This window comes from Anguilla rostrata, chromosome 6, assembly GCF_018555375.3.
Source record: "Anguilla rostrata isolate EN2019 chromosome 6, ASM1855537v3, whole genome shotgun sequence".
NCBI lineage: Eukaryota > Metazoa > Chordata > Actinopteri > Anguilliformes > Anguillidae > Anguilla > Anguilla rostrata.
Window position 1 is genome coordinate 27,560,460 of NC_057938.1, and position 243,011 is coordinate 27,803,470.

Sequence of the window (243,011 nt, forward strand, 5' to 3'; positions counted from 1 at the left end):
CATGGATAACTCGAGACCCATAGTTTGTGCAGCTGGTTTACAGGCAAGACAATGCAAATATTTCACTAACGTTAGGTTCACTTAAATTAGAGTGCCTTTTAAGGACTATTAGATTATTTCTGGTTATAGTCATTTAGCTAGCTAGCTAGCTAACGTTAGCTAACTAGGTAGTTTGCTTTCATAAGGCAATGTTATCGATAACGTTAGCTAGCTAGTTTGCTTTTATGAGGACGTTATAGTTGTGCCTTTATCTTAACTTGGCTAGCTAGATAGCAAAAATTATAATTGGATATAAGTCAACGTCCTTATCTTAGCTATCTATCGATACTTGATATACTACTAAGCTAGCTAGCTTGTGAAAAGTCTCCCAAAAATAGCGCTTATCATGGGGGTAGCTATGGTAACGGGGCACGGTCTGTCAATCATAGCTAACTGACAGTTCTCATTACCACGCCCAGACGGTTCGGGTGAACTTTTATAGTGGGAAATTTAGGCTTAGAAAAATACGTTTTAAACTACATTGAAATGACTGAATAATAAAAAAATTATGCACATTTGTTTTGTTGTTGCCTAAAGACAACTGGGAAGTGTCACGTTCAACCACCATGTTACTCCTTTAACCTGCTTCGACCCTCACTAATAATTGTCTACTACTTATCAATTATTGCTTTTGCACCATATCTACCCGCCGATCACCGTTCAGTTATTAACCGGCTACAATATTGCTAAGCATATGGATTCAACGGGAGCTCTTCTGTGCTTACTGGCCTGTGTTCTTCTTTAAAAGCATGTTACATTCACATTTACGAACAGACATTTATACCAAGAAACATACAATCATTCACGCAACAGAAAGGCTGGGCACCAAAATACATACATACCAATACAAATTGGACATATACACGCCTATTCAATCAATCTTGACTGTGAGAAAGCCATCCACACATATGTTTGGCCTGCCCATGTAGTGCATGCTTATAGACACAGGGCCAATTGACTTGAAAGAATTGAGGAAATATTGGGTAGCATTGCTTTGGAATACATCTTATGTAATTTCGATGAGGCAAGATAGCCTATATTGTTTGTAGTAGGCCTACTGTAACTTGGCGTCATTTTGATATCAATACTTTTAATGGCAGGCCTGGATTTTGGCAGTCTGAATGAATGAGTTATTGACGGTGTATGTCGTGTATGTGTGAGTAACTTGGCATTTTTGTACGTTGAAAACGTGTTTTTTATGAGATAGTCTATACAAGAACTGGAGACAGCTTCCATTTACCGGTTCCATGGTAGGGAGGTCAAACCTGTTTTGGCGATCTTTCAGAAAACATATTTTGACAGTTTATTCATCATGCATAATGTCATACATGCTACGTATTGTCAATATAGTCACTATCGTTGGAGGGAAACGCATCATCACCTGTGCGACTTTAGGGTGGTGTTTTCCTTTAACAACATGAACCAATATTTTGTGGTATTCGTACAGTAAAACGAATACTGAATTTCACAGTCTCAGTTTCAAACAGCAGCCCCGTGGCTTCAATATTCCATTGCAGTTGGGGACTGGAATTGACCAGGCTCATATCCCAATTTTCACCCTAATTTAAATTTAAATTTTTTTTTAAAAAACACCCATTCGTAAAATTTAAATCCTTTATACCATACTGTAGACACGATCTTGGAGAAAAAAAATATATGTGAAAATATTGTTGTTCAAGCGAGTTTTCCCGGTGACCTAGCCACCAGAAAACATGTACACTGGCAGCAGGTTATAGAGACAGCGCAATTAAGTCCCGCCCACTCCGGAGGGGAAAACAATTCATCGCTCTCTATTGATTTTGTATTGCGTAAAGGTGCCTCCTTGTCACTTTCGTCTGCTAGCAAACAACAGAAAAAAGCTGGTGTGTGGTGGGATGCACCACCAACTGGATAAAGAACCCAGAACCAAGTTTTTATGAGCTGCCGAACCGAAAAACCTGTCCTAACTTTGGAGTCTAGTGTGGCGTGTCGGCTAGCAAGCTAGCTACAGACAGTACGTTACTGTCATTTTACAGGTAGGCTATGTAAGAAGCGACATGGCACATCAAAAAAAAAGAAAAAAAAAGAGGGCCCTGCCGACTGGGCTGGGCAGGGGACAGGAGCACAGACCACAGCCGTAGGGAACCAGGCTGGGCAGCTGGACGGGACCGGCGGGACCCCCGCGGGCCGGGCCCTGGAAAGATCGCCAGTCGAGTCCCTTCGAATGACGCAGGGCCGGGAACCGCTGGCTGGGCAGCTGGAGGTCTGGCCGACCGGGAGGCAGCCCGACCACGGCGCCTCCGTGACCGCCCACCCCGGGCACTGGGAAGCTCAAGGGCGAGGGACTCCAGTCGCTGGGTGGCGAGTCCTCCGGGTCACTCCACCACCCGGTGGCATGATAAACAAACAACAAAAAAAAAAAAAAAAAAAAAAAAAACACCTCTGCTGGGTCCCACACTGGCTGGTTCCTTCTGTGACGGTCCGGGTAGGGGGGACCCAAACGCAGAGGGAAAAAAACACAAACTCAAAAGGGAAAATTAACAAAGACTTTACTAACACAAGGTGAACAAACAAGGAACAGACAAGGCCACAATGGGCTAAAACACAAACTCAAAAAATAATCTAATGAAACAGAAAACAGGAACTCAAAAACACAGACAGGGCAGAACACGGGAAGGCAGAGCACAAGGGAAGGACAAAAACACAAGTCAGGAACAAAATACAGGCAGGTGAAACACAAACTCAAAAAATAATCTAACGAAACAGAAAACAACAAGAATTCAAAAACACAGGCGGGGCAGAACACGGGAAGGCAGAGCACAAGGGAACAAGCAGGTACATACAGTCGGGAAACAAACACAAGCAGGCAGGTACATGTATGTCAGGTAACAAACACAAGGCAGAACACACGCAAGGAACCAGCACCCGAGTCAAGGGAACAGAGAACTTAAATAGACAAGGGGTAACAAGACACAGGTGAACTCAAAAAACAATCAAACCAGAAGGAGGGGATAACAAGACACAGGTGGGAACAATGATGGGATAACGGGACAGACAATAATACAATTAACAGGGGGGGAGCAGGACACAAAACAGAAGTGCCGCCATCTGGCGGCCCAACAGGGGAAACACAGACAGGAGAACCGGACCATGACAATTCCGATTTGTCCAAGTTAGCCTATGCCATGGAAGAGGCCCTATGAAATGTTCTCTGGCATGTCTAGACAGCTAAATCTCGACTGAACAATGATGTGTTTACTTGTATTTCTTCGTCAAGACCTTGTCTACATCGTGGTATAAAGCATTTGAGTTTTACGAATGGGTGCATTTTGTAATTATGGTGAAAAAGAGACATGCGCAACTCTGGAATCCGAACCTGAGCAGATACAATTGAGCTTGTAAGTCAAATTGCCTCCAGTGGGCGTCTGGTTCGTGACGTCACAGCCCAATGTTAAAATCCTATTGACTTTTAAAAAATCATTGATTGTAAAATATCTATAGCGATTAGAAATAAAAGATTTCTCACGTTTTTTTTTGGGACCGTCATTCTCTACCGTAGCATGTGCTTGATTATATTTATTTCAATCTCTGGAGGGAAAAAAACGTATTTCTCTCGATTTACGATGTGCTGGTGGTCCTGAACTACACTAAATCAATCAGTCGCACGGATACACGTCACAACCACGTGTGATTGTAAGTCTACCCGCCAAGTGCGGTGCCTTGGCTGCCCCTAACTGCTGGTCTGGGATCAGATTTCCCTTCCCAGGTCCCAACTTTAACCATTAGTAGGAGAAGAAAATAACTGACTCTGGACCAGCAGATAGGGCCAACTGCACCCAACACCGGTGGCTAGCTAGCCATACCCACGACAAATGCGGTGCCACTGGTTAGCTTAATGCATTTTTTCAATGGTCAGGACAATAATGTTAAGAAGGGAGAAAATCATTCCAAATCCAAACATGTAGAGCAGGTCATATACAGCCAGAGTAGATTAGCAGGTCTGTTAGCGCCAGCATGAAAGATATCGTTTATAAAGTTTTGGTTAGCTAACGTTAACGTTAGGAATGGCTGGATCAGCAGGTAGCTAGCTAGCTGTCAAAGTCAGGTTTATTTGTCATTACAAACCATATGCTGTACAGTACACGATGTAATGAAACTTCGTTTCGCAAGGCTTCGGTGTAACGTAGACTTTGTCTGCTCACAGCACTTACAAAGGAATACACACATTGTGAAAATCAGAATCTCAGTGCACTTAGACAAGACAGGTGCAGTAGACAAGAGATAGACAATTTCTAATAAATAGTTTTATTAAAACATAGTAAGTAGTAAATATATTGTCGGCAATTTATCGAAAACCATGCTGGCTAGCTATATTGTTGTTGTGTTGTGATAAAAATATATATGATGTTGTATTCCATTTGAAATTACGTCTTAAGTTAGTTAGGCCTATGTTAGGTTGTAGGCTACTCTTTTATACGGTCTATGGTTGTATGTTATAGATCCCTGAAGGGAAAACCTGTTGTCATCACGACCGTACAATTATGATGTGAAATAAACAATATAACTTAATCGTAACAAATCTGTTATTTCCAGTCATTTTAAATTGAAATACGATATCAAAGTGACACTAGAAGTAGAAGGGCGCAAGTGTGTTCCAGCTGAGCCGTGACGATATAAGCGTGCGTCGTGAATACAGTACCGGTGTAGTTCCTAAGCGTACTAAACGTACACAACATTGTACCTTGTACTTCTCATGGGTCAATCATGCTGCTGATATTATATTTCATGAGTCATATATGTCATGAGTACCGCATACCAATAGCTAACTGGTTCCCAACTTGTAACTAAAAATATTGCTTATTGAAAATTGCCCCATTCATTTTCCCATTGACAAATTTGCGGGAAAACAAGGGGAGTGGCTTGGTGACGTTTACACTTACAAGCTCTATGTCTGCGCTATCCTCCGCCATAAAGACAGAGCGCAACGCGTCATACTCTGAAAACCACGCCCACCGGAGGGGAAAACAAATCGGCGCCACAATATGCAACCAAAGGCTGAAACGCTAACAAAATGCCTGTAGCTAGCTAAAAAACATTAGATTTAAGCATGTCAAAGGAATATTTTAGCACCCTATGTCTACCTGCGTTAGTCTAGCTCTAGCTTGCTACTTCAGTGTAGCGACAACGTTATAACGGTCTCTGAAAAACGGTATTTGCCTTTGGCTCGGGAGGCTTCTGGTGAGACTGATGCAGAAATGAACCGTAGTTTAAACATGGCAGCTAGAACTTAGGTAACGTTAGCTACTTGTTACTTGCAATTTTATTAACACTAGCTAAGTAGCTATCATTTTAGCTTCCCCTTCTTAGCCATCTACAAGCTTGTTGAAACAACGTCGCTAGCCAACTCCAACTTAACCAACTCCAACTGGCTGGAGCAAGCGCGCCGACTGCGTATGCTCCAGATAACAAAATTTAATGGATGCTTGTTTTGAAGAGAGTTGTGCCAGGAGATCCGCCATTACCCACATTTATATTGTCAAGCTGGGCATTCATAAAAATATTCTTTCACCGCTCAAAAATCGTGTTCCGTCTTAGCAACAAGATAAACCCGACAATAGCCCTAGGATATGCCAATACAGCAGTGAAAACGCTGCTGGCTGAATAACGAAATAACAAGACAAAGTTTTAAAAAATGATACCATGTCATTCTACAGTCAATATCTGGGACTAAATATTGAATAAATATACAACCTTCCCATTGGTTTTACGTGTAGAGATGTCCCTTTTTAGACTGAGTGGTCTTGGAAAATTTGTTTGTTAAATACACGCGCATTTGTGATGCCTGGGTACTTCCAAAAATAGCTGTGCGTAATACCACACCTGTTTGTTTACGGCGTTGTCGCCCTTTTTAGTACTGTCTGGCTTGATTGACAATTCATTTATTCAGTAGGTGAGAGTATAAGCTTTCTAACGATGTATACCATGTCTAATTTTGCTTTTGGAATAGCGTTTTATAAATCAGCGTAACCGAAAATTTTCGTATCATCGCATTCACTCTGGTAATGGAACTGGAATGGAGTGTAGATCGGGAAATGCGCATGCATGGAACACCAGACCGACGCGGACCCTCGCGGTAATATGAATGGAACCGGGTGCGCGTCCGCGCAACCGGTACAAGTCCGCAGCTGTCCGCGGAACACGGAAAGTATGGGGCAGCCTCTAAAAGTCCCTCAGGACGCTGGCAGCTGTAACGTTTTTAGGACACCTAAATATACAAACGTATCAATAACTAATAACCAATTAACATTTGAAACATTTCACAGTGAGTTTTTCTTGTGGTGAAATGAGTAATAATGCCTTCAATGTGGTTAGATTTTTTATAATGCCCCCACTCATTTTGGTGAAGCCTTAAGTGCAAGCACAAATGCTCGTAAACAGTTAAGTTTGCATAATGGTTCCTGATTTTTGAAGTAAACGAGTAACCGCTGAACTATCAGGGCACTTTTGAAACTATTTAATTGCTCTATCTACTCCGATTTTCTATATTTCCTTAAATGACCTGTTAAAGTGAGCCCAGATGCCATTTTGTTTTATGTTTGTGCGTGGAACTCCCATTGTGATTACATTGCAGGCAGAACGTTCGACCTCCCTATCCATGGATTCCTATGGGAGCTGCTCAAAGGCGCATGAAGCCAATTCATGGACGCAGCCATGTTTGACTATGGGCCTTTGGCACCAGAGCGTGCGCACTGGGTACCTAAATGTGAAGGATCGCGGTAAACGCAGAGAAATGACATTAACCAGCAGGGGTGTGTTCCGAAAAAGCTTTCAAATCGTCTGACAAACTCTTTTCATATTAGGTACGATTGCTTCGTACCGTGCCTGAGTACGACTGCCCCCCCTCTCCACTCCCCCGCCACTCAGCTTTCACATTAGTAATGTTGTTCTGTACCCGAGTCAAGTCAAGTCAAAGTTTTTTATATTGGGATGGCAGGTATGCCAAGTTACGCCTTGGCAGGGGCATGCCCCATACCTATACAGCACCGAGAGTTTGGCACTTTTCAGGGTTCCCCACAGAAATAACCACAACAGCCACAGACACTCAGCCCTTAAAAACATTAAATTCTGTACATGTCTCCCCATTGGACATTTTACCGACACCAGCCAAATCTTCACCTACACGACCCAATCAAAAACTCGCATAAACACGCAAAATACCCATACCTTTTTATTCTGAAACATTTCCTGTTTAAACAGCTAGTCTGCTGTGGCCTAGTGGGTAAGGTTACAGTCTTGGGAACACGGGGTCTTAGGTTCAAGCCCAGCTAGAAACACGTTTCTTTAACCTGCTTCGACCATCACTAATAATTGTCTACTACTTCTCAATTATTGCTTTTGCACCATATCTACCCGCCGTTCACCGAACGTATACACTGCATTATGACGTACCGTCTGCACGTTCAGTTATTAACCGGCTACAATATTGCTAAGCCATATGGATTCAACGGGAGCTCTTCTGTGCTTACTGGCCTGTGTTCTTCTTTCAAACCACGGGCAGGTTTGCTAATGATATTTCACGCATTGCATAGCTATGGCATGGTGCTGCACTAACGAAGTCACAGACTGGTAAACCTCCGGTTGAAGGCTTGAATCCCGCCTCGCACTCAGGCTGATAATTTCCTCTTTTACACTAACGTTTTCTTACGCTTATATTTGCTTTACCAAAACTCACTCACGGCCACCCATATGCATTTCATGACGGCAAATGTATTCCTTTTATTCAAAACGTACACCAGTTCACCACTGTGCCATTTCTACTAACTATATTTCTTCACTTGGCTACCGTACAAAACCTTCTTATCAGCAAATGCCACGGTTCTACATTCATGTTACCTTGCCCTGTTCTCTATCTAGCCACATACAAACAATTACTACGTATGTACGTTCTGCAACTCCGCATTAAAACATTACATTTAAAATCATGACTCACTCGTAATTATAACTATTAGTACTGAACATGAGAAAAACACATCAGTGCAATAGATTTCACCCATTATTTAACCCTCCACTTCAACAACTAATGTTTAATACAGACTGTTATATATACCGTTCGCTAAGGAAACTAAGCTTGCTCATGGTCACTTCATTTACTTCGCACTATAGTCTGTGATCATGTCAACCTTCACCTACATGCCCATTCTGCTAAAAACATATTGTTTCAACTACGCAATTTCATCATTTCATCTAATTTATCTCACACTGTTGTTATTTTCTCATATGCAAAGCCTGCTGGCACATATGCATCTGCTCCTATTCTCCACTATCAACTTTTCCGGTTCTAGCTTAACAAAACAGCAAAGAGGATTCCTACCTGCAGATAAGCCTATAAAAATGCCTTATAAACCTTACAAACACTAAAAGTGCATCTTCACGAAATAACAGACAACGGAGCAGGACAGAAGGGTACACAAGTTGCGACCTAGGCAGCTCTAATTCTACGAGCTTGCTGATTCTTTTGTCAGTCAAGGCTCGTTGGATGGCCGTCTAATCCGTGAGTACATACACTGGCCATATTTCACCTGCGTTTATGCTGGGTTTACACTCACGCCACTGCACCCTTTCTCACAGCCACTGTTTTACATATATAGCAAACCAAAACTGCTAAACGGTACACGCTCATCAGACTGTACAAATTCACACAAGGATAGCCATAATCCACAACCGTTTCTTACAGGGTCGCATTTCTCACTCTCATAATAAAACGCTTTGCAAAAAGAAATGATATCTCATAAAAAACACGTTTTCAACGTACAAAAATGCCAAGTTACTCACACATACAAGACATACCCCGTCTATAACTCATTCATTCAGACTGCCAAAATCCAGGCCTGCGATTAAAAGTATTGATATCAAAATGACGCCAAGTTACGGTAGGCCTACTACAAACAATATAGGCTATCTTGCCTCATCGAAATTACATAATTACATAAGGGCGGAGTGTGGCACAGTGGGTAACGAACTGGGCTTGTAACCGAAAGGTCGCAGGTTCGATTCCCGGGTAGGACACTGCCGTTGTACCCTTGAGCAAGGTACTTAACTGAAATTGCTTCAGTATATATCCAGCTGTATAAATGGATACAATGTAAAAATGCTATGTAAAAGTTGTGTAAGTCGCTCTGGATAAGAGCGTCTGCTAAATGCCTATAATGTATAATAATGTATAATGTACATAAGATGTATTCCAAAGCAATGCTACCAAATATTTCCTCAATTCTTTCAAGTCACTTGGCCCTGTGTTTTTTAATCTTACCATTTTACAATGTCATGCAAACTTTGTGTCAGATCAAAGTGTCAAATATTTCGAATTGCCTGATGGAACACATTGAAATTAATGTAGAAAACTGCTGGTGAGTAACTACAGGAAGCATATTTCTCCAGAAAACATGTTTATAATCGCTTCTGAACTGAATTTCAGTAAATGTACAAGTTATTGTATATTTGCTACGTACAAGAAGTACTGCATGTAAAATGCATATTGTACATATATACGTAGACAACTTTATCCTCATGGGGACATTTCCCTGGCAGCATGTTACATTCACATTTACGAACACACACTTATACCAAGAAACATACTATCATTCACGCAACAGAAAGGCTGGGCAGCGAAATACATACATACCAATACAAATTGGACATATACACGCCTATTCAATCAATCTTGACTGTGAGAAAGCCATCCACACATATGTTTGGCCTGCCCATGTAGTGCATGCTTATACACACAGGGCCAATTGACTTGAAAGAATTGAGGAAATATTGGGTAGCATTGCTTTGGAATACATCTTATGTAATTTCGATGAGGCAAGATAGCCTATATTGTTTGTAGTAGGCCTACTGTAACTTGGCGTCATTTTGATATCAATACTTTTAATCGCAGGTCTGGATTTTGGCAGTCTGAATGAATGAGTTATAGACGGGGTATGTCTTGTATGTGTGAGTAACTTGCCATTTTTGTACGTTGAAAACATTTTTTTTGTTTTTTATGAGATAGCACATTTACAACAGCCACAGTTGACCAAAGTGCTTGAACAAACTTAAAATACCAAAAATGAATATAAAAGTAATACAAATAAGAATAAAAGGAAACAATAAACATAGTAATAAAATAATTATATAGAAGATAAAAACAAGGTGACAAGCTCAACTTGAATTGAATGCCAACGAGAAGAGGTGGGTCTTCAGCAGCGACTTAAAAGATTCTAGGGTCTGAGCAGCTCTTATATGAAAAAGTAGGCTGACCCAGAGATTCGGTGCAGCGACCGCAAAGGCTCGGTCACCTCTATTTTTTTTGCCTGGATCTCATAACAACCAAGAGCATCTGGTTGGCCGACCTTAGTGCTCTAACTGGAGTATGATGCTGCAAAAGTTCTGCTAGATAAAATGGCGCCAGCCCATTTAAAACCTTAAAAACAAGCAATAAAGTCTTAAAATCAATCCTGAAGTGGACAGGCAGCCAGTGGAAGTAAGCCAATACAGGTTTAATATGATCACGCTTTCTTTTCCCAGTTAGAAGACGAGCGGCTGCATTTTGCACTAACTGCAGACGACGGAGAGACGACTGATCTACATCCACATACAAAGAGTTGCAATAATCTAACCGAGAGGTAATAAAAGCATGAACAACTCTCTCAAAATCTTTGGGAAAGAGATAGGGCTTTACCTTGGCCAAAAGTCTTAACTGAAAAAAGCTTGCTTTGACAACTGAACTAATCTGTTTATCAAACTTGAGGGAGCTGTCAAGAATCACGCCAAGATTCTTAACAAAAGATCAATTATCAGAAGCTAAAGGGCCAAGAGTACCATCAGGGTCTTATTTTCATTAAGATTGAGGAAATTTAAATTTAAATCCAAGTTTTGATATCTTTTAAGCAGTTCAATAAAATCTGCATTGAATCTTTACTTTTTGTTTTTATAGGCAGATAAATTTGTATATCATCGGCAAAAAATGAAAGGGAATATTATGTTTCTTAAAAATGGACCCCAAGGGCAGCATATACAAAGAAAAGAGGATGGGGCCCAAAATCGAGCCTTGGGGGACCCCATAAGTAAGTGGGGCCGCAATTGAAGAATATTCACCTAGGTGAACCAAAAAACTCCTGTCTGTCAGGTGTGACTGAAACCATTTAAGAGCAGTACCTTTGATGCCTACGCACTGTTCCAGACGTGATAAAAGAATCTTATGATCCACAGTGTCGAAGGCAACAGTCAGGTCTAGAAGCACCAGAATAACAGAGCTCCCTGAATCAACAGTTAAAAGAAGATTGTTAAAAACTCTTAAAAGAGCTGTTTTAGTACTATGGCGTGATTTAAAACCAGACTGAAACTTTTCACAGATGCCATGATTATCTAAAAACGTTTGAAGCTGAATAAAAACTACTCTCTCCAGAGCTTTAGACAGAAAAGGTAGCTTGGAAATTGGCCTGAAGTTAGATAAAACAGAAGGGTCCAGATTATTCTTTTTGATGAGAGGCTGCACTACAGCATGTTTAAAGGCAGCTGGAACACACCCTGAGGTAAGGGAGTTATTTATCAAAACAAGAATACTTGTCCGAACAATATTAAAAACTTATTTTAGTAAGCGAGAGGGAATACTGTCTAGGGGGCAATTTGTAGGCCGCAGATGATGAACTACCTCTGATAATAAGGAGAATGATACGGGCTCAAACTGATCGAAGACAGCTGGGCACGTAGGAGGAACAGAAGAGTCTGGGTCTAGGGCAAAGGAGGTGGATGGAGATCTAAGAGCAGAAATCTTCTCAATAAAAAATGTAAGAAAGTTTTCACAGAGTGTAGGCGATGGCACAATACAAGCTGTATCACAAGGATTTATAAGAGAGTTAAAAGCAGTAAAAAGAACCTGAGGCCTATGACTGTTTTGAGAGACGAGGTTTGATATAAATTCTGTTTTAGCAGTTTTAACGGCTATCTGATATTTTGATAAGCAGTCTCATAGAATTCCTAGAGAGACATGGAGCTTATCCTTCTTCCACTTTCTCTCAGCACGTCTGCATGCGTGTTTGAGAGCGCGGGTAGTATCATTCAGCCACGGCTCTGAAAGTGGCTTAGAGCGTCTAGTCCTAAATGGAGCGACAGTGGAGTCAAAAAGGGTGATAAGCTCCTCTGCACTGAGATCACAACAGCTATCCAGGGTATAGAGCATAGAGTTTTTAAAAGCAATAGAAAACTGTGACGCGTTTAAAGGGTTAATTGCACGCAGGTGGCGTGCAGGAGCACAAGTTGTAACCCTAGAACAAGGGACTGTAGCAGTAAATGAAACAGGGAGATGATCCGATATACAAGTATCACAAATTTCACTGATGCATACACATAGGCTGTAAGACAGCACAAGGTCCAGTGTGTGACCCTTTTCATGTGTTGGGCCAGTAACCGACTGAGTGAGGTTAAACGAGTCGATAACATTCAAAAAGTCTTTGACGAGTGGTCTGGTTTGACAGCATACATGTATATTAAAATCACCAACAATTAAAAAACGATTGTATTTTAACATGATCCCGGCCAAGAAGTCTGCAAAATCCTGTATAAAATCCTTATTTAACTTTGGTGGACGATACACCACCGCGCACAACATGGGAGAAAGAACATTTAATTCACATAGCTGCAGCTCAAAGCTGGATTAAGTGTCAGACTGAGTCTGCCGACAGTGGAAGGTGGATTTGAATACAGACGCTACCCCTCCCCCCTTGCCGGTGGTCCGAGGGGAGCTGAAAAACGAACAGTCCGAAGGAAGAAGTTCGGAAAAGGGAGTAAACTCACCAGCATGAAGCCAGGTTTCAGTCAGAAACATAAAATCCAAATGGCGAGAGGTGAAGAAGTCGTTTAGTAAGAAAGTCTTATTTGCTAGCGATCTAACATTAATCAGAGCCAAACGAAGATTAAGCTCCCTGCTGGCCGCCATTGCAGCACGAGCCAACGGGCGAAGGTTCCCGTGGTCCACGTCGCTTCTGCGGACTCACATCCGCCAGGGTCGGGGACGATCAGGACCCTGTGACTGACTATTACTAATCCTGACAGGGATGTTAAAAATGTCATTTTATGGTCCAAGTCCCGTAGAAAATGTAACAGTGTACGAGGTGGAACCATTGTGATAGGGACTAGGACCAGGGGAACATCAATCCCTGATGGACCGATCAGCACGACTGGAACGAGTGATGGGCACGTTATGGTATGGTATCCGCGCACCAGCTTTATTCATATGGAGACCATCTGCCCAGAAAAAATGATCACGTTGCCAGAAAAGATTAAAGTTGTCAATAAAGTGCACGCTGTGGGTGTTGCATGCAGACGAAAGCCAAGTGTTGAGGCTGAGCAGTCGACTGAAGCGCCCCATTCCGCGACCGAGAGTGGGGGTTGGACCAGAGATGTAAACACTGCTATGGGACTGTTTTAGGGTATTAAAGAGGTGGACAAAGTCAAGTTTTAACAGTTCGGACTGCTGTTTTGGAGTGTCATTAGTACCAACGTGCAATATGATCCTATCAACCTCAGGGTAGGATTTTAAAATATCAGGGACTTTTTCAGCGATGTCTCGTACAGCAGCACCTGGGAAAAAGAGAATATAGGCTCCAATGACTCTCACATTTCTGACTATCGAGTCACCAATAATGAGTGTCGAAGGAGGAGGGGTTGGCTTCGGCTGATGGAGGTGGCGGGAGCAGACAGCAGCTCCACGAGGCACCGGCGGTCCAGTAGGGTAGCGGTGGGATGGAGCCTGACGCTGAGTCCCCTGACTCTGGACATCAGCCGCTCCTGGAAGGGTAGATAATCGAGAGGGACCAAGCTGCGGATCTTGGTGAAAAGGGGAGGAAGGTTTAACCGGCTCATCCAGAACTTGAAAGCGATTACCAAGCTGGAGAGGCTCCGGTGGAGAGGCGCTGGGAGAATCCCTCCCTCGCTGTTTTTCCCCGTAACAAGCATCCAGGGATTTGGAGCACAGGGTGTCGAGCAGGTGATGGATTTGGGTTTAGCTCCCAACCTCGGCCAGGGATCCTCCACCGGGGCTGACACTTGCGTCAACTACGCAACATTTGTTTATGTTGTCGCTCCAGTATAGAAAAGCACGCCAATCGCAAGATCCCAAGCCCATACAATGGAGTCGACCTTCGCACTATGCCTACTGTTATTGATATTTTGGAGACAAATGTCAAGAACGACCCTCTCGCCTGCCTTCCTACATTATCAACTATGACCTTGCAGTTCAGAGGAAGAGATTGGCGCGTGCTGTGCGCATACGCAGATTTCGGAGGAGTCAGGCGGCGTTGAAAAATGTAACTCTACTCGCTGACTGCTACTCGCATTCGTCAATAAGGTGAGAAACAGAACAGTTGTTGACCAGAATAGTTATGATGTCACATTCTAAATAACAGTCCACTTCCGTGTTTTGGTACAGTAATTTACATACCTGATGCAAATCGTACCCGAGTACACATGAACCGTACTCGAGACCACCTTTTCAAGTGGACCTGGGCACGGTTCGTTGATCCGTGCCCAGGTACGGTACACAAGTGTTCACAGTAATCAAACGAACTGGACTTTGGGGTCAAGTGTACTCGGATCCGGGTCCCTAATGTGAAAGCCTCCTTAGAGTATAGTGGCCGCTGAACTGTGACTATCGTTGCTGGCTAGCTACAGGACGCATTGCGGCCATTTCTGATATGGTTTCTAAAATTAGGCAGTAATAAATAAGGCAGTCAATATTTTTATAGAAGCATTCAGCAAGACTGTACATTACATTAGCTAACAAGCTAGATATGTAGTTTACTTCTGAAAAAGCTACATCGAGCTAGCAAGACTGAAATACAGTGAGAAGTTGTGGTTAGCTAGCTAACTAAATTAGGTTTCACAAGCTAGCTATCAAGCTGTCTTACTGACTAGCCCCACCCAGGTAGCTAGACAGTAGGACAGTTGTAGATGGCTAACTTTTCCGAGCGATACAAACATTCAGTGGCAGTTGACTGTAACACGTAATTATATCTAGCTAGCAGGCTAGCCACTGTTATGTCTGCTCATTATTGTAAAAACAAATGCCAGGACACCCGAACTTCAGATTACAGTCAACTTTACTCGTCCCTCCCATGTGCCACCTACAGACTACGTACCACATTTTCTATATCCGGGTTCCTCCAGCTATGGATAGAAATATGGTACAATACATTGCATTTTTTTTTTTTTCAGATTTAGTATGATAAGGTTGTGTGACAGTAGACAAGTCATATGTGTCACTGTGTTGAGTCGGTGCTGAGCGTTCTGAGTCTGAATTGTCCTTGTCAGTAGACTGTGTGTTTTCAAAGCTTGCATTCACATCCATGTCTTGCTCAGCAGCAGAAGATGGAAACTTCCTCTCAGCCATCTTCCTCAAATGTCTCCTGTTTCTTCTGAACATCCTTCTCTCAGGTGTACGAACCACAAAGGATCGTTGTTGTTCGTGCCCTCTCAGAATCACCGCTGGCTTCCACACGTCTCCACACTGCATTCGGACATTTTCTCAAGCGTGCAGCTCAGGTAGGTGTTTTGTTTGGCGATCATAGTAGGTTTTTTGTTTTGCTTGCTTTTCTTTCAGCTTTCTGTGCACACTGAGTGCCCCTTCAGAGGTGAGTAGTGAAGTGGAGGCCGGCAGTTTTGTCTTCAACCGACGCCCCATTAGTATCTGTGCAGGTGACAATCCTACACCCTCCATTGGTGTGTTCCGATACTCCAGAACTGCTATGTAAGAGTTACCAGTGTTATCCTGAGACTTCTTAAGCAACTTCTGCACAGTCCTTTCTGCTTGTCCATTTGATTGAGCATAACCAGGACTGGGTATGATATGGCTGAACTCCCAGTCCTCTGCAAAACCTCAGAATTCTGCACTGGAATACTGTGGACCATTGTCCGAAATTACCACATCAGGAATTCCATGCCTCGCAAATATGGATTTCATGGCAGTTATTACACCCTTATTGGTTGTGTCGCTCAGCCTCATGATCTCTGGGTATTTTGAGAAATAGTCAACACAGCAGAAAATCTGAGCCATTGCTGTGAAACAGATCTGTGCCGACCTTTTCCCACGGCCTATTTGGTAGGGGGTGCGAGATCAGTGGCTCCTTTTGATTGCTATTCCTGTTCTCATTGCAGACAGCACATTGCGCTACCACTTGTTCAATCTGTGTAGACATGCCTGGCCAATAAAGAACATCCCTGGCTCTGTCTTTAAATTTGACTACACCTAAGTGTGACTCATGTATTTGGCTAAGCATCTGCGGTCTCAGTTGCTGTGGTACAATTAGTTTCTCTGCTTTGAATTGCAGCCCTGACGCGAAACAGACCTGATCACGATCACGATATTTATTTTGCCTTTTTGTATAGCCATTTTCGTGGATAAAATAGCATTTATTATTTTTTTCTGTTAAAACATTTAATTCATATCCAGGGAGATAGTTAACTACTCACAAGTTAGATGAGATGTGTAGCCATTTACCAATACAATCGCACTTCAGGCTGGAAAATAACCCATTAAACCAGAGAAATTGCTGAGTTGTCTTAGAATCTTTATCACCAAAGAATGTAGCAAGGCTGGCTGCGTCGGCATAGCAACGGACGCTGCAACAAAACTTTAAGTACTTCACAATGGGTATAACAATTGTTTTAGAATGTCATTGCGTCACCTGAATCATTTTTGCAGCCTGGATCAAAATTTGCGTGACAGAACATAATGAGAGCCCATGAATGAGAGTGTAGCGGCACCTCTTTCATCGGCTTCAAATCCAAAATATTGCCATATTGGCGCAGTTTTCGTTTTGGCACTAACTCTGCTATGTCTCGTCTCGTCACCCCAAAAAACACATGAACTTTCTAGTAAAAAACACACCGTGCACTCGTCTTCCCCCTACCCACCTTTGATTGGCCTACTGAAATTTGATCTCCTTGTTGCTGGCCTTGGCACGAAATTGCGCACGGCCTGTCAATCTTTCTTTTTTTTGTTTTTTGCACTCAGACACTAGTGGCTCCGTTTTTAAGCAAACATAATATTATGTTAATCACGTTGTCTTATTGCTTATTACTAATGCAATACGAGTTGGATTTAGCGCCTTCGGCACAGGTTGCTGATGTAGGCTACTTTTTAATTTGCCAGAATGTCTCATAATGACAAATGCCGGTTCAGTCGGTTTGCATAAAGTCAAACCGGTTCAAGCTCGTACACCGGACCGGACCGGCAAAACTGGAAATCAACCCAAACCTAATGTTGATGGAACTTTTCGCAGCCGTATACTATGGCTAGCAGCTCTTTCTCGATTTGAGCGTACCTGCGTTGACAATCCATGAGTGCTCTTGGGCCATATGCCACAGGGCATCCATCCTGCAGTATTACTGCTCCGATGCCTGGCATCCACGGACAGGGTCACATCCTGGTTGACATCATAGTATTTCAGAATGGGAGCTTCGGTGAATAGCTGCTTCAAGCTTTCAAAGCTTTGTTGTTGAGCCTCCTCCCAGTGCCATTCTGTCTCTCCCTGTAACAGCTTCCTTAAAGGAGCAGACACCTCCGAGAGATTTGGAATAAATTTGGCTAGATATTGGACCATCCCCATGAACCTTAGAAGTGCTTGCTTGTCAGCAGGTGGGGGTACTTGCACAATGGCTAGAATCTTCGTTTCATCTGGCCTCAGCCCATTTGCACTGAGTTTATGGCCTATGTACTTGACCTCTGTCATCCTGAATTTGCATTTGCTTTTCTTCAGCTTCAGGCCATATTCATCTGCTCTCTGTAGCAGCTTCACCTACCTCTGATCATATTGTTCCAGTGAGTCTCCCCATACCAGCAGGTCATCAATTATGTTAACCACCTCCATCCAGTCCTTCGATCATTTGGGCCACAGCTCTCTGAAATACCTTGCTTGCTGATGAGATGCCAAAGGGAATTCGCTTAAAACGGTATCTTCCAATGGGTGTGTTAAACGTACACAGCTTTGAGCTGTCTTCATCCAGGTTTATTTGATAAAACCCTTGGTTTGCATCTAACACAGAGAAGTATTTTGCATTGGGCATGCGTGACACCACTTCCTCCACCGTGAGTAGTGGATAGTGCTCTTGTCTAATCGCTGTGTTCAGGTCCTTAGGATCCTCCTAGGCGCATGTATCACCGGCCTTACTTCGGGATCTAGCTTTATGCTGTGCTCACCTGGTAAGCAGCCAAGTCCAGAAAAGAGATGCTCGAAATCTTTCAGGATGTTATTTTTTCTCTCCATGTTGTACAGCCTTTTCACCAGACCTAATTTCTGGCACGCTGCTTTCCCTAGTATTGCTGGAGCATCTTTTTCTATTATTTCAAAGTCAATGTTGTGTTTTTGATCTTTGTATTGACACGTCAGTGACCTTTTGCCCAATGGCGCCATCTTGTGGCCTGAATATGTGACGAGCTTGCAACTGGATGTGCGGAGCTTGCCTCTGAGGTCTAATGTTTGAAAAGTTTTAGCTGACAAAACATTACATTCAGCCCCAGTGTCAAGTCGGAATGTGACCTTCCTTTTTAGCTGCGAATGCAGCTCTATAGCTCTGTCTGTTGGTCAGTTGGTCGATTGGTCCACAAAAAGTGTCCCACCCCATAGTGGCCTGTTTTCGCCACAGGAGTCTGAAATTTGGCATGGACGTTAGTCATGACCGAAGGTAGAGCTGAGTAACTTTCAAGGCCGATTGACCAAGAGGGGGCATGGCAATGGGCATGGCCTATCACCAAAAGGCGCATAACTCCCGAATAGTTTCACAGATTTGCACACGACTTTGTGGAAAGGTTAGTCATGAGCCAAAGAAGAGGTCACGTGTTTGTGTGAGGGTGTGTGCGTGCATGCATGCACGTGGGCGGTCGCAGCTATTGCGGATTCAGGCTTGTATTCATTATAAGATCTTCAGTCCATCTGTCTTGGTCACTTTGTGCAGTTTCAGTTGATTTGATGCTTTTCATCTCTATCGTTCCAATGAACATGTCATCACTGTCTTGACTGCTCCACTACATGCATTTTTCTGCGTCTAGGTTGGCTGTTTGCTCTGCACATTTTCGCAAAATGATTTTTCTTTTCGCATATTCTGCACGTTTGACCAAAGGCTGGGCATTTTCTTTGCTCATGCTTATAGCCACATCTGTTACAGTCAACCGCTTTTCTTTCCCTGGGCATTGGGTTTTCTTTTGTGTAACCGCCCTTTTTGCTTGCCCTGGCTGTGCCAATTTTGTGCTTATCAACTTCGTCACGAAACGCTTTCACCTGGCTAGACGTTAGTTCACTGATACGACACACATTGACTGCTTTTACAAGCGTGAGCTCAGCTTCTCTCAGCAGTCTGGCTCTAACCTGATCGTCTCGTATTCCACAGACAATTCTGTCACGTATCAGTGAATCGTGTAGATCACCAAATTCACAGTCTTTCCCTTTATTTTTTAGGTCCGTGACGTAGTCTGTCGTTTTGGATTGACCTTGAGCACGGGTGAAAAACATGCCGAATATAAGGTAAGTTCTTCCTGGGCTCGCAATACTCTTGGAACTTTTGTTTCTCTGTCCCTCTGGGATAACAAATGTGTTACTCACTCTTATGGCTTCTTCTCCCGCGACATGCAGGAATGTCACACACTTCAGTGCAGTGTGTTTCAGAGAAGTCTGAAACACACTGCACTGTTTCAGACTTCTCTGCCACTCCACTGGCAACACAGAAAAGTTCAAAGTGCTGTAGCCACGTTCTCCAATTCTCCAGGAGATTCCCTTGTAAACTCAAATTCGGCGGTGGTTTTAACTGTGCCATGCTTTGCCGTGTCTTTCCGTGTTTTAATTCAGACACCATGTTATGTCTGTTCATTATTGTAAGAACAAATGCCAGGACGCCCGAACTTCAGATTACAGTCAACTTTACTCGCCTCTCCCATGTGCCACCTACAGACTACATACCAGTGTTTTCTACATCTGGGTTCCTCCAGCTACGGATAGCAATATGGTATAATACACTACAGCCACAACTCCTGACTGGTTTAAATCCTACAGACAAGAAGTGTGCACTCAGCCATTCTGTGTTATGGGAGCTAGCTACTATCTAGCTACTGTTGTTTAAAGGAGATCGGTGATTTGATTGTAGTAGGCTATAAGCAGTACAAGGTGGAAATTCAGGATGTCATTGCCTAGTGCTGATAAATGTAACCCATCACTTAAAAACTGCCCCAGTTAATTGTGCTTTATGTCTGTGTGTTTTTTTAAATTATGAAATACACACTAAGAGATGACAAATCCACTGAAAAACCAACATTCGTATCCTTATAAATGCGGTGAGTAGTAGCCAACAACAAAGTACCTTGAAGTGACTTCAAAAACAACAGTCTTCTATGAAAAGTGATAGCCATTGATGTGATGGTCGGTCTATCACAGCACACATACAAATTTTCACTACTGAGTGCATTGAACTATGAGTCAGCCAAGAAATAATAAATGGTCAAAATGCAAAAATGACGTAAAATCTAGATAAAATAGGCTCATTCTATATTCATACAATCGATATTTTTATAAATGATGTTTATCATCTTCATCATCACCACTCCACGATCAGCACCATAGAATCATTTGAAACAATTTAAGAGCAAATTAAATTTTGCCCTATTTATTTTTCATAGCCTATGTAATTAGTCATCATCAGAACCATCATGATGCAAAGACAGAAATACTACAACTAATAACATTTTTAATGATATTGGGCTATTAGTAGCAATATCAGAATGAGTATGTAGGCTATTCAAAATAATATGGTGGAATCAGCACAATAAAATCTTAATTTAAGTGCCACACATTCCAGCTTTATTATTAATCATTTATTTATTTGTCACGAGTAAACACCATGAACAAGGGGCACAAGAAAATTACGGAAGGTAATATAATTATTAATAATATTCATATATCAAAATAACAATAATGAAAACAATAATGGTGATGGATTAATGTAATCCTACGTCATGGTTTAATACTCCACGTATTCTGATACATCGGTTCTGGTGAGTCAATAACAGTCTCATACTCGTTCATGCGCGGGTGTGCGCCATGCTTATCTAAGCAGTTATGCGCGCTTTGATGTAAAACCATGCAGACCAAACTGGAATGAAATAAATCTTCTTATGTGGGACTCAGAAACAAAATCGGTGCCTGGAGAGTAATTAGTTCAGTGTGAAGAAATTTTAGAAAAAGTTCTGTCCAAAATAATTTAATTTGGCCAGGGTAAATTCATAGTTTTGAATGGATTCAATGGGGAAATTTGCTTGTTGGAATACCACTGCTGCAATACCTTGAGTAACCACTGGAGTTTATAAGCTTCACCGAGAATGGCAATCCCTGGTCCCCTGTGTTGCTGCCATAAGCCGCGTTTCCACCGCAGGAACTTTCCCCAGGAACTAGGAACCTTCTGAGGAATTCAGTGCATTTCCACCTCCAGGGACTTTATTTTACCCCCCAAAAAGTCCCTGCTCGGGGGTAGTACGTTCGAAAAGTACAGGAACTTTTGGGGTGGGGCGCAAGCGCTGAACATTTCTGATTGGTTGAGTACTCGCAGCATTTTATTTCAACCGACATTTTTAAAAATCTGCAGCCGCAAACCGATTTATTATTTTCAACTAATAACTTTAATTCAAACATTATGTTATGCGGTGTAGTAGCCTACTTTTGGTTATAGCCTGCTAATGTCTACAGATGAGAAATTAAGATTGAGGATTATTTTGTGTGCTCTTCTGTTCTTTTCTTGCTTTAGCATTAAAGCTGTTTTATAAAATATTACGCATTCGTGCTGGGACAGTGTATTACGTACCAAAACATTCAAACAATTTAATTTGGTTGCTGAATATTTTCATCTGGATTTTCTTTGTTAGCTCATTATAATTGACTCAAAACGCTTGACACAGTTAGCTATGTGAGGTATGCAGTAGTTCTGCGTAATTTACATTAAGGATACAGTAAAAACAAACTGAAAAAATCACCTTTTTGTCAGGGTAAAATAACAGGTTAATTCTAGTAATCGTCCCTTTTGCTTTTTCAAACTGCCACAGTTTTACTCTGCGATTCTTCAATTCCACAAAAAGACCAGGAAGACTAGACATATGGACTCGCATGGTGCATGGTTCGCATCTGGAGGTGCACGCTTCAAGTATTTAGCTGCTCCGCTAGCAGTAACTTAAAGATGAAAGCAAACGGTGGCTGTACCACTGCAATATTAATTTAAATTTTCACGCAAGTCCGAGTTTTCATTCTATTTATTCTTATCATTTTGCGATTATATGGAAATGACAATGAGAGTCAAATGAATCAATTCAACAGCCAATTGTTTACGACGTGTGCATGTTTTCTGCTATAAATGTTGTTACCAGTTATTTGTGGAATGTGAATGCATTCTGTCGCCTCGGATGTCAAGACATGATAGTGAATGTTCGCATAAAAACATAATGAATGTGTTTGAGAGGATAAAACTGTTACAATCTGTATATTGGTCTGTTACATCCTGTTTGTTGCATAACAACGGTCCAAGTCAAACTACCAATGAGAGTTTTGCTTGACAATGGTAAAATAATATGCTCAAACGGCCGCGGAAAAATAATTTCAGGTGATTAAGTCGATAAAAATCAATAAATACTAAAGTAACCATATATATTTATTATTGGTAACCCATTGTATAAGTGGAATAAACCCCTCCGGGCTGTCCCGTTATTGGAAAATAACATTCGATGGCAGTATGGAGTTACAGAAGAAATCATAGGACAGATGGACCGACGTCGCTTTTTCATACGTCAGCGGACTAATTTGCCTAATCGTCGCAGGACTTTAGACCGCGGTGGAAACGCAGACAACAATGGGCTGAAGGAACCTTTTAGTTCCTTGAAAAGTAGTTCCTGGGACTAAAAGTTATTATAGACGTGCATATGTAACTTGATGGGGAAGCACGCCCTCAGCCAACCAAAGCAGCGAAGCCCTGGAAGTAAGCATGTACTTCCTTGTTGAAGGCAAAACATTGAGCTCCCCCATTAAAGTGAATGGGGAACATCAGACTTTTGAAGGCAAAATAAAACTTCCCCGCTGGTATTTTGAAACTCAATTGATGATTGTTACACTTTGCAGATTGAAAAATATGCATTATGTAATAAAATATGCACGTTTTAATAAATATTTTCTCAAGACGTCTGGACAAAAACAATCATTGTTTCAGAAACTTCTGTACATAATAAAATGTTTTATCACAAAAAAGGGCAGATGATGTTTTCTTTGGTTAAGTCACCTTTCTACATTGAATTGAAAGGGCAGCAAGCACTTTTGCCCTCAACAGTTGTGAACATGCGGAGTATAGGCCGTTTCCCGATACTTCCTAGTCTTCACTGACTGGCCACTCCTACCCCCTCCAGTTCCTATGTACGCTTTATGGTTTCATCAGAAATTATTAATTGCACTCTTACCATATGATTGTTGCACAGATGATGGAAAAGTAGTCGCAATGTATTATGGGGTGTCTGCTGACCGTTGAGTAAACTGGATTGCATACTCAGAAATTTTTGCTAATCCAGTATACATCCGGGTACTTTTTGCATACTCAAAAAGTGGGAGGAGTAGGTGTGTCCATCTCATTTGCAAGTATTCTATATGAAAATGAATTTGTACAGCATAGCTGTACCTGACTCATGAAACACCGATCAAACTGTCAAACTAGGTGTTGCAGATGAAATAAGAATCAAGGGTGAGCAATTACATAGCCTATTTCTCACCTCAGATGTTCACAGAAAGATATTTTAGTGGAATGTTTAAATGGAATATGAGAGTTTACCACTGTGTTTCTCCAGTTTGAAAAACATTGGGGAAAAACTAATCTAGTTAATCAGGTGCGGCAGTGTTCCCAGGTATTAAAAAGTAAACAGACAACTTTATCGCTGGATGTCTTGATTGTAGTGGTGTGTCGTTCATGAACGATTTGTTCCTTTTGAACAAATCTTTCTGGTGAACAAAAGGAACCGACTCACCTTCATGTACGGATTAGTTTCTTTCGTTAGTTAATTAGTAAGTTAAACTGAGAACTTGCCATTTTCTGAAGCTTCAGCTACTCCACCTATTTAACCATTTTCACCATTGGGCTTTGTTGTCTGTAGTAGCCATTTGCCAACGACAACATTGTCCATGTGACCGAAGCAACAACAGTTCACTTAAAATGGTGGGGACCGAAGTCGGAAGCAGTCATCGCATGACTCTCGTTCTTGTTCGCTTGATTGACCTCACATGACGTAGTAGAACAGTTCCATGTGGGCGCACTGAAGACTAGCATTGAGTGGTTAGTCAGGGGGAAATTTGAGTTAGATCTCAAATTGAGGCAGCTCTCTTGTAAGCGGTAGTTACTTCTCTGTTTTGTGTGCGTGTGCAGGTACTCACTACTCAGGGCTGGGGAGTTATTGCTGGTATGAGTTTGTAATTGGGACGTTCCAGATTTCCAATTTGATCTGTATTTGTTATATTGAAAGTTAATTATGGATGTTGTGGATGAGTTTTTGGCAACTCTGTCACATGAATTGTTGGAAAGTTGTTGAGCATCATGATATTGAGCTTGAGTTGGTGAAGTCACGAGCAAAGAAACAGGAAATTAAAGATGCGTTACGGGTTGAACTGATAGAGAAGGGCATACTGCATGGTGAAGTTTTTTTCATTAAGCCAGCAGAACAGTCAAGTGTGGCACCCTATGGATTAGCCTCTGGGTCTTGTAGTATTCCTGGTCTAACATTTGATCAACAGAAAGAAATATTAGAATTGCAGCAGAGACAGCAGAGGGAGTTATTGGAGTTTCAGGCTCAAGAGCGTGAAAAGGAAAGAGAATTGGAATTGGAAAGATAGCAATTTTCTCAGAAATGGCAGGAAGCATAGTTGGCACAGGAACATGAACGCTTGAGGTTGATTGCAGAGGGCAAACTATCTGAAGCTAGAGATGCAGACTTGGTTAGCTCCACCAGGGAGTGCACAGGGCGTACGTCTGATGTGGCTGGCATGGTTAGATTGTTGCCCAAGTTCAATGAAAGGGATCCACGGTTCAAGTGTTTTGCTGCAGATAGGGACTGGTCTGATTCCCACTGCACCTTATTGCTACAGAGTGTGCTTACTGGCCGAGCTCAAGAAGCTTATATTGCTCTTAATGGTGTTGAAAGGAAAAATTATGTGGCTGTTAAGGCAGCTGTTCTAAAGGCTTATGAGCTAGTTCCTGAAGCATACAGAAGGTGGTTTAGAAGTTGGAAAGAGTGAGAAACACTCATGTTGAGGTTGTTAGAGAATTGAATAGTCATTTCAACCGCTGGTGTATGGCTGTGGGGGTAAAAACTCTGGATGATTTGTCTAATCTGCTTGTTTTGGAGCAGTTTAAAAACATTGTCCCTGATCAAATTGCCACCTACATTAATGAACACAAAGTAAAGACAGCAGCTGAGGCTGCTGTGTTAGCAGGCGAGTTTGTATTGACCCACAAAGTTCAGTTTAGTGACTCATTCTCGTGGCGAAAGTAGTCGAAAACATGATCGAAACACAGGGAACATGGCTGTAAACCGCTCTTCTAGGTTTCCTAGTGGGCGTCATGGGTCTTCTGCTCCTTTTCTGAAGTCGGAGTATGGCAGTCATAGCAGAGTGGATTCTAACTCGACTTGCAATTACTGTCTTAGTAAGGGCCTTTGGAAAAAGGAATGCCCTGTACTGAGAGATAAAAAACCTCACAGTGGAGGGGGGGGGGGGCCCTGTCAGACCGATGGCTCTTGCAGCGCCTGCTGTAGGTTTTGTGCCAGTAGCATCGGTGGTTGCAGAGGCTTCTCACTCTAGGGCAGTGGCAATGGCAGTCTCAGTATCCAGTCTGCCTGTGGCTAAAGAGTTAGCAGTAGCACTACAGGGACCTGACTGTGCGGGCCATTGATGAGGATTCTGACTATGGCCCCTTTATTACAGCAGGTTTTGTTTCTTTGGTGGGTATTCCACAGAAAGTGCCCGTTAAGATACTTCGTGACACGGGGGCTTCAGAGTCTTTTATATTGGAGTCAAATTTGCCTTTCTCTCAGGAGTCAAGTGTTGGGAGCAGTGTTTTGATAAGAGGGATGGGGATGCAGACTCTGTCCCCTTGCGTGAAATTGAACTTCACTCTGATCTTGTCCAGGGGGTAGTAAACATAGCAGTTCGACCCTCACTGCCTGTGGAGGGTGTGGCAATAATTTTAGGAAATAACCTGGCAGGAGGATGGGTGTGGAGTGATGTGCCACCACCTCCTGTTGTTAGTTCTAGGTCGCCTCTGTCAACAGAACCAGACAGCAGTGTGAAGGAGTTTCCTGAGGTTTTTACAGCCTATGCCGTGACTCGTGCTGAGTCGCACAGCTCCTGAATCTGATTGTAGTAAAGAGCCTGATAATCTTACTCGTGTGAATTCTGTCTTCCAGTTGCCTGATCTTCCTCCTTCGGTTTCTCGTAGTGAGCTGATATTAGCAGGAGGATCCTGAACTGAAAGTGTTGTTTGAGGGGATTCAACCAGAGGAGGAGCTGGAGAGCTCTGTCGGTGGTTATTTCCTCTTGGATGAGGTATTGATTTGTAAATGGCTTCCTCATGATTATTGTTCTGTGATTGACCCTGTTTTCCAGGTTGTTGTACCTGTTAAATTTAGGGACGTGGTCTTGGAGACAGCTCATGGTGATGTGGCTGGGCATATGAGGGTTAAGAAGACTTATGATAGAGTACTACGGTATTTCTTTTGGCCTCGGCTGAAGAAGGATGTTTCCAGGTTTATTAAGACATGTCATACCTATCAGCTGACTGGCAAACCTAACCAGACTATTAAGCCGGCACCTCTTTATCCCATTCCTGCTGTGAGTAAACCATTTGAACACCTCATTATTGACTGTGTTGGCCCACTTCCTCCTAAGTCTGGTTGCATCTATTTACTAACAGTGATGTGTCAAACCACTCGATATCCAGCTGTTTACCCTCTTCAAACTATCACTACCAGATCAATTGTTAAAGCGTTGTTCCAGTTCATCTCAATCTTTGGTATTCCAAGAGTTATACAGAGTGACCAAGGGTCAAACTTTACATCTCGGATGTTTGCTGAGGTTCTGTGCCAGTTGCGTGTGAAGCACAACCAAGCTAGTGCTTACCATGCTCAGAGGGGGCCCTAGAGCATTTCCATCAGACATTGAAACCATTGCTGCGCTCTTACTGCACTGAGCTTAAAATAAGATTGGGAGGAGGGTCTACCCTGGCTTATGTTGGCAGCTCGGGAAGTTGTACAGGAAAGTACAGGGTTTAGTCTCAATGACTTAGTGTTTGGGCATAAGGTGCGGGGCCCATTGGCAGTTCTGCAAGATGATTTGAAAAATGCTGAACCTTCTACCAATCTGATTGACTACGTAAATGGTCTGGCAGGTAAACTGGCGAGTGAAAATTTGACTGAGGCTCAGAGTAAGATGAAGAGGTTGTTTGACCGCAGGACTGAACCACGAGTGTTCTGCCCTGGGGATCAAGTGTTGGCATTGTTGCCTATTCCTGGTTCGCTATTTTAAGCAAAATTCACTGGCCCTTATTCTGTTATCCGACAGGTTTCTGAACAGAATTATCTGATTGATACTCCTAACTGTAAGAAGTCTACACAACTTTGTCATGTAAACGTATTGAAATGTTATTACTCTCATTTGACTAGGCCCAGTGGAGATGCAGCCATGGAGGTAAAGCTCGTTGTGCTGGCCACAGTCAACAGGTTGCCTCTTTCCCCATCTGAGCCTGTGGTGGCAGCAGGTTCTGAGGGAGATGTGAGTGGGGCTGGTGACTGTGTCTTGCGACCTCGGCTTCAAAATTGAGAAACGCTGGATGATTTCAGAGCTCTATTCGGACTGGAGGGGGGTGTCACGCCCCTCTTTTGGTTTGCTTGGGTGTGTTACCTGTTTCTTCTCTCTCAATCACAGGTGGAATGCTGGCAGGTGTGTGTGATTGGGCTAATTGGCTTCAGGTCTAGGCTCATGAAGTAATAAAGGAGGTGGCTGGGGCAGTGGGGCTGTCTCCCTTGGTCTCCAGCAGCTGTGTTTTGTTGTTTTCAGTACATTTTACCATTACACAGTCCATATTGCACTACACTTTACTTTAGGACTCCAATTACACTGAAACCTATTATTTTTCTGTTAAATCACATTTTCTTAATAAATACTTTTGTTTAATGTTTGCCCTGTGTGGTCTCCCTTTTGTTGCATTGCCATGAGCCAGGCAAATGTAACATGTCTGAAAGTCCTTATCCAAGGCCTCTCCAAACTCCTTCCATGCCCCGGCTTTTGCTTCTGCCACTGCACTGCCGCAGCTGTGGCCTTTTATGCCTGCCGGTACCTGTCTGCTGAATCAGAGATTCCCAGTACTAACCAGGCCCGGAATGCCTCTTACTTCAGCTTGACAGCCTCCCTCACCACTGGAGTCCACCAACGGGTCCTTTGGTTTCCACCAGGACATCCACCGACCAGCTTTTGACCACCATGTCCCCAACCTCCTCTGGAATAAGGGAAAAGCTCTCTCGGAGGTGAGAGTTGAAATCATTCGGAGTCTTCATTTGGACAGACTCTTCTGCCAGGCATTCCCAGCAGACCCTCACTACACGTTTGGGCCTACCTGGTTTGTCTGGCAGCTTTCCCCACCATTTGATCCAACTCACCACCAGATGTTGATCAGTTAACAGCTCTATTCCTCTCTTTACCTGAGTGTCCAAAACAAATCAAAGTTGTTTCATCAGCAGGTCTGATGAAACATCTACAAAGTCGATCATTGACCTTTGGCCCTAGGTGTTCTGGTACCATGTACACTTATGAACATTCTTGTCAGCTGTAACAGTAAACACTGATCTTGAGCAGGCATGCAACTCTCACATGATGTCATCCTGCCTTTAAAGTGCATGACAAATGTGTTGCCTTTTGAGGTTCCTTTACCATTAGGATAATGCCTGCAGAGGGACTTGCCTTCTAAGGCTGCAGGCACCGAGGCAGCTGACTTCATATTGGGACACAGCCACAGTGTTGGCTCTAAAAGCCAAGGACGCAACAAGCGCAACATGCTACCTCCCAGCTAAAACGATAAAACAACCAGACTTGCTGAAATTGAAAAAATAGCCATTATTTTTTCCATTGTAGCTTACAAACCATGATATTTTGTCCCATTGACATACATTATGAAAGAACACAATTGTGATGATTAATAATATAACAATTTAATAATAATAACAGCAGCAACAGCAAAACATATTATATATATATATATATATATATATATATATATATATATGATATACATATATATATATATATATATATATATATATATATTAATAATGTATTTAAATAAGGTGTGGTCAACAATGTATACAGTTTATACTACATAGCTGGATGGATATATGGACAATTTGTTTTACATAACAGTGGTTTGCAACAGTCTTTAAAAATTCCCCAAGTGGCTAAATAGGTGGCTTGCCCTTTTAATAGATTGCTTCAGTGTATGGATGGACCCCATGGCCTGGTCTGGCAAGGTGATTTGCAGGGATGGGAGGGATTCAGTTGGCCAGAAAGGCAGCTGTCGGTCGTGCCCCTGTCGGTCGATCAGGCCTCCTCACTTATACGTGAAGCATCTCCCTCTAGCTCAAGTGCTCAAGTCTGTTCAAGCCCAACTTAAGTACTATAGGGCAGTGCTGACATTACTTGCCTTGGAGTGTATATGCTGGTCTGCACTCTCCAGAATCAACAACAGTAGTTGTGATAAGTCTTGCAGTCTGAGCACGACTGGGCATTCCAAATTGGGGAGTAAACAGAAAAAGGAATAAAAAATCTCCAATCATATTTCTTCTTTATGCTTTAATTGCAAACATTTCAAGAAAAGCACAACATTTACACCACAAAGGTATAGAAGAGTATGGCTAGTGCTTGTTTCCAATCTAATGAAATAATGATTTAATACTGCTTGTGTCAAAAATATAGTGTACAGAAACAACAACAGTTGCTTCATTTAAAAAATGCTGGTACATCCTGTAAATCACGGCATTAATATGCTTAAAATTACGCTCTGTCCAAATTTTTTAGTGTATGCTTGCTGACATGGTAGTGCAATAAAAAACAACCACAGATGAATTAATGGAACATCCATTAGATTTGCAAATGTAAAACTACTGCCCCCCAAAATAAAAAACAAAAAACTCCCATTACCCATTTTAAATGTATCTACATAAATATCAAAGTCACATTCCATATGGAATAAATCTAACACTCATCACTACCAAGTGAGATGGAAGAATATAGACTTTTCTCTCCATGTGAAATGTAGCTATTGGCGATTAAACAGTGGTGGACAAAGTACACAACTCCATTACTTGAGTCAAAGTATAGATACCCCTGGTCAAATATTACTCCACTACAAGTGAAAGTTGTTCAGTCAAATTTTTACTTGAGTTAAAGTACTGGACTACTTGCTTTTAAAAATACTTAAGTATTCAAATGTACATTTTCTTTTTAATGCCAACGGACTGTTGTATTGTTTCTATGATGCATTTACAGAAGCTCATTTACAGATGCATTTTTACTGTTATTAGAAAGCAACACATGATAGATAGCATTGCCTGAAATGTGAAACAGTTGGATGACCCTTCGCTCAAATTCCATAAAATTTCATCTGACCAATCCTAGCATAAAAACTGTAACCACTACAAGCTCAGACAACTTCATAATTAGCAAACGGGCTACCGTTAGCTAACGTTTACATACCTCGACATGCTTTTTCAGGTTGGACGGCGAGTTTTTGAATGCAGCGATGTAGTTCGTGCGCGGGAAGCAGAGCAAACATTTAAAACAATATGATCTTTTTGAATTTCACAAATCTCAAACATGGACTTGAGATATGGCCATGGGTGCTCTGGTGGCGAAGAATCATCCTTATCTTCTGCCGTCGCCATCATTACCGCCGCCGAGTTCAAACTGAACTGTTCAATCACTGGTGCAACAAGCAAGCACTTTGAACTTGACCGACAGCATATTAGGAGTAGGCTACTGTGATTGGTTTTTCTCCTGTGAGGAACACAGCATGTGGCCAATCGCATTTTATAAAATAAAAAAAGATTCAACTGCTGACTTCAAAGCTATGCTTCAAAGTAACGAGTAACGACAACCTTCATAGAAATGTAGTGGAGTCAAAAGTACAATATTTATCTTTCAAATGTAGTGGAGTAAAAGTCATAAGTTTCCAAAAAGATAAATACTCAAGTAAAGTACAGATACTCGAAAAAAAGTACGTAAGTACAGTACTCAAGTAAATGTACTTCATTACTGTCCACCCCTGCGATTAGGCACGTTCCCCACGGATGCGGCGAGCCAGCTGGATGTCTTTGGGCATTATGGTGACACGTTTAGCATGAATGGCGCACAGATTGGTGTCTTCAAATAGGCCTACCAAGTATGCCTCACTGGCCTCCTGCAACATAAAAATAGTAAGATTAGAATTATGGGGTACATATAGGCTGTGTCTCAATACAAACTCAGCTGCCTTAGACGGCAGCATTTTCACTATTCTTCATACTTCTCCTTTGTAGGCATGTCCCAAACCGAAGTCACCACAAAATGTGACTTATTAAGGTGCCTTATTTGGGTGAAATTTGAAGGCAACGTCTGATGCATCCCTCAGCTGGAAGGCTATCCCATAGGTCTTTGCGATTTCCTCAGACTTCTCACTTCCATTTAATTAATGGCGGCTCAAACCAGCGAAGCAGTGGAAATGTGAATATATAGAGAACACAATCATTTGTTATAGTCACATCTAAAAATACATTTTAATTATTTAATACACTGGAATAATGTATTTAATGTTTTTAAACCTCGGTCAGTTAAACAAAACTGGCCAGCTAACTTGCCTGTAATCACATTACTTCGCAATAAAACAACGTAGCTAGCATTAATTTGGCTTAGAACATACAGCAAACAACTGAAATCATGATAATCTGGATAAAACAAAAAAAAAAGTAGCCGAACTAGTGGCTAGTTAGCTGAACGTAAAACTAATTTTGTTTTCCCTTATATAGAGAATCAGAACAATTATGGCTACAATGACAGAATCCGTATTTATTTGCGTAGAGTCTGTCAGTTGACAAGTTAAAGCCGTCGGCTTTGGTTTGGTTGTTAGTTTTGAGAACTCTCAGTGGTCGTCATTCTGTCTTCAAAGTGTGTCCCGAATTCGTTGCCTTTTGAGGTTCCTTTACCGCTAGGATAATGCCTGCACAGGGAGCTGCCTTCTAAGGACGCAGACAGTGAGGCAGCTGACTTCATATTGGGACACAGCCATTGTCAAACATGTAATTTACCCTTTGGCCATTCTCAGCCTTAGGAAGTTCAGTCAGCATAGCCTGGAGATAAGACAAGGCAGGAACTGGGGGGTTGCTATCTGAGGTGTGAATGTGTGTGTGTGTGTGTGTGTGTGTGTGTGTCAGAGGGCGTATCCATGTCCCTGCCCCCTCCTATTTGTCACCAGTTGCAGCTTTCTTTTAGTTTCGTTTAGTTTGGGCAACTTGGAAGGAAGTTTTTTAACAGTTGGAAGTGGGCATCTGAGTCCTATATCTAGGTCTGGCGTCTATGTTTAATCTCTGGTTCTGTTGGAATATTCTAATAGATGTGAATATTTGTTGTAACGTAATAAATTTCTTAATTTTCACCTGGTTATTAGTTGTACATTTTGATGAATGTCGATCCAAACAGTTTGCTTTGTCAATGGATTCAGCGATTTGATTAATAATGCATATCTTTGATAATAATTACCTTATTAAATCAAACAAAAATATTTTTAAAATATGTTGGGTAAGTGAGGTGTTTTAACGGTTGATGCACTTGTGTTCGGTATTCAGAGTACCGGACGTCAAACAAGGGTGTTAATGGTTAAAACGGCTAGGTTCGGAAAATTAAACATATTTCAATTAATCCTCACTTTGCTGACAATATGCTGTATAGAAATATAACACATCAAAGAAGATTCATACTGTCATAGCTAATTTTATATAAAAATGTCAACTCTATAATTCCAAGTTCTCAAAGCGCTCATTAAACAGCTAACCACCCTAGCTCTACTGGAAATCAGAACTGCACTAAACAAATGTGGTCTGGGGGAAGCCTCCTGGAGTTCTGTCATTTAAAAAATAAAAAACAGGGAAAGTGTCAGTTTGCACACTTGTAATTTCAGAGAATTTGTAATTTATCTTAGAGCATTTGTAAATAATCCTAATAATAAAATTACTATGTACACTTGGTAGAGTATGTTGAAAATTTTTTTTTAAAGGTTAATTACATCCTAGACCACTTTTTATCTGTAAAGGTATATTGTATGTGTACTTTATAATCAAACATTTTAATCTGTGCTGTTATTTCAACATTTCTGAAATAATATAATTTGACATAAAAAAAAACAGGTAGAAAACATCTTGGTGCTGCCCACTATCAAAAATGTAATTCTGCTCTGACCACACCCCAGATGTAGCTATGCTGTACAAATTCATTTGCATATAGAATTATGCATATGAGATAGACACACCTACTCCACCCACCCCAGGATGCACTTTTCAAAATTGTCCCCATACAGTTATGCAGCGGATATAAACAACAGAAAGTTGAGTGTGAGTTGTTATCTTGCAGTACCCAGCCAGGTACTTTTGGTAGATGACCCCAGGGGATGCTCTCTTCTTTTTCCTTTTCCTCCTTTTTACCCAACTTTGGCAAACCCTTTTTAGGCAAGTGCCTGTTCCCTCAGCGTCTTCACCTAATAGATCGCCGTTCTGCTGGACCTTCAAGTTTTTGTTCTGCTCAGAAACAGTGTTGTCTGAGCCTTCAACTACTACATTGTTCTCGCTGACTTATAAGTCTGTGGAAATTCCGGTGTCGCCAATCTCGCCAATCTATACTCATTTTTGTCAGAGCTGTATTTCACAGCTTTAAATCTAGCGTGTTCTACACTAGCTGGGCCTTGGAGATCCTCCCTTCTCTCTTCCTCCTTGTTCTATCTGCACTCAACTCCTAAATAACTCCATAATTCTAATTTCAACCACCTTAGGCTATTTACCTAACAATTGCTTTCTGTCCCCAAAGCCTGCACAGAATTGGGGAAAAAGGGCTTTTATGTCTGCTGCTCAGTTTGCTAGGAATTCATTGCAGAAGGTTTTAAATGTCCAGAAGCTGACCTCACTATCTCACTAATCATAATAGCTTTTAAGTTTAGGCTGAGGGATTTGGGGTACAACAAGCTGTCAATGTTTTGAGTAATCTACTGTTTGGTCCTTTTTTTCTTATTATTAATGGCTTCCTTGACCTCTGATCCTCATGTTGATAAACACCAATAACAGATTCCAAAGGCAATCAAAAGGCTACTATTTATAAAAAATACTGTAATGTCTACACAATGAAACCAAATACAATAGCACAATAAAGTCCTAAACTTAGGGGATGTTGCGTTTTATCCTGCTTCTTCTTTTTCCTGCCCGATTACATCATCACAATGCTGCTAGCCCACAAACTAAATGTCTCCCCAATGGACATTTACCTACATCAGGCAATCCTTTACCTAAACCAGCCAATCAAAATGTCACACACATGCGGTCAGGACAGCTAGTAAGTTTGTGGCTCATTTGTAATGTCATGGACTTGGGACCACTGAGCCTCAAGATCGAATCCCACCTGAGACTCGCCCAAATTCCTCATTTCTTATGCACACTAATTTGCTCACTCATAATTGTCTATTACTTTTCAACTATTGCTTTTGCAACTGTTGAATTATTCTGGATCCTTCTTCACCGAAAGTATAGCCTACACAGTATTATTCAGTAGAGCCCGCCATTATTTGACGTTTTTGACGACATCGGGATCGGCAGTTATGCCACCGATGTGTCCCGATTTTTAAATAAGTATAACAAACAAAAAAACAATGATTATTTATCTGTACTTGTCTGTTCGAACGTTGTAATTGCTATTTACAAGAATTATCCAGTAGAGGGAGCTCTGATACAAGTGTGAACTGCAGCAGCTGACGCGCTGCTTAATAAGACGTTTGTCACTCTTGCCTCATCCAATATTCTCCACTGCAAGACTTGTCTGCACAGATTCGATTTCTGCAATAAAGGTATGTATGTTTAGTGAAAGTTTTTCATTAAATGCGTTTATACGACCACTATGTTTATCAATCCTCATTATCAAGCGAGCAAGCTAGCTAACATATTTGGTTCACTTTAGCAAGCTAGCTGGCTAACAAGCCTTTATGAAGTGGCAGTGAGCACATAAGCAGCGTAGGATCTACATTTCCAGAGGACATCGCTGTATTCTCAAATAAATAACCAGCCAAAATAAAATGGTGATTGAATGCATCACACATTTGTTTTTTCATCTGAGATAATGATATTAGCTACTATATGATGCTGTGTCAATAGCCAATATTGCAAGCGAGTGCGTCATCTAGTCACGCGTCATCGTAGCAAGCTAACCAGACAGTAAAAACGCAGATAAAACACTTCTAACATGGATCATTTTAAGCCATGTTATCTAGCTTTGTCGTGATAACATGAGAGAAGGATTGCTGTTGGAGAAGTGAATCAACCAACAGTTAGCGTGGGTAACCTGCACGAAAGCGCATTGTAGTTTTTTTCACGTATTTCATCCAGTCAATTTAATTTAATCTAACGTTACACTTGATTCACTCTACAGCTCCGCTAGATAATGTCTTACTCTTTGAGATCATGTAGTAGAAATAAAATAAAATATAATTCATTTAACTTACTGAGAATATATAAGAAGAAATAATGAGGCTGTGTCAATAGCTAATGTGTTATTGCGAGCGAGTGTGTCATCTAGTCACACGTCAGAGCGCATTGTAGTTATTTTCACCACCAAATTCTTATGGACAGGGAAGCTCGCTAGATAGTCTTACTCTTTGAGATCATGTAGTAGGAATAAAATAAGAAAATATAATGAATGTACTGAGAATAGATACTAAGAAATAATAATAACAAATTAATAATAACAACAACAACAATAATAATAATATTCATAAAAATACATGTTTGAAACTGGAAAACTGATTTTTTTAAATTTATTTTTTATAGATGGCTGGAAAAGAAAGGAGTAAAAGCAAGGTGTGGAGTTATTTTGATTTCACACACTTAAAGATGGTGTTAATATATATATTTAATTTAATATCATCTTTTACTTTTTTATCTAAAAAGTTCTTTGTGTGTTTATTTTTATTTTTATTTGTTTGCTTATAAGTTAAATGTTCTTAAATATAGAAACTTTAATAAAATATACATTTTTCAAATTGACTGGAAAATGTTGCCCTTTTTGACAAAATATCGGTCAAAACATCGGTAATCGGTGGGCTAGGACTCTCCAAAATCGGGATTGGCATCGGACCCAAAAATCTGGCATCAGTCGGGCTCTATTATTCAGTTAACTGGCTACATTTGCTTTCAATGTGAATATTTTCTAGCCGGCTACAATATAGCCAGGCCACATGGAATACAACCAGAGCTGAGTCTGCCTTACTTAAAAACACATTTCACCAAGAAAATTCACACCTTGGACAGCTACTTTCTTGGTGGCTCACTGCTAACACCTTTGCCTCAGAATTGCAAAGTCGGAGGATCGAATCCCGACTCGATCTTTAATCTCGAACCTTTAATATCTCATGCACACATATTTGATAACTAATTATTGTCTACTGCTTTTAAACTATTGTTTTTGCACTTATCAGAATCTTCACTGCATATGTTTAGCATAAGTTATGCACGGCCAGCCATATGCATTTCATGACGGCACATTTGTTGATTTTCTTAAACAGTTACAACAGCTGACCATTTCTACTAACTACTTCTTTACTTGGCTACTAAAAAAACGTTCTTAACAGCAAACACCACGTTTCTATATTCATGTTATCTTGCCCTGTTTTCTATCTACCCATTCTACCGACAAACAAACAATTAGTACGTCTGTACTGTCTGCAACACCCCATTAAAAACATTCCACTTCAAAACATGACTCATTCATAATTATAACTACTAGTAGTCTATGTGGAAAAAGTACATTTGTACAAAGTCCAGTACCATGGACTACAAAATACACTCCATAAAACTACAAAGCCCATATGTCCACTTCAAAGGGTGACACATTCAACCATGCCCGCTACCACAGTATTAGCTTACAGTAAATTTGAAACACACGACCTTGAATGAAACAGAGGTCGCCATTGTTTCACACTGTTTCATTTTACTCGCTCTTTGTTCCATTTCCTCTCTCTCTGGCCTCGCCACCCTTCTCTCGTCACATGCAGCCCACAGGCCGGGAAGAGTTTGCAAGGCCGGCTACCGAGCAAGGCTATCTTCTGTATACCCTCGGCTATCGGCCGCAAAAGGGATGAGATGCCCCAGAGCCTACGTGATTAGCGGTGGACCAAGAACTACCATGCACCAAAAGCTATGGATCTTGTGGTTCCAGTAAGCCCCACAAAGCAAGTGGCCTGAGACAAGTCTTGGAACTGAAGTCTTGGAACTGAAGAACGGGGTGAATGGCTGCCTCGTTTCCACATCAAACTCCTACAGATTTCACACTGGAAACCAGAAAGCATTCTGACAATGGAACCAATCCAAAGGACTCAAGTAAGGCTGTAACTCTGGGCATACCGAATAATTTAGCAGCAGACTGAATGTAACAACTTTATGATTGAATGTATATAACTGTGCTAATGGTTATTGTCTTTCAATGGTTATTATAAACGTTCTGTGTGTTACCATTCTCTTTTGGTTGGCTATGAAAGGGGGTTCACACCAGATCCGGCACTCAACGTATGCTATTCATTTTCTGTGGACAGGCTGAACAGTGCATGATAGAAGCGGTCCGGCGAGTGGTGTAGTGCTGTCGCCGGTCCTTTATAGAATGTACTCTGTTTTTGTTCTATGCAAATTAAGCGTCCAACATAGCTGCCTCTGGTTCAAGAAACTTGGATCAAACTTTCAAACTAGGTGTTGCAGATTAAATATTAACCAATAATCAACTACATTGCCTATTTCTCCCCTCAGAGTTTTAGGGGACAGTTTAGGAAGACAGTTTTTTCTTTTTTAAAGCTAAGATTAAAGTTTGACATCAGTATACGTGCCTGCATGGTGCCTATGGTCCAACACTACAGTAGGAAAGGGTGCTTAGACATTTGTATACTCACCTACAGGGTGCCTATGTTCCAGCTGTGCTGTACAAAAGAGTGGTTTAACATTTGTATACTTACCTGCAGGGTGACTATGGTCCAGGTGTGCTGTAGGTAAGGTTGATTAAAAATGAGTATACACACCTGCAGGGTGCCTATGGTCCAGCTCTACAGTGGGAAAGGGTGGTTAGACATTAGTATACTCACCTGCAGCGTGCCCATGGTCCAGCTGTGCTGTAGGAAAGGGTGATTAAACATTTGTATACTCACCTGCAGGGTGCCTATGGTCCAGCTCTGCAGTTGGAAAGGGTGATTAGGCATTAGCATACTTACTTTCAGGGCACCTACGGTCAAAATATACAAGAGGAAGGGGTGATTAGACATTAGTACACTTGCCTGACTGCAAGGTGCCTATGGTCCACATTTAGGAGGGTGATTACGCATTGGTATACTCACCTGCAAGGAGTCTATGGTCCAGCTCTACAATGTGTAAATAGACATTGGTATACTTGCCTGCAAGGCCCCTATGGCAGCCCCTTGGAAGCGTAGGTCGGTCTTGAAGTCCTGGGCGATCTCACGCACCAGGCGCTGGAAAGGAAGCTTGCGGATAAGCAGCTCAGTGGACTTTTGGTAACGCCTGATCTCACGCAGGGCCACTGTACCAGGCCTGGGAAGAGGGAGGTGAGGCGAATCACCTCAAAATGTCTGGTAGCTTTCAGGAACATTAAAAGAGCACCATCATCGGGAACATTTCTTTCATCATAGTATTTCAGAGAGGCTCAGCACTAGGAGAATGTGCCAAGTCTTGCTCGTCAATATCACCACAAACAGTGGTAACATCTTTCACTATTCGTAAACAAGCCTGACTTTGAAAATGGCAATTTATGGGGACATTGTTCTTTTTTTGCATAATTTTCATATAATTATAGATTTAGGTAAGAATTCTCATTCACTAGTTTGAAGACAGAAAAATATATGCATTTACAATAGTCTGGAGTGGCTAACGCAATGTCCCCATGAAGAGTGCAATAAATGGGTGACACACACCTGTAGCGATGGGGTTTCTTCACCCCACCGGTGGAGGGGGCACTCTTGCGGGCAGCTTTAGTAGCCAGCTGCTTCCTTGGTGCCTTCCCACCAGTGGACTTGCGAGCAGTCTGCTTTGTACGTGCCATGGCCTGCTACACTGGGGACACCACACAGAAATAAAAGCCCTTTATTTATATAAAATTAGAGGATTGTCTGCTCCTTATGGATTCTTTCACTTTATTCAGATAGAGGGAAACAGAGAGGGTTACAGACAGAGATGGAACCACTGTACAGAAAGTGCTATGGCAGAGAATTAAACCTTCAGCTGCAGAGGAGGATTTATATACAAGTTGAGAGTCTGCCTCCGTCTGGGCCTCCTTTAAGTGCACCACATGAATTCCCCAGAAACAAAATCTTTATTGGATTTTTCAACCATCATCCTGAAATACTGAAGGAATGTTTTGATCTGCAAAGCTCACTACATATCGTTTTTAAGTGAGTTATACATCACTTTTTTGACAAATATTTTTTTTCATGAATTTGTCATGGATTGTTTTGTCCTTGGAGGAACTCTATGAGCCAATGAAAATATTAAAAATTCTTCAACTGAGGCAATTTCATGGCCTTTTATCCCTCAAAACAATCTTCAAGCTTGAATATTTGTGCTATTAAAATTCTCTGCCATTTAATTTTTAAAATTACTTATAGCTGAATCTGCAAATATCCAGCTAAATCACTGGTGAAGCATCACCAACCTACCTGCACCAGCTGCTTAAGAGGTGTGGTCCCCTGGAAAAATGACGTTCCACCTCACCTGGTGTATGACAGAATCAAAAAAGTGGCAGGTGGGGTCACATGTTTCAGATGGTACATGCTAGTCTGTGACCTCACAAATTGATGTAGGATTAGGACAAGAGAGATGTGCAACAATGAAGTGTACTACAATTAGTTCACTATAGCATTTCCTATGAAATTCTCTGGAAGAAAAACTCCTTACTCAGAAGGCACACATGCGTAGAGTTACTATGTCCTGTATGATAAGGGCTGGGGTCCCCTCGTGTGTTCTGGCTGCTGGCCCACCAAAAATTGCACCCCAGAAATCCAATATTAATTGTTCTAAACTTTTAAGGTTTAATGACAGATGATTAACTGCCTTAATGCCACACAATTTTCTAACTGATTATGAACTGACAGGTAAAAAGGTTTCTAAGCGCCACCATTGTCGTGCTGGTTGTCCATTTACTAAGCACCCCCTCCCTGTAGTTTCATCTGTGACTACACCCCCCATGCATGTTACACTGGACAACAGTGTCTATCTGGGCATATATGAAAACATGCTTTTACCACTAAAAAATTGTATTCCGTCATAGAAACAAGATAAAGCCAACAATAGCCGAAGGTATACCAGTACAGCTGTGAAAAACTCACTGAACACTGAAATAAACAAGAGGAGTTTTTCAAAAATTATACCATGTCATTCTACTGTCAATATCTGCAACTAAATATGGAATTAATATTCACCCTTACCATTGGTTTTACGCGTAGAGATGTCCCTTTCGAGACTGAGTGATCATATATTGTCTTAGACAATCCATTAGTGAAATATACGCTCATTTGTGATGCCTAGGTACCTTCCAAAATACCACATGTTGTTTACAGTGTTGTCCTCCATTTGTAGTGCAATCTGGCCTGATCGACAATTAATCGATCTAATAGGTGACAGAGCTTTAAGCTTTATACTGATGTATAATATGTCTAATTATACTTTATGAATAGCATTTTATATGTAGGGGACATCCCGCTACTTCTCATAGTGGGGCACCAAAATGTAGAGGATATACATCAATATCCTCACAGGTGGTGCCAGCATATAATAATCAGTCTCATAAATTAAGTATACGAACTATAAATTGACAATTTAAATTAATAATTAAATGAATTATTATTAAAATTACACATTCATAGTCAATCTCAACCAAATCATAATATCATACATTCAGCTAATAGTAAATTAATGTAAATGATTCAGCTAAGAGGTGAAGATATTCTACTAAGTTCTTTTGATTAGCAGCAGCTGACTCAATAGAGTAAAAAAAGAGTAATACAAATACAGACAACCGTGTAAATATAATAAGGTTTATTAAACACAAAGTACCAAAAATGGCAAAGCACAATTCTTTACAATGATGTATAATAAACTATGTGAGTGGACGTGTGTGTAGGTGTTGTGTGTGCGTGTGTATGTGTGTGTGTGAGTATGAGATTGAGGAGTGTTGGATGTTCTCCTACGTGGGGGTTGTGAACCGCGGACATGTGTTCACGGAGAACAAAAGGGACAAGATGGAGTATGTATGGAGGGGCTTTTGAAGCTTAGACAATGTTAGTGAAAAAACAATGTCGCATGAAGCATACCAAACAGATGCAGGATATTTGCTATATGGCTATGGGTGTATGTTTTACAAGATGCCGTGCTAAGACCAGTTAGTAATTAAAATAGATCACATGTAAGATATGTTCTGTGTGTGACATATATTAAAATTAACGCAGCACAGTGGATGGCTTAGAGCCAACCAAACATACAGAGCTGCATTTCCCAGAGCCTCCTTAACGCTACGTGCATCGTAAGGTATACCTTAAGGTCTTCCTTTAGTTGTTGAGCTGTTTCCCAGCACCTCCTCAGCTAAGGTATACCTTCTGAAAGGCACAAATGACATAGATAGTTTAATATTAACTTTATGAAAATTTATTATCCAAACAACGTTTTTGTGCATAGCACATCATGAGAATGTTGTCGTTTCACCTGTCTATTCCCATCATGATGGTAATAAAGTATAGGGCCTATCCATAATACTAATCCAATTTGTGAAAAAAATAAGCGTATATTATTTTTACGTAGTGGAGCTTACTGAGGCTTTTCTGACTGCATACCCTGTAGAAATTAGTTTGTTTGTGTGTGAGTCAATGATTACACTGACTTGGAACAAACCGCCGGTTTATTAAGAATATAAAACCCGTGTGAGCAAAGCCGACATTGAGTGAGCATACTTGCATGACCGAACTAGACGGAACTAAAGCATGTTGATTGGCCCAGCCATAAACGCACATACAGGTACGGTGGCTCATAATGAACAAACAGGACAAATTATCTACATCCCTTTCCTTTAGCTCACACCTCCTATATAAAACAAAATAGCACTGGGTAAATATCAACATTACAGAACATTTCTTTCTTACCATGTTGTTTTACGATTTTCAGTAAACAACCCAATAAAGATATTCTTGGTTAAACTTAAGACTATCCAACAGCAAATCAAGGTGGATGAACATATCACTTTAACAGGTAGGCCTATTCATAAGGCATACCCGGTATAGAATTAATCATGATCAATTTCCACAGAGGCACGCGCTTTTGCGTTTCATCTTCGATCATTTTTGCACTGAAGAGAAAAGTCTGCGAGAATTAGTGGATATGCTGCTACTGCCTATATATTGTGTGACAAAAACATATTAACATTAGACCTTTGTTTCAATCAGAACAAAATAATTCACCCACATGTAGCCTATATCCCTTTTCCTGGGCTTCCAAGAAGTCCCAGACTATGGTTTATATGTCCAGATTGATGCTCTTTATTTTATCTTTTGTAGCCTACATGTATTTGTTGAAACTATCACAAGGTCTCGTTTTGACTCTTAAAGAGATTAGCAGATGATCTTTAGTAGGCATAGTTTCCTCTTCTGCAATATTAGATTGATGTAAAATAATTATGACAACACTTCTTATATTAAAACGTCATTCATAAGCCTTTACAAGTGAGACAATCGATTCGCTTGGCATCGATTGATAAACTTTTCAGCACCACAGTGAAGGCCAGCTCCAACTTACGACGTACCTTTGGAAGTGTCCCTTAAGGCAACTGTTAAGGTATAGTCATAAAAAAAGCGGTTTCCCTTTAAAAGGTATACCTTAGAAACCTTCGTAGAACGTTAAGGTACATCAAACGTTTACATTTATCATTAAAACACAATAACCGTTAGCATCGTCATGTACATTTAGTCATAAATTACTATAATCAGTCTGTTGCAAGTTGTGCTATGCCCAGAGTTACAGCCTTACTTGAGTGTCCTTTGCTTTTGGTTAGTTGTTAGAAATGTCTCCTGGTTTCCAGTGCAAAGTCTGAAAAAGGGGAAGCTGTTCGCCCTTTCCTCATGGTTCCAAAACACGCAGCCTGATCCGGGTTGCAGGTCACTTGCTTCGTGAGATTTCTCTGCAGGATGTGTCGGTCGTGCGTGGCTCTCCCGGTTCTTCGACCACCGCTAATCATAGGAGCGCTTCGGAGCGCCTCGTTCCTCCTGCAGCCAGTAGCTGATGATATACGCACCTTGCTCCGTTGCAGGCCTTACAAACTCTTCCTGGTATGTGGACTCGAGAGGGAGACGGGAGGCGAATCCAGGGAGAGGAAAATGGCAAAGAGAGTGCGAAACAACGGCAACCTCCGTTTTATTGAAGGTTGCGCGTTTCGAATTTACAGTAAGCCAATACTGTAACAGGAAAGCTGTGGTAGGAGGCGTGGTTAAATGAGGAGGTGGACATGTGAGCTTTGTAGTTTTAGTGTCTTTTGTAGTCCATGGCACCTACATATAGCTCACCGTAACCAAATGTTTTGTCTTATTATAGCTGCATTACGCATTCAGTCTGTGGTAGCAGTAAAAGACACTGCACGTGGCAAAATTTTATTGATGACTTTCATCATTTCTTGGAAAATATTATTCTTGAGAAATTACGAGCATGGCTAAGGCATATGTTTGCTGATAGACCTAGCTGATATACTGTTTTCTGGACTAAGTTAGAACTGGGGAATGACAGCATTGATTCTGTCTCTGCCTCTATCTACTGAACACAGATAAGATTTCATCATCCAAATGTAAGTGTTACTGTTGAAAATATTTCTGTTATTTACGTTATTTTTAAATTTGAGTGTCTTTAAATAGGTTACACGTATTTCCTTGATAATGGATAAAAAGCATTTTACTCATTTTTGGAGATATTTTGGATATGTTTCTGGACCCGTAGATATTTTAGGCCACTGTACTGATGGAAAGCTTGTAATTCCCACTCGAAAATTATGTAAAAGTGAGTTTCTTGAGTCAAAACAGTAGATTCGTAGTGAAATACATGATTATATTGTGATTTACAGCAATGCATAATTTAGACATTTTGGATATATTTGGGTACACTGCTTACTTTTTGCTTCACACATTTTTATATCCACACTTGTGGTCAATGAGTTTTTGGTCCAGGACATGTATAGTTTAACCTGCTGTATATATGCAATATCTCAGTAGTTCATTGCAAACTAAAAAAGAGCAATTTCATTTTTTGCCTAGACAATTGAATTTGTGGCACTTTAGTTTTTCCTAAATTGTGAATATAAACAAATCTTAGTATTGTAAATTGTGCAAAGTCTTGCTTCATTTAAGCCATTTTTCAAGTCTCTGTGATGCTCACATCTGGAGTTATAAAGCTTTAAATAGGGTACCCCCTAAATCGGCAAAGATTGGCCAGATTTGGCATTGCGCAAAGGGGTTAAATGACTGACAGGTTCCACTTTGAATCCTAACTTGAAACTCAAATCCTAGATTAAAAAACTCAGGGCCAAGTTACTTGAAATAGTTGTTAAACATTTAGTCGATGCCACCATAATAAAAATTTAACCAAGAATTTCATATATACATGTACAGATAACATTTACAACGTTATTTTGCTGCGGTCTGCTAAAATTCCTTAAAGAAAATGTCACGTTGTTTTCATGACCCTGAAAGCCCTTTCAATAATTTCTTGAGCTTTTGACAGTCAGCAGTTGAACCAAGTTTTTGTTGGATCAAGTGGCTCTCTGTTAGGAGTCATAATACAGACGGGCCTGGACAAGCATGGGTAATATACAGAAGCCCTCTGGAGCCTGTGTTGTGTGTACACATGGTTGATCATCATGAACCTCTAAACTGTGAGATATCATGTCAAATTTTGAGACTGAAGTTATTTTTAGTAATCATCCAACATGTGTTACAGCTTATTATTATTATTATTATTATTATTTTCTAAAATCCAAGAAATTGTTTACTCCATAGAGAGCACAATTACAGTTCTCAAAGTCAGCCAGAGCCTGTCGATGCCCGGACTCGACCCGACTGGATTTGGCCCAAGAATTTATAATTGATTTGGGTTTTAAATTTTTTTTAAAAGTTGGTTTGTGTGTGGATTCAACTCACATTTTTACATGTGAGCACTACCCATTGTGTTCATTGAAACCTATATGGGCATGTTTTTGTGCAATTTACTCAAGTAGCCTATTAGCTTGCAAATACGCTGAGTTAGTCAGCTTGTTATAACATTTGCAAACGACAAAAAGGGTTGATGATAGCCATATAATCTATTGGTAAAGCAATATTATTTTATTTTAAAAAGCACAATATTTAGCAGTGGGACGATTGCTTATGAATGTGTTGCTTTACTGGGGCAGCACTGCAGACAATGGCTGTGTCCCAATATGAAGTAAGCTGCCTCACTGTCTGCGTCCTTAGAATGCAGCTCCCTCTGCAGGGATTATCCTAACGTAAAGGAACCTCAAAAGGCAAATTTGGGACGCACTTTGAAGGCAGGACGACGTCACAGAAAGTTTGTGCGCCTGCTCGAGATCAGTGTTTACTGTCACAGCTGACGTCTTTAATTTTCCAACTGACAGACTGTACGCCAGGGGTGCACAACAAGGGCCAATCTGTTTCAAGATTTTGTGGCAACTTGGGCTCTTAATGTACGTCGCTTTGGATAAAAGCGTCTGCCAAATGAATGTAATGTAATGTTAATTATTTAATTATCTCAATCATATTTAGATCTGACATTTGTATAAGCACTAGCTACAGCTGCATAAAGCGAGTGCATCCTAAAGATTTTACTGAGCTCAAGTACACGAGTGAACCAGCATAGTTTGTAGAGCTGTCAGAAAAGAAAAACTAAGACAATCGACTGGAACTAAAACCAACATGCAGACCAGCCCTCCAGGACTGGAGTTGTGCACCCCTGCTCTACACAAATAAATACGGATTCTGTCCTTGTAGCCATAATTGTTCTGCTTCTCTATTTAAGGGAAAACAAATTTTGATTTATGTTCAGCTCACTACATAATTAGCCACTAGTTCGGCTATCTTTTTTGGTTTTAACCAGATTATCATGATTTCAGTTGTTTGCTGTATGTTTTAAGCCAAATTAACGCTAGCTACGTTGTTCTATTGGGAAGTAACGTGATTACAAGCAAGTTAGCTGGCTAGTTCCATTTCACTGACCGAGGTTTAAAAACATTAAATGCATTATTCCAGTGTATTAAATAATTAAAATGTACTTTTAGATGTGACTATAACAAATGACTGTGTTCACTGTATATTCACATTTCTACCTCTTCGCTGGTTTGAGCCGCCATTAATTTTTTTCTTTTGTTGTTGCTATTTTTCTCCCGTTTTCTCCCCAATTTAGTCATTATACTAATTCCCCATGTGAATCACGGTCCTGGTCGATACGCTATCCTCTGTTGGTCTGGGGAGGGTGTAGACTACCACATGCCTCCTCCGATACATGTAAAGTCGCCAGCCGCTTCTTTTCACCTCACAGCGAGGAGTATCACTGGGAGAGTGTAACGCGTGTGGAGGTTCACGCTATCTCCCCCAGATCCCCTCCCTGCTGAACAGGCGCCCCGACCAACCAGTAGGAGTCACTAATGCAACGATCAGGACTCATACCCTCACCAGCTTCCCACCCGCGAACACTGCCAATTGTGTTCGTAGGATCGTCTGACCAAGCCGGAAGTACTGCTGCTGGGGATTGAACCCGGGTCTCTGCGGTGGTAGGCGAGTGCTTATACCTCTACCCAGATGACCCCTGAGCCACCATTAATTTAGTAGCAGTGAGATGTCTGAGGAAATCGCAAAGACCTGTGGGATAGCCTAGCTGAAGGATGGATCAGACGTTGCCTTCGAATTTCACCCAAATAAGATACCTTAGAAGGACACATTTTTGATGACTTAGGTTTGGGACATTACATGTAATGTAGTTGTAATGTAATGTAATGTTTGGGACATGTCTATGTAACACTCATCAACACCAAAGTGTAGTTTGAGGGGGTTTATTAACATGTCTGTAAAACAACAATTCAAATAACGTTACAGACCATGCAGCTTGCGTCAGCTAGAAAGCTGAAAACATTAACGTTAGCTGTGTAGCTAGCTAGCTAGCTATGGTAGTCATGGTAACCAAGGACGTTACTCAACTGTCAGATCTTCGTCTTCGCTATGACAGCTAACGTTATATATACAGTTACACAAAACGATTAATATCATAGTTAATGTTCAACAAAACAAATTACAATATATCTAGTTAATCCCTATAATGTTGTGAATAGTTTTAACCATACTGCAGTAGCTTACATACCTGTAAAACAACAATTCAAATAACATTACAGACAGCGCAGCTTGCGTTAGCTAGGAAGCTAATAACATTAACTGATTCGATAAGGACCCCTGTGTATCTGAGCTGGCCCATCTGCCCTACTGTCTGCCTGTGCATAAATATTCACAACTGATTACATAGTGATAATTAACATAATACCTTACCAATATATACAACTATAGAAAAATAAAAGGGGGGGGGGGGGTTCATGTCTCCTACACTCTCCTCTCAAAAACTTGTCATCCTGGCATCACACATTTCCCAGCATGTCTTAAACATTAAATAGATATAGCTAGTCACAGGAGTCAGTTACAGCTTTTACTGGATCAGGATACTCTGCTGAACTAAGTCAGTGACCACACACAACATATATCTCCTGTGTTTTCTGTGTCCGTGGCTGGTATCATCGTGCACTATGATACACTCTCCGTCATCATATACGGGTATAGTATTCTAACTGAAGGCCCATTGTACCTATTAACTATTAACTAAAATCTATGATTTTGACATCGACCACAGGTAAGTGTCCCCAATGCATTCAGTCCCATTTGCTGATAACTAAAGACTTTTCAACTCTTCTGCATTCCCGTTGACTGCTCTTTCTTGGTCACCGTTCTGTGTCAGTGTCTCTGGTTACTGAGGGTCAATGGAAAACTCAACCTCTCTCATTAACCTAAGTCTTGGACTCTTAACTTCTCTTCCCACTAGCAGGTTACACTGGAGCTTTCCCCCTTATCTTTTCATTCCCTCATATTTACATTAACTACCTGAACGTGTGTGTCTGTGTGTGTGAAAGAGCAAGGTAAGTATATCTACGTGACTGTAGGCTGCCCTAGAGTGTAGTATGTATATGTTTGAGTTTGTTTTCTCTTTCCCAAAGGATATAGTCTGGTCATCTTCATGACTGGACAGTTCCTCCTGGTTGTTGCCATAAGCCGCGTTTCCACCGCAGGAACTTTACCCCGGAACTGGGAACCTTTTGAGGAACTCAGTGCGTTTCGACCGCAGGAACTATGGTCTAAATTAAGTTCCGGAGACTTTATTTTACCCCCAAAAACGTCCCTGCTCGGGGGGTAGTACTTTCCAAAAGTAGGCTACCGGAACTTTTGGGGTGATGCGCAATTGCTGAATATTTCTGATTGGTCGACTAGGCTACTCGCAGTGTTTAATTTCAACCACAATTTTTAAAAATCTGCAGCCGCAAACCGATTTATTTTCATAATAACTTGAAATCAAACTTGTATGTTATGCGGCGCAGTAGCCTACTTCTGGTTATAGCCTGCCAACGACTTGGAATTACAACGTGTGCTCTTCTGTTCTTTTCTTGCTTTAGTATTCGTTTTATAAAATGTTAAGCATTCGTGCTGGGACAGCATATTACGTTACCAAAACATTCAAATGGTTTAATTCGGTTGCTGAATATTTTCTTCCGGATTTTCTTTGTTAGCCCATTGTAATTGACTCAAAACGTTTGATACAGTTATGTGAGGTATGCGGTAGTTCTGTGTAATTTACATTGGTGATACAGTAAAAGCAAACTGGAAATCACCTTCCGCACTTTTTGTCTGGGTAAAATAACAGGTTAATTCTAGTAATCGTCCCTTTTGCTTATTCAGACTGCCATAATTTTACTCTGCCATTCTTCAATTCCACAAAAAGACCAGGAAGACTATGGACTAATTTATGGTGCATGGTTCGCATCTGGAGGGCACACTTCGCTGCTTGGCTAGCAGTAACTTTGAAGGAAAGCAAACGGTGGCTGTACCACTGCTAATTTAAATTTTCACGCAAGTCCGAGTTTTCGTTCTATTCTTGTCATTTTGCGATTAGCCTATATGGAATTGACGATGAGAATGTAATCAATTCAACAGCAAATTGTTTACGACGTGTGCATGTTTTCTGCTGTTGTTGCCAGTTATTTGTGGAATGTGAATGCATTCTCTCGCCTCGGATGTCAAGACATGAAAGTGAATGTTCGCATAAAAACATAATGAATGTGTTTGAGAGGATATATGAAACAGTTACAATTTGACTATTGGTCTGTTATACCCTATTTGTTGCATAACAACGGTCCAAGTCCAACTACCAACGACAGTTTTGCTTGACAACGGTAAAATATGCCCAAACGGCCACGGAAGAATATTTCAATTTCAGGTGATTAAATCGAAAAAATCGATAAATACAAAAGTAAACATATATAGTCATTGTTGGTAACCCGTTGTATATAAGTGGAATAAACCCCTCCGGGCTGTCCCGGTTATTAGAAAATAATGTAGGCTACTTCGGTGGTAGTATGGGGTTAGAGAAGAAATCATAGGACAGATGGACTGACGACAACGTCGCTTTTTCATATGTCAGTGGGCTAATTTGCCTAATCTTCGCGGGATTTTAGACCGCGGTGGAAACGCAAACAACAATGGGCTGAAGGAACCTTTTAGTTCCTTGAAAAGTAGTTCCTGGGACTAAAAGTTCCGGGTACTTTTGGTGGAAACGCGGCTATAGTCAAGCTCTTCACCAGGCTCAACTCTCTGCATTTTATCAGCCTCTCTGATGCTATTCCATCTTCACGTCCCACAGGGTTCTGTTCCATATCTGCCTCTTCATTTGGCTCTGTCGCTGCAGCGGCCTGCTGTGGGTGGAATTCCTCTGCATCCAGGCTGATCTGGGAACTGCCTTGTTCCTGAGTCTCCATCCAGGATGGTCCAGTAAAGACTCTTCATACCTCTTCATCATCGGAACTACTCTCGAGTTCTCTGATTAGTGATTTCCATTTCTAGCCCTTTCTTTTCTTCATGTACAGTTGTAAGCATGGACCACTTTAGTGAAGGAACTATTCCAGTCTGCTTTAAGCTTCATCTGTGAGGTTTCTGAGCATGGACAGACGCATTCTGTTGAAGCGTTCGACCTGGCTGTTCCCCTTGTTCGGGAGCCTCTGATCTCGCAGTATTCTTGAAGTTTGGCTGGTTTTCAAACTCCTTGCCTTGGTCATGGTGGAATTTAGCAGGAAAAGCCAAACTTGAGCACAAAGTCACCGAAGATCTTCTCTGCAGCTGTTTTTGCAGACTTGTTAGTGCATGGGTATGCCTGTGCGAAGCCTGTGAAATAGTCCATCACAACCAAGATATACTCATATCCGCCTCTGCATTTCTCCAGATGTAGAAAATCTATGGAGACCATCTCAAAGGGATAGGTGGTTACTATACTCTGGAGTGGTGCTCTCCTTTGTTTGTTGGGACGCTTACGCTTCAGACAGCTACACGCTTTTGCGATGTAATGCTCCACGTCTCTGCATATGAGGCCAGTAGAATCAGTCTCGGAGTAGATGGAAAGTCCGCTCTACTCCCAGATGCCCCATCTCTTCATGCAGCTCCTTGAAGATCAGCTGGTGAAACTGCTTGGGTAGTACCAGTTGGGAATGGGTCGCTGTTCCTCTGTACAAGATACCATCTTAGTCTGTGAACAGCCTGTTCTTCTCTCTCATGAGAGCAGTGCTTTCATCATGGCACTCCAGCGCCCTCCTCTTTGACCATTTCTGGGTGGTCATGCTCTGGAGTACTTTGCTGATCACTGGATCCTCCTCTTGTGCTTTTCTCAAGGCCTCTCTTGATAACTCTGCAACTGTCGATGGTAACTGGCTGTTCTTCTCTTCTGTCAATGCTGTTGCAATGGTGACTGGACACATCCAAGGTTCCTGCTCTTCGGACTGCAGCGATAGTGATTTGGTGAGTGAGTTATGACCTCAGGATTCACTTCTTGTGAGCACCTCTGCATATACTGCTCCATACCCAAAGGCATCGTTGACAAGCCATCCGCATCTGCATTTGCCTTCCCTAGTCTATAAATTAAAGTCCACTAACTCAGCTACCCTGCGGTGAGTGGTTGCATTAAGCTTGCCTGTGGTGAGCACATAAGTTAACGGATTGTTGTCCGTGTACACACTGAATGAAGGGGCGTAGTACAAGTAATCTCTGAATCGATCGCAAATCGCCCACTTCATGGCGAGGAACTCTCATTTTCCAGAGTGAATGTGGTAGTTCTTCTCCAGGGCTGTTAGCGTTCTCAATCCATAAGCGATGACTCTAAGCTTGCCTTCATGTCTCTGGTATAAGACTGCTCCAAGGCCTTCTTGGGAAGCAAGCATCTCTCTCCTCAGCACTCGACTCCCTCTGTCCTCTTGACCTTAGGCCAGCACGCTCATCCCCTCCCAGTCCATGGATGTCTGACATCCTACGCACCTCCAGGGCCAGCCTCCGCGCTGCTGTGAGGAAGTGGGGAAAATCCAGGGATCCATCCAACCTTTCAGCCTATCAGTCTCTCCTGACAGTTTTCTTCTGCTGTCACTGCCGCTAAGGCAAATTTCTATCAAACTAAAATTTATAACTCAATTTCTAACCCTCATCAACTGTTCTCTATTTTCTCCTCTCTCCTCAGCGTGCCACCTCCCCCACCCCAGTCTTCCTTCACTGCAGATGACTTTGCAGCATTCTTTGAGAAGATCACAGACATCCGCAGCTCCTTTGCCCTCTCTGCGCCCTCCGCCACCTCTGCGGCCCTCCACCCCCTCCGCCCCGTTTCTCCACATTTTCTCTCCTCACAGACTCTGAAGTTTCCCAGCTCCTGCTCTCCCACCGCCCTACCACCTGCGCCCTCGACCCTATCCCCTCATCTCTCCTTCAGGCAATCACACCAGACATCCTCCCATTTGTCACCTCCCTCGTGAACTCCTCCCTATCTTCTGGATGTTTCCCCTCATCCTTCAAGAGGGCCCACATCACCCCGCTGCTGAAGAAGCCCACACTAGATCCCTCAGTCATTCAGAACTACCACCCGGGAATCTCTCCTTCCTTTTCTATCCAAAACACTTGAACGAGCTGCATCTAACCAACTCTCTGCTTTCTTCTCTCAGAATAACCTGCTTGACCCCCACCAGTCCGGCTTCAGGCCTGGCCACTCGACAGAGACTGCACTCCTCTCGGTCAGTGAGTCACTCCATGCCGCACGAGCAGCCTCCCTCTCCTCTGTCCTGATTCTTCTAGACCTCTCCGCTGCATTCGACACTGTGGAGCACTCCATCCTCCTGTCCTCCCTGGCAGCAACAGGGATCTGCGGCACAGTCCTTGACTGGATCGAGTCTTACCTCTCCGATCGTTCCTATCAGGTTGCCTGGGCTGGTAAAGTATCGCCGCCCCGTCCCCTCGCCACCGAAGTTCCCCAGGGCTCAGTCTTCGGTCCCCTTCTCTTCTCCTTATACACCAGATCCCTTGGCCCTGTAATCTCTGCCCATAGCTTGTCCTATCACTGTTATGCCGACGACACACAACTCTTTATCTCATTGACCTCCCCATGGAGGTCAGAACAGCTGAGACACTGACCCACTTCAAGCGACAAGTGAAGACTCACCTCTTCAGGCTGCACCTCTCCCTATCCCTCCCTACCTCCCTGTAATCTCTAAATTGACTGTAAGCTTAGGGCTGTAGCTAGGTAGCGGTTTCGTACGTGACTTAGTTAATGCACTCGTCTTAACTACTGCTTGTATTTTTGCATAGACTGCGTTGTTGCTGTTCTCATTTGTGTTAGTGTTAATCAGTTTAACCTACAGGGTCCAAGTTGAACTATGCTGTTGTTCCCTGCACTTGGAACAGTACTTCTCTCTAGGGTTTTCGACACACTTGTTCCTGGTTATGGTTATACACTTTGTTGTACGTCGCTCTGGATGAGAGCATCTGCCAAATGCCTGTAATGTAATGTAATGCATCACAGTGCATGATGAATGGTGCTTCAAAGTCTGAATATCTTATAACAGGAGGCTGGGACAAAAACTTGATGAGCTCACAGAGTACTTCCTGATGTTTTATCATTCATGTAACAGGGTGATAAGATGGAAGTTGGCCTTAGTTGTTGGCTCTTTTTTCCAGCTTTGTTCTTTCCTTTTAGCTTTGGCGCCCACTCGCTGTAGTCTTATCCATGCTCAATAAGTCAGATAGCGGCTTAGAGATTCGTGAGAAATTCGGGATGTAAGGACAATAGTAGGAGATGAATCCTAACAACTTCCGCAGGTCGCCCACTGTCGCTGGTTTTCTCTCTCGAAAGGCTTGCACCGGTGCTATGTCGATAGGGTCAGTTGTGTACCCGTCTTTGGACACAAGCTTTCCCAGGAACCGTACTTGGCTTTTGAAGACTTCACACTTCTTTGCTGTCAGTTTTATTACATGCTGTTGGTAGCACCGGGGTGGTATCTTTCAGTCGGATCTTGAGTTCCAGTGATGGAACGCATCCTACATCGCTGTCATCACGGGAGAATGTACCCCTTCCCTCTCTCAACACCTGTCTCACACTTGTCTGTTGCTCTGGCGTCAGATGGCTGATGGACACTGGAGGCTCCCATAATTCTTCATCCTGGTGTGTTGTGGGTCCAACATCCTCCTCTGTCCGTGTTGTACTACGGCTCATGTCCTCTGACACCTCTGCTGAGCTGTGGTTTACAGCTACATCCACTCCAATAGGCTTTGCCTCTGCTGGGTAGACCACTTTGACACTCTCAATCTGGCCTAGGACAGTGTGTGGACTCAGGGTGGTGTCATGCCATGTGTCAATCGTGACAGGGATGCTGAATCTGGACCACGTACCTTTTGGGAGGCAGATGGTTTCGTTGACCCGCAGTCCATCTGGCCATCTTAGATTGTCAGCTGAGGCAGATGGTTTTGTTGACCCGCAGTCCATCTGGCCATCTTGGATTGTCAGCTGGAACGAACAGCACTTCCTGATTCGTTGATATGAAGCCTGTTCTTACTGTACACTTCAATGCCTTTGTCTGACCAGCTGGAATGCTTGTCCTTTGCCAGCCCACTTGCACTGCTCCTTCACTCACCTCAGTGTCCTCACGCTGTGTGAGCTTCACAGACACCTCTGCCTTCCTACAGTCAACAGAGAATGCGGTGCCCATGGCCCTTGTTATAGCATCTGGTTGCATCTCTTTCCCGCTCCTCAGTAGGTGTTCTATTACATTGTAGCCGATGATAGGCTCCTCTGCAACGTCAGGGTCATGAGCGACAAGCACTGAAACCAACAGCTCTGGTTGTGGGGCATCGTCTGACCTAAGCTGGAATCTTACCTAGATCCATCCGGAGAATGGGATGGCTGTCTGGTTCACAGCTTTTCCAATCAGCGTTCCGAATCCCAAAATCTCCTCGGTGCTCCGTACGTCTGTGTGGAAGATGCTTTTTCCTCCAGTCTTCATTAATTAGACAGACCTGAGAACCTGTATCCCACAAAGCCTGTGTAGCTATACCATCAAAGAGACAGTTCACCATGCATTTTCTGCCAATGAGGTTTAGTAGCTGGGCATGACGTTTAGGAGAAGGTGACTAACGTAAGTGGATTCCTCTAGCTCTTCCACAGATGCCCAATGCTGCTGTGTGGCTGCCTCACGCTGTTCTAAGTGTTTAATGCTGTCACATATCAGCTTGTGAACACTGCTACATTTTTCTTCCTGGCTCTGAGGTGTTATGGATGGGAGAATTATAGTGTGCCCCCTAATGGCTACCTGGTCAGCATTACTTGTTCTCTTTTGTGCTCTGCAGCCTTTAGAGAAGTGCCCCTCTTGCCCACACCTAAAACAGTGGTCACACTGGTCACCGATGCTGTTTTCCTGATAGGCCTTGCACCCTCACTTTGCCATTGGTTGGGAGTGACGATATGGCTGTGGTGACTCACGTATGGCTTTTCTCATTTCTGCTACCTTTCTTAAGCTGCTTCACCACTTCATGAAGCTCAGACTCTTTCTTCGTGCTTACCGTTGGTGCCTTCCATCCTTTCTCTTTGTTATCCGTGTCAGCAGCGTGGTCACGCAACTCTATCTGCTCTACTGACCTCTCATAGCTTTGCTGGTGTACCTGCACTTCAGTCTGTAATTCACACATTTTGGTAATTTTGCTGCATGTGTTCTTTCTCAGCTTTTGTTGCCTTTCACTCTCAAAGCTAGCTGCCTCATTCATTTTCTCAATGAGCACCTCATCTGTGATGGTCTGATCCTCTAGATCAGTGGTGTCAAACTCGTTGCCATGGAGGGCCGTGTGTATGCAGGTTTTCATTCCAGCCTCAGATCTTGATTATATAATTAGTTAAATTATTTGCTAAATTAGGGATGCAGGTTTGTGCACAATGGTGACCCGACGTCTATGGTGACCCGCATTGCCTAAATAAAAATTTTCTTATATTCTGTGCTTCAATGCAGTTAAACGCATATGGCTGAATGAGTAATTGGACAATTAAGGCAGCATTAATTGGTTGGAATGAAAACCTGCATACACACGGCCCTCCATGGCAACGAGTTTGACACCACTGCTCTAGATAGTACTTCAGCTGGAACTTAAATGTGGTCACTCAACAGCCCAGTACTAACTGACCTCAAAAACTTTTTCTATATGAGCTCAGGGCTATACTGTTCATCTGACCTGCCGTCTCTAGCAGCAACAAACAGCCACTATTTGAGCTCAATAGCCCTGAATAGGAAGTTTTGGAGGGACTCACGGTTGTCTTGGGTGACATTAATAAGCTTGCGATACAGATCAGTGGAACTGTCTTCTTTAAAGTGCCCCTTAAGAATAGTTCTCAGCTGGGGAGAGTGAGGTCGTTCTTTATTTCCAGCATATCCCGAATGTTCAGACCTGGGCGGATAGCTCTTACAATGGCATCAGTAATTTCCTCTTCACAGTAGCCTTTATGCACTCCACTCTCAATTTGATGCATCAAATTTGTATAAGACAGTTTGTCTTTCTGACCTCTCTCCACAATCTGACCACAGATTTTGAACTCACGCCTCATTGTTACTTCTCGTACTCTGGTTATGTGCCTAAGCGGTGGTGCTAAGCTTGGGCTGGCTGTAGCTTCATTGCTTTTTAGTTTGTCTCTCAGCCTTAATATTTTATCCTCTAGCGCTTTAGTAGAAGCTTGATTTGGTGGTCTGAGGACTGCCTCTGTAACCTAGCCAATTCCTCCACTTAAGCATCACCGCTCCCTTTGGTTAATTCTGCACCTTCCTGTTTAAGCTGGTTGGAGAGTGTGAGCAGTTATTTAATGTAGTGACATGCTACACTATCCTCTTCATCCTGAATAACTCCATCTACTAGACCATCTCAAAAGTTCCAAAACCCATTCAGCTTGCAAACTACTGTCTTCACATGTTTTAAAGCTTGTTCATATTCAATTAAAATGTTACTCACTCCCTCAGTTTAATGTCATTTGCATTATTCATCACTATTTGTTGTGAGAGAGGTGGTGAGACATATATTTTTGTTTTATTTTACTGAAATAAAATGCAAACAAGAAATATTACAATTACAAGAAAATATTAACATTAATTAAAGTGAATAGCAAAAGGAACAAATTGTACAAAACAAAAACAAAATCAAAAGAACAGGCATAAATCATCCATCCATTAGCTATACCTGCTTATCCTGAGCAGGGTCGTAGGGGGTGCTGGAGCCTATCCCAGCGTGCATTGGGCGAGAGGCAGAAATACACCCTGGACAGGCCACCAATCTATCGCAGGGCACACACACCATTCACTCACACACTCATACCTATGGGCAATTTAGGGTCTCCAATCAGCCTACCTGCATGTCTTTGGACTGTGGGAGGAAACCGGAGTACCCGGAGGAAACCCATGCGGACACTGGGAGAACACGCAAACTCCACACAAAAAGGCCCCAAGCCGAGATTCGAACCCATGAACTTCTTGCTGTGAGGCGACAGTGCTACCCACTGCATCACCGTGCCGCCCAGAACAGGCATAAATAATAAACATAATTTAGTACATAAAATAAAATAGTGCAACAGAATGACAAAAGCTGCAGGTAATCAGTTAAGCCTGCAGGTGTGCATTCAGCAATACAATCTGGCGCACCTTTGAAGGGTTTATGCGGCTTCTTCGTTCAGAGATTATCTGCACGGTTTTCCTAAAAACCCTTTCTGATGGGACAGATGTGGCTGCAAGACCTGGGAAGCAGAGGGTTCTCTAGGAATGCGTGGGCCTCCATTATGGCTTCTGTATTTGGGTTGCACCTGGTGGTCATAAGCCCAGAGACCTGCTCATCAAAATCACTCCACACAGCACTCTCCCGTGTGGTGCCCGCTGCTTCTGCTGCTGCTCCCTGTTCCTCCTCCTCAGCCTGCTGGTTGGTGATTGTCACCTTCGCTGCAGCATTTGAAATTCGCTGATAGGCCTCATCTGCTGCTCATCATGGAAAGCCCTTTTTTTGAATGTGGGGTCTACAGCTGCGGCTTCTGAGAGCAGTAAATGGTACTCCATTTTGTGGAATCTGTTTACCATGTTTTTGCCCAGGGCTTCCACCATATCTCTCACAGGCCTTCTGAGGTTTCCACCAACTCTTTGATTGTCTGCTGTGATATTTTGAATACCCCTTGCCAGTTGTATTACCTTTGAGACAGTCACATAACTAAGAGAATGAAAGAGGAATTAGGCCTCACAGAAAATGTGTTATTATTCTTGTTGTTGTTATTATTATTATTACTCCTGATACTACCACTACTACTATGTCACATCTTGTTCCCATAGTAACAACCTAGGTCAAGAGAATTAATTGCGCCCTTGACTGACAGGTTTTACGACTTTGTTTTGATATGCTTGTGAAAGTGAAAACCAGGCCTTCAGAATCAGAGCATTTAACTAATAATATAAACTATGATAATATGTTTTAAAACTCTCACAATCATGAGGTTTCACATACCTTTCACCACTATTTTCAACAGTGACCTCTTCAAAGGGCTTTAGCACATTGCAGGCCCCTCCCACTTCTTCCTACTCATCTGGGGATAGGGTAAACAGATGGCGATTGACTAAGGCCAGGGTGGTGATGATGAGGTCTTTATTTTCTAAGATCCTTTTGAGCATGTCATATGAGGAATTATAATGGGTTGGACAGTCTTGTTTGAGACACAGCTCTGGCCACCCCATCTGAAGCGGAGTGCTCCTCAGTTTCTCAGAGGCAACTGTGCTCCGGTGTAGGTATTCAACTATACCTTTTACTTGTCCAAGGACCTCTTTACAGTCAGATTTAGTGTGTGAGCAAAGCAAGGAAGGTGTTTCCAGCCTGTTTTCTTGATGGCCAGCGTTAGATTGGCAGCATTGTCAATGACACAGGCAGCAACTTTAGCCGCGTTTCCACCAAAATTACCCAGAACTTTCAGTCCCAGGAACTACTTTACCAGGAACTAAAAGGTTCCTTCAGCCAATGGTTGTCTGCGTTTCCACCGGGGTCTAAAGTCCCGCGAAGATTAGGCAAATTAGCCCACTGACGTATGAAAAAGCGACGTTGTCGTTGGTCCATCTGTCATATGATTTCTTCTGTAACCCCCATACTACCGAAGTAGCCTACATTATTTTCTAATAACCGGGACAGCCCGGAGGGGTTTATTCCACTTATATACAACGGGTTACCAACAATGACTATATATGGTTACTTTAGTATTTATTGATTTTTATCGATTTAATCACATGGAATTGAAATATTCTTCTGCAGCCGTTTGGGCATATTTTACCGCTGTCAAGCAAAACTGTCGTTGGTAGTTGAACTTGGACCGTTATGCAACAAATAGGATATAACAGACCAATAGTCAGATTGTAACTGTTTTATATATCCTCTCAAACACATTCATTATGTTTTTATGCGAACATTCGCTTTCATGTCTTGACATCCGAAGCGACAGAATGCATTCACATTTCCAATATAGCCTAACTGGCTGCCTAACAGCAGAAAACATGCACACGTTGTAAACAATTTGCTGTTTGATTACTTTATCATCGTCAATTCCATATAGGTTAATCGCAAAATGACAAGAATAGAATGAAAACTCGGACTTGCGTGAAAATTTAAATTAGTAGTGGTACAGCCACCGTTTGTTTTCCTTCGAAGTTACTGCTAGTCGAGCAGCGAAGTGTGCCCTCCAGATGCGAACCATGCACCATAAATTAGTCCATAGTCTTCCTGGTCTTTTTGTGGAATTGAAGAATGGCAGAGTAAAATTACGGCAGTCTGAAAAAGCTAAAGGTACGATTACTAGAATTATCCTGTTATTTTACCCTGACAGCTTTTACTGTATCACCAATGTGAATTACGCAGAACTACCGCATACCTCACATAACTGTATCAAACGTTTTGAGTCAATTACAACGGGCTAAGAAAATCCGGAAGAAAATATTCAGCAACCGAATTAATCTGTTTGAATGTTTTAGTACGTAATATGCTGTCCCAGCACGAATGCTTGATAATGCTGAAAGTTTGATTTGAAGTTATTATGAAAATAAATTGGTTTGCGCCTGCGTATTTTCAAACATGGCGCCTGAAAATAGACACAAAAAAATCCTGTGAGTACTTGACCAATCAGAAATGTTCAGCGCTGCAAGCTCCACCCAAAAGGTTCCTGTACTTTCGGAAAGTACTACCCCCCGAGCAGGAACCTTTTGGGGGGTAAAACAAAGCCCCCAGAACTAAATTTAGACCCTAGTTCCTGCGGTGGAAACGCACTGAGTTCCTCAAAAGGTTCCTAGTTCCGGGGTATAGTTCCTGCGGTGGATGATATCAGTGATATTCCACTCCTAGGCAATCCTCAGAAGTTGGTCTTCCAGATTGTCTGCTGCATGCTTTTCCCCTGACCTCAACACAGTCAAGCAGGCAAGAAGTCATTTTAAAATCCTCCATAAAATGGCATGTTACAGAAATGAAGCTGGTTGTGGCCCTGGATGTCCAGCAGTCTGTAATAAGATACACTTCAGAAGCACTTTTATCACACCTTTATCTTTTTCTTACATTTTCTCACAGTTCTTCCGGAACATTTCAGGAATGACTGTTTTGGAAAGCGTTTTCCAGCTTGGAAGTACATAGGAGGGGTTTAATGCCTTTTTGTAGCCTCTAAACCCCTTGTCTTCAACAAAAGTAAAAGGCTGAAAATCAAGGACAATCATTATTGCCAGCTCCTCATCCACAGCACTTAGTCTTTATGGACAAATGGGCCTTGAGACAAAATGAGTCAAAGTGCTCTGTGTGGCCCTACCTGTTCCCAGTGTGGCAACACTAACTGAAGTAGTGCTGGTGCTGCTATCTTCTTCAGTAGGTACAGGTTCTTCTCTGACCTGTGCCAGCTGCATAGGATGTTTTCTTTTTACGTCTGAAGATTTTCAGTGGGCGCCCCTTTTATTGAGATCTGACTCTTGCAAATTGAGGCAATTGTTGCTGACACCTGATTAAAATGAGTCCAAATATTGTTCCTCTTTCAAGAGTCACTCATCTTGATGCTGTCCTCATCAAAGTAACTTAGATCTATCAATCTCATATTTACTTAGACATACCAAAAAGTTGGGAGAGAATCGTAGAGAAAATAACCCAAAGGGTTGAAATAGGGGTGATCTAAAATTTACAGTCAAGTTATGCAATTTTTTAATTCAATAGCCTATTTATGTGGATCTTGAAAATTTATGCCACCCCTCCATCTAAAATGATTGAGCCTATACGCGTTGCTTGTAAAGTGAATTTACATAAGAAAAAAAGTTATTTATAAATATTATTATTATATTCCATTTAAATTACGATTAATTTTAAGGGACCTTTATTACAATATGCTCAATAAAACCTAGAAAAACATAATGTCAGCAATAACATTTCATTGGTAACATGGATCAAATGGGCCTAACCTTCACAGCTAGGCTAATTTCTCAAATCACAAGAAACATGATCATTCACGTGGACTGACACGTCCATTAATAAAATTAGCATACGTGCCATCTAGACTATATTTGTATTTATTGTTGTGTCTGTTTCCAGCAACATTGTCCAGCACCAGTGTTGCCCTCCAGAATTATCAACAATGTGGTGATAGCCTAGCATACTATGTTTGAATAAAGGAATGTGACTGCAGTTTAATCGCTCGAGTTGAGACCAGACCTAGCGACTCTGCCTAAAAAATACGATGTCTCCATTGGGAAATAACATACTGATGGCCTTTCATTCAAGCTTTATTTACATCACGTAACCAGAGAGTATGCTACCCATAAGCTATAGTGTTTCTTAGCTGTAGCTCGGCTAACCAACTAGTGTAAGCCAATTGTGTTTAATTCTTTACTCATTACAGGCAAGTTCATCATTGAAACCTAAAGGCATGGATCTGATCAACTGGTCTCTCAACGCAATTGATAGTATTTTCTCGACGAGAAGAACGGGACAGGGAGAGCCCTCTTGCCCTGACGGAACGTTTGCAGCCGGATACACGATGGACTCCTGGAACGAGTGGAGGGTCGTGTGCCTGTCGATCCTTTCCGTTGAGGATGTTGAAGACGTTTACTTGATTGGAATTATGATAACAGGCTTTCTGCTGTTTGGAGCTGGCAGCATCCTGATTTATCGCAAAATGCCGAAGGCGTTGGCAGCACTAATTGGGAAGCTGCCCGCCATTGAGGGAACGGGCAGGGCTGTCAACACTCAGACTCAAGCGATTTGTGAGCTCAATCGCAAACTGGATGCGATTGGATCGCAAATTCGCATGACGGATACCAACTTGGAGAAGTTGTCGGTTCGGCTCACTGAAATGGGCCGCTAATTCGGATGATTGGAACAACGCTGAGAGAACCACAGGACTAAAGGTAGACGAAAAATGCAGAAGTCTGCCTGAACCCAAAACAATCCTTATCCTCATTGGCTCCCCCACATCGGCCTTGGAAGGCTGATATCTCTCCACTCTCCTGGATTGTTATGCAGCCAGATGCTCGGCCCTACCCCCACCTCCCTGCTCCTATGGAACTTTGTCTCTGGATCAGGACTCTTCGAGGTTATCTCCACGGCAACAGCCGTGTCCTCGTCATCAGTACCAGACGGCAGAGACAATGTTGAGACTGTGGTGGAGATGAAGTCCATGGACTTACACACACACGCACATGAAGATAACAAACACACCACCTCCTACTCAACGCCTTCTTGGCTCCCACCCCCCCTCCCCCCCCCGTTACAGTGCAGTCTGCTGAGGGTTGATGCGCTGCGCCTGAGCGGCTGCGCGCTCCCCCCAGTGTCTGTGCTGCGACACTTCCCCTCCCCGACACCCTACCCCCTACCACATGTGCAAGTCTTCGAGTTTTTTTTGTAATGTTTGTAATGTTTGTAATGTTTTTATGATGTTGCTATGTGCTGAGGTTTTTCTTCGTTTCAATGAAACGAGTGCTCTCTCGTTTCATTGAAAGGACTGTTTTTCTTCCTCCTCCTTCCTCCTGTTCTCTCATTTCTCATCTAATAAGTTGGCGCCGCAGATGGCTGCCTCGGTGTGTTGACCAAAGCAAATTCCTCGTATGTGTAAATGTACTTGGCAATAAATTCGATTCTGATTCTGATTCTGATTCTGATTGCAATACGAAGGCATTATGAGAAGAGAGACACGTAGGGCTGCAGCAGCTACAGTTGAGGCCAAAAGTTTACGTACACATAGGCTACAGATATTCAAACTCAGTTTTTCACAACTCTGCACATTTCAGCCTAGGTGTATGTAAACATTTGGCCTCAACTGTACGTAGTCTAACTCTTTCTGGATCTGGACCTGGACCCAAGACAGACTGTCCAGTTCCTTCATGAATCGACACACCACTAGCACTTACTTACTAAGTTGATCATTTGGATTATGATATATAGGAACAGAACAGGGGTGGGAGGATATCCTATCAACTATAAGTTTACAACATTTTTTATTTATTTACATTTTTACATTTATTTTTTAATAAAATGATCGATTGTATTTAAAGTATTGTATGCTATGTGATGAATACCCTAATGATATGCTAATAATAACCATATGAATACAACGATTCGACAAGAATAAGCAAACTACACAACAGTAAACAATTTTAAGACCGTTCTAATGAAAAACACATCCTAAAAATGTTATTACCTACATCATGACAAACTTTAAAAACAGAAGTAAATTCCAATTGCTTGCTGTGGGCAACATCGGTTTACTTCACTGAGACCGCTGAAAGCAAAACCGATCAGTTTTAAATGCACACAAAACAGACAAAGGACGAAATAATTAAAGATAGGTAATGTGAATGTTTTAATATAAAGCATTCTGTTTCATTAAGGGCATCCTCGAGAGTTTCTGATTCGAGTGCGTGTTTTGCTCAATCGTGTGGCGTTCCTGCTCACCTAGCTGCACCCCTGTGTGTGCCGCGCAGTCTGAGCCTATGCAAGTTGCGCAGTTTTCGGACAATCGGGTTTTCTTCGGGTCGGGTCGGGCTTTAATTTTCAGACCCGTTGAGAAACTCTAAGCGCAACAATTACATTTAAAATGCAGTCTGCGATATCCTTTATCAAAAAGTGATTTGAGTTATATTACTTTTGGCCCAAAAATGATCGTGTAAAAATTAGTTTATTCAGCTGTTTTATCCACGATTAGCCAATATCAGCATTTTTACATAAATTTCAACTATAAATGCCGGCTACTTTTGTCCCCATAGTAATCGCGAAAATAGCAAGTGACGGCACAGTCATGTGGACAAGAACAAAGTATAAAGCGTGAAATTGATATTATCCCACTCTCAAATTCAAAATAAGAATTCAAGCAAAGACCACAATTGCAGTGGCATCACATAGCCTACGGTCTGCAATATCACACATCCAGAATTCCACAGCCAGGTCCAGCTAGTTAGCAGGGATTCCTAAACACTGTAGCGTATTAGACACGATAACACAAAATGGTGAATGTCTTGCAGTACGTAGGGCAGCATAAAATAGATAAGAATATAAATACCCCAACGTAACATCAAAATATACATTTTGCATCACCAAATTCTTAAATCGATGCGATAACGCTAAATGAACTACTTGCAATACCAAGACATGTTTTTAATTCCTGCCGACTGTCATAGGGACGGCAAATCATTCACATAATGGGAACCAATGCTTGCTGGATTCAGTCATCCCTTTTAGCTTGCTACATTTTGCTTGCCATTCCAAAATCTCTCCTGCCCGAAACTTTGAACTGCATAGTTTACAATCAGAAATTACATTTTCCATAAACTCCAAAGCATGCTCGATGTCTTCATGATATTTCTACGTTTCACTAACGCTATTTTGTTTCAAGTAAAACTTACCTTTCTGAAGCTTCTCAGCAAAGCACTATTTGAAGATCTTCGGTTAAAGACACAATTGAAAGATGGCTGCCAGGTAATTCCACTAGTCTCCGCTAACACTAACACAGCCAATGACACTAAATAGGGAAGAATCTCCTTACAACTCAGTATACAAACAATTCGGGCATGCAGAGCTTCGCCAAGAGGAAAAACGCGACTTTCAAAGACTTATTTCATAATTGCTCATTAAGCTACACTGTCAGTAGTATTTGTCGGTAGGTGAGAGCTAGTACGATCATGCGTGCACCAAACTCCATAATTCGTGTAGTAAAACAAAAATATTATAATGTAACTTGATGTTGGCTATTTAACAAACCTTGACGAGCGGTGTAATTTCTTTAGGAATTATTTGGCTTTGGCAAAATAAGAACAGGGAATTTTACATTTTTTGTTTCAGTAAACTGAATTTACAAATCTGGAAAACATTGCTAAATGGTTCTGCTGTTACAAATTCAGTGTTTACAGTATAACAATCCAGGTCTCTCATTCACCTACACACACACCATTCACCCACACACACACCAATGGTGAAAGGCTGCCATGCAAGGTACCAATCAACTCATTGGGAGAAATTAGGGGTTCGGTGTCTTGCTCAGGGACACTTCGACACGCCCAGGGCGGGGGATTGAACCGGAAACCCTCCGACTGCCAGTCAACCGCTCTTACTTCCTGAGCTATGTTGCCCCTAGAATAAACAAATAGAAATCGAATAAACAAATGTACATCCGAAGCAGGGTCTAAGCCTGAATACCTGGCATGGCTAGCTGTAATTGTCTATTGTCAAGAAGCTTGAATGTAGCCTAAAGAAAATATCAGACTGCAAAATGCACACGGAACAATGTAAGCAAAAAGTCCATTCAAAATATGGGACCTCAAGAGAGACCATTGAGAAAAGTAGATGGTAATGTATTCTAGAGATTTTTTTAAATCAATGGATTGTTTTCTAGCTTAGTAGCCAAAAGACACTAAACAGTAGTCACCTGATACTCAATACATTACATTATATTGTTTTAGCAGACAGTTATCTAGTGACTTATAATGGCTATATTTACATGTACACTGATTATTTGATTACCCCAATTATGACAATACTTGGATTATGAAAGCATGTAATCACTTTATAATCTGATAATCTTAATCGATGTAAGGTCAAAATCAAAGTAAATTTGACTTAATTAGGACACCCAGATTTCTGCTCAATCTTTTATTGGTCCATGCAAACCTTTCAGTTGAATTTCGTTTAGCTTTTTAAAAATGTGCATGCAAAAGGTCCCCAGAGTCTGATGTTGTTTGTACAATTCCCATTTAAACCAGCATGGTGAACAGTAACACACAAAGCAGCGTGAGGAGTGGTGGTGCAATTATAAGTAATCATTTTTGGAAAGATGAAGAAACTCTCTTCATGCTTAATCAAATTGCAAGAGTGGCTTATTACATCAATTCCATAGACCTTAGCACAACTATGAAAAGTAAACACAGTTATTAGTGAAATCATGTTATTCCAAATCACTTAATCTAAAAATAGTCCTATACTGATTACTCCCAATAATCAGGATATTGATGTGTGTGTAAACATAACCAATGTGAGCTACAATGTGTGCATGCTCTCAGACTTAAAGGATTCACACATTACAACAAACAACTTAATCTCTGAACCATTGAGGTCAAATTAACTTTTCACTTTCATTTTGCCTGATTATGTTCTTGCATAACCATATTACTTAGCTGGGGAGATTTCAATGACAGTTTTTCACTCTGAGAACAAAAGTAACAATGATAATAATAAACTAAAATGTTAACTCACTGTGTTCTTTGAAAAGTTCTTGCGTTTATGAAGAAAAGATAGTTGCTTCTCATCCCTAAATGTTCAGCCTGGTAGAAAATCCTCAAATAATTTAAAAAATAAAAATAAATAATTAGATAGTTAAAATCCTTATCCTGTGACAGTAACGTATGTGGTCACTATTCTGACATAGAATGAATCTTCGGCTCGGATCAGAAGACTAAAATTTAAAAAAAATTAGGTCAAGAATTGTCAAGTTCTTCCAGATGTTCCTTTTATCCTCATAAATTACCAGTGCCATCAGAGGATCAAATTTATCAGGGGAGTAAATTCCATCTGTGTTATGACAGATATGTGAAGTACAGGTAGAACTGTCTCTCCAGAGGCATTTTTCCCCCTTCCCAAAACCAGTCCTAGAGACAAAGCTATAGCAGTAAACTTGGGAAAGTCTGATAAGCCAATTAATAATCTTTACCTCTCTAAAGCAGAATGTGTGATGATCTTATTACCTGACAAGGTGCAGTGAGGTGAGCTGTCCTTCTCTCCCCAGTAAAATGTCTCTTGACATCTTTCTTTGAAAAACACATTGGTTGTTTTGTTAGCTAAACAAACATTAACTGAAGTCTTTATTTTTTAAACAATTTATTTTAGGCACAGATGTTATATTTGGTCTCGTTTACCGGCTGTTGGCATATCTTACATCCCACTCCACTTTAAACACAAAGCTTTCTCTTTTAAAATGATATGCTGGAGGTCTGACTTTTTAAAGAATTTTGTTACAATGTACCTTTTCTCCTCATCTCATTGTTGAAAATACAGAAATAATATAAAACTCATGACCCCTGGCCAAATACAGCAAAAAAATGTACTTGCAAATGGAAACTTCAGGGTTTTAAATAGCTTACCTTGGAAAAAAATAACGAGATCATTTTTGCGACATGAATGCTAATTCAGAAACTGTAGATTCTAGTTAATACTTTGACCTTTTTTTTAGTTTTTTTTTTTACAATTCAATCCATTCCATTATTCAGGATAACTGAATTCATTACAATGCATTTATGTTAATTACAGTTGAGGCCAAAACTTTACATACATCTAGGTAAAGATATTTAAACTCAATTTTTCTCCACACATTTCATGTTATCATGCATTTTCTGTGATAAGTCAGTTAGGGTATCTACTTTATTTCCATAAGAGGTCATTTCAAAATAACATAAGCGACAGATTTATGTCAGCTTTTATGTACTATACCAGATTTTCAATGGGTCAAAAGTTTACATACACTTTGTTAGTATTTGGTGGCATTGTCTTTTAATTGTTTAACTTGAATCAAACACTTGGGGTAGCCTTCCAATAATTTCACTTTGTTGTCTTTAAGCCATTTTGTTACAACTTTGGAGTTATGCTTAGGATCCTGCTGCTTTATCCTGCTGGAAGACCCAGTTGTGACCAAGTTTTAACTTTCTAGCTGATGTCTTGAGGTGTTGCTTCAGTATTTCTAGATAATCCTCCTTCCTCATGATGCCATCTATTTTCTGAAGTGCACCAGTCCCTTTTCCAGCAAAATGGAGTTGGGATGGTATTTTTCAGACTAAAAGCCTCACCCTTTTTCCTCCATACATAGCGCTGATCTTTATGGCCAAACAGTTCAAATTTTATTTCATCTGACCAGAGAACACTCCTGCAAAAGGCTTGGTCTTTGTCCTGGTGATCACCTGCAAACTTCATTGTATTTTTTATGCCGGTCTTAGAGTAGAGGCTTCTTCAGGTTCAGTTGAACCTTTCGAAGCAAAGTTTGTTCAGCCCTGGGAGTTAATTTGTTCCTCCTTCCTGAACGATGCAGTGTCTGTGTGGTCCCAAGATTTATATATTTGCATAGAATTGTTTGTACAGATGCTTGTGGTACCTTCACTTGCTAGGAAATTGTTCCTAAGGAGGAACCGAACTTGTGGAGGTCCACAATTTTCTTGGCTGAGTTGCTAGGATTTTCCCATGGTATCAAGGGCAAAAAGGCAGTGGCTCTAAAGGTACGCTCTTAAATACAGCCACAGGTGCTGATTAACTCCTAATTATGACAATTGGCCAGTCAGAAGCTTCTAAAAAGTCATTACATCAATTTCTGGAATCTTCCAGACTATTTAAAGAAACTGTCAACTTGGGGTATGTAAACTTTTGACCCACTGGAATTCTGATATAAGTGAATTAAAGCTGAAAGACTGTAAATCTGTCTCTAATCGATTGTTTTAAAATGACCTTTGATGTGAACAAAGTAGATGCCTTAATTGACTTGCCAAAAGAAATGTATGGTAACATGAAATGTGCAGAGTTGTGAAAAATTGAGTGTGAATATCTTAAGCCTAGGTGTATGTAGACTTTTAGCCTCAACTGTAAATGTGATAAGTCATGTTTATTGGGCAGATCAGAAACAGGAGTAAGCCCAGACTCAAACATTTCAACACTTGATTCATACAGTGTGTTCAACACTGTATAAATCAAGGATTACAGCAGTCCGACAGAAAAATCTTCACATTCTGCCATGGACACCTATGGGTGGATGAGCTATTATGGAAGTGTATGTGACAACAGCATTTAAGCCACCGCAATTGTACTGTTCATTTTTGACAACAAACCTTTTATAGAGATGCCATCCTTAAACCAACCCTTCTAAGAGAAGGGAATTTTATGTATTTTCAAGACAACCACTGGCTGAAATATGTCCAGGTGAAATGGAGGAATGATTCATCAACACTAAGCATTTTTTTCTGAAAAGAATGGCTCAGCTATGCCTTGTCCTCACAAAAAATTAAATTAAACCTAATTCAGGTTTGATTGTGTGTTTAACAAATGTACTTACGCAGCCAAAGAAATTAAAAAAGCTGGTTAAGGCACAACACTGTGCATGTTTCCAAAAAATTACAAAATATGTTACCCTCTTTGAGGTTTTTTAATATCTTATTTAAATGCTGACACAACTCAGGCAATGTAATAATCCCCTTCTTAATAAAATGTTCATACAATGAAACAATAGGATTCCATCCCTGAGGTGCCAGACAAAGCTTTGCCGTTGTACAAAAATATTTCATAACAAAAATTACAATAAAACTATTAAATATGAAGAAAAAATAAAATTGATTTCATAAGGGCTGAGATGAATTTAAAAGATTTTTGGTTCAAAGTTTGGCAAGTTTTAAATGGTCCTTTAAAATCTATTTCTCCAGTCAATTTTCCAACAACAGTTTATAAATGGGTCTCCAGTCTCTGTAAACAGTCTCTTGAATACTGGATCAAAGCAGTGGTGGGCAAGAGCCTGCACTCTAATAATGGATAGGCCCATACTCACCCATCTCTACTAAGGTCAGTGAATCTGACCTTGAACTTTAAGTCCTCCTTCAGAATTTGACCTATAGCTATAGTGAAAAAACCCCCAACAGACCCTCACTTCATTAGGAAAAATAAAGAGGGGGGGGGATGAAAGGGTGGCACACATCTCTGCCTCAAAGCCACAGTTTTCAGGCCAAGCTTCACATGCTGAACAGCTTATTCTCACTGCAAAAAATCTGAGGGTGCCACCGCTATTGTAGGTCTGGCAAACAATGGCCTTTGGAGCACAAAGCCGGCACCCCCCCCCCCCCCCCCAGGCCAACTGCAGGATCGCCGCACATCCATTAGCCTCCCTGAGGAAGGGGGTTTTGGGGACGGGCTTAGTAGTAGCGGTTGAGACTGCGGGTCCCTGGTACGTCAGGCTGTCCATTCATCCAGATCTCACGAATGATGCGCTCGCGCTCCTCCAGCCTCTGGGCCCGCTCCAGCTCCTCAGCTGAGGTGAAGACATTGGTGTGAAGCGTCCGCTCGAAGCGGCGATGGCGGCGGGCTGACAGGTCAGAGGTTGTGTCCCAGTCTGAGGAGTCACTGTCATCGCTGCTATCACTGGCACTTTCTGCCCCTCGCCCCCGTGCCCCTCGCTTCCTGTGAGGCTTGGCCTGGCAGTCTGTGCGGCAAGAGATCTGGACCACCAGGGCAAACAGCGTAAGGAGAAGGCCAAGGCACACGCCACAAACAAAATACAGGGCCGCTCTCTCCGGGTGCTCTGAAACAGACCAAAATATACAGCACATGCCAATATGTGTCACAGCATGTTACATATATTTCAATACATGCAAATACATGTGACTTATGCATCTTATTGTCTTATCTTACTTGAAATATGTATCTTATTCATTATAACTTTGACACATTCAATCCTATGCAAATTAGTGTTGTAGATTGGACATTGGTCATTTTTAAAAACATTTTTACCCTCAATATCTCTTGGAGATCCATCCATCCATTATCTATACCCACCTATCCTGGGCAGGGTCACGAAGGGTGCTGGAGCCTATCCCAGCATGCATTGAACAAGAAGCAAGAATATACCTTGGACATGCTGCCAATCTATCGCAGGGCACACACACCATTCACTCACGAGTCATACACTCATACCTATGGGCAATTTAAGCCGCGTTTCCACCAAAATTACCCGGAACTTTCAGTCCCAGGAACTACTTTACCAGGAACTAAAAGGTTCCTTCAGCCAATGGTTGTCTGCGTTTCCACCGGGGTCTAAAGTACCGCGAAGATTAGGCAAATTAGCCCACTGACGTTGTCGTCGGTCCATCTGTCATATGATTTATTCTGTAACCCCATACTACCACCGAAGTAGCCTACATTATTTTCTAATAACCGGGACAGCCCGGAGGGGTTTATTCCACATATATACAACGGGTTACCAACAATGACTATATATGGTTACTTTTGTATTTATTGATTTTCATATATCCTCTCAAACACATTCATTAACAGCAGAAAACATGCACACGTTGTAAACAATTTGCTGTTTTATTACTTTCTCGTCGTCAATTCCATATAGGCTAATCAATCGCAAAATGACAAGAATAGAACGAAAACTCGGACTTGCGTGAAAATGTAAATTAGTAGTGGTACAGCCACCGTTTGCTTTCCTTCGAAGTTACTGCTAGCCGAGCAGAGTGCCCTCCAGATGCGAACCATGCACCATAAATGAGTCCATAGTCTTCCTGGTCTTTTCGTGGAAGTGAAAAATGGCAGTAAAATTGAGTAAAATTACGGCAGTCTGAAAAAGCTAAAGGGAAGATTACTAGAACTAACCTGTTATTTTACCCGGATAAAAAGTGCGGAAGGTGATTTCCAGTTTGCTTGTACTGTATCACCAATATTAATTATGCAGAACTACCGCATACCTCACATAACTGTATCAAACGTTTTGAGTCAATTACAACGGGCTAACAAAGAAAATCCGGAAGAAAATATTCAGCAACCGAATTAATCCGTTTGAATGTTTTGGTAGCCTACGTAATATGCTGTCCCAGCACGAATGCTTAGCATTTTATAAAACGAATACTAAAGCAAGAAAAGAACAGACGAGCACACGTTATAATTCCAAGACGTTGACAGGCTATAACCAAAAGTAGGCTACTGCGCCGCATAACATACAAGTTTGATTTGAAGTTATTATGAAAATAAATTGGTTTGCCGCTGCATATTTTCAAACATGGCGGGTAATGGCGGAAAATAAATACAACACAAATGCTACGAGTACTCGACCAATCAGAAATGTTCAGCGCTGCAAGCTCCACCCAAAAGGTTCCTGTACTTTCGGAAAGTACTACCCCCCGAGCAGGAACGTTTTGGGGGGTAAAACAAAGCCCCCAGAACTAAATTTAGACCCTAGTTCCTGCGGTGGAAACGCACTGAGTTCCTCAAAAGGTTCCTAGTTCCGGGGTATAGTTCCTGCGGTGGAAACGCGGCTTTAGAATCTCCAATTAGCCTATCTACTGTCTTTGGACTGTGGGAGGAAACCGGAGTACCTGAAGGAAACCCATGCGGAACCCTCTCTCATAAGCCGCGTTTCCACCGCAGGAACTATACCCCGGAACTAGAAACCTTTTGAGGAACTCAGTGCGTTTCCACCGCAGGAACTAGGGTCTAAATTTAGTTCTGGGGGCTTTGTTTTACCCCCCAAAACGTTCCTGCTCGGGGGGTAGTACTTTCCGAAAGTACAGGAACCTTTTGGGTGGAGCTTGCAGCGCTGAACATTTCTGATTGGTCGAGTACTCGTAGCATTTGTGTTGTATTTATTTTCCACCATTACCCGCCATGTTTGAAAATATGCAGCGGCAAACCAGTTTATTTTCATAATAACTTCAAATCAAACTTGTATGTTATGCGGCGCAGTAGCCTACTTTTGGTTATAGCCTGTCAACGTCTTGGAATTATAACGTGTGCTCCTCTGTTCTTTTCTTGCTTTAGTATTCGTTTTATAAAATGCTAAGCATTCGTGCTGGGACAGCATATTACGTAGGCTACCAAAACATTCAAACGGATTAATTCGGTTGCTGAATATTTTCTTCCGGATTTTCTTTGTTAGCCCGTTGTAATTGACTCAAAACGTTTGATACAGTTATGTGAGGTATGCGGTAGTTCTGCATAATTAACATTGGTGATACAGTACAAGCAAACTGGAAATCACCTTCCGCACTTTTTATCCGGGTAAAATAACAGGTTAATTCTAGTAATCTTCCCTTTAGTTTTTTCAGACTGCCGTAATTTTACTCAATTTTACTGCCATTTTTCAATTCCACGAAAAGACCAGGAAGACTATGGACTCATTTATGGTGCATGGTTCGCATCTGGAGGGCACACTTCGCTGCTCGGCTAGCAGTAACTTCGAAGGAAAGCAAACGGTGGCTGTACCACTACTAATTTACATTTTCACGCAAGTTCGAGTTTTCGTTCTATTCTTGTCATTTTGCGATTAGCCTATATGGAATTGACGACGAGAAAGTAATAAAACAGCAAATTGTTTACAACGTGTGCATGTTTTCTGCTGTTAATGTGTTTGAGAGGATATAGAAATTCAATCATCAAAGTACCATAATAATGTTTGTACCCGTTGATATAAGTGATAACCCCTCGGGCTGTCCCGTTATTAGAAAATAATGTAGGCTACTTCGTGTAGTAGTGTTACAGAAGAAATCATAGACGATGGACCGACGACACGTCAGTGCTAATTTGCCTAATCTTCGCGGTACTTTAGACCTCGGTGGAAACGCAGACAACCATTGGCTGAAGGAACCTTTTAGTTCCTGGTAAAGTAGTTCCTGGGACTGAAAGTTCCGGGTAATTTTGGTGGAAACGCGGCTATAGAGAGCATTATGTAGACATTACATATTAAGGATTTTCATTTTGGGAGGTACAGCTTTTGGTTATTATGGGAATGTTGGTGAGCTACTATATGGAGACACTAGATCAGGCAGCTTTACTTTATTCAGTTTATTTTTACAGGGACAGTGCACATTAATAAACATTTCTGTAAATGTGCCAGTTTAGCCAGCATGGCTAATTTGCAACAATTAAAGCAAGTTACAAAGTCAGTAGTGACACTCTGATTCCCGCTCTATTCTGGTATGACCTGACCAGAAACACAGTGCCAGTAGGTATATTAACCAATTTAAGATACAGAATCGTATGAATATGAGGAATACCAGGCCACCCTTTTTGACACACTCACACACAAATGCACGCAGGCCCACCCTCACACAAAAGCCGCGTTTCCACCGCAGGAACTTTACCCCGGGACTAGGAACCTTTTGAGGACCGCAGAAACTAGGGTCTAAATTAAGTTCCGGGGACTTCATTTTACCCCCAAAAAAGTCCCTGCTCAGGGGGTAGTACTTTCCAAAAGTACCAGAACCTTTGGGATGGGGCGCAAGTGCTGAACATTTCTGTTTGGTCGACTACTTGCAGTGTTTTATTTCAACCGCCATTTCAAAAAATCTGCAGCCGCAAACCGATTTATTTTCAGAATAACTTGAAATCAAACTTGTATGTTATGCGGCGCAGTAGCCTACTTTTGGTTATAGCCTGCCAACGTCTTGGAATTATAACGTGTGCTCTTCTGTTCTTTTCTTGCTTTAGTATTTGTTTTATAAAATGTTAAGCATTCGTTCTGGGACAGCATATTACGTACCAAAACATTCAAACGGTTTAATTCGGTTGCTGAATATTTTCTTCTGGATTTTCTTTGTTAGCCCGTTGTAATTGACTCAAAACGTTTGATACAGTTATGTGAGGTATGCGGTAGTTCTGCGTAATTTACATTGGTGATACAGTAAAAGCAAACTGGAAATCACCTTCCGCACTTTTTGTCAGGGTAAAATAACAGGTTAATTCTAGTAATCGTCCCTTTTGCTTTTTCAGACTGCCATAATTTTACTCCATTTACGCCATTCTTCAACTCCACAAAAAGACCAGGAAGACTATGGACTAATTTATGGTGCATGGTTCACATCTGGAGGGCACACTTCGCTGCTCGGCTAGCAGTAACTTTGAAGGAAGGCAAACAGTGGCTGTACCACTGCTAATTTAAATTTTAACGCAAGTCCGAGTTTTCGTTCTATTTTGTCATTTTGCGATTAGCCTATATGGAATTGACGATGAGAATGTAATCAATTCAACAGCTAATTGTTTACGACGTGTGCATGTTTTCTGCTGTTGTTGCCAGTTATTTGTGGAATGTGAATGCATTCTGTCGCCTCAAATGTCAAGACATGAAAGTGAATGTTTGCATAAAAACATAATGAATGTGTTTGAGAGGATATATAAAACAGTTACAATCTGACTATTGGCCTGTTATATCCTATTTGTTGCATAACAACGGTCCAAGTCCAACTACCAACGACAGTTTTGCTTGACAACGGTAAAATGTGCCCAAACGGCCGCGGAAGAATATTTCAATTTCAGGTGATTAAATCGATAAAAATCGATAAATACAAAAGTAAACATATATAGTCATTGTTGGTAACTCGTTGTATATAAGTGGAATAAACCCCTCCGGGCTGCCCCGGTTATTAGAAAATAATGTAGGCTACTTTGGTGGTAGTATGGGGTTACAGAAGAAATCATAGGACAGATGGACCGACGACAACGTCGCTTTTTCATACGTCAGTGGGCTAATTTGCCTAATCTTCGCAGGATTTTAGACCGCGGTGGAAACGCAAACAACAATGGGCTGAAGGAACCTTTTAGTTCCTTGAAAAGTAGTTCCTGGGACTAAAAGTTAGGTACTTTTGGTGGAAACGCAGCTAAAGACACACATATTTACAACTCAAATGGCATGGGAAACACTAGGGACATGGAGAGAGTGGCCTCTAGTGGCGAGAAATGGGAACCGTGAAAATTAGAAATGTCTTCCCACTTATGGTATGTTTAGATATTTAACTATATTCATCATTAGTCCACTTGGGTAAGTTAAGATAATGTGCGAACCTTAAATAAATGTCATATAAATGGGTTCAGTGTGGAAAAGAGAGTGACATTACCCAAACTTTTGAGAGAGAGAGAGAGAGAGGGAGGGAGGAGGGGGGATTACCTGCTTCCAACTTCAGTGCACCACTAAATTTAATTAACCTAAAATAAATTCCAATTCAGTCCATTGAAATAGCTCATCATTGCCTTATAGCTCATCAGTGCGTAGTTTGCTATATTGTGTGCAGAAACTCAGTGATCGCCACTTTGTCATTATCTTGATAAAGATAAGCAAAAAAGTGTATAAAATAAACAACACAGATAATTAGCTGTATTATATACTCAAAAGGGTAGGATATGGAGATTTTTCACACCAATACAATTGCTCAGAGAATTACTTTTTAACAAGTAATAATTCTATTTCCCAAAAATATTATTGCCCCCTGCCCTGTTTTCAGTATTTTGTGCACTCTCCACAAGGATAACACAACTGTATTGTATTTTCTTGTGTTTTATGATATTAGTGAACATCTTTGACCACTTGTCCATACAGAATTTTCAAAATCCTTCATATCCTTCAGTCTCACTTGTGGACTGTCCTTTTAAATTCATGCATTACATTTTAAGGTTCAATTCTGGAAGATGAGATAGCCATTGCAAAACAGTAATATTGTGGTTAATTTAATTGATATTGAGATACGCTTGGTATCATTGTCTTGTGGAAAGATCCATTTGAGGGCAAGTTTTAGTTAATTTTAAACTTAAGAGCCCCAGGATTCATAGATGCAAAACCATTCCATAATATCAAAAACCCATATATACACCAGGTATGACATCCTTATCAACATAAGCATCCTTTTACTGACACCAAACCCACTGCTGGTATGCGTGACCAAAAAGCTCAATTTTGATCTCATGTGACCATAGTACCTGATTCCAACTGAAGCTCCAATGTAGAACTTTGATTGGAACTGGATGCTTTTCTTCAAACAAGGCATCATTGTTCTGACACCAAATCCACCACTGGTGTGTGTGGCGAAAAAGGGCTAAGTTTTGGTCTTGTGACCATAACACCTGGTTCCAGCTGAAATTCTCATGTTGAGCTTTGATTGAAACTGGGTGCTTTTAGTGTGCTTTTGCCTATTGCTGGTCAATGCATACCTGCTATGAAGTTGTAGGCTGCTAGAGCATTGCTGATCAGAGCCATCTCCACATTCACTGCCTGGGCATCTACGGGGGGTCTCAGGGTCCAGAGAGGGCCGTCATACGTGCCTTCTGGAAAGGCCTTGTCTTCTAAGGAGTACAAGCCAGACTCCCTCCCTCTCTTTTTCTTCCCTGTAAATCCCAAACACACACACACACACACACACACACGTAAAGTAAGCACATCTGTCTACTGGCACTGCATATGGCTACAGTATATCTGCAACTAGAGTATACACATATTTGGTGTTAAGTTTATTATGTCTATAGTCAGTGATGAAAAACAGCATTATTTAATGACTTTTTATTTATCAATTAATTACTTTAATTACTTTATTACATTTTGCAATGTGTTGTTATGTGTGCATGTATATAAAATTGTATATACTCATATATTTTATATAATTAGATGTTAATATAAAAAAATTTCAAAATTGTTGTATTGACCTATCTGTTTTGTATAAATTACTTACAAACCACACATAACACTGGCTGCTTCATATTGGATATATCATGAAAAAAACTTTTCAATATTTAAAACTTTGTTATATCTACAGGGAAAAAAGAAAATGTTTTTTGTAAACAGCACCTAACACCAGCAAAGAATAAGGTGACAGAAAGAATTCCTGTCATCTATGCAATTTTAAAAGAAAAGACTTGTGAATTTTGTAAATGGCTCATGAATTGGTGGGAAACACTTTTGCTTTAACAAAACGTTTGGCTACCAGCAAAATCTCATATGATGGTAAAAGCATATTCACCCTACACATCCAGCATAATTATGTTTTCTGAATATATAATCAGGGGCACTAATTACCCTCTGTCACACGACCCCAGAGCCTTAACCTTATTTCAATTTGTATATCCTGACACAGTAAAATTACTGATTTCACAGATGATTGGCTAAAAGTGAGTTTATATATAAAAAACAATTAGTTGACCTAATACAGTGAGAGTGAAAGGTAGGAAAGTGAACATAGATGGAACGTCAAATAAATACACATGCAATAGTCTGGTCTGGTACACTTGTTGAAATACAATAAAAAATAAAAATCAGGGGGGTGTTGGGTGGCTCATTCAGTTATGGCATCCAGCTGTGGTGCATGATCAAATCCAGACTATGCCACTGTCGGCAGTGGCCGGTAGCTCCAAAGGGCAAGATATAATTGGTGACTGCTTCACCCAGAGTATGGGAGGGTTCAGTAAGGGATCTGCATTCATCAAATTTCTTAAGGTGATCCAAAGCAAATATGGAGTCTTGATGCTTAAGTCCTCCCACTGGACTTAATACCACGTTTCAATGAAAAATGTAGCTTCAAGCAGAGTAATTACACTGTCATTGGGTGAGTTCTGAGAAGAAATATTTCCAAATCTTGAAAGGCCAAATGATGGGTGTCCTTTGTAAACAACTCAAAGACAAGTGATCATGATCAAATTTAATTGGAGAGTTTACAATTAAGAGTTTAAATTAAATTAAATTTTAATTTAAGCAGTTCATGACATGCACCACTTTTTAAAATATTTTTAATATACCTCTCCATATTATTAATGAAATGTATTTGACTACTTCTGTACCAGTTACATTTTACATACAATTTTATCTTAAATGAGTTAAGCACATTAAATGAAACCAACAAATGTACTGAGCACTACAATTACTATCACAGCAACAATAAAATGTTGTCATCATTTTATTTGCTCAAAGGAAAAAAAGTCAAAGTATAAAAGTACAAAGTATAAAATCCAAAATATAGAACCTATCAAAATACATTTCAAAGTATATTCCAAATACATTAATTGCAACAACTTTCATGCAATTAATCTTCAAAAACATACAGTTTTGTGATGCATATGTTTATTTGGACATATTACAAAAATAATTTCTCTGTACTGTATTTTGGATTCCAGATTTTACAGTATAGTGACACACGTCATTTTTTCCACACGGTTTTGGTTAACCTGCAGAGATGCACTGGGGCTATTACCTGGCAGAGAGTCCGAGGTCACAAGTGCGGATCCCTCAGGAAGTGCACTGTCTCCTACAACATTTGGGTCATGGAGACTTGGTGGCAGAGGGTACACAGCTTGCTTGGTGGAGGCCTCCTTCAGAAGCTTCTTTGGAACTGAAGAGGAGAGTGAAGGTGGAAAGTTAGAGTGGCAATACAATCTTGCCGATGAATCATGTGGAGCTGAATCACAGGTCTGTGACCCTGAATAATCATTGATAGGGCCCTTTTCCCGAAAATGCTGCTACTCTTCCTGTGTTTCACCTCCACATGTACTGTGACTCAGGACTCATGCTCAGACATTGCGGGGGTGGGACGCTGCATTCTCCTCCTTCATGTGTATTGCATTAACAGAGCCCCCCCACCCCCCCCCCCCCCATGTCCAGCCTGCATGTGACTTATCACATTTGTTTCACTGTCCAGCAGTTTAATGTTTTTATCTGAAAAACAACTAACAGCTTGGAGAGAGTTGGGAATACTGTGCAGAATGGTGAAATGCAATCAGATTTTGAAAAGCAAGCAGTTCTTTTCCGTCCCTTAGTGAACAAGCATACAAACCAAATTTCCCAAGACAAAGTCAGGCTCTGCTCCAAATCCAAGTGCAGACCTAAAATAACCTCACAGTGCCATTTTGCCAGGGGCTGTGTTTTACTATTTTTATCACCCTGGGAACAATACAATATGAATAACTGAAATCCAAACACTGTATTTGATCTCAGTTCTTTGATCCCTATTTTCTTTTCTATGAATAATACACAACATACAGTATGAGTGAGGTCACAAGCCTGCCAATTTCCTTGTTCAGAGGGATGTGGTCAGGTGGTACACTGGGTTAGACACAGACAGATGACGGAAAACACAGGACATAAAGGTTAGAGGAACTGGGCTTGCAACCCAGAAGTTCAGTTCCCAGGTAGAGCACTGCAGTTGCTCCCTTATCTTTGACTTGCATCAATAAATATCCAGCTGAAAGGATTGTTTGCAGAAATGTAATCTATGTAAGTTGCTTTGGATAAGAATATCTAATAAACGCCTAAATGAAAATATTTATTCCAAAGCCTCAAAAAGTAAAATAGAGAAGAAACATAAGACAGTGTTTTTTATGATACCATCACATTAAAAAATAATAAATTATACATCATAAATTATTTCAATTTCACCTCAATGGCCACGCTTATCCACTTTAATTGCAACACAATTAAATCAATTAACTTATAAGAATACATGCACTGAACAGAACAACATGAATTTCCAGTTAAATTGCAGGTTCCAGCTAACTGTCTTGTTGCTTTCCCAACAACCCATCTGCTATCAATAAACCATTTAATGCGAAAAAGAAACCAGTGCATGTTGCAAATAGTAGCAGTTGGAAAGTTTGTTATAATTTCAGTTTGCATATGATGAATTAATGACCATTATTTATTGCCCAGTTAAATATGAAGGAAGAAAACACAACTGCGAAAAATGTATTACATTAGCACAATAAATATTTAGCTCCCTGGACTTTGCTAAGAAGGTTGACTATACCGTTGCAGAATCTTATTTGGACTGCATTTGTTTTGAAATTAGAAAGCAGTTGGTTTGATCAGAAGTTGGATTACTGGACATTTTTGAATGATCCACTTTTATTGAATGGGAGAGGTACATGAGAGGGAAATGGAATGGTAGTGTCTACATGCACTGGGAAACTGTAATAAGTGGCTGTTACAATAGTCATATTCTGGGAATATTGTGACTCTCCTACATACCACAAAGCCCACATACTTAATTTAAATCAGCTGCCTCAGTTTGATGGTAAAATTTTCTATATCGGCTTATGCCTAGCTATGTGCCTGTGCCATATGAAAAGGTCTTCAAATGAGTTGTGAATTTCATTGCACTGAACTCAATGAAGAGACAAAAAGACAAAAAAGTATTAAAAGCTTTGTCTTAAATAGTAAATGCTCCAGCTACTCCCAGCTTCTCTCACAAAATACCCTCAGCCCCCTCCACCACGTAATATGTGACTCAGGTTAAAGTACAAACTGCACAAACTTAGCTACCATTTTTTCCGGCCAGGGTGAATTGTTTGGATGTATACAAAATGATCATTAATATTTACTCTGAAGCTGTATGAGATTTTAGATATAAATTATCAATGCATAGTGCCTAAGGCAGCACAGCAAACACTGCAGATGGCTTATGCAGTGTCCTGCAATCCTATTGTATAGAACTGGTAAGAGAAAAAACACCTTACCTTTCACCTTCTTCCAAATATTTGTAATCATTTTAGACTGCTGTCCCCACAGAACCCCAGGGCAGACCCCAGAACAGCATGAGGACAAAATCACTTGTAACCAGATGGGACAGCCTCAACTCCAGTGCAGCAACATGACATGGAAACTTGCACCCAAAATGCTTGGATATATTGCGTAAAACAACAGAATTGTTTCAGATTAAGAGCTGTTAAACTGAAATGACGCATGTCTTGTGCTGGCGCATAAATAATACATTTCCAGTTCTCTGACAGAAAAAGGATATTGGTGCATGGAGGGGAGATCAAAGCCACAAGACCAGACTAATTTATGGCCTACAGGCAGAACAGGTGTACCACTCATCTGGACAGCCTGTTCCGCTTTTCTGGAAGACACAATGCTGTTCCCAGACTGAGGCAGATTTATTAACTAGAGCAAACATGAACTATAAAGAAAGAACAGAAGAAAAAGCCTACAATTTGAAGCTCCCTGTTAATGGTGCTCTGCCCTGATGTAGGAGGGGCAAGGCCTTCCTTCAACAAAAAAACAAACAAAAAAAACAGACTGGGGCAAATAAAGGATGTACTGGCAGCCGTGGAGTCTACTTTCATCGGAATGACACACTAATCACCGGTCGTAACGTGCCGACCGCCCACTCCACAGCGATTACAGGCCACTGATTGGGGCTAATTGTCTGCACATGTTCCAGGGTATCGTGTCTGACGACTGCCATGTTAGCTGCCCAGTAATAAAAGACATGCATCTGTAGAGTGCACAGACATTTCATCATAGAAAACACGTAACTTTTTCACAATCCACAAAGACTTAAAGATGGAAAATTTAAACAGTGGGTGAAAAATAACCAAGATGGAAGCGACAGGAACAAGCATTCTTGCCTTAGAACATACGTTTATCTGCCAATTGTGTCAAAACTATTCATGAATGAATGAGAAAAAACCTAGTGACGGTGACTTCATTTGTCATAGCAATTCTGGGAAGGAATCTTAGTTAAATTAAAGAAAAACTGAGAAGGTTACTCCTTAGGACTATATTCCTTTAGTCTTTGGGTCAGAGAATTTTGGGGATTACTCTTATTACTGAAAGCACACAATACAGGCTTTTAGTATGATCCTACTTTGTAAAGACCAGAGAGAAATAAATCTGAAGAAGCAGACGGCACTTTTTTGATAAGTCAGAAATAATTTAGATAATTATTTCTCAATATTAACGAAAGAATCCAGAGCTCCATTCTGATCTTCACAGAAATCAGCATGGGGAGCAGATGTATTTAGTTCTGTGGGAGAAGAGGCTGCCATGAGGAGTCTGCAGCACAAAGCAGGAAGTGCATTCAAGTCCACCGGAGGCCGATGTGATTGTGCTTGTTTTCACTGGCTGAGTGGCATGCGGTAAGAGTAATAAACTAGCCGACTCGCGAGCAAAACAACATATTCTCCAGTGGGCATTGACAAGTAAAATATTAGGTTTTTGGCTTAATAAAAAAATGGATTAGCCTTATATAACATAACATGAGTGACACAGGGGGAACTGAATTTGGCAGAAGCATATTAAAACAATGTGCCATGCACCACTAGTATTTCAATGGCTTGACCAAGCAGGCCTGGCTTCAATCATTTCCCAGCCAGACTCAATTTAAACTGGGACAGCAAAGTCCAACAAACAGCACTTATTATGAGTCCAGGCAAGCTTATGAAAGAAAGATGTGATGAACCGGTCAATAGTTTTGGTGTTGGAATGAATTCCGCTCTCTGACATTTTCTCCCCATCTTGTTATAATTCAGTGCATCACAGACTGTGTTTGATGAAAAAAACAATGTCTATCAGTAAGCAGTAAGCAAATATGACAACACTGCCCATTAGAGATAATTTGATTCAACAGAAATGATCTTAAGTGACGTAAGATGCAAGATGAATACACTGTGCTTTCTATAACAGAATGATATAAAACCTTGCAGATATCAATAAAAGTATATTAGAACTGACCAAGTGTTACAATGAACCTAGGGAGCTCTTAATCTCACTGACATTAACTGTTATAAAATGGCCCATAGTTATCATTATGTCTTTTTTTAATTTTATTTTTATTTAACCTTTATTTACCCAGGGTAGGTTTGCTGGGTACGGATGCTCTTTTGCAGGAATGCCCTGCTTCAAACTCATACACATTCACATCTGGGAGCTGCCCAGTAAAACCACAATTCTCTAGTGTTGGCCACTGAGCAGCTCCACTGGAGGGAGAGGACGTTTTTTTAGCCAATTGAATCAGGGGATGATTAGATGGCAAGTTTTTTTGTGAGAGCCAGATCTGGGATTTTAGCCAGGACACCGGGGAACCCCCTACTCTTTGTGATAAGTGTCATGGGATCTTTAATGACCACAGTGAGTCAGGACCTCGGTTTAACGTCTCATCCAAAAGACAGGAAATGCACTATAAGTACAGTTTTATAGTGCATTTAGATATACAGTACAGTCCTGAAGGTTGTAAGTGTATGTACAGAGGCGCTGGGAATTTTATGAGGACCCTGCTGACTTTGCCCTGAGGTTTTGTTTTTGGGCTAGAGAATAAAATTTGAAATCAAATCAAAACATACTTGTTGGGTTTTATTGAAAACAACTTTTGCAAACATTTGATTTTATGGACCCCGGTGGAACTTGGTAAACCCTTGACTTAACCAGCCAACTGGTGGTAAATCAAATACCTGGACTGAATACACTAACCCCTGAGCCAAGCACTGAGAAACTGGCAACTGGGAAGTGATTATCCATCTACTACCCCCATTGCCATTTATTGTATTCATGCTCTCCCTCCCCTATCCATTATCACTTACACAGTAGCCCATTCATACTCTCCCTTCACCACCATTTACAGTATTCCTACTCACTCTCCCACCTATTGGGAGGGCATGTATGCCATCCCGCCAAGTTACAGCTTGGTGGGGCGGCATGCCCCATACCTATACAGCACTGAGAGTTTGGTACTTTTCAGGATTCCCTACAAAAAGAATTTCTCTTTCAATGCACAAAAATACCAAGTTGCTCACACCTACAAAGCACTGTCTATAAGTCATTAAAATTTCCAAAATCTAGGCCTGCCGTTAATTGATATTATTTATTTATTTATTTATTTTTATTTTTCCATAGATTGCGTTGTTGCCGTTCTCGTTGTTAGTGTTAATCAGTTTAACCATCAGGGTCCAAGTTGAACTATGCGGTTGTTCCCTGTACTTGGACCGGTACTTCTCTCTAGGGGTTTCGTCATACTTGTTCCTGGTTATGGTTATACACTTTGTTGTACGTCGCTCTGGATAAGAGCGTCTGCCAAATGCCTGTAATGTAATGTAATGTAAAAATGAGGCCAAGTTACAACAAACAGTACTGGCTAAGAAATTAAAGCTCTATTCTAAAGCAATACTACCCAATGTTTCCTAAATTATTTAATGTGATCTGGCCCTGTTTTTTTCAACTTATCATCTGTAAATAATGTTGCCATCCAAAGTTTAAGTGTCACATGAAAGTGTGAAATGCAAATCATACAAAATAATCTGCAATTGAGCCGTGTTACACTTAAAAATTGTAAAAAAAATAATAATAATTTTTAGAAAACTAGTCTATGTTCGAACATTTCTGTCCATCCAGTGCTTTGGGTGTTGAAAAGCACAGAATGAATAAAATGCGTTATTATTATTATTATTATTATAGTTGTTGTTGTTGTTATTATTATTACTATTATGTTGTTTAGACAATTGTTCACTAGTAAAAAATGTTTTATTATTTTACATCGTAAAATAAATTATGCTATAGTACTCCTTTGCTTAAACTTTATCTGACCCAAAACTATACAGAACAGTATAGTACAGTACAGTATGGGGCAAACATATGTCTGGATAGGTTTGTAATGACTAGACAGTGCTTTGTACAGTTGAGGCCAAACGTTTACATACACCTAGGCTGAAGACATTCAAACTCTATTTTTCACAACACACATTTCATGTTACCATACATTGCCAATTAGGGTCAATTAGGGTATCTACTTTATTTCCATAAGAGGTAATTTCGACATAGCTCAGGAGGTAAGAGCGTTTGTCTGGCAGTCAGAGGGTTGCCGGTTCGATCTCCCGCCCTGCGCGTGTCGAAGTGTCCCTCAGCAAGACACCTAACCCCTAATTGCTCCCAATGAGCTGATTGGTACCTTGCATGGCAGCCTTTCACTGTTGGTGTGTGAGTGTATGTGTGAATGGGTGAATGAGAGGCATCAATTGTAAAGCGCTTTGGATAAAAGTGCTATATAAATGCAGTCCATTTACCATTTCAACATAATAGCTAAAAGACAGATTTATTTAAGCTTTTATGTATTATATCAGATTTTCAGTGGGTCAAACGTTTACATACATTTAGTATTTCGTGGCATTGCCTTTTAATTGCTTAACTGGAATTAAATGCTTGGGGTAGCCTTCCACAAGCTTCTCACAATACTTTGCTGGAATTTTTGCCCATTCCTCCTGACAGAACTGGTGTAACTCCGTCTTTAAGCCATTTTGTTACAACTTTGGAGGTATGCTTAGGATCATTGTCCTGCTGGAAGACCACGTTTTAACTTTCTAGCTGATGTCTTGAGGTATTGCTTCAGTATTTCTAGATGACCCTCCTTTCTCATGATGCCATCTATTTTCTGCGGTGCACCAATCCCTTTTCCAGCAAAACACCCCCACAACATGATGCTGCCACCCCCATGGTTCATAGTTGGGATGGTGTTCTTCGGACTAAAAGCCTCACCCTTTTTCCTCCATAAATAGCGCTGATCATTATGGGCAAACAGTTCAATTTTTGTTTCATCTGACCAGAGAACACTCCTCCCAAAGGCAAGGTCTTCTTCCTGGTGATCACCTGCAAACTTAATTCTGGCTTTTTTATGTCCATCTTGGAGTAGGGGCTTCTTCCTTGCACGACAGCCTTTCAGGCCATGGCGATGTAGGGTTCTCTTAATGGTGGATGTAGATACTTTGGTACCTGATGCCTCCAACTCCTTCACCAGTTCCTTTGTTGTTGTCTTGGGGCTCAGTTTGTATAGATGATTGTGGTATCTGCAGTTGTTTGGAAATAGCTCCTAAGGAGGAACCGGACTTGTGGAGGTCCACAATTTTTTTTGAGGTCTTGGCTGAGTTGTTTGGATTTCCCCACGGTATCAAGGACAAAAAGGCAGTGGTTCTAAAGGTAGGCCCTTAAATACAGCCACAGGTGCCAATTAATTTCCAATTAAGTGAATTAAAGCAGAAATAAATCTGTCTCTAATCGATTGTTTAAAATTACCTCTGATGTAAACAAAGTAGATGCCCTAATTGACTTGACAAAAGAAATGTATGGTAATATGAAATGTGCAGAGTTGTGAAAAATTGAGTTTGAATATCTTTAGCCTAGGTGTATGTAAACTTTTGGCCTTAATTGTATGTGTGAGTAACATGGCATTTTTGTAAGTCGAAAACATGCTGTTGTTGAGATTACCATTTACAGTATTCCTACTTTCTTTCTCCGTCCTGTTACCATTTACAGTATTCATACTCTTCCTTCAACACCCATTACCATTTACAGTATTCCTTCTCTCTCTCTCTTTCTCTCTCTCTTTCTCTTTCATCTATTACCAATTATAATATTCCTACTCCCACTTACCCACCAATTACAATTTACAGTATTTCTACTCTCTCCTCCACTGTTACCATTTACAGTATTCCTACTCCCCCACCCCACCCATTACCACTAGTATTTATTCTCTCTCTTCACCAAACACCCGTTAGTATTCAGTTTTCCTTCGCTCCCTCACCCACCCATTACCATTTACAGTATTTCAGTCAGGACAACTCACATATTTAGAATATTTTAATGAATATGTAAATAAATTATTTTGGTTTGGGGCTGAATGGATCTGCTTCAGGTACTAAAATGCACGCACCAGCACCTAGAAGCAGATCCAAACAACAGGTAGTAGCTCAGGCAGTAGAGGGTGAGCGCAATTCTGTGCAACATTCAAAAGCAGCACAGGTAATCAGCAGCACTGGAGTGCTCCACTGGTGAGGTTTGTATGTGATTGGATGGATATGAGAAAATGTGTGGCATGTAGGTGATTGGTTGAGTATGGAAATTGATGAATATGTGATTGCTGAGGCCCACCATTGGTTGGCTGCAGTAAGAGTTTCCTGAATGTAGTGATACATTCCCCAACTCATGTGGTTTGTCAGCTCGAAGAAGAAAAAGAATATGCTTGTTCAGACTCAAACTCTACTCAAATAGAATGGCAAGTGCACTCATAGTAGTCTTGGCTACATGTACCAAAAACTATACTGTACTTTCTAGATTTAATAGTGCATTGCTTGCTTTGTGCACACTGCATACAGTGAGAGGGCAAACCAAAACAAGCCCCCTGCTTATGTACACAACATCAGTTTTCCTAACAATTCGAAAACCCATAATTTAAGTCCAGTCCCCTAACCACTAAGATACACCCCTGCCTGCTCAACTGTTTGTTTTCTAAACTTAATTGCATTTTGTGGGAGAGGATCACTGGAAGAATGCACTGAGTCAGTACTAACACTCACTACTTCAAAGGGATGTTTCACTTTGGTATAACACAAGTAATTTTAAGGAGCTTACCCCATTTAATTTGCATAGTGTGAACACTAGCATCAGCATCACAACATCAGCTGTCCCTGTTGACCATTAACGGCATCACCGTTCCCCTCGGTTGTCTGGCTCCCAATTCATTCCCATTCATTTTTGCAACCGCACCAAAATTAGTCGTAACAATGTATACATTTCAGAATATACTTCACAAATATGCAACTTGACAAGATATTCAACAGCAAATGTTCAGTGAAAGCTATAACCAGTGTTGATGGCTTTTTAAGAACTCACACTATATTTTCAGATAAGTAAAAATGTCCCAAGGGCTCTGTATTTTTATTTTGAAATATATTACTTTTAATACAAAACTTAATCTTTTAAACTGTTCTTTTTAATCTAGAAAATCAAAAGTTCAAGAAATACCCTCACAAGCCTAGATGGGATGAATGGGTTGTTATTATATATTCTTAAATCCTTATCCAGTTGCTTAACCTATCTGAAAATTGAGACTGATCTTGAGAGTATGCGTTCAGGTAAAGTCTGATCCAGAGCAGTTTCACTAGTACAGCAGTTCTTTCATAAGGCCATATTTTTTTCTGCTTTTGTCTTCACGTGAGCAGTTTTCTTATATAAATGAAGTTGTGACTGAAGGCAGCAGATCACAGGGACTAATCAGGTGTTTATTTGAAGTGGGCCAGGAAAACATGTCTGTCTGTTGAGTCTGAATACCAGCAGATGCACATGCCACCCTGGTGTTTAGACCATAATAAAACCCAAGCTTAGGGAAGTGGGCATCTTTTGTAATGCCGTGGCATACTCCCTTGGTCTGGGATGAAGACTGCAATGCAAGCAGAGGCCTGCAAAATGTTCATCTGTGCCTAACAATGCCGCAAAGCACTGATCAACTTCATACAATCCAAATTGCGAGAGAGAATAAAATCTGGCTGGGCACAGGATTCATTTGTTTTAATGGGTGAGAAGAGCTTGCAGGGTCCAGGCCATCCCTGGAGCGAGTCTGAAATATTTCAGGATCTCTTGGGGCAAGTGGCCTACGAGCCAGTTGCATGCAAACCTCTCTTCTGACTGGTGTGATATTCGCAATGTACGTGTGCATACCTGTGTGTGTTTGCATATGTATTTATGTGTCTGAGAGGGTGTGTGCCCTACCATTTGTTTGCATTTCTGTCCATTTGTGTCTCCCTGATTGTCTTTGCAAGAGCTAATCTTTACATATGTGAGTCTGCATGCATGCACGTGTATCTGTATGTGTGTGTGTCAGACAGGGTAGTGATCAGGGGAGGGACATCGGAGAAGCAGTGTGTGTTCTCTTCACTGTGAGGGAGGAGGTGATGTAAGCGGATCTGACTCCACCACTCCAGAACTGAGCAAGAGTTTCTTTATCAAAAACAGCTGCTGGAATACAGCATGCTCAGAGCATGCTCAGAGAAAGCTATTTTTAAGTGCTTACTCTAATAATAGATTTCTTCAGCTTTCAAGTGAACCCATACAAAAAGAGGCTCTAATGTTCTCCACTGTTGAAACAAATAAGTGTACAATAATGAGCAAGCCATGGTACAAGACTGAAATGTATCTACTGATAGACCTGGGTCTACCTGTTAAAAAAAACAGTTAACCCTTTATAAACCAAACCTCTATCAGAAGAAATTACTCACTAGTAATCAAATATGGTTGATTTTAATGTGTCACTGTATAAATGTATAGAAACTGATTTGAAGACACTTGCAGTCACGAAAATAGTAGTTGAGACGCACTGCAAGGTTTTTTGAGAATGAACAACTCATCCATTCATTATCTATACCCGCTTATCTAGGTCAGGGTATTTCTAAAAATAAGATGAGAAAGAAAACATAATCCAGTTTTCAATTACTGTCTTGACAATGTTTTTTTTTATAATAACAACTTTAACAAGCTCTCTAAGAATTCCCATTACATTAATTCAGCCTTTGTTTATGTTCAGCACTGGAGTGGGACTCTAACAGTCACGATTCTGTAAAATTTCCTCTCTACATGTCACACTAAACAGGGGCTAAACAACCAGGGAGTCACCTAATGACCAGAAAACAGAAAATAGCTCCCCAATAGTTGAGTATGTTGGTAAAAAAACATTAGGTAAAAAAAAATGTGTCGCAAAAAAAAAATGTAATGGTGCAAAAATGAATAGCATTTCTATTTGCCATGTTGAGACTACTGCCCACAGTAGGTTAGCTAGAGAGTATAGCCAGAAAATGTTAATCCAGTCACCACTGGTATTGTTCCGTTGCATATTATCATTGTGCCTGGTAGAGCTCCGCACGTAATAAATGTCATAATACTGTCATGTTCCTGTTAACCCTGAATGCTACCAGGATATCTGCAAAGAAGAGGATGGGGTGAGGAGCTTGTCTGACCAGCTCTGATTCAGGTGCATAGACACCCCACAGTGTCAGACAAGCATGAAGTTGAGCCTGGGTTGGTCCGAAGGTAGGCACAGTTCAGTAACGAAGCTGTTTTTGAAGAAATATGATGAACACTCAAATAATGTGTGGCCACCACACGCACATACGTGTGCACACTCTCCTATACACACCTACACTCACACAGACAGACAGACACACACACACACACACACACACACAAACACAGCTAGAAGTTAAAAGGTGTTTGATCCCAGAGTACTTCAAGAACTTCTCTAATGGTCTCACCAGATCATAAGGATTGACTAACATATAAGATGAGGCTGTGTGTAGCAAGAAAATGGTCCACAGCCATATCCTGCATCTCTGTCACAAGTGGCAAATGATAAAAACCAATAGATTACTGCCCTTTTCCTTGGCAGAAATGCACTCTGTAGTAAGCAGCAGTATGATTAAAACCATACTCAGCACTCTCCAAACTCACAAATGTGAAAGCTTTCGAAAAATGTGCCATCCTCCAGAACAAGGGCATCATTTTGTACTAGACTAAACACACTAGACAGTTATATTTTATAAATACAGTTTCCTGCTTTCCTCTTTACCTGAAATCTACTCCATTTTGTTGTTGTTGTTATTTTTCTGCTTCTCTGTACCCAACCTCATTTTGCTCATTTTAATCACAAAACATGGTAATGGGCAGATGCTCACTGGAGTGAGCCCTGAATTTCCCCTTTTCTTTTTCGCCTCAGTATTCAAGAAACTTCTAGACCTGGGGCCAGCTTCACCTTCTGGAAAGTTCTCCCTTGATTAAATTCCTAAGTACTGTGCTGCAGGACCTATACTCACAGCCCAGATATAAAAACAAGCTGTAAAGCAGGAAACATGTGGACATTGTCAAAAATAAACTAAAGTTGCTTATCTAATTGTATGGAATGCGCCACTGATTTTTCCATATGACAAAAGGATGAGATTTAAATGAACAAATGTCAGTCTCATTTTATTTTAGTGGCTGCTTGAATATAAAAGGCACAAGGTGATATATGAAAATGTCCCTGCCTTGAACACAGTGGAGGAGACCATGGCCGCAGGTGGCTATTTCTGTCACATCACATACATACACTGTGCATATATTCTGTCATCTGAAGCTTTCAGTTGGCAAGCTGTGGATTTAGATTTTGTCCAAAAACAAACAGAGAAAAAACTGTGTTACTTACATTCAGAAAAATACATTAAAGGGGAATCAAATTAAGAATTAAGAGTAAATAATTAAATAGCCTGCTGTAAAGTGTTGACCTATGTACATTTTTCTAAATTTGATTTATTATTATTGTTCTTATTGTTGTTGTTGTTAATAATAATAATAATAATAATAATAATAATAACAATAATAATAATAACAAATAACTATTTAGTTAGAGAACAATAACTCTGAGCCATTGCAAGTGAAAGTGTGGTACATCAGAGTTCCAGACTAAAAGGCCCTGAGCCAATAATGATGTAATAGAATGATGTTTCATGACTACCCTTGGTGGCTACAACTGAGTTCCTTTGTCTGGTTTCAAATTTAGCCTATGCCAGCACCATGAGTTTTCCTTAAGTATTAAATGTCAACAAAATATTCAAAGAACGATTATCTTGATGAGCAGAAATGAACTGTGTGAAATTTCAGGTCTTAACGGCACCGATTACAAAGGCACAGTGATGACAAAACAAAAAAGAGTGTCTCTGACAAAATAAAGGAGGAAACGATTAGATATGGTATTCTGCACTAATTAAAGAAATTCCTGCAAAGTTCTGCAAAATTCTATCAGTGAAAGCTAAGCAGCAGATAGTGGTTTAGCATGTGGGCACACCTCCAGCGCTGATTTTGATCAAACAATGTATTTGTAAACACACGCTATGACAATAGCAGCAAGTCATTTAGAGGATCCTGTTTAATTGCAGTGTTCACATGCACACTGAGCAAAACACAAGCTATTGCTTTCATAAAGTGTGCGAAATAATTAAAACAGTTGTTACAACAGTGAGGAAAGCAAATGAATCACCTGTAAATATAGCACAGTGACAGGACCACCCAGATCCTGTAAGGATGCCTTCTTTATCCCCATTAAGGGAGAATGCCATTCACTACTTGAAATGGTTCACAGTTCTGGCTTCTTGGCTTCACTGCTAAAGTGACTCATAGTTCTGGCTTCTCGAAGAGGAGAGCAGATAGTCAGCATTCAATAGGAAATGGTTAGCTAGGTCAATGTGGTGGACCTAGCATCCAGAAAAGAAGTCAGTCAGGCGATACTGCAAAATTAACATAACAATAACAAATCAATGGCTGGGGCATGGAAACAAGCTGCCAAGGACATAACTGAAATGCTTCTCTTTATGCTTGGGGCCATTTAATACTTTTTTTTTTTTAATATATGGAAACATCAATGACCTGGAAACAAAGCCAATTTTGTTTTAGATGTAAAGAACTATACTGGATAGAACAGAGAATAATGAGCTTAAGTGGTGCGCAGTTATGATACATTCTTTATTTTTCTTGTTTTATAGGGCAATATGAAAACATAATATACATTGACTTACCAGCTTTTGATTGTTGCGCCCTTGAATAGCATAAATCTGAATAAAACAAACGCGAAGGCCCGAGAAACTGAAACATGATAATTGTCCGTACGTTAGAAATGCAAAAGCTTTTCCCTCAAGTGTGGGAAACATAATAATTTGGAAACATCAAGGTAAAGTGTAAATACCAAATTGTCTGGAATCCAGCATAACATATCAGTGTGAGATGGAACCAGGGACAGGCAGTTTTTCAGTGTTTGTACTATATGTAGGTCAATGCTGCATAAGGATTTCAAAGGGGCAAAATATAGAATTATATATATTATAATATTAAATGTTCCCTTGATAGGTTCCCTATGCATTCATGTTTGATTCAGGATAGTAATAATAATATGTACACAACACTCCCCAAAAATGTCATTCAGTGATCATAATTGTTTTTGAAATTATGTATTTTCTGTGTATTTCCCATGACTGAAACTGATTCAACATCAATATTTAGACTGGCTGAAATGTTATATAGTACCATGAATAATGTAATTATGTAATGCCTGTCTTTTTGTTTTTGATGTTGTTCAACAACTTTCTGTAGGCAAATGAAAACAAGAAAAAGTCTGAATAAAAACAAAATTAAAAAACGAAATGACATTTATTCCTGCCTCTTTCCCAACGCACACTGGGATTGGCTCCAGCACCCCCTGTGCCCAGGATAAGCAAGTATAGATAATGGATGGATGGATGGATGGATTGATAGATGGAAATTACATTTACTCCAACAACCCAACTAGCACTTAAAAACAGTAAAATCCCAAAACATATCATAAGCCACCATTAACACTTATGTGGTTCAAAACATGAGAGAGTACAGTTACAGAACACAATCTGCATCGAGAGAGCCAAGAATTTATGTCTTTATCAAAGCGAAAGCCCCAAATCTATCATGAACCACCATTAACATTTTTGTGGTTCAATAAAGGAGAACGTGTACAGTTACAGAAAACAAAATGTGTACATATTCATTGTTATACCAGGAATAAATTGCATCTGGACACATTACATCTTTGACCCATATACAGTGAGCTCTCAGCTTTTATTTAAAGGTATTTTTATACATTTTGGTTTCATCATGTAGAAGCTACTGTACTTTTTATACATAGTCCTCCCATTTCAGAGCACCATAATGTGGGACAAATGGCTTCGCAGGTGTTCTGATCAGTCAGGTGAGTTCAATTGCATCTTTAGTGCAAGTATAGGGTAGCTTTCAGTATCTAGCATTGATTCTAGGCTTAGGAGCCTGTTATTGGTGTTTGTCAACAAGAGGACCAGAGTTGTTTCAATGAAAGTTAAGGAATTATGAGGCTGAGAAATAAGAAAAAAGATTCGGCAACATAGGCCAAACCTTAGGCTAACCAAAATCAAATGTTTGGAGTATCATTCAGAAGAAAGAAAGCATTGGTAAGCTCAGCAATCGCAAAGGGCCTGGTAGGCTACAGAAGACCTCCACAGTTGATGGACAGAAGAATTAAGAAAAAAACCTCCAAACACCTGTCTGACAGACCTGAAACACTCTTCAGGAGGCAGGCATGGTTGTGTCAGTGACTTCATGAGCAGAACTGCGGTGACTACACAGCAAGATGCAAACCACTAGTTAGCCATAAAAACAGGATGGCCAGGTCACAGTTTGCTAAGACGTACCTAAAAGAACCAGCAGAGTTCTGGAAATGGGTCATGTAGACAGATGAGACCAAGATTAACTTGTATCAGAGAGATGGCAAAAGGAAGTGTGCACGTCAAATAAACTGCCCAAGATCCAAAGCACACCCCCGCCCCCCATCTGTGAAACAGGGTGGAGGCGTTATGGTTTGGGCATGTATGGCTGCCACAGGTACTGGCTCACTTGTCTTCATTGATAATGTAACTGCTGATAGGAGCAGCAAAATTAATTTTCAAGTCTAAAGAATCATCTTATCTGCTCAAGTTCAACCAAATGCCTCCAAACTCATTGGATATTTAATAAAGGTATTTTTATACATTTTGGTTTCATCAGGTAGAAACTACTGTACTTTTTATACATAGTCCTCTCATTTCAGAGCACCATAATGTGGGACAAATGGCTTTGCAGGTGTTCTGATCAGTCAGGTGAGTTCAATTGCATCTTTAGTGCAAGTATAGGGTAGCTTTCCGTATTTAGCATTGATTCTAGGCTTTGGAGCCTGTTATTGGTGTTTGTCACCAATCACAGGCTCCAAAGCAAGACGACAGCAAGACAATGATTCAAAATGTACTGCTGAAGCAGCAAGGCAGTTTTTAACAGCCAAAAACTCAAAAATTCTTGACTGGCTAAATCAGTCGCATGATATAAATCCCATTGAACATGCACTAAATATACAAAAGAGGAAACTTAAGGCAACTATCCCCTGAAACAAGCAGGAGCTGCAAGATGGCTGCAGTACACACCTAGCAGAGCTAAAAAAGTGTGATAATGTATACATGGTGAAACCCAAGCATATAAAAATACCCTTAAATAAAAGCTGAGAGTATGCACTCTAAACATATGTGCACTGTATGATTACAAATGTAAAATTGTGGCCAAATTAAAAAGTTTTTGTCTCAAAAATTCTGCAGCTCACTGTAAGTATTTTGTATTGCACAGGCTGCTCACCTCTTTTTCTCTTTTTTTTGCATGGCTTATACCTCTGCAAAGTAGCCATTTTGATTGCCGTTACATTTTAGGATACATTCTATCCAACTCTGGATGGCACTGAAGCCACTCCAGCCTAATTTTCAGAATGTAGCCCATGGCTATACCACCTCAAGGATGTGGAAACAAAATTTTAATTAACACTTGGGTACTGTGTCAAATGGCTCTTGAACAGCCAACAAACTTCAAAACAACCCCTCTCTATGCTATGAACAAAATCATAGTACATAAAACGTTATAGTACAAGTTTCTGCCTCAGTAGGTTCTGGCCTGATATTAAATATTACTGAGCTGTTTGAGATCTTTAAAGAAAACAAACCATCCTGATTGCAGCAAAAGCCAGGCCATCCAACAGAGCACACATGGGCATGCGGTGAAACTCCACAGCAGGAGGATGTACAGCTCATGCAAGGAAAAAGCTTTCTGCTCCACCATCAAACAATCAAATGCCATGAGATATTTCAATTGGTTACCTTCACCTTTGAGAAAGTCCTTTTTATTAGAACCGAGATCAGTTTTCATTAGAGTGAACTTAAGTTGCATTACCAAGGTCCCTTTGAAAACAGTTACAGAACTGGACTCCGAAGAGATCTTTGCTTCCAGCAAACAAGGCCCTAAGAAGCACAAAAGTTTGTTATGGTGAGAAACGTGTAGTGGAAGTTTAAATTGCTAATTTCACATTTTGCATTCTGAAATTAATCAGTGGACTGTGCTTTTGCCATGCTGAAAGTCAGCTGAAGATATAAAGAAAAAATAACTTTTTAGGAGCCAGCAAAAGCAGAATTGTAAATACCTATCTAGGAACTATGTTCTAGAAAACTTAAAACATCAATTTCCAATTATATTACACATGTTAAAAAAATGTTAGAAACTGAAAATCTAGTCGGTTGAAAGTCCAATCCACACAATAGCCTCAAAGACAATGACACACACTCGTTTTGAACTCGTCCATAACTCTCATCCATAACTTAACATAGCGGGCACTTGTACCACTAAATCAGAACTCATCAGCCTGACCTGTGACTTAAAAAGAAGCAGGCCAGTGTACAGTAAAGTAACAAATGCCTGGACCTCACGGGCTGTTGAAAACCAAATGTCAACTGAGGAGAAGGAGAGCAATTTCTTCTACCGTATTTATAAATTATACATTAGCATTATTAAAATGTTTTTGCAAAAACACATACAAATGTTTTCCCATTAAGTGTAGCATATTCAATAATCATATTAATTGGGGTAGAGAGGCAAAATTTTAAATACAGTTTATATATATTATTTTACATTCAAAACAGCACAAATTACAGCTGGTATTAATATACGTTTTGTACCGTTGTAAAAATTTGATTATACTTTTTTTATTATTATGGCTATATGGTATGGCTCATGCATGCTGATCCAAAAAAACACTTTGACAAAATATTATAGGCATCATTACAGAGTTTCTGCCTTCATTTTTTGATAATTACGTCTTGTTGAACACAAAATGGTCTGTGGATTTCAGAAGAAATTGAGTCTCATGAGGGTAGGGTGATGAGAAGAATCAAACTCCACTTAATTGCTGGTTTTTCTAACAAATTGTGACTTCAGAATCATTCATTTGAACACTGACCTCTTTCCCCCCCTGTAGTATTATATTTTCATCATATTAGCCTGTTTATCTTTCTCAGCCAGTGTACTTAAAGGACAGCATTACTGTGAGGCAGAGAGAGGCGGGAGAGGTGATAACTGAAGGACAGTACTGAAGAGAAAGTATTAATATTTTAGATTTTAATGGGCAAATAAAATGCAAAAGAAGAGCATAAAAGAGCACGTTTTAAAATTGCAGGAAATGACTCACAATGCTTATCCTGAGTGCCTCACTGGTGAAAATTTCTATCAAGAACATTCAACCTATAGCATACATCTCTTACCTCCAAACAGTGCAACCGTGGAAAACCAGGTCCTAATCTACCTAAAGCCCAAAACGAGAGGCTTACAATACCCTATAAACTTATTTTTGCAGTGGGAATATGGCAGTTTAAGATGAACGAGACATCTGCTGCATACAGTTGCCTGGTCCTCTGTAAAATTTTTCATATTACACACAGAACATGTGAGCAACTTTTTTTTTCTTTTTAAACAACTCAACAACAACCAAAAAGAAATGCAGACCTTACCCCTTCAGCTCTGAAACGCGAGATACATAACGTCCATACAGTCAGGTCACTGCAGCTCACTCCTGACTCCTCTTACAACAGTTTCAGCCTCAGTCCTGAGGCATGTAATCCTAAAACAATGATCACCCAGTGTGCGTTCCCCTAGCCACCAGCCCTGTGGCTAATGACAGCCTGGCCCAGGGTGGGAGAGTGGGACCTGCCACAAAGCAGCTGCTTATTACCCACAGAGCGGCAGGAAGTAGCTCCACATCTGCTCTTTCTATTAAGAACTCCCCCAAAAAACTTTATAGCAGGCTGTGGCGAGAGCAGCAAAGAGACAACCCAGCGAGCGATCAGGAGCGCGAGAGAATGAGGGAGCCTTGGGGGGAGAAGGAAAAAAGAGAAGAAATGCTTGCCTGGACTCAAGAAAAAGATCAAAAGGTGGGAGGGAGCTCAGTCGTGGGAGAGAGAGAGAGAGAGAGAGAGAGAGAAGGAGAGAGAAAAAGTAAAAAGAAAGGAGGGCTCATTTTACATTACATTTATTTGGCAGACGCTTTTATCCAAAGCAATGTACAAAAATGCACACCAAAGGTCATTGGAACAACTACAAAACACAGGTCCGATAAGGTACATTTCCTCTCCCTCACAGACATTGTTGGGTGCTGACGGGGAGGAAAATGAACTAGCCAACTAGCGACTTCTGTTATCAGAGACACGACAGAGATTCCTGGTCATAGCCTACCCGTTCTCTCTCACTCTCTCTCTCTCTCTCTCTCTCTCCTCCCCCCCCTCCCTCCCTTCCTCTGGGTCAACTTTGTGCCAACTGTAACAGTTTTACACATTGCTTTTCCAAGTTACTTTTTCCACTGTAGAAACAGCTGATGCCCTGTCTTTTTTCCACTCTTCTTCTAAAACATGAACCAGGACACCAAACGAGTAAACACCTTTCTTTTTCACCACCAAACAGCTTGACTAGGCTGCAAGCTAAGACATATTCTGCATTATCAGATAAATGTTATTTGTGAATGAAATGTGCTCTTGTAGGTGTACCTCGTATAATAAGACAAAATGTAAAGGTGATTCTCAGACATGTTGCATATCATAGATGCACTATGAACAAATTAGTAATACTTCTCGGTGTTTAACTGCACAAAACCTATGTTAGAGCAAAAATCAATGTGCACAAACACTCCAGATTACTGCTGTACTATAACACGTATCCATCCTCTTTCCTTTTAACCGTAAATTAAATAACCGCTACCTTGTGTTTTCAGAGTGATTTTTACTAAATCTAAAAAAAAAATGTGTAGCAGACAGACAGAAGAAACACTGTTGGAAGAAACAATGATGGATGCCTGGTGAATACACTGAAGGCAAGCCCATGAACTAGGCAAGGACTAATGCACACTTTTACTTGACACTCAGAAGCAAGAGTACTCTTTTTAACTGTTGCCTTGTTTGGTGAGAGACCAATGACACATTAAAATCAAATGAGCCAAGTACAACAATCTCTGCAGGTTTACCGGAGTATAAAAGCAGGAATACAAAATGAAATACAAAAAGGGGCCAACCCCACAAATCAAAATAAACCACAGCCATGCATCTTTCCATCTAAAGTTTGTACTTAAGGAACATTTAAAAAAAACTGCAGGGTGTTGGGTTTCTGATCTTAAGTTTACAATCCTTTGCTCTAAACAATCAAGCCCTTTAAACATTACTGCTGCTTGCTTTTTTTGGCCTGCCTGTCATACCTTCAGACTAAGGCCTGGATTCAATCAAAATTTGTCCCTGACGTTTTTCCCTTTACAAATGGAGTTTTGCAAGTTTTGTCTTTTTTTGGTCATCATGAGAGTTGACTATGTTTGAGGAAAAAAAACAATTAATGTTCATATTTAATTTTGAGTCAGACTTAAAGATAAATGTTGATTGAATCCATGCATAAGATGTTTGTGTTGTTCAATGTGTGTATTTGTGCAGGAAGTGGGGGGAGGGGTCACCTTAAATAAACACACACAGGGGAAATTCAAGCATGAGTCCTGGCATACTGCAGATCGGCTAGTAATGGCCACAGTATGCCGGATCCAAGGCTCACTGCTGGCCTCTTGATGAGCGAACCAAGCAGAGATGTTTACTTCTCACTTACAAACTCCACAGAGTGCCAAAGGAAAGCAAAACCCGCTTGGATTAACACTCTACTCCCCAAAATAACCACCTCTCTACCCACTGAGTCCCTGGAGCCTGCCTGCCCTGACTACCCCCATCTGGGGAATACAAATGCAGGAACTGCGCCGTTTTCTCCTTTCATAATGAAAATCTGTCCTTTGAGCCAACAGGAGCCTTACTCCAATATGCACGTGTGTAAATCTCACTCTGCTACAACACTTGTCCTTGCTTGTTCTATCTATGTATCTATTGCATCTATAAACATATATGGAATTCATATAGGCTTCATGTCATTAGACATACAGACTCTTTCTTTTTACCAAACAATGAATTGAAATGGAACAAATAATCAGGAACATACAAAACTCTCACCATTCACAGACCATTATCTTTTTTCTAACAGCCCTCTCAAAGACAAATTCTTCATACAGCTTGATCAAAGAAATTTTCAATCAAATGATTTGTAACAATGTCCCATTGCTGCCCTCTTTTGCACCGCTTTTGAGGAAAGGCAGGGAGTGGAGAATATGACTAAAGTGCAACACTTACGGGCTCATGTCTACTGTTGTGAATCCCCCGGGGTCTTTTTCTCAAACTTTCTTTGATACTCTGAAGAATGAACATTGCGCCTGGGCTGAAACACCGCAAACAAACCCATGTTCGAGCAATCCGCTGTGTGTTATAAAGTGTTCACAGACAGAAGTATGTGTATGGTGGGAAGGGGTGGAGGGAGAGACAGAGAGAGAGAGAACGAGGATGGGAGGATCCAGTGCAAAAAAGAGGGGGAGGAGAAAAAGGATCATCCCTTTAAGGAGGTATGCTCTGTGACTACACCTCTGTGTAAACAAAGCACAGCCATGCCTTTTCACAGTCTGTGGGAGGAGTGGAGAGGGTGGCAGGTCATGCAGAGCCCTACTCATGCTGAGCCTAAAGTTAAGGCTGGCCTCAGACGACTCCAGAGTGCTGCCACTGACTTACTCTCTCCCCCTTGTTAGTCATGCCAAGCTTAAAGAGTTAGCCCCAAGTTACTACAGAGCTGGAATGCAAGAGAAACAGTCAGGGAGCATGGACTGATCACCCCAGTACTCCAAAAATATGAGGCTGAAATCAGCAGGGGGGTGTCAGAGAGCAACAGTGTTTAGAGAGAACTACAGTAAGACAGAGAGAAGGAGATGGAGAAGAAGGAGGGTGGAATGTTAGAAGGCAGCTACAGGAAATTACATGAGAATTTTATTCAGCTGCAAGTGGGAATCTAGCCCCTATCTTTCTTAAAAAAAGAAAACAGAAAAAATGACAAAATGGACATCCTTACAAGGTTTTTTCCCCATCTGAAAAAAATGCACTTACAAATAAAAATGTGGTGGCTATATTTTATTTTCCTTTTGAAAGTGGAATTCCTCAAGGAGCACCTGATGATTAATTCATAAACATGGTTTAGCTCAACTAACGTAAGTTTAATGACACAATTTTATATATTAAAGCAAACTAGAGCCCAGTTTGTTGTCTTGATAAGTGCATGTTGCATGTCACACCTTAAAAGGCATTGTAGATTGATAAAGCCGACTGGATACAAGCAAGTTAAAAAGTAAAATGTGGAAAAGGAAGGCAATGCTTAGGCTGGTGTGAGAATTAAATCAAACAGAGATATAAGTATATTTAGGATATTTAAATGAATGTATGGTAATGTATGGCAAATAAGCTATTAAGTTTTCCGAAGAAAAACATATGAGAAGTTCAACAATTATAGGGCTTCGTGTGTCTACTTAAAAATTCAACAACGTGTATATTAATGGCAAAGCCACATACTCTCATTTTAATTGTAAAACAGCAACCTGAATTCAGCATTTGTCTTTAATTCTGACTCATGATATATTTTCTACACTCAGTTTTTGCTGGTGATCACGGAACTTGTCAAACTGAAGAAGAACATTCGCATTTAATTGTGAATTAGTTAAGAATAAATGTTGATTGAATCCAGGCTCATCTGCCTCTTCATTATAATTTAAGAATATACGCAGTAATATATGAACATTGGGCCTCATTCACTAATATCTTCCTAAGTTTTGTCTTGAATTTGTTCTTGAGAAAATTCCAAAAAAAAGTCTACGTCAGATTCACGACGTGTTCTTAAACCGCAGAATTGTTCGCACACGTGTTCTTAAAATGATGAATCCCATCGTCCTCGTAAGTGTAAAGTGCGTGCCAGTTATTCCTAATTAGCACAGGTAAACGCCCCGCCAATCCCCATAAAAGGGCATGAGATTGGAGGGCCGTATGCACACACAGAAATCGAAAAGAAAAGTTGAGAGCGAACAAAGTCAATAATTCCCAAACGAAAATCTAAAGACGGTGGAGCACCGGACTCCAAACGTAAGAAAAACTTCAGTAGTTCTGAAGTGGAGGTTTTGCTGCGGGAAGTGAACAGCAAACGACCTGTCATATTTAGTAGCATCAGTAGTAGATATAAAATAACACAAAAAAAGATGTATGGGATGATATTACTCGTTCAGTGAACGCTGTATCCGGAGAAGGGCGCACAACTGCTGAAGTAAAAAAAAATGGTTTTATGTCAAATCTGAGGCAAAAAAAAAAAAAAAAAAATACTGGTGGGAGTGGGCGCAAGGGCGCGTATTATGCATTCAAACAACAAAGCGCTTCTCGTCACATTAATACCGCTAATTGAATCAACCGGCAGTAAACTGCATCGGAGTAAACCCATCGCTTCACAAAACACTGCACAAAAAAATTATTGCCAGTCATTTTGGTGTCACCCCCCTAGTGACGTTCTTTTCTTCAACATGTCCATGTCCAAATCTGAGGCAAAAAAAAAAAAAAAAAATACTGGTGGGAGTGGGCGCAAGGGCGCGTATTATGCATTCAAACAACAAAGCGCTTCTCATCACATTAATACCGCTAATTGAATCAACCGGCAGTAAACTGCATCGGAGTAAACCCATCGCTTCACAAAACACTGCACAAAAAAATTATTGCCAGTCATTTTGGTGTCACCCCCCTAGTGACGTTCTTTTCTTCAACATGTCCATGTGTTTAAAAAGTGTTACTTAAGTGCTTAGTTTGTATTCAAAATTTAAACATTTGCTTTTGCAGTATAGACCAAACATTGCATAATTGAAACCTCCAAAAATAAAAGGTCACTACAATGGTTTGATTCTTATCATTTATTTACAGATGAACTCCCGCTGAGGCAACCACCGTCTGAGGTGGAACCTGCCACCTTAATGCTTTGTAAAATAATGAAAATAATTATTAAAAAATATTATAAATGATAAAAATACTATTGTAATTAAAATCCTATAATATTATACAACTGTAGAATTGAAGAAAACGCAATAACCAATTATTTTGCACAAACATGTCAGGACTCAAATGTGCGTAAGTGTGCTCTTGAGTGTGCATAGATTCTGTTCTTAACTAAGAACAAATCCCAAATAAGAAAACATTGATGAATGTCAGAATCTTCATGAAAACTGCGTAAGTGGGTTTTAAGAAGAGAATTCTTCTTAAGAACGATTGGTGAATGAGACCCAATCATCTTGTAACAGTGTTAAAAAATGTCTTACAATAGTAACATTTCAAAATATTTTACTACATTACCTATGTCAGTGGAAACTTTGATAATGTTCACAAGGCACAAACTACATTTAAAATATAAATCACAGTGTTTATGTACAGTACATTCATTAATGGCTTAATTCAATCAGCAAGTGTGAAATTCTCCAAACAACACCCACCACATGACAGTTTGTAATTTGTGCACAAACTACCCTTAAGTCCCAATGCCAATGGGCAATTTAATATTTTTTAACAAAAAAAAACAAACATTTGATTGGTTGGGACAATGTGACATATTTAAAGTTAACCTGCTATGCAGCAGAGTTTCAGTACTGGATGTATGCTAAGGAGCCTAGCAAGATAGAAACTTTATCTTCATAAAACCAGAAAGCCCAAACAGTTTATTTAAACAAAAATAAGCTGGCTTCTTCTACATGCTTTTGGAAATACCCCTGAAATGGTTCACAAAATCCGAAATTGAAATTATTCACTGAAATGTGGTACAAATTCGCAGTATTTAGAGTATTGTGTAATTGGTACATCCATCAAAACACCTCCCAGGGTTCAACATTCAAATACTTGTTATATTACAGGACATTTGAAATTTTCATTACACTATAACTAGACAGAAATGTACAGTGATAAAATAAAAAATAATAAAATAAAAATGTACTGTTTTTTCTTTGAACCGTCCCAGATGCTGTCGGAATAAGACAGATGACACAAATAATATCAATCTAGAATATTCATTCATATACCACACATATGCTTTACTGTATGTAGCCTACCACTGACCAGAACATGCTTACGGACAGTAAGAAAGAACTTTGTGACTCTGTGAGCTCTCCTTTTGTACCATTTCAAAAGGTTAAAAGCAGAAAACAATAACAAACTAAACAAAGTGAGCTTTGCAAAGCAGACAAAACAAACACCTAGAACACATTTGACAGACATGTGCCTGTTCACATGAATTATTGCCAAAGAGAAAGAATGTGAACGCAGGGGCCTTTGAGCAAAACGATCAAAGCGGGTAACCCAAAAACAACAAAGGGGAGGCCCCACTCTGTCTCTTGTGGAAATGGGGGCTTCCCTGCAACCTCTGTGACCACTAAATTGCTACCATTCCCACTGGTTTAACAATATGAAGAATCAGATCATTACTGATCCACACGACAGTCAAGTGCTTAGCTATGGCTCAGGTAAATGAACGAATATTTTATTAATATGTTTTATGCTGCATTACATCCAGCTCTTACAGTATACGCTAAAAAGACACACTCCTCATTTGCAAATTTACAAGTAATGGAATATGTGTATACCTTTACATCCTTAGCCTTATACATACCAGAAATTTTACAAACAGTTTTCCCATCAGACAAACCACAATTCATATATGTTCATCTACTATTATGACATAGTTTTTCAGAAAGAGGACAAAAACATACCACTGTGGAGAATCTTTCCTTCCTATCTGATCCACAAGCCAAGATGCCCAATATGCGAAAACATCTCCAGTTCTTGGAGATGGTAACTTCATCATGAAGGAAATTTAAAGCTATGACAAAAGACAACTGAAGACAGTTGGCTAGTCATAATTACAAAAGCAGCCAATAGGATAGGTAGGACACATTGAAAAGATGCTATTATGTGCCTGCGAAGCAAGCCACCAAGATTATTCATAACAACCATATACTTATAATAGTGGCAATGTAACAACAATATGACAACACACAGGTACAAAACTGGATTTTCATTTGCAAATTGGCATGCAGTTGCATTAAAACAGCATTTAGCGACTGGTATCAAGGGGCGGGGGGGCAATTGGCTGTGTCACTGTAATTTAGCCTATGTAGACCCAACTATGCTACATTAATATCTTCTAACTTAATAAAAAACACACCCCTAACCACAGAAATGCTATATGCAATGTGTTGCAACTAAGATATTCGCCGGCATTTGGTTTTTATCTGCATATTCAACTAATTTTTAGCTACACTACATGGCCAAATATATGTGGACACCTGGGCATTAATATGGATTAGGACCATCCTTTAATGCTATAATCACCTCCACTCTTCTGGGAAGACTTTATACTAGGTGTTGCAAGTAGGGATTCAGCCAGAAGAGCATTAGTGAGGATGGGCACTGATTGGGAAAGCCAATTAATCCCAAAGGTGTTGGATGGGGTTGAGATCAGGGCTCTGTGCAGGCCAGTCAAGCCGAAAATTCCTGGGGTGCCGGCATTTCAGATACACCCATAAACCAGAAATGGTGGCATATTTGGGCTATTCACGCAGGACACAAAATAAACCTGGGAGATTCCTTGTGGGAATAAATGATCTTCTGCTGCCTGTTGTGCGCCTTTAAACCTGTCCCCCTAAACTGTCTCCTAGACACATGGCAATATTAAACTTATCATTTTGTTCATTCGAAGGTCCTCTAAAAAAGTTATGCAAAGAAAGTTGATAATCCAAAAAACATGGTCAGAGTAGGTGGATAAAAATCAATGTGGGTGTGGCTTATTACACAAATGCTGGTTGACAAATTGATTAAATTTGGTAGCTATATTGGCACTCCAATTGAAACATATGGTACCACTATATATGTTTTTTAAATTCAGAAATTCACATAAAATCACTGTTCTCTTTTAGGGATAACTTTACAGAAGTGATCAATTTCCTCATCTGCAACATACGTCTGCACCTTATTTGTCACCACCATCTTGGTATAGGTATGGTCTATGGCCACATTTTCTGTTGTAGTAGAATGAAGTTAGCTAGCAAAATGTTAGCGCCTGATTTTTGTTTTAGGAAGAACCAATGAAACATTTTGAGCCATCAGAAGGAAAAGAAACATCATCAAATCCATTTTTATGTCATAAATGAATAGGCACAATGAAATAACCTTGCAAAACAAAAACCACAGTGGATTACCCTTCTTGCCTTGGAGAGGGATTAGGACATAACCATAATTAGGAACCCTGTTTTTACTGTAGCTTTCAGCAAAGGTCAGTAACACAGACTAGGTCATGAAGTTCAAACAACTTTCTACTCATTCAACTGTCCTATTGCCTCTATCCTTATCTGGTAAATACTGGAAGGAAAGTACATTTTTATATTCCACTGTAGCAGTTTGTCACCAGGCAGAATAAAATAAGGAAACACTAATAACCTGTTGATTACCAGTACGTTTAGCTGTACACTCTCATCAGAATCCAGTCTTTTTCATGTAGCAAAGATCCACATCCACTTTTGTTTCTGTCAGGGGGTAGCTTACTGTATGTTTGTCAAGTACAAAGGCACAGGGTGTAATTCTGTGGGAGCCGTAAGTCCGAGTCCATAGCCCTCTGTGCCCATAGCCCACCAGTCCCTGTTGCCAGCTTGCATTGGTATGACAACAGAACCCGCGGATCTGCTGAAGAGGCACAATCCCGAGACCAGCATCAGCACTTCACCAGCGGAGCAGTTCTCCTGGGGGCCAAACCCCCATGCACGGGCCTTTACCACAGCGACGCCCCTCTGTTTTACAGACAAAAATAGAAAATGGGGCTCTGGTGCTCCAAGGAAACAGGCCAACACCAAGCCATCCCTATAAAGTTGACAGCAGGAGGGCTTATTGCCATTCAACACTTTGGGTCTTGCTCAGCTTGGGTATGAGTGACTTGCATTGACGGGTCATGCTGTGTGATTATAATAACCAAGGGAGCTTCACTAGGCTATTATAGGTCTCTGTTTATTTGTAATTATGCTAAAATAAAGTACCTCCATTGTCCCCAATTTAGAAAGCCTTGAGACCTAGCTCAATATAACTCAGAAGGCAAATGAGGTGGGTAGGGTTTTCACTCTCAAAAACTGCTGCCTTTTAGGGCAAAAGCACGCTGAACATAGTAGGATATTTGGTCAGAATGCCATGTGATTTCTTTCCTTTTTTTTGAGACCATCACAGTGAAAGGATGTTATTTGAGGACTTTTGCATGGTTTAGTATATGTTATGACTGAATTGTGATTGCAGGCCTGGATTATGTTTCTCCCCAAGACGCCCAGAAGCGGCCGAAGCAAGGAACACTACTAGTACCCTTTTCCTGGCAGCTGGTTCAAACTGCAGCCTTTAGCAAGGCAGAAAATAACATCTGAGCAATTCCTCTTCTATATCTAGTCAAAAATACCAGTACATGGCCGTCTGGGTTTTGTAGAGGTATAAGCACTCGCCTACCACTGCAGAGACCTGGGTTCAATCCCTGGCAGCGGTACTTCCGGCTTGGTCAGACGTTCCTACGAACACAATTGGCAGTGTTCGCGGGTGGGAAGCCGGTGAGGGTATGAGTCCTGATCGTTGCATTAGCGACTCCTACTGGTTGGTTGGGGCACCTGTTCAGTGGGGAGGGGATCTGGGAGAGATAGCGTGAACCTCCGCGCGCGTTACACTCTCCCAGTGAACCTCCTCGCTGTCATGTGAAAAGGAGCCGCTGGCACCTCCACATGTATCAGAGGAGGCATTCGGTAGTCTACAGCCTCCCCAGACCAACAGAGGATAGCGCATCGACCAGGACTGTGTGATACACACGGGAAATTGTTATAACGACTAAACAGGGGAGAATATGGAAAAAATAAATAAATAAATTAAATACCAGTACAATGGTACATACCTCTCTACTTTGTCATTTATTTTTCACAGTATACCCAGCTAGCACAAAACATTATCCTACTACAGATACAAGTTCTCAATAGTCTCGTTGCCGATATTATTCAAGCAGCGATATTATAATTTGTCTAAGTAAGTGTAATTTGTGGTTTTCATTTCAGTTAGAGAGAACAGTGAAACATGATTAAACTTTTCTTTACATAAAAACAACAGGGATTTGCTACCCCCCCCCCCCCACAAACAGTACTTTGTCCTCCAGCATTAAAACTGTGTACAATACAAAAACATAAAATAATCACATGGTAATATAAAATACAGAAAACACACATACCTATAAAAGTGCTTAGTGTTCAACAGGATTTCTTCATTACAATTTGTTTAGTAAACTGATGACTGAGGGAACAAAATAATATTTACATCTGCTAGTTTTAATCTTTGGCATCATTAAGCACAAACCTTGTTCTAGGGATCAGAACAAACGTAGGCTAAATCTAAGAGCCCCACCAATAAAAGGCATTAAGGAAATTAAGTGGTAGATGGAAACAGTTTGGCACACACACACACACACACACACACACACACAAAAGTTAGGGGAATCAGAGCAGTAATTATGCATGGTGGTGAACCAACAAAGCAGACACCGGGAGAGCCTAACAGTGGAAAGCAGCCACAAAGCACACGTGCCAGTTCCAGAATAAACGGCAGCATTTGCTGAAGCAGAGACCAATTTTAAATTTGTGTTTGTGTGCATGCGTGTGTATGAGAAACAGAGAGATTTTGGGCTGAGCAACTGCAGCAGGAGAGGGGCCCCCAGTGGGCCCCAGAACAGAACATCAGCCAACTCACCAGGAACGTTTAGGGTGTAAATTCAGAGACATGAAAAGCCACTCAGTAGGGGCAACCCTGTTTAGATGCCCCACAGCAGAGTGTGATTAATCACCATGGAGAGCTGTCTTGGGGAAGCAGGGGCGGCATTCCATTTTTTCGGCTCGCTTCCATCTTATCAAACCAAAACATCACACAAACCTTAGTCAGGCCCAATTACTCTTAGACCCCCTGAGAATTCCCATTCTGCTGTCTGCATGGTTTCATTTAAGTGCCTTTTACATTTACATTTATTCCAGCAATTTTTTCTGAAGACAATCTCGGCTTGGGTGTCTTCACAGGTAATCTGTCTGAAACATTTGGTTTTTAAAGCTTAAAGCTGGAACTGAATAAATAATCTTGGTAATAAATAGATGGCACAGACTGCTTTGAGTGTATGAGCGGTACATCCAAAAATCAGACAGGAAACCAAGCAGTACACTTCTTTTTGCCTGCATTTCAGCCACAAGGAAGGCAGTCGGGATAGGCTAGGCCTCCCTAGGAAGCACCAAACAGGGCTTGGTAGTGTCCCTGTCACCTGCTTGTTTACTTTTGCGCTATGTTGGTTTTATTCTGCCTTTTGGCAAGAAGAACTGCCCAGAGAAGTATTCACACATTCCTGTTAGTTTAGTCAGAGCCTTTGTTGGGAAGCCAGAGGCCCAGAGATACACAGGCTTTCAAGTCCCTTACTTCTCTGACACATTCTTCAGCAGACTAAATTTAAACAACATTTTTCCTTAACTTAAGCACAGTTTTAAAGTTAGTTTTGGCCATCTCCAGTTCAGTCATTCCCCTAGACCAATGTGCCTAAGGGAATAGACCATTGTCTGAAGCCACCAACTCAGGTCCTCTACTTTCCAAAGCAATGTGTTCATCCAGAGGACAAATCTTCTCTTTTCACCAGCTAAAAAATGCAGCTCTAGCTGCCACATTCACATGGATGTGAGGTAACAGCAGAATGCCACACACTGACTCCAAACCCAAGGCTAAAGATACAAGAAAGAGTCAATTTTTAGCTGAAGGGTTTTGCTTCCAGAAACTTCAGAAAGAGCAAGGTAACCGCTGGTAGGTCCCTCGCTCACAAACCAAAACCCAGACTGAATTTGTCTCGATTAATGCATCTTCTGAAATAGTTCAAAACCGGCCTGGTATGAACACATCCTCTGCCAATCTATATTTTCTACATCTACGGTATATGTGCATATACAATCTGTAACTGTTATTCTTTTCATTACATTTTGATCCAAAGAGAACAAAAAATGCAGTTCCTTTATTCACTGTCTCTTGCCAAAAATGTCATGCATTTGTTACCCTTAATTTTCCATCATACTTTTTATGGTATTCCATAATATACCACAAAAAATGATTCTGTTCTGAACCACTCTCATGGTGCCTGATTTTGACGTCTGGTCTGACTGTTTACTTGCATTTGTGCGTGGTCTACATTGTGGCTGATGTTTGTTTGGACTGCATCAGTTAAGGTGGATTAGCAATGCTCCTATAGTTCTGATACCAAGAACAAAAAGACATGTACCTGGCTACATTTTGGATGGAATTTTGGACAGGAATAATGATAACGTTTGAAAAAAAAAATTATTCAAAAATAAAATATTGGAAAACCAAAATCTTCTCTTGTGTTAACTCCAATTGGTTGCTTTTTAAGCAAACACTAGCCAGAGGCTCACACTTCCACAATGCCACTAAAAAAAATAAACTTAAAAACTGTGCACAAGCATTACTTCCTGTACCACACCAATAATTCAGCAACTTAATATCGGTGTTTGCTTGTGTAATTTCCTCTTTCCCAGATCTCCCTTCCTCTGTTATCTGTGTGGCCCCACAGAAATGAGTGCTTGTTTCCAACTTGTGGTGGGATTTCGTGGGCAGGGCAGGGGGGTGGTGTTTGATTAACGTCACGCTGACAGGGGGCGTGACTCTTAGTGTTCGAACAGAATTCTAATGTCAACGAAACAGAGCACAAACACTTTGACTCCAAGGCACTCTCCCTGAGTTCCAGAACAGATTCAGCATTTGTAATGCGGGTATCTCTCATGGTCAGGAATGACACCGGAACCATGGAGGCTTTGCCGATGGCCGCGGGCTCAAGCATGTTCCAGGCTAAACATCCCCAAACAATTCTTTGCCAATAAGCTGCCTTTTACCTCACAAAACACCATGAGCGATTAAAACAAATAAAGGTATGCAGCACATAAAAAATAAGCAAACCTGCAAATTACTAACCACATACTAATGGCGTTTTTATTTGATTCTGAGCTTGAAGACTAATGTTATTATTTAAGAGGGGCCCATTATTATAAGTGGGTCAAAGGCGGAAGTCACTTTTGCTGAATGGCTGGAAAGAAGCCAACATTCTTTGGGCTCACATGCTGATCACTGATGAAACAATGTGCAGATTTTTATGTTTGTATTCAACAAAATGTTAAAAAATATGTAGCACACATTCATTTTAAATAAATGTTCAGTATAGGCATTTTATTAAAGTAACAGATGGTGGGACTACACCCCGATTCCCCTGATCTAATTTCTAAGGGGGAAAAAAATGCTATGCCAAAAAATAAAGCAAAATGCACACACATTTTGGGTTTATAGCCGATGGGGGATGGGAGTTGAGAGTAGAGGCATGGGGGGGAGGAGTCAGATAGTTGCAGACATGTTTCATCTGAGAGGCTGCAGACAAAAGCAGGAACAAATTAATCAGGTCTACAAAAAGTGTTGGAGGATTATTTCATAAAAATCGATAGGGAGACATCTAGAACAAAAGGTTCTGATAATATTTAATTGTTGCAGTAAACTTATTTAGGGCCGGGCATAACAATATTGCAACAGTGTTTTTATGTAATTTTGTTATAAAAGAGCTCATCAACCCACCCCTCCCTATAAATAGCTATTTTGTAAAAAGTCTTAAATCACACTTGCACTTCCAAAGGCCTGTTTGCAACCTGACAAAATTGCTCCCTGTTTGTTACCTCAGCAAGATGCTTGCCACACAGAGTGACGACGAACCAATTTTTCTCATGAGTGTTTCCATACACCTATGTCTAATGCTGCGAGACAGACAGTGTCCTGTACAATTCTGTCCTAAGCTCACTCCTACCTTGCTCTCTTATGTCTCATGTGTGAGTTCATATTGCATGATTGGCAGCATTGATGCACTTCTGGTACAATATAGACCCACAGTTTGGGCTGAAACATGCCATCCAGACTGTGGAGGCCCCATACAACTGAGCACCTGGCCTTATTCTAAATGGCCACTTATGTTTAGCATGCTTGGCTAAATTACAGGCTTTGTCAGGGCACCGAGAGAAACGCCATGTGTCCCGGCAATGCTCTCTCCACAGCTTTGGGCACCCCTTCTGTCAAGCAAAGCCGCCCCTCAGCCAGATTGCAGCTCTGTCAGCCTGTGGCCACCCTGTGCAACAATACTGAGGACTCTGTTTCACTGTTCACAATCTGGGCCCACAAGGTAGTGTGTCTATAGTGTGCCATGACTCCAGATCAGCACCCTCTGCTACCTGAGCACTGGTTACAGCAGACTCAGAGGAGAAGAGTACCCTCCTCTCCAAAACGTTGGCTGGTCTTGGTATCAGGCCAGAGAATGCAGTGCATAGCCTGAGCTGGTCCTAGCTTACCCTGAATTCTTGAAGACGCTCCTGGGCCAAGGTGGGGCAACAAATTTCTTGTCTGCCCTAGGCTAGGCTTTGGCTGTTCATGACATCCTTGGAGGCTCAAGGCACTAGCTAGTCCTCTCCAATAGACTCCATGATGGTGACAATGGCACTCCCAGATGAGGATATTTCTGGGAAGATGCCACACAGCCCTCTGGGCCCTACACCTGCATGCAACAAACTCAAGGGAAAATTCACAGCCCTTATCTTCCAGGCATACAGTAGATACTGTTGCAGAGATTCCAGGGTATACCCATTTCTTAGTTGCCTGACAGGAATCTTAAGCAGATGTCAAGCCTACCACCTCTGCCGCAATTTAACATTGCACACACTAATGCAAGGGCCATAGCCAGTGCAGTGTCCTGACATGGAGACCTCCCAGTGACCTTTCCAGGAATCATAGATTACATCTATCTGCCGCTGAGCTCTCTCTGGCCCTGTTAACAGATGACTGCTTTTAATCTCCAACAGTGTAAATGTTGAACGATTGTACTGTGTGCACGTATGGATAAACTGCAAACCATGCAGAATATCTCCATCTGTGTGCAGTGTACCAGGTGGATACTGGTGCATTCAGTCACTCAGAATTTTGTTTTCCATTTTGTCCATATATATTCTGCTTCTTATCAATATGCTAGCTGACAACTCGTCCTTAAGCTAAAACATGGCCTTAGCGAGGGAATATTGAGATTCAGAGAAGGTGAGCAGAAGGCGGTGAACAGATAATGCAGCTTCTGGTAGCATAGCTTCTAGCACTGCTAATAAATAAATGCCGTGTCAAGAAAGAATTTAACATGCATGCTATATTGTGCAAAAGAAATGGCATTGTATTCATTTCATTATGATTCCAGATGGACCCAACAAATAGTCATTGACTAAAAAGTGGTATGAAGAGTAAGAGGAGTTAGTGAAAAGTGGTCTTATTACTGTAAACGTGTGATCATTTTTGTTTAAAAAGTAGAAAGGAGAAACAGAAAAATTCCTGAAAAATCATTGATCAACTTCAGGACAAAAAAATATGTGTTTATAATGCATTATCTGTGCAATTTCAAATAGGTTATTTGGGTTTTGAGTAATCCTTTTCCACCTGTGTGTCTGCTGTTTTGATTAACTTTCCCTTTGAAAAAATTAATGGTTTTACACAAATTGGAGGAGAGAGAAAGAGAGCAAGCGATGGGAAGGTTGATCCCTCTTCCCAGATGCAAGTGTGCTTTGCTGTGTAATTGTCGCCATCTAGTGTACAAAAGTGCTCTTGCACGTCTGCTCCCTATTGATTTTCCTTATTTTAAGGGTCCCCCATGACCTCATTATAGTGTGTGGCCTGTATTTTCTTCCCACTGAACCAGTGTCAGGAGGGGTTTTGTTTTGCACTCACCACAGGTGTAGATGACCCTGAGGTATTTGCGGGTGCCAGAGTAGCAGGGGTCCCCAAACTCCTGGGTGGTGGCGTGGACAGAACAGCTCCTCTGACCCTGGCAACGGGATGTTAGCACCTGGAGGGCGCCCATTGACTGGCACTCTGCAGTAACACAGGAATACACTCTAAGACATGTTCTGTGCCAGATGATAAAGCACAATAACAGCTGATGATGGTTCTGCACTGTAAAGTGTTCATGGGTCATGACTTGAACTCCATGAGTAAAGTTCCACTATTTCATAAAACACTTGGTATGCCAAAACAATACTCTAGCAAAATAAAGATTCTTAGGGTTTACAGCCCTGGACACTTTCTGCAGGGCAAGGTGAAGGTGGAGGTACGTTTCTGAGGGTTCCCTAATACAAAGAACAAAAACACATGCTCACTGACACAGGGAACAAAGACACATGCTCACCGACACAGGGAACAAAGACATGCTCACTGACACAGGAAACAAAGACATGCTCACTGACACAGAGAACAAAGACACATGCTCAATGACACAGGGAACAAAGACATGCTCACTGACACAGGGAACAAAGACACATGCTCAATGACTCAGGGAACAAAGACACATGCTCACTGACACAGGGAACAAAGACACATGCTCACCGACACAGGGAACAAAGACACATGCTCACCGACACAGGGAACAAAGACACATGCTCACCGACACAGGGAACAAACACACATGCTCACCGACACAGGGAACAAACACACATGCTCACTGACACAGGAAACAAACACACATGCTCACTGACACAGGAAACAAACACACATGCTCACTGACACAGGGAACAAAGACATGCTCAGTGACACAGGGAACAAAGACATGCTCACTGACACAGGGAACAAAGACATGCTCACTGACACAGAGAACAAAGACACATGCTCAATGATACAGGGAACAAAGACATGCTCACTGACACAGGGAACAAAGACACATGCTCAATGACTCAGGGAACAAACACACATGCTCACTGACACAGGGAACAAACACCCATGCTCACTGACACAGGGAACAAAGACACATGTTCACTGACAAAGGGAACAAACACCCATGCTCACTGACACAGGGAACCAAGATGCATGCTCACTGCAATAGGACTCAAGACATATTCTCATTGAGAAATGGAACCAAGACACAAGTCACTGACATAGCGAACCAAGACATGGCTGACAGACATAAGAAACCAACTCACATGCTCACTGATACATGGAAAAAGACATTCTCTGTAACAAGACACATGCTCAGTGACACATTCATCTTTAGTTTTTCAGGTATTACAACCCCATAACCCAAGAGGCCAGAGCATCAAACATACAACCATAGTCCTTCCAGCAGACAGAAATTCTGCACAAGAACTCTATTCTGCCTGAACTACACCTCTCTTGCCTTTGTAAAATGTGTACTGTAATTGCCAGACACATCTGAAAAACACGCCATGAATATGTGAATATGGCTTTAATTCAGCAAAACTGCAAATGATTTTTGGTGTGGTATGTGGTCTGGAATTTTCTGTAAATAATCGAGTCCATGGGGTTAGTAAGTCAAAACGCAGTAGCAACGTGAGACAAATTATGCCAAATAAGTATAACTTTCCAAAAGAATGCTGTTCTGATTATCTCCAGACCAATATTTACATTACATTACAGGCATGTGGCAGGGCTCAGTTTGCGGGAGGAATTCAAGGCAACTAGAGGACCACGCCTACTGGTTAAGTAGGCACACACCTGGATGATGTTACGAATCAGTCCAGGATTTAAAATTGTGCTTCTTTCCATAGGTGTCTGAGACTGGGGATCCCCTATGACGGTGAGAGAGAGCCCGTACCACATATGAAGCTGAAAAGCGACACATATAATTCCATTTATTTTATCTTCGTTGTTTTAGTTTATTGTTTTTGCCCAGATCCCGTGAGCGTGACAGGTAAATAGGTAGATAGGTTTTTCGTTTGTGTTTGTGCTGATTGCTCTCTCTCACTCGCAATAAAACGCCGGAGATATCCGGAATTTCCGCATCTCCCTGTGTCCAGCTCTTCTGTCCCTTCCAGGTTAAGTAGGCAGTATACTTCGTAAGAAGTAGAACTTTTTGAGCAAAACGAAGCAATGAGAACAACTGAAGAACAAAAAGACGCGGTGTTGTGGGTTCGTACGGTGCAGTGTGCGATGGCCTCCAGGGAGAACTTTTGGAAAACTTCTTTCTTGTTCTCCGACCTCCCCCTCTCAGCTATTGGTCCAAATATCACTTGGTTGGTTACGTCACGGTTTAGAGTTCAGACGGCACGCTTCACATGCTAATGTACAAAGAATCAACGCCAATCTCTCTTCTGTAGAGATGGGAATTCTGTGAGTTCCTGCATGTTTGATAAATAGTGCTGCTCGTTTCAGCAAGTCATCAAAACCCCTAGCACACATTCGGAAATAAGAGAAAGTGGACCCCCTCGCCTAAACTCCGCATTTGCCGAATGTACAGACAAAACTCTTCATTCTCCGTCCTACTCTAATTTAGAGGGCGAACATACCATCTCCTTCACCTTTTTTTCTTGTTTTGCATAGCTAGATAAACTAAAGCCTCTTTAAACCTTTTGTTTTGTGTTGTGATCTTGCATAGTCCTTCTCTTTTTACATCCATGGCTTAGCCGCGAGACGGAGGTCTGGGCGAGATTCCAGCCCCGGTTAATAGCTGCCTCGTAATTTATTCGTAATTATTCACGCCCCAGCGGCGTGGAGTGACTTTAAACGGTGCGGTGTTCTCGCTGAGTATACCGACAACAGTGTTCGTGGACATGTTCGCCGGTGGTTCTCAATCCTGAAGTTCTTTCTTCTTACTTAGTATACTGCCAGCTGTAGTCACGGCGTGTGACAAGGCATTTTAGCAGACGCTCTTATCCAGAGCGACTTATACAACTTCTTTTTTTTTTTTTTTTTTTTTTACATAGCATTTACATTGCATCCATTTATACAGCTGGATATATACGGAAGCAATGCAGGTTAAGTACCTTGCTCAAGGGTACAACGGCAGTGTCCTACCCGGGAATTGAACCTGTGAACCTGTTACAAGACCAGGTCATTACCCATTACACTACAGTGCTGCCCCACAATATGTTGAGTCCCAAGGCAGACGATGTTGTCTATTAGAAATGAAGACTGAAAAGGACTACAGATCAAAGGGAAACTAAGTAATGGTGGAGTTTTTTTTGTAACACTACATTTTTGGAATTGTTGTCCAAGTCTCCTTGCATCAATCAGCAAATTGCACACTCTGAATTTATTTTCTTCGGTTATCCAAATCACTAACACGCAGCCTGCTAATCTTTTTTTTTTTTTTTAAGTCCAAACACTGTCAGAGAGCTCTTGCTGCAAGAGATGGTTTTTCAATAGGAACATACTACATGCTTCTGTTTTGTGGTTTGGCTTTGGTATTGTTGTCTACTTTAAAACCCCCATTCACATGTTACTGCATTTCTTGGTTATTTCAATATAAACATAAAATATCAAAGACCCTGAAAAGCCACAAGCACTGTATGTTACTGCCATTTATATGTGTGTGAATGTGTGTGGTTGAATGCATAAATAAAGAAAATAAAACAAATCTCAAATCTTTTAAAAAATGGAATTATAAAGTCAATGAATCCATCCTGGAAAGGTATTCAAATTATTATATTCATGGTGTCTGATACTGAGCTGATAATTGCAGCATATGGATATAACATCGATAGCATATGGATGACAGATAAAAAAATCTTTCATGATAAATATTGAGGCTGCAGCTGCATCAGTCATTTAATGCCACTGCAAATGGCAAACAACACGTAAAGTTCAAGAAAGAATGCCCCATATGACCAAAAAGGCATTTTACTGCAGATCTTTCATTATTTTTCAGCTCCAGAACCTCATTTTTGGGGTTTTAATTAAGCGATATGCATTTTAATGACATTTATTTTGGCTTTTGTGAATGTGATTTGTTCATTTAGGTTTTTTTAATTAATTTGAACATAAAAATTTTTTTAAAGGATTTTTCACACGGCACACCTGACCTCGCCTGACGGCACACCAGAGTGCCACAAATGTCCACAAATGTTTTCTAAAATGAGGTGACTAATGATAACAGTCCTGTTGTGCAGTTGTGCCAACCAGTCCCAATCTCCCCTACTCCTTTCTAATATGCAACTACATGGCAATATACCATCTGCTTGTCACCACATGTGAACAGCAGCTCTGGAGGTTCAAAAATGTACTGACAAAAACACAGTACTCATCACGAGGCACACTATGTTGGCCCTTCTAAACAGAGGACCTGACCCGTGGTGCTGTTTCTCTACCCTGTTCCAAAAGGATCCTTTCTCTTTTAGACAACTTTAAACCCCTCACATGAATGAGACCTGCATCAGGAAGTTATGGCCTCATCTTCTGCGACAGTACCCATTAACCTGCTCTTTGATTTCCCGCCTCAGCAATTAGTCAGGTGGAAACTGGTCAGGGAGAAAGTGGCCAGCTGTAAGCTAGGCTGTCACCTGTAATAGATACACCATGAGAGGATTTCTGCAGATTAAAGCCACATTCCTGGAGTAGGCCTGGGAATCTGACCTCTCTCCGGAGTCCGTTAATGGCATTCCCACAGTCAAAAGCATGCCGGACTGCCAACAGAGGCTCAAATGTCTTGTTGGATTCCCGTTCTGCCTATCACCCTTCTCCCCCTATGATTCCTGAATCTGACCCAGGAGGAGGGGTGGATCAGCGCATTAGGACAGAGACTGACCAGTGAATGATGTCAGTATCAACGATGTAAGAAATAGACTTCCAGCATAGTGTGGAGGCTGTCCATCCTGCACTAAGTTAAAGGATAGTATTTGTGGCAATATATTATGTCCAATTGTAACAAATATTTGACTGTGATTGGTCAAAGATAAATTCAAAAATCACAAATTATAAATTCTGTATAATGACAATTATTTTATGATGGCTGTTGATTATTGTGGCAGGGCTCAGTTAGAGGGAGGAATTCAGGGCAATTAGAGGACTACGCCTACTGTGGAAAGAAGCACACTTTTAAATCCTCAATCGATTCTTAATATCATCCAGGTGTGTGCCTACTTAACCAGTAGGCGTGGTCTCTAATTGCCCTGAATTCCTTCCGCAAACCGAGCCCTGCCACAATTATACTCGTCCATTCTCTCTGTAGCCAAATAGTCTGGTCAGAATGCACTCTCATATCAGTGGGTAATTATTAATATTGATTAGGCAATATGGCAAAAAAGCTTGAAAAGAAGTAAAGAAATGTATTACAAGCTGTCATGCTACAGGAACAGCTGACACTCCAAACCCTGGATAACAACATCCCAAAAATACCTCATTGAACATGAAAAACTTCCAATTAAATTTTTGTAATTAGTGTGAACTATTCAAAATTAAAAACATTGCGGGCCAATTTGTTAGTCCTTGTTTGTACAGTTGTTTGTTAGAATTATATTTGTGCCAGAAGTTAACAATGTTAGCAACAAATATGCAAAATAAATTAATTGATTTTGTGTCTGATAATTCATTTTTTGCCAAGTAGCAATGGTACGGGCATGATAATATGCAAGCATGTCAGTCTTCTCAAAACAAGCCCCTTCAGGGTGACTAAGACTCATCTGTGAGATTGTCAGGATTTATTTAGAAACAAATCACTCGGAGGCTGTATATTACCCCTTACATAATCTTCATAGCTCACTTGTTATGCATGAGAGTATTTACTTTGAAAAAAAATTCCATTCTTCTTCTCCGTCTTCTTCATCCGTCTTCTCCCATTCAGCACTTTGTGCAAGACAGGGTACAAAAATGTCCTCTAATGTGAGTTAATTTACTCTACTACTGGGTCTGCTAAATTTACTTCAGAGTTATTATAGAGGAAATTTAGCTCTCCTCTGGGACTTTTGTTTAAGGGAACAGAGCTAAAACCTGCCATACAATGTGAGTCATGTCTCCCCTATGACTTTCAGGATAAATACATAAACAGATGTTGTTAATGTGATCCTGTTACAGAGTGTGGCTTGGTGCATCATGATCTTATTCTTTCAGGGCTTGGACGATGTTAGTGTAGTTGCATGGCAGTCCTGGTAGAGTGTGCATCTTCTGAAGAAGGCACCTTTCGGCATCCATTCAAATCAGAGGCTGGAATTATTCATGTAGCTATGAAAGACCTATTACGGAGCTTGAGCAACTCCATCCCTGCATCCTCAACAAACTCTACTTTTTTACCATGGTAATTTTTTTTAAAGCCTGACAGCCGACCAAGCACAATTAAAAGTACAACTTTCCATCGCCTAATTAGTACCTATTTAAATGATAACTGAATTCAATTTTTTAAATTATTCTGTGAGTGTCCTAGATATAAATTTATTTCAGTTACCATTAGTGATTTTTACATCAGCAATCAAATGTTCAATTAAGAACATTCCAATCACATATTTGTGACCTTACACCTTAAAGGCTGATTCAGTAATTTTGGCTGCAAAATCACAACCAAGTTCCTTGTGGATCATGGTAGTTTTTAACATATTTCAATAGCGTCATGGTAACCTCAGCAACAATCTTTAGTATAGTTGCACTTTGCATAACGCTATGGTGGCAATGTCAAGTATGTCTGAGGTAGTTAGGCAAAACTTATAGTTGAGGCCAAAAGTTTACATACAACTAGGCTAAAGATATTAAAACTCAGTTATTCACAACTCCGCACATTTCGTTAGCATACATTTCTTTTGGCAAGTCAATTAGGGCTTCTACTTTGTTCACATCAGGGGTAATTTTAAAACAATCAATTAGAGACAGATTTATTTCAGCTTTAATTCACTATATCAGAATTCCAGTGGGTCAAAAGTTAACATACACCAAGTTGACTGTCTCTTTAAACAGTCTGGAAGATTCCAATTGATGTAATGATTTTTTAGAAGCTTCTGATTGACCAATTGTCATAATTAGGAGTTAATTAGGAGTTAATTGGAACCTGTGGCTGTATTTAAGGGCCTACCTTTAGAGCCACTACCTTTTTGCCCTCGATATCATGGGAAAATCCAAACAACTCAGCCAAGACCTCTAAGACAAACAGTGTGCATACATTTGTACAAACAAATGTATGCAAATATAAAAATCTTAGGACCACAAAGGCACTGCATCATTCAGGAAGGAGGCACAAATTAACTCCCAGGTTTAAACGAACTTTGGTCCGAAAGGTTCAACTGAACCCCAAGACAACAACAAAGGAACTGGTGAAGGAATTGGAGGCATCAGGTACCAAAGTATCTACATCAACCATTAAGAGAATCCTATATCACCATGGCCTGAAAGGCTGTCACGCAAGGAATAAGCCCCTACTCCAATACCTGCATAAAAAGCCAGAATGAAGTTTGCAGGTGATCACCAGGACAAAGACCTAGCCTTTTGGAGTAGTGTTCTCTGGTCAGATGAAATAAAAATTGAACTGTTTGGCCATAATGATAAGTACTATTTATGGAGGAAAAAGTGTGAGGTTTTTAATCCAAAGAACACCATCCCAACTGTGAAGCATGGGGTGGCAGCATCATGTTGTGGAGGTGTTTTGCTGGAAAAGGGCTTGGTGCACTTCAGAAAATAGATGGCATCATGAAGAAAGAGGGTTATCTAGAAATACTGAAGCAACTTAGTCGCAACTTAGGCTTCCAGCAGGACAATGATCCTAAGCATACCTCCAAAGTTGTAACAAAATGGCTTAAAGACAGCAAAGTGAGTCTCTCCGTTCACCTGAGTCTTATCTTATCTCTGTGCCTGTTTAAGTTCTCTGCTTCCCTGACTCGGGTGCTGGTTCCTTGTGTTTCCACATGTTTCTGCCACTGTGTTTCTGACTCTGTGTTTCCGCCTGTGTGTTTCTGCCCGCGCTCTTTCCTGTGTTCTGCCCTGCCCAAGTTCTGTTCTGCATTTTTTGGGGATTTTTGGATTCTCTTCTGTTTTCTGTTTTTGAAGAATTGCTTTGTGTTTTTTGAGAGTTGCCCTATGAGGCCTTTTTTGTTCCCTGCTTTTGTTTCCTGAATTAAGAAGTAAAGTCTTTGTTTCAATTTACCGTTTGGAGTTTTTTCCCTCACTTTGCGTTTGGGTCATAACACCCAGTAACCTGACAGAAGGAACCAGCCAGTACTGGACCCAGCAGAGAATTTTTTTTTCTTTCCTTTTCGTTCTCCCTGGGGTTTTTTGGTTTTTTTGTGTCAACATGCCACCGGTCTAGAGCAAGCCGGTGGGCGCTGGGAGGGCTTCCGGGTCCAGTCCTGCCGTCGGACAGGCTCCCCTGTCCAGCAGGCATATGGCAGACAAATTTTTTGACACATGCCAAGGGTCGCGTAAATTGTTGGATTACGCGACCGAGTTTAGCGCTGTGGCTGCACAGACGGACCTGCCCCAGTCCGTTGTGTGCCAGCTATTTCAGGACGGCATGAAGGACTCCCTCCATGGTAGGCTGATTTGCTCTGGGCTTGCCGAGTTATTACGGCGTTTCACTGGGAGAAGTACTCTGGCCGAGAAGTACTCCAGGCCCAGTGCGCCAGAGCCCGCTGCCCCGCAGGAGCTGCCTGCTCAGTCCGCTACCCCGCAGGAGCTGCCTGCCTAGCCCGCTGTCCCGCCGGAGCTGCCTGTCCAGCCTGCCCAGCCTGCTGCCCCGTAGGAGCTGCCTGCCCAGCCGAGAATGCAGCAGCAGCCTCCTGCTCCTCCCAGCGCCCAGGAGAAGCCTCCTGCTCCACCCAGAGCCCCGGAGAAGCCTCCTGCTCTGCCCAGAGCCTCAGAGAAGCGTCCTGCTCGCCCAGAGCTCCGGAGAAGCCACCTGCTGTGCCTGTTGTCCCACAGGGGCCGCCTGCTCCACCTGTTATTCCGCAGGGTCCGCCTGCTCCGCCTGTTGTCCTGCAGGGGCCGCCTGCTCCGCCTGTTGTCCCGCAGAGGCAGTCCGCCCTGCCCAGGCTCCAGCAGGGGCCGCCTGTCCTGCCCAGACTCCAGCAGGGGTCGCCTGTCCTGCCCAGTGTTCTTGCACCCCCTAGTGTGCCCGTGCCCCCTAGTGTTTCCGAGCCGTCGTTGCCCCATCCCAGGGCCTGCCTGTCTGCCCGCGTGTTTGTCAGCCAGTGTGTTGGCCTGTGTGTCTGCCCCCCAGGTTGTCGACCCGTTGTCCAGGCTGCTTACCCGCCTGCCCACCTGTCTGTCTGTATGTCAGTCCGCCTGTCTGTTATCTTGTTTGCCTATCTGTCAGTCCTTGTGCCAGTCATTGCGTTCCCCTCTCTTCTTCCCTGTCTGTCTGCCCCTTGGTGCATCTGTTAGTCTTGTTGTGTGTCTCCCCGACTGCTTGTCTCTCCGTCTGCCCTTCTGTTAGTTCTCCCTGCCTGTGTTAGCTCGTTCCCTGTCTGTGTCTCAGCCCGTTCCCTGTCTGTGTCAATCCGTTCCGTGTCTGTGTGTTAGTCCATTCCAGTGTCCGTCTGAGTCCGTTCCAATGTGGTGTCTTGAGTCTGCTTTGTGTCTGTGTGTTAGTCCGTTCCGTGTGGTGAGTCCAGTCCAGTGTGAGGTCTTAGTCCAGGCCAGTGTTCTGTCTTGTCTTAGTCCAGTCCAGTGTTCTGTCTTGTCTAGCCCAGTCTGTTCCTGTCCTGTCTTGTCCAGTCCGCTCCTGTCCTGTCTTGTCCAGTCCGCTCCTATCTAGTCCAGTCCGTTTCCGCTCTTGTCCAGTCCGTTCCTGTCTGAGTCCTGTCTCAGTCCCGTTGCTGTCGAGTCCAGTCCCACTTCAGTTCCTGTCCTGTCCAATTCCAGTCTAGTCTAGTCCCTGTCTCATTCTGTTCCTGTGCCCGGCTCCCGTCCGGGTTCTGTTCCTGCGCCCGGCTTCCCGTCCGGGTTCTGTTCCTGTGCCTAGCTCCCGTCCGGGTTCTGTTCCTGTGCCCGGCTCCCTGTCCGGGTTCTATTCCTGCATCCGGCTCCCTGTCCGGGTTCTGTTCCTGCGTCCGGCTCCCAGTCCAGGTTCTGTTCCTGCTCCCGGCTCCCATCTGAGTTCTGTTCCTGTGCCCGGCTTCCCGTCCGGGTTCTCATCCAGTGCCCGGTCCCATCTGCGTTCCAGTCCAGTGCCTGTGCCCTGTCCCGTCTGTGTGGGGGGTACAGTCAGGATTCGTCTCTGTTTTCCCTCACTCTGCGTTTGGGTCCTAACCCCCCGTAACCTGACAGTATGTCTCTTAGCTATTATTTTGAAATGACCTCTTACGTGTGGGCCCACCATCCGCAAGGTTCAGGGTAGGGGTCGGGTGCAATGCCCGATGGGCAGGGGGCAAGAACAGGGTAGATCCGTGCACCATCTGCCCAGTGAACAGAAACTGATTCTTAGCATGTGGAACATTAACTCTCTGGTGGGGGAGGAGCCGGAGCTGGTGTGTGAGGGTGAGAAGTAGTAACTAAATATAGTTGGGCTCACCACTACACACAGTGTTGGCTCTGGAACCAAACTCCTGGATAGGTGGTGGTCTCTCTCCTACTCGGGAGTTGTTCAGGGTGAGAGGCGTCAGGCGGGAGTGGGGATACTCACAAGTCCCCAGCTGGTGGCCACTCAGTTGGAGTATATTGCAGTGGATGAGAGGGTCGCCTTGATGCGACTGCGTGTGGCAGAGAGGAGAACGTTGACTGTTATTTGCGCTTATGCGCCTAATAGCAGTTCAGAGTATTTGGCTCTCTTGGAGAAGGTGGGAAGGGTGCTGGCAAAGGCCCTACCTACTGACTCCATTGTCCTACTGGGAGACTTCAATGCTCACATTGGCAATGACTGGGAAACTTGGAGGGGCATGATTGGGAGGAACGACCTCTCTGATCTGAACCCGAGCTGTGTTATGTTATTGGCCTTCTGTGCTAGTCATGGTTTGTCCATAACGAACACAAAGATGTTCATAAGTGTACATGGTACCAGAACACCTTAGGCTAAAGGTTGATGATCGACTTTGTAGTTGTTTCATCAGACCTGCGACCATTTGTTGTGAATACTCGGGTGAAGACTGGAACAGAGTTGCCAACTGATCACCATTTGGTGGTGAGTTGGATCAGATGGCAGGGAAAGTTAGCGGACAGACCAGGTAGGCCTAAACATGTATTGAAGGTCTGCTGGGAGGGTCCGGCAGAAGACTCCGTCCGGAACGATTTCAACTCTCACCTCCGAAAGAGCTTTTCCCGTATCCCGGGGGGGGTTGGGGACATGGAGTCTGAATGGACCCTGTTCAAAACCTGTATTGTGGAAGCTGCTGCTAGAGGTTGTGGTCAAAACCTGACCGGTGCAAGTCCTGGTGGCAACCCAAGGACCCATCGGTGGACTCCAGCGGTCAGGGAGGTTTTCAAGCTGAAGTAAGAGGCTATTCCAGGCCTGGTGGGCTCTGGGAACCTCTGATTCAGCAGACAGGTACCAGCAGGCGAAAAAGGCCACAGCTGTGGCAGTGGCAGAAGCAAAAGCCAGGGCATGGGAGGAGTTTAGAGAGGCCTTGGAGAAGGAATTTCGGTCAGCCCAAAAGTGGTTCTGGAAAACTATTTGGCACCTCAGGAGGGGAAAGCAGGACACCATTCAGGTTGTTGTCAGCAGGAATGGTGAAACTCTGACCTCAACTGGGAATATTGTCAAAAGGTGGAAGGAACACTTTGAGGACCTCCTGAATCCAACAGGCACGCCCTTCTTTTTGGAGGTGGAGCTGGAGCAATCCGGGGGATCAGAGTACATCTTTGTGGCAGAAGTCACTGGGGTAGTTGGAGAGCTCCTCAGCTGCAGAGCACCAGGGATGGATGAGACTCGTCCGGAAATGTACAAAGTACAAAGGGGAAAGCCCATGTAAGGCTTTAAAGGTAAGAAGTAGTATCTTATAGTCTATTCGGAATTTAACTGGCAACCAGTGAAGTGATTCGAGCACATCAGCCCAGTGTTAGCATCTCCTTGTTCTAGTGAGAATACGAGCGGCTGCATTTTGAATTAGCTGGAGCCCTTTCAGAGAGGAATTTGCACATCCAGAACTAGCTTTTCTGCATCATGTAAGGACAGTATTTTCCGAATTTTTGCGATATTTCTCAAGTGATAAAAAGCAACCCTAGAGATGTTTTTAATATGTATATCAAATGCAAGATCTGGATCAAAGGTAACAACAAGATCTTTGATTACAGCACTTAAGCATATAGTCAGATAGTTTGCATCTCAGGGCCCCACTACCATTATCTCGGTCTTATTGGAGTTTAGCAAGAGAAAATTTTGGGCCATCCATTTCTTTATGTCTATAAGACAGGCTTTGATCTTTGACAGCTGGACAACTTCATCAGGTTTAACTGATAGATACAACTGGGTGTCATCTGCATAGCAGTGGAAATTAATGCCATGTTTGTGAATAACTTGTCCCAGGGGGAGCATATAAAGAGAGAAGAGCAAAGGACCAAGCACAGATCCTTGTGGTACTCCATATCTAACCCTGGATTGATAAGAGGAATCATTATTAAAATGCACAAATTGATATCGGTCTGATAGGTATGATCTGAACAAAGAGAGTGCCTGTCCACGAAGGCCCACAAGATTTTCAAGTCTATCCAGAAGGATGAGGTGATCAACTGTGTCAAATGCTGCACTTAAGTCTAAAAGCACAAGTACAGAGATGCAGCCATTGTCTGAAGCGAGGAGTAGGTCATTGAGTACTTTGACCAGGGCTGTTTCAGTGCTGTGAGAGGGTCTAAAACCAGATTGAAAAACTTCCAATATATGATTAGAGTGCAAAAATGAACCAAGTTGTTTTGAAATTGCCTTTTCTAGTATCTTAGAAAGGAACGGGAGATTCGAGATTCACATCCAAGTTTTGCTTCTTAAGAACGGGTTTGATGACTGCAAGTTTAAGAGTCTGTGGTATGTGTCCAGATGCTAAAGACGCATTGACAATATGTAACATTGGTGTTCCAATCACTGGAAGTAGCTCCTTGAAATGCTTCGTAGGGATAGGGTCTAGAAGACAAGTAGAAGATTTTGAGGAATTAACTATGGCATTAAACTCCATGAGATCTATTGGAGCAAAAGAGTTCAGATAGACCACCCGTCTTTCTGAAGATTCTTCTGATGATTCTGCATCCATGTGTTGAGCGGATGGAAGGGCAGACCCTATATGAGGGGTGGTAGGTGAACTTTGAATCTTGTCCCTGATTTTTATCATTTTGTCATCAAAGAAATTCATAAAGTCATTGCTACTAAATGATATTGAGACACATGGATCAACTTGAGTCTTGGTCCGTCTGGCAACAGTTAAACAGGTGCCTAGGATTGTTTCTATGTTCATCTATTAAAGTAGAGAAGTATGTGGAGTGGGCATGTTTATAAGTTAATAGACTGTCTTTCCAGTCCTGGAGGAATACCTGCAATTTAGTAGAAAGCCATTTGCGCTCAAGTTGGCGAGAGCACGAGTATGGTCATTGTACCAGGGTGCTAATTTCTCATAGTGGAATTTCCTCTTCTTAGGAGGTGCAATAGTATCCAGGGTTCTGGAAAGTACGTAATTTATGTTGTCTGCCAGCTAATCAATTGAGCTAATGCTTGCATCTTTGTATGTGTTTGGGCGGGAGCCAAGAAAATCCCCACAGTGCTCAAATGAGCCTGGGAGCTCATTAATAAAAGCTTTTGCAGTCCTGGAGGAAGACTTACGGCTAAGGTAGAATGAAGGATCTGGTGACACATGACAGACTTGTGAAAGTTGGAAAGTAATTAAATAATGGTCAGATAGCACAGGGTTATTAGGCATAACTGCTATATTTGCTATTTCTGTATCATAAGTTAAGACCAGATCAAGAGTATGGTTATGAGAATGTGTGGACTGATGTATATGTTGATCGAAGCCAATAGGTTCAATGATAGACAAGAATGCTGATCTGAGAGGATCGCCTTCACTATCCATGTGAAGTCCCCTACAATTACTACTTTATCTGAATTAACAACCAGGCTGGAAAGAAAATCAGCAAACTCAAGTAAAAAGCCACTGTATGGCCCTGGTGGCCTGTATACAATTGCAAGGATAAAACTGACTGCTTTTTTGTCCGGATGTGCAAAACTTAGGACAAGCACTTTAAAAAAGTTACATTTGAAGCCAGATTTCAAAGTAGCAAAAATATTTGAATTATATACAGCTGGAACACCACTGCCACGACACGTCAGACAGGGAACGTGAGTATAGCTGTAGCCAGGAGGGGTGGATTCATTTAAGGCAATATATTAATCAGTTTTAAGCCAAGATTCAGTTACACATAAGATTTGGTGATCAGTAATTAATTCATTTACAAGAGTTGAGGGCTAGTGATCTGATATTAATTAATCCAATTTTTAGCAAAGTTTTTAGCTGAGTTTGGTCAGCCGCATTATTAGTAGAATAAACAGGTCTGATTTTTTGCAGATTAGCCATACAAACACCCCTAATGGGCTTCTTAGCAAGGCTTAATTTTGGTCGAGGGACAGACACTATCTCAATAGCATATAATCTGGGCAGCAGTTTTTGGGAACAAGCAGAAATCTGTGTAAGACAGTAAGTCTGCTGCCTGGCCATGGTGCTGGTGTGTCAGGAAATGGAATTTCTAAGAATATACAATAAATTACTAGAGATAAGAGCGGCACCCTCCCACGAGGGGTGAATACCATCCATTTTCAAAAGGCCAGGCCTCCCCCAGAAAGTATTCCAGTGGTCTATAAAGCCAACACTATTTTCAGGGCACCAAACAGACAACCAGCGATTTAGTGATGTCGATCTGCTGTAGATTTCGTCACCACGCCAAGAGGGAATGGGGCCAGAGCAAATAACCGACCCAGACATCTGTCTCGCCAATTCACACACCGATTTAAAATTATCTTTGGTTATTTCCGATTGCTTCAACCGGATTTCGTTAGCACCAACATGAATAACAATTTTAGAAAACTTACGTTTAGCCTTAGCCAGCACTTCTAAATTTGCCTCGATGTTGGTCGCTCTAGCTCCAGGAATGCATTGTACTATGGTCGCTGGAGTCGCTAAGATCACATTTCTTAAAATAGAGTCGCCAATTACCAGAGTTTTTTCAACAGGTTTTACGCTGGTGTGTTGCTGAGGGGGGAGAACCTGTTTGAAACGTGAATAGGACGTTGGAGCACTGGTGGCTTAAATTTTCGACTATGTTCTCGAACTGTAATCCACCCGCCTTGCTGCAAAGGCTTAGCCGGGGTGCTAACTGTAGACAGACTAGCTGGTGCATCCGGAACCAAGAAGGATTCTATAAACTTCTCACTATCTCGAATTTCATGTAAGGTACGGATGCAAGTTTCCAATTCAGCAATATTCTCTGTTAGCCTAGCATTTAACCTACACTTATCACAGGTAAAGCTGTCGTTAACGGCGGAGAAAGAGTAACTAAACATATCGCACACAGAGCAGGAGACAGCCTAAGAGGGAGAGAGAGGTTGAGAAAGAGGGGATACTGGAGGGCAGAAAACAGCCATTAGACCTCGTAAGTGACTTACGTTTTATCTGACTGATTAGGTAGAATTAGCCGAATAAACACGGTGCTCAGGGATATCAGTCCTCTTCACCTTTCAACTTAATATGGGGGTTTTGTTTTAACAAAAAGCCCAAAATAATATCAAATATACACTTGAAAGCAATACAATCCTGTAACAAACTTTTTCAAACACTCGTCACTCTTTCCACCACAAACAGGAAGTCATTTCATGGTAACATGAAATGTGTGGAGTTGTGAAAAATTGAGTTTGAGTGTGTCCAGTGGACAACGGAGTGGTATCTCTGCTGTTTGCAGATGACGTCGTTCTCTTGGCCTCATCATACTGTGACCTTTGATGCGCAGTAGAGCGGTTTGCAGCTGAGTGTGATGTGGTCAGGATGAGGATCAGCATCTCCAAATCTGTGGCCATGGTCCTCTCCTGGAAAAGATGGTTTGCCCCCTTCAAGTAAGGGAGGAGCAACTGCCCCAGGTGGAGGAGTTCAAGTAGGGAAAAAGGGATTCGGAGATCAACAGCCGTCTAGGTGCAGTGGCCACAGTAATGTGGGCATTGTATTGGACGGTGGTGGTGAGGAAGGAACTGAGCCGCAAGGCAAAGCTCTCGATTTACCAGTCGATCTTCGTCCCTACTCTCACCTATGATCATGAGCTATGGGTAGTGACCGAAAGACTGAGATCGCGAATACAAGCGGCCAAAATTGGGTTTCGCCGTAGGGTGGCAGGGCTTACTCTCCTTGATAGAATGAGGAGCTGAGCTATCCGGGAGGACCTCAGAGTAGAACCGCTGCTCCTCCGCATTGAAAGGAGTCAGCTGAGGTGGTTTGTGCATCTGACAAGGATGCCTCCTGGGCGCCTCCCTCTGGAGGTGTTCCGGGCTCGGCTACTGGGAAGGAGACCCAGGGGTAGACCTAGGACACGCTAGAGGGATTATATCCAAAGGCTGGCCTGGGATTTCCTGGGGATCTACCGGGATGAGTTAGCGGAAGTTGCTGGGGGGAGGGACGTCTGGGCTGCTCTGCTTGCCCCTTTGCCACCGTGACTCTGACCTGGATTAAGTGGTTTAGAGAATGGATGGATGGATGGATGGATGGATGGATGGACCTCTTACGGAAATAAGGTAGATACCCTAATTGACTTAACACAGGCAATGTATGGTAACATGAAATGTGCGGAGTTGTGAAAAATTGAGTTTGAATGTCTTTAGCCTTGGTGTATGTAAACTTTTGGCCTCAACTATATGTTGCAAAACGATAGCTAACTATTCCTTTTCGATATCTTACTGATAAGTGAATTATCAGTAAGATATCGAAGTCTATCCAGTGTAAGATAAGAGTTTGTTCCCATGGTGATGAGCTGCGCAAGGGCTATAAAACACTCAGATACCAAAAACAAAGAATAAGAATGAAATGTAGAAGACGGAAAATGAACAAGTAGTGTCAGACCTGCACTTATTTTTTTATATCTATTTTTCCCCTTGAAGTGCTTTTCATAAGGATCTTTATCATTCTTTTAATTAGGAGACTAATTTTATAACATAGTGCCATATCCTTGTCTTTTTTCTCATTGTAAGCCATTAGTACTTTATTAGCAACCCAAATTACTGAGTGAGCCTTTCATATTATTAATTACTTCTTAAATAAACATATAATTTATTGTGAATGGCTTCATTGTAATTATATATAATATATTATATAAATATAGTAAAAGAGAATGTTCTTGTAAATATCTTTATCAGCTTTAATATTTCAAAATACTGAATGTTCCTTCCAGTTTAAGCTTTATTACACAAAAACACAAGTTTTTAATGGCTTTCACAGAAAATACTAATTCAGCTTAGTTACTTTGACTGATAAATTTTAACTGGCTGTAAAAAAAAAAATAGCAGTCTGTGCCATCATGTTTTGCACACTGTGAACTTTCATATCCCCTTCCGAAGCACCCCTTTCCCAGTACTTGCACACGGCCCCATTCTGTGTTCTCCAGAATCAGTCTATTTTGTTCACATGATCTGTCAGTCAAGTATCTCTGTCATAAAGCTCTAATGGTGATCACATTAAGGTACAAGTCAAGAGGGAGAGAAAGAAAGTAACCATCTAGAACCAAAACAGGTTTTTTTTTCTATTCTGCCAAACATTTCTCACCATGTTCAGTTCAACAGCATCTTCACAAAAGAAAGTATAAACTAGTCAAGTACAGCAGACATTTTGGCCAAGGATTGCCTAATTCTTTTGGCTGGACCGCAACAGCGGGGCCAGCCCTACAAACGTGAATGTCTGTGACTGGCTGACTGAGTGAGTGAGTGATGAAGTTACACCATCGGTCGGCCGGATCACATGTGTTAGGTTCAGCCATATACTAGGTTTTGACCTGGTTTAGTTGCGGCGCAGAAGCGCTGCAGCTCAACATACGCGCCGGGCAGTGTTGCTAGATCAGACTGACAGTTTCCAGCCTAATCACAACTTAAAACACGCCCAATTCAATAAAAACCAGCCCAAATCATAACCTTGCCAGAAACCGGGTGGTGTAAAACCGGGGCGATCCAAGTTTTTAGCTCAGGATTGGTCTCCCATTCCTTCCTGTACAATTTCTTGTGTTTCCCCTACTTCGGCATGATGCTAGCTAACTAGCTAACATCCCAGCTTCAATGTACAGTGAGAGCACCTATTATCGACCACCTTTGTTCGACAGACCGGAAAAGGTAAACTGATTTGCAACTATATATGAAACAGGCGAAATATCGGTAATAACCTGCATACTTATGTAGGAAAAAAATGTCCTTGTTATCCTCCAGTGGTTATTTTTCAGTACTTTCGCAATTTTTTTCTGTGCCGGCAAATAAGTCAGAGGTGGTCCAGCGCTACCTTTTGCTTGCTAAGGGGACGTGTATCGACCACCCCATATAGCCTAAATGAATGGAACTTCACATAAATTTGCTAGCATACTGGCATACCAAGCATATAAGTGTCCTACTAGCATATAAGTGTCCTGTCTTGCGTATTTGAGGTTCATATTAGAAAGGGTGGTCGCTATCAGCAGGTCTAGGAATCCGTGCATATTCACTGTTGTAACCCAAGTTGCAGGACGCAAAATAGCAGTTATAGCAGTTTGAAATTGTGAAGCAACGTCTGCGCCATTGCATTTAATGGGTCGCGATGAGATAATTCCGAGCGTGTTGCTGGTCTTAAAGTTGATATTGTAAATAAGGCTGTATTGATATAACTAAATATATATGTATGAAGTCGGTTTTTGGCTGGACCGCAACAGTGGGGCCAGCCCTACAAACGCAAATGTCTGTGACTGAGTGATGAAGTTACACCATTGGTCGGCCGGTCCAGCCATATACTAGGTTTTGACCTGGTCTTGTTTCTTTCATACCAGCTTTTGGCCTTACAGATTATTATATCATGTTCCACTAGCCGGCATACAACGACCTCCTAATTTAGCACAACTCCAAAACGATGTAACCAAATTCTAATATGACCAAAGGAATACAGACAGCATGTAAAACAAACAAGCAGTAGATGGATTACATCCACATCCATTACTAACTTAACTAAAGCAGTATCTATATTTCTAATTATTGATGGTCACAGAATGTCATTACCATTTGTGGTCAAGAAGATATTTCAAATAGGGGATACATTTTCATATTTTACTGAATTACTTGTCTGAGTAACTTGTCTGCTACTAATAAGTCACATGAAGTTTGAGGTGATCACAAAGGGTTCCATTTAAACAAACATTAACATAATCCGATGTTACAACTGTGAAGTATGTGTGGGGCAGTTGTAACAGAGATGCAGTACAATTTTCCAACAAAAAATAACTGCATAAATCATTAATATCTTCAATATTTACAGCACAAAATTCAGGTTGGTACAACCAATTAGGAAGGGTATGTTTTCTTTTTTGTTTTATTGCCAAAATGGTATATATTCGGGATTGGATGAGTCATGGTTTTGTCATGTATTAAACACACTTTTTTGTCTATGTAGTCATGTCAATGGGGAAGAGAAAAGAAACCTATTTCAACTCATTCTGATTTTCTGTAGGCTTTACATCATTTGTTGGCCAGTTGCTAATCAAGTGTGAGGTGAAAACCTGGTTCTACTTCGTCTACATCTATTTACATTCTATATGTACATGTTAAACCATGCTGCATGGGGATATACTTACTCTGTCATTGCTTAGCAATGTCTATGAGTAATCAATGTCCAATCAATGTTGAACAGGAGACAACAAGTAGACAATGGATTGAAATAAATGTATTTAAAACATGATGAAATGACAACGCCACATCCAAATCCAATTCCACTCAGTTCATTTAAGCCATGCCATTGTTGTGAATTAATGATGGACTCATGCGTTATCATTTTTCTTTCTTTCATTTGAGCAACACTGAGTCATTTTACTGTTGTGAACAGATCGCTGGCATTTTATGATCTTCCCTGGTTTTATTTTGTTTAATAAGACATACAGTAGTTATAGCATAGCGTGATAAACTATTTAGCTACAGGTTTAACAGACAATTTAAACTGGCCCATAATAAATGTTTAGTTTTATTTTAATTCTGATGGAAGAAAATTTGAACAAGTTTGAACAAATTACTCTTATTTATCAGATTTGTTCAAACTCAATCTTTGAAAAAAGTGACAGCCTAAGTCTGCACCTCCCGCAACACAACTTGAATGAGAAACATCGGATTAGTATAGCCTTATCCTCATACTTCGTTGCAGATGTAGATGTATGGAAATTGGCAGTACATCCTATGCAATGCGCACAGCTCTTATAGGGAATGAAAAAAGGCAATTTTATTGGTTAGTAATAAATCCAGTTGCACCTCACCGACTGATAAAATATTCAGTATAATCCAGCCCATTTTCCAGGTCCACTGTGTGCTTTGAGCAGTACGCTCCTCACCTCTGGTAACAAAAATACAAATGTTCACTAGCCACGCCCAGGGTGCCCATGCACTGCATGCACAGTCCATTGACTGCACCCATATGCCATGTGACATTGAATCTGGAAAATAGAGCCCAAGGGGCTAATTTAATTTTAAGATGACAATTCCAGTGATGGCGATACTGAAAAATATGCTGTCAATTGCAATATAAGACCACTGTAATGATAGAAAGCAGTAGTCAACATTAATGATTTATCAAGATTCAGCCTGTAATTATGGTGTATTACTAGACTATTTTCTCTACTTTCTTAGCATGTTGTGATAGGGCATTATAGCATCATAGCTGACAGGAAATCAGCAAATTTATTTTGCAATAGGGGCTACTGCAAATGTCATGTGTCAATTTTAGTTTGTTTATTGCAGACAGCGATAAGATGTGATCTCACTTGAACGAGTGCAATCTGACATTTTTTCAGTAAATCTTCCATCTATATCTCTAGGCTTCCATTCACAAGAAAAATTGATAACGGACCTCAGATCACTCAAGGGCATCTTTCAGCTACATGGAGCTCTCCATATAATTGCCAGGGTAACAAATTGTTCCCAAAGTGTATACCACTCTGTATACCCTTAAATGCATGTTAGAGCACATAAACTCAGGGGCATAGGAAGTGGGGGGACAGGGGGGACATGCTCCCCCAATATTGGAAGCAGATAAACTTGCCCAGTTAAACCCCCAATAATTGTAAAACCCTTTCTGTGTACTTCTATTTTGAAAGGCATGTTGCAGGAATGCAGTCAACAAGTTTGCCCAATACAGCAAATATCATTCTTTTGAATGGAGCCCAATCTTTAAAAAATCACCCCATTCAAATTGTGCATCATGAGATTTTGCAAGGAAGTTTGCAGGCGTATGGGAGGAAGGTAAGGTGAATACTATGCCATTACTAATAATATATTCAAATAAGTTGCTTGCATTGTTCAAATTGTAATATGTAGTTATTATAATTTTATATGTATTGTTCAACGTCATTAATTGAAAATGCATTAATCAACTCCGTTTTGGGTATCTTATGTATGTCAAAAAAATAGAACCTTTTGGTTCATTCATGAATCTACGGTAAAATCTAGAAAGATGGACGACCCAGTAGCTGAGATGGTGGTCTTCATTTAATTTATTTCCAGCATCCTTTCATCCAAAAATAAGCCAACAAAAGCAGCCAAAAAACAGATCCAGTCCATCGTTTAATCTGGCGCAATGCATCGTATTACCATGTTTGACACACGTTTCGTATTAACATAATGTTGCACTGAACAGAATTTCCATGATGAAGTTCCAAATATTTTTCTTTATTCTTGAGAGTGACATTTTGGTAGGGAGAAATGGGAATTCAAAGACTTTTTTATATACTGTATGTGTTTGTTTTTGGAATGTTCTCATATGCCTGCACCTAACTGAAAAGAATTTCCTGTTGAGAACAAACTATCCATTTTATCTTTCCATCTTTCTTTATGTCATACTGTCAGAAAATAAATAGGTTTTGATATATTTGATAGATTCTATAAGTATCAGTAGAGGCTTTGGATGGGTAGAGAGAGGCGATGTTGAGGTGTAGAGTAGCTCTTATTCAGCCTTGTTCAGTTGGCACATTTATTGCACATTTACTACACATGCATTTAGTGTGTCTAAAAACAAACTGTTTGTGATTAATTTAATTCATGCATTTCCATATCAGAGGGTTAAATAAGGTTTAAGTTGATTAAACATGATACTTTCATTATTGTGCCGACTTGAGGGTGTCTACTGTTGGGCGATTACTGACTAGGAGATATCTCACATACATACAGAACAATAAATAAAAAACAAAGCCAGCTCTTGCAGATGAGAATGCATGAGACTAGTATGTGTCTACATTTTAATACCCATAGCTGGCTTTGGTATCCTCCCCAATGTCAAACTCACTCCTATGTCCCTGCATAAACTTTATGTGTAATACAGAAGATTGATAATGCAGCCATATTTAATAACATTATGACTAGTTTTACACGATGCATGCACATAATTGTAAATTTTGCCCTAATGCCAGAGGGATAATAATAAAATTTCTATAATTATGCTTTCGTTTGAAAAACTACCAGTCTTTTCCCATTACTACAATATCTGATGTATTTGGGTGGTATAAATACATGGTTATGAAAAAACCCTATTCTATTTTATATACGATACACACTTTCACACTTTTTTAGCTCTCTTCCCATTGTTCTTAACGTGGCTATTACGTTTCATCGTTCATAACATCAGTGAGAGAGAGCAAGGGTTTGTAATTTATTTTTATGTCACCATTTCAAACTGATTATCCTGCAGCTCATGCAAATGCGAAATTGTGGGTGTCTTTTCTGCCAGAATCAATTGGTTTATTTTTAGGAGTTCTTAGCTTTGTTTGTTTTGAATACAGCTTGCAGTATTAGGTTGAGATAAAGCCGGGTGGCAGCATCCATTCATTCAGGAGTTTGGCTGCATGTACAGTAACTTGTGCTTGTCTGTTGGGTACGAAAAGCCTCTGTCATCACAGATCAGACTGCATAGAAGGCGTGGATGCTGGTAAAGCCCCGACTTAACTGCATGCTGACAGCTCCTAGCGCATTCTGGGAACCCCAAGAGAAACACAGTAATCATCATTAGGGCACCTCAGGCTGAGTCGTTATCAGCTTACAATTATTGTTTAAGATGAGCATTACATTAGAGACACTGTAATGTTTCTGAAAAAAAAACCATGGGATGTGTGTTCATACCAACATCCAGGCACCACATGCGTGAACCTTTCTTAGCTCATTGATGAACCCTTAACATCACCAAACAAAAGACTTTCCCTTTGATGTACTTTCATGCAAAACAAATGAAACCCTTCCGAATAAGAATAACTTAACTGACAGATCTTATACATTTAACAAGAATATCATGTGAACCGGTAATAAAAAAAATAGACTGAAATGTGCAGTTTTTTTTGTATCTTTTTGAAATGGTCTCTTTTTAAAACAGGGTGAAGGACAGCAACCCCCTTTTCAAAGTCAAGACCTGAATGCTCACCGGCATCATAAAGGGAAATGCAACACTGCTTTCCCCTCCATTGCTCAAATAATGAAACCTGATGTAGCTATGAAACATATTCAAGGTGCAATGTCACTGATCCACTCTAGGGCATGTCCCCTCGCATTGTCTGGCGTCAGGGTTGAGTGACACCCAGCCACATTCAGCCATTCTCCCCTGTTGTTCCAGCATCACCCCAGATGCTAGGGCTGATGGAAACCCGATATACTTGTAGGCCTCCATCCAAGAGACATCTCCCCAGGACCTGATTGTAGAACAATGTTCTTCAAATATTCTTCAGGAATGTAACAATCAACCTCACTTTGATTAAAACCCAGGTCTGACAGCCATCTGAATGGGGGGGACTCTATACTCTGGTATAAGCCAACACGCTTTACAGGATCTATTAAAGCAAAACCTATTCTTGCTTCAACAATTTCATGCACCCTCTGTGACAAACTAATTGTGCCACCTTGTCCTCATGAATCTCCTCATTAGTGGTGCCAACTGACCAATAGTAATTCCCCTTCTCCAAAATTAACCCATTTCCTTTGTGAGACTCTTTACAAACACATTGAACATCCAGTCTGAGTCCTATCACCCCTTAATGACATTGAAATATGTACTGTACTTATTTACCTGTTATACAGTATAATGTGCTGCACACTGAATTACCATTAGTGTGTTACATATAGGGTATGTAGTAAATTCATATATACAGTGAATGAATAACAATGAATTCAAGCAGTGGAGCTGTAGTTTGGAAAAACAGGAGAGAAGATTGCATTTAGGTGCTGCAGGTAGGCAAGGCAAAGAGGAGGATACCCAAGATCTCACCTACAGCTGGTGCCTTCTGGTCATAGGGTGGACATTCCAGGGCACCCGGCTGGGACCTGCCAAAAATGGCGGAGTAGATGGCAATCCGCATGCTCTGCTTGCAATTCAGCCTCAGCCAGTCCCCCTCACAGACCACCTTGCTCTTATACTTATCTGTGAAAGAAATGATCCATCACAAGCTATCCCTTTTCCCTTACAGCAAAATGTTGGATACATACCGTACAATTACATTTAAAAAAAGGACACAAACTAACTTTACCTCATAATCTCCTATCGGGGGTTAAAGCACATGATTTTTCCAGTGTGCACTTTCTAAGTCTTTTCGGTGAAAGGAAATTCTGAAAATACTGAATAAAATGCATTCATGTCAATTATTATTCCAAAAGACAGCACCATTTGTGGCTTGTCCTTACACTGGCGGTTCCCCAGCTAAAACCCTGGAGAGCCACAGGGTGTCCTGGCTTCCATTGTTACTGAGAATTTCATTGATAAATGAAAGCAGGCGATGACACAATTAACTTACAACACATCACTTGATTTCTTGAATCTGAATTGGCTGTTGATTTATTAATAAATTAATCATGCTTTATGGGTAAACAAATAAATTAATAATTAAAGCCGCAAGCGGCGTTGGGAGGGGTCCAAGCATTGGCACCATCGCGACCCCTATGGAGTGATTTTAAAATGGCTTTGTCCTCATGATCATAAGCCTTCACCCAACATATCTACTGAATATCATGATGATCGTATAAAATATTGATGACTTATGGCCAGATTTGTGCTAAGAGACGCTGGCGGATGACTTAGTTACGTCGCCATGGATACGTCCTGGCCGCTTCCCGTAAAGGCCTTTACTTTGTCGTAACACTTAGATAGCATGTCGTAACACTTAGATGGTCCGGCGTGTATGCACAGCTGCAGTGTTGCTGCGCCGCAACTAAAAAAGGCGTCACACTAGTGTTGTCACGATACCAAAATTTTGACTTTGATACTGATACCAGGTTTAATATTACGATACTCAATACTGAAATGATACTTGAAACTTAAACGATGCTAATTCAATACTCGGTACCTAACGATACTGAAATTACCTTAATAGATCAGGAACGTAATGTCCACACATTTTCGAATTCATGGTTTATTAACTCTCTGGGGTCTAAGGGTAAAATGAGGCACACTGGTGATTGTGCGATGCTCTGACATTTGTGTAAATTTCATCAACTTTATATACAGTGATTCCAAAGTGTTTCATATCTTTGTTTTCAGCACACACTTAGCTACAATAATATGGCAACAGTAAGTAGGTCATAGTAATGTGTGGATTGTAAACTGCTCTAAAAACACACAAACTGTAAACAGTAGTTTTGAACATGCACAGGAATGTTGAAATAAAACACACTAAACAATTGTGAATAAGACTTTTGGTCACTGAAATGTGTTCTTCAAGGTCTTGGGTATCAAAAGATGACAAAATATTTTAGCAAATCCAATGAGAAATATAAAATAAATTGCTAAAAGTTAGTGTTGCGACTACTATTTTTCAACAACAGGTGAGAATGGGAGGGAAAATGGCCTTTCTGTAATGAATATGCATTGGGTAGGAATACCTGCCAGCTAAGTAGGCTATTCACACCTGGCCGCATGCCTCCCCACCACTAAGACAAAGACTCAGTGAGCCATTTAGAAGACAGAAACAAAGACAACTTTTGATTTTAGAACATTTATTGAAGTAAACTGCATGGAAGATGAGATGAGACTGGTGTACTCTTGCAACGTCTGCCTGGCCTCTTAGCTAGTGGTGAACTAGGCCGTGTTTCCTGATCAACATCTCTGCAAATATAATAAAAACAAAATTGTTAGGAAATGTGAAATCAAATCAAACTTTATTTATATAGCACATTTCCTTCAACAGGTGAAAATTAAATGTGCTTTACAAAAAAGGGACAAACCACTAACTAGTGAAAACAAAATTTATGAAATGTGACATCATATACAAAGAACCAAACAAACACAACCAGACGCAGAGAGGTAGCCTATAATTTTGAGAAGCAATGGTTAGAATCATTCGTAGTGTGGGAATTTACAAACGCGCACATTGCTGGATATTCCTACAAACACACAGATACGTTGCAATACAGTACACATATTTACCAATATGATCATAAGAAATATACTTACGCATGAAGTTGATCCTCAGCTGGATCAGTTCGCTGTTCGAAATGACACCGCTCTTCATCAGTGTCGGCTTCCGGACGGACCATTTTCCAAAATTAAACGAAATGTTCACCTCAAAAGAAGTGAATTAGGCGACACTCTGTGACATTCTATCCCGCTTTCGCAGATTTGGCATTTCTCACATGGATCTCGCATCGCCCCTCCTTTAGTCTCCTATGGAGAGTAATTATAATTTGTTAACATGTGAATGCGATTTGGGTGGAGTAAAGTTTAGCGAAGCATACATGATCTAATTAATCAAATTTGGAACATTTAAAACAATTTATATTATTTGCCAATGGGCGCATTGGAAAGTCGCGATTCTAAGGTTTCTGTCAATGTTTTTTTTGCGTCTGTATGATAACAGCACGTGAAGTTAATCATCCAAATAGAAACGAAAGTTAATTTCATCTTGTCGAGCTCCGCCGGCGGAGCTCTCGACCCCAGAGGGTTAACAACCTGGTTCATTAACAACCTTTAAGTTGAAGCCTCTTCAACATATTAATATGCATAGGCCTATAGTGTTACAACACTGAACAATAGAAAGATATGTTAAATATATTTCAAAAATTAAACAGTTGTAAACTAAATAATCTTTAAAACAGGTTTTTCACCTTTAAATAAATTTAAAAACAGCAAATTTTATAACAATACAGCATCTATCTATAATAAAATATTTCCAAATTGGAACACCTATTGCTACTGAAGTGAACTGAGTCAAAGCTTGCGCTGTATCAAGGAGCTGAGTGCGCAAGCGCAAGTCACCTCACTTGGCAACCTTAGTTGCTACTGCCTTCTAGCGAAGATGCTGACAAATTACACTTTTCATCCTCTCAATCAGTAATGCGGGAGACAATTTTCCCTGGCTTTTACATTTGACTCAAAACTACTGAACGTCGGAATATTCTAATACCGAACCATTTCTTTTTTTTTTTTTTTTTTTTTTTTTTTTAGTACCGAGAAAGTGCTGAAGTTTTGGTATACTGTGCAACACTACGTCAGACACATATTCCAATCCACTGCTCAGCTTAGCAGATAATGCACATTTCAGAGCGCCACAGAGACAGATAGAATAATAACACATGAATGCACATTTCAAATAATAAATATGACATTGAGAAAAAACGGGAAAAAGACGTTACATCAACTCGCGAATTGCGTGGTGCCCGCGAAGTAGACTGCCGTTTTATTTATTTAGACATTGGCAGATAAGAAAAGTTTTAGTTAGGTTGACCTATAAAACGCTATTCCAAAAGCAAAATCAGACATGTCATACATCGTTAGAAAGCTTATAATCTCACCTACTGAATAAATGAATTGTCAATAAAGCCAAATTGCACTAAGAAGGGCGACAACGCCATAAGCAACAGGTGTGGTATTAGGCACAGCCATTTTTGAAAATATCCGACATTTCACAAACGGATTATCCAAGACAATATATGACCACTCAGTCGCAAAAGGGACATCTCTACGCGTAAAACCAATGGTAAGATTGTATATATATTCAATGTTTAGTCCCAGATATTGACTGTAGAATGACGTGGTATTTTTTTAAAAACTTTGTCTCGTTTATTTCGTTATTCAGTGAGCATTCAGTGAGCGTTTTCACTGCTGTATTGGCATATTTTAGGGCTAATGTCGGGTTTATCTTGTTGCTACGGAATATTACATTACATTACAGGCATTTAGCAGACGCTCATATCCAGAGCGACGTACAACAAAGTGTATAAACATAACCAGGAATAAGTGTGCCGAAAACCCTAGAGAGAAATACCGTTCCAAGTGCGGGGAACAAACGCATAGTTCAACTTGGACCCAGTAGGTTAACCTGATTAACGCTAACACAAACAAGAACAGCAACAACGCAGTCTATGAAAACATTCAAGCAATAGTTAAGACGAGTTAAAACGAAGTCACCTACGGAACAACTACCTAGTTACAACCCTAAGCTTACAGTCAATTTAGAAATTAAATTGAGAATACGATTTCGCTCAGCATAATGACGGATTTAAAGACTAAACGAACTCACCCGATATTGTCTTCAAATGGACCGTATTATTTATTTAGACATTGGAAGACTACAGCATAAATTGCGACTTTTGTTTATATTCAATATTAGTAATTGCAGCGAGAAACTGCAGCTGTAGGTCGTTATGTTATGGTAGCAACGGAACGAAGCGGACTATATATGTATTAGGCTACCGTCATTGTTTCATTATACCAGCGTGTTTTCGCGCGTTTGCACAGAAACTCAGAACCTATCAATGAAATGGTTTAGCTATTTCTCAGCATAATGACAGATTTAAAGACTTAATGAACTCACCCGATACTGTCTTCAAATGGATCCATGCCAAAGAAAAGTAATTATTCATCCTCTCAGAAAGCTTTTACCAAGAAACTTTGGGTAGCCTATCCTAGCATGCACGCTAGGTGGCACTGTCAGACCGTCTCCTCACTGCTAAAAACTAGACCTACGGTGTCGGATTACTTGCTTTGCCATGGTTGTCGCTTGCCGTAAAGAAGTTTACTCGATGTCGTAATCGTTTAGATTTGGAGCTCCAGCTTTTCCGCACCCCACCTAATGAAAAAGTCCAAATGCTGTGCAAACCATATGGCGGACATAGGTGCTCCCAATAGGAAAGTTGTAGAGCACATTCAGATGCATCGGTCGATGAAGTTTTGTGTTGATCGGACTTACGTTGTGGCAGTTATGGCCTTTAAAAGTATGACCCTTTGTTATAGCGCCACCATCTGGCCGACATGGGTGATTTTTAGTGCTTGAGTAGTGGGGGGCCATAGGAACCCACCTGCCAAATTTGGTTGCTTTAGGACTTATGGTTGCTGAGCCTCTGACATTTTAGTGGAGAAAGCTGCCACGCCCCAACGATAAAGTTAAAATGGCGGGAAAACAATATGGCGGACATAGGTAGTGCCAATGGCAAAGTTGTAGAGCATGTTCAGATGCATAGGTCGATGAAGTTTTGTGTTCATCTAACTTATGGTGTGGGAGTTATGGCCTTTTACGCAAAACCCTTTGTTATAGCGCCACCATCTGGCCGACGTACGTGATTTTTAGTGCCTGAGTAGTGGGGGCTCATAGGAACCCACCTGCCAAATTTGGTTGCTCCAGGACCTATGGTTGCTGAGCCTCAGACACTTTTAGCGGAAAAAAATAAGAATAATTAAAGCCGCAAGCGGCGTTGGGAGGGGTCCAAGCATTGGCAGCATCGCGCCCCCTATGGAACGATTTTAAAATGGCTCTGTCCTCATGATCATATGCCTTCACCCAACATATCTACTGAATATCATGATGATCGTATTAAATATTGATGACTTATGGCCAATTTTGTGCTAAGAGACGCTGTTGGATGACTTAGTTACGTCGCCACGGATGTGCCTGGCCGCTTCCCGTAAGGCCCTTACTATGTCGTAACACTTAGATGGTCCGCGTGGTATGCACAGCTGCAGTGTTTCTGCGCCGCAACTAAAAAAGGCGTCACACTAGTGTTGTCACGATACCTAAATTTTGACTTTGATACCGATACCAGGTGTAGTATCACGATAATTGATACTGAAACGATGCTGATTCAATACTCGGTACCTAACGACACTGAAATTACCTTAATAGATCAGAAACATAATGTCCACAAGGGATGACCTCATTTTCGAATTCACGGTTTATTAAAAACCTGGTTTATTAACAACCTTTAAGTTGAAGCCTGTTCAACATATAATAGCATAGGACTATAGTGTTACAGCACTAACCATAGAAAATATTAAAATATATTTCAAAAATTAAACATTGTAAAGTAAATTATTTTAAACAGGTCTTTCACTTTAAATAATTAAAAACAGCATATTTAATAACAATACAGACATCTATAATAAAATATTTCCAAATTGAACACCTATTGCTACTGAAGTGAACTGAGTCAAAGCTTGCGCTGTATCAGGAAGTGAATGCACAAGCGCAGGTCACCTCACTTGGCAACCTTAGTTGCTACTGCCATCTAGCGAAGATTCTGACAAACTACACTTTTCATCCTCTAAATCAGTAATGCGGGAGACACATTTCCCTGGCTTTTACATTTGACACAGAACTACCGACACGGGAAATTCAAACACGAAACCGTTTTTTTCTTTTTTTTTTTTTTTTTTAAGTACCCAGAAAGTGCTGAAGTTTTGGCATACGTGCAACACTACGTCAGACACATATTCCAATCCATTGCTCAGTTTAGCAGAGAATGCACATTTCAGAGCGCCACAGAGACAGATAGAATAATGTGCGCTAGATGGGGTTGGGGTACTGTACTTAATGTAAATCTTTTTGAAGTTTGAGAACTGGTTGAGGACCTCAATCTCATATCCTCCTGACGTTAAATAATCCATTACTTCTTTTTCTGCTGACTAGCTAACCTTGGGCTCTGGGTGAAATGCAAAAAAGTCAATTTGATGGTAGAGTAGACAAGTCAGTTTTAATCACTAGCCTACACTTAAGAAAAACACAACTGACAATAAATGTTATCTTTAACCAAACATGCACTTCAAGATTGTTTGACTTACAAAATCTCTGTATTGCAGATCATTACCACTAATATATTCTCCACGTGTCAGTGTCAGAGAACGAAGAGTACATAATCACAATTTTAAATAATGGCGATAAAATGTGTGCAATTTTGCGATGCAAATAAAAATTATTTTATTACTCATCTATAGCCTAATTGAGGAGAACTGGCTATTTCTGATGGTATTGAGCATTGTGTGAATATAATGTGCTGATATTAATTTAATAATATCAACGTTGAAGCTCTGCAAATGCACTGTTTATTTTTTTTTACATTTAACTTAGTCTTAAATTGCAATTGCAAATTACCATTGGGTGTTAGAAAAGAACTAAACTACGCCTGCATAGGGTCATGTACCTTATGAGTTAAACCCAAACACTGCGACAAGCTTACTTTCTTATTTTCTTTTTTTCGCAGCACTAAATAAACTAAAGTGCCTCTGAAATCATGGACATCCATCTGTCAAGTTTATTCTCCTTTATTGAGCCCTTGTTGTTTTCTGCGTTCGGTACGGCAATCGTCAATGGGCCCCATTCACCAGTATCTTCCTGGTTTTTTCTTAAATTTGTTCTTGAGAAAGGTCCTAAGAAAAGTCTACGTCAGATTCATGACGTGTTCTTAAACCGCAGAATTGTTTGTACCTGTGTTCTTATGATGAATCCCACTGTCCTTGTAAATTGAAAGCGCATGCCAGTTGTTTCTAATTAGCATAGGTAAACGGCCCGCCAATCCCCATAAAAGGGCATGAGACCGCAGGGCCGTGTGTGCACACAGATCGTGCATTCGGACGGTATTCGTCAACTTGTAAAGTCGGAAATTTATCACGTGACCAAGTCGTATTTACGAGGTGCTTGCGTTCGGGCGGTCATGGCAGCTGGTAAATTTATCACATGAACAGTACGTATGTCCGCTGGGGATGTAAAGGAGGTGGACCAATGAGATCACCCACTGTTGGTCACAAGATAAATTTCTGACATTACAAGTTGACGAGGACCTGCCGAACGCACGACAATGGAAGCGAGGCATAAACTCTGTTGTTTGTAGTTACAGTATTAGCGGCATGCCTTTAACAGAAGGTACTTGTTACATGTAGGCTAACTGTTAACAATCATTTACACACATTATGATCGAGAAATGAAAATTATACAGATATATTTAACCTGGTACATTGTTTCTGTGTTTGCCAGTTGTCCACCATGAAGTGCTAGTGTAGTGTTTGTTTATTTTAAAAGACCATTGTGGTGTGGGGATGGCTGGTTTAAGCAGCCACACCTGCCCTGGGTCAAGCTAATTAGACCTGGCCAATTGGATAATTGGTTAAGAATCAGATAAATGGCCAGGCTATTTGGACCCAGGAACAGGAGTGGCTGCACCTGTGTGTAGTGAGGTAATTAGTGTGCACAGGTTAAATCTGCCATCCCCACTCACACAAAGGGAGCCTCTGTCATGACTGTTTTACATCTGCTCAGTTGGCTGTAACATCTTGCTGACCCTTGTAAATAAATGTGGACTGTTGGAACATCGTTTCCCTGTGTCTCTGTGCTGGAGGGCCCCTTCGAAAGCCACTTCGGTGGCCAGTGGCAGGCTTGTTTGCCACAACCATAATGCTTTGTAAAATAATGGAAATAATTATTTAAAAATATTATAAATGATAAAAATATTATTATAATTTAAATCCTATAATATTATACAACTGTAGAATTGAAGAAAACGCAATAACCAATTATTTTGCACAAACATGTCAGCGCTCTAATGTGGTTAAGTGTGCTCTTGAGTGTGCGTAGATTCTGTTCTTACCTAAGAACAAATCCCAAATAAGACAACATTGGTGAATGTCAGAATCTTCGTGAAAACTGCGTAAGTGGGTTTTAAGAAGAAAATTCTTCTTAAGAATGGTTGGTGAATGAGGCCCAATGTTTTCCCATCACAGCCACAGAATCTTAATCTGTGCTCTCCACTACCGTGGAGTGTCACTAAACAAAAAGTTAAAACCACAATGAGTATACAGTTTGTTTGTGGGGCCATGTTTACCAGTGTTTCAATTTCGGCCAAGTTCTTCTTTTTATCAATTATAGGGGAGTGCGGGGCAAAACCTAACATGGACTAAAATGTAACACAGACTTTTTAGGTAGATGCATCGAGCTTGAATGACGTAGTTCAGGTAAAACACGCAGAACTACCATTTCTTTAGTGCCAACAAATGGTGGGAGAATTCAATAACCATTTTGGGAGATATTGCAAACAGTCTGTTTTGGCTATATGTAAGTGCATTTTTTTACTGGAAGTGTTTTTCAGCTACAGTATTGTGTGTGTATGTCAAGGAATCCAAATGTATGTAATCGTAAACAGTTTAGTGACTAACAGATCGCATAGTTTTGATGCAGTATGCAATTGCTGAATGCTTGCTGAGATTGCTAGCCAGGCAAAAGTGCAGACACCCCCTTGGAGTTGTTAGCCTGTTGTCAGTAGACTATTACTTAAACAATTGATTGGATTTGTTCAACTCAGACCAGATCTTCATACATATATTTAACTCAGGCTTAACTTTAGGCTACATGGTGGCATGTGACATCGACTGATACAGCTGTTTGGATTGAACAGACAATAGACTGGAACCGGAGAATAGAGGGTATGCACATGACGTCACAGTAAGTGGAAGTCACTGCGGTTACACCCACTGAGTGGCAGAAAGACTATTGAGTGGCAGCGTTAGCATTCAGCTTGAATGCCGCGAAAACACAAAAAAACACATCTAAAATGGGAAAGAGCTGTTGTGCGATTGACTGTACAAATAGATTCAACAAAAAATCGGAGCTATCTTTTTACAGACTGCCGAAAGCTAAAGAAAAGAGAAGCAAATGGATCGCTGCAATTCGCAGAAACAACTGGAATCCAGGCACCGAATTTGCGGTTGTCATTTTGTGTCAGGTCATAGTTATGTACTGTATTGACTACTCATCAATTAAATATTTAGCATCTATATAGCATTTATTTAGCATTTATATTCTGTGTAACTGTAAAGTTTTTGTCAGCATTTATTAAAAAACATCCATGATGATGAGCCTTGTGTTCTACAAACAAAGGGGGGATGGTAGTGTTAGCTAGCCAAGCACATAAATTAAGGTATGATTTTATCCAAAAATCCAACATACCTGACACAAAATAACAATTGCAAATCCACGTTGAACATGTCTTGTGATAGATGTTCACTGATATAGATAGGCCACAAAAAACATATAAATGTAATCAACAAATAAATTAAAGACGGTTTGTATCATACAACATGGAACGGTACTGAATTTCCGTACTTTGTGTTAACTTTTAAAACTATTAAGACTGTTAGATAAACCCCGTACCTCAGGGTTAAATGTAACATTTCACTCTCCATACTTACGGTCAGATTGCTAGTGAATGGTATGATTATTATTTCCCTGCTTTCCCCTACTCCCAGCTCCACTGAGGAGGCCAGACACGAGAGAGTAACCTGGTTTGGGTAATAGGATGAGCACACAGTATGCACCCAGTGCTCATCACGTCAAATTGATTTAATTGTTTCAGATGCTGGTGAGTTACACAACACTGCCGAATTCTACCCGCATTTGGCGGGTGGCAGATGTTAATGTCAAGCCCTGGAGTTGTCATTTCAATCGGGCCAGTTTTGTGTCCACTCAATACAAGTTGTAAAATTGTTTATATAGATAGAATCATGAGTCTTAACACTTTCAAACGATACATTGATTGAGAATTTCATTGCACAGACACAATGAATGCATATAATTCCATTCTGGCTCAAGTTCAGGCCAGTGCTAGTTAGCAGGTTAAAAATATACGCACCTTTAAAAAAAACATCTGGAAGGTTTCCTGTCATCCTTGAGAGGGTGACTTTCATTTGACATCAGGACTGAAAGGGTCAGTAGTAAGGTTCCATTAAAACAGATATCCCCATATCCACAGTGCCTTTCGGATAGCATTCAGACTCCTTCACTTTTTCCACATTTTGTTACGTAACAGCCTTACTATAAAATAGATTAAATTAATTTTTATTCTCATCAATCTACACACAATACCCCATAATGACAAAGTGAAATCAGGTTTAGAATCTTTTGCAAATTTATTAAAAATTTATTGCAAATTTTAATAAAAATTTATTAATAACTGACTCTTTACTTTACTCAGTACTTTGATGAGGCACCTTTGGCAGCAATTATAGGCTTGAGTCATCTTGGGTATGACGCTACAAGCTTGGCATACCTGTATTTGGGGTATTTCTCCCTTTCTTCTCTGCAGATCCTCTCAAGCTGTCAGGTTGAATGGGGAGCGTTGCTGCACAGCTAATATCAGGTCTCTCCAGAGATGTTCGATTGAGTTCAAGTCCGGGCTCTGGCTAAGCCCACTCAAGGACATTCACAGACTTGTCCCAAAGCCACACTTGCATTGTCCTGGCTGTGTGCTTAGGGTCGTTGTCCTGTTGGAAGGTGAACCTTCACCACAGTCTGAGGTCCTGAGCACTCAGACACAGGTTTTCACAAGGATCTCTCTGTACTTTCCTCCATTCATCTTTCCCTCAATCTTGACTAGTCTCCCAGTCCCTGCCTCTGAAAAACATCCCCACAGCATGATGCTGCCACCATGGTCCTTTAGGTGCCTTTTGGCAAACTCCAAGCGAGCTGTCATGTGCCTTTTACTGAGGAGTGGCTTCCATCTGGCCACTGTACCATAAAGGCCTGATTGGTAGATTGCTGCAGAGACGGTTGTCCTTCTGGAAGGTTCTCCCATCTCCACAGAGGAAATCTGGAGCTCTGTCAGAGTGGCCCACAGGTCACCTTCGTCACCTCCCTGACCAAGGCCCTTCTACCTCAATTGCACAGTTTGGCCGGGAAACCAGCTCTAGGAAGTGTCCTGGTGGTTTCAGACTTCTTCCATTTAAGAATGATGTGTTCATTGTGCCACTGTGTTCTTCAGAACCTTTAATGCAGCAGAATTTTTGTGTACCCTTCCCAAGATCTGTACCTCGCCACAATCATGTCTTGGAGGTCTACGGGCAATTGCCCTTCGACTTCATGGGTTAGCTTTTGCTCTGACATGCACTGTCAACTGTGGGACCTTATATAAACAGGTGTGTGCCTTTCCAAATCATGTCCAATTTCTAAAAACCTGTTTTTACTTCTTGTCATTATGGGGTATTGTGTGTAGACTGATTAGAATAAAAATGAATTTAATCAATTCTAGAATATAAGGCTGTAACGTAACAAAATGTGGAAAAAATGAAGGGGTCTGAATACTTTCTGAAGGCACTGTAAGTTGTCTAGTGCTGTTGTAAGGGGCTTTGTGGTGATACAATACTCTTGCAGGAACAGGTGCTCCCCCTTGTCAGATAAACACTTTGTTCCCAGTTTGAGGCACCGGCTATTGAGCTCGCAGATGGGAATTTTGGTTAGGGATGTGAACAATTTGTTGATTCAATGATTGTTGCATGCACACGTTGAACGTAAAATTAGATAATCAAATATGTATACCATTCAAAATAAAGATCACCAATGTTACCTAGGCTACTGCTATGAATGGGTAATAGAGGGGGCAGGCGGGGCTTGTTGTCATTCACTTTAATGTTACTTACTGTCAATTGAAAATATGGCCAGCTTGCAAGAGTGCCACGTGGAATGATTTTGAAAAGCTTAATGAAAGATATGTGCTAAATATTCAGCGCAACATATGTGCTGCCAAATTTGCATACCACACCTCAACATCTATGATTTTAATCTGCCTCACAGCTCAAAAAACCATCACAGCTCAACTTGAATGAAGTGAAACAGCCACCTTTCTCTGTCAATGTTGTGATAACCATATGTGTGTGCAGCCCTAACTATACTGGGTCTATGAGTTTCCACCTCATTAAAGATTGGGTCATGTGTTATCCTGTGCAGTGAACAAAGCAGGATACAATCATTCTGGAAAAAATGTAGCAATGCTTATATTTTACTTTTTAAAATTTTAATCTAGTGATCCACCCAGATTCAAGGTAACCTGCAACAAGACATTCGCTTTACCGCATCTTTACAGTCATTCACTAGTGAACTGGCCAAGCTACAGCTGCTACACACACCTGTAATTTGTGGGAAGAGCAAACTGGACTGCAGAGTCAGTGGAGACGTCTGTAAGGTCTGAAAAAATGTGACATCCTGAATCTTTGTCTTCTTCATCCGGTTCAGAATCAGATACAGTGTTGGCAGGCTGATATATTGGGATGGCAGGTATGCCATCCCGCCAAGTTATACCTTGGCGGGGCAGCATGCCACATACGTATAGAGCACTGAGAGTTTTCTACTTTTCAGGGTTTCCTACAGAAATAACCAAAATGACCACAGACTATCAGCCCTTAAAAACATTAATTTCTGTACCTTCTGACCCAATTTCAACAGATAGAATTCACAAAAACGTCACATGTCTGCACAATAAAGCCCCAAACTAAGGGTATTTCGCGTTTTCTCCTTCGCCTTCTTATTTTTCCTGCCCGGTTACATCTTCACAATGCAACAAGCCCACAAACAATATGTCTCCCCCTTGGATATTTACCTGCACCTGCCAATCATTTACCAATATCAGCCGATCAAAATGTCACATACACACGCAAAATGGACTTCTACCTTTTTCCCCAAGAAAATTCCCACTCAGTACAGCTAGTAAGTTTGTGGCTCACTGTTAACGTTGCGGCCTTCAGACCACTAAGTCACAGGATTGAATCCCACCTTGGGCAAATATCTTATTTCTTAAGCATGCTGATTTACTAACTAATAATTAGGGGTCCAAGCAGCGAAGCTGGTGGAACCCTATTGTATCTGTTAGGATTATTATTATTAGGGGTCCAAGCAGCGAAGCTGGTGGAACCCTATTGTATCTGTTAGGATTATTATTATTAGGGGTCCAAGCAGCGAAGCTGGTGGAACCCTATTGTATTTGTTAGGATTATTATTAGGGGTCCAAGCAGTGAAGCTGGTGGAACCCTATTGTATCTGTTCGTATTATTATTATTATTATTAGGGGTCCAAGCAGCGAAGCTGGTGGAACCCTATTGTATCTGTTAGGATTATTAGGGGTCCAAGCAGCGAAGCTGGTGGAACCCTATTGTATCTGTTAGGATTATTAGGGGTCCAAGCAGCGAAGCTGGTGGAACCCTATTGTATTTGTTAGGATTATTAGGGGTCCAAGCAGCAAAGCTGGTGGAACCCTATTGTATCTGTTAGGATTATTATTAGGGGTCCAAGCAGCGAAGCTGGTGGAACCCTATTGTATTTGTTAGGATTATTATTATTATTATTATTATTCTTATTATTTTTCTCCGCTAAAAGTGTCTGAGGCTCAGCAACCATAAGTCCTAGAGCAACCAAATTTGGCAGGTGGGTTCCTATGGCCCCCCACTACTCAGGCACTAAAAATAATCTATGTCGGCCAGATGGTGGCGCTATAACAAAGGGTCATGTTTAAAAGGTCATAACTCCCACATTGGGAGCACCTATGTCCGCCATATTGTTTGCCCACCATTTGGACTTTTTTATTAGTTGCGGTGCGGAAAAGCTGGAGCTCCAAATCTAGGTTTTACGACATCTAGTAAACATCTTTACGGCAAGCGACATCCATGGCGACGCAAGTAATCCGATACCGTAGGGTCTAGTTTTTATCAGTGAGGGGAGGATCTGAACGTCGGGGAAGCAATGGAAGACAGTGCCAACTAGAGTGCATGCTAGGCTATTAAAGGTTTGTTAGTAAAAGCTTTTTGAGAGGATGAATAATTACTTTTCTTTGGCATGGATCCATTTGAAGACAGTATCGGGTGAGTTTGTTTAGTCTTTGAATCTGTCATTATGCTGAGAAATAGCTAAACCATTTTATTGATAGTATTTGAGTTTCTGTGCAAATGCGCGAAAACACGCTGGTATAATAAAACAATGATGGCAATACATGTATAGTCCGCTTCGTTCCGTTGCTACCATAACATAACAAACTATCTTGTGTCTACAGCTGCAGTTTCTCGCTGCAATTACTAACATTGAATATAAACAAAAGATGCAATTTATGCTGTACTCTGCCAATGTCTAAATAAATAATACGGTACTCTGAGCGTAGGAAGCAGGTAGCATGGATGGCGAGTTGATATTTTTTGCTACTAAAAGTTTGTTAGTAAAAGCCTTGAGAGGATGAATCATTACTTTTCTTTGGCATGGATCCATTTGAAGACAATATCGGGTGAGTTTGTTTAGTCTTTAAATCCGTCATTATGCTGAGAGAAATCGTATTCTCAATTTAATCTCGAAATTAACTGTAAGCTTAGGGTTGTAACTAGGTAGCTGTTTCGTAGGTGACTTAGTTAATGCACTCGTCTTAACCATTGCTTGTATGATTCTGCGGGCTGCGGAGGGGAGATGCGTCTGTGACCGCGAGATCTGACGAGACCGGTGCGAGATTCATGATGGCAGCCCGCAGCTGCTAGATTGCAAACAACAAAAACTAATTTCTCCCATGAAATATACCCTTTTTTTATTAGCCTAATAATTGGAATAATTCAACTGTTCGATCTGGAAGACCTTGAGGACTACATCGATCAATATTACAACCGACTCTGCACTATGAGCGACACCAAAAAAGCCAGAGAGAAGGACAATTCCGCCTCCACACCAACGTCCAAGAGATGCCGGCCATCCGACTCCATTCATAGCTCTCCAGGCAATTCATGCTGTACCGAGGTCAGTGACATTTTGCTTTCAATCGACAATAAACTCTCTGGACTAGATGCAAGGATTGCGCTTATTGAAGTGCTTCATAAGGAATTCCAGCAGCTACGCGAGAGCCTGGAATTCAGCCAAGAACAAATTACACTGGCTAAAGAAAATAAATCCCTCCAACACTCCGTTACCTCCCTCACAACCCAGTTCGCCTCTGTTACTAAAGAAAACAAGGACATGAAAGAAACCATACTCGATCTACAATCACGCAGCATGAGAGACAACCTCGTTTCTTCCGGTATCCCAGAGCAAACGCATAACGACAATCCAGAACAATTAATACAGGAATTTATGATTACTCACCTCAAAATATCCCCGGACACAACCGAGTACACTGCATAGGAGCAAAAAACCCCGCAAACAAACGCCCACGACCCATAGTAGCAAAATTCGAACATTTCAAACAAAAACAACTGGTACAACGTCACGGCAGACAACTGAAAGGCACGGACTATGGACTTAACGACCAATTCCCCCGAGAAATCATGGACAGACGCAAAATACTACTCCCAATCAGAAAACAGAATATGCAAGAAGGAAAAAAAGCAGTCATTTCAGTCGACAAGTTGTACATTGATGGCAAACTATTCCGTGACAAAAAAACAACCCCCTGGCTATTCTAATCCACTACACCCAGCATAATCACTCTCTCTTTCCACCCCTTGACTCCTTAATTCCTCTCTGTTCACTCAACAACGCTGATATGTATTTATAAAAATGCACTTTGGTTTCACCAGGCACCTTTGCACTTAAACTGTTTTTTTCTTCCCTTTTTTTCATGAGTAATTTTTATAGTTTATGTCATTGTATTTTATGTTTTCATTTTTTTTGTTTTTTGTCTACTCTCTGTTTTCTTTGTCTCTCTTCTCTTCTCCATAAAATCATCCAAAACACACCCATGTACTAGGCTATATCTCTGGGAGGGCCCATATCTACCCTCTCTCTCACGCGCATGTACACGCACGCACGACGCACGCACACACACACACATTCCACTCATGCTCCACACTAATGGAGGAACACTTGCCCACCCATCCACCCACAAACATACACAGACACACGTGCATATGCCCATACACACACATAAACATGCACAAAACACAAAAACCATTCAAACAACAGATTCCCACATCCTGCCACCATGAATTCACTTAAATTTGTAACTTGGAACATCCGTGGAATTGGTTCACAGGCAAAAAGACTTAAGGTACTCAACCACATAAACAAACTACAAGCAGATATATGCCTTTTACAAGAAACTCACACATCTGAATCTGACTGTCATAAATTAAGAACACCACAATTCAATCAAATCTTAACCACCCATTTCAACTCCAGGCAAAGAGGGGTAGCCATTTTAATACACAAAAACATTTCATTTATTCACAACAACACCATCACAGATCCTGAAGGACGATTTATCATAATAAATATCACAATACACAACACCCCTACTACTATTGCATGTATCTATGGCCCAAAAAAAGATGACTTTCTTTTTTCATACTTTTTTTACATCTCTCTCCAATCTGTCTGACTCCCCCAATAATAATCGGAGGAGATTTCAACACAGTCTTGAACCCATCTTTAGACAGATCTAACAATTCTAACAGTACACGTAACTGCCAATCCATAGAAACAATTAAACAGTTCATGAGTGATTTTGGTCTTGGCGATTGTTGGCGATTAAAACACCCAAATGATAGAGAATATTCATTCTTTTCACCGGTCCATCACTCCTACTCTCGCATTGACTTCTTTTTAACCAGTAACTCAATTATTTCCAAAATATCAGATGTGCTAATACACCCCATTGCCATTAGCGATCATGCACCCGTCTCACTCACCTGGAATACCAATCGTTCTCGCAAACCATCCAACAGATGGCGACTTAATACATCCTTACTTGATGACCCCGACTTTGATAATTATATTAAAAGAGAGTGGGCTTTCTTCCTTGAAATAAATGATTCACCGGAAATAGTACCATCACTACTTTGGGAAACAGGGAAAGCGGTATTAAGAGGAAAAATCATATCATATTCCACTCACAAGAAAAAAAAAGACAACGAACAGGAAACGTACTTAGAACAAAAAATTAAAGAACTAGAGAACATCAACGCAAATAACCCCACAGCACAAACCCAGAATGACCTACGGAAATACAATTTACAGCTTAATGAACACACAAATAGAACAACTCAATTCCTGCTACAAAGACTCAGACATGAACATTTTGAATACAGTAATAAATCTGGAAAATACCTGGCCAATCAAATCAAGTGAAACAAAGAAAAAACAACTATCTCAACGATTGTGAACTCAACAGGGAATATCGTGCAGACGCCTGAAGAAATAAATAAGATTTTTCAAGATTTTTACACCAACTTATACTCATCAACACATAAACCAACCCAAGAAGACATTGACACTTTCCTAACCAATATTGATTTACCACAACTTACTGAAGACCAAGCAAATGCACTTGAGAAACCGTTTACAATAACAGAATTCCACAACGCACTCAAACTCATGCCTAACAATAGATCACCAGGACCTGACGGTTTCCCTGCCGAGTTCTATAAACACTTTTGGAACATTCTAGCTCCCGTTTTCAACAGACTAACTACAGAAATTAAACAGAAATCCAAAATGCCCATAGACATGAACACTGCTACAATTTCTCTTTTAATAAAACCCAATAAAGACCCCACCTCCCCATCAAGCTATCGCCCCCTTTCTCTCATTAACACAGACACAAAAATCATTAGCAAAGCTCTGGCATCACAAATCGACACAGTTACTTCATTTATCATCCACTCAGACCAAACTGGCTTTATTAGAGGAAGATACTCATCTAACAACCTACGTAGACTATTTAACCTAATCCATTACACATCTCACACAAACTCACCAACAGCCATAGTCTCACTGGACGCAGAAAAAGCATTTGATAAAGTAAATTGGGAATTTTTATTTTCTGCACTAAAAAAAATTCGGTTTTGGTGAATCATTTATCCACTGGGTGAGGATTTTGCACACATCACCAATGGCCACGATCACCACCAACGGACTAATATCACAACGCTTTAGGCCTACTTTGCACAGGGGCACTAGGCAAGGATGCCCAATCTCCCCATCTTTATTTGTCATATTCATTGAACCACTCGCAGTAGCTATCCGTCAAAAAGTAAACATCACAGGAATCCAAACAAAAAGTATACGCCATAAGATCAGTCTCTACGCAAATGACATTCTACTGTACCTACAAAATCCTTCCTCTTCATTACCTGATACCATCCGCCTCATAAACACTTTCTCTAAAATCTCAGACTACACTATCAACTGGTCTAAATCCACCATTCTCCCACTCAGCCCTAATAGCTGGGATGTGGCAGTCCAAACACCACCTCTTCCTCTGCGCACTGGGAATATCACATATTTAGGAGTCAACATTTCCCCTAGGCTGTCAGAGTTAGTTAATCTCAATTTCACCCCACTTTTCAAAACAGTAGAGGACAACCTTCAGCGCTGGATGAATCTACCAATATCCCTCATAGGCAGAATTGCCACAATCAAAATGACCATACTACCCATGATAAACTACCTATTCTCAATGATCCCCATCAAGCCCCCACCCTCCTGGTTCAAATCCCTAGACTCCATCATGAAAAATTCTACTGGAAAAACAAAACACCTAGAATCAAACTAGCCACAAAAATCCAAAACCAAGGGAGGTCTGGAAGCACCAAATTTTCTCCATCACTTCATTGCCCACCAACTCCAATACATTCATAAATGGACCAATCCAAATCAATCTGACAACTCCTTGACAGACATAGAACAAACATTATGTAATGAAATCCATATATCAGACTTACCATTCATAAGTCGCTCCATTGCACACCATCCTTGTTTCAAAAACCCTACCATAGCTACAACTCTGACAGCCTGGTGGAAATTTCATCAAATAACTAACACCACATTCTCACCCACAAAACACACTCCCATCTGGAACAATCCTGATTTCTTAGTTAACAGAAAACCACTAAACTTCCCTTTCTGGATTAGTAAAGGTATCACGCACCTCAAACATATATTCCATAATAACACTCTGGTCTCATTCTCTCATTTGGTCCAGAAGTACGGCATTGGGCAGAATAACTTTTTAGAATTTCTCCAGATTAAATCTTCTATTCAGACCAAAATCAACATCAAATCATCTAACTTAGATCTTCCCCCATTAACATCAAATCTGATCAACATCACTACTAATAAAAAACTACTATCCAAATTCTACAAGACAATTTCCACATCCGATTTAACAATATCCATCCCTTCAAATAAATGGGAACAAGACCTACAGATCACCCCAGGTGCCGACTTCTGGACTCAAATCTGTAAAAGCATCTTCTCTATATCCACCAACACAAACATACAACTCATACAATACAAGATTATTCATAGAGTACATTACACAGAGGAAAGGATGTTTAAAATGGGCTTTATAGATTCTGAAATTTGTCCGCACTGCACACAGAACACCACAGACGGCTATATGCATGCCACATGGGACTGCACACCAATCAAACAATTGTGGCGGGACATCACTGACAACTTCTCTCTTCTTTTAGGCTGCCACATCCCACTAACCCCTCCACTCTGCTTACTAGGAGACACGTCCAACATCAACCTAAACAACACATCCAGTAGAATACTCCCCATAGCCCTAATCATCGCCAAGAAAACTATCCCCATGAACTGGAAATCAAGGAAAAAAATCAATATTGCACTTTGGAAAAACCTACTAATCGAATACATATCAATGGAAAAATTATCTGCCTCCATTAAAAAACAAACCACTGACTGTGACATAATCTGGAATTCATTCATTAATACCCTACATTCTTAATTCTTGCACTGACTTCACTCATCACCCCTTTTTGACTGTCCACCATCCACAATAAACATGCTCACCGTCACTCACATAAACATATCCGCCATTATACCTACACCACAATCCCTACCAAATTTAGAATCTGACATACACTTGCACACACACAGACATCACACACCTACACCCAACAAACATACACTCATTCAGACCCCTCCCAGCATTCTCTAATCTATCACTTCCCTCTTTCTTTTTTTTTTTTTTTGTTTCTTTAGTTTTTTTTTGTTGTCCTCATGCACTCTCCCTACTGTTTTGTTCTGGTTTGATTAGGTCATTTTATTGTATGACTTTGTTACCTCCTTTGCCCTTTTGTTTTGTTTGTTTTTGCTTACTTAATAAAAAATAAATAAAAAAATAAAAAAACTATTGCTTGTATTTTTGCATAGACTGCGTTGTTGCTGTTCTTGTTTGTGTTAATCAGTTTAACCTACAGGGTCCAAGTTGAACTATGCGGTTGTTCCCTGCACTTGGAACGGTAATTCTCTCTAGGTTTTTCGACACACTTGTTCCTGATTATGATTATACACTTTGTTGTACGTCGGATAAGAGCGTCTGCCAAATGCCTGTAATGTAATGTAATATTCCGTAGCAACAAGATAAATCCGACATTAGCCCTAAAATATGCCAATACAGCAGTGAAAACGCTGCTCACTGAATAACGAAATAAACGAGACAAAGTTTTTTAAAATTATACCATGTCATTCTACAGTCAATATCTGGGACTAAACATTGAATAAATATACAATCTTACCATTGGTTTTACGTGTAGAGATGTCCCTTTTGCGACTGAGTGGTCATATTTTGTCTTGGACAATCCATTTGTGAAATATACGCGCATTTTTGACGCCTGGGTCGGCTACCTTCAAAAATAGCTGTGCATAATACCACACCTGTTGCTTACGGCATTGTCGCCATTTCTAGTACAATTTGGCTTGATTGACAATTCATTTATTCGGTAGGTGAGAGTATAAGCTTTCTAACAATGTATAACATGTCTCATTTTGCTTTTGGAATAGCGTTTTATCGGTCAGCGTAACCAAAAATGTTCTTATATGCCAGTGTCTAAATAAATAATATGGTAGGCTACTCTGCGAGCAGCACGCAGGTCGCGAGTTGATATTTTGTCTTTTGTTTCGTTTTTTTCTCAATGTCCTATCTATTATTTGAAATGTGTATTATTATTCTATCTGTCTCTGAGGCGCTCTGAAATGTGCATTTTCTGCTAAGTTGAGCAATGGATTGGAATAGGTATGTGTCTGACGTAATGTTGCACGGTATACCGAAACTTCAGCACTACTTCGGTATTAGAATACCTTCGGTATTAGAATTTTCCGACGTTCGGTAGTTTTGCGTCAAATGTAAAAGCCAGGGAAATGTGTCTCCTGCATTACCAATTGAGAGGATGACAAGTGTAATTCGTCAGAATCTTCGCTAGATGGCAGTAGCAACTAAGGTTGGCAAGTGAGGTGACCTGCGCTTGTGCATTCGCCGTCGTTGATACAGCGCAAGCTTAGACTTAGTTCACTTCAGTAGCAATAGCTGTTCTAATTTGTAAATATTTTATTATAGGAAGATGCTGCATTGTTATTGAAACATGCTGTTTTTAGATCTATTTTAAAGTGAAAGACCTGTTTAAAGATAATTTACTTTACAATTGTTTAATTTTTTTAATATATTTAATATAGTTTTCTATGGTTTACTGTTGTAACCCTATAGGCCTATGCTTATTGATATGTTCAACAGGCTTCAACTTAAAGGTTGTTAATAAACCAGGTTTTTAATAAACCGTGAATTTGAAAATGAGGTCAACCCTTGTGGACATTACGTTTCTGATCTATTAAGGTAATTTCAGTATCTTTAGGTACCGAGTATTGAATCGTTTCAGTATCAATTATCGTGATACTAAACCTGGTATCGGTATCAAAGTCAAAAAAAAAAAATTTCAAAAATTTTGGTATCGTGACAACACTAGTGTGACACCTTTTTTAGTTGCGGCATGGAAGTGCTGCAGCTGTACATACACGCTGGGCCATATATGTGTTACGACATCCCATCTAAGTGTTACCACATCCCATCTGTGTTACGACATAGTAAAGGCCTTTACAAGAAGCGGCCAGGACACATCCATGGCGACGCAACTAAGTCTTCCGACAGCGTCTCTTAGTACAAAATTGGCCACAAGTCATCAATATTTTATACAATCATCATGATATTCAGTAGATATGTTGGGTGAAGGCATATGATCATGAGGAAAAAGCCATTTGAACATCGCTCCATAGGGGGCGCGATGGTGCCAATGCTTGGACCCCTCCCAACGCGGCTTGCGGCTTTAATTGTCTTTTATTTTTCTACAACATAATTGTCTATTATTTTTCTACTATTGCTTTTGCAACTGTACTGTATAATACTTATGGATCTTTCTGCACCAAATCTCGCTGGTCTTTCGCCAAACATATAGACTGTATTATCACATACCATCTACACATTCATTTAACAGCTATTTCCTTGGTGGCTAATGCCATTGCCTTCAAATCACAAAGTCAGAGCATTGAATCCAATCTAATACTCAGGCATATCTTTAATTTCTTACGCACACTTATTTAATAACTAATACTTTCCAACTGCTTTTTAACTATTGGTTTTGCAGTCATCAGAATATAACAATCTTCAACGCTTAAGTTTGGCAAAACTCACGCATGGGAGGCCATATGCATTTCATGACGGCAGAATTTATTGATTTTCATTAAAACTTACAATTGCTGAAAACTGTGCCATTTCTACTCACTACTTCTTCACTTGGCTACTGTAGTGAAAGTTACTATCAGCAAACACCACGTTTCCAAATTCAGGTTACCTTGCCCTGTTCTCTATCTGCTGACATACAAACAATTACTATGTCTGTAGGCTACTATCTACAACCCCCCATTAAAAACATTCCATTTAAAAACATGACTCATTCATTATTATAACTAGTACTAGACTACATGAAAAAAGTACATTTGTACAACAGGTCTTTACTGCTATTTTATGCATTGTTTCAACAGCTACATATATCACTGTCAGATACCATCTGCTTTATATACCGTTCAATAAGGAAACTCATCTCAATCATGGTTACTATATTTTCTTTGTACAATAGTCTGTGATCATGTCAAACTTTATCTAAATGCCCATTCTGCAGAAAACACTGTTTCAACTATTCAATTAAATCATTTGTGTTCATTTCCTTGGCACTACTACTGTTAATTTCTCATATGCAAAGACTGCTGGGAAATGTGTCTGTGCATGCCATTGTCCAATGTCAAATCTTATATTTCTCAGAACTGTTACCAAGTTTTGCTTCTCATACTGTCACATAACATCACTGATCTAGTTGAGGAATTCAGCAAAGACGAGTCCTACCTACAGCTCAGCATATGAAGATGCCTTATAAACTTCATAAACACGAAAATTGCATTGCTGAAGAAAAAAACAGAAAAGGAGCAGGACAGAAGGGTACACAAGTTGCCAGCTCAGGAGCTCACCATTTTGTACATGACCGCTCGTTGGATGGCCATCAAATCATTGTGTAGCCTATATAAACTTTCTGTTCTCGCTCTGCCTCTCAATCACACCAGTCTACACATCACATCTGGGACTAGCTGCGATATGCGTGTTGGCATGTAGCCTATGTGTGTGTACGCATACTTCTCACAGTCTACATTTATATGCACTGCATATTAGTTCCTCATTACAAACACATTGCAAAAAGAAATGATATCTGAAGAAAAACAAGTTTTCAATATACAAAAATACCAAGTTACTCTCACATACAAACCACTATAAGTCATTACCACTTGCAATAAATACACATAAAAAATATTTAGGCCAATGAAATAGCCTACATATTGCACCTTACAGACCTATCCAGACATATGTTTGCCTCAATTATGTACTAATAGCTTGCTAGTCACATGAAGTTTTGCCAAATAAGTACAATAGTATCATTTCTTCTGAAATGCTACAGAATAACTTCAGAATTCTTTCAGAACATAATTTTCTAAACAAACCTATTTTATTCATGCATTTAATTCAAGATATGCTTCCCATACACCCAAAGCACTGCATGTAGGCAGTTGTTTCAACATATTGTGTAGTCATTACAAAAAATATACATTGGTGTAATGCAGCTGAAATTATTCAGCAACATTATTCCCACTATAAATTATTGCCATTTCACACTTCGATATGACACATATGCTTTGAATGACCATATTCTCTTCACATGGTCAGATGAAAAAACACAGGACCAAGTTACTTGAAATCATTCAGGAAGAATTGGGTAGCAGCACTGCTTTGGAACACAGCATGTTTAATTTATGTTAGGTAAGATAACCAATATTGATTATTGTACCTTGGCGTAATTTTGATATCAGTAGGTTACTCTTAATGGCCTAGATTTTGCAAGTGGTAATGACTTATAGTGGTTTGTATGTGTGAGTAATTTTTGTATGTTGAAAATGTGTTTTTCTTCATATTTTAAACACTTTGGCAAAGTTATCTGTCCCAGAGGCTGTTGCTCTGGCTAGCCGTCCATGGGATGAATGGATCCGTTCTATCTGCAGCAATAACATCATTAGTGTGCCTGACTCCAATTTTTTTGCATGTGATAACGGCCTTCTTGCGCTCCAAAGTGGAATCATTGATCCAAAGAACTGCCATACCTAGAGAGCTCTTACTGCTCATCATCCAAATGTCAGCTGAGGTAATCTACCTCTCTAAATGTGTACATCGGATTAGACTCCATCAAACCATATTCTCTGTCAAGGTAGCTAGCATATGTCTTCGCACCTTGTCATTGCTCCTCGTAGGTAATTTTTCAATAATGTGTCTAAATGAGGGAGAATCAACTGTGGAAATGGGTAACATCTCTTCCATGATATACCCAGCCACAAGCTTTCGCAGTTTTTTTTTAACTTTATGGCCATCCACCATCTTGTCCTGTTCTGAAATCTAACTTTGGCTGTTTTGGCAGCAGCGCATGAGGCCTCTTCATCAGCGAGTTGTTTTCTTGTTTTTCACTGAGGTTCACATTACTGTGTTGCCATATGAGATGTTTAGATAAATTAGGCTAGATGTTGTGTTTTTGCTCTGGAAAGCATGTTTCTGTCTAACAAAATGTTTACAAAGGACAACGATTTTGAATCCTTGACTGTGATTAAGTCACAATCTGCTGAAAGTATACATCTCAATCTCCATTTTTTGTTTTGTTTTAACTGATGTAATTCTGCCCACCTACTGAATTTGAAATTGTAATCCATTACACTACTCGTTACTGAAAAAAGGTACAGCATTACTATAATGCCTTACTGAGTAACACGTTATTGCCCAACACTGCTTAGAAGGCAACCAACACCAAGTTCAAATATCAAGTGTAATTACGAGCACTGGAACACAGTAGCCAGTTACAATGTAAATACTTAGTGCAAAGTTCACTGGTGCAAATTGCGTGGATTCCTGAAAAAATGCTCTTTGTACTAAACAATATTGTAAAAAAACAAAAAATGTTTAGTCAAGGAAAGAAAAAGAAATAGTCTTACAACTGTCATTGTTTTTGAAAAGTTCACTGCACTAGCTGAGCATGAAGTAAAGACCTCTGACTAGTACTGCGTATTTTCTGAATCTCATCCATCCAGTCGACATTTAACCTCTGTTGAGACAAGGAAAGTCAAGGGAGGCAGAGTCTCCAGGGTGTTGATTGCTTGCAGGGCCATTTTATGTCTCTTTCTTTCTTATTGGCCTAGTATGGGTCGAGTTTATAAACCGAGTGTGGTAAATTATTTTAGCACCTTTTGCTAGATTTACTTGTGTGCCTCAAATCACTACAAGAAATAGTCAGTGCTACTGTCTACTCTATAGTGTTCTGGTGCATGCCGTTACTCTCCTCATTTCCACTTGGTGTTGCTTCCCAAAATAGCCCTGTGTGTGGCATTGGATAAAATGACCTTACACATGAATAAATGTTAAATTATGTACTTTTCAGGAAGCTGTGGTGAGATTCTTTTCTTTCTGTAGTTCCAGCCCCAAAGGCCTGCATCGCTCTTGTTTACACCAGAGCTTGGGATCACCCAGAGGTATGCCTGGAACTTGCTTGGGAATTCCATACCTGAGGTGGAAAGATGTCTGAAATGCTTTCTTTAGCATGGAGGGTATCTCCCCCAGGGCGGTTTTTCAGAGAAACTCTCTCTCTATATCGATTATGGTCCCAAGAGACTGATTTCCTTGTTCATCATTTGGGCTCCTCTCAGTGTTTTTGAGTGTTGAGACTGAATGAGAAGCTAAGGACAAAAGGAGGCCCCTGATCCAGACGGACCCAGTGATTTTAAGGGGTTTAGCGATAAAAACGCCATGAAATATCTTTTTGTGGATGGCCTGGAAGGCCGCCTCTTCAAAAGTGTGCAATTTGGCAGAAAACGGCAATACAAAGCATTGCGCAATCTGTGCCATCCAGTTTGTAACCCCAGTCAACCATGGTTGAACCCTTTTCAATCAAATTTGCCAATTAAGTTGTACAGAACATTCCCTTAACTTACTGATTTACAATTATATCAAGCACAGCAGCAAAGATCAGTTGAACAGCAATTTAGAGTTTTGCCTTTCATCTACTGCATATGGATGCATGGATGATTTTTTTTTTTTTTTCAGAATCGTTCCAAAAAGTTTTTTTTCAAACAAACGTATTTTTGGCTCTGTGTGAGATTTAGCTAATGGTACAAGTCACATCTACAGGATATACTGGATTACATCATGATGATAAAGACATTAAAATGTCTTTGTAATGCATTTTTCATGTATTTATTATTATTAAGAATGTATTGACTTTAATTACTTAATTGTTATGAAGACATTAAAAATGTTTTGTAATAATATATTTCTAAATGTCAAATGAATACGCTAAGGCAGATGTGGGTAAAAATGTCTTTGTGGGTTTGTCAAGTACATGTATACGCACATGCACTCTGTGGCCACCTTATTAGGTACACCTACTGTATCTAGTACCAGGTAGAACCTCATTTTGCTTCCAGAACAGCCTGAATTCTTTGCGGTACGGATTAAACAAAGCACTGGAAAGATTCTTTATGGATTTTGGTCCATGCTTACTCGATGGCATCACGCAGTTCCCGCTGATTTTACTGCAGTAATGCTGATTTTAATGCAGTAGCCGAAAAACACTTCCGGTAAAAAATAATTCACTTGCAAATAGCCAAAACAGACTTCTGGCAATACCTCGCAAAATATCTATTGAACTCTCCCGGCGTTCATTGGATACAAAGAGATTATAATTCTACGTGTTTACCTGAAATACGTTGTTCAAAGCAAGCTCAATGCATCTATCTGAAAAGTCTGTGTTGCATTTTACCCAGGTCTGCCTTATTTACTTTTTATTATTATTAATTCATTTAGATGGGTTCACTTGGAACATATTTTTCCTTGGTGTGATGTTGAATGTTTACATAAATAAAGTTGGTTACACAACGATGTGATTTGATTGATTCGGAATTTTATTCAATGTTTACAATATTATGATACTAAATTGTTTCTGTGACAAGCATAATTGAACACAAAATGTGAGGCAATGTAGTGATAGGTATATTTTCTCTTGAGCCTGTCAGTCCTTTTCCCCGTCTTGTTAAAAGAAATGAAACGCAACTCAATTAAAGAAACACGCTCTTGGTGTGAGCTCCGGGACTCTGCCCCAAACTGTGGAGAGCAGCACACCTTTAAGCACCTGGGCTGACTAGCTAACACAACCCAAGTGTGTGTGCTCTCCACCAGCCGGCACAGCCGAGACCAGTCTGGTTCACCGCCGGACTGAATGCCACAGATATGTAGCCAACATTAGTTGGTTTATCCAACTGAAGCCCCATAGATGTTTAGTTATTTTATTTCATTTATTCTCATTCTTTATTAAAGTTCTTATTTGTTTTTATAATATTATCCTTAATTCCTTATTATTCTATTTTCCTGGCTGTTATTTTTCATTTGTTGATCTTACCATAGGCTGCCTTTAATTCTTATATTTTTAACTTGGATTGGATGCATATTTTATATTCAAATATTTCTATTTATCTTGCTTTTTTGTTTTTGACTTAAATACTTTTTCTGTGAATTCCTACATGTTAATTGTTTATTATGAATTACAAATAAGACTAATTTCATTGCTACGACCTGTTTGTACTGTATAATTAAGGGCAATGCCGTTTCTCAGCACAAGCAATACAACAGAATGCTATACAGATACATTGGGTTTTGTATAGAGAAATGGTCCACATGCTCATTTTATTTTTTTACCAAATGTGGAGACTATGCCCTCATAACACTGTTTAAAAAGTTCTAATTATCATCAATATTACCATTAATGTCATTATAAATATCCCAGTGACCCTATTTTTCAAAAAACTGAACACTTCTTTCGCAAACATACCATTTCCTGTTTGCATTTGTGTTGCTGCTGCTCGCAGCAGCCATTAGTATGCCTACACTCCTCAAGTCGTTCTTTTTCCGTAAACTTCTTTTTGAGTTTTCGTACCAGTTAAATTCTTCAGTTAGATTACATTTGCTAGCTAGTTTTTACCAAACAGCGACTAAAAGAAAATAACTCTTGTACAAGGTAATGTTTTATTCCGTGGGCCAGCAAGGGGGCAGTCTTACCTCTGTTCGAATAAACCCCAATGCCCCAGTACAGTGACGTGTACACTGTGCTGTAGGATATGCCATCTTTCAGATGAGACGTTAAACTGAGGTCCTGACTCACTGTGGTCATTAAAGATCCAATTATGCTCATCGCAAAAAGTAGGGGGTTCCCAGGCATCCTAGATAAATTTTCAACATGGCTCTCTCAACCTGCTACCTAATCATCTCCTGATTTATTTGGCTAAAAATAGTCTCCGCCTCAGCTGATGTATGGTGAGCATTCTGGTGCAAATTGGCTGCCGTGCATCACCCAGGAGGGTGCTACATATTGGTGGTGGCTGTTCCCCCTGTAAAGCACTTTGAGTTTCTGGAAAAGTGCTATATAAATGCAATGTTTCATTAATTCATTCATTATTTATATATCAGGACAAAATAAAACCAAAATTAATCAGGATTCAGATTATAATAAACTACAGTTAATGTTAGCAGCTTAACAACATCTAACGATAGTTATGGTTGCTCCGGAGAGGGCAAAAAAAACTGAAAAAACCTCCTGTCAGCAAGAAGTCTAGTTTGTGAGCCGAGTGCTTAATAGAGAAAAAATAGAAAATTCCCTCTCTGTCACCCAATGACAACAAAGATTTTAACCTTATGAGCAAAACTGCCTTACCTTGCTTATAAAATGTGGGTTTTAAAAACCCAAACTAATTATCAAATACACACTTGAAAGCATAATACAATCCACCAACAAACTCTCCATTACCAAACTGGTAGTGCCTATCAGGCATAAGCAATTTCGCAAGAGCAAACCCTCAAGAAAGAGCAATTCTTCAAGCAAAAGCAATCCATCAAGAAAAAGCAAGATGAGGTCGTGGGTTCGAATCTCAGCTTGGGGCCTTTCTGTGCGGAGTTTGCATGTTCTCCCCGTGTTCACGTGGGTTTACTCCGGGTACTCCGGTTTCCTCCCACACTCAAAGACATACATGTTAGGTGCACTCCTGCAGTTGCCCTTGACCAAGGCACTGGCCTCAGAACTGGAGTTGGTCCCCGGGCGCTGCTCCTAAGTAACTAGGATGGGCCAAAATGCAGAGGACAAATTACCCCACAGGGTTAAATAAAGTATATCTAAAAATCATCTATCTGAAGCTAGTTGGTGTGTGCTCACCTTGCTGTAGTCTTCACCTTATATCCATTATTTGTGTCTCTGTATTCAGTCAGAAGAACATTACTGCAGTCGGGCACTAATTTTTATTTTTTTGTTGCTAGTTTTAATTAATGGTTTATAGACAGAAGTTTATATGCGTGAGTAGCTTGGCATTTTTGTAAGTTAAAAAGATGTTCTTGTGCAGACATATACTGAGCAAGGCGCCTAACCCCAATTGCTCCCAATGAGCTGGTTGGCGCATTGCATGGCTGCTTTTTGCCGTTGGTGTGTGAGTTTGTGCGTGAATGGGTGAATGGGAGGCATTCACTGTAAAGCAATTTCTGCAGTAGTTGCTAGAAAATGTGCTATATAAAGGCAGTTCATTTGCCATTCCCATTGATAAATGAAGTCCATTCTATTCCCTCCACACTTTGCTTGTAGTCATCACTCTGATGCAAGTGAATCTTGGTCTCATTTAGCCACATGACCTTCCAGAACTGTGCATGATCTTTTCGGTGCTTTTAAGCAAGCTGTAACCCAGCCATTCTGTTGTTCAGCAAAGTAGTGGTTTGCATCAGTCTTCTGTCCACAGTAGTCACTGACACATACACACCTGCCTCCTGAAGGGTGTTTCTGTTCAAACATATATATATATATATATAATACCCAAAGAGCTGTATGGACAAATAAGTAAAAGGATAACCAGCCAAATGAGAATGCAAGCTGATACACTGTTCTTTGGCATTGCCTTTGTTCAGAAAAGAAAGTAATTGCAGTTACCTGAAGTGAAGTTGAGACAAAGCAGTGTCTGTCATCTCCCAGCAGCTGTGTGCTGGGGTTACTATGATGGGGCAGGCAGTGCTGGGGTGCAGAGCCTCTTCTGCCATAGAAAGAGGATTGAATGCTGATGGTTGTGCTGGGTGGACAGTGTACTGAGAAGTATTCTCCATCGCAGGCCTGTTCTGTGTAGTTCCTCAAGACTTTGGACAGGTAGCCTGAGAGGCAAAACCATGGCAACAGTCAGTACCTGCACTAAAACTACATTATACAGTCACTCATTTAGCTTGATCAGTTCATGCTTCCCAAAGCTCTTTACTGCAGCCTCCATACTCAGCTGTATTTGGACCCTAATCATTTATTTTTTAAGTGGGGCACTCATGGAATTGTGGGAAGACATTCTTCAATGGGCATTGCAGAACATTTACATTTAACATGTAGGTGCATGTGAATGGAGAAAACCAGAAAATTTCCAAGAATAACAATAGTGTACCACTAAGCAGCATCTCACTAGAACCTTCAAGACCAATTCACAGCCACACTGACTGAAGCAGTACCACTGAAATCTGTACGACTTTTTTAAAAAAATGTATAGAATTATAACTTCTTTGTCTTCCATTTTCAACGGGGACATGTTTAGTCTCATGTCACATTGAATGGCATTGCAGACAGCATAAGATCTTGAATAGCATTGAAGATAACATGAGCTGCAACATGTCTACCTTGAAAATGAAAAAAGTAAGTAGTAAAAAAAATAAATTAATTAATTAATTGCAATCCCTCGTGTGATTAATCATTGGAGGGCGGGCCTATGTGCACTTTTTATTCAAAAATGAGTTATCATGGAAATGTCATTTATCATGTTAAAACAACGGTGCAATACAATACACTGCAATGTTACGGGACCTGAAAATGCTAACGCTTAATATCTCAAAGTTATAATCTACAGATGGTATAGTATCTTTCTGAGCCCCCATGTAGCATGCTAGCTGACTCAGAGGTGTGCAAAATGCTTGCTGCATGATACACCCAAGATGAGGTGTATGCTGTGTTCTGGCTTAGTCAGAATATTTTGGAGTGTCTTCAAGGTGATTGCCTTCACGGATGATTAGTTATGCTACACTTTGACAAGCCCAGACAAATGGCTAACTTCATTCCTGAAGCGGCTGTTTGCCTCCCTGAGGACTAAGAGTTGCTTTTCTGGGGTGTTCACTGGTTCAGGCCCTTTTAATAAAATTAATTCAGTTAGGGAATTAACTAAGCCATTTCATGGGAAAGTCTCCCAGGATGTCGGGACTACAAATATATGTTGATGAATGTCAAGAACCGCATGTAGAGATCAGCAGGAAAGCCACAAGAACCTCAAACACAAAGGTTACAGAGCATAAAAAACAAAGGGCCCCCCAAAAGGTCTCATGCATACACAAAACAGGAATTTGTCCAAATTATTCTAATACTTCAGAGCTATATGTATACTGGCAAAATTGTTTTTTCATTCCAGATTTATCAATAGAGATCAACTGAGGATCTGACATTTTTGTATATTTTATTGAGATCAATCAGTAATGTGTATATTCAAGGATAATTTTTAATATTTTCTCCTTCTTGTTCTGCTAATTCAAACCATCTTTGGTCCCTATAATCTAGGCCTGTACATTTATTTTTCCTCTTTTTTATATGTAAAACACTTCTCACAAAGGATTAAAGTACTTTACAGACATTCTGGGCCCAGGTCCCAAAGCCACTGGCAATAGTAGAAACCCTGGGTGGCCTCAGATCCTGACTCAGGCCATCCACTCCTGGCATACACTGTGAAAACTAATTAAATGGTGGCAGACAGTTCAAAAAATATTTTTAAATGAAATCTAAATCCTTCCCTTGACAGAAACGGATTATAACAACTTGCTCATTTAATTATGACTGAAGATAACTACAAGTCTACCTTCACAAATACAGTTTCATGAGTGCAGTGATAACCTCAATTAACTTCCAAAACTGTGTTTGCAATGAAAGAGGCCACAATGAAGCAAAAAATTGCTTTTACTCTTAAGTCAAAGCTAGAGCCAACTTTTCAGTGAATCCAGTCCACAGTTTCATAATTCTGCAATTAGCCTAATTACAATGCTGTGGTAAATTAAATACATTTCTCTTACCTAAGAAAGACCTGGACAGCAGAGTGAAAATGTAATCCACAGAAACCACTCAAGCATATAAAAACAAGACGAGGTTAAAACCTAGTATATGGCTGGACCTAACACATGTGATCCGGCCGACCAATGGTGCAACTTCATCACTCACTCAGTCAGTCACAGACTTTCGTGTTTGTAGGGCTGGCCCCACTACAATTCCAAAAATTTCCTCTTTCATTCACAGAAGTTTTTAGGACCTAAGGCATGTCTTCCATAAAAGTTTAAAAATGACTTCAGAAACAAACACTAGAATGATTTTATATTTTTCATGTCACAAAGAATATTATTATGCACACTCTTGATGAAGATTAGGAAAGAATGGCACTGAACTTCAGCTTGAATTTTGGAGAGTACTGTATTACTAAAACTAGACATAACTTAAGACATGATATCCATCTTTTTTTGTTTTCAACATAGAAAATATACCATTGCTTTATACATTTATTCTAAATCATATGCTGTTTAATGTCCTTTTGTCTTTTGAAGTGCACCTGTACACACAGGAAAATAATCAGAGGTGCACTTGTCTGTAGATGAATCTATTTCCATTAATTCTTTATTGTAAAATAAGTTGTTCACTTTAAACCCTAAGGCCTACTCTGAATTGTTATTTCGTTATGTTTTGTTTTCATCATGGAAAAAGGGGTCGTAACAAATATGTTTTGTTGACTAAATTAACGCCGTCTGATAAGTAGGATATCGCTGTGAAATGGCATAGAGACGTCGTAGAAATATTGGTAATTTCGGACAAGCAGTTAGCTTCTCTTCAAAACTTTCCGACTTTGGTCACGTAGTGTGCTGCTGACATCACTTGGCACTACTCAAGGTATAGGCTACTGCTCGTCACTAGAACCGTGGAGTCAACTGACCCCTTGCAGAGTAAAATGGAATGTATTTTGTTAATGTTTATTCCACGTGTCTGTCATTCCTGTTTTCTAAAAAACTTGCACTTCTACTATCTATGTAAATAGAATTCTAAAACAACACTTGGAAGACTGTTTTTATGGTTTGTTTTAGGTGTTATGGGAAAAGTCTTTTTTTTGGAGGGGGGTTATAGGGAATGTTTGCAATTATGTCTGCTTATGATATGGTAAAATGTTTGTTTCTATCTGCATATGACATGGTAAATGCAGCCTGAGCAAATAGGGCTATATTTCCATTTTATTCTCGTTATTTCCCGTTAATTTCCATAAATTCCTGTTAATTCCCATGGAAAGTTTCCATCCTTGAATATTCCTGGAATTTTGCAATCGTAAACAGTCCACATTGTCAAAAGCTTGGTAAATAATTCAGGAGCCAATGTTCAGGCCCTCACCCAACAGAAAAAAAGTGCATAAACACATGATACAAGAGCAAAACTGAAGAAGCTTAATTTTGTTTCCCCTACAATTTCTCCCATATTTAATCAGCAGTTGCACCACTATACACCAGGTTCTTTAGACTAATCAAATGGTCAGCTGCTGCAATTGTTCAGTCCTCTATGGTTCTTAACTGCAAGAGGTTCCAGGTGGTAACAGAAAATTGTGATACTATATTGTAGTTTATGATCTTTCACAAAAAAGCATGCCTCAAGGAGACAGCATCTATTATAACAGTATTGTTCTTGGTTATGCTCCTTCATGAATATTGATATGATTAAGCAAATTGGAATGTTTCAAGTTTAGCGCCTCTCAAAAACTGTACTCGAGCAAATATAGCTGCAAGTGGCAACTGTTGGGGTCTATTGGTCAAATGGTTCACAACTGCAAGATCTTTTTTAGAATTTCAAGATGTAATGAATGACACAAAACACCTGACTATGAAGAATCTTTCAATGGAACAAATTTTAATGTAGGGAAAATATTTGAGTTAGGCAAAAATATGAAAGATACACGCTTCATCTGATATTGGTGCTATTGAAATATTGAAATGAAAGTTTCCTTCAGGACGCATGTGTTATTCAGAGATTATGCAAAGCATATGCTCAGAAGATAGCAGGAATCAGATACACCAGAAGACACTAGATTACATAGGACAGCAGAAGGACCACAAAACAATAGAAGTGAAAGAGTTCACAAGGCTGCACAATATTTTAATAACTGGTATTTTTGTAAAATATGTAGGTATAAAAATAATAAACATAAATGGTAAACAGAATGTTTATCCCCCCCTAAACATAAACAAACTGGTGTTACGTTCAGGTAACAGTAAACATGTAAATATAACCCATAAGAACACTTTCTTAGGTGCCCCCTAAAATGATATTTAAAAATTAAACAATTTTATTCACTTTACACAATCACAATTAATATAAAAAATGAGGTATTCACTCAGTTCCAGGTTTCGCAATCAATTACACAGATGATGGTCTGCTTCATCTTACCCCACTGGCAGAGGAGCATATGAACCTGAAATGTGGGGAAATTGTTCTCCTAGAAGGGAAATGATTCAATATTTTACAAGCAATTTTGTCTAGAACATCACCATCCAATTGTGGAACTCAATACCAAAAAAATAAAATAAACTACCTGAATATATAAACAAGGCCAAGACTTATACTCACTCATACACAATGAACATTGGCAAAAGGTAAGTATAAAATCATATATTTTCTCTGTTGTACAACAATAATGAATCACAATCTTGTAATTTATCTAAAAAATAATAGTGCCTATCTTCCATTTACCATGAAATGCCAAGTTAACTAAGCATCACATTAAATCAAGGTTAACATACAGTGCAATTTATTCATGCTAACTAAAAAGCAACAACAACAATATAACAGTAACTACGTCATACTAGCAACAGAATAACAGTAACTGTATAACATAACATATAATGACGAAAACAGGCCGTTCAGCCCAACAATGCTCGCCATTTTCCTAACTAAATTAGCGCTCTGATTAGGCTACCTACAGACTAGATAGTATCTAACACTCTATCAAGCCTAGTCTTGAAAATCCCCAGAGTTTCTGCCTCTACTACATGACCTGGCAGGCTATTCCACACATTGACTACTCTCTGTGTGAAAAAATTCTTCCTAATGTCTGTATGGAATCTACCTTTCGTTAATTTCCATTTATGTCCCCTTGTTCTACTAACAGAACTCATCCTGAAGAATCTCTTGTATTTCACTTTGTTGATCCCCTTTATGAATTTAAAAGCCTCAATCAAATCACCCCCGAGTCTCTATTTACTAAGCTTGAAGAGGTTAAGCATCTTAAATCTTTCCTCTTAGCTTTTATCTTTCATACCAGGAAACAATTTTGTTGCTCTTCTTTGAACTTTTTTCAGAGCCTCTATATCTTTCTTGTAGTATGTTCCCCAGAACTGCACACAATACTCTAAGTGTGGTCTAACAAATGTATTGTATAAGATAAGTATAACTTCCTTGGATTTATACTCAATACTTTTGGCTATATATACCAGCATCCTGTTGGCCTTTTTTTACAGCACAGTGCCTAGAACCAGAAAGGCTCTGATCAACCATTACTCTTAAGTCTTTTTCAAACTGAGCACATTCTAATTTTGTTCCTCCCATAAAGTAATCCTGCCTAATGTTTTTATTTCTCACATGCAGAACTTTACATTTGTCTATATTTAATTTGCCAGGTTTCCACCCACTTTTGGATTTTATTTAAATCTTCGATTACTTCAGTAGCTTCCAAACTATTAGCTGGGCCTCCCTGTTTTGTATCATATGCAAATTTGAATAATGTACTTTCTATGTCCCTGTCGAGGTCATTGATATAAATGAGGAAGAGCAGTGGTCACCGATCCTTGTGGGACTCCACTTGCAACAGTTCCCTGCTCAGATAATATCCCTCCTACAACTCTTTGTGTTCTACCCTGTAGCCAGTTCTAAATCCACTCTGAAATACATCCTCTAATTCCTACTTCATTTTACTAAGTCTCTCATGTGGTACCTTATCAAATGCCTTTTGGAAATCTAAGTAGATCAGGGTGTAAAATCAACACCCGCCACCCGCCAAAAGCAGGTTATTTTGCAGAGTGGCTGGTAAATTTGTGAGGCTCACAGCCACAGTGGCGGATGCCCAAACTTTGTCTGTACTGTGTTATCGAGTTATTTACATGGCAGTAACCTGGCAACCCATCTCGCATCATGGCCCCAAGACGATATTTTAATGAGACGTGGCGACATGATCAGGTGTTCGAGCCGTCTAGCAAAAAGTATTGCTCCCAGTGCCACTGTCGTATTTAGCCTTCAGCGGAGACTGAGCTGAAAATTTGTGGGGCGCAAAACTTTCCTTTAAACTAATCATTGATTTCAAACTGTTTTCATTAATTTTCAGTGATTAACAAGCATGCAAACGATCTGACTAATCAATTGGAAAGTGACACACAGCTTCTTTCTTCGCATTGTGTTAGGGAGATTAAATGATAAATGTGATTTAGAAAAATCAGTTTTAATCACTAATCAGTGGCGGAAACTTCCCGATTTTCCTTGAATATCAATACAATGAATCCACTAAATAGGCTACTCAATAGGCTACTATCATATATAGCCTGCTCTCCTCAAATAGGCAGTTTTAGCGAGCAGCCTAGGCCTTATAGCCTACATTTATTTTCATTCGCAGTACGAAATTGTGCACATTTTTAATCAACATTATTTGCGGATACATGCACTTCTTTCTCTGCACTCATATTTATGGCAAATATCTGCAATGCGTAGATTGTAAACAAGGTTTTGTTTTTTCTGGTTATTCTGTAAGCTAACACGGTAGATAACAGACTGGTGTATCTTGTTTGTTAAGTGTAGACTACTTGGTGATTAAAACAGATTTTTAACGGGTAGATTGAATTTATGATTTAATCCCCTAACACGGTATGAAGACGCTGTGTGTTAGGCTACTTGCCATTTGATTAGTCCGATTGTTGGAACGCTTGATAATAAAGGAAAAATTAATAAAAACAGGTTTAGATCAATGATTAGTTTAAAGGAAAGTTTTGCGCCTCACCAATTTTCAGCTCAGTCGCCGCTGCTTTAATATTTATTTTTAAAAAGTGACTGGTAAAAAAGGTGAGTGGCTGGTAGAAGTTAAGAATCTACCAGACACAGTGGCTAGTGCATAAAAAAGTTAATTTTACACCCTGAAGTAGATAATATCATACGCCTTGTGATAATCAAAACATTTGTAGCTTCTTCAAAGAATACCAGAAGGTTTGTCAGACATGACCTTACCTTACGAAACCCATGATGGCTATCCCTTAGGATGTTGCTATTTTCAAGAAATACTTCCAACTTGTCTCTAATGATAGATTCCAGTATTTTACATGTGATGTAAGTAAGTAATTTAAACTTACAGGCCTGTAGTTTCCTAGATCAGTACAGTCCCCTTTCTTTTATATTGGTATTATATTACCTTGCTTCCAGTCCTCAGGAATTTCTCCAGTTTCTAAGGACTAAAATACCTGCCAGTGATGTAAAAATGATCTCAGCTAACTCTTTGAGTACTCTTAGGTATATGTCATCAAGACCTGCTGCCTTGTTTGTCTTTAGTTTAAGTAATTTATGAAGTACTTCTTTATCCTCTATTTCAATATCTGATAAGACTTTCTGAGTACTGAATAAGCCTTCCAGTCTATTAGTAACCTCTTCTCTAGTAAAACTCTCAACAAAATAACTATTTAAGGCATTAGCAATATCTTTACTCTTGGAAAGCAATGCTCCTTCTTCATTCTAGATGCAGCTGATATCCTCTTTGACCTTCCTTTTCCTACAACAGTATTGAAAGATCATTTAGGATTACTGTTTGCATCTTGGGTACTTTGCCTTTCAAAGAGCCTCTTGGCTTCCCATAGTTTTTTAACCTTATCACGCATATTACAATATTCAGCCTTATTACTCTTAGTGCTGTCATTTTTATATATCTTTTACAGTTTTTTTCTCAAACTCTCCCGTATGTCCATCCACTGGGGGGAGCGCTTTTTCAACTTACTTTTCCTTACCTTTGCATCAAGAATAACCCTTTTGAACCTACCCCACTATTCATTCACAGTCTTGCAGTTGGGAGGTTTCACCAAGTCAATATTACATAAATATTCTTGCATCTTGTTGAAATTGGCTTGTCTAAAATTTCTAATTTTGGCCATAGAGGAGGCCTTGTTAAATTGCCATGATACATCAAATCTAACTGCAAAATGATCGCTTGTCCCAAGTGGCTCAATTACCTCTATGCTACAAATTCTGTCTGTATCATTACATAGCACCAGCTGTTTTTGATGTCTTAGTTGTTTTAAGCATCTGTTGCTGTAATTGTAAATGTAATTAAAGGATCAGAGAGGATTTTGACAGTGAGTAAACATCTAACAATAAAGGGTCACTATATATTGGAAACATGATAATAAACAGAATCAAATAATATTCAATAAATAGTTAATAAATGTTATATTACTGGCATTTATGGCCTTCGTGTTACTTCTTAGTTATAGAGCATATTGCAGCGATAGTCAACGATATCCCAGTTTCTGACTCAAAACATCCGTAAGAAAGTGGAGAACGGACCTTCAGGCCAGAGGACCATCGTGCTGGATTATATCTATCTGCCCAATGAGATCCTGCTACCTGTGATACATCTGTACACATCTGCTTATAACTCCTCTAAAACTAATAGCTCTTAACTCCCTGCTTTGCTGGAAATAAACGCCTTCTTGCACTTTAACATACCACTTTATGTTTGACTGGGTCTTCTTTCGGGTTGTGGTTAATATTGAAGTTGCTTAGTGTTATGTCCGGTAGCGTACACCTGGTTATTTAACACGGGTGAGTTACGGGACATAAGAGAATGGGGGCTCGTCCAGTATAGAACCGTAGACTTGCTCTACTTTGATGCTGTTTTGCTACTTGAGGGACTACGTTGTGCCAGAGCATTGTGATTTGTAGGACGCAGGGGCATTTTTACATTAGGGGCACATGGGGCAGTGCCCCACCAAAGGTGGCACTGTGGTACAATATTATCGTAACATCTGAACATTGTGGCATAATGTATTTTCTATTTAATACAAAATAGTAATTCAGTGGTGAAATTGGCGTGTATAAATATAATACACTTGACTCACAATCCTTATAGTGCTGTTTTGGAGTAATTTCATTTGTGTGTATGTGTGTGCTCGCGCTGCAGACTGCGCTCCCTGTCCTATCTCTCTGCTGTGGGGCAGCGGAGCACTCTGCCCCATCGTTGCTAGGAGAACAACGTGAGCGTGATCTGCGTAAGCAGGGAAAACCTCCCGCAAATTATGTTGGGCGGAGGGGCAGAAATGTTTCTGCCCCTATGAATTCTGCCTAGCAACTGGTGGGCCACCTGAGGTGATGAAAAAATAATAAACGTAACCGTTAATCGGTTGATGTGCGTCTATCGCTAATGCTAGAGTGAGAGCACCTATTAGCTACCACTTTCGTTCGACAGACAAGAAAACGTAAACATATTTGTAACTATATATGAAATAGGCAAAATATCGGTAACAACCTGTACCTAGTTATGTAGGAAAAAATGTCCTTGTTATCCTCCAGTGGTTATTTCTGCAGTACTTACATGATATTTTTCTGTGCCGGCAAATAAGTAAGAGGTGGTCCTGCGCTAGCTTTTGGTTGCTAAGAGGACGTGTATCGACCACCCCATATAAATGAATGGAACTTGACATAAATGTGCTAGCATACTGTATAAGTGTCCTATCTTGCGTATTTGAGGTTAATAGGAGAAAGGGTGGTTGCTATCAGCACGTCTAGAAATCCGTACATATTCACTGTTGTAACCAAAGTCGCAGGACGCAAAATAGCCGTTAGGAAAGCAGTTTGAAAAGCAACCTCTGCGCCATTGCATTTAAAGGGCCGTGATGAGATAATTCCGAGTGTGTTGCTTATCTTAAAGTTGATATTGTAAATAAGGCTGAATTAATTAATTTTTTTTTTTTTTTTTTACATTTAGAGTTTATTATGTGTATTTTTACAGGACATTTAATGATGTCCAGTTCTCTCTAATAAATACTAAGTAAATACACTACTGGTTAGGGTGGTCGATACACGTCCCCCCCCCCCTCCGGTGGTCGATAATAGGTGCTTTCATTCTAGCTAGCTTTATTTTATTACTCGGTTTTGGAAATCTTTCTGCTTCTTGGCACTTACAGCGCAGCCCATATAATAGCAAAGGCCTACCGTAGACTAATTGGCTACCTTTATTTTTTGTTATGGTGACATCATACAAAACTGCCCCACCAGAAATGCTTGCTAAAATCGCCATTGGTAGCACGGTTACTTTGTTGCTAGGTACTACTTTGTGCAAAGTTTGTAGTACTAGCTTTGGAATTTGTAACAGTGTTATTTTGCTTGGTGCGATTTTTCATCCCGTCTGTAGTACTAGCTTGGAGTGTCACTTTGAGGTGTGCTACTTTTGTCATTTTGCAGCATTTGACTTGTCACATACTACCTACTGCTACCAGTAGGTAGTATCTTGTGATTTCATTCCTGTGGGCGTTCAGAGATACAACTTTGCTTTTCAATTCTGACAACCTGCGTTTCTGTTGCTAGCTATAGCCGCGTTTCCACCACAGGAACTTTCCCCAGGAACTAGGAACCTTTTGAGGAACTGAGTGCGTTTCCACCGCAGAAACTAAATTAAGTTCCGGGGACTTTATTTTACCCCCAAAAAAGTCCCTGCTCAGGGGGTAGTACTTTCCAAAAGTACCGGAACTTTTGGGGTGGGGCACAAGCGCTGAATATTTCTGATTGGTCGACTACTCGCAGTATTTTATTTCAACCGCCATTTTTAAAAATCTGCGGCCGCAAACCGATTTATTTTCATAATAATAACTTGAATTCAAACTTGTATGTTATGCGGCGCAGTAGCCTACTTTTGGTTAGAGCCTGCCAACGTCTTGGAACAGATGAGAAATTTGTTTTATAAAATGTTAAGCATTCGTGCTAGGACAACATATCTACCAAAACATTCAAACAGTTTAATTCGGTTGCTGAATGTTTTCTTCCAGATTTTCTTTGTTAGTCCGTTATAATTGAGTCAAAACGCTTGACATATATTTATGTGAGATATGTGGTAGTTCTGCGTAATTTACATTGGGGATACAGTAAAAGCACACTCCGCTACTCCGCTAGCAGTAACTTTCAAGGAAAGAAAACGGTGGCTGTACCACTGCAATATTAATTCAAATTTTCACGCAAGTCCGAGTTTTCATTCTATTTATTCTTGTCATTTTGCGATTAGCCTATTTTGTAAATGACGGTAAGAGTCGAATTAATCAATTCAACAGCAAATTGTTTACGACGTGTGCATGTTTTTTGCTGTTGTTACCAGTTATTTGTAGAATGTGAATGTATTCTGTCACCTCGGATGTCAAGACATGAAAGTGAATGTTCGCATAAAAACATAATGAATGTGTTTGAGAGATTATATAAAACAGTTACAATCTGTATATTAGCCTGTTATATCCTGTTTGTTGCATAACAACGGTCCAAGTCGAACTACCAACGAGAGTTTTGCTTCACAACGGTAAAATAATATACCCAAACGGCCGCAGAAGAATATTTCAATTTAAGGTGATTAAGTCGATAAAAATCAATAAATACTAAAGTAACCATATGTAGTCGTTGTATAAGTGGAATAAACCCCTCCAGCTGTCCCAGTTATTGGAAAATAATGTACTTCGGTGGTAGTATGGGGTTACAGAAGAAATCATAGGACAGATGGACCGACGACGACGTTGCTTTTACATACGTCAGTGGACTAATTTGCCTAATCTTTGCGGGTCTTTAGACCGCGGTGGAAACGCAGACAAAAATGGGCTGAAGGAACCTTTTAGTTCCTTGAAAAGTAGTTCCTGGGACTAAAAGTTCTGGGTACTTTGGGTGGAAACGCGACTAAAGTTACCATGGAGTTTGAACTAGAACGGTTTCTTGATTACCCAACATTCGAGCAGCTGGACAGCTGCCGGAAGGCAGACCTTCTGTTAATCGCGGACTACGTTAAAATCGATGTGGTCCACTCTGAGAATAAACTGTTAATTAAAGCTAAGGTAATGGAGGGGTTGCTCGAACAACAGATACTGTTTGTGAAAACGAACTCTAGGGAAATAACCCTTATTTAGTCTGAGAGACTCGAAACTACGATTCAGTTTAAACAACCATAAGAGTAACGAAACATTAAATACCAGTGTAATCCAACACATTATTATACCTAGGTCAGGATAATTTTTGGTCTTTTTTGTGATGTAATGGGTTTATCTAGTTCCTACTGTAAATAGTAAAAAAAATTTGATTGATTGATTGATTCAGTACAGTACGTGTACACACACGCACACACACATTATTTCCACACAGAGAATACAGAAGAACTAAACCAATTTAAGGCTGAACAATATGGTGTTAACTGACTCAAATTAACATCAGATCAGAGGCCCTTAGATTTGGTACAGTTCTCTGCTATTTATGTGGAAATTGTGTGTGTGTGTGCATGTGTGTGTATGTGTATTTTGTTTTTCTGTGGGCTTATTAATGATGAGTATACATTTTGTTTTGCTGTGTGCTTTTTGCCTTTCAGATCAGTCAATAGATGAGGAGACTTTTAAACTTTTGGATGAAGGATTAATCACTAGCCTTATTCCAAATGTCTCAGGCTTAAGTTCCTTAAGCACCATAGAGAGCATGTAAGTCCTGTGTAAAAGTCACACTCAGATATGTTGGCATTTTTAAAGAGGGATATATATGCTTCAGTTGCAAGGCCCAAATTCCTGGGCACGCTTTTCACACATTTTTGTGCCATTCATAATGTAAATCTTTCATCAACATATTTACAATTAGTGGTCGACCGACATGGGTTTTTCAATGGCGATTTCGATGCCGATATTTTGATGCCGATATTTAGAGAGTAGGGCGGCCGATAGCCGATATATAATGCCAATATCATGTTATTGTTGTTTTTTTGTTTTTTTTTTGCATCTGATAAAATACAAGAATTTAATAATAATAACAAATGAGACACAAAATTGCTGAAATTAAATGAACATCTATTTAACACTAATGTTATTGTCTGCATTCTCTCTGTTTGCTTAAGTAGATTATTAATTAATTCCATTATTCCATGCACATTACAATATAATACACGTTATCTTAGCCAGTAACATTCTTGTTTTAGAATTTTTATTAATTAATGAAATAGAAAAATACATTGGGTTATGCTGTAGATTTCAGAACGTGACTGGTATTTAAAGGTGCAGTGTGCAGAATTTAGTGGCATCTAGCGGAATGTACTAAGCAGAAATAGAATATAATATTCATAAGTATGTTTTAATTAGTGTATAATCCCATGAAAATAAGAATCGTTGTGTTTTCATTACCTTAGAATGAGCCCTTTATATCTACATAGGGAGCGGGTCCTCTTCCATGGGGGCCGCTATGTTGCACCGCCATGTTTCTACAGTAGCCCAGAACGGACAAACAGCTCTAGAGATGGCCTTTTGCTTTTTTTTTTTTTTTTGCGTTTTTAATTTTGGTGGGCGGCGCGAATGCACCGGTTGGAAGACGAAGAAGAAGAAAGAAGAGACTGAGTGGTCATATACTGTCTTGGACAATCCATTTGTGAAATATACACACATTTGTGATGCCTGGGTACCTTCCAAAATAGCTGTGTTGTTTACGGCGTTGTCGCCCTTTTTAGTACAGTCTGGCTTGATTGACAATCCATTTATTTAGTAGGTGAGAGTATAAGCTTTCTAACGATGTATAACATGTCTAATTTTGCTTTTGGAATAGCATTTTATTGGTCAGCGTAATCGAAAGTTTTGTTATCACATTCACTTACGCATTCACTCTGTGGTAGCAGTAAAAAAAAACGCAAAAAACGAAACCTTTTTCATAATTTCTTGGAAAATAATATTATTATTGAGGACTTCTGGGCATAGCTAAGCCATATGTTTGCTGATAGACCTAGCTGACATCGTTTTCTGGTGTAAGACATAAGTGGATAGAAATATATCATTGATTTACTGTCTCTGTCTCTATCTATTGAAAACAGATTTCATCATTGCTATGTAAGTATTACTGCTCAAAATATTCCGGTTATGTACATTATTTTTGAAATTGAGTGTCTTTAAATAGGTTAGTGGTATTTTATAATGAGGATATGTCACACTGTAATGTAAGCATTAGTTAGCAGTGTAATAGTTTTTGTGACGTATCATGTCTTTCTATGATTTACCATGCAAAGCAGCTAACGTTAGCTAACCTTAGCAATAAAACGCTAGAACAATGCGGAACAAAAAGTTTGTTGGCAAGTTGACACACACAATACATGCAGAGGGAGAGCGACATGCCCATAAGTGCAGAAACGTGATGTTAGCTAGAAGCCCATAACGTTAGTTCCCCAAAACGTTGTTGACAACGTTAACGCTAGCTTTCGGACTCCTGTTAACGTAAGCCCACTTGTTGAATCGAGGCTATCTCTAGCAAATGCAACAGACTGTAACTAACGTTGGGTATCTTATAACTATCAAATCAATTGCTTACGATAGCAGATTGTTGACTTGAGAGAGAAGAGGTTCATCAATCCTGTCTTCATCCTCTGCCTCAGCTGACAGCAGGTGCTGCTGGCTTTGCCCACTTGAGAATAGTTCTGCTAGCTGGCTATTATTGTTACTCTACTGCTGGCAAACTTTGCACTGGCATAATCATGTCTATGAGCGAAAATAATGTTTAGGTAACGTGCTTAACAACAGCAGACCACAGGCTCACCAACAATAAAAGGCTTCACAGTTACACTTGCTTACCGTCCCACAACCATCCCAAATGACAAATCTGATAAATGTTTTATGACCCCGGCTCGTCGGGAGTAGGAGTGGGGGCTGGGGACGCCATACAATAGTTTTTCGAGCCTTGTAAGCTAGTTTAGCTGGTTCCAGGCTTGCTAACGTTACCATTACATTACATTACATTCATTTGGCAGACGCTTTTATCCAAAGCGACGTTCAAAAAAGTGCATTTCATGGTCGTAGACAACTGCTGAACACGGGTTCATTACATTACATTACATTACATTAATTCAGTGTAATTCAGTAATTCAGTAAGGTACAATACTTATTTTGAACAGCTATTTCTAGCCGAGAACAATGAACACTATTCTGGCCTAACATCTGCAAAGCCAACTAGGCAGAAGAATAAGCTACAGTATTAGGACAAATACAAATTACCAAGAAGTGCAGGGATGGGGCAACATGTAACAAGTGACAGGAAAAAGGTTTTTTTTATTTTTTTTATTTATTTTTATTTATTATTATACAGCGTGGTGGTGGTTAGTCTAGGTATAGTCTGAAGAGATGAGTCTTCAGGCCACGGCGGAAGATGGATAGTGAGGGGGAGGTTCGGAGAGGGACGGGGAGTTCGTTCCACCACTGGGGAGCTAGGGTGGAGAAGCTCTGTGATCCCTTTGGGCGGGTGGGAGGGGTTACAAGGCGCCCTGCTGCCGCAGAGCGGAGTGGTCGAGCAGGCACATAGAATTGAGTCATGTCCTGCAAGTAGATGGGGGCTGTCCTGTTGGCAGCAGTGTAGGCAAGGGTCAGGGCTTTGAACCATTACAATTCCCAACTAAAGTTATTCACATTTTCTCACTAAAAAACTGGAATCAACCTAATTATACAGACAGTAAACCTTGTATATGTTATTAAGAGTAGCCAATTAAATATATTGAGATTTGAAAGCTAGGAATTTAAGTCTTACCATTTTCTCTCAGGTAGCCTACATCCAGCATTGGCATGTTTCTCACTGACGTCTGCTCGTAGAATGGCTAAACTGACACAAGGAGTGCTAACATCACAGCACAGCAGCCACACTGACAAGACTGCCTGCAGATGTGTCTGCAGACATTTTTTGTTTACCAGCCTCATGAGCGCAGACATCGGCCGATGCCGATTATCTCAAAATGACAGATATCGGCCCGATTAATCGGCCAACTGGTTAATCGGTCGACCACTATTTCCAATGTTGTCAAAATGGTTGTGGCAGAACTTTTATGCATATTAGGTCATATAGACGACACTTGCTGCAACATGACAAGAGAGTGTTGCCCTTTTTTGGCTACACTAAGGTCAAAATACTACACATTCAACTATTAACTTTGTAGTCCAGCAGACATCTTCTTTGATCCATGACATTGTAGACAGACTACATTCAAAGACAAAGTCCAGACAAACTCCAGAGGTGGAATAACTTGCTCAAGAATTTAGAGATGCTGCAGAGCCCTTCAGGGGTCTCGAGACAGACCACGAACAGCTCCAGTACTTTGCTCAGCCACTCAAATGTGGTGTTTGTTGAGGCTGTTATCAACTATGATAGGTGGCCTGATCCCTGAGGGAAACAGAGAGTGGGAGCTGGTGCTCCTCTTGCATCATTGCATCGAGTTTATCTTCTCTCCATCCCTAACTCAGGAGGCTGTGGCTTACATAAGCCTGATTATAGAGGAGCACCATTGTGCCCAGACCATCATTTACGACCCAAGCATCAATTCATGTTGCACTAGCCACATGCAATGTTACAGTTGGGTCTGCTGATACAGTTCTGGACCATGTGCTTTGAAACTAAGCACAGGTTTTTTAAAGAGAGACAATTTTTAAAAAAAGAATATCTGTAAAACAATGGCATAAAGACATCAACTAATGCAGTGCTACAGCTTTTTGCCCAGAACTTTGTTCACATAAAATTTGGAGGTTAGCCAGGCACACAGCACCTTTCTAGTCTCCTTTAATGGGTTTAAAGACACCAAAAGTGGTCTAGAGGGTGTACCTGTGTTCTCTGAGGTCTACATGCCAGAGTGGGTTACCTTTAAGGGCACAAAGTGCATGCCAATATGACATTGTTCCTGTCCTATGATCAAGAGGATGAACCCCGGTTTGGTCTTGTAAGTGCCATCCTACTCCTGGATCACACAACAGACCAACACACCAGCTGGTGGTACAAAGATGGTACATTCAAGGATCTGAGAGGCATTTTTTGCCTATAGTGTGTTGCCTTCTAAGACCTTGGTAGCAGTTGACCCAAAAGATCTTGTGGATCCCCTTCCTTTGCATGCAATACAATCTTACAGGGAGGATGATGGCCAACTGTATGTAGTCCTTTGATATCAAGTGTTTTAGGTTTTTAGATTAAATTCTTTTTAGACTTTTCTCTGGTGTTTCGTGTTATCTGTTGTGCTATGGTTCCAGAGATGTATGATGGCACAGCCTAATGTTGTTTACGGCATCCATTTGCATCTGTGTTTTTTCAAGTAATTATTTATAAGATTTTACAAAATTATTTTGTAAAAAATGCTCTTATAAGCCCCTTTGTCCAAACAGCATGTGAGGAAGTTTTCGAAGTTCTGAGTTTCATTGCCTCCATTTTCAAATTTTTATTATTAGTGATTATAAAACCTTTTCATTTAAACAGTTTATTTGTTTAAACAGTATAGAAGATAAAAGTCTGCACACTTTGTTTCCCTGTAGCTTCTCAGAGTACAAATCATTGGTCATACAGTCTGCTCAATTTCACTGGTATTCTGAATCTATACATCTATATCTATATGTTGTTGATCTGTTAACCTGCTATGTGATGTGAATAGATGGCAAAATAAACTGCCCCACCACCTATCACTGAGATGGATGTGGCACCAGTGACTGATAACGTCAGTGGCCACGTGATTGACCAAGCAGCCCGACTGATCCTGCATGTTGTTCCAGTGTTTGTGAGTCTCTCTATCAAGCTTTTGATTTATTGTAATTTGTAAATTTGGTAATTTGTATGATTGAATCTGCAGTCCACAGGGGACAGTGGATAAAAACGAACAGCTCCAAGTCCAACCAGGAGGTCCTGATCGAGTTCCCCAGGCTTACCATGCCAGGCATAGTATGTACCTTTACTAACAATATAGATCATTCATGTCTTTTCACGAACTTCCTGTATTAACATATGCTGTTAACTGTTTTCTATTCATTAGATTGCTCAGGATTTCATGGCTCTCTATGTGCAGCTGGCACCAAAACTGTCTCAAACATGGCTGCCAAATTTAACACAGAAAATTCTGACAATTGGCCAAAATGGAGGGGAAGCTGATGTACAGACAGAGGAGTTGACCCAAGGTGAGGTATTAGTTCATGAGGCCCTGGTCATATCACCATCATGCACTGCTCAGGGATCTTTTACACATACAGTATTATCTCCTCTCTTATGTTGCTTGTCTCTACACAGGAGTATCATACACACAGTTTACACATATGAGTATTAGCTGTGGTTTAATTAGATTATTCTACAATGAGTGGTGGGAACAGTTTACCTATAATTTGTGGAAACTTATCATTAAATGTCATTATACACAGATGCCAAAGGGGAACTGGCTGTCAGGCTGCTGCCCATCCAGTTGCCACCTAAGGTGGTACGAAGGTGGCTGGAAGGTTTTCTGTCCCAGCCTTGACTAGGCCAAGAAGGTATTTATTGATGTTCAGCCTGTAAGATTGCCCAAGAATCATTTTTAGATTTTTTTTTCAGAAATTAATTATATTATTATATAATTATATTATTAATTAAATTACATTTAGAATACATATATCCACTTGTTTTTGCATACAAGTTGAAAATGATGGCATTTTAAGATCATAAAAGCAAAGTCTTGACTAAAGTACATCTGTATTGATCTCCTCAAAAGCTTTCCCATGGTGTTAACTTTTAGCTTCTTGTTCACTCTAACAGTCACGCTCACACTCTCTCACAGTTACATTCTCACTCATACTTTCATACTCTCACAATTTAAATATATATTTAACCAAAGCCAAACCTCCAGACATGCACAAATACAGACAGTAATAAGAACAGAAACTACTAGCCTAATACAAATAATAGTTTGTGCCTCACTGGTTGTCTCTCATTCTGTGACAGGAGGCCACATACCTTGCCACCAATGCTGCACATACTGATTTATAGGGGAATTTTCCTAGATTTCTGTAATTTGTGAACTTTAGTAAAATGGTTCCAAGTATTGAAAAGACGTTTTCCCTTATGTCTGGGTATTCTGGGCATTCTGTCAGAAAATGCCCCCTGATTGATTGATTGACTGATTAAGGAGAGTGGGCAGACTCTTGGCTGTCCCAGAATTAGCTATCAAGCTAAACTGCATCTGTTGTCCCTAGGCAGGTAACAGTAAAAGACAGTGTGTATCTAAATGTCAAAGTTAAAAGACAGGCAGATTGCAGTGCATAGCCTGTCCTCTCTGGGCAGCCAGGTGTACCTGTGATAGCTGTTTTTTTTTTTTTTTATAGCCTGGCTGTGCTCACTGGGTCTGTACATGTGAATACTTTTCTCAATTTCTTATCTCACTCTCTCTCGCTCACTTTCTCTCACACCAACTCTCACTCTGTCACACTCTTACTCTCTCCCTCTCTCCCGGCTCAGGTTGGAAATAACATGAGTGGAGCATCTCCAGCAGGAGCAGTGGACATGACCTTACCCGTATGTCATGTGCTTGGGAGACAAACACCTGTCCTCTTAAGCATTTGTGATAATGGCTGGATAGGTGCTAGAACAGAGCACACTACTTGGGGCAGTGGATGTGTGTTTTAAGGCATTTTATGTCTTATATGTAGTGTGCTCCAGTATTGGAATTTTTGCAGAAGGTAGCCTATGGGTTCGGAGGAGGGGGGGAAGAGGGGGGTTCTACCTCTGTTAAGTGCCTCCACTCTAATATTCTGTTACTGAGACAGGACTTCTTATCAAATCAGGAATAGTCCTCTACCTGTATGGTATGTTAATATAAAAAATTGTAAAGATTGTGTGTTTTATTTATGAATTTAATTAGGCTAATTGAGTTGTTTGAACACCCCTAATACTGGCCCACCTATTACCAAAGAAGAAATAACTAAAGCAATGAAAAACATGAAACATGGTAAAGCCACTGGATCTGATGAAATTTAAGTGGAAATGATACAAGCCCTAGAAGATCTTGGCATTGATATTCTTTCTGAGCTGTTTAATGGCATATATGAGTCTGGTTTATTGCCTATTGATTTATTGAAATCAATATTTATAGCTCTGCCAAATATTCCTGGAACTATCAAGTGTGAAAATCATAGAACAATCAGTCTTATGAGTTACATAATAAAGATTTTGTTGAGAATCGCTCTGAGCCGAATTAAGAACAAGTCAAGGCCAGAAACCTCTAAACTGCAATATGAGTTTATTGAGGACAGAGGAACTAGAAATGCAATTTTCATATTACGAATGCTTTTAGAGAGAGCAATTGAACATTAAAATGAATTTTTGCGTCATTAATTTCACTAAAGCATATGACAATGTTGCATGTTGCATGTAAAGTTATTTCAAATCCTCTCTAAACTAAACATTGACGGGAGGGACTAACAACTACTTCAAAATTTATACTGGAATCAAATGGCGGCAGTAAAGATTGATGATAATATGAGCAGCTGGACTAAAATTCAAAGAGGAGTTAGACAGGGATGTGTTGCCTCACTGGAATTATTCAATATATATAGTGAAATGATTCTCAGAGAAATAGAAGACCTAGATGGGATAAAAATTGGAGGTGTTAACATCAACAATATAAGATATGCAGACGATACCACCCTAATTTCTGCAGAAGTTCTGCAGAAGACCCACAAAGTAGGTAGTCAAAGTAGTACAAACAAGTTCAGAATTCGGTCTAACCATTAACTGTAAGAAAACCAAATGTATGGTAATATCAAAACAGCAAGATACTCCCAACTGCCAATTGTACACAGGTAACCAAGTGATTGAGCAAAAGAGCAGCTTCAGTTACCTTGGTAGCTTCATATAACATGATGCTAGAAGCAAAATAGAAATAAAAATAAGAATTGCCATTGCTAAAACAAACTTCCAAAAAATGAAACCCTTTCTTACCAATAGACACATTTCTATGACAACAAGGCTCAGGTTACTAAAATGCTACATCTAGTCAATCTTGCTGTGTGCTTCAGAAACATGGACTATAACACCAGAACTCCATAGACACTTAGAAGCTGTAGAAATATGGTTCCTTAGACGAATGCTGAAAATATCACATAGAGATAGGGTAACTAATGAGGCGGTACTCCCACGCGCCCACACAAAAATCATTAATGAGAACATTAAATGACAGAAAACTTACATTCCTCGGCCATGTCATCAGAAAGGGAGAAATAGAATGCCTTACACTACAAGGCTGTATGCCTGGGAAATGTGGACGAGGAAGGCAAAGAAGAAAATATATGGACGATGTGAAAGAACTAACAGACTTAAGTGTACGAGACATCATTGATGCTGCGAGGGATCGTTTGATGTGGGAAGCCATGATCGCCCAAGCGTGCAACGCGCAAGGCACCTGAAGAAGTATTGAATAGAATTGAATTGAATTGTTAGTACTCAACTGAATTGAATTTACTTGAATTGTTTGTACTGCATTGATTGATTGAATTGAATCAAATTGAATTTACTTCTTTTTTTTTACTTGAATTTTTATGGAAATTATTGTTTTCAATTAGTTTATTCACATTTCATTATCACAGCCAATAAATATATATCCTTTATTTCCAAACCACTGTCGTGTCAATGTTATTTTAGTAAGTTGGGCTCTACAGACGTATAGAATTCTGATTGGTTGTTGAACTCAGGTGATCTGAATAAACCTGTCCAAACCTCACTACATGACACCTGAATAGCATTCTATTACATAAAACCATTCAGATGAGCTACTCATTTACTTACTCATTTACTTAATTCACAAATTAAATGTTTATTCATTGCATTGTTTTTATTTCCCAATGAAACAACCACACAGTGAGAGCTAACATTAACCTATTTAGCTAGATAACTTAAAATATGAATGAACAATCTTATGTTCTTTGGCTGGGTGTAACATACATCATGTTAGCTAGCAAATTGGCACAAGCTAGCTTCTATCTTATCCACGATCTCAGATGGAATCTTAAAGTAACAATCTCGAAGATCTCCATTTTGTTGTCATTGGCGGCATCTATGGCTATAAGCGGTAATTCTATGTGTGTTTTTGGACCTCACTTCCCAGAGATCCAAACAGTGTCGCCTGTGTGACGTCAGTCAGTTGGCACCTGGGCCACGCCTCCATAGCTATTCGAGGTCAACAGTACACATGAAAGCGAAAAGGGAATGATGTCTGAGACGGTAACTATAATACTATTTACTAGGGTTGAGCCGAATACTCGGATGAAACGAGTATCCGGTACGGATAATGTACTTTTTACGAGCAAGAGTACCATCCAGAGCCTATACAAAGTTCACTGCTGCTGCGTCACATGACACAATCTTGCCATCGTCATAGCCACTCTGTCCACAGCGATCTATAGAGGGTATGCATTGAGGTCACTTTCCCACCGGAATACGCCCCCTCAGTCGGGACTGAGTGGCGAAACATGCTGCCACATGGCTGCCTTTAGTATAGGAAACTGCAAAACCGGGAGTAAAACAAACGATTATCTGCTTAAATTAAAGGCAGTTGGACTCGACAGTAATCCTTACAACTTACCAAAGAACCAGTGGTCCATGGACATTCAACAAGAAATCGGAGCTATCTTTTTACAGACTGCCAAAAGCTAAAGAAAAGAGAAGCGATGCATCGCTGCAATTCGCAGAAACAACTCAAATCCAGTCACCGAAACGTGGATTTGCGGTTGTTATTTTGGGTCAGGTATGTTGGATTTTTGGGTAAAATCATACCTTAATAATTTATATGCTTGGTTAGCTAATACTATCTAACCATCCCCCCTTTGTTTGTAGAACACAAGGCTCATCATCATGGATGTTTTTTTAATAAATGCTGACAAAAACTTTACAGTTACACAGAATATAAATGAAAGATGCTAAATATTTAATTGATGAGAAGTCAATACAGTAGCCTACATAACTTAAGGCAAATCCACGTTTCGGTGCCTGGATTCCAGTTGTTTCTGCGAATTGCAGCGATCCATTTGCTTCTCTTTTCTTTAGCTTTCGGCAGTCTGCAAAAAAGATAGCTCCGCTTTCTTGTTGAATCTATTTGTACAGTCAATCGCACAACAGCTCTTTCCCATTTTAGATGTGTTTTTTGTGTTTTCACGGCATTCAAGCTGAACGTTAACGCTATCACTCAGTAGTCTTTCTGCCACTCAGTGGGTGTAACCGCAGTGACTTCCACCTACTGTGACGTCATGTGCATACCCTCTATAAACCAATCTGAATGTTTACAAACATGGTGGCAGAAAGCCGGGAAAGAGTTGTTGAAGTCTACGGAGGGATGTGCTCGATGTGACAGAGATTAATCAAAAAGAAAAATGAATCAAAAAGAAAATTGGTCACAATATTTCCACGGTTTGTCTCCCCAAGACAAACGTTACTACTTAGGCAAATTGACCCTTTCGGATGGAACAAAATTGCCCGTTCCCCTTTCCCTTCCATCCTGTCAGTGGGTGTGTGACCCAACCAAACGACCGAGACTTGACTGGAAAAATATATACGCTTATAATAACATTAGGTTGGTCGTAGAAATAGTGTTTTATTACTACTAGCTAGCAAAACCGAAAGTGTCTGAGGACAAAGGAGATTTTGTTTTTGATCATGGGATTGTTGTGCCCTATTGATTCGAGCCGAAATACACAGTTGCCGTTTGTCCTGGAAATAGCCTCTGGTTCCTCGATCTCGGCCCACTCCTGACTTGCTCTCGCACGACCAGCCTGCAAATTAACCAGCTCTTCTTCTGTGTATTCCTGCTCTCCTCAGACATTTTCGGTTTCGCTAGCTAGCAGTAATACAACATTATTTCTACGACTAACCTAATGCAATGATATGCATCCTTGAGTTCGACACTAAACTGCCTGGGTCTACTTACTGCATTTGTAAAGGAAAGCAACAAAACAGCGTAAAATATTAAAGTAATAATCTCGAAGATTTTCATTAAAATAAATCTCTGTTAAGTCACTATCTATCGCTGAATTAGGTAACACAATTGTGATTGAGCCTACTATTAGCCTATATTAATTTATATAATTCTTATTATTATAATTTATGATTAAAGAACTGGGTGTCTGTGCGACATTCCCGAGAAAAAAATCACAAGCGGCGCATAGTTAGTGACGCATTTTCCTACTGTTCATACTGGGCAAAAGGTGGATAAAGAACATCTGTGGAAATTGATCATCACTAATTCTACCCAAGGTCTGCTACAGCATTTTAAACCGGCTCGGCAGTGTAAGGACGGCTTAAGTTAGCCTATTGTTAGACAGTGAATAATGTTAGCCTAATGTTAGACTACTTCAGTAAATAGTAAGTGTTATAGTTACCGTCTCAGAAGACATCATTCCCTTTTCGCTTTCATGTGTACTGGTGACCTCAAATTGTTATGGAGGCGTGGCCCAGGTGCCAACTGACTGACGTCACTCAGGCGACACTGGTTGTATCCGGTTGGATCTCTGGGAAGTGAGGTCCAAAAACACACCTGCAATTACCGCTTCTCGCCATCGGTACCGCCAAAGAGAATGAAACGGAGATCTTCGAGATTGTAACTTTAAGCCTTGAGCCTTTTCTATTGTGTAAAACAGTCCTGGAAAATCTGATATAATTTGGTTTCACCACTGATAAATTATACTTTCGTTGTACCGCAAATGATATGGAACATTTGGTAGGTGAAATCTCAGGAGAATTTGTGTATAGAGTACACTCATTAATGATTAACTGCTTGGGGTGTAATAAGGTCATCTAAGGTGAAGAAAACTCCTGTACTTTTCTCTCATTGGCTTGCCATTCCTTGCAGATAAATCACTTCAGATTTACTCACATAGCAGCATGGGAATGATGTTTGGTTTAAAGTAATAATCTCGAAGATTTTCATTAAAATAAATGTCTGTTAAGTCACTATCTATCGCTGAATTAGGTAACACAATGGTGATTGAGCCTAATATTATATTAATTTATATTATTATTATTATTATTATAATAATTTATGATTAAAGAACGGGGTGTTTGTGGCGACATTCCCAGGAAAAAATTACAAGTGGCGCATAGATGGTGACGCGTTTTCCATCACCCATCAGTGGTTGGACCGCCAGAGAGGGTAGGCGGAGCTAACGCAACAGGCTTGCTCTTCAACTCACTTGTGTGTGAGCGGCGTACTGGTTTTTCCAGTGTCTGCTAGCGTTAAGGTGGGGGAGGTTATGGAACCCTAATATGTTTTTGTGTAACATGAGAGGTCATTATTTGTTGCTGTAGATTTCATATTACATTTGATAACAATGTAACGTTACTAAATTACATAGCTATTTGCACAGCTAACGCTAGCTACCGGGCCATGTCAATAAAGGCAACATTAGTTTAGACAACGTTGCGCACAGTATCCATCTCTCATATCAGGTAATGTTGCGTTAGCTAGCTAGCTAATGTAATTAACACAATCTAATGTCAGCTAACAATTAGAAAAAACGCTAGCTAACGCTACCGACCGGTACCGACCTCGCAAACCAAATCGAATGCAATGCTACCTAGTTGCAACCTTGCAACGTAGCTAACTAAAGGCCAGTTCAGATCAATGATTCGCAACGAGACTGGATGCAACCTGCAAAATTCCAAGACGTCTGATTGTAAACGTTCTAAAACTGCACTTAGCGATTTGACAAGGTGGGTCTTTTGAGACCCCAAGCAACGGCTTCAGACGCTCTGCAACTAACCAGTTCACACCGCTGCAATTTTCTCTGCAACATTCTGAAACCGTTTCGTCTCGTTGCGAATCATTGATCTGAACTGGCCTTAACGTTATCGTTATTTACATTGCCATCAAGTTCATCAATATATTGATCGGAATAAAGCCGAGGTATAGGTGGAGCAGAGCGGGTCTGATTTCTGTGTAAAGATGTCAAGCCTGAGAAAACTAAATAAAAGAATATGGCAGTATGGATTAGCGTTGTTGTTATTTTATTACGCTTCCTCATATGTTCCTTCAGCCTTGATGGCCTTTTTTGATGAAATCTCCTTTGTTTTTGTTTTATTCTTCTTGTTCTGATTGCTAATTTAACACCCAGCTCAGCTTTATTCTCGAACAGTTTAGCTAGCAAAACCAGAAACAACAAGGCAGTTATTTCAAAAATATCACACAACAATCATTCACAAAAAAGACTGTTTATTGTGCAGGATACATAATTGTACGAACCACAGCGAATCCCGCGAATTCTTCTCTGCAGTGTAAAGATGTTCATACCGAGCAAAAGGTGGATAAAGAACGTTTGTGGAAATTGATCATCACTAATTCTACCCCAGGTCTGCTACAGCATTTTAACCCGGCTCCGCAGTGTAAAGACAGCTTAAGTCTAATGTTAGACAATGAATGAGTATGTACATAACGTTACTTGTATAACAACCATTTTTTATTCAGTAAATAATAAATGTAATAGTTGGCGTGGCCCAGGTGCCAACTGACTGACGTCACACAGGCGACACTGGTAGGATCCGGTTGGATCTATAGAGCTTGTAAGTGTAAACGTCACCAAGCCACTCCCCTCGTTTTCCCGCAAATTTGTCAATGGGAAAATGAATGGGGCAATATTCAATAAGCAATATTTTTAGTTACAAGTCGGGAACCAGTTAGCTACTGGTATGTGGTACTCATGACATATATGATTCATGAAATATAATATCAGCAACACGATTGACCCATGAGAAGTACAAGGTACAACGTTGTGTACGTTTAGTACACTTAGGAACTACACATACCGGTACTGTGCTCACGACGCACGCTTATATCGTCACGGCTCAGCTGGAACACGCTTGCGCCCTTCTACTTCTAGTGTCACTTTGATATCGTATTTCAATTTAAAATTACTGGAAATAACAGATTTGTTACTATTAAGTTATATTGTTTATTTCACATCATAATTGTACGGTCGTGATGACAACAGGATTTCCTTTCATGGATCTATAAAGTACAACCATAGACCGTATAAAAGAGTAGCCTACAACCTAACCTAACTAACTTAAGACGTAATTTCAAATGGAATATAACGTCATATATATTTTTATCACAACACAACAACAATATAGCTAGCCAGCATGGTTTTCGATAAATTACCGACAATATATTTACTACTTACTATGTTTTAATAAAACTATTTATTAGAAATAGTCTATCTCTTGTCTACTGCACCTGTCTTGTCTAAGTGCACTGTGATTCTGATTTTCACAATGTGTGTATTCCTTTGTAAGTGCTGTGAGCAGACTGAAAGTCTATGTTACACCAAAGCCTTGCGAAACGAAGTTTCGTTACATCGTGTACTGTACAGCATATGGTTTGTAATGACAAATAAACCTGACTTTGACAGCTAGCTAGCTACCTGCTGATCCAGCTATTCCTAACGTTAACGTTAGCTAACCGAAACTTTATAAACGATATCTTTCATGCTGGCGCTAACAGACCTGCTAATCTACTCTGGCTGTATATGACCTGCTCTACATGTTTGGATTTGGAATGATTTTCTCCCTTCTTAACATTATTGTCCTGACCATTGAAAAAATGCATTAAGCTAACCAGTGGCACCGCATTTGTCGTGGGTATAGCTAGCTAGCCACCGGTGTTGGGTGCAGTTGGCCCTATCTGCTGGTCCACAGTCAGTTATTTTCTTCTCCTACTAATGGTTAAAGTTAGGACCTGGGAAGGGAAATCTGATCCCAGACCAGCAGTTGGGGGCAGCCTTGGCACCACACTTGGCGGGTAGACTTACAAGCACACGTGGTTGTGACGTGTATCCGTGCGACTGATTGATTTAGTGTAGTTCAGGACCGTCAGCACATCGTAAATCGACATAAATCCGTTTTTTTCCTCCAGAGATTGAAATAAATATAACCAAGCACATGCTACGGTATAGAATGACGGTCCCAAAAAAACGTGAGAAATCTTTTATTTTTAATCGCTATAGATATTTTACAATCAATGATTTTTTAAAAGTCAATAAGATTTTAACATTGGGCTGTGACGTCACAAACCAGACGCCTCCTGGAGGCAATTTGACTTACAAGCTCAATGGGAAGTGAGGTCCAAAAACACACCTGCAATTACCGCTTCTCGCCATTGGTACCGCCAAAGAGAACGAAATGGAAATTTTCGAGATTGTAACTTTAACATAATGAAATAATTAATCGAAAAATTAAGGGCGACACATTCATCAGAAGGACAAGATCAGTCATGAGAAGCAGGGACGAATTTACAGCGAGTCTAACGTGGAGTTTGACGTTGAATGGGCTTCTATTGGATGGATGGGGGGGGGGGGGGGGTCGGTTGGTTACACAGGTATCAAATATCTAAATATTGAAGCAAGCAACCTAAAAACTGTCTGGGGTACACACAAAAGCCTGCGTAGGTGTGAAAATGACCCCAGAAGTGTTATAAAGTTTATAAATTCCCCTTTAACAGAGATAAATAGTTTTACAAAGGTTCAGTAAATTAAGTGTAAAGTTGTTATTTCCTTTTAATGTTGAGTGATTTCAGTATTCTATTTCAAGCCTAGGCTCATGCTGCAATCATGCAGCTGCCCTAATGTTTAAGGTTGAGCCATATGTGAGGATAGGTAGAACAGAGAAGGCAAGTACATCAGGGACATGTATGTGGCAGGACATGTCAAGGAGGGAGGTGAAACTTGGTTAGTTTTAGTATGACGTTTGATTTTTTGTTGACGGAATTCTATAAAAGTTAAGTCCCGGATTTCTGCCATTTCTATTTTGACAGCCAACAGCACAACACAACATTTTATATCCACTCACTCTCTGTACCGCAACTATTGTTTATACTTTGCGCCATCTTTCTGCCACCACTTCCGCGTGTGACGTAGGCGGTGGCGTGGACAAACTATTAGTCTATTATCTATTGTCATATATTCTCAATAAAATAAAGCAATTCTCAGATTCGGATCAACACATTAATCTCACCATATCTAAACAGATATATTACTGATTACAAACGCACATTTCTAGCTTCTAGCTTGCTACAGTGGGCTAACTAGCCAGTTAGCTAGCGACTACATGATTTACTTGTATTTCCTAACATTCAGCAATCTCATACACACACTCTACTAGCATCATTGACATCCTAGCATTCTTATACATCCACTGTACTAATGCAATGTCACTTTTGTGCAAATTCAGACGTCGTTGCTCACCTGAAATCACAAGACATACAGTACATCGTGGTTAGCCAACTGTAAACTGGCGCGCTCTGTCTAATTCTGTCTTCACACCGTCAGTTCATTTAAAAAACTAATAAAACCAGAGTAACGATAACAGCGTCTTTTACCTCTACCACAGAGTGAATGCGATGATAAGAAAATGTTTGGTTACGCTAACCTATAAAACGCTATTCCAAAAGCAAAATTAGACATGTTATACATTGTTAGAAAGCTTATACTCTCACCTATTGAATAAATGAATTGTCAATCAAGCCAGTCTGTACTAAAAAGGGCAACAACGCCGTAAACAACAGGTGTGATATTACGCACAGCTATTTTGGAAGGTACCCAAGCATCACAAATGCACGTATATTTCACAAACAGATTGTCCAAGACAATATATGACCACTCAGTCTCAAAAGGGACATCTCTATGCGTAAAACCAACGGTAAGGTTGTGTATTTTTTCAATATTTAGTCCCAGATATTGAATGTAGAATGACATGGTATCATTTTTAAAAACTTTTTCTCGTTTATTTCGTTATTCAGTGAGCAGCGTTTTCACTGCTGTATTGGCATATCTTAGGGCTGTTGTCGGGTTTATCTTGTTGCTATGACGGAATACGATTTTTGAGTGGTGAAATATTTTTATGAATGCCCAGATAGACAATATTATCCATTATGTCATGGGTGGGGGGTGTAGTTACAGATGAGACTGCAGGGAGGGAGTGCGTGATAAATGAACGACCAGAGCGACAATGGTGGCGTGGCGCAATTCCGTATTCAGCATAGTTGTCATGTATCATCTACTAATGAAACTAAAACAAAGCGTTTCTGTTTTTAACTCATACTTTGGTTGCAGTAGCATGGAATGTCTGAGTTCAGTAATCTCGGCACGCCGGTGTGCCGACCACTAGGGGCTTTGCTAAGACGTTAAAATACGAACTTCCGGTTATGCCACGTCCACTTCCGGTTTAAGCCCCGCCCATTCCGAGTACGGATACGAATACAGATAATTTTGTTGGTTGAACAGATACAGATACAGGTACAGATAATGGTGTACTCGCTCATCCCTACTATTTACTGAATAAAAAATGGTTGTTATAAAAATAATGTTGACTTGACAGACATTTATTTAAATGAAAATCTTTGAGATTATTACTTTAATCAGTTCAACACATATACACAAAATGTGTAAGAAATGATTGGGACAACAGAAAATGTTTACCGTTTAGCTCGATATAATATGAATATAAAATCTCACCTTCACATCTCATTGTTGCTTGTGTGGGACTAGCTGGCAGGAGCTAAACGGGCAGATGAACAGTGAAGAGCAGTTAATGAGGCTAGTTAGTAGTAGTACAGGGAGGAAATTACTAATCTTCTTTCTATCAAAATTGTGGACAGTGTTCACTGAGGAGAAAATTGTAGGTACAAAGAAGTAACATTATTAACCGGTTAATATAATTAAAAAATAACATTTGCAGTCTGGAGCACTTGAAAGTGATTTTGTTTATGTTTCTGTTTTATTCCGGCAAGGTTATTCCCTGCTGGAAATGGAAAAGAAGGTTAAGATTCCTAAGTGCAGTGTTCAGTACACGCTCAAAAGGGTCGAGCTGATGGGCAGAAGATAAATATCTTGTGGTGTCCCAAAAAATAAACTGTGGTAAAATTGCACCACATCTACAGGAAGAACTCAATGTAGCTACAGAGAAACAAGTTCCCCTCACTACAGTGAAACAGCAACTATGATCTGCTGGTCTAAAATTATGAGCATCAGCCTTTTCCCAATCTTTTTGGTCTAGTGTTGATGATGCTTGGCCCACTGGAGTCTTTTCTTCTGGATAATAGCATATAGCAATGGCTTTTTGCACATATACACATCCTTTTAGACAAGCAGATCATGATTGATAGGTAGCAAATATCAATATCCAGTTGTATGCATTTTATATATATGAAAAAGGAAGCTGTGTATGTTGCTCTGGATAAGCATCTACTAAATGTCTGAATCTAATGCATATTTATAATTCAAGACAAAAAGTATATCTTAAGGGAAAGAGTGACAATGGTATGAAACAAGCATTTAAACTAAAATAAGAGACACACACTGCTTTTAAAAATGGTATTGTATCTTTTGTGGCTTAAATTCAGACAGAATGTGCTCACCACATGGTAGGTCAGTTAAATCAGTTTCAGAAGATTCAAACTCTCCCCCACTCATCTCACATCTCTGGCTGAGGAAGGAAAGCGTGTGAGGCACTGTCCACCATATGACTCGACTGCAAAGGCTTTGGTCATAATTGGGCCTCCACCACAAACATGTGATGCAAATCTGTTGCGGTGACAATGAGGCCAGCCCCCTGCTTGACCCACAGTCAGGCACTGTCAAGAGACAACAGAATGCTAGACTGGCTTCTGTTGCGAAAATGTCCCTGCCGGAAGATTACTGAATTATCAGAACACCACATTTAAAATATACAGCCACAACCATTAATTTGCACTTTGTGTGTGTGTGTGTGTATATATATATATATATATATATATATATATATATATTAGTGTTGCACGGTATACCGAAACTTCGGTACTTTTTCGGTACTTAAAAAAAAAATAAACGGTTCGGTATTAGAATTTTCCGACGTTCTGTACTAGGTCAAATGTAAAAGCCAGGGAAATGTGTCTCCCGCATTACTGATTGAGAGGATGAAAGGTGTAATTTGTCTGAATCTTCACTAGATGGCAGTAGCAACTAAGGTAGCCAAGTCAGGTTATATACGCTTGTGCATTCAACCTCGTTGATACAACGCAAGCTTCAACTCAGTTCACTTCAGTAGTGAGTAGGTGTTCTAATTTGGAAATATTTTATTTTAGGATGATGCTATATTGTTATTAAAATATGCTGTTTTTAGATCTATTTTAAAGTGAAAGACCTGTTTAAAGATTCTTTAGTTTACAATTGTTTAATTTTTGAAATATATTTAATATATTTTTCTATTCTTTAGTGTTCTAATACTATAGGCCTATTCATATGTTGAACAGACTTCAACTTAAAGGTTGTTAATAAACCGTGAATTCGAAAATGAGGTCAACCCTTGTGGACATTACGTTTCTGATCTATTAAGGTCATTTCAATATCGTTAGGTACCGAGTATCGTATCAGTATCGTTTAAGTTTCACATATCATGATACTAAACCTGGTATCAGTATCAAAGTCAAAATTTTGGTATCGGGACAACACTAATATATATATATATATATATATATATATATATATATATATATATAGAAGAGTTCCTGACATAGCTAGTGTAAAACATAATGCTTAATAATAATGGCCAGCATTGGCATCATAGTAAAATGGAAAAAAAGCAAGAACAAATTTCTTAGCACTTGTTTGTTTGGGATGTGTACTTCATTTGTCAGTACTTCAATCATTCAATCTACAATATTTCTATGGTGTATAGATTTTTTTATTGTTTCTCAAGTAAAAGGCCAGACTGGAAAAACATGTGAATCCATTAGAGTATACAATATTTTAGACACGCTGGAAAATTTGGATACATACATAAAACTCAAAAAAACATTTTATTTTATATATATTAAGTATGACATTTTCTAGACATATTTTCTCATCAGTACCTCCTGATATTGATGCCCATTTCACATATACTGTAATTTGTAATACCATTTCAATAAACTTTGTTCACATGGTATGCAAGCAGAAGCCAGACTCCATAGATTAGCAGTAATAAAATGACCCATATAACTACTCCTAAACTTCTGGTGGAGTGTAAATATCAGGTAGGCTATGTGCACTATGGAAATGTGCTGTCAGGCTTTGACAAATCACGGTACTGTAAATGCCCATAATCTGCCTCTGTTCATCCAATATAAGGGAGTATCCAATGCCTTTAGTCAGTGGATTCTACCTGCTATACGGTAGATCAGCAAAAATGACAATGCTTGTACAATGATGATAAAGCAAACATCTTAAAAAAAAAAAAAATTGCCTTCAAATTATAGTTGAGTATAGGAATTTGTAGCTACTCTCACATACCCTAAAAATTAGTGTTCCTTGATACTGACCTTTTGGAAACCACAGCATGTAATGTAAATAATTTGTACTCAGCCATATTTATTCAAAACAGTGAATGTTCTGTTCAGATTTGGGAAATATAATGAATACAGCAAAATAATAAAACATCAACAATATCAGCTAATACTATCTATTAGCCAAAGCATATTAGCCATGGCTGATTTTGCATTTTCATATTGGGACCCCTTAGTGGTGAATCAACTGCAATTGTGTAGTCTGCAAAACATGGTCAGCCAATCAAGGACTTAAACCCATGACCCACAGGTCCAACACTGTGTTCGCCACAGCATGATGCTACAAATCAAGCAGGAAATAAGAAAAACCTTGCAAATTGTTTTATAAACTCAAACAGTATTATACTGAATGCCCAGTTGCTCTGTGGCTGCTGATGATTTTATATGGCGTTGCAGCAATTTTTAAATATGTCAAGATCTGTATCCGCATCCTCTGCTTACGCCAATTATAAAACTAGTGGTTACACTCCATAAGTAATAAGGGAAGTAAGAGATTAATCACATGGTTTTTTCTACCATTTTGAAGGCCTAGGTTGGGGGAATCAATGTGGGAGGGGGTGTGCAATAATAATACATTTTTTTTATATGACACTCATTTTAATTGGTAAGCGCTGAAGAATATTTATATTTTAAAATAAAAACAAAACAGCAGGCTCAGAAATAAACAGGGAAAATCCTGATACCAGTGTAGAACTCTCACAGGAGTCAACATCCATCCATCCTCTGGGCGATATACATATCAAGTAGATTTTATCTTGGGATTGTTGCTGCACGTTCGTTAATTTATCATTCACTTTTCAACATTTTGTTCCCTTCAATAGGACAAATTCTGCACCAGTAACTTAAACACATATGTACACAGGCACACACACAAATTGCATACTTATGCATACACTCACACCCACATTAAGTATGCTATTACCATATGTGTTATTACTTTATGTGCATATATATGCATGTTATGTACATGTGTATGTGCTAACATATAATCATTCATGTGCATGCACTGAGACACAAACACCTGCATATGTGGCCTCATGCATGCTCACATGCATACATATCAATCTCAGATTTAATTTTGTACCACATTGCTGATATTTCCACTGACTGTGAGGTATAATGACAGCCAGATGAGGTATTAATAAGGGGCTCACAAGGCGGATCAATTTGTGGAATAGTGGGCATCCCATCCACAAACTTGCACAGGATCAGCTGAGCGGGCTTATTCACATAAGGAAGGGGTTTACCCCGTGGGCTTTAGGAAAACTGTATTTAACCCACACTGAGGGTACATAGCTCAGTATGGCATATTCTTTGCATTAACTCTCTGCAAAGGCCACACATAGCCTGCTTCAAACCAACAAAGCAATAACTGCTTTGGGGATCATCACCTCTCAGTCAGTGGTTTAACCCATTGAAATTCTCTTGAAAGTTTATATTTTCTGAAATGACCAAATCTAAGTAAGCGCCACAACTATTGCTCTTCTGATGTACTTATACCACATGGTGGCCCAAAACCTTATTAAGGGACTTTCCATTGTGTTTTACATTTTTTGCCCAGTGTTGAACACATTTCTTTGCCGCACAGAGCATCTAATTGACTCTGACCTGGCTTTCATGGGGTAGGGCAAGCGTACAAATCCTTGATACTGAATCAGCAAAGAAGTCCAGCAGATTTTCCCACTATTCCTGAGCAGTACAACACTGAGCTCTTAAATCTAATTATGGACTCAATTATGTACAGAAATTAAAGCTTATGCCCTCCCATACATTACACAAGTCTGATACCCTCATACTGTTACCGACACTCATTGGTCTTTCAGCATCCTGTTTTAGCAAAAACTGTAATTATTTCCCTCAGATAGTGGAAATTTGTGTGACTGCAAAATCAGAAATCAAGTAGTGCATGGTAGAAATTAAACCAAACCTTGAAGACGCCCTACCAGGCCAGAGTCATGACAGACTAGCACATGGTAGAGTGTGGAAACAAAATGCCTGCTCATAAAAACTTCCATCAAAATGTCTTCCAGATCTCGTGAAACACCTAAAGAAGGGATTTTCAATCCTGATTGATTTTCATTTCTGATCCAGCAACCCCCACGCAGGCTCATTACATTACATTACAGGCATTTAGCAGACGCTCTTATCCAGAGCGACTTACACAACTTTTACATAGCATTTTTACATTGTATCCATTTATACAGCTGGATATATACTGAAGCAATTTTGGTTAAGTACCTTGCTCAAAGGCATAATGGGGACCCCCATCCTAAGTTAAAAAGGGTTAGGCCTATATTTAAAAACAGCATTTCAAACATGTTATGAAAGTTTCAATGTCCTGAGAGTGACTAAAGACAGCTGACACTGAGTAAATAACCTGACATTTTGTATGTTTCTTGGTGAAAACTCTAGATAGATGGTACATGGACAAGTTGACAGATAAAAAAATCATGGCCACCATCAGCCAGTCATATTTCAGACTTCATTACAGACAGGTCCGAGCATTCTGAAATTTGGTACGTATGTGTATGCTTGTCTCTGACTGCAGAATAAGTTTGTCTCAATAAACCATAATGCCCAACATAGTGAATTCCGTCAATGAAGAGATTTCTGTGGAAAAATAGACAAAAGCAATCCTCCCTGTTTTCCACGAAACACCTGAAGACATGCCATCCAAAACAAGAAACGTTTCTGTGGACACTTTTCACACTGCCATGCCGAGCCGAGTCATACTGGGGTAAGCAACAGTATGAGAGGTTTCACACCATCGTACCAGCACCACTTTGAATATGGTATTGGTCCGAGTTTATCTGAGCTGGGGGAGGTGCTATACCTTTATGATGATGTCATCACTGGATGGGGTAGGATTTTGGCACTGGCAGGGAAGTGCATAAATTAAATTCAAGTGAGTTTGACACTACCTTAAATTTTGGCCAAGCAACAATTTGAAGTTACATAAAATGTCAGACAAGAACTGTGGAAAGGTGCAGGCACTGGTGCCAATACAGGAATAATGCTGGGATTGTTCATATTGTAGTGAACTCAGGAGAAATGCTTCACTTTTACCCAGCAAACATCAGTGCCCAGCTGGCATTTTGTTTGGTCTTGTTATTAGTCACGAGTCCAGTCATTCATTCTTTCTTGTCAAAGTGACAGATCTTTTTTTTTTTACATCATGGCATTTACAATTCAGTAAATGATGGGTAATAGCTGGTAAATAGAAACCCTTCACAAAGGAAACTTTCTTGTTGTCTCTTCAAATAGGCAGTGTTTCTGAATTTCAATTAAATCTGTTCGAAAACATTTAGTATGCACAAGATAAATGACAACACACCAAGTTTACAGTCATAGCTTATTCTAAATGTCCATGGTATGGTTTTCTATTTCATTTCAGCCAATCACATTACTTACCATGCATCATGTCCAGATATGGCTCTAGCCTTTCTGTGCTGGAAATAGCGATTATGCCCTAAAATGGCCCTGATTATATCAGCTCCATATGTTCTGATGGATAGTGTAAAAAGAAAGTGAGCTATGTTGACTCAATTTACCAGCTTGATTCTGCTGAATATGTACAATAAGGGTATGAGATTCAGCTTCGCACCTCCAACTCTGCATCTCTTGTCTGCCTCCTGATTGGTTTGTCATTACATTACATTACAGGCATTTAGCAGACGTTCTTATCCAGAGCGACTTACACAACTTTTTTTACATAGCACTTTACATTGTATCCATTTATACAGCTGGATATATACTGAAGCAATTCCGGTTAAGTACCCTGCTCAAGGGTACAACGGCAGTGTCCTTACCCGGGAATCGAACCTGCGACCTTTCGGTTACAAGCCCAGTTCCTTACCCACTGTGCTACACTCCGCTACACTTGTCAATAAAGTAAATTAAATCAATGGGGCATGCTTTTTTAAAGACATGATTTGTTTCTTCATTTATATTACTCTCCAAATATAAGGACATTGCTGATCTTGTATTGCACACTCAACGTAACCAAAATTTCAGCATTACAGGCACTTTGTACTGAAGCTATACCTCACTCAGAGGTAATGGCATTCGGACAAAAGGTTAATACATGTGGTTCCACCAAAACCAAGCAACTACTAAGTATACTGACCCAAATATTTATGTGTATAAAGCAGTATGCCTGTCCTTTCATTTTGACAGCTTCCGTCAATTTACTGTCCAAATTTTCATTCAGTTCTAAGAGCTGGTATGATCAAGCAGTTGTTTGTAAATCCTATAAATCTACTCACTAGGATCTTTCTACAGGCTTACAGCTTAATGCCCTAGATGCAAACCAAGTGGACTCACACAAAGCTATATGCTATGGCTGTGGTCTCAGGGAAAGGTAATGTCTGAATGCTTTCATCTGTGTTTATGCTAACCTATATAGCTCCCAGCTCTGGAAACACAGGAATGCCACCAGGATTACAGTGAAAATGCTGACTGAGGCTTTTCATAAGTACAACTCCTTGGTAGATACCGGGTTAAAAGCCTAGGTGCTTCCCTTCAAAATCATTTTGGTAACTGACCCCATACACAGGCACAGGTTTTACTTCAATCTTAAAACTGCAGCAGGGAAAACAAAGGGCATAGGCCTTTTGTCATCCTTCTCCATACTCAGACTCCAGAGTGAGTACAGCCTGATCCACGGATTGCACAAGCACCCAGGCTCCCCACATGAGATTCTCATCATTTGGGGGCTCTCCCATTGTACCCACAATCGACCCCTGGAGGTCACACCATAATGACCCCTGATTCCCACAAAACCTGGGGTTACCAAGAGAGTGGGTCGGGACATATTGCCGTTACAGTCAGAGTCAGAGAGACTCCGGCCAGTCAGTCAGCCAGCCAATGACAGAAACCATCACTTTAATAGCCACTTTTGCACCCAGTGAAACATTACTCATGGTGGGGGCAGTCGAAATGACCACTCCAGACTAGCCAGCAGAAAACACATGTAAGCTGGGAAAGATTTGAGAAGGCCAAATTTAATCTTCGTAATTTTATTGTGACAATGTCTTTTAATGTCTTATAATTGTTGGAGTCTTTTCTTTTAAACTTTCATTTATTTAATTTTCAACACCACACTGGTGCTTCATTGTTATAAAAATAATACCAAATGTTGCACAAAAAAAAATAATTATGAAATAGTTAGATCAACAGTTATGTGAAAGGCAGGGAGAACTAGAGTTTGTAATTGATTAGTTAACTTTTTAATGTAACAGGGTAGATTAATGAGAGCTCAGTTCTTATCTGGAGTGACAACCTAGGCAATCAAAGAAGATACAGAAAGCAAGCGATTGCGTAGCTAATTACAGAAAGGGGGATGTTCAGCTGGCCAAAGACAGAGAGTCAGCCTAGCAAGAATTTCTCCAAGACATTGGAATTAAAACCCCAACTCTCCAAAGAGCTTTGTCACACCTTAGAACAAAATGTCCCATGGTCCTATAGGCCAAAAAAAGTTGTGGTATGCATTTTCCTTTGCACTTCCCTTTTCATCTTGAACTTCATGTAGTTTTAAATGTCCACCTTCATCTCTGATCTGTTGGCAGAATACCTACACGTCACATCACGCTCATGCTGTTACCTGAGAAACAGCCCGCAGATGTGGAATGTGGTCTCTAGCCTTCATTTCATTACCACAACATGGTCCTTTCTGACTCAGATCCCTGTGTCACTACAATCTTACTGTTTTATAAAAAAATGAGAAAATAACTGAAGAAACAAAATATGCAATCTTACTTAACATCAAATAATGCTTAAAATGTTTTATCAATACTTGATTTTGATACCTTTTCAATTTTATCAATCTGGCCAGCAAACCATAATCATTTCAATTTCATTTGCAAGAAGTCTGCTCTCACAGAAAAATCCATTTGCAGAATATGGTATACCTTCACCAGTAGTCCAATACAGATTCAATAAAATACATTTTTGCCATATATGTGCACATCAGAAGAAAAGAATGAAATTATTTCATTGTCAAGCATGTAAACATATAAGCCAAAAAAATAATCCGCAGCCCATTAACTCATTATGCTTCAACAAATTCACCCTGCGGACTGGAAGCTGCAAGCTGCAAGTTTTGCAAGCTCCTGTACATGAGCTCACCTCATTTTGTTATGAGGTGAGTACAAGATTACCATCACTCTGAAACAGTTACTGTTCCATGCAGTAATGTGGAATGGCAGCCTTTGAAGAGTCTGTACAATGCTCCCTTGTTCTAGTGCACCCATGCAAAAGTCTGAGTTGCATTTACACAAGCTTCTCATACTTTATCTATAGGGGCTCCAGGTTTTCCAAAAAAAGTCGATTTATATTTTTCAGTTAAAGGCGCTGCATATGACACATTTGACCAACAGTACTGTAGATGTCACAAATGCTCATAAATAAATTGCACAAATAAATTCATGTTTGAAAGGTCAGAATCCTCATGGAGCCTTTTGAGATGTTTCTTTTTTTAAGAGCTTAAGAGGGGGAGGATCATGTTGATGGATAATTTGATAGCCTCATGTAAATAGGGTGGACCAGACCAGAGATAATTAGACTTCCCTCCATGTCATCTCACATAATCCAGAAAGCAACAACAGTCTGAAAAGTGAGATTTTGTCTCTCTAACCAGTCATTACATCAACCTTTCTGCATGCAAAAGCAGGCTTCAGCTCAGAAAAAGTGCCTACCTTTTAAGAACTCTGCTTTCGACACCTTTTTACTTTTCTTTCTCTACCTGAGAAAAGCAACAGATTTACGCTGACACAAACTGAACCTATCTTAATGCATGGCACAAATTCAGCACACTAGATTGACCAAGGAAAAATACCTATACCTGCACACATACTGTATAGACTGCATGAATGCCAATACTTCTAAAAAAATAGTTGTAGACTTCTTTATGCCTATGTCATTGTGTGTGATTTGTCACAATCATAGGAGCGGCTCTGTGTAGGGCTGCCGCGCTGAACATTTTAGCGTCGACATCAATATTTTAAACCGACGCATCGTTTTTTAAAATTTTTTATTAATTTACCCTTTTGATTTCTAAGACGCTTCAATTCATTATAACAAATGCTTTTCTTCAATATCACTACGTAATTGCTGTGTGCATGACGTCAGTCGTTTTTGGCTCAAGTCATTATCGGCTCCAGTCAACGCTACAGTTTTTAAAAAAATCATGGCGGCTGCAACAGAGTCCGACTCGGTTGCGAAAGAGGTTCAGTGTAAAAGTTTCCAAAGACCCTAAGATATGCTAATACAGCAGTGAAAACGCTGTGCACTGAATAACAAATTAAACAAGACAAAGTGTTAAAAAATTATATATACCGTGTCATTCTACAGTCAATATCTGGGACTAAATATTGAATAAATATACAACCTTACCATTGGTTTTACGCGTAGAGATGTCCCTTTTGAGACTGAGTGGTCATATATTGTCTTGGACAATCCGTTTGTGAAATATACGCGCATTTTGATGCCTGGGTACCTTCCAAAATAGCTGTGCGTAATACCACACGTGCTGTTTACGGCGTTGTCGCCCTTTTCAGTACAGTCTGGCTTGATTGACAATTCATTCATTCAGTAGGTGAAAGTATAAGCTTTCTAACGATGTATAACATGTTTAATCTTGCTTTTGGAATAGCATTTTATAGGTCAGCGTAACCGAAAATTTTCTTATCATCGCATTCACTTACGCATTCAATCTGGCAGCGGTAAAAGACGCTGCACCTAATGAAACATGATCAACAATTTTTCATAATTTCTTGAAAAATACTATTATTATTGAGGACTTCTGGGCATAGCTAAGCCATATGTTTGCTGATAGACCTATCTGACATCGTTTTCTTGAGCAAAACAGAAGCGGATAGAACTGTAATTGATTTACTGTCTACTGAACACAGATAAAATTATCATTGCTATGTAAGTATTACTGCTCAAAATATTTCGGTTATATACGTTATTTTTGAAATTGAGTGTCTTCAAATAGGTTAGCGGTATTATATAATTTGGATATTTCACACTGTAATGTAAGCGTTAGTTAGTAGTGAAAAGTTTCCAAGAAAAGAGCTAGCCTAAGCCCAGAACATGTGAACATGTTGACATTCTTACATTATAAAACACGTCTAACAGACGTTTGATTCTAATATTTGAGTTGGACTTTGAGCTGGACACCATTGTCTCTTACACTCTAAACATGTTGCACTTTGTTTAATATGCAGAACATTTTTTTTACTTTGATAAGGGGTTTAATAGAAACTTGGATTTATTTTGGAGTTGCACTACTGACTTAAATAATAAGCCCTCTGTATTTTTTTTTTTTTTTAATTATGTTGCCAGTTGCCAGTTTAATATGTAAACCTTTGTTTACATTTTGTTTTGTGCTGAATTATACAATGGCATATACAGTTTGTTGTTGTCAAAAAGTGAACTTGTAACGGTCAATTTGATTTTTTTGGAGGAAAATTAATCGTTTAGATTAATCGACTAATCGGTAAAATAGTCGATAGATTATTCGATAGAAAAATAGTCGTTAGTGGCAGTCCTAGCTCTGTGTGAGAAATTGTATTTAAAATTCAAATCTGGAATTATTTTTTATAATAAGATATGTTTAACTCATATGGCAGGTTCATATTCATGTTGAATATTATACACACCTGTGTTGTCGGTGGAATATGGTGCTCTGGAGTAAGGGCATGATTTTGGTACTAGCTGCAGGCGGGGATCAGGCTGGAATGGCTAAGCTGGCCTGCAGCCGCAGCCGTAGACAATTTTATAATCAGTATTAATCTCTATTGGTTCTGCCAGCATTGAGATCGGGGCTCAGGTAACAAGACATATCAGGCACATTACGCAAACTGTACGTATTGTTGGGGATTAAAACAATTTGATCCTTTGTTTACCATCTGCAAACAGAAAGACTGGTGGAACATTTTAGTAAAACTTGAAAACAGTGATTTGTAAGTCTGTGCACAAAGATTGTTGAAAATTGGAATAAATGGTTGAACACTCTATTGTGTGCATTGCCAAGGCCTCCACAGGCATTTCTCCCTTTGAGCTACTTTTTGGCTGGTAGCCGTGTCGTATATTAGACCAAATTAAAGAAAGCCGGCAAGCACCAGTAAAAATTAAGTTCAGTAGATTCTTGCCCCACAACTCCATATACTGGGGTAATTGTCACAGGAGAATTTGCTACCGGCACAGGAGTGACAGCAGCATGCATATAATAGAGGGGCTCAACTGAGACAATTTACACCAGGAGATAAGGTACTTGTATTACTTCCTTCTTCTAGCTCAAAACTGCTCACCAAGTGGCAAGGGCCATTTATGGTCACACAGCAAGTTGGAAAGGATGATTATGAGGTTGTGTGACCAGAAAGGGGTGGGGCAACACAGATATACCACCGCAGCCTTCTAAAAACATGAAGAGTTCATGTCTCGCTGGTTACCATGATGATTGAGAGAGATGAGTTGGGTTCAGAGGTAACAAAACCGATCAATTCTACTTCAGTCCTTGGTGATGACCATCTCTCACCATGCCAAAGAGCAGATGTGGCCCAGTTGCAAAAACACTTTGCGGATGTGTTCTCTTGCCTGCCAGAGCACAAAAATCTCATTCAACACTGAACTGAAATATCTCCTGTGGTGATGGCACATTCTAGGCTCTATTGATTGCCTGAGCCTAAAAATAAAATTGTGCAGGCTGAATTGCAGGCTATGCTAGAAATGGGGGCAATACAAAAATCCACAAATGCATGGAGCAGTCCCATTGCGTTGGTACGTAAGCAGGATGGGTCTGTACGTTCCTGTGTTGAATATTGCAAGGACATCCTGGACTGGCTGGGCAGTGCTTGTTGTTCATTTTCTCATGTCATCTGTACACCCAACTCAAACCTTCCTACACTACGAATGCAGCACTCTACTCTACTATACTCTACTCTGCAAAGGATATACAAAACAGACCCAGACTCACTTCAAAATCTGCAAGTCACTGTACCTTTCCAAGAAAGAATCCTCTGGACTGTATGGTCTTAAGCTAGTGCTAAATAAAGAAGAATGAACAAAAATAAGAACAGCAAGAACAGTCTCATTCCTGATTAATATTTCCCTTTCAGTTCACAAGTTCAAGATAAGACTTTTGGGGAGGTCAGTGTCAAAGTCTTTGAATTGATTTCGAATGCATTTCAAACAATATCTAAAATAACTAAAATTGGACAGCAAACTTGCCATTTCTCAAGAGGGTGGTAACTTGTAACTTGTCTTTCCTCTGCTGTTAGATTTAACTACAGCCAGGGCTACAGCCAAGTCACATGACAAACCTTTCCCCAGTCAGTTCCCTTCTACCTGTACGGTCTTGAAATTTTCACACCTACAGGATACAATAATATATTTTTTCCTTCAAACAAAGCCAGCAGCACCTGGCAATACTGAATAACACATATTTTAATTCATATAAACATGTTTTCCTTATTGCCACAAAAAACAACAAAAGGAGCCCAGTCATCATTTTCAAAGAGTCCTAATACTTAAACAATTGTGCTGAGCAAATTTAAACAAAGGATAATATGAGTTCTGAACAGTCTAACCACAATTAACTCTTTAACCTACTGAGGGACTTTACATTAAAACAATCATTCTTTATTGTTTCTTATACTGTCTGTGTCATAAGACACTTCAAAAAATGTGTAACAAAAACAATGCATAACTTGACATTGTTGAAAACTCTTAAGCAAAAGACAACTCACACTAACAAGACTAAACAGAAGCCTAAAATGAAACTGACCTCAGTTCAAGGTTTCTTTATGCACATTTTTGGGAGTACATCAGCAGTACAGACCCACCCCAGGACTCACTCATCAAAAAAAGCATTGCTCGTCTTCCCCACGTGAAGCAAAGCAGGATAGGAGACCAGCTCTGTCTTCACGTGAGAGAAGACCAGCTCATCTATGTGCACAATCAATTATACAGTGGCCTATACTAATACTACCCAGTGATGTTAACCATAACCTTATTCCCAACTTGTCCAAGAGCCCATATGTGTCAAGAGGTGAAAATACAACACTATATCACTGTTCTTATAGAGGCTGGAAAAGATTCCTTAAATAAATTTTTTTTTTTTTTTTTTTTACTTCATTAAATTTTTTAAAAGATTGCTAAATAGAACATAAAAAATTTAACCAAATGCTGGCTTTAAAAAAGCACTATGAGGAAGGAGACCATTATAGCTTCACATCCTAATTCAGCTCAGAAAATAAAAGTCATAATATCCGTGGTAGTTTCATCCAGCAAAAGCTCCACTCCACTGACTTGTTTGGGAAAAACAAATGCTAGAAATGTAGTTTGTAAGACAGCAGGAGGGATTTGCCTCAACATGGCTCCATGGCTCACCTGGTACACTGACACAGGAAACGTTAATCAGGAAAGCAGCGGAAGACCTGAACAGACAGGTTATGTGCATGCCCACATGTGTGTATGCGTGGGGGGGGGGGGGGTGCTGGGGGTTGCTCACTGGATAACCAGGAAGCAGAATGCAAAAACAACTTTATAACTGGAGGGCACAGTTTTTGGTTACATGCTGATCAAATCCCTGTGGAAACCCCCAGCGAGCTCCTTGGAACTTCTTGGAAGTTTTATTTGCTGAAACTCGAAACCCCTGTCCACTCAGGGGAGCAGGGGCAGGGGGATATCACTCAGAAACAAAGGGTGATGAGCTGACCCTTTGACCTATGTCAGACCTCCATGACTCCTTCCCTCCACCCTTAAACTATGCCGGTTTCATACTGGTAGAGCCACCCAGGAAAAATGGGTTATGCCAGACATATCCAACCTAATTCTGAGGAAATTCATTCTCCATATTTTCATGCCTTTCCCTGTCCTCAGCTGAAGCCCGCTTAGAGAATGTTTCCATTGTGACCTTAGCAGGTAGGCTAAATAACAATTGGTATGCTATTGCAATTAAGCCTTTGGATGAAATAAATACAATATCTATACTTTGGGGGCAGGGCTGTGGACTCTTGTCTTGATCAAATGAAAATGTCTAAACAGAGTTTTTTAGGTTAGGAATAAAAATTATGAGGAATTGTAAGATCAAAATCTTTTCTTTTTCACTAGTAATTGAGTGTGCAACCTCCTTGTAATAGCTCAGCATCTCATCTGAATGTAGTTGTATGTAATTTTGGCTGCCAAATTATCTTGGAAATAGTTACATATTTATCAGTGCTCAAGGAACTCAAATGCTTTATTCTGGATGGCCTGCTGGTATCTTACAATCACTAATACATGTAAAACTGAATGCTGTCATCTAAGTTCTATAGCTTTTTTGTAGTTGTTTCTTGTCAGTTGTTGGAAGTTTCTAGTTAGGAGTTTCCACAATTTCATGCAGCTGCAATATGCAATCGTGCCAATCAAGCAGTTAAATATGTCATTATCCAAAAGGTTGATATAACTAGCTAGCAATAAGAATACATTTTGATATAGCTTATAAGCTATATTACATCAATCTTGGTCAGAAGAAAACATAAATGGACCTATAGCTATAGTGATGCCAAGTTACACTTTGACGGGGAATGCCCCATACCTATAGATCACCGAGAGTTTGGGTTTCCTTCAGAAATAACTACAATGACCAGACTCTGAGTCCTTAAGAACATTAACCTTCTGACCTCATGTAAACTGACATAATTTATAACTTTGCATGTACACACAATAAAAAAACCCCAAACTTGGTTTGTTTTGTGTTTTTCTTCTTTCTTCTTTTTCCTGCTGATTACATAGTCACAAATGCTCCAGTACCACTATCAATACTTCTCCCTATTGCATTACATTACATTACAGGCATTTGGCAGACGCTCTTATTCAGAGTGACGTACAACAAAGTGTATAACCATAACCAGGAACAAGTGTGTTGAAAACCCTAGAGAGAAGTACCGTTCCAAGTGCAGGGAACCTGACACAAAATGACAACCGCAAATCCACGTTTCGGTGCCTGGATTCCAGTTGTTTCTGCGAATTACAGCGATCCATTTGCTTCTATTTTCTTTAGCTTTCAGCAGTCTGTGAAAAGACAGCTCCAATTTATTGTGGAATCTATTTGTACAGTCAATCGCACAACAGCTCTTTCCCATTTTAGATGTGTTTTTGTGTTTTCGCGGCATTCAAGATGAACGCTAACGCTGCCACTCTGTAGTCTTTCTGCCACTCAGTGGGTGTAACCACAGTGACTTCCACTTACTGTGACGTCATGTGCATACCCTCTATATGCATCATTATCACTTACTCACAACAAGCACAGTACAAAAAGAAAAGACATCTCAACAAAATACACATTTTCAACGTAAAAAGAACTGGCAAAATCTAGGCCTGTCATTGAAAGTATTGATGTCAAAATGAGGCCACGTTTCAACAAACAATATTGGCTATCTTAGCTCAACACATATTTTAACATAAATTAAACAAAATATATTCCGAAGAAATGCTACCCAATGTTCCATAAATTATTTCAAGTAACTTGGCCCTGTGTTTTTTCATATTACCATGTAGGCTATATGAAATGTATAATTCGAAATGTAGGTTATGTGTCACATCAGGACGGAGTGTGGCACAGTGGGTAAGGAACTGCGCTTGTAACCGAAAGGTCGCAGGTTCGATTCCCGGGTAAGGACACTGCCGTTGTACCCTTGAGCAAGGTACTTAACCTGCATTGCTTCAGTATATATCCAGCTGTATAAATGGATACAATGTAAAGTGCTATGTAAAAAAAAGTTGTGTAAGTCGCTCTGGATAAGAGCGTCTGCTAAATGCCTGTAATGTAAATGTAATGTAACATCAAAGTGCCAAATAACAAGAATGGCCTCATGGAAGAATAATTTTAAATGAATGCTATAAACAGCTGAAGAAAACTTACTCTAGAAAGTAGGCCTATATGTTTATACTTGGTTGTCAAGTTAATTTAACAAAATGCACACATTTTATTTATATTTTATTTTAAATACCAATTGTAAAATAGAATTCTTCATTATCTTCATGGGGACATTTTCAGGACACTAGCAGCATATAACATTCACATTTACAAAAACACACTTATACCAAGAAACACACGATCATTTACACTAGAGAAGGGGGATGAACAAATAAATACAGATAAAAAATGTCAAATATTTAGGCCTATTACATAAATACTGAATCCTACAAACCTATCCAGACATTTGCCTCATTAACGTACAGTATTGTTTGCGAGTCAGATAATTTAGCCAAATAAGAAGATGATTACAATGTAAAATACTTTTTAAATAATTTTTATTTGTGAACAGAATTTTATAATAATAATAATGATGCACTTTATTCATGATGTGCCTTTCATACACCAAAAGCACTGAATGCAGACAATTGTTCAAAAGCCTATACTGTAGTCATTTAAAAATGTTTTAGGTGTAGGCCTAACAGCTGAATTGGAGATTATTTCCACTATAAATAGGCCTAACTGGAATTTCAGTTTCATTGAATGACCATTCATTGAATTTCATTGAATGAGGTCAACTTTGAATGACCACACTCTCTTCAGATGGTAAGATGAAAAACAAAGGGCTAAGCTACTTGAAATAATTTAGGAAATATCAGGTAGCATTGCTTTGAAATAGAGCTTGTTTAATGTGGATAAGTTAGGATAGCCAATATTGTTTGTCGTAACTTGGCCTCATTTAGATATCACTATATTTATAACAAACATTTATTTGAAATCAGCTATGTAAATGAACTGAATTATGAACAGTAGGTAGAACTACAAAAGTGCTATTATGCCATCATAGTTGCTTCTCTTAAAATGGTATGCATTACCATAGTATTTTTCAATGATGGTGTGACAGTGTGAAACTCTGGATACTACCCAACCCTAGTTGTTACCATCAAGAGGTGACAGATGGAATGGATTAACACATCAGAAATTTTAAGTACCGTGTGTCTGTAAGTGAACAAGACTGATGCAAGGAAAGATCATTTTAAGGCGTCCTTGCAGAACTCATAGAGAGCTGTGATGCAGTGAGCCCTGCACAATGGCTAACCTTTTCTGATGCATGGTTATGCTTAGTGTTTCCATTGTGGAATCACAGTATGTTGCAAATTATATAATTTAGATGTAAACTTGGAGTGCACAATGTTCCAGTGAGCAAGTGAGCATCAGCTGACCTTTGATAGAATCCACAATCCTCCCTGATAATCACATGTTAAGTACGTGAGGTAATCTGAGGTGAAATTTCCCAGCTGAACACCAAAAGGCCAGCACTAACTTAGACCCCACTGTGTTTACAGAAACCACAGTGCCTGAGAAGAATCAATAAAAGGGATATTAGAATTGCCAGATTGTGTGAGATGATGGGAGGACTAGCAGTACAATACACGAGAAGATTAAGAATACATTATTATTATCGGGAGTCCATATGATTCCATGTATTACTTTCTCATAAAGACAATATGAGCAATGAAAGATTGCGCATGCAAAACATTTGACAATTGCATTTAAATATACTGCAATATTATAGTCTCTTAAGCTTCAAGTTCTCTGTAAACTATAAAGCATCATCCAATCGAATGACCAAGAAAAAACATTAACAGTAATATAGTCGCAAGCGGCGATTCCGGGGTTCAAGCCAACATGGACCGTTAGAAGGTGAAAGCTGCGAAGTGCAATAAGAACTAGTCAGAATCAGAGTAATTGGAATAGTCAAGTCCATTTATACATACAAGGAATTTGACATGACACAATATGTTCATTCTCTATGAATGAATGAAAAGATTTAATTGCACAACAAACTAACAGTAGCATAGGACCATCATCATCATGTCATACAAGAACTAAATAAAAAATAAATGATGGTTTGATTGTGTCTGCAATGAAAACTATTTAATGATAGGTATTGGGTTTGGGAAAAGGGAGGCTTCAACACACTTACAGTATAATTAATGGCTATATTTCTGTTTGTAATTGTTATTTATTTTACTGGTACACTTGAGGTGCCACATAATACCAGGATATACCCATATATACTCATTCAAGCTAAATCCAGTTCCAATTTACATTTTTGAATGGTCATTTTTAGATGTGAAGCACCTTTATGGCCGGCAATGTCAGTAACTCACTCAGTCAGTAACTCGGTCAGTAATTCAGTCAGTTAATTAATGGTTCTTGAGGCAAATTTGTAGAGTTAGGAGAGATGGATTTCTGCAGCAAGTTTAGTGTAAATCGGACTCACTGCATAAGAGTTATGACCTTCAACCTGTGCTCAGAGACTGGTGGCGCCCCCTATTGGGCGATTTCAAAATAATTTTATACACATGGTTCAACAGTGTGATGAAACATATCCTGCGAGTTTTGTAATGATTGGACAAACTATTTTGATTTATAGTCTGATTTGTGTTGTGCCACGCCCATTTTTTGCTTTGGTGGCACCCCCTAGTGGTCGATTTAAATGAAAGTTTCAGGGTATGTTTCAGGTACTTATGTGGACATATCCTGCAAGTTTTGTGATGATTGGCCCAACGATTGCTGACTTTGATCTATTTATGTGCTGAGCCATGCCCTTTTGAAGTTCATTGGTCAATATCTTCAAAACGCAATAAGATATCAACAAGCTTTTGAAAACTTTCAATAAGCTTGGTCCATTTAATTTTCCACAGAAAATTTGGTAGCAATCGGACCTACGGTTTAGGAGGAGATGTCAAACATATATTTTTCAAAAAATTCCAAATGGCGGAAAATCTAGTAGATGGACTTTAGTAGTTCTTGAGGCAAATTTGTAGCGTGAGAATAGATGGATGTCTGTATTACGTTTTGTGTAAATCGGACTCATGGCGTAGGAGTTATGACTTTTCAAAGTTCAAAATTTTGACCTTTAATTATAGCGTCCCCATCAGGCCGATTGGGGTCATATTTCTTGGGCAACACTTGCACATAACTTCCAATCAATGGGCAGAATTTCATGTCTCTACCATTTACCATCTCATGGGAATTTGCACAAACATTTCAGAAGAAGATCAGAATAATATAGATTTCTGAACAATAAACCAGCACAAAAGCAAAAACAATTGGGTTTCAGCACTTCGGGCTTGAACCCCTAAATAAGAAAAAGATTCAACACACATAACTAGCCTAGTATGGTACCATTTGCATCTATTAATTATGTACTCCTCACTTGTAACTTTAGGTGGCCTTGTAGCATAACAGCATTTCACACCAGGAGGATTATGCCTGATTGACACCTAAAATAACTTCGACATTCCTACATTCCTACCATAGACTGTTCCCACATTGCATTATACACATAGCCTTAAAATTACTATGGTTGCAAATTCTAAATGGATTTTTGAATAGGTTTACGGTTTGCAAAACCTTTTTTTATTACTAATCAATCAATAACTGTCTGTTGGTAAAACAGAAATGCAGATCTGTTCTGTGCAGGTGTGTCAGTTCCATAAATGATTAATAAAAGCCACAAGTATGGCACAGGCTAAAGAGAATGTAGAAAGAAGAGTAGCAATGTCACTGCTTTGGTTGTACAATACAATTACCAGCGCTACACACTGGAGCATGATGAGTTAATACAACTAGGCTACTATTTTTGCATGACTAAGCTTTTCAGCACCAATTGCTTTTGTTCATATTATTAATTAAATACATTTTTGCATTCATTACCTCTAAAAGAAAACAGTCCCTTCAACTTGACTAGAGTTCAGCTGTGTACTCATGCAGTGTTACAGTGCAAAATGCTATTTGTAAAATTTACAGAGAGCTCACAATTCTGTGGCATTCTGGTTCATGTGTAAATTCTGCCTTTTAATGCAGATTCTGTGATTCCGTCTGCGATTTTTCTGCAAGACAAGAAATATGAGACCCTTCATATAGCCTACTGTAGCCTACCTCATAAAATCAGCAATAGTCTATACCCTACTTCTGAATATTAGAGAGTATTTTCCGGTGCATGCTTTGGTACAAATGGACCCTCAAGGCAAATGTATTTTTCTGCACTGAAATAGCTGACATTCTATGTTCTACACTATCCATCGACAACTGGCTTCCTCATGTGGTTAACATTAATACATATCCTATTTTAGTAGGCTATATAGCGTTATGTAGTTTCTTTGTTACAATCTAGTCTTTATGAATACTAGTAATAATACGCTAATTCCCATATATTGTTATAAGCAAAGGTTTACAACAACAAAAAAAGAAACAAACAATGCAAGTTTGCAACACATTTTCTTTCTGTTATTTCTGTGCATGCCATTTCACCAGAAATGATCATGCCAGTAAAGGACTTGAACTTCATTTTATGAGTTTGGAACTTTATAGGAGCCGTTTGCTATCGCCTAACTCATACGAGGAGATATGCAATGAGACTAAAACATTTACTGACCATTACTGTCAGATCCTTTGTGACATCATGAAGGTCCTGGACCCAAATTTAACTCCACCCATTCAATCCACAAATAGGAAAGGATTAAAATGTTTAGATTGATACAAGTTGATATTGCGATGCAACTGATTTCTCATACCATCACTGATGCTTAATACATACTATAGTAACCCCATACAATGTAGTCTGAAGCCTTCTCAGGCTTCTTTGGCTTACCTAGTCACTTTAACAGCAGATTCAAGTTCAAACAAACTGACCCAGCATCTGCGCTTAAATCTGTTTTACGAAAGGGAAATGTTGCACACATCTCTTTTGTGCAAGATTTTAAGGTAATATAAGCTAGCTTTTTAAAAAAACTTGTGTAGCACAGCTAACAATACAGGTGATACATGAAATACCACAAGGTTTGCTATAAGAGCATGGAGGATGGCAAGCTGTGAAGGTTGTCACTTCATGCAATGTCTTAAATGGACGAACATTGACCTGAAAACAGTATTGAACCCCTGCTGCACGTGAAATATGTCCACAGTTAAACAGTCTGTCTGGGATGAATACACTTTGCGGAATACACAGAATTATTATGTTATTTGTACTGGAGGTAGCGGACGTGGTATCACTGTGTATGGTCTGTGTCTCTGCTTCCTCACCGTAGCAAAATATCATTCCCATTAAAGGCTAAATATCAGGCTAAGGCTGGGAAATCAATCTCGCCGAATTCCAACACTGATAGACACTAATATGCCTGATTTTATGTAATCCTGACATACGGGGAAACGCTAATCACCTATAGTCAGTTACAGATAAGCAGTGGACCCACAGAGATATGAACACATCAGGAATGGGGGTCATTTGAAACTGAAAGTTAAGTCAAAATAAATCACTTTGCATTTGAATCCTTTATTGGGCTGTTGGCATACAGAATGAAAATGCTATTTTTAAAGAATGGCTAAATCTAATTTTGTAGTTGTAAATCGAATAAACATAAGCAGGCTCGTCAAAACATTCAGTTTTCTGCATTATAGCTTACATCTCCTTTTCAGTGGGTGCAATGCAATTAATGTATGCACACAGCAATGGACTAACCTGTCTATGGTTGACAACTGCTGGTAAAAAATTGCCAACTATCCTTACGGCACACTCAAAAAGGAAAACAAACAAATAGCATGATGAAATGTATTAAAGAATATATGTGTCAATTACAGAGAAAATTTACTGATCAAGATAAGCACCAGGTAGAGCTAGTGTGTGAGTTCAAGACAACATTAGAGATGATTCCTGCCATGTCACATTAAAGACACTGCATCAGTGAAGGAGCTAAGTGTAAACTATATCATCATTTAGCCTAACTTCAGATGAGGACTAAAATCTAAAGAAGCACATCTATGTTAGGGCAGAGCCAGTAGAGTCGTAACTCCTTTGATCTGCAGTCATAGACATTTCATCAACCCTGAAGCCACACAATTGTCTGACCCTTTTTGACCTGTTGATCCAGTCGCTGCTACAAATTTGATTCACTGTACTAAATGGGTAGAAGCAACAGGTTTTTACAACCCCCAGAACAGTATGACCGTTAAATGAGGTGTCCTGCCGGGCTTTGTATAAATGGCCACCAGTGGTTTTTCCTCTTGGTTTTATAGTTTTTGATAGAAAAAAATCATTATATTTAACATGGGTTATTCAGGGTTGCCATCACTTAACATTTTAGGAACAAAGGAGTCATTGTGCATATAGAATATGCATACATTTCCTTTTAGAAATACTACCCCTTAAATTTTTACATCTTACTCGGATCTCATACCTCCTTTGTTTAATCAGAGAGAGGATGATGTATGCATGGATGAACCTCAATATTTTTATTTATTTATTTTTATTTTTTTTACAATATGCTGTATTCATTTTTACATCAAAACTAGTGAAATCTTTAACCTTCAGATATTCAAGAAATATTCATGTGCATGATTTGTGCAAAATTTGTGTGTTTTAAATTGCTGAAACATCCCAGCTGGGTGTAGTCAAATAAATGGCAAATCAAAACAAATTTCATTGTCATAGACCCTCTAATATTAGTAGTATTGCTTCTGGGTGATATAAGTATGATCTCCTAATAATTGTATCCTACTGATACACTCTGGTGTAAAGACCCTCCCACTTGCAATCCTCTCTGCCAGTGAAAATTCTGAGGTTCTCCAGCTGCCATTTCTCCAACTTTCCTGACCTGCCCATCAGACTTTCAAACACCTCTGCTGGGGCTTTTCCTCTTTGTCCTTGTGGAGCTCTCTTCAAGATTCTCATCACATCCCACAGGACTTTGGTCAGGAATTCAATACAGCATTAGCACTGTTGTACTAAAATATGCACTACAAGCACACTCAAGTCAGCTGAACTAGCTTTTCAAGCGTTGTATTTTCAGGCTGTGTGACTAGCTGCAAGTTCAGTGGAGACAATCACTCTCTGAAATGGGATGAGCATGCATGTCCACAAATCTTGTTACTGTTCCACGTGCAAATTATGTTCTGTGATGTTCTGGGACAATCCAACCCTTTGTTGTCTACGTTAGTGTTTGGTCTTGTTGTGACTGTCTTTCCCTTTCATCTCCCGCACCCCACTCCCTCCCTGGGTATCCCTTGCAATTCCTGCTTTTTCCATCCCCCATATCGCTCTCTTCATGCTTCAGCTTATTGCTGGAGTTTCTAGAAGTCTCCTTCTCACACTGTTCACAGGGAAGTATAGAGTCTACCATTCTCGTGTTTCACAGAGACAACCCCAGTTCCTCCTGCTTTGCATGGCTGCCTTTCTTAGCCACCTCATTATTCCCACAGCCCCACATCTCTCAAGGATCTATATTAGGTGCTGATGGAACAAGCTGGCACTGCACCCCTCTTTCAACCTGGAGAGGCAGGGTAACATAAACAGACCTCCCCAACCTGAAAAATGTTTCATCACAATGCCCTGCAATATTGTTGTCCTCAATCATGAACTTGCGAGATTTACGGTAAGGAACCTTAAACCTTTTTAGTACAAAAACACACCTGCTTGTGTATAGCACATTCTGTACACTGGTCATTAAAACCTACACAAAATGCATAACTAATTATGCAATTATAAAAATAAACAGGTTGTATAATAATTAATCATACTTTAACCTCTACTGACTGATTAGTCTATTATTACCACAGGCTTCTAAAACAAATACAATAGTGTTGGTTCAGTTTAATTACACCTTTACAATGGCAATGTGGAGGAAAATTAAGACAATCAATTATGCAAATGACAGCCTCCAAAATTATTAAGGGAAAGTACTTGTAAATCGCACATGCTAAAGGACATGCCAGAAAAGAAATTATAATGCCAGAAAAGACAATTCAACCCAGTCTCAACATTATTCCCAGGACATGGGGTTTTTATTCAACATTTTATTTAAATAGCTTTATGTTTAATGCTTTTCGGAATCACTCTTTTTTTCTGGGTGCCTAAAAACTTTCATATCTGACCATTGTTGCCTCAGCAGACACCAATATCAAGGGTGACTCATACCAGATATACAAAAATATAGGAGAACACATTAATTATACACCATATACGATCTATGGATAGCACCATGTGCAAGCACCTAACAAAATATACAAACATCTGGTAACGAATCCAAATTCCCAACAATTACACCATATTTCCAATACTCCTCCAAGCGACACACTAACTGTTTATTCAACACTACCCCTTTCATATAAGTCACAGTACTGTTCATAACCTGTTAACTGCTAAATGATAGCAATTTTACATCAGTATGGGTAAACAGCTTCATTACCCATAATTAGGAAAGGCAGGACTTGGAACACAAGAAATGCACAGTGGGTCAGCTAGAACTTCCAGAACATCAGCACCCTCATGGTGCTTCAGGTAAACCGCAAAGTCAAAGCAAGTGTGGGCAGCAAAACAAAGGCAAAAGGATGCGTTTTGTAAACCATCTCATCATTTAATAGTACCTAAATTATCCAGAAAACGTCAACAGCTTTGTTAGCACCCACATAATTAACACAACCATCACCCTATCACTTGTCTGCAAATTCAAAATTATTAGAACCTCATTAGAAGTAATTTCACAAATCGTTCGTTACTCAGCCCGACAGACTAAATTCTTCACAACCGTGCTAGGCTGTCCTGGTTTTCCCACCCTTGGATTTGGTATACGTTATAGGAATAAACACACTTAACATGGCAAGGGATTTTCTTTGACACAAGACCAGGAGTTTCCATTCATAACAGTAAAGAATGCCGTCCAGTAGTTTCGGTTTTTTTTCTTTCTCATTCTGAGAACAAACCTCGAAGTGCATCACTTAAAATAAATAAATTCGGAAAAGTGTAACATGTCCATACATATAAACATCAAGGAATGCGAAATGCATTCTGATAAAGGAGTTTTCTTCACAGCAATGCCCATTATCATCACCGTAATGATGTTATCTTAAACTAGATGTTGGCAAGATGGAATTAGTATTGCGTTTAAGCAGATTTGAATGATTCTCGGTTTATGGCACTATAGTTGCTTTTCCAACAAATTTGACTTATCGTGTTTGCATAACCATTTACAGCTTCTCGTGACCAAACACGGATAAGTAGGCAGCAAAGGAATACCTGACAGAAGAGCCTTAAAACACGGAACTTGAAGCAAGATCTAGCCTACATGCTGCGCAGTTCAGATGACTGTGATACAACATATAAAATAGATCATAAATAGACCTACATTTACGAATGAAACATCGTTCCAACATAGCATATTGTTCGGCTCAGGGAAACTCCATTATATAGGAAAAGCACACACACTGTAGATTATGACATGCCAAATTAGGAATGCATGCGTGCACACATTCAAAATCATACAATAAATATAGAAAGAACGCTTTCTGACCTGAAAACTCAGAAGAACTTTGGGTGAAATTGCTGCAGATAGTCAAGCACGTTATTCCCCACACAAGCGCGTAATTTATGGCTGAGAGAGTCACGTCTGGGAAGAACATCCTTGAAGCTATAACTGGTCCTAAACTTCTATAGAGGTGTATTTATTATCAGGATCTGCGTCGCTAAATGTAGATGCCTAGTCCCATCGCCCATGAACACAGTCAACTCATCGTACCGAAAGAAAAGAAACAACAGCTAGGCAGCTATTTCGAACGGCGGAATGAAACTTACAAACTGTTGCCTACCTGGAGAGCGGATTTCCGCGTGGTCCTAACGCACTGGAAGTTCACAATAGCGTTGCCTTTCATGGCGGATAATTCAGCCTGGATCACCTGTGATACAAATTGCAGCAACTTGTGCAGATATAGATTTTTAGTAAAAGTCTGTTTCTGAACGGCCCATTAAATAAAAATTGAATCATTATTTTAAAACATTTCACGACAAATACATAAATAAATAAACTGGTCGATCTTGTGACGCTGGCTGGTACACACACGGTCCGTAAATTATTACCACTATTACCACTGCTGTTGCTGCTGCTACTACTAATAATAATAATAATAATAATGATAATAATAATAATAAGAAGAAGAAGAGGAAGAAGAAGAAGAAGAAGAACATTCATTCAGGCATTCAGGCCTATATTCTGTATCTGCAACATCAGTATTGCACCCCTTAATGCACTCCATGATTAATTATTTGTTAGCATTATATGAATACTGCACAACTGGTTTTAAAGACTGCAGCCTAGTTATAGCACACTATATGACCAAAAGTATCTGGACACCCCTTGGCTGTTGTTCATGGTTAGGGCTAGGTCCCATAATTCCAGTGAAGGCTAATCTTAATGCAACAGCATACAATCACATCTGAAACAATTCTGTGCTTCCCCAACAGTTTGGAGAAGGCCCTTTCCTATTTCAGCATGAACATGCCCGTGGGCACACAGCAAGGTCCATATAAAAATGGTTTTGTCAAGAACGATGTGGAAGAACTTTGCCTGCACAGAACCCTGACCTCAACCCCATCCAACACCTTTGGGATCAATTAGAAAGCCAACTGCGAGCCAGGCCTAATTGCCCAATCAGTGCAAAACCTCACTAATGCACTTCTGGCTGAATGGAAGCAAATTCCTGCAGCAATGCTCCAACATCTGGTATAAAGCCTTCCCAGAAAAGCAGAAAAGGGTGGACCAAGTCCATATTAATGCCTGATCTTGTCTGATCTTGTCTGATGTATTGGAACCAATGAAATACTCTCAAAAAGTGCAAACCCTGCCTTCTGGTCATATTGGCATGCTCAATTACACCAAGCAAGATCAATAGAGCACAGAAAAGTATTTGAATCCAAAACAAATACGTATTTGACCCAGATCTGATTAATGCCCACAGTTTTGGATGAGATGTTGGATGTCAGGTGTCCACATACTTTTTGCCATATAGTGTACATCGCTGTATTCCAATAACATACATTAATAATAGCAAACTGTTATAGATGGCAACTAAGTTAGGTGGTATTCAGAAGTATAAATCATTTTACATTGGCATGAAAAGCGCATACAGAAAAAATTGATTTTTTTTCTTCTTTTTTGCACAGTGGTACAGTGGTTTTAAATTTGCACTCTGGTCTTACCAGAATAATGAAAATTTGAAAATGTTATAAAATTAATTAATTTAAAAAGCATAAAATTTAAAACATTGGTCCTAGCATACCAGACAGTCAAGGGATCAGCCCCAGCATACCTCCACAAGATCTTCAAACCCTACATGCCAGCCAGACCCCTCTGTTCTGCTACCTCAGGACGCCTGGCACCTCCCCCTCTTCGCACCTGCGCTTCCCGAAAACGTCTCCTGTCTGTTCTGGCCCCACGATGGTGGACACTGAGACACTGACCCACTTCAAGCGACGACTGAAGACTCACCTCTTCAGGCTGCACCTCTCCCCATCCCTCCCTACCTCCCTGTAATCTTTTAATTGACTGTAAACTTAGGGTTGTAACTAGGTAGCTGTTTCGTAGGTGACTTAGTTAATGCACTTGTCTCAACTACTGCTTGTATTTTTGCATAGACTGCGTTGTTACTGTTCTCGTTTGTGTTAGTGTTAATCAGTTTAACCTTCAGGGTCCTAGTTGAACTATGCGGTTGTTCCCTGCACTTGGAACGGTACTTCTCTCTAGGGTTTTCGACATACTTGTTCCTGGTTATGTTTATACACTTTGTTGTACGTCGCTCTGGATAAGAGCGTCTGCCAAATGCCTGTAATGTAATGTAATGTAAAAATCATGGCAACCCAACTGTAACAGACAGCCTGACAACAATTTTAAAGCCCCAACAGTATATAATACCACAATAAAATAAATCACTGATATAATCCATGATAACACTCACTAGCCAAAATACAATGCAGTACAGTAGGACACAACATTATGTGCAATTATGAAATGAACTGATAGTGGTATCCTGACAAATCCATATAGCACTTTTGTAACTTCAATGTTGAGAGTGCTAAAACAGTAAATAAATGGCTTATGTGGGCTTTTGTGAACTCCCCCTCACTGGTTTATCAGAAAGTGCAATTTGATTTTCTTTTTAACAGGAAAACCAGGTATATAACTGAATAAGCAATGGAAGATAAGAAACTGGTAGCAGTAAACAAATGAAAATGAAATTATTCTTCATAATTTTGTAATGTTTCCTCTTCTTTCATTGTTCCGTCAGTGATTTCCCAACACTGGGTCAGCCCCAGTACACTCACTTCAGTATTTCTGTTCTTCACCACAACATTTACTGTTCTGCTTCTTCAACCTATCATTACTTCCCTCTCATTTACAATGAGAGTAAATGTTATTCAGAAAGATGATATATAAGGTAACTACAGCAGTTGTATTTGTGATACATATAATACGTGTTGAAGACACACTACAGTATAGTTGAATAACATGACCATAGCTCGATCTGTGATTATATATGGTTAATTAAATATCCCTAACACTGCATAGTTGCACTTCAAACAATTAAAATGAGAAGTCCAGTATAATAGTGACACTTAGAGGTTTGTGCACAGAACTGCAGAGCCTTGACTCAATTTTCCTTTGATTTAAACTGACCAGATTTACCGCCATAATTGTTTCTTAAATTTTGGAAAATCAATGTAAGAGTATTCTTCTTTTAAATGTTAGCTAATTTATAGAACATTATCTTTGTCGGCATTGATAAATGTTGCATTATATTGCATAACATATGTATGATTTGTATTATGAAGTATATCATATATTCTAATGTTGGAATATTTCTATTAAATTTGGATGGCAGGTATGCCATCTGTATGCCATCCCGCTAAGTTGGCTGCATGCCCCATACTTACAGTATGCAGCACCTAGATTTTGGCACTTTCCAGGGTTTTCTACAGAAATATTCTCAATGACCACAGACTCTGAGCCCTTAAGAACATTGGGCCCCATTCACCAATATCTTCCAAAGTTTTTTCTTAAATTTGTTCTTGAGAAAATTCCTAAGAAAAATCTACGTCAGATTCACGACGTGTTCTTAAACCGCAGAATTGTTCGCACACGTGTTCTTAAAATGATGAGTCCCATTGTCCTCGTAAGTGTAAAGCGCGTGCCAGTTGTTCCTAATTAGCTTAGGTAAACGCCCTGCCAATCCCCATAAAAGGGCATGAGACTGCAGGGCCTTGTGCGCACACAGAAATCGAAAAGAAAAGTTGAGAGCGAACGAAGTCAATAATGCCCAAACGAAAATCTGAAGACGGTGGAAGAATCTAATCTAAAGTAGTTCTGAAGTGGAGGTTTTGCTGCAACGACCTGTCATATCTAGTAGCGTCAGTAGTGGATATAAAATAACACAAAAAAGATGCATGGGATGATATTATTCGTTCAGTGAACGCTGTATCCGGAGAAGGGCGCACAACTGCTGAAGTAAAAAAATGGTTTGATGTCAAATCTGAGGCAAACAAAAATATATAAATACTGGTGGGAGTGGGCGCAAGGAATTGCGTGTTATGCATTCAAACAACAAAGCGCTTCTCGTCACATACCGCTAATTAAATCAACCGGCAGTAAACTGCATCGGAGTAAACCCGTCGCTGCACAAAACACTGCACAAAAAATGTATTGCCAGTCATTTTGGTGTCACCCTCCTAGTGACGTTCTCTTCAACATGTCCATGTGTTTAAAAAGTGTTACTTAAGTGCTTAGTTTTTGTTCAAATTTAAACATTTGCTTTTGCAGTATAGACCAAACATTGCATAATTGAAACCCCCAAAAATAAAAGGTCACTACAATGGTTTGATTTTTATCATTTAATGGCAACCACCCTCTGAGGCAGAACCTGCCACCTTAATGCTTTGTAAAATAATGAAAATAATTATTAAAAATATTATAAAGCATGTAGGCCTAATTGAAATCCTATAATATACAACTGTAGAACTGAAGAAAACGCAACAACCAATTATTTTGCATAAACATGTCAGCACTCAAATGTGCATAAGTGTGCTCTTGAGTGTGCATAGATTCTGTTCTTACCTAAGAACAAATCCAAAATAAGAAAACATTGGTGAATGTCAGAATCTTCGTGAAAGCTGCGTAAGTGGGTTTTAAGAAGAAAATTCTTCTTCAGAACGGTTAGTGAATGAGGCCCATTGACTTTTGTACCTTCTGACCTTGTGTGAACAGACAGAATTCACAACTTCACATATCCACACAAAAAAAAGCCCCAAATGTAGTGGATTTTTTTTTTTTTTTTCTCCCCCTTATTCTTTCCCCCGCGGATTACATCATCACATGCTCCAGGCCCACAACTGGACATTTAGCTACATCAGCCAATAAAAACATCGGATACACGCGCAAAATATATATTCAATAAATAAATATATTCAAAAGATAAACTTTGTGCCTGCCTGACCACGTTCTCTTCAGATGGTAAGATGAAAAAATACAGGGCCAAGTTACTTGAAATAATTAAAAAAATATTAAGTAGCAGCATTGCTTTGGAATACGGCTTGATTAATTTGTGTTAATACTAAAGAGCTAAGAGGCAATATTGTTTCTTATAACTTGGCCTAATTTTGGTTTCAGTTCTTTCAACGGCAGGGGCAGGCCTAGATTTTGCTCGTTTTAATGACTTTAAAGACAGTTCTTTGTGAGTAACTTGGCATCTTCATGTACGTTGAAAACGTGTTTTTCTTCATATAAAACTTACCATTCGGGGAATAAGATGGAAATGGGCACAAAATAAATAAATACATAAATAATTTACACAGTTTTTAAAGTAAAACTTGCTAGCTTCCTGCTGATAGCAACTAACTATTGACGTCACAATATATCCGCTGTTTGTCCCATCAAGGACCCCGTAGTTGTTCTAGAAGGTCAAGCAAAAGCATGGCTTCCACTGCGCGGAGCGTATGCACGGCGATATGCTCTTTGAGAGCATTTGGAGGAAAAAACCATCGTGAGTCGTTTTTTTTTAATTTTTATTCTGGTTATAACTTTTTATCGTCCCTGTGTGTACAAGTTCGTTTTCAAGGTTATCGTTAGATGAAGAATATGCTCTGTGTCGAGCCAGCTGGGGTTTGCTTAAAAATGCGCACAGAATCTGTAGCTATTAACGTTAACTATCTTGTTCCATCAGGCTTTCTCTCTACATCTTTACTGCGACTGGCAGCAGGAGGAGAAAGTGATCAGCCACCTAAATTCATGCCACCTACGAAACCCGTCATCCTCGACAGCGCTCACAAGCTACCAGTCCGCAGGTAACGTTAGCTTCTCATTTATAGCCCAGTGTATGTTTAGTGTGTTTCGATCACTTCTTCTCACAACCCTAATTTAAAGATGAAATTATTTCAAGATAAAAATACATTTCTTAAATCCAACCTTCCTTTCTCCGTTTGCCCTGAGATTCCTGAGCCCCGAATTCATCCCGCCTCGGCAGAGAACAAATCCACTGAAATTTGCTCTTGAAAGGAAAGACATGGTAAAACGACGAACGACGCTGAACATTCCTGAATTTTATGTTGGTGAGTCCGATTTTTTTCTTCGGTAAACACGTGACAATGGATAATTTTGAACTACATTTTTGCATTAAAGCAGTGGTTCTCAAGCTCGGTCCTTTTAATACAAGCAGTTCATTTTTCGGAATTAGTTTCTATAGCCACATTTTTTCAGAAATAGCTATGCATGCCATGAAAAATAAACATCCCATGTTCACATATTACATATTGTACATTACAATCGAGTGCATAAAGAGGTAAAAGGTTTTTTAACTAATCGAATTAAAGACTGAATGAATAATTAGTTTCCTAATTGGTTAGTGTGTGGATACCTGATGACTAAAATGAATCATTTGGTAGATATTGAAGAATTCAAAGACAAAGCAAATGATAACAATCCAAATCTGCATTCTGTGAATAAGTTTAAAGGACAAAAATATGAAAGAACCTAAACGCATGTGTTTAACAGCCTTAAGTGAGCAGGTGATAGACTGCAATGAAAATTGGGATACGCAGGGGTCCCCCAGGAGTTTGAGAACCACTGTATTAAACAATATTTACCAGCATTTGAATGATCTATGTTTAATAATGCAGAAGGTTTTTTTTTTTATAGGAAGCATTTTAGCGGTGACCATGTGGGACCCACACGCCAGTGAAAAAACCAACCGCTTTGTGGGTATATGTATCCAGAGATCGGGCAAGGGCCTAGGAGCCACTTTCGTCCTCCGAAACATTATTGATGGTCAAGGTAACTTAATGCAATTTTCTTCACAGTTATTATTGCATTGCATATTATTATTATTTTTCTTGGGAATTCCCTGCATGTTTGTTCTGTATATAGCAATGTTTTCTGCGTAGCTGGTCAAAATTGTCCTGTTTTTGCTCCAGGTGTGGAGATCTGCTTTGAACTCTACAACCCCCGCATACAGCAGGTGGAGGTTTTGAAGCTGGAGAAGAGGCTGGATGACAATCTCTTGTACCTCCGAGATGCCCTGCCTGAGTATAGCACAGTGGACATAAACATGAAGCCTGTACCCTCTTCCATTAGCGGGGAGGTGGCTCTCAATCAAGTAAGTGCTTTTACATGTCCACTTCCTTAAAATAATTGCATAATCTACATATCCTTTCTTTGTGATTATTGCGGTACCTGAAGCTTTCGGTTGCCTGGAAGCACAGTAGCTGTGCATTGCTGCATATTTTTATTAAATGCATGTCTAAGTTCTACATACATAATCGGCAGGGACACCAGGATATCTTGGGCAGTATTCTAACCTGCAATTCAGTCGTACCTCTAAGAGGTCAATAGAGCCTTCTTGTTAGCCAGTTATCACATTACATCCCCCCAGTAATCTAAATCAATTGTCAGTAATTCAGCACAGACAATGATTGACAGCAGTGTTCCCACACTGTTTGGCTGCTGCTTTATAGAGATCATTGGTAATGTTTTTTTTTCCTCAGCCATGGAAAAAGTAGGTCTGCAGATAAAAACTGTAATTATATTGTCTGCACAATAATTTGTCAGACTAATTGTAACAATAAAATGTGATTTACATTTTATAGGGGTCAGTTATTTAACAGTCTCCTCTGTCATTTGGTGATGCACAGGATAAATCCATCGTCCTTGTCCATAGGAAGATGCATCTTTCTGCATCAGTGGAGTTTGCTAGAACAGACTAGTCTCATTTTGCCTTTTGCACAATATTTGGAAAGATTTTTTCACCTCAGGCCCAGAAATGATCCCAAGGTATAGCCTTTACTGAATTCTGAACACATTGTATGGGGTCATGCTATAGGATAGTGGTATTTGGAATTACAGTACTTCTTGAAATGCATTTTCATTTTGTCCCTTTGTCAAAACTTAGGGTACAATTTTAACCTTGTAACATAATGAATCCTCAAAAATGGCACCGTAATGTGTTTAAATAGTGTTTATACATTCACTTGGAATGCTTTCACCATCCTTTTTTGTCACTGGTGTTACTTGTAGGCTACCTTGTGACAACAAAAGGTTTTTCAGAATGGTATTACTCAGTTCAATTTGCACATTTATGCAAAAACAGTGTAGGATAGTGATAATACAGTTCACTTAATTGCCAAACCCCAAACCATTTCCAATTCAGTCCATTGTAAAGAGATGGCATATTTGCATAAACCATTATTGCATATTTCAGATATTTGCATGGAATAATGTCCTATTACATCGCATAATGTTCTATAAATATATGTTGAAAGTCGGCAGATGCCTCATAAATAAACTGACAATTTCCCAATAACACACACATCCGCCAACATTTTTGAATGCAAGTGGTTTCTGTTGAAAATCGTGTGTAAAGTGGGTGCTTCAGTGGCACATGCAGGGCACTCTATCTTGGTGTCTCATTCTCTTATGCAATTAAAAAGATTTTACTGAAGATAATTTAGCATGTCTAAGGTTACACACAAACTGGAAAGCAGTCAAAACTTAAACTTGAAATTAATTCTTATTCATGACCAACCGGTTAAAAGTACTTTTTCTGCATATCTTTAATGACAAAATGTATTTTCTTTGAGGGTATTTTATTTGCTCTAGTTTAAAGGCATATTATACAGATTTTTTAGTTTTTGCTGTGGACCTGTGTTTACAATCGAAGTCTCCTCTGTCCTCAACCCCACCCGGTCACCTCTGTTATACATTTTATATCTGGAGAATTTGTCTTTACCTTTTAATCCTGTGTTATCAAACCAAAGTGCAATAATTTATTTTGATTTTACGGCTATGCTGTAGCTTTGTATCTTGCATATGATGACTTGTTTTGCACACAGGCTTTAAAAAAAAATCATAAATTGGAACAATATTTAGCGCAGGCATAAGTTTGTCTGGGCACTGTTATTGTTTTGAGTCTGTGTACAAGTTGTGCATATCTGATTGCACTAAATATAGCCTGTTTACATTAAGTTTATGATTCTGATTGAACATCACTCCATGCTATTTCAGAGAATGAGATATTGAGATATGTATGGTACATCGCCAGAAAGCTTTAAAATATTGAGAATTTTTTCGCCAAATCGCCCAGCCCAATGCCCCTAATCCATAGTCTTGTGAAAACTCTCACTGCTGTGTGAGCACAGCAGTATCCAGTTTGATGTCAATATCCAGGTCACAGATTGGGAATGGAAAGTCTAGCACAATTTTCTGCCTGGACAAATGCATGAAAATTTTTTTGACTGGTGTGTCTACAGTGCCCCATGGGGATTTACATGGTAATGCACGTTGAACTTATTTTGGGTCATGTGCCCTAGATACACTGGTGTCCCTAATTATGCGGGTATTAAAACCTATTGCCAAAAGCTGTAGTTGCTCAGTGTAGTCCATTACTTGTGCAAAGGTCCTATGGATCTCTATTTTCAAAAATGTATGTATGCTGTTAAAGTGCTGTTGTATGCACACTAAAATATTTTAATATCTTTAACCTCTAGAGTTCATGCTCATTCACTCTATATATACGTACAATTAAATGCATTTAATTGTACGTATATATATATATATATATATATATATATATATATATATATATATATTTATTAACAGAAGCTCATTAGATCCTCTAGACAGTATGTGAAATGATGAGCTATGACGGGCAGAAAGTCAGGTCCTTTCAGGAAACATTTGCTTCCAGTGATTACTGTAACACACTCCAGTTTATAGAGGGAATGCTGTTTGTGAGCTCTGAATAATCCCTGGGGTTTTATGTTTAGCCATTCAGCAGATACTGTGATCCAGAGCAATGTACAAAAGTGTGCAAAGAGTTGACCAAAGAGCAGAGATGATGCTGAGTTATCAGTGTTACTACTAACATAATGTTAAGTGCTTCAGTAGGCACAAGAGGGAGATTGAGGATGTACTGCAATGTAATAAGTGGATTTCAGAGTATATTGGTAACTGTAGAATAAGTTGTGGTATTCAACCCAAAAATTTGGATGCAAAGTAAGTTACTGATGTAGTAAACCTTCTTTGTCTGTGCCCTCTTTGTCAGCTGAAAGTGAAGATGAAGCCAAAGCCTTGGTCCAAGCGCTGGGAAAGGCCCAAATACAAGGTCCAGGGCATCCGATTTGACCTGTGCCTCTCTCTAGAGAAGATGGAAGAGGCCCAGAAATGGGCTCAACCCTGGCTGGAGTTTGACATGCTCAAGGAGTATGACACCACCTCCTTGGAGGAGAGCCTCAGGCAGGAGTTGCAGGAGGAGGCAAGCAAGTGAGCTACGCCTTACGTGCAGGGTCACAGCAGGTTTTTGTCAGAAAGAGGGTCATCTAGGCTGGGCTCAGCAGTTATTGGGTTCTCCCTGATGTTTCCTTTATAATCGGGAATAATGGTTTTGAGACCCTAAATGTCTCAACCAGAAGCGAAGGACTTGGGTATGTAATAAGAGGGCACATAGAGTTTTTTCCCTCTTGACAGATGATGGCACATGACGATGTTCAGAAATAAAGCAAAATGCTTGTGGACCAAGAGGCATTTTATATTTCAATCTGTAATTTTGTTTGTATTTTTGTGATTGAATTTTGATCGCATTTGGGGTCTGAAAAATCAGTATTCCGTAATTAATTAGTGAAATTCACATCCCTACATGGGCCAGTAACTGCCATTATAAGGCTAGCCGGTTGTTAGATACTTCTGTAAAAATATAAAATGCCTTCATCGCATACAAAAACTGACAGAGCCAAAATTGAATGTCACTAGCGTTCCGATTTGGAAAGTTATGATGGAATTGTTCAATCCAAAAATGACGGCAAGCACAAGAAGGGAAATGAACTTCTTTTTTTGCTTAACTGAAAATCTTGGTTAATGAAACTAACTAAAAATGTTTTTTAACTATGACGCCCTCAGGGTGGACTCAAAATCTGAGAATTTATCAACCCCTGCTTTCTGGATTGAAGAGTCAGAGGACTGGACTGATTGTGGCGTTTTGTGTTTTAATAAATTGCACTGGTTATGTTTGAGCCACAAAATATAATGTATATTGTAGTAATTTTTTAATTATTTGTGTAGTAGATGTTTCCCAAAAATTTGGTCAGCTTGGATGTTGTATGACATACAAAATTGCAAAAGCATATCAGATGCTGCTCATTTGATTGTTGATAAAATGCAATATTCATTGCGTTTCATCATGAGACACCCTAGACAAAACTGTTACAAAACACTATAATTCCACAAGATGTAGGCACTCTCTCTCTCATGGTTCTTTTTTACATATAGTACAGGCCAAAAGTATTAGGCCACCTGTGTTTTTTAAAATAACTTAAGCAGAACAGAATTCAGTTAAAATATATATGCACATTTTATTAAATAAAGTATAATATTTTTTCAGTTTCTACCTGCAATAACACAAAAAGGTGTGTTTTACTTGCCTAAAAATAATCTTTGACTCAACTCTAAATAGCCTCCTTTGGCTTTAATTACAATTAAACAAATTATTGGAAGTCTATCCAATCATTTTACAGTGGGAGGGGGAGCGGTAATTAAGTTGTGTGAAATCTTATCTAACTTAAGTTTTTTTATTTTTTATTTATTTTTTTTATTTTTTTTTTATAAACCCCACAGTCTAGTTAGTCTAATACATTTAGCGTGCATTGCAATTAAAATACAGTTGAGGCCAAAAGTTTACAGACACCTAGGCTAAAGATATTCAAACTCAGTTTTTCACAAATCCACACATTTCATGTTACCATACATTTCCTGTGTAAAGTTAATTCTCTGCCTTACTTGGAGGTGTGTTTTGCTAACAGACCAATGCAGAGTTAATATTTAAGTTGAATCACAAATTTCGGAAAAATGACAGATTGTAAAACAGCCTGGTTAACACGCCATAATCAGTCAGATTGCAGCAAGCCTCCACCACAAGATGTAACTAAAATTGAGACCACAGTATACCAAAACTACTTTCCCTACTACCTTGAGGTGAGCGCATTTCAGTCACAAGCTTTTACAGTGCTGCTGATTAAATTTTAAAAGTTAATGTAATTTATGTTTTATTGTCTGTTCTGGCCCCACGATGGTGGAATGACCTCCCTGTGGAGGTCAGAACAGGTGAGACTGTGACCCATTTCAAATGACGACTGAAGACCCACCTCTTCAGGCTGCACCTCTCCCCATCCCTCCCTTCCCCCCTGTAAATGACTAAACTTAGGGTTGTAACTAGGCAGCTGTTTCATAGGTGACTTAGGCGCATCAACTGTCTTAACGACTACTTGTATTTTTATTTATTTTTATTTTTATTTTTCCATAGATTGCATTGTTGCCGTTCTCGTTGTTAGTGTTAATTAGTTTAACCATCAGGGTCCAAGTTGAACTATGCGGTTGTTCCCTGTACTTGGACCGGTACTTCTCTCTAGGGGTTTCGTCATACTTGTTCCTGGTTATGGTTATACACTTTGTTGTACGTCGCTCTGGATAAGAGCATCTGCCAAATGCCTGTAATGTAATGTAATATACTGTGTTGGAAAAGCAAATTTTATACCACTTTTACTACTGCTCAAGGAGAGGCGTGGGCTTTAAGCTGTGGCCCCTAAATAGTCTTTGTTTCTTATTTCTATGCAATAACTGGGACACAAACACCACATAGAAACATAGCGTGTGAAAACAATATTCTGAGTTTTTCTTCCATCTGAATTGACTTTCCAAAAATATAGATTGTTTAGAATAGACTACAAGAGGGAAACTCAAATCTGGCCATTGAGGCCTGTAGTTCTGCTTGCTGGTTTTCTTTTCTACCCAATAGTTCATTGACTGATTAATGCCACTGATTGAACAGAGATTTAAGTCACCTGGGGTCCCAGGTTTAAACCAGTGCTGATTAGACGGGAGGAATGAAAACCAGCAGTACTCCCAGCCTTGAGGTCCAGATTTTAGTATCCCTGGACTGCAGTATAATGAGTTAAATTACAAAGTATCTACCAGTAAGTGACTAAATAACAAGCTATATTTTTCATGGTGTCTTGATTCTGACAGGCAAAAGGGAAATGGATATTTTTCATGCATCTTAAAGGACAGCTATCTGTCTGGATATAATTGATGTGTTATAAAACCACCTATTAAAACCTGAACGTGAACTGGGAGTATTGCTCATGCAGGTTTAATATTAGGACTTGCTTATAGGTGGCAGCACAGAGCTCATGTGGATCATTGTCATGTTTATGACCCTGAGTGAGTACTGTATGTGCTCGACTAAACGGGCCTGCTGAAGTGGCCTCACATGCTCTTCTCAGCTGTGCTGCACAGACATGAGCTCATCGATTTATTTTTCTTCATGACAGGCCAGGGCAGCTGTCATATCTTAGTTGAGCCTTCAGTCTCAATTATTACATTACATTATTACATTACAGGCATTTGGCAGACGCTGTTATCCAGAGCGACGTACAACAAAGTGTATAACCATAACCAGGAACAAGTATGACGAAACCCCTAGAGAGAAGTACCGGTCCAAGTACAGGGAACAACTGCATAGTTCAACTTGGACCCTGATGGTTAAACTGATTAACACTAACAACGAGAACGGCAACAACGCAATCTATGGAAAAATAAAAATAAATAAAAATACAAGTAGTCGTTAAGACAGGCGCATCAACTAAGTCACCTATGAAACAGCTGCCTAGTTACAACCCTAAGTTTTAGTCATTTACAGGGGGGAAGGGAGGGATGGGGAGAGTTGCAGCCTGAAGAGGTGGGTCTTCAGTCGTCGTTTGAAATGGGTCACAGTCTCAGCTGTTCTGACCTCCACAGGGAGGTCATTCCACCATCGTGGGGCCAGAACAGACAGGAGACGTGTTCTGGAAGTGCAGGTGCGAAGAGGGGGAGGTGCTAGGCGTCCTGAGGTAGCAGAATGGAGGGATCGGGCTGGCATGTAGGGTTTGAATATCTTGTGAAGGTATGCTGGGGCTGATCCCTTGACTGCCTGGTATGCTAGGACCAATGTTTTGAATTTGATGCGAGCTATAACAGGCAGCTAGTGGAGGGTAGTGAGCAGGGGAGTTACGTGGGAGTGTCTGGGGAGGTTGAAGACCAGACGAGCCGCAGCATTCTGAATGAGCTGCAGGGGTCTGGTGGCAGATGCCGGTAGTCCAGCCAGAAGAGAGTTGCAGTAGTCCAGGCGGGATAGAACCATTATTTGGACCAGGAGCTGGGTTGAGTAGGTGGTGAGAAAGTTATACCAACTTCAGCAGACTGGATGCGATTTATAATACTGGTAGTCCTGTGCCTATACCAGGCAATTATCTGTGTCCTCATTCAGAGTAGCTTCTTAACTGTATGAATCAATAATCTGGGTATGCGTTCACAAAACTAAGAATAAATGCATTCTGTTCCCACTGATTCCTGAATGTATGAGTTGATCGGAATACATGGATTACATAGGATGTGTCATTCTGAAAGTTCTTGGCAGTATATTTTGGTGTAAAAGCCTTATGGAATGACTGATCAGTTGTATGCCTCATTGCTGTCTTCATGGTTGTATTACAACCCATGCAAATTGTGCCCTTGTCAACTGAGGCTTTGAACACATTTACCTGCCAAATGAAGTCAGCTGCTCAGTGAGACAGCTTTTCTAGGATGCTTCCTAGGTGGCAAACGTGTACATCCAGAGGTAAACTGCACACATGCTCTCTGTTGTTTTTCTTTTCAGTATTTTGCCATGTTTTCTATGTAGGTTTTCTATGTAGTTTCCTTAGAAATGTTGGTCTTGATTCTGAATGTGAATACCCATTGCAGAGGTGAATTCTAACAAACCTTGTGTTTGATAACTGGACTGGAATGGTACACTGAAAATGTATTTCAGTGGATAAACCAAAAATGTTACTTCAATTTGTTACACCTGCATTTTGTAGGTTTTCTTGATTGCTAATTTTTAGGCCCATTCAAATGAACCTAATAAACCTAATTGATATCTGTGTAAAAAATTGAAGTAAAAATGTTAGGTTTAGCCACAGAAACATTTTTTTGGTGTGATAAGGTCCAGCACACCGTTTGTGGATAAATAGTGGGTAAATATTACAAGTTTTTTTTTGTTTATTGGTCCCAAACTGGAGACCTAACATACATGGCTTAGTTAAATGGCCATGCAGTTTCTGAGAACATTACTTTGTGGATGCTAGATGGTATAAATCAGATCTTCTAAACTCAGGCAAGGGCACTAAACAGGACATCATTAAGTACAATAATACCTGTAAAATTTTAAATGCCAGGTTTACTGAAATGGATTTCTAAATTGAACATAAACCACTCATGTCAGCAAAATTCTCAACCTGAATTGTTACATTCTTTTATTGTTTCATCGTAAACTAGGTGTGAGTCAACATCATCACTGCATTGGGGTGTTGCATTTCTGTTTTGTCCAGATGGATGAGTGCCTCCTATTGGCTAACCAACAACTCTTCCAACAATATAGTTTTTCCAGGAGTGCTTTTAAGTAAAGTGCCCATTTAAGTAAAAAGGAAGCCCATACTTGCTCAGCTTCAGCAGTTATGCCTGAGAAAAGTATAGGCTGGTATGGCTGTTGGCCAAATTTTAATTTGATATTGCAAAAGAGCAAAACGAGAGATGATTAATGTAGGATGAAAGCTTTCTGAAGGCACTCTTTACAGTAAATTTAGGCCAAACTTATTTACAGTCCTTTTTGAATTTTTGAACATTTTCGCTTTCTCTAGTAACAAGGTTCTTTCTGTTCAGGTGGATGGGCTCTTGTCCCCTTAGAAATGTTATTCCTTAAAAGGGATTTAAAAAAAAAAAAAAACCTTACAGGTGGACTGGGACTATGAAGTAAGTAATGTCAAAATAATTGTGTTATTTTAAAGTTGTTGATATAGAATTAAAAATGAGTGAATTGTGTATGCACAATTGCTTATGGATTAGGTCTCTATTTCATGTGGTAAAGATGTTAATTGTGCAGTTTTTCTTTTTCCAAATGGAGGTTGAAATGGGAGCTAGCTTTAACTGTCTACAGATGTTTAGGTAATGATCACAGTGTGTCCAGTTTCATAAAAACCTACCAGTATGGAAAGAAAATAGAAGTGATGTTCAATAAATGTATTTTCATTCACATGTGAATTACAAGTGTGAATTACACTGTGGCAGGGACATGTTATAATACACTACATGGGCAAAAGTATGCTGACACCCCTTCTACTTAGTGGGTTTGGCTACTTCAGCCACACCCATTGCTAACAGGTGCATAAAATCAAGCATACAGCCATGCAGTCTCCATTGGCAAACATTGGCAGTAGAATGAGTCATACTGAAGAGCTCAGTAACTTTCAACGTGGCACTGTGATAGAATGCCACCTTTCCAACAAGTCTGCACATAAAATTTCTACCCTGCTAGAGCTTCCCTGATGAACTGTAAGTGATGTTATTGTGAAGTGCAA

The 243,011-nt window shown here is 40.0% G+C and overlaps 3 protein-coding genes and 2 long non-coding RNA genes across 11 annotated transcripts; 2 read left to right on the forward strand and 3 right to left on the reverse strand.

Annotated features, from left to right (window-relative positions):
- Positions 1-18,667: 18,667 nt before the first annotated feature.
- LOC135256964 (uncharacterized) lies at positions 18,668-28,400 on the forward strand. The gene is made up of 3 exons (XR_010330550.1): positions 18,668-19,577; positions 27,776-27,884; positions 28,038-28,400. It is a non-coding gene; the product is annotated as an uncharacterized LOC135256964 (long non-coding RNA).
- Positions 28,401-29,934: 1,534 nt separating this feature from the next.
- On the reverse strand, positions 29,935-65,235 carry LOC135256965 (histone H3.3A-like). 6 transcript variants are annotated; one of them, XM_064339285.1, is made up of 7 exons: positions 64,971-65,227; positions 58,576-58,654; positions 41,966-42,027; positions 40,093-40,147; positions 39,352-39,490; positions 38,818-38,971; positions 29,935-31,560 (listed from the first exon to the last, which is right to left on the reverse strand). In XM_064339285.1, the coding sequence occupies exons 5-7, from the start codon at positions 39,477-39,479 to the stop codon at positions 31,432-31,434; spliced, it is 411 nt and encodes a 136-aa protein (XP_064195355.1). In that variant the 5' UTR covers positions 39,480-39,490; positions 40,093-40,147; positions 41,966-42,027; positions 58,576-58,654; positions 64,971-65,227; the 3' UTR covers positions 29,935-31,431. The 6 variants fall into 6 exon arrangements, with proteins under 6 accessions (XP_064195355.1, XP_064195358.1, XP_064195356.1 ...); XM_064339288.1 differs by lacking the exon at positions 58,576-58,654 and having other exon boundaries at positions 39,352-39,485; positions 64,971-65,235; XM_064339286.1 differs by lacking the exon at positions 41,966-42,027 and having other exon boundaries at positions 64,971-65,228.
- Positions 65,236-67,417: 2,182 nt separating this feature from the next.
- Positions 67,418-138,812, reverse strand: LOC135257850 (protein eva-1 homolog C). The gene is made up of 5 exons (XM_064341025.1): positions 138,663-138,812; positions 114,295-114,438; positions 79,302-79,439; positions 77,275-77,448; positions 67,418-70,879 (listed from the first exon to the last, which is right to left on the reverse strand). The coding sequence occupies exons 1-5, from the start codon at positions 138,751-138,753 to the stop codon at positions 70,494-70,496; spliced, it is 933 nt and encodes a 310-aa protein (XP_064197095.1). The 5' UTR covers positions 138,754-138,812; the 3' UTR covers positions 67,418-70,493.
- Positions 138,813-169,849: 31,037 nt separating this feature from the next.
- Positions 169,850-226,853, reverse strand: LOC135257854 (uncharacterized). The gene is made up of 3 exons (XR_010330784.1): positions 226,567-226,853; positions 200,405-200,447; positions 169,850-169,984 (listed from the first exon to the last, which is right to left on the reverse strand). It is a non-coding gene; the product is annotated as an uncharacterized LOC135257854 (long non-coding RNA).
- Positions 226,854-231,976: 5,123 nt separating this feature from the next.
- mrpl19 (mitochondrial ribosomal protein L19) lies at positions 231,977-240,971 on the forward strand. Of its 2 annotated transcripts, none has more exons than XM_064341023.1 (7): positions 231,977-232,081; positions 232,262-232,382; positions 232,528-232,646; positions 233,233-233,367; positions 233,508-233,689; positions 236,633-236,850; positions 237,484-240,971. In XM_064341023.1, exons 1-7 carry the CDS (start codon positions 232,012-232,014, stop codon positions 237,608-237,610), a joined length of 972 nt encoding a protein of 323 aa, XP_064197093.1. In that variant the 5' UTR covers positions 231,977-232,011; the 3' UTR covers positions 237,611-240,971. The 2 variants fall into 2 exon arrangements, with proteins under 2 accessions (XP_064197093.1, XP_064197094.1); XM_064341024.1 differs by lacking the exon at positions 237,484-240,971 and adding an exon at positions 236,977-237,107 and having other exon boundaries at positions 236,633-236,901.
- Positions 240,972-243,011: the final 2,040 nt, after the last annotated feature.

What these genes read in the sequence shown, in the direction of transcription:
- LOC135256965 (XM_064339287.1), bottom strand. Translation starts at nt 39,479, where the DNA reads ATGGCACGTACAAAGCAGACTGCTCGCAAGTCCACTGGTGGGAAGGCA. An exon ending in AAGAAACCCCATCGCTACAG is followed by an intron (nt 38,972 to 39,351) that starts GTGTGTGTCACC and finishes CCCTCTTCCCAG; the next exon opens with GCCTGGTACAGTGGCCCTGC. An exon ending in CTGCCATAGGGGCCTTGCAG is followed by an intron (nt 31,561 to 38,817) that starts GCAAGTATACCA and finishes TTTATGTTGCAG; the next exon opens with GAGGCCAGTGAGGCATACTT.
- LOC135257850 (XM_064341025.1), bottom strand. Translation starts at nt 138,753, where the DNA reads ATGCGGATTGCCATCTACTCCGCCATTTTTGGCAGGTCCCAGCCGGGT. An exon ending in GACCTCGGACTCTCTGCCAG is followed by an intron (nt 77,449 to 79,301) that starts GTAATAGCCCCA and finishes TGGGATTTACAG; the next exon opens with GGAAGAAAAAGAGAGGGAGG. An exon ending in AGCCTACAACTTCATAGCAG is followed by an intron (nt 70,880 to 77,274) that starts GTATGCATTGAC and finishes GGTCTGTTTCAG; the next exon opens with AGCACCCGGAGAGAGCGGCC.
- mrpl19 (XM_064341023.1), top strand. Translation starts at nt 232,012, where the DNA reads ATGGCTTCCACTGCGCGGAGCGTATGCACGGCGATATGCTCTTTGAGA. An exon ending in ATTTGGAGGAAAAAACCATC is followed by an intron (nt 232,082 to 232,261) that starts GTGAGTCGTTTT and finishes TTGTTCCATCAG; the next exon opens with GCTTTCTCTCTACATCTTTA. An exon ending in AAACATTATTGATGGTCAAG is followed by an intron (nt 233,368 to 233,507) that starts GTAACTTAATGC and finishes TTTTTGCTCCAG; the next exon opens with GTGTGGAGATCTGCTTTGAA.